This window comes from Lissotriton vulgaris, chromosome 11, assembly GCF_964263255.1.
Source record: "Lissotriton vulgaris chromosome 11, aLisVul1.2, whole genome shotgun sequence".
NCBI lineage: Eukaryota > Metazoa > Chordata > Amphibia > Caudata > Salamandridae > Lissotriton > Lissotriton vulgaris.
This window is the reverse complement of record NC_141699.1, coordinates 670486255-670774612: the sequence shown is the minus strand read 5'-3', so window position 1 is coordinate 670774612 and position 288358 is coordinate 670486255. Positions and strand designations below refer to the sequence as shown.

The 288358-nt window shown below is 44.9% G+C and overlaps 1 protein-coding gene across 1 annotated transcript; it reads right to left on the bottom strand.

Moving 5' to 3' along the window:
• Positions 1-141681: 141681 nt before the first annotated feature.
• Positions 141682-273819, bottom strand: RNF122 (ring finger protein 122). Its single transcript, XM_086943769.1, has 6 exons — positions 272981-273819; positions 210892-211047; positions 179156-179201; positions 165475-165516; positions 150010-150092; positions 141682-143259 (listed from the first exon to the last, which is right to left on the bottom strand). Exons 2-6 carry the CDS (start codon positions 211044-211046, stop codon positions 143145-143147), a joined length of 441 nt encoding a protein of 146 aa, XP_086799895.1. The 5' UTR covers position 211047; positions 272981-273819; the 3' UTR covers positions 141682-143144.
• Between the last annotated feature and the right edge of the window lie 14539 nt (positions 273820-288358).

Sequence of the window (288358 nt, the reverse complement as noted above, 5' to 3'; positions counted from 1 at the left end):
TTTCAAGTGGGCATTCTTCAGACGGTAGAAGTTATTCACATGCACATGTGTGACTGGGCTGGGGCCTGCCCCTCTGCACAGACCAGTCAATGGATGGAGACTGGTGGTCTGGGCTGGTCTCTGTCCCATGAGTGAAGCTCTAAATTCCAACCTATGGCCTCGAAGCCCCCTTGGCACTAACTGCAAGCTGACTCTGGTGCCCAGGTCTGCCCGTTCAACGTCATCCACGTCACACTGTGTCTCCCTGCACCAAATGTCTGAGCCGTCGTCTTCCTGTGCCCACGTCTGAACGAGGTAGGTGTCTGCCCACGCCACCATGTAGAGTTGGTGGAAGTGGAAGCCATCGTCACTCCGCACGCCCCTGGCAATGCCTACAACCCTTACCATATCCTGTGTTGAATGCCAATGGAGACAATTGCGACAATGCCAGAGTTTCCTGCCCACTTTGTTCTGTAGACATTTGTGCAACATTTCTTTGTATGAGGGTTTTTTTGGGCACTCCTGTAAAAACTGTGTCATTGTGTTAACCTGAATTCCTTAGTCTGCAGCTATGGGTGTCTGTTGACACCCATACTGCAGCTATGGGTGTCTGTTGACAATACATGGGATTCCCGAAAATTACAAGTTGGAACGTAGGGGAAGGGTGTGAGGACGAGTTTCCTTGCTGATTTTAATGTTGTATTATTGTTGTCTGCGCTGACCAATCAAGCTATCGTGCTGGCTTTAAGTAATACCCTTTTGGGCAAATGGTGTCTTTTACCCACTGAGAACAAGCATTGGCAAAGTTGATAAGTCTCGCCTTTCATTGGTGTCACTTGATCTGTTGACTCTGCCTATGCTTTTTGCCAATGATCTTCTTCCACATAGGCAAAACCAAAAAGATACATTTTTGCTGACGCTCAACATCAGCAAAAACAGCTTACGCATGCGTGCTCTATGACGCTCTGGCGGCCCTACCTTTGCAAAGCAGCTTCCGGTCCGGAGAATTAATGTCCTCCAAGTCATTGAATTCGAATCTTGGCAAGGCTGGCTCTGACTTTCACCCTTCTGAGGACGGTAAATTAGGTCACATCTATTGTTTACAGTATTTAAAAACGGAAGGAGTGTGGTATGAAGCGTTATATTAAGATTAATGCATTCTGCCATGCAATTCTATTCAATATTTTTATTAATAATGATAATGGCCAAAAAAAATTATATTTGAAGATTCAGTTTTTCAGCTGATGTGTACACAGCATCCTGCTCAGACGGTGCTGTTGTGTGCTACATGGTATTGACACTCTTCACACGGTCACATCGGGTGATGAGAAATTTTTGCGCGATGAACAGCCATGTGATTTGGAACACCTTACATGTAGCTTTCCAGGTCATGGGTGGTAGCTCTGCACTGTTGTAACTCAGTGCGGTGTTTTCAGCTTTGATGGGAGGCAGCATCGGGTACTTTTGGTGGTTCTGTTGGGGTTGTTAACTGTAGTTCCTGAGCTGCTTTGACAAAGTCAACTCTCAAAAGCCACGGCCAACCTTAATGGCTCATGCCCAAACCCTAAAGGATCACACTTTCAAAACATTACAAGTTTGCCAGGCCTTTGTAGGCCAGTGCACCTTCCTGTCTCTCTCCCACTCTGTCTCACACACTCTCTCTCACTCTCTCACTCACACTCTCTCACACACTCTCTCTCTCTCTCACACTCTCTCACACACTCTCTCTCTCTCTCACACTCTCACACACACACACTCTCTCACTCACACACTCTCTCACTCACACACTCTCTCACTCACACACACACTCACTCACACACACACCCACACACCCACACACACACACACACACACTCACACACACACACTCTCTCTCACACACACTCTCTCTCACACACACACTCTCTCTCTCACACACACACTCTCTCTCACACACACACTCTCTCTCACACACACACTCTCTCTCACACACACACTCTCTCTCACAAACACACACTCTCTCTCACAAACACACACTCTCTCTCACAAACACACACTCTCTCTCACAAACACACACTCTCTCTCTCTCTCTCCTCAACACAAACTCTCTCACACTCTCTCTCACACTCTCACACACACACTTTCTCTCTCACACACACACACACACTCTACTACTCAACATTACTCACTCATAATTAGTCACTCTATACTACTCACTCTTTACTACTGAAACTAAAAATACACTTTGTATATGTAAGGGTGTGGCTGTGCATGTAAATATGTGTGGCTCTAGGACTATTTACTACTCACTCTCTCACTATTTAATACTCACTCTTTCACTTTGTACTACTCGCTCTCTAATACTCTCTTTACTAATAACTCTCTCCTATTCACTATCAACTACTCACTCTATTACTTACTCTGTGTGTGGGTACTAATGCAATAGGTCTCGCATATGCAAGCTATTGGCAATATAAATGATAAAGCCATTTATTTATGATTTTAAAAAAAAAGAAATGTCATGAGCAATGCCAATAGCTCTACCTTTAATAATGCCGAGACCATTGCATTGTAAATGCTTGTTTTTTTGTTACATCTGAATGACTTTTGGCGCTTATGAAAAGTTCTGGTTATAAGTAATGTTAGTTGAAATACTGTTATTAATCCAAAGACCAGAGAAAATCAAAGCAATGAAAGTTCTCTATTGCCTTTTCTCTGTCCAAGTACCAACTCTGCCTTGATTGGATCACTTCTCCGGAGTGAGAACAGTCGTAATTCACTTTCAGATTATTGTCATTCTAAGTCAGAACGTTGGCTTTCTTTTTTTACGTAAGGTAACTATCTCTTTGTACAAGTAGCACACTTGACTATCTCCTTTTAGAGTGCTCCTGTTTTAATTAATAATGAATGCACTTGGAAACGAAGATATTTGCTAAGGATAACAGTCTGCTGTGGTGGACTAGATGGACTGAAACTTAAGTCTTGTTTTATAATGTCAGGTGTGATTTTGCTTCCCTGAACAGCGATTGAAACAAGTATGTATTTGTTAAACGATGTAAATTGTGTGGCAAATGGTGGTTTATATTGCAAGTGCGGCAAACTCATATTTAGGCATAAAAAGCTGCAGAATCAGATTTCTCTAATGCTCTGCCTTTAGGAACCAAGAAATCCGTGATATAGGATACCCAAGCCGTGTAAACCAATTAGAGGTGGGACCCGTCACCAGGCTAGGCACATGGCATAATTGTTGCTTAGCTGTAGCTGTGCTCCTGAGAGCGGGGTGACTCACAGACTTCAGACATATCAGAAATTTCAACCATGGATGAAAAAAATGCAAATCAGAAAAAGAACAGAAAAAACACGTACAGCATATCGCTCCGACAGGAACAGCGTGCAGTGTGGAGGGAGCAGACGGGGATTTAACTGCTTCGGATTATGAGAATAGTTATGTTATGTTATGTTATGTTATAAAATATTTTATTACGCGCTCTGCTACTACAAAGTATCCTGGCGCGATATGTAGGCACTAAACTGACCCAGTCCAAAAAGAAAGAAACATAGAACTAGATACTAAGATTAAAAAGATGGGTTTTTAGCCCTTTCTTAAATCCTGCCAATGTGGTTGCTGATCGCAGAGAGAACGGCAAGGCATTCCAGGCCCGTGCTGTTTGGACTGAAATTGACTGACCGCCCAGTCTTGCATATCTGATTTTAGGCATGGACATCAGACGAAGATTGGCCGATCGAAGAGCACGATGAGGCGTGTAAAAGAAAACCTCTTGTGCAAATATTGTGGGCCTTGCTGATGCAGGGCCCGAAAGGCCAGAACCAATGATTTAAACATAATGCGATGCGCCACAGGGAGCCAGTGAAGCTCGCGAAGATGGGCACGCGCACTGGTTCTTCGAGGAAGATGGAACAGAAGTCGTACGGCCGCATTCTGTATAACCTGCATTCGCTTGACAAGGTATTTGGGGAGACCACTATAGAGAGCATTGGCATAGTCAAGCCTAGACAGAATAAGAGCACGCAGAACAGTCTCCTTCGCCTCCCTATGGAGAAGTGGAAGGAATCGCTTGAGTGACTTTAAGGTGGCAAAACAGGTTGCAGTAAGTTTTTTTAGATGGGCTTCAAACTTAAGATCCTGCCCAAACCAGACCCCCAGGTTTTTAGCCGGGCCTCCATGGTAGCTAGGGCATGCAAAATCTGTCGGCCAAATAAGCTCTCTGAAATTGGCCGGAAAATTGCCATAGAATAGTAGCTCAGACTTGTCCTCGTTGCATTTAAGCTGGGCTGAGACAAGCCAACGGAAGACATTGGTCAGACAGGAACGGACCGTCTGAGCGTCTAAGCAGTCCTTAGGCCAGGTGAACAACAGCTGCGTGTCGTCAGCGTATGACATCATTCTGGCTCCCCACTGCTCAGCCAGATAAATCAGCGGAGTCATGTAAACGTTGAACAGCAGTGGGCTCAACGTCGAGCCCTGTGGTACCCCGGTGGTGAGCCTCTTGGGTGATGAAGAGAAAGGAGGCAACCATACCTGCTGCGACCGCTCAGACAGAAATGAGGACAGCCAGGCCAGAACCGCACCCGACAGCCCCACCTCTGCCAGCCTAGTCAGCAGCTGGGCATGGGGCACCGTGTCGAAGGCGGCAGATAAGTCCAGCAAAACCAAGACCGCTCTGCCGCCTCCGTCAAGACACTCCCTAATGGCCTCTGAGACTTCCACCAGAGCCGTTTCAGTGCTGAAAGCAGCCCTGAACCCTGATTGAGCCGGGTGCAGGGCATGAGAGGACTCGATGAAAGCATTCAATTGCCTAAAAACTACTTTTTCGGTCACTTTTGCTAGTGCCGGGAGCAGAGATATCGGACGATAGCTAGCGGTAGACAGGGGGTCCAGGCTAGGTTTCTTCAGCAGGGGAAGAAGCTTCGCCTGTTTCCAACAAAGAGGCACTGAGGCAGAGGCCAGAGACAAGTTAACAACCTGGGTAACCTCCTGATACACCAGACTGGCCGCTCCCCCCAGAACCCTAGCAGGGCACGGGTCAGAGGGTGAGCCAGACTTTAGCGACTCCAAAATGGACAGCACATCAGCTTGCTGAGCAGGCTCAAAAGTGGAAAATTGACTAACATGTTGCTCCGCATCCATAGCAGTATTAGGTGGAGAGGGCAGAGGAGGACTGTCAGAGTTTAAAAGCTCCTCTTGAATTTTTTTGATCTTATTATCAAAGAAACATGAAAGTTCCTCACACCACAAGTCGGAGGCCGGGAGAGCTGGGGAGACAGCGCATGGTGAGAGGAAGCTCTGAACAATGGCAAAGACTTCTCTGGCATTGTTATCCGCCTTCTCAATCCTTCCTGAAAAGTAGCTACTTTTAGCGGCCTTGATTTCAGCATAGTAAACTTTCTGCGCCTTCCGCAGCTTGCTCTTAAGTTCGGGACAGAACTCAAGGCGCCAGGCTCGCTCCAGCTTCTTGCACCCTAATTTAAGTTCTCTAAGCGCATGAGAGAACCAGGGTTTGGAGGGAGACGACCTCGACCGCCTGCTACCGCTCTTGTTAGTCTGTAGAGCGGCACTTTGTTCAACCCAAGCATTGAATGATTCCACCGCAGAATCCAAATTCAATGGCAGGGTCGGCCGGTGGGACGTGAGAGAGTCCGAAAAGGTAGACAGATTTATTCTCTGGGCATGAGAATGAGGGGCAGAAAAATTCTTCGGACCTTTTGACTTTATGGGCCAGGTGAACAGAATTAAGGCATGGTCTGACCAAGTGACCCACCTAGGGGGTAGCATAGAGATCTCAAAGTTGGAGCAGACTAGGTCCAACCAGTGGCCAGCCGCATGGGTGGGGAAGGTCACCCATTGTGTAAGATGCGCCAGCGAGAAGACTTCCGCCAAGCCGATCGATTCTGGTAGGTCCATCGCGTCCATATGAATATTAAAGTCCCCCAGAATAAGATATCGAGAGAATTTAAGGGCGCGGGGGACGATAACCTCCTCAATATTACCGGCAAAACAGCCCGCATAGCTAGGTGGGCGGTAAAGCAAAGTACCTCCCAAGGTGAAGTGGGGGGAGAGGATCACAGCGAAGTGTAACATTTCGGTTTCGCCAAGTAAATCGGGCGGTTCACTCACCAAAGTCCAGTGGTCTCGGTAGATTACAGCCAGACCGCCACCTCTACCCTTCGCAGGTGCAGATGTCTGTATTAGTGTGTTTGCTCACCAGATCTCGGCATACACGGTTTTGGCAGAAACTCTGATATTGAAACGAGCTTTGTCATCCTGCCCTTCGCAGGACGACTTGTACCTGCCAGGGTAAATGTCGAGATTGTGATATAGGATTTTAGAAAGGCATTTTGAAAGTTCTACTCATAAAGGAAATGAGGCCTGGCGAGATTAATTAACCTGCCCATGGTCACCTATTGTCAACAAGTGGGTATCACTATATTCAACTATTGTTTGCAATGCTTACACCACAATCAGTTGATAACGTGAGTTTCAGCAACATCACAGAGGTCATAGGTCTGTGCACTGACTGCCAGCAGCTGATTGAAAGTCCTAACAGGGAAAACACAGCCTTCCATTCTTCCAAAGTCGATAAGTAACATTGAGTTGGACAATGACAGCACAAGTCACTTGAAAGGGTTACTTTCCAGATCATGGTGTATGCTGCATAAGAGGTTAACTCGATACAAAATAATCAACAACAGTTAGCCAAAGGGACAGTGTCCAAAGCTGTAGTCCGGCTTCTCGGCCAAGCCCCATCCTCTTGTGGCCTACAGGAACGTTTCGAGAAGTCTTAGAACTTAGAAATGGCTCTTGGTTGGCTTTGTCAGGACACACTTTGGGTACTTGGTTGGTGGTGTGCACTGTGTACAAAAGCCTGATCCACAGTGGGGCTACTCAGCTGCAGATTAGGAAGCAGTGGAACGAGGAGACAAAATGGCCCAGAATCACACAATTTGGACAAGTGGAGAAGGTGCAATTCGGAAGGAGGTCTCCTGGTTCCTCACTCAATGGAGTATCCATTATAGGATTATTAAGCATTTCTGACGTTGACTTAATGAGATTAACGCATCTGAAATCAGTATTTTGTAGGTGAAAAGTTCAGTCTTTGGGACAGTGTCCATATTCGTGTGGAGTGAGGTGGCCACCGTAATCTGACTCCACCAAGTTACCCCATCACAATATTCTGCAAAACATGATGAAGTCTTGACCAATGGGTTTGTTAGACCCTGTGCTAGAATGAATCTCCTTCGATCCACAGACCTCTCTGATGAATTCCGCAGGGATAAACTGCAAATGCATGATTGAGATGGCAACAACTGGAGATGGCTTATTTTTCTCCAGGATACTGTCTGGACGATAGAGCAGACACCCTCGTCTTCTATGTTTTAGTGCACTTATGCATTCCCGAGCTCCTCCAGGGCAGAGCCGCTCATATATCGTCTCTTTAAATCCTGGCTTTCTGCCATGCTAGCTCTGCACTGCAGATGTGACTGGAGTCCTAAATTAAAAAGATAGAATTCAGAAGACAGAGAGAATAGTGTTCTACCCAGAGCTAAACTTAACCCAGGAGAGGTTAACAACAACACCAGTGTCTTGATTTTGAGTGTTGTCGAATTTGGCGAGTATTTAAATACACCCAGAAATTTCTGATGCTGCCCCATGAGGTATGGGTTCCATAACTACTTTCTGTGTCTGAGTTTTTAAAGTCCAACATGGGCAGCGCATGCGCTGCTCTGCGAGGCATGCTGTATTGAGGTAGGGGCTTGATGCTTCGCCCACTCTCCGCTCATATTTTTCATTGGCTTGTGTCATTGTCCAATGTAAACTGTGGCTTTTCATTGGTCAAAAGCTTAGTAGTCCCTCCTTAGTACTGCCTTATCTCATTTTGTAACCTCCCATGGCATCACCCCTTTTACGTGTGTTGTTACTCTGTAGGCTTTAACTTGAGCCTCCAAGCTAAATTTTCTCAAATAGCTTTGTCCTGCCTGCAACAACAGGACATGCTCTTTCCTAACACTTAAAAAAAAAAAAAATAACATGCATTTGCAGTTCATAGGTCTCGCATTTGCAAGAGTTAAAGCTATTGGCATTGTAATTGACAATGCTTATTATTAATCTGTTTTAAAAATAACACATACATTGTAATTTACAAGGCCAATAACTCAAACTCTTGTGAATGCGAGACCTATTGCATTGCAAATGCTTGTTATCAAATGGTACTATAAAGGCATATCGCCAGCATCAGGGGATATGTTTTTTTTCTCAGGATGGTGTAGAATATTTTAGTTAAGGCTACTGACCAGGCCTTGCAGTCAGAGTGGAACATATTAGCTGGAATGTAGTCAGGGCCGGTTATTTTATAGGCCTCCTGTTCCAGGTTTGCTCTTTTCTACTTCTGGGCACTGGATGGTTAAGTGCCACGTTAGTGTGGGGGTGACATACTCTGCTGGAAATAGTGTGTGATTGCTGCAGGAATATATGCCCTTGTAGTAACCTACACATGTCTGTGCTGGAATGTGGTAGTGCTAGGTCCTTTGGCCTTCCCTGAATATTGCAGCACATTTTACACCTAAAGATCTACTCTTTTGTCCCTCTGCTGCCGTGGTCAAATCCTGCCATGCTCCTTGATGGTGGGTCAGTTTCTTTCCTTTCAGCAGGGCTTTATATTTGTTCATGGCAGCAAAGAATGTTTGCTCTTTCCGTGAGGTGTGCTGGTCCTTGTGCATGCTTATTTTCTTCTGGTTGACGGCTCTAAACACCTTGTCGTACCAACCGGTATCAAATTTTCTCCTGTTACTCCCTTGATACCCGCGGAGTGGACCAGTGGCGCATAAGGTCACTTCATAGTTTGTTATAATTTGGTAATATGGCTTCATGGTCTCGGCACAGATGCTGGACAAGAATTGTTCAAGAAATGCCATCAAGGTGATCTTACCATTCAAGTAGTTCTCCCTGCTCCATTTTACCCCTATTGTTGGGTACCGGTGCTAGCAGTAAAACACTTTGGGCCAGATTTATTAAGGTTGTGCATCACCCTTGCACCACGCAAGGGGGTGCAAAGGCGGCGCAAAACATTTCTTTGTGATTTAACAAGCCTGGAGTAACTCAAGGTAGTGCAAATCTCTGACTTGCGTTACTCTGCCCCAGGGAGGTTTTTCCATGGGTGGAGCGGGGGCAAAAAAGACTGTTGCACCAGATGCCACCAGCACTAAAGCCAGCCCTGCTACTAGGCACCTTACTCCCTATATGACATATAATTTCATTTAAGGCTGCTAGGTGGTTTTCTAGTTTGTCACGTAGACTTGGGTTCAGATACACATTTAAGACGCCCAGTATGATGCTCATTTTCTTTTGCACTTGAGATCGTCTTACATGCAGATTGCATAATGGAGACATGGATTTTTGTTGCTGTCCAATCCAATTTTGTTGAAATCCAGGTCAAAAGACTGCCAACCTCTCTCCCTCTATTTGACTTGATGCCCTTGGTGGCAAACCCCATGTAATCATGGGACCACCAGCGTGGCAATGCTGGTATCCGCAGCCCATGTATCCGGGAAACAGCATCTCCTTCGAGCTTATAAATTCCACCCAGTCTGTACCATGAGTTTTGATTGCAGACTGGCTATGTTTGATGTTCACTTCGGTTAAAATCGTGAAATCATGGTCGAATGGGCTTTTGGGTTGGATGTACTGGGACTGTTAAGGACTGCTGGTAGCCAGTGCCAATTGACATCTTCTACGTCAGGTTCAGCAGTAGTGGCTGGTGTCATTGAAGAGTGGCGGAGCAGGGAGGAATGGGTCAGGGGGACGAGGGACAACAAATAAAATAGAAAAAATTAAAATAAATAACTTACCTGCAGCCAGCCGCATCATGCTCTTCTATTCCAGTCCACTGGAGGCACAGGCTTCCAGACTCCCCTGCGGCCAAGCGTGATACTTCTCTCATCCATAAGAGCAGCATCAGGATTGGCCTGAGTGCCCTGAATTTGCGCTCTCAGTGGGACTGGGAGCCTGCGTATGCTGTCTCCAAACCAGCAAACACAACAGGTGATGGACCGAATGTGGATCAATGTCACACACTCACCCCAGTCCAAAGATCTGGGCCCAAATCCATCGTTTTTTTGCACTCCACACCACCCTGGGTTAGACAATAGCGATATGCAAATCAGCTCTGACCCTGTGCCCCATGGGAACAGTCCAGTCCGAACTACAAAAGCCATGTCCTTCCCAGATCGGAATCAAGCATCCGAGGACCGGACCGGTTTCGAGGTAACACCTCTCATCAGCCCGGCTAGCTTGACTCCAGTGGTGTGGAGTGCCTGGGACCCACGTCTGGGCATCCCCAGCGCACTTAGGGCGGAATATGCAAACAAAACAGGTGATGGACCGAATGTGGATAAATGTCACACACTCACCCCAGTCCAAAGATCTGGGCCCAAATCCATCGTTTTTTTGCACTCCACACCACCCTGGGTTAGACAATGGCGATATGCAAATCAGCTCTGACCCTGTGCCCCATGGGAACAGTCCAGTCCGAACTACAAAAGCCATGTCCTTCCCAGAACGGAATCAAGCATCCGAGGACCGGACCGGTTTCGAGGTAACACCTCTCATCAGCCCGGCTAGCTTGACTCCAGTGGTGTGAAGTGCCTGGGACCCACGTCTGGTTTTGTTTGCAATTGCCGCCCTAAGTGCGCTGGGGATGCCCAGACGTGGGTCCCAGGCACTCCACACCACTGGAGTCAAGCTAGCCGGGCTGATGAGAGGTGTTACCTCGAAACCGGTCCGGTCCTCGGATGCTTGATTCCGTTCTGGGAAGGACATGGCTTTTGTAGTTCGGACTGGACTGTTCCCATGGGGCACAGGGTCAGAGCTGATTTGCATATCGCCATTGTCTAACCCAGGGTGGTGTGGAGTGCAAAAAAACGATGGATTTGGGCCCAGATCTTTGGACTGGGGTGAATGTGTGACATTTATCCACATTCGGTCCATCACCTGTTGTGTTTGCATATTCCGCCCTAAGTGCGCTGGGGATGCCCAGACGTGGGTCCCAGGCACTCCACACCACTGGAGTCAAGCTAGCCGGGCTGATGAGAGGTGTTACCTCGAAACCGGTCCGGTCCTCGGATGCTTGATTCCGATCTGGGAAGGACATGGCTTTTGTAATTCGGACTGGACTGTTCCCATGGGGCACAGGGTCAGAGCTGATTTGCATATCGCTATTGTCTAAGCCAGGGTGGTGTGGAGTGCAAAAAAACGATGGATTTGGGCCCAGATCTTTGGACTGGGGTGAATCTGTGACATTGATCCACATTCGGTCCATCACCTGTTTTGTTTGCAATTGCCGCCCTAAGTGCGCTGGGGATGCCCAGACGTGGGTCCCAGGCACTCCACACCACTGGAGTCAAGCTAGCCAGGCTGATGAGAGGTGTTACCTCGAAACCGGTCCGGTCCTCGGATGCTTGATTCCGTTCTGGGAAGGACATGGCTTTTGTAGTTCGGACTGGACTGTTCCCATGGGGCACAGGGTCAGAGTCAGAGCTGATTTGCATATCGCCATTGTCTAACCCAGGGTGGTGTGGAGTGCAAAAAAACGATGGATTTGGGCCCAGATCTTTGGACTGGGGTGAATGTGTGACATTGATCCACATTCGGTCCATCACCTGTTTTGTTTGCAATTGCCGCCCTAAGTGCGTTGGGGATGCCCAGACGTGGGTCCCAGGCACTCCACACCACTGGAGTCAAGCTAGCCGGGCTGATGAGAGGTGTTACCTCGAAACCGGTCCGGTCCTCAGATGCTTGATTCCGTTCTGGGAAGGACATGGCTTTTGTAGTTCGGACTGGACTGTTCCCATGGGGCACAGGGTCAGAGCTGATTTGCATATCGCCATTGTCTAACCCAGGGTGGTGTGGAGTGCAAAAAAACTATGGATTTGGGCCCAGATCTTTGGACTGGGGTGAATGTGTGACATTGATCCACATTCGGTCCATCACCTGTTTTGTTTGCAATTGCCGCCCTAAGTGCGCTGGGGATGCCCAGACGTGGGTCCCAGGCACTCCACACCACTGGAGTCAAGCTAGCCGGGCTAAAGAGAGGTGTTACCTCGAAACCGGTCCGGTCCTCTGATGCTTGATTCCGTTCTGGGAAGGACATGGCTTTTGTAGTTCGGACTGGACTGTTCCCATGGGGCACAGGGTCAGAGCTGATTTGCATATCGCCATTGTCTAACCCAGGGTGGTGTGGAGTGCAAAAAAACAATGGATTTGGGACCAGATCTTTGGACTGGGGTGAATGTGTGACATTGATCCACATTCGGTCCATCACCTGTTTTGTTTGCAATTGCCGCCCTAAGTGCGCTGGGGATGCCCAGACGTGGGTCCCAGGCACTCCACACCACTGGAGTCAAGCTAGCCGGGCTGATGAGAGGAGTTACCTCGAAACCGGTCCTGTCCTCGGATGCTTGATTCCGTTCTGGGAAGGACATGGCTTTTGTAGTTCGGACTGGACTGTTCCATGGGGCACAGGGTCAGAGCTGATTTGCATATCGCCATTGTCTAACCCAGGGTGGTGTGGAGTGCAAAAAAACGATGGATTTGGGCCCAGATCTTTGGACTGGGGTGAATGTGTGACATTGATCCACATTTGGTCCATCACCTGTTTTGTTTGCAATTGCCGCCCTAAGTGCGCTGGGGATGCCCAGATGTGGGTCCCAGGCACTCCACACCACTGGAGTCAAGCTAGCCGGGCTGATGAGAGGTGTTACCTCGAAACCGGTCCGGTCCTCGGATGCTTGATTCCGTTCTGGGAAGGACATGGCTTTTGTAGTTCGGACTGGACTGTTCCCATGGGGCACAGGGTCAGAGCTGATTTGCATATCGCCATTGTCTAACTCAGGGTGGTGTGGAGTGCAAAAAAACGATGGATTTGGGCCCAGATCTTTGGACTGGGGTGAATGTGTGACATTGATCCACATTCGGTCCATCACCTGTTTTGTTTGCAGTCTCCAAACCAGCAACACAGCTCGGGTTGGAAATAGTTTCAGTTCGCATGTCGGTTTGGCCACGGTTCATGCCTCATTTCCTGTTTAATAACTACTGCCCTGCTGGCTATATTTCCTCACATGGTGACTGTCATGTTTTTTTGCATCTTTTAACAAGCTTGGTGATATTTTAAGTTCTCCTTCTGGCCTTTTGGCCGTACCTTAGCGTTGTGTTGCTCACAACAAGTGATGAGATCTTGCTGTGCATTGGCAGCCTAGCCCTACTTTGCGAGAACATGTCTATTCCCACCACGTGGCGACCGTATATATTGTGGCTAAAAATGTTTTTGACTTTGTTTGATATGGGGATACCCAAAATCACACTTCCACAGTCGAGAGGAAGCTACCACTTTCCAACTCCGACACTGAATGAGTGTCAGTTTACAGCAATGTAATCACGATAGTTGTCATACTTCTCTCGCTCACTGAATCTGTGAGAGAGGGGTCTACCATTCCCCTTGTGTAAAATCAGGACAGTACTCAAAGCTATATCCAACAGTATCCTTGGGTGTTTATGTATAGATGAACACACAACACACCCTCAATTTGTGAAATGACCATGGCAGCAAGACGTGTGCAGGGTGTTTCTTCCTCTGCAAGGTCCCTATTCCTTCTTGAGTCCTGTTATGCTCAGAGCTATATGTTCCTTCCAGGACTCAGAGAGAACTTTTTTGTTTTCCATTAAAATGTGCCTGTTGCTCACATCATACTGCCCATAGGGGAAGGGCGGCAACAGTTTGGTTTTAGGGGTAAACCCACAAAATACTGCAGGTCAGCTAGCGCCAGCTCTCACTAGTTAGCTGGGTGGCAAGCACTGTACTAAAGACCATAAAGCTCAGCTTACCTAACCTAAATTGACCACAACCAAATCATTTGTTAAAAAAAAGTAAGTGTCAGGGTCCAATGTTTTTCACAGAAGTCTACTGCAGCTGACACCGCGCCCACAACTCCTGCCACTGCTACTGAATGCCAATGTTCGTTTTATCTACATGCTAGTTTTATCTTTTTTCCCAAAAAGTATATAAAATAGTTAAATGAACGACCACTGATGAACTCTACAGTCGGCTAAAAAACTGACACACAGTACCACCATGTGGTGGACTCTCAGACACAAACAAACAATGGAATTTGATGGAAGTACCACCGATTAGAAGAAAAAGTAACCTTTGGTAACAATGCTATTAGTGGATGCATTATCTTCCCTTAGATTACTCTCCTTACGAATACTCCTTTCAGGCTGGATTGGAAAGAGTTCTCCCCAGTGAGGAATCTCCACCCGCTTCGGGTGACACTGCGCGGCTTCAGCTGTGACTCCACTTTGGATTTGACATGAACAGAGTACATTAGGCACCCATCAGTACACTGGTGTGAGGTCCGGATATTCCTTCCATGCTCTACTGAGGAGCCACGAAATAGACAAATACAACGGGGAGGAGCGAGGGCAGTGGGGAATCTGCAGGAAGAGTATGTATCCATCTGAAATATCGTTATCGAAACTAAGTAACATTTTTTTTCTGATGGGTACATCTTCTTTAAGATTCCTCACCTGATGAATGGGTTTCAGAACAGTACCTCCCTGGCAGGTGAGACTGGGTGGTGCAAATTAAGCAAGGAAATCAGAATCAAGCAATGCAGGTGGGGAGAAGTATCAGTCACCGAATGCCTGAGATGTGAGGCAGCTGTGCTTTGAAAAGAATGCTAGGATGACCAACTTGCCACCTGGAAGATGTCTGCAACTGGAAAGCCACTGGAAAGTGTTGTGGAAGCAGCGATGACAGTGGCGGAATGAGGATGAATGCCCTCCAAAGTATCTTTTTTGGCAAGGGCTTAATAGTTCTTAATGCAAAGGATGGCACAATGCAAAAATTTGTGTTTGGTCACTGCCTTGTCCTTTTTAGCTCAAGTGAAGCTCACAAAGAGCTGGTCATCAACTTGCATGAAACTTGTCCAGTTGCATGCAGTCAATGTGACAGGTAGTATGACACCGCCTTCCTGGGGTCCACCCTATGCAGACGTTTCTCCTCCTTGGAAGTGGAGGAGGGTAAAAAGATAGAAGGGTGATACATTGGTCCATATGAAATTTAGAAACTACTTTGGGTAAGAAATATCAACAGGTTTGAAGGGCCATCTTATCCAGACAGAAAACCATGAAGAGTAGCTAAACCGATGGGTCAGAAGTTCTCCAATACTACAAATAGAAGTAATCATCACCAACAGAACTGTTTTTTTCAGAGTAAGAAGTCAAAAAGAACAATAGCACATCAGCTTAAATGGAGATGCCACCAAGAAAGTATAAATGAGGTAAAAACAATCTCACCGAGAAACAATACATACAGTGGACAGAAACAAGTAAAGCACGCCTTTTAGAAGTGATTTAAACGGAACAATTGAACAGAAAAACACAGCTTTTAACTAGTCTTCACTAGAACCTGCTGTGCCAAGGACAATGCAAGCCTCAAGACATTATACACATGAGATGTAAAAGGAGTAATGCTTTGCAACCCCCACCAGTGCACAAATCTGCTCCAGTGTCTAAATGAATTTGGTGGCAGGCTTCTTCAATGCAAAGATGACATCTCCAACCTTATTAGGGTGGCAAAAGGATTCCAGCTGGCACCGCTCAATCTTCACACGAGCAGGTGAAGTGGAGTGCAGGAGTTGAACATCCTACTGCAAAAGTGGATCTGCACTGAGTGGGAGGGGAAGAGGAGGCAGAATGCTGAGTGCCAATAGATCAGTGTAGCAGATCGTCCTCGTCTAGTCTGGCGCTATCAGGGTCTGCTGTCTGAGATCCTCCCGCACTTTCTTCAGTACTTTGGACACAAGTGGGATCAGTGGAGATGAGCACAGCTGGTCATGAGCTAAATTGAATCTAAAGGTATCCCCCAGGGAGCCATGCTGAGGGAAGTGTGGCTCAAAGGACACTTAACTATTCCAAGCCACAGCGAAGAGATGTTATGTTATGTTATGTTATGTTATGTTATGTTATGTTATGTTATGTTAAAATGGGGTTTTATATAGCGCTCAGCTACTCCGAGGAGTGTCCCGTCGCTTCAAAACCTGATGCGGAAACAGGAACAGGCGAACAGATGATAAGTACTATTGAACAAACAGCCAGGGTTTCAAATCCTTCCTGAAAGCTAACAGATTAACATTCCTTCTCAAAGGGAAACCCTTATCTGGTAAAGATCACCTCCATCACCTCGTGGTTGAACTTCCACTTGTTGATCCTTCTGCAAGAAATGGCTGGGGGCATCCACTCACACATTGTGGGAGCCTATGAGATAAGCGGCTAGTGGGAAAACTGTTTGTTACTGTACCCATGTTGAGCGGTCAATCGCCTCCCAAAACAGAATCCACAAACCACACTGCCTTATTGGTTGATATAACAGATAATAGTGGTGGTGTCAGACAGAATCTGGATGTTGTCCCCTGAGATGAAGGAGATAAAAATCTTCATAGCATGATAAACCAGTGGAGTTGGAAGGGGGGTGCGGGGGGTGCAGGCCGCCCAGGGTGTCATCACTGAGGAGGTTGACAAAATGGCAAAAATATGTGTTTTAAACACACATTTTTGCCATTTTGTCAAGCCGGCGGTAACAAGTGTCATCACTGAGGGGGGTGAGAAAATGACAAAAATGTGTGTTTTAAACACACATTTTTGCCATTTGTCAAGCCGGGATTGAGAAGAAATGTTCCGCACCGGGACAACCTGACTTTGCATTGCCACTGTGATGAACTGCTTGAAACTCGAGCACATGTACGTTTAGGTGTTGTCCATCCTGGAACAATGGTTCATGCTATCATGTTACCCAGATGTGCACCCCAGCTCATCAAAGAGGCATCTTTGACCACAAAGGCCTTAGCATGTGGAGGGCTGAATGGGCAACCCCTGAAAAGATTGCAGATGTCCATCCAGAAGAGCAGATCCTGTGCACTGACTCAAAGAGCCGCACCTGAGCAGATGGACTTCTTTGGTGTTGCAGTCTCTACTTCCTCAGCACCAAGGGAGGTCTCTCATCTGCCACCTGACAGGTACCAACAAGATGAATGAGGCCAGGAGGGCTAACAGATGCACAACTTGCAAGAACAGGATCCAAGCTTGGGTCAGACACATCAGCGTTATCACCCAAATATCCATGATCCTCTGAAGAGGAAAGGATTGATTGTGTCAAGCACTGTCCCAATAAATGTAAGCCTGTCTGTAGGATGGGGGTGATCCTTCTGGACATTGACAGTAAAGTCCAGTGTGTGGAGGTGAATCATTGTGCACTGGAGTTGTTCTTGGACCAGTGCCGGGGACTTCACCAGCCGTCATTTGAGTATGGAAATACATGAACCTACTAACCACTGCATCTGTCCCTACTGGCATGCACCTTTATAAAGAAATGTAGGACTGTTGTCAGTCTGAAGGGAGAACCTCATACTGATATAGCTGTGGCTCCATCTTGTACCTCAAGTATTACCTTTGGTCTTGGAGAATTGGAAGATGAAAGTAGGTGTCCTGAGGTCCAGAGATGCCAACAAATCTCCTGAATTCAAGGCCAAGAGGACCCAACTCAGGCAACAGTATCTTGAATGTGCCCTGTAGGATGAACAGGTACAGAAACTATAGATATAGGATAGGCCCTAGGCCTGCTTCTTCTTGAGAACCAAGGTGTCAAGGGAATTCAATTCTATGCCTCTTTCTCCCGGAGGCACCACCTCTAAAGCTCCATTGTCCACAAAGGCAAGAATTTCTGACATTGAAATGTTAGCAACACTTTCTGAAGGAATGGAGGTGGCCTGGATAGGATAGTAAGGGTGTAGTCCCACAAGATTAACTGGCTAACCCAGAGGCCCGTTATGATGTTCACCCAAAAAATCCAGTTTAACACACATAATAATGCTGATATCGTGTGACAGCCTTACCTATAGACTTAGCAACAGTGTAGGCAGAATCAGGGCCACCCTAAAGGTCACACTTTAAGATGTAGTTTGATCGATCCATATCATTAATCACAAGGTCAGAAAATGGCTTTTCATGTGGTTGTTTTATCACAGAGAAACAGAAGAAGTAGGGAGAAAGAGCTCACTATTTTGTGTCCAGGTGTAGCCCCCCATTTAATGCAACCACTAAAATACCTTACAACTAAGTTAAAATCTAGTTCTGGGTCCCCTTACCTACAAGAGATCCTCCAATTTAATGTCGTGGACACTCTGGATGCACGTTACTCTAAAAAGGAGGAAGGCCTTACTGACTGAAGTGGCATGCTTTGTCATTGGGCCCAGCTACACCTTGGTGACATATAGATGCACTCAGTATTTATTATTGGACGAGTGCGGTATACGCTTTTAATGCTATGCATTGTCCTTGGGACCAAAAAGTCAAGTTTAAAACTGTGTAGAGGGGTGACCTTTTGAAACCTGTATTTATCACTCCCTATGAATGATTAAAACTCTATGGGGCAGATTTACAAGCCCCTTGCGCCACATTTGCATAACTTTTCCCATGGTAAAAGTGACGCAGAAGTGTCGCAAGGAGCTTGTAAATCTGCCTCTATATGTTTTATGAACTGTGTAATACAGGATCCCAAACTGCTCCCTTTCATAGGCCCCCAACAAGCCAGGGGCTAGTCAGGAGCTAGGTCCTCTAGACTACCTACCATAGACTGGATCAGAAATCTCTCTACAGGCATGAAAAACAAGAGGGACAAGCTACACTTTACCACCTGTCCGCTGCATGGTAATTAGACTATCCACAACAGAGATTCATGCGCGGCCTCTCCTAGTGTCCCAGTGGTCGTGCGCTGACCTTCTGTACATGAGTGCACATTGCAGCTGCATTTGTGCGCCCATTATGCAATTACCTTTCCTTCAATACTGTGACGAGAGGAGTGGGCATTAATTTAAGGATCAAAGGTAACTTTTTGTTGTGAGGTCACTTTGATATATTCTTCGTTTGATCTTCCTTATGCCAAGCTATGTTGGATCTGTCTCTGGTCAATGACAGCTGGATTGAAGCTTATTTGTGAGACCCTCAGTAATTCGTTTCCTGAGAGGTGAGAAGTATTGATTTAAAATTAATGGTTGCTCTCTACGTTTGATTTTGTCCTGATGATGACCTGATAAGCAATAAGGTCGAAGCGCCGTCAACACCTTTCTTTGGCAAAATCAAGAGGAAGCATATGTTGTGTTTTGTTTTTGTCATTTGACAAACCTATTTCTATTGTTTTTCTATTTGCCTTTGTTCTTTTGTTTTCACCTGTTTGTGTTTTCTTATTTGTATATGTAACCTTGTGAGCATCAGTTTATTCTTGTTTAATATTTTTGATGTATTGTGTCTTCATTAATTAAAAACTTCTCTTTTGTTAAATGATTGTGGCTACTGTATTATTTCTTGTTTTGAAAAATTGTCATTCCATTTATTTGGTTGTTATGGGTTATAATTGTTTCTCCTTGTTTTTATTATTCCCTGAACCATTGCTGTTTTCATATTGTTTATTTGCCCCAGGTTTGGGGGACAGGGCTGCCCCTTTTTGTTGCAATCAATACATGCAATGTTGTCATAAAGCAGACTAGTTAAGTTGAACAATGGAATGGATTACATCTACTAGGACAATGATTTCCATATTAAAGAAGAACCCCTACTCAAGCAGCAACCATTACCTCTGTCACGGTGAAACACAAGCAAACATCAAGTTAACCTTTGCTTAACCCTCTGGTAGCGTGGCACAAAAGCAATCAGGCTTAACTTAAAAGCAATGTGTAAAGTATTTATGTAGCACTTCAAACAGTAATAAAGAGAAAACCAAACACAAGAAAACTCCCAAACCTATTTAGAAACATAGAGTAACAGTGAATATATTATTTGAGACCAAACTGCAAACATTCAATCAATAGATCTTGAGATACGAAATTTTAAAGATTTAGGTAGCAAAAAAATCATGTTGGTATGGAGGGTGCAGGTCCAGTCTTCCTTCTCTGCAAGTAGGCAGCAGAGTAACAGGGAAGCAGGGTAGAAGTCCTTCTGGCAGCAGTGCAGCACAGTAGTCCTTCACTAGTATTCACAGGTCCACGAGTGTACTGAAGGTTTGGATCTGATGGTCCAATATTTATATCCAGTGCTCACTTTGAAGTAGGAGAAGGTTCTGGAGGTTTCCACCCCCAGAAGTGTTTGGAATTTCAGTCTCCCTGCCCTGGCCCCAGCTTGTCTGAGGACACAAAAGAGTAGTGTCAAACGTTTTGTGAGTGTGCTCAGGCAGGGTACTTGTGATGTGTAAGTGTGGTAGGTGACAGCTCTGCCCCTCGTCAAGTCAGGGGCAGGCCAACACCTATTCCCCCTTTGTCTCACCGTCTGGGAGCAATACACAAATACCAACTGCCAGCTACACCTAGTCATGTGACCCAGGTAACAGGCTGCAGGCACCAAATGGTGGTGACAAGAAAATGCCATTTGTTAAGTATACACAATTATTATTCACAGCCTTATGAAACATTGGTGAGAACTGGGAAAAATGGTAGTCAGCTGTGCAGCGTGCTGTTGAGCATGCCGCTTTACAGAGGACTGCTCAAGCCTACCACAGTCGGTCAAATGACACCTTGCACGGCTAACTATGGCGGCCCACTTCCTCTGATGAAAATATGAGTCATCCCTCACCTTGGAAGTAATTTGTCAACACGGATTGTTGTGTCATATTTCCTTACTAATTACGGACATGTGTAACCGATACACACCACAGAGTTTCAGACCCCCTCCCATTCACAGGGTGCTCGGCTTCGCCCCATGTGAGTAATTACCCCCTCCGAATACTCCTTTTTGAGTCACTTTCATTATTGGTGTGCACTTCACCACTCTGACAGTGTATTGTTATTGATTCAGGTGTCCCTCATTGTTAGGTCCTGATGAGACCCCCTATTGATTGTTTTAAGTCTGTTGACAGGCACCTAAAACAAACCATTTTTCCCACCTCTCACCAACTTTTCAGAAGGCTGTGAATAATTATTGAATACTTATCAAATGGTTGTTTTTGTACATTATGAAACCTTATTGTTTGTCACACCTTGTCACTTTGATATGTAGATTCTAAGTTCACTTGGGACACCAAGCACTTTTTGATTTTGCATCATTATTGACATAAACAGTATTGCATTTTATTTTCTGGGTTCTGTGATTCTTCTTCTCTTTTGGTACATCTTTACGCATGATTATTGCCATTGTGCTTAACTGCTATCAAGTATTCCATTTATTGTCCACAGGAACCATTATTCCTTGATATATAATCTGGGAGCTCCCGAAGCCACGCTCAACACCTTGCAGAAAGTTCAAAACGCAGCCGCGCGCCTGCTGACCGGTACACCAGCAAGATCATCTGCTAAACCAGCCATCAAGTCTCTCCACTGGCTCCCAGTCAGAGAAAGAGTGGCCTTCAAGGCTCCCTGTCTGGCCCACAAAACCCTTAACAACAACGGCCCTCCCCTCCTCAAGGAATTCATCATCCCCTACAAAGCGGAAAGGGCCCTCCGGTCCAGCGGAGAAAATCTCATCACAGTCCCCAGAGTTAAAAAAGCCAGGGCCGGTGGCCGCCGCTTCTCGGTCCACACGGCCAAACACTGGAACAACCTCCCAAGAAGACTGAGATTAGAACCCAATCTCCTTCAGTTTAGGAAATCACTAAAGACCCTCCTTTTTCCTCATCCATAACTCCCTCGATTGCTGAAACCCTCGGAGATTCAGGTTTAGCGCTGGGATGCTCTAGGGTTACTACGCGCTCTACAAAACCTTTAAATAAATAAATAAATAAATATAATAGATACCGTGGTTCCTTGTGAGTAGAGTGGCCCTTGTTTTCCTGAACGCAGGCCCACTAGTAGCATAGTAGTGATTTTTCGGATAGTAAGGGTTAATATGAGTTAATTTGAACGGTGGACATGCAAGTCTGTTAGTTGGATTGAATAGGATAATGGAGGGATAGAAGAGGGAAGAGACTAGAATGTGCTATTTGGGAGATCTTAGCAGTAAGATGAGGTTTGGGATGAATAAAAGGAGAGATGGAGGAGGGAAGAGTCTCTAGAAAAGGATTAGGGAGATCATAGTAGTAAAGTGAGTTTTGGGGTGAGTGAAAGGAGAGATAGATGAGGGAAGAGTCTAGAAAGAGTTATTTTGGAGATCATAGTAGAATGAGGTTTGGGATGAGTAAGAGAGTGGAGAGAGAGGATATATTGAGAGAGGCATAGGGTGAGACAGAGTAGTGCATTGGAGAAAGTCAATGTTTTTTTTCCTTCTACAATAGGAATAAAGAAATACATATGTAGATGCATTACTACATATAAAGGGTATACATGTTGAAGGAAGATAATATGTTGGTATTTTACCTTGTATTGAATACATTCAGACTTTTGAGTTTTTCTGTACTTGAAGCTAATTTATTTGTGTATTTTTATAACATTTCTTTATTTCAATTTTTTATTGTTTCCTCAATATTTCAATAGTGAACACTTGTAGATAAAATAGTTATGATAATATTTACATATTGTGATAGATAAACAACACAGAGATCTGATCAAAGAACCTTTTTTTTAAAGTTTTTTTTTATTTCGAGACATGAATAGCAGCAACATACAGTATGATCACATTGCAAGAAACAAATGGTGCACAGTGGATAACAAATCAAATTACAGTGCATGGGGTAAATACCCACCATGGCATGCAATGCAGGATGGGCCCAATGAATTGCAATGTGGCTCTTAGTCAATACCAGTCCCAAGATCACAAATTTATATTGCATCCTGGACCCATCCCGTGGTCTCTTTGAGCATCTTCAACACTCCCGACCAGTGGAACTAGAGTTGAGGGCAGACCCATGTCATGTGGATAAATGTTGCTGGCTCGAATCTGCAATGGGGACACCCCAGGCAAGCACTCCGCATTGAACTGTGCCAATCTGTGGGGAGCCGGGTACGTGCAGTGTAGGTAATGAAATTGTAAAAGCTTAAAGCCGGCATTACTGGCCACCTCTCAAACCTGTGCAAACGTGTGCTTCAATTCGCCCTCAGTGGGAGGCATCGGGAGGTCAGCCGACTACCTATCCCAGATGCGGGAAACATCGACACATTGGTTGGCTTTGAGTGCGCTGTATAGGTGAGAAATCAATCCCCTAAGGAGTCTGGGTCAAGGATCACCAACAAAGTTGTGTGACTCCACCAGCTCCTCTGGGAAGGAGATCCAGAGTTCTCATGCGGGAAATGTTTGCATATTGCAAAACACTTTCTGCTGGGACTCTGGAGCATTCCTATGAGGTATAGGTCACTCGCCATGAGGCAACCCCCAATGAACCACTCCGTCAAGCCCATCACTGACTGAATATGGCGAAATCTGTGTAGCCATTGCAACGGCAACATTTGTGCATATGACACCTTCCACAGCACCAGGGTGACCACTCGCACCCAAGCCCACTCGACCAGGTAAACTACAAAGGGTAATCCGAGGGAGTCCTGGATCCCATCATGAGACATCCTAGGAGACTAATCTCCCACCCCCAATTGGCCAGCAGGTCCTTCTCCATATTGGGGCTCTCCCCACACTATTGCGCAGCATATTGAACGTGAGTGGTGAGATAATAAAGGTTCAGGTGCATGAGGCCCAGTCCCCCCAGATCCGCATCCAACTTAAGAATCTATAGCTTTACCCTGCTCTGCTTCTCAGCCAACACCAGAGAGATAAGGAAACTGTTAAGAGTCTTGAGGGCTGACCTGGAAAATACGCAGAAAGAATACTGAAGGACATACAGGCTACGTGGCTACAGGACCATCTGGGCCCAGGCCATAAGACCCAGGATAGATAGGGGAAGGTGATTCCAGATACTGATAGAGGACTGCAAACCCGTAATGACTGCTCCCATATTCAATGCGTACTGTGAGTCGGCTGAATGTGCAGCTTGAATTCCTAGGTACCGTAAATGATGCATTCCCATTGAAACTCCGTTTCCGGAGAGGTCAGTCTTTACCAGCCAGAGCAGCGAGTGGAAACATAACCAATTTTTGGTAATTGACCGTCAGTCCTGATGCCACCCCAAATCCCAATAGGACGTCCATAAGAACAGGCAATGTCTCCTCTGGGAAAGTTATAGAAAGCAAGGCATCATCCACATCTCTGTATACCGACGATAGGTGAGCCTGCATGAGAGAATTATTACCATGCTGTGAAGACACGTGACTACCGTCCACCTGCTGGAGCGTGAGAATAGTTGGTGGGGTGAGGGGGGTTCTCACTCGCAAGAAGCAATGCCAATAAATGGCCAGATTTGTCCTCCTTCCAGTGTAGTAGTTGGTGACATTTGTGCTGGAGCAGACAGTCCAGCCTATCCCATATATCTCCTACTCTACGTTGGGCACGCAGCACTGTCTCTCCCTGCTACTCCCCATCAGGCTCTGCTTCCTGCAAATTGGCCAGGTTATCCTCCGCCAGATATAAGTCCCTCTCCAATTGTTTCCAAGCCCACCCACCTTGGAGCAGCATTCCCCGCGTGTCACCACCTTTAGAGCATCACATTATGTCCCTCTGTTAGTAGCGGTTCTCCAGTTATCATCAAAGAAAGCACTTGTCACCTCTCTCAGTTCCCCCCTGAAAATGTCGTCCTTTGGGGTTTCTGGCTGCAAGCCCCACAGAGGAACTTGTAGGAGTTCCCATCAATGTCCCCACTCCAAAAGCACAGGCGCTTGGACAGAGAGGTACTGCACCAACCCATAGAGGTGTAAGCAGTCCAATCAACTATAAACTGTATGTGCAGGGGTGTAACCGGTGTATCCCCCTTCCTCCGGGTGCATCCTACGCCACACGTTCGTATAGCCGAGCCTGTCCATGACCCCCCGGAGTGTAGCTGTCATGTTCAGTTTAGAATTGACTCTCAGGGGATTCCTGTGAAAGGAGATGTCTAAAACTCAGTTGAAAGTCTATGAGTTTAGGTAAAAGTAGCCATTGTCGATATTTGGGGCACAAACATTCAACAGGCAGATTTGCTTACCATCTAACTCTGCATGCACCAGGACATACCTCCCTTCTACATCAGCCTTACTGCCAAGAATACTTAACGGTACCTACGGGACCACCCAGATAACCACACCGCAAGCACACAATCACTGACTCAGTGTCTCACTCACACACGCCCACAAGCACGGAAGGGAGGGAGAAGGGGAAGGGGGGATGGGGGTCCCCATGCAGCCATTCAGTGGCCCTCCTGCATCTGTATGGAAACCACTAATCACTCCCAACATTCATACTCCATATAAGCACTCAGTGAACTCAGCATCATATACATCAGCTGAACCTCGTGCCTACTATGATGCCATCGGAAGCAGTTTAAATGTCCACGACGAATCTGCCGCTGTTCAGGGCACCACAGCAGGACGGGTGTCCTTCACGACGCCTCCAGTGCTGGTGTTTGAATTTGATGCAGTCACCACCTCCACTGGAACCCTGGCTTTCTCCCGTTCATTTTGCAATCATTACGGGTCAATGTTAGGCAAACATCTGTCTTCACTGTCCGAGTTCAGTATTCCAGATCTAGAGAACCACCCTGCTGCACCACTACCCTCTGAGAGGAGCAGAAAGATTGACTATTGTACTTTCCTTTCCTGCTGGACCTGCATGAGCGATGCAAGCCTCTGTACTTGGCAGACGCTCCCACCGAAGCCAGGGGTCACCTCTCTCCTGCACCTACAGCCAATCCCACACAGCCTCGGGAGTGGAGAAAAAATGGGACCATCCATCATGTATGGCTTTCAGTTTGGCTGGATAGAGTAACATATATTGTAATTGCATTGCTCTCAATTTTTGTTTCACGCTCGTAAAAGACATCCTCTGCTGTTGAACCAGCTGTGTGTAGTCACAAAATATGCAGATTGTGTGGTTTTCAAAGGCTGGCTCTCCCATCCACCTGACCTCCCGAAGAATACAGTTGCAGTCTCTATATTTCAGGATTTTTTGCAATAATAGTATGGGGTGCAGCGCCAACCGAAGGGGCCAGGCCAACACCCTGTCCGTACGCTCAATAATAAACAAGGAGGAGAGGGAGGCCTCTTGGAATGTATCCCTAACCCATTTTTCAGGAAAGAATTCAGGTGGCCTACCCTCAATTCCCACAGGGAAACCGACAAACTGCAAATTACATCAGTGAGAGCGAGCTTCTGCATCTTCAGCCCTGTGCTCCAGGACCATGGTTTTCACAGAAAGGTCTGAAAGTGTGGTTTGCATTGTTGAAACCTCTGCCTGAAGCTCAGTGATGGTTTGCTCCGGGGCTAAGGACCTGTCCGCCACTGCCCGGAGCTCCACTCTCAGCAGGCCCATGTCTAGCGATACCGCTTCTATCTTTGCTAGTACTGCTGCACTCGAGGCCTTGATAGCCGCAAGGATCTGTGCTTCGGTTGGGTCCATTCGACCTGGATCGATATTTAGAGTGGGGTCTTGCAGAAATTCTGTCCACGGTGGTGTACCCTGTGCCATGTATTACTCTATTTTGGTTAGTTGCGCACCCCCTCTGGGACCTGTCTTTCCCTATGGTTCCACTCGTCGAAATACACAACACCTCCCAAGAACTGGCTGCCTCCCATCGTAGCCAATGTGCACACCACACCCACCACCAGTTGTACGTGTCGGCTGACTCCCAGGGCAGCGATGCATCCAGGGGCAACACAGGAGTCTGTGAACTCCCCTCCCATGAAGAGGAGACCGTGCGTAGGCACCACAAAGGTCACAGGGGGGGGGGAGGCCTGCACCAGTGAGACCGGGCTGCACACCTGGCTCCGGACACCGTGTACCGCCAGCCAACAGGGTCCCTCACAACAACCTGCAGTATCTATTGAGTGTGTCACAGAGGGGGACAAATGAACCCAGTTAGGCAGAATGGTGCATTGCAAAATTCGGGAGAAGGCAGGTAGTTGCCGCACTCCCCTGGGCAATCGCTCAGCAGGCACTCGAGTGCAAGGCACCCACCAGCGTGCCGTCTGTGGAAGCCGGTGGAGTCTCCCAGTCTCAGCTGCATTCTGGTCCAGCACATGCCGGCAAGTGAGACACAGGGCAAGTGCAAATTATGCTGGTGCACCGCTGTGCTGCCCGTTCTCTCCATGACTCTTGTGGTGCAGGCTCAGGCCCTGGGTGACCCTCTATGGCCCCAGGCATCACTAAGGCCAGGTCAGGCCCCATTGCTGCAGCATAAGTGGTCCAGGGCGGGGCTCCAGCGAAGGGGCGTCTAAGCAACAGGGGCTGCCGATTTGCCCTCCTAGTGGGCATCCCTGTATTGTACCTCAACATCCTCAACACAAGGGCGGGTACCACCCCAGCACCCCAAGAACATCGACAGTGACACTGCAGCCGCCAGATCATGCGTGGCCCGCAGTACAAGGCAAGCATCTAACGACATGCGTGTCAACACAAGAGGGTCCTCCACCTTGCCCTCCTAGTGGGCGACCCACAACTCATGTAAAGTCCACAATTCGAGGGCGGGGTCGCGGCCCACCCCAATACCCCACACCGCAGCGGCACTGATGACGACTCCACTGCCACCAGCCACCACACACAGCTCAACATCACCCTCATGTATGAGACACCAAACACCTGAAATAGGTTCACGATATGCATGATGAAGACCACAGACCAGATTAAGTTCGACTGTCTGAAGCTAAGCACCAAGTCTGAAGTCATAATCTTCATAAAAAGGTGTTCACTGTGGGACTTCATCTGGTGGCCAACTGAGTTAGGTGCCAAGCCCCAAGCCCTCCACCCACACCAAGAGCCTTGCAATCATCAGCGACTCCAAATTCGAATCTCCAAGCAAGTCAACGCTGTCTCTGTCTCATGCTTCCACAACCTGAAGATGCTGAAGAAGACCTTCTAATCATTTTGAATCAACAAACGGAAACTGTCACCAATGCTCTTGTCACAAGCAAGTTGGACTATGGGAACACTCTCTAGGCCGCGATCAGTAAGGCACTCATCAGGAGGCTTCAAACCATTCAGAACTCCACCATCCAGAACTCTGCATCCAGAAATATTCTCCACCTACCACGATGCACACACATCTCATCCCACCTCAAGGAGCTACACCATCTACTAATACCAAGAAAGCCCATATCAAACTCCTACTGACACCTTCAAGGCACTACACAACTTACCTCAACAAATGCATCCACTTTCACAAACCTTCAGGACACCTCCATTCAGCTGGACTCCTACTCTCACACATCCCTCGAATACAGAAAACCAGATCCAGTGATCAATATGTTACCTTCATTGCTTCTAAAGCATGAAACGAGTATTACAGATAAACTCTAGACTAATCAGCCCCATGCCTGCTAAGTGCAAAGATATCCTCATGGGGGAGAGCACGCTCACAAATCTACTTAACATATTATAATATAGCATAACATGGAGTCAACACCGAGGGATTAGCTTCTAAAATAACTCGTCCATGTTCATTATAATGCATTGGCATGACACATGCAAAGTTAAATTATGGATCTTTGAACACAGGAGTAATATCCATATGGGCAAAGCAATCGCAAATTAATTTACCTCTTCAAAGAGAAACGTTCCAGTGAATGTGACCCTAAGTGGACTGTGATAAAATAGGATCCCTAATGATGAACCATAGGCTCTATTACAAAATGAATTGCGCTGAGTGTATCCCCTCTCAAGGGCCACATTGTGTGGCCATAATGACATGATTGAATGGGACCAACTTTGAAGAGGGACTTATGTTTATAACTATGTTCTGTATCTAGGATCTCCCACAGTGACAGTGATCTGGAATGGATCAGTGCAGGTAAGCATTTTAAAATATGCAAAGTACAACAATTGAAAGTGAATTTGAGTCATGTCAACTTAAAAGCTTTGTCAGGTTAAATGCTTCTCAATTATAGTATTTAGAACCTATTCCTGTTAACGAAACATACATTATTTATTTATTAAAAATCATGTTAAAAGTTCGAGTTATGCATCACTAATTACTGTTGTTTGTCCCATACTAGTAATCGCGTCTTAACCCATTTATGCCTTACTTTACATTTACCGGTGACTTGATAATCGCCTACCTACATATTTACTACAGAGACTGTTGCAAAAGATCCTATGGCACTGTTTAAATATGGCTGGCATCGTCCAAATATACTGAATACGTTGCAAATGTTATTTGTCTGCGTTATGACATCATTACGTATGTGATGAGCACTATCCAATCACACACATTGGGGGGAGGGGGTTCACGCCGACCACGGCATGAGGAGGCTGCACATAAAATCTCTCATGTGGCTAAGCTGTTAACCATGTTGCAGACCAATGGCAGCACAATCTAAGGGTGTGTACTTCTACAAGTACATTTCGAATGAGGCCCCACTCATGGTCAAAGCTGGGGGAGTCGAAAAGAGATTGGAAATGTTTGTTTGGCTCTTTTAGACTAATATCTTGATCTGCACATTGTGGTAGTTGCAATACCAAAGGTATAAGCCAGATGGACTTAATTTAGGCTCGATTCAGTGAGCAAGACCCTACTTATAAAGATGATGGATGGAACAGTTGCGCTTGCACTGGTGATGGAAGAGTGTTTAAGGTGATGCACATGTTGTTGTCTGCAGTGAATACTTGTGTTACAACATAGGAAATACTTTTGATGCTGGGACATATATGGACTTGAAAAGTTCATCTGGATGTGTTAAGTTTCCTACAGGTCACAATGACGGATCCAGGCTATACAAAATAGGCAAGGTGTAGCTACCCCCCTTTTTCACAACTGACAAACTTCTGACAATACAGAGATTGCAGCTATGGGACATGCTAGTGAGTTAGGGGACCTACTTGCCCTGACAAATGCCCCAGACCTGTTTAAAGCCTATGAAAGTAGGCAGAAACATGTTGGCTCAACACTGGGGTCCTGCATTAAACAGTTTCTCAAACACACAGGCTTTAGTCATGTGATAGGGAGTTATAAATAAAGGCATAAATGGGTCACTTCTCTCCACATTTTTAAACTTGACGTTTTGGTCCCCAAGGGCACAGTATAGGAGTAAAAGTTACATTACTCTCTCCCCCAACAATATAATGCGCTCCAGGGGATTCCGCCATGTGTAGCTATATGTTACCACAATGAAGAGGGACCTGATGATGAAGATGCCACTCTGGTGGTGAATGTGAGCCTTTGACTTTCTTAGGGAAACCCTCACCCGGAGTGCCCTAAATCTTGATGGGATAATATATTTTAGGAAAGGGGTTCTAGTACTATATTTAGTGGCGGACAGTAATTTTAGCAGGGAGGGGGCGGAAGTGACACACACACGCACATGTACACATTAACTCACACCCATGCATTCACACATGCACACACACACACGTCCATTTACGACAATCGCTCCCAAATATTCATGTCCAAGTGCACTTATGCATACATTATTGTTTTTAAATTGCACTTAACTGCGCAGCTCTGCCTCCGAGGTCCCAAGAGGGTTTAGACTGCTGCCTTCCCTTATTGGCTGATCCAAGGGGTGGTAGCAGTCCCTTCTCATCACAGAGTAGGATGGGTTAGTGAGAGTTGCTGACCCCACCCCATTTTGTGACGAGGTGTCAATGATTGACACTTGGCCCAGGGTACTTCAGGGTTCAGAACTGAAATGCCTAGGTCCAAGGCAATCAGTGATGCTCCCCTCTTCACAAGGGAGAGGTGCCTCAAGGTGCTTTGCTAGGCTGAAGTGGTCACACTCACTGTAGCTGTGCCATCTTTAGCTCAGCAAAGTTCAGTGCAGGCAGCCAGGATGCTGAGCATTTAGCTCATGTCTAGCTCCTTGCTGCCTGACCTCAAAATATAGAGTGTCTGTCAGGGTGACCTGTGCTTAACCTGACAAACACTCTTCTTTTCAGGCAAAAGGTGAGGGGGCATTGCCCCTTCACTCATTAGGACAGGCCAAGAGTGACTATATTCTCTCTTTGTTATCAGGCACTTTAGAGGTTATGTTTTCATATGGTGCAGCAGGCCGGTAACTGTATTTTATCACTTTCCATAATGAATGGAGGTATTGGACTAAAAGGCAGGTGACATTAGCCCTTCGAAGGTTCAAACTACCGGTGGGAAAATCAATGAGACTGAAGGAATCAACTTTCCTTTTTTGGATTACTTGTCCTGGAGACCTATAGGAAAGGCTTTGGGATTCTGCTTTGATGACGACGTTTCAGCAACCAGAATTTCTGGTGATGGGTGGAAAGACAAAAAATGCAGTTTGGGTGAGAAGCACAGTAGGTCTATGGCAACTGGCAGTCTACATGTGGACTGCTGGGATCATAAAGTGTTTCTTCCGTGCATGCATGATCATATTTAGATGAGGCTCTTTAAATGGAAGCAATGTCTTCACCATTGCTGTAGAAGATTACAAGATTTCTGTCAGAATGTTAGACCATTGTACTGCAGAACATAAAGTCAATTCTAAAACTTCAGCCGACTTCTAAATAACTGTCATACAAGACAACAACTCCTCGAAAGCAGGGCAGAAGGGCTAAGAAATGTCCCCTTATAGTAACGTGTCTACGCCACTGGTATTTTGTAAAACCAAGTGGATGCTAGTATCTTTATTGTTGGGTGACAGAAGGTGATCAGCCACAAGGCCTCATCTTCTGTCAGGCCACAGGCCTTTTCTTCCATAACCAAAGCATCTGAATCTGAACCCAAAATCTCCTCCATGAGGGCAAAACTTTGGGCAACTGAATTTGCCATTAAAATTAGTCTTGAGTTTCCCTTTTGGCACATGGATGATTCGAAGTCAAAAAGTAGCTTTATTCGGATTCGGTTACAGAAGTCCATAAAAGCACATGTTAAAAGAAAACAATTAATACATCTCATATCATTTGTTAATAATAAGCAATTAGTACATATCATATCATATGTTATTATTATGAATAACTCCTTAAAAAAGCCCTTATATAAAAAGCATAAACAAATCGAAACCGAAATGCCATAGGATCCTATACAAGGTTAAAAAAAAAAAAAAAACAGATCATTGACAATCTGTACCCCAGCAAGCTTTTTAAATACAATGAGACGCTATACATGGTAAGCTCATCCTCCATCCTTTGTAATGTTAGTAGGGCTGGTCTGCACTGTCTCAGACCACAGTTTTTAAATAAGCTGAGAATATACCTTTCCTAATTGTAGTATAAAATTTACAAAAAAAGACACAATGTAACATCGACTGTTGGGACATGTCATCGCATGGGCACAGGGGCAAAGGTTTAGACCAGTTATTGACTTCGGGGAAGGTCAGAAGTCTAAAGAAACTGCCCCCCCTGAAACGGGTTAGCAACATGCGGGTAAAGCTGCTCGTGGTGAGTATTAAATACTGCTGTAGACCAGGGCCTCCTAGCATTAATTGATTTTGAATTACAGCTGGCTTCCTGCCCTCCAGCTTCCACCTTGACTCATCCAGATAGGTAAGGCAAATGTCCTTAAGTTTCCTTCTACTGACTGTTGCCATGCTTTCCGGATTATCAAAATATTCCTGGTGGCCTATGGCAATTAGGAAGCGTCTTATGTACCTAAACCACTCAATTTTCATACTCCCCTCCAGAGTCAAGCAGTCCCGAATGATCTCTCTATTCAGATCTGTCTCTTGAGAGACCCAAACCCTGTGCCACAACAGGACTGGGCTTATCTTGATGAGGTCTGACACGTACACTAAGCCCAACTCTTTGTGGCAGATATATGTGGAGGTAGCTCTTGGGACTGCAAGTAAAAATCGAATAAAGGCATTTTCGCAGGCCTGGATTTTACTAGTGTCCGTAATGCCCCATAGGCCAGCCCCATAGATTCTAGTGGACACACACTTGGCTTTGTATGTATCAATCAAGATTTTTACTGGTCTACCCCCTAGCTTGATGGCAAAATTACGTAGTGCTCCAATGGCACGAGAGAAAGCCAATTTCCTTGCATTGGCAGCTGTAACCCACGTCCCTTTTTTGTCAAAGGTTATGCCCAAATACGTAAAGTTTTTAATTGAATCAGTCTTTGCCCCATCCAGGAAAATAATACATGGTACCTTATTATTTTTGGAGCAGGACATGCTAACAGTTTTACTGGTGTTAATTTTTAGGCCCCTCCTACTCATAAAAACAGAAAAGGATTTAAGTGAACTCTGGAGGCCCCTTTGCGTGCGCGCCATTATAACAGCGTCGTCTGCGTAAAGCAAGATTGGCGCTGATCTACCTTCAACCTGTGGATAATCCTGTCAGTTTTCAATCAGGTGGGGTGCTACACTGTTGATGTATAGGTTGAATAAAAAAGGTGCCAGTATGCATCCCTGGCGGACTCCTTTTTTTATTGGGAATTTGGCAGTGCACTCTCCCTTTAGACCAAAGCGGACCTTGGCGCCTGCTCCCCGATACAATTCCTTGATGAAATTTATAATTCTGGGGTCAATTTCTAAACTAGAAAGGGTTTCCCATAAAACTTCATGGCTGACGCAGTCAAAAGCAGAGCTTAGGTCTATAAAAGTCAGGAATAGCTTATCCCCTTTTGCGACCACGTATTTACCAATAAAGGTGGCCAGATTAAGACTTTGCTCTACGGGGGCGTGGCTTAGCGCCCGGCGTGGACGGCAGCTCCGATGTGAGCGCTCGGTGCCGACCGGGGGATTCGCCCTTTTCTGCTTGCTGCTACCTCACTCCAGGAGAAGATTCCTCAACCGGAGCATGAGGGACGTGTTATGACATCGATTTGAGGCACCTTCAGGGCATTTTCCTCAATTTCCTGCAAAGTTTCAAGCGGCCGCGGCTTCCTGACGGCCGCGACCGCCATCTTGTTTATGTTTCGCGCGTCTGACGCGCTACCCGCCCGCGAACATGCCGACCTTCTACGATGCCCTAAACTCACGCAATCGCTCATGGTGAGCTAATTTCTATTTATTTATGCTGAGACTGTCCTTATTTTACCTGCTCTAGCATGTACGAACTCCAAATGCGAATTTTGCGACTTCGGCGGCCATTTTGAATTTATTGAGCTTTCTCCTCACACAGCTCACCTGCGGAGAGACTCTGTGCTTGCCCCCTACCAGGCCCAATTTGTCTCTTTTGCACTTTCTTATTTTTGGATTTACTACATTTTTGCAGCGCTCCACGCCACCCGCGCATTTACTTGACTGGGCATTCACCTTAGACTATCCTCACCTACCAGGATGCTGTGATTCTCCTACTGGATTCTCCACTCTCTATCATATGCCACCTTGTTACCTTTCACTTTTATGGTCATCCTGCGCCTTGCTTTCTTACACGAGGGCTTTTTGACCTAAGCGTATGGACATTCCTTTGTGACTTTATGTGACCTACTGACGCTACTAACTGGATTTGAGGCACGCAGTATTCCAGCTGCTAGTTTTTCCCCTGTTTTCTCTTTGGTGGCGGCTTTTATCATATGGAAAGAGGTGCAATTGGTCGTGTTTCTAAAACTCCACGGCGTATCTTCATCAAAAATTCGAAAGTCTTTTCTGCGTTGGCACGTCTGGAAGCTTCTCAGGCACTTGCTCTCCAAATGTCGCAGTCTAGCGCAGAACGTCCTGTTCAAACCTCAGGGAAAGTCACAAGAAAACGTCTTAAAAAGGATCCTCCATCACCGACGGGCTCTACTTCAGCTGTATCTATGGAGCTACTGTTGGAGGAGATACGTGCTCTCAGACCTTTCATAGAGGAAACCAACTCCAAGCTGCAGATCCTAACCAATAACTGGTCACAGATGGATACAAGAGTGACGACTGTGGAACGCACCATTTCGTCTCTCCAGGAGTCATCCTCCAAGGTGACGCATATGCAGTCACAGATTTCCTCTCTCCAGAAGCAGGTTGAGGAGCTTGAAAATCGCAATCGACGCAACAACCTCCAAATCTACGGCTTGGCGGAGAACTGTGAGGGGAATGACCCTGTTGCTTTCTTCAAATCCTTCCTACCTAAGCTTCTACATTTACCTGAAGGTACCGCGCTTAACATCCAGCGAGCGCACAGGCTTGGTCGCATCTCTTCATCTTCTTCTGCTCCGTCAAGACCAAGAGGTGTCATCATGTACTTCCTGGAATACACTGATCTTCTTAAGGTCCTCTCAGCAGCCCGTGCCTCCCCTCGCCTCACGTGGTCAGGATCTACCCTCTTCTTCGCGCAGGATTACGCCAAAGCTACAGCCAGTCGTCGCAAAGCTTTCTTGGATATACGACCGGAGCTTCGCTCTATTGGCGCCAGATATGGCCTTTTTCATCCTTGTCTTTTCAGAGTTACTTATAATAACAAAACGACGACCTACGAGGATCCTGTTTGTCTTCGGAGCTTTCTAAATTCATGTCAAACGCCTGATATGGACCTCTCCAGCTCCTCATCAGCTTTTCCTCCATGACTTTCATGAGTTGTTGTGGTTCATTAATTCGTCTGCACACTCAGTGCTGACTTTATCTTTGTTCATGCCTGTTATGTTGATATACCCCTTCCTTATGTGATCCTTCTTGCTTCTATTTGTTCCCTTATAGTTCCATAATTTGTTCATTTGTTTTCCATTTTTGTCTCGCATTTCGTTCCTATTATGGCATTTCCTGCTGTCTTCTTCTCCTCATGTTTTTTATTCTCTTTTCTCTCCCACAGGTTTTACAGCTTACTGTATGTCTCCCCTTCGGTTTGATGGTTCGTTTACATCGGTTGTTTTGCCTCCTCCAGTTGGCGCTCCCCCCTCAGTTTTTTCTTCTCGTCTCTCTTCCTTCTTGATCGTCCTTCCCCAGTTCCACCCTTCGTAAGTATGTTTTCCTTCCTCCCCTCGTTGTTTGATACTTCCTTTATATCTTCAATCCTGTTTTTTTCCTAGTTCTCCTTTGTCCAAAGGTGTCTCCTTTTCCTTGCTCTCATCAACTTCTCTGTTTTTACCTTCATCATATCTCTTTCTTTATCACTTGCATTCTTCTACTTTATTTCCTCATTCAACTGATTTTCACTACCACTTTTTTCTTCTGTATCTGTATTCTCTATTCATACTCCTTCCTTTCTTTTTTCTCTTTCTTTCTTTCCTCTGATCTTTTCCTTGTTGCTTTTCATTCATTCTTGACCTGGCTTTTTTCTCTCTTAATTCCTTTTTCTTCATCTTTTCTCACATTTCCATTACTCATTCTGCTGACTTATTTGCACTTCCTCCTTATTAGCTCTAGATCTCATATCATATTCCTTCTTATTGTCACTCTAACATTTTCTTATCTTCTTTGCTTATTCTTTCCTCTGGGCTCTTATTCTGTTTCTTTCTCTATTGATCTTCTTTCTTCATCTTTTCTATCATGTCGTTAAAATTGGTTACATGGAATGTTAGGGGCATCAACTCTCCCATCAAACGGCAGAGAATTTTATCGCACTTGGCTCGTTTAAATGTTGATGTTGCTTTTTTGCAAGAAACTCATCTGTCTGCTGAAGAATCTGTTAAATTGAAGAGAGGTTGGGTGGGTGATGTTTACTATTCTCAGGGGGATGGTAAACGCAATGGAGTTGCCATTTTATGTCACAAAAATCTATCTCATTCATTGCTTGCTCAGGAGTCAGATGATATTGGTCGCTGGACATATGTTAAACTGTCTATTAAGAATGTTCCAATTTCCCTCTTGAACATTTATGCCCCTACTGCTGGTGATCCTACTTTCTGGCATACTTTTTCTCATCATATCACCAGACTCATTGATGACAATTTTATTTTAGCGGGAGACTGCAATCAGCCTCTTGACCCCTTCCTGGATAGACATTCTAAGGCCCACTTTGTTCCCAATAGATCCCATAAACTCTTCTCCCAGGCTATCTCCCAACACAAGCTCACTGATGCCTGGCGACTATGTAATCCAGAGGCACAGGAATTTACTTTTTATTCTCCCTGTCATCATTCCCAATCCCGGATTGATTACATTGTTGTCACCCATAACATTGCCCAAACCCTTACTCACGCAGAGATTGGTCCGATTCTACTCTCGGATCACGCCCTCACTTCAATTCAGCTTGACATTCTTCCTAAATCAGCTGGACCCAAACGATGGCGCTTTAATAATGCTCTTCTTTTGGATCCCAAATTCACTGCTTCTTTCACTGCATTTTCAGATGAATTTTTTTTGCTTAATGACACCCCCTCCATTCCCAAGCACACCATTTGGGATGCTTTTAAGGCTGCGGCAAGAGATTTTATAATTGGCTTTGTGGCAAAGAAACGGAGAACTGCCCGTAGATTCACAGCTGATCTCCTCCTTGATATTAAGAAATTTGAGCATTCTTATTTCACTTCCCGTTCGCAAGACAGTTTAACAGCCCTGATCAATGCTAAAATGAAATTTAACAAGAAGTCTACGGAAGATGCGTCTTTATATTTACTGAAATCGAGTGCAAAGTTCTATGGAGGCAAAAATAAGGCTGGGAAAATTTTGGCTAATTATCTGAAAGTAAAGCATAACAAATTAAATATTGAATCAATCTATGATACATGCTCTGTTCTCAAACATAAAGATGCGGATATTCTTGCTGAATTTTCTGCCTTTTACAAAAACTTATACTCTTCCGAAACCCAACCCTCCTCTCAATCCCTAGACCGTTTTTTCTCCAACATACAGAAGCTGGCCCACTTTCCCCTAGATCTCTCTCATTTGGAGCTTAGTATTTCTCAACAGGAGTTACTCACAGCACTTCAGAATCTCCAAAAGGATAAGGCCACTTGACCGGATGGCTTTACTGTTGAATTTTTCCTACACTTTTCGAAAATCCTCATTCCAAAATTGCACTCCCTCATTGATACTTTCCTCACTTTGGGTGCCTCCTCCGGTTCTTTCTCTGACGCACACATCTGTCTGATACCCAAGGAGGGGAAAGATGTTCAATATTGTAAAAATTATAGGCCAATCTCTTTGGTTAACATTGATTATAAAATATTTGCAAAGTCTCTTGCAGCACGCCTTGACCTTCTTCTCCCGGACCTTCTGGGTGAGGAACAATCAGGTTTCGTCAAGGGTCGTTTCATCACTGACAACACCAGATTGTTATTTAATGTTTTATCTAAGTCCCGTCATTCACCCCATTATCTTGCAGCCATCGCCCTGGATGCTGAGAAGGCGTTTGATAGGGTTGAATGGACCTATCTTTTCCACACACTTCAATGGTTTGGTTTTGGTTCTAAATTTATTTCTCTGATTTCCTTACTTTATTCTAACCCACGCGCAGCAGTTTGTGCTAATGGTCAAGTTTCCCCCTTTTTTGATTTGAGAAGAGGTGTCCGCCAAGGCTGCCCCTTATCTCCATTTCTCTTTAATTTAGCTTTAGAACCCTTTTTGTCTAAACTTCGTCAGAACCCTAATATTCAGGGCTTTCAAATGTCAGATTCCCAAGTTAAGTTGGCCGCTTATGCGGACGACATCCTTCTTTTTATTTCTAATCCCACTGATTCGATTCCCGCCTTCCTTGCTGAAGTGCATGATTACTCCCAAATATCTGGTTATAAACTTAATAATGATAAATGTGAGATCCTACCCTTGACGAAATTCACGTTTAAACCCGATTTCGTTGCCTCACACTTTACATGGAAATCCTCCCATATTAAATACCTTGGCCTACATATTACTCCTTCTATCCCAGATACTGTTTCCCTTTGTCTGGCCAAATGCACTCAAAAATTGGTGGATTTAACCTCCAAGTGGCATCCCCTTTATTTATCCTGGTGGGGCCGTCTTGATACTATTAAAATGATGTTGTCTCCCATAGTCCTCTACACTATTTCTAATATTCCAGTGTCCATTCCCTCTAAATTTTTTTAAAAAATTAACTCTATTTTGATATCCTTTCTTTGGAATAAGAAAAAACCTAGAATGTCCCTTGCTCGACTGATTCGTCCTAAGGCGGAGGGCGGAGTTAACTTTCCAGATTTCCCTGCTTACCATAAGGCGTTTTTGTTACGACAGGCTTCCTTCTGGTTGCAAGATCCCAGTGATCCCTGCCCTCTTTGGGCTAAATTTGAACGCCTTCTTCTCTCTCCTTTTTCTTTCGCTGAATAGCTCTCTTTTTCCCGCAAACCCTCTTCCATATCTACTCCAATTCACAAATTCACTACTAAACTGCTCCTTTCTTCTTCTCACTCTCCCCCTACGGCTCTTGCTGATTTTCTTTCCTCTACAATTTGGCATAACACCGCCCTACTTATCCGCAATAAACCCTTCTTCTGGAAGGCATGGCATCACAGAGGGCTGATATGGATCTCTCAACTCTTTTCTCAATCCTCTTTCTTACCTTTCGCCACTCTCCGTTCCCTTTATGGTTTACCTGCCTCCTTTACCCGTAACTACCACCTACTTAGAGAGGCTGTTATGACAATTTACACTCGACTGTCTCAACAACACTCCCCCCCTATTCCTCCTAGCCCCATCACCTCGCTTCACTCCTTTTTACGCACTACTCCTAAGGCTTCCTCCATTTACAAATACCTTCACACTACTAATTCTATCAGGCCTAAATCCAAAGTAGAGGAATGTTGGGAACGTGATCTCTCCACCTCCTGGCCAATTTCGTTATGGGATAAGGTATGGAACAAGATCCGCAAATCATCGAGGGCAGCAACTTTGACACAGTCCTTGTTCTTTATTTATAACAGACTTCTCTACACACCCTTTGACCTTCATAAACGCTTTCCAAACACCTCTCATACATGTTGGTCTTGCTCATCCCCACAGGCAACTTTGTTTCACATGTTATTCTCATGTTCATCTGTTCATGACTTTTGGTTACAGGTTTGGGCTCAAATTAATGTGATTTATCACACACGTATTCCTTTTTCTCATGTTAACATTTTCTTAGGAAGCCTCTCCCCTTGTTGGGACAATGTTGAACTAAAACCTCAGATTATTGATTTACTGTTGGCCGCTGCATTCCAGCAGATAACGGTAAATTGGAAGAACTCCTCCAATATTTCCTTTAAGGCGTGGTGGTTTAACGTTTGCCACAACCGCAGACTTGACACTGCCTTTGTTTTCCCGGCTCACATGGCTGCAAAGCGTATGGATTTATGGCTTCCTATCACGCTTTACTTGGATACTTGTGCTGCTCGCTCGTCTCATCTACTGCCTTCGCAACAAGAAGTCCTTAAACCGCCTTAAATGCTCATTACATTCCATTTTTCTTTTCTTCATTGTATTGCTTTTAAACTTTTTCCAGGTATTTTCATGCTTTTATGGTTAATGTTTCCCATTCATTTTCTTTTTTCTTTCTTAATTTCATTGCCCAGATTTCCCTTTTGTTATTACTTGCAATTTTATGCTTGCTCTATTTCTTATAGTTTTTAACGTTTTATACTTTTACTATATTTTGTATTGACACCTTGTTTTTTCCTTTTTAATATCTAATAAAAATTTTCTTGAACTTAAAAAGACTTTGCTCTACTGTACCCACACCTTCTTTAAATCCATATTGGTATTTAGAGAGTGCACCCGTCTCTGTTGCCCACAACTGTAATCTATTCAAGATGACCCTGCCGGCCACTTTCATCAAGGAATCTAACAAGGATATGGGCCTGTAGAATTTTGGGTCTTGGCGATCACCCTTTTTAAAAATGGGGATCACTATGGCTTCTTGCCAAGTTGATGGGAACCCTATTTAAAACATTGGTCACTAGAGAAGCCCATCATTCAGCCTTTGATTTGTAGATGTCCACAGGTATCCCATCAGGCCCCGGGGCTTTCCCCCCGCACTATTTGCTATGGCCATTTCAATCTCAGATAATTCAAATTTAATGTTCAGGGGGAATAAAGCTGGTACGCTATATTCTGCCTCACCATTTGGAACAGCATGTAAGCTCTCTGAAAGGGTATCCTTCTTGTATAAATCAGTAAAATGATTTACCCAGCTAGCCTCCTCTATAACTAGATCTATACTATTATCTTTCCTATCCGAAAAGTAAGGGGCATTTACCGCCCTCCAGAAACTAGTATTATCTTTCTGATGGCAGGCCTTATGTAAAGCTTCCCAGGCCTCCTGCTTTATATCCTTTTTCCTCTTCTTAACCGCCGCGTAGTATGTGCGTCTAGCACATTTAATCTCTACAGTATTTTTCGATACACTTTTAAGCGCAGTTTTTAAAGCAGCATGGGCTTTGCTGCATTCCGAATTAAACCAGCCCTCTATCTTATCTTTTTGCCTCTTTCTTACTGGCCCCTCCAGGGAGTGGTTAATCTCCTTGGCAATGTTTGTAAAGGCCGTCATGACAGCATCCGGGTTACTAGTTTCCGTTAGACATATCATGAAGTCATCTAGTCTATTTGTTATCAATTTCTGGAGGAAGTGGGAGGGCTCAATTTTATCCCATTTTAGCGCGTAGCCATTTCTTTTTGCTAAATTTAATTTGTGGGGGTAAAGATTATTCACCAGGTAATCTTCCTTACGCTTCATGGATTTTAGTGAAAAACTAATGGGGTAATGGTCACTAAGTGCTATTGCGCCTGTGTTACAATCCAGAACATTTTGTGCAAGACTGCTTGAAACTATTACAAAATCAATCACCGAAAAGCAACCCCTACCATTATATGTGGGTTTGAAATTAGCCTGTGGTACACCTAGTTCGTTTCCAAATCCTAGGTCCATTTCAAACATCACGTTGTTCACTAGATTCCCTATTGGTGTGTGTGTGAAGTGCGTACAATGCTCCCCTTTGATGTTAACCAGGCCACATATATCAGATTGACCATGAGGACACAGCGAGCAATTAAAGTCTCCTACCCATACAATGCGGTTACCCGTACGACCATCCCTATTAGAGAACTGCATTGCGTGTAAGAGACTCTCGAAAACACTTACTGCTTCACCCCTTGGAATGTTATTATAAAAGTTTACAATATTTTTTTTTTTCTTTTTTTTGAAAACCTTTATTAGTCTTGCAATCAATTACAGGTACGGGCCTACAACCTGCTCGGCCGGCCGCAAAGCAAAGTAAAAGTATAGCAGTCAATACGGAGAGTCAGAGCAGTTCAACAGCCAGGGCGATACGTAGATCAGGAGACAACTCGTCGACAAACGATCAGGTCCGAAGTCAGGATTACAGAGGTTCATTTTTAAATTTATAAGAACTGAAAAAGTGCCATATAATCATATGTGGTCCTGCAACACAGCACGCAATCAGGATATCGACAATTAGTAGAAACCCAAACGAAGTAGTGGGATAAGGCACACAAATCAGGAGATACGTAGGCACAAATCCAATGGATAGCTAACCCTAACCCCACCTCTCAGAACAATACATATTACAGGAACCATAAATGAAGATGACACTATAAAAAGAGAAAAAAGACTAAAGGGCCATGGAAACAAAGAACAAGCGAACCCCTCCCCCCTACCCCCACCCTGCACACCCGCGGAAGGCCAAGGCCTACCCCCCCAGCCGCGTGCCTGTCGCCCTAATGGAACCCGAAATTTAGAGAGAAAAAGAAAAAAGACAAGAAACATATGTGTAGGAGGGCCCTCAAAGTCGCCGCCCGGCCCCGCCCATCACCCCTGCACTTGGGGAATAGTCAGAAGCAGAATAGAGTATATGGTGAACATCAAGTACCAATTACATCAGTAATACAATCCCAATGTAACACATCCAAAGCACCGTCAGTTAACGTGAGGGCCACCGAAACCTAAAATGCATCATCCCTGGCCTCGTCTAGCAACAGAACCACCAAATATCCCCTTGACAATCGATATACAGTACTTTTTGAAGGATCTAGAGGATCCGAGCCAATCAGGCCCGAACAACACCAAGAAAAAGTTCAGCAGTTCGAGTCCATCAGGACGCATGTAGCTAAAATCCAAGGGCGTCGGTACCAATCCCGCGAGTGTCATAAAGTTCAAGCACAGTAATACCATCCATGAAGGGGAAATCTCACAGTCCGGCAAGTGCCGCAATGTTGTCGGGACGGCCCGAGAATAAGAACAGCATCGCGTCTCTAGAATCAGGCCGAGCACACGTTCCAAGGAGTCACTCATGCACACAGCCGCACTGTCCAGGGAGGACGAAGGAAGCAGGGCCCTCGGCTGTTCCCAAGACACGGGCGAGGCCAAAGTCCTCCCCGAGGAAGTAGATACGGGCACGCCGGCACTCATTTGGAATCGGACCACGTCCCCACAGGGCGGTGAAACAGCAATGGCGGCCATTCTTCGATCCAGTTCACAAGCATTGCAAATCAGGGTCTCGCGTAGATCCGTTAGGGCGGCCATGACATCTTTGGGTGTGGGCTTCATAGTGCGCTGCCAGCACCCCAGCTCCGCGCCCATGGCAGCCGTCCGACCGGGACAGGATCCGTGAGGGAGGGTGTCAGCCGCCATCTTTGTCAGTTCGGCCCCGTCCCTCTACACCTCACTGTAGGGACCGGCCCCGGCACAGGGTGCCACCAAATTGACGCCCGGAGCACAAAGTGGTGAGGTGGGTTCCCCAGGGAGAGTCACCAAAAGGCTAAACAAAAGAACCTACCACTCCCTGGGGGCCGCCCGCCTGTCTCGGGGGCGATCCTTGGTTATGTCCGGGCGCGGAGTCCGAGGAGGGGGGCCAAGAGCCACACACCCCCCTCGACTCCAGTATGCCTCGCAGGCCCCCAAGGCTCCTCGAAAAAGGACCGGGCCGATATTGCAGTAAGCGGCACTTCAAGACAACGGCTCCCTCCGACCGACTCACCACCATCAGAGGCGGCCGCTGTTGTTGCATTCGCGGCCGGCTGCCAATTGTAATCGACACCCCGGCTTCTTCACCGCACAGGCCGCAGAGCAATGGATGGGAAATTCTCCGGATTCACAGCACGCAGGAGGCTCAGGAGCAGATGGTAAGTGAACGCTCTCCTTCTTTTATCCAAGTACACCTTCTTAGTTCAGAACAGACAGCAGGATGGGCATGCAGGGCGAGAGGGCTCACGGAGCCGAGCGGCTATGCGACCATTTCGGATGCTGACTTGGCTCCTCCCCCAAAGTTTACAATATTAAGGGTCTCATATCCCTCCACTGTGACCTCTATCATCTGGAAGTACTTTGAGGCGGAGATAAATTTCCCACTTTTAACATTGGAGGTATTTGAGATCAGACAGCATAGGCCTCCTTTATTTCTACCCCTTACAGACTGCTCCGCTGGGGTGCAAAAAGAACTATATCCATTTATGTGAATCTCATCCCTCTCCCAGGTCTCCTGTAGACAGATTACGATAAAATTATTTACAAAACTCATGAAAATAGGATCATTTAGCTTGTTTAGTAAACCCGCGATGTTCCATGACAGGAAAGTTAGGGGTTTCCCCCTATCTCCTGACCCTTGTACCGTTGCCATATGTGGTAGAATACTGGCCCCTCCCTGCTCCTGGGGTAGAGTGATAGTGGATGTTGGTGGATTTGAGGGATGCTCCTCTTCACCTGGTCCCCCCATACCCTTCTCTATTCTTACTGAGTGACAACTATGATGAAGACCTACTATAGTATAAGATGCATTTGATCCATTTGTTTCATGCTCCATGTTAATATGGTTACCCGTCTTCAGGAGTGTAGAGTGTTGCTCTGTGCCCCCCCCATAGTCATGTTATCAGTGCCAGTGGTTAGCTTGTTCAGTCAATCAACCATTTCTAGTGTGCTGAACCTGTTTTGAAGGGGTAGGTGAAACTCTGGTCTTGGGGGGCCCCTTTTGCTGCCACCATCTCTACCCATGGATGATTCATTCCCCTAACGACTCCTGCACCAGTTCCATAATCTGTTCCGTGTGGGCGTTGCCATTGGGTTCAAAGTCAACGTCAAAGAAGCACCTCAGGAAATGGGAACATCATTATAGGCAGTTTTGCCTTTAGTATAGGCACCTGAGATGCAGCCCATGAAGGCACGGATTCAAGAGGCATCAGAGTCAGAGCCACCAGAATCATAAACCCTGCGATAATGGACCCCACTTTTGGGTAATAACCAAGGTGGTCACAGAGCTGCCCACATAAGTTTCAGCATTGCTAGCTGGAAGACCTCAACCTGTGTGGGGAGTTTTGTAGAAGAATAAGAGGAGGAGTCTGATGTTTGGGAACACAGTCAGATTATTTTTCAAGGAAGAAGACTTCTCCTCCCTATAGCTCTTTTTGTGTTTTCTTTGTTGGAAGATCTCTTAAGAGAACACTTCCCAGAAAGGTGACCTACCTTTGGGAGGGAGAGGCTGCATTGGAGTCTCCCTAAGGGCCATAGCCAAATCTAATTTGCCCTCACGCTAGCTGATGGTCTTCGAGTGCATGGAGTCACGAGTGGAAGGCTGTAGCGTCATCGCACCCCCAGAAACACATACAGGCATCATGGGGTTTGAAAGGGTCATCTTCTTGGAGCACAATATGCAAGGTTCAAAACCTAAGGCCCTTAGCAAAGACATGTGAGCTAGTTGTTGTAGAAAGTTGAGAATACTTGTCGGCGGTGGAGAGCCATTGCCGGGTAAAAAGCTATCCAGGCCAGTCAGTTCCTAGCTAGTACAAAGCTGAGGTGAAGCTAGACAATTGTGCAATGACTCAGTAAATCCTAAACAGATTTGTTTTTGTGTGTCCTCCAAAGACCCTCCCCGCTGGGGCCTCTTTCAGAAACAAACCTTCAAGCAAGCCAAGGCCTTCATAAAGAATAGCACAACCCAGAAGCAACCCGCAATCACTGTGCATAACCCAAGAAGCTTTCTGGGTGAGGGCACCATGTGCCATAAGAACACGGTCCATTGATATATACGAGGTAGAACTCTCTAATCATAAAAACCTAACCAGGTTTTTGGAGGGAAGAAATACCTACTGGAAGATGTGATATATAGGAATGTACTGTACAGAGCCGGTGGGAGTAGAAACATTACACTATCTTTCATACTATAGTCTTCCTGTTCTCTGTTGTGACTTAAACAATAGATAGCATCAGTGATTAAACTACATAAGTGCATGGCCCCCATGTTTTTCATAGGAGCCTACTGCTAGCATTGCCAAATTCCAGGGTAGCGAAATAGCAAAGCTGACTACCCTCGACACAACCTTATTTATTTATTTACGGGTTTATATCGCGCTTGAATCGACTCCCGAAGGAGTATCTCTGCGCCCCCAAACACCAGAAGCATGGTCAAAGCAGTCAGTAGAGAAGTAAATTAGTTCTGAAACAAGAACGTTTTAAGCTTTTTCCTGAAACTGAAATGTTCTGGACATTGCCTAAGCGTCAGGGGGAGCTTGTTCCATAAAGTCGGACCGACTACGGACAGAGCCTTGCCACCCTGTCTGACCTTCCTTACAGCTGGGACTCTCAGGAAAAGCTGATTGCTGGACCTAAGAGACCGAACAGGATTGTACGGTATAAATGTATCTGTCCATTGTGACGGCCCTAATCCGTTTAAGCTCTTGTGAATTAGGCAGCAGATTTTAAACTTTACCCTATTGCGAACTGAGAGCCAATGTAATTTGTCCAGAAGGGGTTTTGACGGCGTCCTGGGAGGGGGAGTTTAACACCAGCCTGGCTGCCGTATTTTGGACCACCTGGAGTTTGGCCAATACTCCATCATTGGCCGACAACAGGAGCCCATTACAATAGTCAAAACTACTAAGTATCAGAGCCTGCACCAAGGTTTTTCTGGTGAAATCTGGCAGCAAGGGGAAGACTTTCCGCAAAAGGCCAATGACATGAAAGCAGGAGCCCACAACAAAATTGCCATGCTGCTTAATGGAGAGTTCTCGATCCAGGCGCACCCCCAGGTTTTTTACGACCTGCTTAGGTTCTGGCACCGGGCCAAGATCCTGCGGCCACCAATCCGGGGTCCACAGGATCCTCGCCTCCCCAAAGAGCATGACCTCCGTCTTGCCTACGTTACATTGGAAGCAATTAGATGACATCCATTTGGCAACCGCCTTCATGCTATCGGAAAAGGAAGTCTTCACCTCGTTGGTGAGAGATTTAAATGGAAACAAGAGCTGAGTATCATCCGCGTAAGATACCGGGATGAAGCCAAACTCTCTCAAGATTCTGGCCAGGGGGGCCACGTAGATGTTAAAAAGAGTTGGGCTCAAACAAGAGCCCTGTGGCACCCCCTTGGTGATCTCAGTCTCCACCGAACGAAATGTGCCCATGCTGACCGATTGGGTCCGATTATGTCTCTTTCTTCTCCTTCCCTACACTTGCTGTCTGTTTATTTCATTTTTGCAGGTTATTTTCATCTGTGCTTTCTCCCTATGCCAGTATTTTCATATATTCCTTCAGTCCCCCTTTTTTGATTTCCATCTGTTGCTTTGCATCAAAGTAAGGTGATGAAAAATAAGTCCCTAAACAAAGAGTGCCAGTCCCCACCATGCACACTGTATGAACCTTAATACTGCACAAACCACATGCAGAAGGGACGTTATGATGGACATAGACAGCACTGGACTGGGAACCCAAACCAGCCCTGGCAATTGTGTCGGACCAGCCACCCCTCCCCCAAACGGGGAGGGGGGGGGCAAGTTTGAATCACTGCTGCTTTTGTACTAGGGGCTGATATTGCAGCACAGCTGCAAAACTGGCCCCCAGTACCAAAACCGGCCCCCACAACTGAAAAAACACCCCCCACTGTTCCAGTCTCCAGCTGAAACACCCGCTACCCGCTACGGCCAGTCCAGCCCTTGACAGGGAGGGGGAACTACCAATCTACCCAGGGTCGTAGCTGCCAGTGGTACAGCTGGCATATTGCTCCAGGGTCCAGAGTTGTGAGAGGGTCCAACTGCAGCAGCCCCTTAAGGCCTGAGAGGGCACCTACATAATTGAGCTGGAATGAGCATTAAAGAAGTCTTCACATTTTGTTTTTATCCTATCACAGTTGCTGTGCATTCAAAGACAGAGGCCAAATATCAAAATAGTCTTCTGGCAAGTTGCTGCTTATTCTATTAACACTGAGACTTTTTTTAGCTTATTGCAAAGTTTGAGGATTTTGTAAAGTGAACTATATGACAATCTTGCTGGTGTGAAAGAAAAGGCTGTATGATGTTTTATTCTAACACAACAACATTTAAATACCTATACCTATTATGGGATTACACATTTCAAAATAAATAAACATTTAGGAAAGTACAAATTAAGCGTTTTTTAGAATTTTGAATTGTAATTGAAACAAAGTGTAATGGAAAAAAATATTTTAATAGTATTAATTTGAATTTGAATTTGAATTTAAAAACATTTATTAAGCGCACATATACCTGGCGGTTTCTTGGCGCTGGGGATAGTATCAAGACACTTTACTTTGTGATGCACAAATGGTGATGCACAAATGCCAAATATTTATGAAACCAAATTGCAATACATTATCGTTTGTGTGCTATATAGTCTTATCAGTAAAGCAGTATGTCTGTGAACATGTACTGCTTGTTGCAATGGAATATGTGCTATCTGTTAATGACAGTGGTTACCACACCATGCTTCAGTATTATATTTGTGAGTGTGCTCCTAACTGCAACACCAGCTACATAATACATCATTAAGACTCTCCAGCTAAATGCGCAGGGCACATTTGTGACACTTTGTTTTTTCAGTATCCCTCTGAGATCACAACTTACTAGGGCCACAGGAGCACTTACAGCACTGGGAGCTTGCTCTCTAGCACTGTCAGATTCCCTCAGCTGCAGGAGTCAGACTCCTGGTAGCAGAATCTGCTAAAGCACCTGTGGGGGGCACTGCAAAGGCTTTATTGCACACACACTGAATGGCTGAGAAGTGCGCATGCTCACTTTAGTAAATGCAGAGTGCGCCATTTGGCCCTGGCTACTTGACGTCAGCAGAGGTTAAAGAAGAAGTTATGCCTAAGCTGCTGGATCGCTTCTGAAGACAATACAGTCACAGTAATAACTGCATTCAGTCTGACGGGTGGAGGGTAAACTATGGTAGTTAGTAAAAGAACATAGGCTTATTAGGGCAGAGTTCTGCAACTGGGAACATGAATTGTTTGAGCATTGATTGTTTAATTTTATTCTAAAAAATGCACAGGTATCTTTAAAAGAACTTTTGGGTGTCGCTAAGGCACATTTCTTCCTTATTAAAATTAGAAGTAGATAAAGTTATCCTTCTGAGACCAGTTGAAAGCTGCCAGAATCTCAGATAAAAAAGATGCTGCTTCCCAGAGCGAGATGCAGGAGAGGGGGGACTAGAGAAATTGTTATACACAGTACTGTAATAGAAATGGGTAATTCAACAAATTACCAGAGAGCGCTGAGCCAAGGGCAGGTCTTGGCTGTAAGAACCCAGGCATGCACTGAACGATGGGAACATTTGGCATAGAAGCATTGGGTAGCAGCAGAAGTCACAAGAAAGCTCAGTGCATTTTGACCTTGAGGGCTCAAGAGGCACGTGAGCTGAATCATAGTCTAGCATTTGGCTCGAGCCTTCAGTAACTCACCCACCTCTGTACTTTATTCAGGGTATTCTGTGCCTGAAATAAGCTTAGATGTTGCTGCCAGTGTGATACCGGTTTTGTATGTGAGGATATCCTAGCTTGTATGGTGGAAGACCATCTTGTGCCTGTGCTGCAAGTAACGTGAACTTTCACTGCTCCCAAATGCTCCACATTGTGTGTGTTTACACACAGTCTTGGAATGCTGCTGCAGATGCTTTTTGTGTTATGTGCACGAGAGGTAAACTTGCATTGCTGACCAGGTAGTTATGTATTCTATGGGTGTAAAGGAAACATGTACTCCTGCCTGGCACTGCACCTGTTTGTGTGTGGAATTCTTGCAATGGGCTAGTCAAGTTTTCAGAAGTACACCCGAGTGCGGCTCCTTACTCGTATACAAAATCTGAAACCCTGGGTGCCGCTTGTAGTTGTGTGGAGTGTGGCATGGTGTAATACTGTGGAGTCGGTTGCCTACCTGTGCCCAGTATTGAACCAGCATTTGGGGTGCTAGAAGATGGAGTGGGACTGCGAGTCCCAGGAGTGTTTGCGGCGTCCTCAGCAGCCGCACCTGGAGACTCTTCCCGCCGACCCCGCCTCCCGGGTGCTCTTTACCACGACTCGCGGCCCCCGCTCCGCGGGAGCCGCTCGTAGTTGTGTGGAGTGTGGCGTGGTGTAATACTGTGGAGTCGGTTGCCTACCTGTGCCCAGCATTGAACCAGCATTTGGCGCTAGAAGACGGAGTGGGACTGCGAGTCCCAGGTGTGTTTGCGGCATCCTCAGCAGCCGCACCTGAAGACTCTTCCCGCCCGACCCCGCCTCCCGGGTGCTCTGCCTGCCCATCGCCTATAAGATCACGTCTCCTGACGCGCATCGCGGAACGGCGCCGGGTGAAGCCCGGGCCAAGGGCGGGCCCGTTGTAGCCCGTTCGAGCCCGAGAGAGACCGGACCGGGCCACCCCTCTGAGCCCATATCTTCAGTACAATCACACCGGATGACTTTTACTTCCATCCAGGTGGGGATCTAGACTAGCCGGCATCCAGGTATTATGGTATCAAGGGAGACAAGGAGTAAAGCCACGGTTACGTCCACCATGGCTACAGGTACTTTGGACATTTTCCTTATTAGAGCTAATACCGCTGTAAGCAATGAATTGTCGGCCTTAGAAAGACAGTTAGCTGATGGCATTGAAAGTACCAGCCGCTCTTCCCCAGGATTAGCTGCAAATACTACCTCAACGGAGATACTGGATGTTTCCCATCTCTCTCTCCTGGATAGTATTGATCAAACAATTGAGTCTGTTTTACAACAGTTAAGGTCATCCTCAACTTTACAACGTGATTCTCACCGGTCAGTTTCTGATGCCGTACCATTGACACCATCTGATCCAGCCCTGACAAGGAGTGAGGGGAGCGAACTAAATCTGTCCCATGCACGGGGTCTTCAAGAAGGTGCTGTTCCTAAAAGAAAAATAACTAGACAACCTAAGGGTACAAAATGGGCGAAACTGGACCAAGTTTCCAGTATCGCTGTGGATATCCCGGATATACCGGAATCCTCTTCTCCCGCAATTGATAATGAAATTGTCACTCCAATACAGCCTTCCGAATTACCAGTGCCAGGGCAGGCTGCTATGTTTGTTTTTGGAGAGGGGGCTTGTGGAGGGGGGGACCAGTCTATATCTTTTATTTCCAATCTTTTGCAGAAGCTTTTAGACCCCGTCTTGGTGAGGCTTGATCGTATTGTCACTAGACTGCAGTCAATTGAAACTGTGACGGGGGCATGAGGGAAGAGTTAAGAACTTTGGGTAGTAGTTCAGGTGTAACCACAAAGAATGGGGGTAGCTCTTCCTCCTCCAACCCAGTTACTACTGTAACCACAAACATCACTAAACCAACGATAATAAATGCACCCACAGCCAGCCCCTCAAGTACTGCCCCTGTACCCCCCCAAGGCAAGCTGTGCCTGTCCCTCAAGTGCGGAAATCAAAGTTGCCTGCACCAACGATCCCACAGACACAAGGAAAAACGCCACCCAGGACTGGCGATAGCTCCGCTCAGAATGTTCTTAGTCTAAATCGGCCACATATATTTAATCTTCCCCCCTGAGGCGGCAGAACATACTGTAATCTTGGCCGGAGTCCAGAGCTTTCAAATTCTGCATTGGAACCTTTTTATTCCCTGAAAAATAAAGTGATTAGTTGGTTAAACATCCATAGGCCCCTGCCACCACATATTAGTAGTGAAATATTAATGGTTAGGCGGGTTCCTTGGGTGGGATATACAACTAAGAAAATCAAGGGCGACTGTATTTTGGTTACCTTTAGGGACTCGCAGATTGTTTCCCATATTACTAATTGGCTGGGCAACCCCGGAAACACCATCATTCAACTGTTACCATTGTATTTTTTTTACCCCCCAAGAAATTACAATTCGCACCCTAGGGTGAATGATGGTTGGACAAGGGTGGGATTTGCGATTGATGGTACAAGGTATAGGCCCGTACGGCACAATATGCCAATGCAGAGTAACTATATCCATCCTAACAGGTATAGCTGTCTTGAGGAGGTAGACTGACTGCAGCGGGTTAAATGTAGTGGAGGTAGTGATGAGTTGGTGCCCATCACAGTTGAGGCGGGTAGACTGGCGGACATAGTTGATATCAGAAATCCTCTCTCTCACCATTCTTCCAGTCAAGTACTTCTATCATAGAACCCTCTTCACATTCCCTAAATATTACCCCCACCTCCCATGTACTAAAAATTCTCTCCTGGAATATAGCGGGTCTATGTAATAAACTGGCTTGCCCCGATTGGGGGTCATACATAGACTCAAATGACATATGCTTATTCCAGGAAACTTGGGCACGGGAGGATCAACATCGCTTAGGTTTTGCTTCATTTTCAATTGCTGCAAAATGGGCGGGGAAAGGTCGCCCTTCTGGGGGCCTAACGATTTGGGTAGCAACTCACTTGGGATGCAATGCCAAAACTATTGATACAGCCTCTGACGATGTCCAGTGTGTAATCTTAGAGTGGCCGAATGGTTTCAGATTGGCAGTGGTTAACATTTACTCAAGACCGGTGAGCGTCACATCTGTGTCTGAAACCATTGAAGAACTATCCTCTTTCTTAACTAAAATTCCAGAGGCTGCCACATTTGTGGTGGGGGGCGATTTCAACTCCCAATTTGAACCACTGGACGGGCTGCTAGATGGTGTTAACCAGGAGGAGGATGATGCTTGGAAAATTCCAGAAGTGACAGGTCCTCCAGCAAGAGCATGGACCCCTTTAGCTGTACAAATCACCTCATTGACGATGACCCATTCGATTAGGGCTTGTAATGGGCGCACAAAGTCTGATAAGCCACCTGCCTTTACCTTTAATCAGTCGGGGAGGAGGGCACGCCTTGACTATATCTTTGTGGAGTGCAGGGCTTGGAATAGAATACTAGACTTTAGGGTCACATACAGAGGGGAGAGTGATCATAACCGTTAATCCTAGATTTTTTAAATTCCGGGTGTCGCTAAGGACACCGAAATATCGCAACTTGCCATACCTAATATGTCTACCCTGTCAAGTAATAGACGCAGGGTAAGATGGGATAAGTTGACCAAAAACCCAAACGGGTTAGCTAAATTGTACACTCAGGTAATCCCAGTACTAGAGGATGTAGCCGCTCTTATTGAACAGCACTCAGCGAACTATTCTCACGAAAAGTTGCGGGAGCTTCACAATGTACTAATAACCACCCTTACTGAAATTTTAAATCCCCTAGGTTCAAGTTCTGGTGGGGCTCTAAGGAAACCATCCTGGTATAATAAGGCTTGTAGACAGGCGAAAAGTGAGCTGCTAGTAGCACTTAAGCAGAATAATAATAGGGACCTTGTTAAAGCCAGGAGGCAAGTTTATCGGAACCTCATATCCCATGCTAAGATCGAATGGGAGAACGAGAGATGGGCAAATCTAATGTCGGCACTTGCGGTCAAAGACGCACGCAAGTTCTGGCAAATTGTGAGCACTGGCTTACTTGAGCCAGAGAAGGCAGTAGCTCCTAATATTGCCGCTGAGGTATGGGAAGAACACTTTGCTGGACTGTATAAGGAGGATTTGCCTAGTACCATTCTCTCCTTGCCAGATGTAGTAATAACTTCAGATTCTGATCCACCGGAGCTCAGGTTCACCTTACCTGAGGTCCGAGCGGCCATAGCTAAGCTCCCAGCGAGTAAAGCCCCAGGGCTGGATAAGGTCCCGGGGGACCTTTATAAACAGGAACCGGAGATCTAGGCCCCGTATCTCCTAATAATTTTCAATGCTGTTCTTGGGGGGATGGCTCCTCCAAATACTTGGCAGGGAGCCGAGTTGGTCCCTATCTTCAAGAAGGGGTCACCTCTCCTCCCAGCCAACTATAGGCCAATCAGCTTGATAGGCGTATCCCAGAAACTTTTTACTAGGCTGATTCTAGATCGTATTTTAGATTGGGTTGAAGACTCAGAAATTTTAAGTGACTATCAAGCAGGTTTTAGAAGGAATGTATCCACCACCGACCAGATTTTCAGGTTAAATATGCTCTTTGGAAAACGGTCAAAGTCCAGGGCGGTTCACTTTACACTGTTTTCGTTGACCTCCGTGCGGCCTTTGACTTGGTCCCACGGGGGAAACTTTGGAGTGTATTGAGGGATTGAGGTATTCCATCTCCCCTTTTAGATATTCTAATACGTCTCCATTCACAGAATTTCGCAAGGGTCAGGTGTGGGAAACAAGGCAATTTGTCTTCTAGCTTCTCCGTTGGCAGGGGGGTAAGGCAGGGTTGCGTTTTGGCGCCAACCCTGTTTTGCCTCTATGTCAACGGAGTGATCACCCACCTGAATAAGGTCCCAAATAGAGACGCTCCAAGGCTCGCAGGCACAGGGATCTCTGCGATTATGTTCACAGACGATACCCTGTTGTTGGCTAAGACCCCAATGGGTATACAGCGAGTCTTGGATGCTTTTGTCTCATTTTGCTACGATCGGGGATTAGAAATAGACACTTCCAAAACGAAATTCATGATTTTTAATCCACCGAAAACATCCCGCCCTAATCCTGCTATAGATGGTGTTCGTTTAGAGAGTGCAAACTTTCGAATATTTGGGACTAACTCTTAATGAGAATATGACTTGGGCACAACATCAGGCCAAAACTCAATTAAAACTCTCTCAAAAAGCAGGGGGGATCCTTAAACTCCTAAAACAAACTATTTCAAAACCTATTTCTCCCCCACTCGAAATTTATAAAATGCAGGCACGGGGAGCAGTGATCTATGGAGGGGAATTGTGGGGTCACAGTTGCCACCCAGCAATCACCACTGTGGAAAATAAGTTTCTTAGGCAGTTGGTATCCCTGCCTCCAGTACACCCCTACTCCCCCTTAGGATGGACTTGGGACTTAGATCAATTAAGGAAGAACTAGGACTCAAGCCTCTTACTTTTTGGAGGCGTCTTTGGGTTACCACTGAACTCGCCAGTCATAGGCGTGAGCTTGTAGAACTGTTGAAAGCCCCTAATGTCTGGAATCTTTCCTGGCTGAAATATATCAGGCAGGAATTTGACAGGCTAGGTTGCTCCCCATTATGGTCTAATCCTGAAGAAGCGTGTAGGGGCATATCCCGAAGGGAGTTAGTTAATCTGTATTACGATCAAAATGTGTTGGCCTGTCTATCAAATGCCCAAATTGGAACAATAACGAGATCATTCCTGGTTCTAAAAGATTATTATAAATTGGAGACTGCTTTTGATATCATCAGCCCTAATGGTCACAGGAAGCTATACCTCCAGTGGAGATATGACTCTCTACCAATAAGAGCTCTGACCTCACGTTGGCACCCTAATGCCCCCAGAAATTGCCCTGCGTGTGGGGCTGAAATAGAGACAGAGTTACACACAATCTTTTTCTGTCCTTCCTATAAGGCTTCTAGGAAGAAGTGGATTATCCCCATCTGCAAAAACCTGGGCATTAGGCAGTGTTTTCACTCTTACCGAATATTAAAAACAGACTTATCGCCAATAATTTTTTTTGCGGTCACAAAATTCCTGGCCGCCATGTGGAATACTAGAAGAAAATATTTGGTCATTTGAGTTGAAATCTAATTATGCAACTGTTGAGGTGATACAGGGGGTGAGGTGACCCGAGGTGACTTCTGCTGATTGGCCTTTGATTTTAGATAAATGGTTTTATTGAAAATGAATTGTATGGTTCCTGTATCTTTGTACTTTTTAATCATTGTAATGTTTTATGATGAATTTTATTGTGTATACTTTTATGACATTTTTCTTGTCGAAATAAAGATGAAATGAAATGAATGAAACCCTGCTTGTTCGCTGTATCTAAGGGAGACTTTAAATGATTCTGCACAGTGCCAATGTCTTTTAGGAACCTTGCACTGGCTGACCCTGCAATAGCACACTTGTTCCATGTCTTTAAAGCAATTTTGCACTGACCCTGAGCGCCACACTTGTTTCATATCTTTAAAGGAAGCTCGCACTGGCCCTGCAGCGCCACATTTGTTTCATGTCTTTAAATGAAGTTTGCAATCACTGGTCCTGCAGTAGCATACTTGTTCAATGACTGTGAAGGAAACTTGCACTGGCTGGCACTGCTGTACCGCAATGGTTCCATGACTCTGAAGGAAGCTTGCACTGGTCCTGTAGTACCACACTTGGTCAATGTCTTTCAGGGAAGATTGAGATGCTATTGACCAGTACTGTTTGGTTTATGCATATACGCCTGTGTTCCCCTCCATGTACTCTATTTCTGTGTGATGTTGGCATGGCCAAAAGACTATTTTAGCTTTCTCACTAACCTCATATTTTCGCAAAAAATAAAACATAATATTGCTTAGAAAATATGAGTTTTGAGTAAGCTCACTTCAGTTATTCATCACACAGAGTATTATTCTCAGATTAGTTCAGCTCTTCAGAACAGCATACATAAAACTGGGTGGTGGAGCAGCCCTCTTCAGCCATTGGCTTTTTTGCCAATGTTTGGCTCTGCCTAGTACACAACTGCTGGTCTTTAGGATGTCAGGCAGTGTGAGGAACAGTATTTTGCGTACTTACTCTGTGTTGTTCTGCCTACAGAGTAATCGAACCTCTTGAGATGTATCCTCAGTAGCTCATGCAAGGGTAAACTAGTGCTAAATGAGTAACAGGAGTAATAGCACCTCTGCTGCCATTGCTACTGTGATGGAGCAAGGATTCGCACGTAACGCGACTTGCTCTCTTTCATGAACCTCGCCTAAATCATAACTGTACTAACTCCGATTGTTTGTCATTTATTTGTATTTCCCCAACACACGGGTGTCCCTAGGAGGCTTGCCTATGTGTTTTTCATCATAATCAAGCTTGCACATTAATAAAATGGCCGCTTTGCAGAAATCCAGTCTGCGCATGCGTCGGTCATACCCATGTGATGTGACGCACTCGCAATCTGGAGGGAAAAGTTCGCTCATGCGCAGTGGTGTTAAAATGGCCGCTTGTCACTAATCATGCTTCATGCTATCTTAAGCCGCTTTTGTATATGCATCTTTTCTGCACTAACTCTTAATGCTATAAGTATTATGAAATAAGGGATTAAGAGTAGTTGGTCATGGTGTACAGTGTATTCATTTTATTCTGTGTTATTAATTTGTTTTCGCTTACTTTTCATGTACCGCGTAAATGAGGGCCTGGAATTAGGGACCAGAACCATTTTGAAGCTGACGTATCCCTCATCACGTGACCTAAGATCTGGGACGTGCAGCAATGGAACCTGGCCAGTTGGCTATTGAAAAGGGGACTGACCTTTCCAGACGCACCTTCGCCCTTGAAGACTTGCTATTTTTACTCTGAATGTGCAACAATGTTGCAAACCTTTACTTTACTATTGTACTTTCCCACACGTATGCCTGGGAACCCAGATGTTAGGGGGAGGGTAATGTCACGTGAAATATGTAATAAGAATATAGGTGGTACCTATGATCTAACCACCTTCCTTGACCAATCAGAAGATGGGACTTTGTCATATTGCAACATTTATGGGTGGTCTTGGGGACTCAAAACTGTATATATAGCCTAGCTTAGCTTAGAGAAATTGTCCGACTTGTCCGAGTAGCAGACCTGTCACTGACCCTACGAACTCTATAGGTGCCTGATACAGAGTGCTGCGGAGCATTCTGCCTGAAACTTTCCACAAACTCCAAGGGGTGGAAATTAGTCCTAAGTGCTAAGCGAAGCACTTTGCTGGGAGATTCGAAAACCCAATCGGGGTTATTCGCGGATTCCGTGCAGAAGAGGGGGTAACGCTGGCGTTGCATCCGAAGCTGTGAGGGGTTGGTCGTGCCTTGGTGAACCCAGTCCTGACCCAGACCTGAGGGGTATCCTGTCCTGACTGTCCATGAGCTGTACCTGCTCACCTTCTGGTATTTCCTGAATCCTTGAGGGTCCTTGTCCCGTTCTTTCCCAACTGACCCGTGGCCAGGGTTAGTCCTCATTCTCACCTAGGTAAATATTGGCATAGGTGTCTGTCTATACTATACCCTTAACTTTTCCTCCTCTGATTAAAGCAATCTTGCCTGTGATATTCTCCATATCTCCTTTGAATGTAATTTCATGCAAATTGATTATTAGTAAATGTTCCACTTTTACCCTTCCTATAGGACCTTGTTAAACCCGACTGTTTATCTAGCTTGTTCCACTTATTCCCTTTCCCTTAGTATGGTTGCCGTGAAGTTAGTAAAGATAGCATAAGGTTTAGGAATTAGTATAAAGGTATTAGGCCACACATTAGGTTTTTCTCACGTCCTTGCCCTAGATTAAACTGTATTAGATAAATGTTCATTATGATTCATGCCCTATAGTATTCCCTTTTACTCTATGATACTCACTCTCATACATAGTTACATTCTGGTTCTGATTCTAATCATTGATGTATTGCTTGGCATTTGCCTCCTTGTAATGGCATTTTCGTTCTAAACTTATACTATATAAAACCCTTAAAACCATCAAGGTGTCTGTGGTCATTATACATTAAAGTAATATTAAAAGTATTACATATGTAAAGAATGTTCTCCCTTTTAGGAAACCCTTATCACCTGTCCACTGCTAGCTCCTGATCCGTCAGGAGTAATGTGCCTGTGGTAAGTCAGGTACATGAATAGTAAGTGGTGTAAGAGTCACCCACTCGATTACTCATAGGAGCGTGTGTGAAATCACCTGGTTCACCCCGTAAAACGTTATCATTGGAAATTAAACACGCCAGGGCCCAGTGCGTGGAAAAAGTTTGGTGAGCCGGGTGACCCGCGCGCTCTATCAGTAATTTCTGGTAAGCAGAGGAATGGTTAGGACTAGTAAGATAGGTAGATAAGATAGTTAGAAAATAAACCGTGAAAAATAAATGTGCTGCTAAAATTGTTTTTTTTTTTATATTGATTGTGTTACTTAAAATTTTATTGCAAAAGAAATCGATTTCAAAATTGTTTTAAATGATTTATATATGTATTGCTGCTAAATATTATATGTTTTATTAACCAATTGTGTGTGATTGTTGAGTGTTGTCTGAAATCCCCGGGGAATTGTATAACGGATGGTGAGTAGAATCCATCGCGTTCTGAGGTCATTTGTAGGGAGGAAAGGTTAGTGCATGGTTCAAGTGGAACTGGAAGCGCTAATTAGGTCTTTTTCGGAAAACTGTATGAATGACAGTGACGGGACTGCTGATAGAAACCTTGGTCTGATATCACCTAGTAAGGGTCACACTAAGGGAGTAATAGAGTCATCGGAGCTTGTATGATAGCAAAGGGAAGCGCTGACGAACCCCAGGCTTAGTATATATCCCGGAAAGAAGTGGATGAGACTGGGTAATAGCAGGTTTTCTAATGCTTGCGTGAGGGTAGGCAAGAGAAGTCTATCCGAAGTGTATGAAAAGTAGACAGAAGTGGTTTACTTGCAGTAAAAGAAGAACTTTCTATCTCTTTAGAACACTCCTACACAATGGCGAATGTTACACGTTGTTGACTAAAATTAATATTAGCACCTTAGAGAAAATACCAAGTTTCCGTTACCTTGTGAAGGAGGGAGTCAGTCGAAGGGCTGCTCTGACGTCACTCCGTGCCGCGCTGGGATTGGTTAAACCAGCGGGTGTGTAGTGAAGCCGAAATTGTAAGGGAGGGGTGAGTGCCTGAGCGTGAGAACGCGTCTCGCGAAAAGGCCGCACACCCATTGGTCAAGAACTTTTGCAACCTCTGCACTGATTGGTTGTTAAGAAATTGGAGTCGCGCTAGCATTGGAAGCACAAACGAAGTAAAAATTTTCCGCACCGAGCTTATAGATTGTTACGAGCGGTGTATGTGGTACCCTGATTTTCTGCCTGATCCACGAAATCTAGGGTGTCATAAAGAGTTGATGAGCAGAGGCAGACCTCACAACATGTACGGAGGAAAGAGAAAAATGTCATTTGTCAGCAAAATAAAGAATTTCTTCAAAACTGACAAACCCGTACGAACTAGGGAGGGCGTGATCATTCCTCCGCCAAATACTCCAGCCTCTTTCATGATGTTAGAAAAAGGGTATCATACCTGTGTATGGTTAGAGAACTGGGTAAAGTACACTGCGGAGGATGGAGTTTTAGCCTTTCCCATTGATGGTACTTTTAACGGGAGAATCCTATTTAATCTGAGGACCCGAATGAATGAATTACATCCCAGACCTAGATTAACTCAGTATGAAGCATTGGAGGAATGGGAAATTGAGGCTCTAGAGCGAGACAGACCCCGGATGGACAAGGGAGTGACCCGATGGTATCCAAAATTGGTAAAGGAAACCAAGGAGCAGAAATTAAAACAGTGGAGACAAAATATGATGGTAGAAGGGTTATTCCCCATGTTCGGAGCTAATGAAATGGTGGGAGGGAAGAAATGTACTGAGAAAACCCGACACCTGATGCCCCTGGGTGAATCGGAAGATGAATTTTTAGAGGACTTATTTATGAAAGGTCCCCCGCCTTATAATGAAGAAGCCAGATCTCAGAGCTTAACTACTCCATTGAGACCTTCAGGAAGAAGAAATACTAGTGAAGCCGATTCTACAGGGATAGAACAAAGAAGAGCGGGAGGAGAGGGATTTGGTAGACCAGACCCCGTGGTCCCGAATTACAACCCCTTTGGTGAGGAAAGACTAGTTTTGTCAACTCCATCCGCTCCGAATATTTATCCTTCCCTAGTACCCCAAATGATACAGGATCCCCCCATGAATCGAGTATTACACGAGCAGGAAAGGGATGCCCTGAGAGGACAGCGGAATGATCTAATACATGCCATAGCTCAGATTAATCCAAATCCTGAAGCCCTGACGATTCCAGTAACCATTGGTCCAGTTTTTCCTCTATATGGGGACAGAATGAATACTCCAAAAACTCCAGTCATAACCCCGATGATACCCCAGCCCAGAAGAGAACCACTCATTATTGATGACCAAGCAAGTGAATGTGAGTCCATGGCTTCCTTGATGGATCTGCCTAATAGGGAACAGGGACCTAGTATGTCTCGAATGGGAACTCAGACTGGGAACAAAGACGTACTAATAGAGTCTTCATCAGGAACTCAAAGTGCGACAGTGGTAACTCCCGAGGAAATAGAAAGATGGACCCGAGAATTAGAAAAGGGAATCCCTCATCCGAAACCACTAGATATTTATAAGCTAAGAATAGAGCTAGAGGAACTGAGCGCAGGGAATGTGGGTTTAGAACGATTGAATGTCCGGGAGGAAGATGAGTTGTTGTTCATGTGCAAACACCTTACTCGGAACGCAAAAATATACTATGACAAATTAATGGACACGGCAGTATGTATGGGAATAGATATCAGCAGATCCAAGGTGCTACAGAAATCCTACAGGGTAGAATTTTCAGACAAAGATCTAGAAAACCTGAATACCGCAGGGAAGAAGACGCAGATTAAGGAACTGATAAACTTAGCACAGAAATGGGGAGATCTAGACAAGTGGAAAGCCAGGTGGGCAAAGAAAAAGGAGGATAGCAAGGAGAGACCACGGACTGCTGAGTACGTCCTACAAGAAGTTGACAAACCAGAAAAATTATGTCCCATGAGAGAAGTCCCAGAGGGAAAATATGTCCATGTCCCTTGGTCCAGACAAGATATAGTATCATTTACCAATGACTTCCCTAAATTGAGGGAGAAGCCGGTTGAGTGGTACCGACAGGTCGAACGCTTCATAAAGGTTCAGAAATGTCTCCTGAAAGACCTGGATGGGTTTTTCGACATTGTAGTACCTGTCGACCTATGGACCGAATGTAAAATTGAAATAGATTGGCCCAATGAGGAGTACGAGAGAGACTCTGTAACTGGAGCTCCCTCACCTGATGTAATGAGAAAATATAACCAAGTCATACAATACCTAAAGAAAAAGGTACCTGCAAAAGAAACTGATTGGACCCGTATAGATAGAACTACCCAAGAGCGTGATGAATCAGTCCACTCCTTTTATGAAAGGTTACTACAGGTGTTCAAAACTTACAGTGGAATCGATAATGTGGACATGAAGGATATGACCCATTTCAGTTATCGATTCGTGTTGGGATTGAGACCTGAAATATCCCAGTGGATTAGAGATAACAAAATCAGTTGGCAAGGGAAACCCATTGATGATGTTCTCAAATATGCCAAATACTGCGAAGATGAGATCGAGAACAAAAAGAAAGCCCTAAAAGAGAAAGTAATGTGGGCTCAGGTGAAATTAGCTGAACAACAAGAAAAACAGTTAAGTAAAATGGCTAACAGTAATAATGCTCCAAATCCGAATGCTGGGGGTGGAGGCAGGCCCCGGATAAAAATGAGTAGGGAAGAGGCTATGGAAAAATTCCCCTGTCACGGATTTGGTCAGATGGGGCATTGGAGAGATAAATGTCCGCACATGCAGGCTGGTAATGCCCCCGTAAATGGTTTAAATCCACAGGTGCAGAAAGAGGGGATCCGAAAGACCCAACAGCAGGTAAATCAACCCCCGTTGCCACGCGCTCCTAGACAGAATTATAGGAATCAGGGTCAACAGAATGAAAGGGTCGAAGTGTGGGAAGGAGAGAATGAAAGAAATGCACCCATTCCACAGTACCTGTTAAATGATACTTTCCTCTGCGATGATCAATACTGACGGGGCCTGAGAGGGGAGGACAAGGAGTGCGTGCTTGGCGCTTCCTTACCGGTAGACCAGACTGGACCATACATTGAAGGAAAGGTTGAAGGGACAGATGTCACCTTTCTGTTGGACACTGGTGCTACCCGTTCCACTGTGAGAACAGCGGACGTTCCTAACCTACCCCTCTCGGGAGAAGCTATCCAAGTAGTGGGAGTTTCAAATCAGATAATCAGTACTCCGGTAACAGAACCTATGGAAATTTCCATAGGAAATTTCAAGGAAATGCACAGATTTGTGGTCTGTGATTCCAGTCCTGTAAACCTATTAGGACGAGATTTGTTGTGCAAAATGCGTTGCACCATCTTTTGCTCACCAAATGGTGTTGAAATTCAGACCCCAGATGAAGATGGCCTATATAAATTGATGTTACTAAGGCCCGACACAGAAATTAAGCCCATGTCCATTGAAAGTCTACCTGAAGAACTGCAATCGAGCGTAATACCTGAAGTTTGGGATTTTACTGGAAAAGATGTAGGCTTAATGGCAAATGTAGACCCAGTTAAAATAGTTATAAAAGCAAATGCGGTATACCCAAATACCAAACAGTATAAAATGAGTGCAGAAGTGAAAGAAGGCGTCGCAAAGGAATTAAACAGATTGCTCAAAGCAAACATCATTCAGGAAGTGATGAGCAGTCCCTGTAATTCACCCATACTTGGAATTAAGAAGCCTAGCGGAAAGTATAGGGTAGTGCAGGACCTGCGCAAGGTAAACCAAATTGTAGTACCTTGCTGTCCCATAGTACCAAACCCTGCAGTAATACTGTATCAAATTCCTTGGAATGCGGAATGGTTCACTGTCATTGACCTATGCCATGCATTCTTTTCCATCCCATTGCATCCAGAAAGCAAATTCCTTTTCAGTTTTGAATTCAACAGCCAGGTCTATGTCTGGAATCGTGTCCCCCAGGGGTACACCGAAAGCCCATCGATTTTCAACCAGATTCTAAAGAAATGCCTTGAATCTTTAATACTGCCTAAAGAGTCTGTCCTGGTGCAGTACATAGATGACCTTCTGGTAGCATCTAGAAGTCAAGACGACTGTGTCACTGATACCATTGCCTTGTTGAATCACCTAGGAAAGGGAGGACATAAGGTTTCACCAGACAAGTTACAGTTCTGCAAAACCTCAGTAAAATATCTGGGGCACCAGATAGAGAAAGGGATCCGAAAGGTCACTTCAGAAAGAATCAGGATCATTCGAGAAATGTCACTACCAGTAACCCAGAAAGAAGTAAGAATGTTCCTAGGAGTTGTTGGGTACTGCAGACAGTGGATAGTGGGTTTCGCGGCTATAGCTAAGCCCTTGATTAACATGACAAAGAAAGGAGCAGAAGACCCAGTTTGTTGGAATGATAAATGCATGACTGCTTGGGTAAAATTGCGAAATTGTCTGTGCACAGCTCCAGCCTTAGGAATGCCTGACTATTCAAAGAACTTTGAACTGTTCTGTGACACGAGAGACAATTGTGCGCTCTCGGTCTTAACCCAGGAACATGGTCTGGTTAGACGTCCCGTGGCCTACTTTTCAGCCACCCTAGATCCAGTGGCTGCTGGATTACCGGGATGTCTGAAAGCAGTAGCCGCTACCTGTACTAGTCTAGAGCAAAGTGAGAACATTGTGATGGGACATCCTGTCACTGTATTTGTTCCACATTCAGTTGTGATCTTACTTACCCGAACCAAGACACAGTATCTCACCCCTAGTCGGCTGACTAAGTATGAGAGGATTCTCATTGGTGCAGAAAATGTAATAATTTCCCGATGCAATATTCTAAACCCTGCAACTCTATTGCCCCTTCCCATTGATGTAGAGGCAGGAGATGAAATTGAACATAGCTGCATAGACTTAACTGAATTTAGCACAAAACCCCGTCCTGATATCAGAGAAGTGGCCTTGGTTGATGAAGACCTCAAAATGTTTGTGGATGGTTCATGCTTGAGACATGAGAATGGAGGTTTGAGTGCTGCCTATGCTGTAGTCACTTTGGAAAGAACCCTGGAAGCCTCCTATCTTTGCGAAGTTAAATCTGCTCAAGTAGCGGAGCTCATTGCTCTAACAAGAGCTTGTAAAATTGGGAAAAACAAAAGAGTAACTGTTTATACTGACAGTCAGTACTGTTATGGGGTTGTTCATGACTTCGGCCAGCTATGGTTGCAAAGAGAATTCATGACTTCCTCAGGTTCTCCCATCCGAAATGGGAAACCAGTACAAAACTTACTAGAAGCCATCCAATTGCCCAAAGAATTGGCTGTGGTCAAGTGTGCGGCTCACCGATCTGGAAATGACGAGGTGACAGCCGGAAACAGATATGCTGACCAAATTGCCCAGTACTGCGCCCGACATAAAATGTCCCTCCTAATTAAATTATGGGGAGGGGAAAGCAGCTGCCAACTGATGTTGTTTGAAAGATTGGGAACATGGGATGAATTGAGAGAACTACAACAGACAACAGACAAGAAAGAAAGGGACATGTGGAGGCAGGAGGAATGTCGACCCAGGAAAGGGGATGGTGTTGTGGTCCACGTGACTGGTATGCCTGTACTACCTGAATGACTGGTTACCGCAATGGCACGGATAATACATGAACCAACACATATTGGGAGGGATGCCATGTGCCGCATGTTTGAAAAGGTGTTCTACAGTCCAAAATTCAGGAGCACAGCAGACAAACTTTGTCAGAGGTGTTTAGTGTGTCAACAGTTCAATGCAGGAAAGAAGACAGTAGTGGAACAAAGTACCATTGGGAGAGCAGAAGGTCCCTTCATAAGGATGCAGGCAGACTTCATAAAACTGCCCCTGTGCAAGGGATATCAATATGTCCTAGTCATAGTTTGCTTATTTTCCCGGTGGGTGGAGGCTTATCCAACAAAGAAGAATGATGCCCTGACGGTAGCTAAATTGTTACTTAGGGAACTGATCCCCCGCTTTGGAATTCCTGAGACAATTGAAACAGACCAAGGTGGACATTTTTCAAACGAAGTCCTAAAAGAACTCTGCAAAGCATTCAAAATGGAGCAAAGGCTGCACTGTGCCTATCATCCAGAGGCTTCTGGAATAGTCGAGCAGATAAACGGCACTCTCAAGTCCAGGCTGGCGAAATTGTGTGACTCCACAAAAATGAACTGGATAGAAGCTTTGCCCATGGTGCTGATGAGCTTAAGGAGTATTCCAAACAGAAAAACAGGCCTGAGCCCCCATGAAGTTCTGATGGGAAGAGTGATGCGACAGGCATGGGTACCTGGACACAAACTGCTAAGTATTACTGATGATATGGTGCTAGAATACTGCAGGCAGTTGGGTGACCAAGTGCGTTCTATCTCTCACCAGATTGGAGAGACTGCTGTCGAATGGCCTACAACTCCAGCACACAAACTGAGACCAGGTGATTGGGTGGTGTTAAAGAAACATACCCGGAAGAGTTGCCTTGGACCGAAGTGGGGCAAGCCTCGACAAGTGATCCTTGTCACCACAACTGCTGTGAAGTGTGCTGGTGTACCAAAGTGGATCCATGCAAGCCACACGAAGCGGGTAACCGGAGAAAACGCGACTGAAGCTGAAGGTAGCCCAGCTGAGGAGACTCCAGAAGAGGGTCCGGATCTCGCTGATGGCGAACTACCGAGCACAAGTCAAGACGTTGAATGGTTTCCTGCCGACGACCAAGTTCTTGATCCAATAAGAACCAGAAAATACTCTTACCTAGGTAGTGAGTGGGACAGTGCAGGTGAGTCAGAACAAGAAGGAGAAGGTCAGATCATCAAAGCCATCATAAAATCTGATCAGGGAATAGGCCAAGTAGGGACAGAACAAGTCATTGACACTCCTTTCGAGACAGAGGAGACTGGAAAGGGACAGATAGTAGTCAAAGCAGAAGTTCATGCGGAAGAAAATCAAGAGATCGAAGAGCATGAACAGGATCAGTTAGTAATAGATGAACGTGTTCAGGAAGAAGAGCCCAGTGAATCACTCACAAACGAAGATCAAATACAGTCTAAACCTGAACTAGGTCAGCTTAAGGACCAGGCAGAAGAAATAGATGAAAGACCTGGAACTAGTCAGACAGGAAGGGAAAAAGACACTGCTGAAGCAATAGTGCGACAAAGAAGAAAAAGCAAAAGAGTTCACGAGGAAGAGCAAGTTTCCTCGACTACAAAAAGGATCGAAAAGAAGGATGAACCCCGATATGTAAAAAGACTAAGAATAAGAATAAAAACAGTCGAAGAAAAACTGAAAGACCGAAAAAGGGCTGAAAGTGAAAGAAAAGAAGCCCGAGGAAAGTCCATCCGAAAGGGCAGCAGAATAAAGAAACAGAACAGACTGTTTCGGAGCCCGGAGTGGACCTATCTGGTGATGGAAGAAATTGATGAGCCCGAAGCCAGTGGCAAAAGTGACGAAGAGTCAATTGCTAATCGGAGTTCTGACGAAGACCCTCCTTGAGGTGAAGCGAAGTAAAACCTCTGCTGAAAAGAAACAAAGAGGGGTTGAAAAGCCACCTGTAAGATAAAATGTCTGATTCAAATGTCACTGGAAGGTCCAGATTTAGCTGTTGCAGAACTTGCTGTAAAATATGCATCTGTAGTGTAGTAGTAATAGTAATGATATGGATAGGATTAACAGTGTTTATACCTTTTATGATAAGCAAAGACCCTAACATATATCCTACAGACTTGACGACACAAGACGCAGAAGTTGTACATACTGAAGAAACACCACGAAGAGTAGAAAGACGTGACGAAGCAATGAGTCTGAGACATACACGACCCGACTTAGAAGCATCAGATGAGGGTGAACTACATTATCACCAAATGAAGAACAGGACACACTTAAATGTTTTCGCAAACCTTTTAGTGCACTATGTAGAAGCTATGGAAATAGAAGATTGCTATGTCTGCATGATGCTACCTACTTCAGTAGCTGAAGGCGTGACATACCACCATTTACCCCTGACCTATGGAATCTCCTGTAGTATTCTAGCTAGCTTGTTCTATAGGAGCACTTTACAGTACTATTACTCAAACACTGACGTTATCTTTTCAGAACTTCCTATTAGAGGGAATCTGAACCTTGTACATACACTTGGTGGAGTGACTCGCTACATGGGGGAATACTTCCTGACGATAGGTGACATAGATCTGAATGAAGCTCGTAGAGATAACTTGACGTGTTCCTTACATGCACAAGAGAAAATGTTCTTGAAAATGGCAGAGAAGAGAAGGGAAAAGTTTCAGAAAAAGGCAAATGACGAAAAGAACAGAACCCCTAGATGGGCAGAAAACATGGATAACACCTCACAAAGCGAAGTTACTCCTGCTCTGTTGCTGGATTTTGAACGGAAAGGGAAACTCTGTCTTCATAGAGAAAAGACTAGTTATTATAACAATGTATTCATTGGTTCCAGCGAGTGTGAACATAATTACAAGGTAATTGGAGGTTGGGGTTTCAAAAATGGGTCAGAACCTGTGTTTCCAGGAATTTATTATATATGTGGAAACAAGGCGTATTTCAAATTGCCGGATCACTGGTATGGAAGTTGCTACTTTGGCATTGTCTTTCCGAAAATATACCATGTGAGCAATGCAGCTGGAAGCAATGAAATTACTAATGGCTTAGTGCGTAGCAAACGTGAAAGTGTAGGAGAAATTGTAGGTGATATTTTTAGTGCACTGATACCTGGAATGGGGGTAGTTCTGAATACTCATAGAATCTGCAAATTATCTACAGTAGTGGATCGGTTATCTACTGACACTGCTGCTGGATTTCTGATGATCAATACCGAAATGGTTGCGATCAGATCAATGGTTTTACAGAATCGCCTTGCTCTTGATACCTTATTGGCAAAAGAGGGCGGAGTCTGCAGGATGCTGAGGGCACAACATTGTTGCACTTACATTCTTGATAAAAGTGTCGAAATTAAGAAATATATAAGAAACATTACTAATTTGGAAAAAGAACTCAAACCATTAGAGGTTGACAGTGCCTGGAAGAGACTGACTGATGGTCTCTCCTCTGTAGGTAGTTGGTTCTCTAACTTAGGTAAAAGTCTTATATGGAAAATACTGATGCCAATAGCTGGAATAGGTTTGATTGTTCTGATCATATTCATCTGTTGCAAATGCCAGAAATGCAGAAAATATATAGTGAATAAAAGAGGAAAGCGAAAGGCTGAAGAATTAGAATTAGAAGAATTAAGAAACCAGATATATAAGAAAATAAAGAACAATCATACACACAGAGAGGCGGAGAGAAAGCTCAACAATAAGTTCATTGAGGTTGAGATGGATGAAATGGAAGAATGAAGTTGGCATCTGTTTTCATGTGTAGTGATGATAGTAAATATCATCAAAGAGGGGATTGATGGAGCAAGGATTCGCACGTAACGCGACTTGCTCTCTTTCATGAACCTCGCCTAAATCATAACTGTACTAACTCCGATTGTTTGTCATTTATTTGTATTTCCCCAACACACGGGTGTCCCTAGGAGGCTTGCCTATGTGTTTTTCATCATAATCAAGCTTGCACATTAATAAAATGGCCGCTTTGCAGAAATCCAGTCTGCGCATGCGTCGGTCATACCCATGTGATGTGAGGCACTCGCAATCTGGAGGGAAAAGTTCGCTCATGCGCAGTGGTGTTAAAATGGCCGCTTGTCACTAATCATGCTTCATGCTATCTTAAGCCGCTTTTGTATATGCATCTTTTCTGCACTAACTCTTAATGCTATAAGTATTATGAAATAAGGGATTAAGAGTAGTTGGTCATGGTGTACAGTGTATTCATTTTATTCTGTGTTATTAATTTGTTTTCGCTTACTTTTCATGTACCGCGTAAATGAGGGCCTGGAATTAGGGACCAGAACCATTTTGAAGCTGACGTATCCCTCATCACGTGACCTAAGATCTGGGATGTGCAGCAATGGAACCTGGCCAGTTGGCTATTGAAAAGGGGACTGACCTTTCCAGACGCACCTTCGCCCTTGAAGACTTGCTATTTTTACTCTGAATGTGCAACAATGTTGCAAACCTTTACTTTACTATTGTACTTTCCCACACGTATGCCTGGGAACCCAGATGTTAGGGGGAGGGTAATGTCACGTGAAATACGTAATAAGAATATAGGTGGTACCTATGATCTAACCACCTCCCTTGACCAATCAGAAGATGGGACTTTGTCATATTGCAACATTTATGGGTGGTCTTGGGGACTCAAAACTGTATATATAGCCTAGCTTAGCTTAGAGAAATTGTCCGACTTGTCCGAGTAGCAGACCTGTCACTGACCCTACGAACTCTATAGGTGCCTGATACAGAGTGCTGCGGAGCATTCTGCCTGAAACTTTCCACAAACTCCAAGGGGTGGAAATTAGTCCTAAGTGCTAAGCGAAGCACTTTGCTGGGAGATTCGAAAACCCAATCGGGGTTATTGGCGGATTCCGTGCAGAAGAGGGGGTAACGCTGGCGTTGCATCCGAAGCTGTGAGGGGTTGGTCGTGCCTTGGTGAACCCAGTCCTGACCCAGACCTGAGGGGTATCCTGTCCTGACTGTCCATGAGCTGTACCTGCTCACCTTCTGGTATTTCCTGAATCCTTGAGGGTCCTTGTCCCGTTCTTTCCCAACTGACCCGTGGCCAGGGTTAGTCCTCATTCTCACCTAGGTAAATATTGGCATAGGTGTCTGTCTATACTATACCCTTAACTTTTCCTCCTCTGATTAAAGCAATCTTGCCTGTGATATTCTCCATATCTCCTTTGAATGTAATTTCATGCAAATTGATTATTAGTAAATGTTCCACTTTTACCCTTCCTATAGGACCTTGTTAAACCCGACTGTTTATCTAGCTTGTTCCACTTATTCCCTTTCCCTTAGTATGGTTGCCGTGAAGTTAGTAAAGATAGCATAAGGTTTAGGAATTAGTATAAAGGTATTAGGCCACACATTAGGTTTTTCTCACGTCCTTGCCCTAGATTAAACTGTATTAGATAAATGTTCATTATGATTCATGCCCTATAGTATTCCCTTTTACTCTATGATACTCACTCTCATACATAGTTACATTCTGGTTCTGATTCTAATCATTGATGTATTGCTTGGCATTTGCCTCCTTGTAATGGCATTTTCATTCTAAACTTATACTATATAAAACCCTTAAAACCATCAAGGTGTCTGTGGTCATTATACATTAAAGTAATATTAAAAGTATTACATATGTAAAGAATTTTCTCCCTTTTAGGAAACCCTTATCACCTGTCCACTGCTAGCTCCTGATCCGTCAGGAGTAATGTGCCTGTGGTAAGTCAGGTACATGAATAGTAAGTGGTGTAAGAGTCACCCACTCGATTACTCATAGGAGCGTGTGTGAAATCACCTGGTTCACCCCGTAAAACGTTATCATTGGAAATTAAACACGCCAGGGCCCAGTGCGTGGAAAAAGTTTGGTGAGCCGGGTGACCCGCGCGCTCTATCAACTGGACCACAACTGTCTTATGCAGGGCACCAGGCGTCACTGCTACAAGCTTCAAAACCATGCCACCATCTTGAAATAGTATTCTGCATACATTATTTACTGTTCCAAGATGACAGACCAGTGTGAAGCCTTACTTTTATTTTTTTACTGAAGGACATGCCCTGCACTTTTAGTTGCCATTTTTCATTTTTCTTAATTTATCTTAGCTTATTCTTTTTACTGTAAAGAAAACAACCACAAATGCTTTTCAGGATGAAAGAGGGATATATTGTGATGCCGACCTTCTCCGCAAAGATCCACAATTATCAGAATCACTTTTCTACAGTGATGGTCCTCCAAGTGAGGCTAATAGGAGATTAGATAACCTCAGTAGACATTCAGACTTCAGTGTAGCTTTGAATTATACTAGTGGTCCGATGCACCAGATACTCAACCTGTGGCTCATATGCCACCACCTGTCCTACCCATTGAGCAGTGCACCTGTGTGTGAGCAGTGTTCTTCTGTGAATGCAGAATAGCCACCATGTTTAGTGAGAGCATTGTGAGGGGTCTGCCGGTGAGAATGCAAGATTAACACTGTTTTCTGATTGCAGGGGAGGTGTTGTAAAGGTTGAAAGGTGTGCCTGTGTGAGTGCAGAGTGAGGCATATGCCTGTGTGAGTGCAGCATGAGGGATGTGCCTATGTGAGGCTAGCAGTGTGAACTTGTGGGCCCTGTATGGTGTTGTTTTTGTGTGCACTGAGTTTACTAGGGCCAAACCAATTGGCTTTGTTAATGCTTTTTAGGGATATGGCTTTGTCTTGCAGAAATACAGCTCAGAGTGCAAATACAATTGTGTATGTATGAGAATGGTAATGAGTTTTGATGAAGACTCGGGTGAAAGGGATTGAGATGTGTCGGTGCAGCTGACATACTTAGATGTCACCCAACTGAGGAAGGCCCAGTTACTTTACTTACTGTAGAGCCCATCGCAACCTATGTATGCCACTGAAGCTACCACAGTAAGACATTTGGGAGAGGAGAGGCACGTCTTCGAGTAACAGAGCAGATGAAACGGTGAGGAACAAAATTACAGGTGCGTTTTAAAACTAGGCACAGGGCTTTAAGTGGGCCGGGTCTCACCGGGTCTAAGCACCGCAGTTCTTTAAAGAGGGCCTCGAAACGGGTCTCTATCGTGCTATGTTTTGTGCCTTGGCACAGGCGGTCCGTTTTTTTCCGGACTGCAGTGACCGCAGGCACATCGATGTGCGCTGCTCACTTCTCACTAGTGGAAAAGTTACAGCATGATCATGCCAGGTGAGCGTTGTAAGGTAAGAGAAATCCTTTAAAGAGAGTCATTTTCTCTCTGGATTTCCCTGCCATAGTTTCTGCTTATTTATCTAATGCAACTAACAACCATTGACAAAGCCAAAACTCCTGACTTGTCGTAGGTATGATGTTATATATTTAGATGCAATTACAGAAACAGCAAAATACAAGTCGGGGCGGCACACTATGCTAAGCACAGATCTTTTAGATTAAGTGTTTTTCAGCCATGCCCTTAATTCCATTGGCCACGCCCCTGTGAGAGACCCTCCAGTTTTTTCATCCCACTTAAAGCCCTGACTAGGCATCTCTACTTCGAGTTTCTCTCAATGCTATCCTCCCTATAAATAATATTTGAGATCAGGGGCAAGCATGCCTCTGCAATAACGTGATCAAAAATAGCAATGACAAAACTCTGCCCACTGCCCGGGTTCCCCCAGGACATTGGCTTTGGGACATGAGCATCGTCTCAGGTGGTGCATGGAATGGATCCCATTAAGAGGGCGAGCAGAAGGGCAATTAACCAGCTGTGCCTCACTCCTTTGGCTGTCATAGCGCGTGGCTCTCAAGAGACAGCCAATCCCTTCTCCCTGTTCAGCACAAACAACGTGCACGCGGCAGCCTCCGCCCAACTGGGACAACCGTCAAACTCCCCTGAGCATACTTCCGCTCTGCAAACAAAGAGGGAAGGTTTCTGGGCCGTACACCGCGTGCTGTTGTACTCGGAGAGCAGGTGCGGGCGACTGCCTCCTTTGGTGTGTCTGCCAATGTGAGCTGGTTATAAAATAATAGCTGTGAAGGGGCCATATCTAAAGGTGAAATTTAAGTCAATGTACACTTGTATTGTAATTGTATGTATGTATACCACGCCTACCACCCCTGCAATGGCGTTGTAGCGCTTTAGGGAAATGCACTTATTGAGAGTTGTCTCTACTGATATGCAAGATGTCATTCTTTTGGGATTGCGAGCCATTTGTGCAGCAGGGTAGTTGTTTCTTATGATATAGGCCACGTCCTTCTGTTCTGGCTACAGGACAATAGGTGCCAGAGGCCTCTCTCGTGTGAAGTAAGATACAATTGTCTATACATTTAGGGAAACTTGTCTCTTAGGTAAAGTTACCAAATGTCCTAATGTTACTAAGGACACGGCGCCCTAGGCCATTATTATTATTATTATTATTTTACAATGTATTGTTTTCAAATATAGTAGTCCATTTGGAAAAATGGCGGAACTGAAGTGAAGCAGGACGCCAACTTCCAGAGTGCAACAGGTTGTTAAGCAGACGCCTGGCTTGTGTCCTCGGTGACATGGAGTCATCTGGTCACCTTACTCTTCTTACAGCATGAGAGATCTGAGTCGGATCTGGAAATATGTTAAGAATCTAGGGAACATATTTCAATGTCATATTTAAATGATGTTAAATTGTCTCATGATTAAGTGCTGGCTGTTAGTTATTATTTGTCGTTTATTGTACAGGAGATGTCGCTGTGCTTTGGTTGTAAGCAAAGCTACTGTAAATTATGCTGTGCGGCATTGAATAATAAAACCACATACTAGTGAAACCAAAGACTTATCAGTTCTAATGAAATTAGAAAGTTCCTTAAGGAAAACAAAATATAAACATTCTGTAGTTATTATTTAGTTACACATACAATTGAAACCAAAGGCTTGTCAGTCCTAATGAAATTTCAAAGTTCTTTCAGGAGGAAAAATATACAAATCCTGCAGACGCTATCAACATGTTTATTCACCCTAGTGTTTTGTTTTAAATTGAACAGCATGCACACCATTTCGTTTATACTCTAAAAAAAAACCCTCTACCTCCTATAGTAAAATTAATTCTGTTAAAGATATACAATATGCAGTCAGCAGAAAGCAATCCTATTTATCCACTTGGGTGGGGGAAATGCCACCCCACCGGACATCTTGAGTAGCACAATTGGGCACTTAAAAGCCCTTACCCTCACCCCTGATGAAGCTAACCCGACCAATAACAGGACCTAATCACTGCACTTTAGAATCAAACAATATTTATCACAAGCAATTAACACACTCCTCAACAAAATTGCACCTCTCGGCCTCAACCGTAGCCTGTTTTAACCTCTTGCTAAGGGCATTGCTGCATAGTTCTAAAAAAAGATAAACATCGTCAAGCCTCCCTCTCACGCAACTACCTCCCAACTGCCCTCTACCTCTCCCTTCCTCACTTCCCTCACAACTGGAGCAGTTTATCAGCCACATGTAAGAAACAGTGCTTTATCTCGTATTGTTCATTGCTTCGGCAGTGGGAGTCTTCTTGCTGACCTGTGGGCCCCAACTGTTGTCTTCACCTCTGTGTAGGCCTGTCTGCAGGTGGGTGGTGCCCGTCATGCCCAGACTGTGGTCCGCTGCTGGAATACTCAAGTCGAGAGAGCAGGTACTCTCAGAGCCCTGTCATGGACAATGTCCCTAGGACAAACGCTCGGCACACCACTGCCAGCCAAAGGTCCAGATGGGCTGTTGTAGGACACCTAGCCTCAGACATTGATGGGGTCTACCTGGCAGTACTGCTCAAGCCCTACCAGCTCTGAGGCCTGGTAGTCCTCATATATTTTTCAATTTATTGTGTGGGTTACTGGTGGTGGGCTTTCACAGATATTGCTTGCTATCAGCAAGCAGAGTGAGGCCAGGAGCACCAACAGTTTCTGCCCTGGTCTTGGGTAGACTAGTATCATCACTGACTGTCTCCGCCTAGATAAAAGCTCACTGAACCCATGGATTGATTATGTTGTGTCAACTGCCAGGGACTTTTTTAACCTCAACCTCCGGGATGATCAGGAGAGCTTCTCTGATATTTCAAAGAAAGAGCTTAAGTGCTCCTATTTACATAAGAAAGCTCAAGTGCGTAGAGACTCTACAATGTTGTTAACTATCCCTCAGTATTATTACTCCAATAGGGACTCATCTGGCTTTTCCAAATATCTAAAGGTTGTCACCAGACCATCTCATCGTTTTGACCTTATTAGACTAAGACTCGGAATTGTCCACCATTTGGTGGCGTTCCCAGCTATGAAAAATTATCCCTCTACGCCTTGCCCATGTGACGGGGTCACCAAACAGAGTACTGTACACTTTTTATTGTTGTGTGACCTTTATAAACATCTTCGCGTTGCTTATTTAAAACCATTATTCTTAAAACGGTCAATTACATCGGTAAATTCGACAATGAGGTTGCTGCTTTCCCTAGATGATCCTGATATTTGTTTTCATACAGCCATGTTCATCCTGAAATCTGTGGCCGCAAGGAAAAGTATTATCTTTTAACAATTTTGTTTTATCATATTCCCCAGCTGCATTCATCTGTAATCTTTTAATTTGTAATGACTTATTCTGTGAATGTACATGTACTGTATGCTTTTATGATTGTGTTTTTTAATAATCGAATAAAGCTTTGAAACTGAACTGGGTAGACCATTGAGGTTACCGAGTATGCCTCCCCAACACATGCCATGCTTGGGCGAGTGATAACTTTGGTTTCACCTTGGGGCGCAGGGAAGCAGCAGGCCACCAGTGCAAGCTACTTCCCTCTTGGGCATTACCTGAACAGATCTTTCAGTCACCTTTAGGAGGGGTTATCTGGAGAATTTTGATGGTATGTTGGCTATTCTGATTGGACCTTGGTGAAGGCTAACCTGCTGCTTGTCATGGCTTAGATTTTTCAGATTGTTGCCACAGTCCTGGATTGGGCCTGTAGACGCACTGGCTCATCCACAGGCAGCAAGAGGATGCCATTAACTACTCCATTTGTTGAGCTAGCGAGGCTGGTGACCTGTCTGACTCTCCACTAGAGCCATCCCCCGTCTGCTGTCGTGATCCAAGACGGGCAAAAAACAAGGAAAAATAAAGTATTTCTACGCGTTACTCCTCTCCTGGGGAGGCATATCTTTTTGTTGCATTTCCAGTTTTCCCCCTTCTTGTAAATCTGGGAATGCGTAAAATACGTGGATGTTGCATGGATTCACCCACGCTCCACCCATGGAAAACCTCCCTGGTGCAGAGTAATGCAAGTTGATGCTGTTTTTTAAATAATTGAGGACAAGGAATTGTATTGATTTTTTCCCCATGAGTTGGAGGAGCGGTCCTCTGGTTTTTTATTACTAAAATCTGTTATTTTAATAAAATTACAGTTTTGTACGCACCATATCTGAATCCTAGTGGGTTTATCTTGCTTGACTTTTGTTAAGGTGTTGAGGGGGACTTTCCTTTAAGAATAGGAGCACCCCTTTGGTTGAATGTGTAAGGTGGTGTGAGATGTTTATCTGATGGATGCAAGGACAGTAGTATTTGTGTACATATACTCTAGGGGAGTCTTGTGTTTTTCACAGAGTAATGCAACGCAGCGATTTGCGCTGTTACATTACTCAAGATTTATGAAGCCACGCAGGGCCATGCAAGGTGGCCTTGTGGGGCTTCATAAATCTCATTTTACATTTGTGTCGCTCTTGCCCCACGAGGTATGGTGCAAGTGAGACACAGAGGGGCTCATAAATATGCCCATTTGTGTATCATCTATCCTGGTAGAGCTACTCCTCATTGTTGTTAGTCAAGTGCCAGATTTCTAGTCGCCAACAAGACTTTTATGATCCACAGTTGTGGTGTGTCCTCACTTGTCTGCCAGTGCATTAGGAAACCAACCCCAACAGGATGCAGTCATGCATTTTTTCATCCTCATTGTTCATTACCCTGCATCCAGCATTCATTTTTGGTACCACTTTTGCTCAAATCCGTCAGTACTAACAGTACACTCCACCACTGGTCAAAAGCAATAGTATGTGATTACATCAACCACCACAACTTTACCACACCATTTCTTTGTTGTGATTATTTCCATTTACTATTACTTGCAAGCCCTCCCCTACGATTGTATTTATCATTAATATGAAACTATCTCTTGGACCTCCTAACTGTTCGACCTAACCCAAACCGAAAATAAAATAAAATTAAGTATAATTACATGAAATTAAACTAATGCTTGCACTGAATGATGCTCATTAAAATAATGTCAATTAAATAGTAAATAACGCTATTCTTCCTATAATGCTAACCCTAAAACAATATTAAATGAAATATTAGTAAATCAAAGTAATACTAACTCGAACCTACTTTAAAATAAATGAAAGTATATTACAATGATTTAAAATAATAGTAACCTGAACCCTACATTATAATAGATTAATTTTAAATTATCTTGACCATTAATCATATTAACCAAAATTGCATGATATTGTTATAACATATATTAAAATGAATGCTTAACCCATCAGCTAAACAAATTTACATTAAACTAAGTCAATAAAAACAGTAAGTAACCGTGGGGCATATTTACAAGCCCCTAGCGCCATCAGAGCATACTTTTTTTGAAGCTCTGGTGGCGCTTGGTGCTGGCACTTATTTACCATTCTAGAGACAACCCTATGAGTGGCTTTACACAGCCTTGTAAATATGGCCCTAGTTCACACGGTACTCTGCATCAAAAGGGTGTGTTGTCGGTGTTGCTGTGTATGTTCCCATGCAATATCCATGGCTTTTTGATACTTCCCCAGATTTACAAGGATTCGTAAATCTGAGGCAGCACCAAAAAACGAACGCCTTTCCAGGGGAGGTGTTAAAGTGGCGCAACAAGGAATAATACTTTTATTTCTCCTTGTGGCATATTGACAAGCCCCTTGTGCCAGCGGAGCATCACTTTTTTGATGCTCTGATGGTGCAGTGTTCTGGCCCATATTTACAAGGACATGCAAAGTCACCCTATGTTTTTTTCATAGCCTTGTAATGTGGCCCCCTTTCATGCATTACTCTGCGTGAAAGAGGCATTCCATGGGTGTTGCTGTGCATGTTCCCACGCAACACCTGTGGATTCTGACACAGTCTCAGATTTACAAGGATTCGTAAACGTGGGAAACCTTGCTGCTTGCTGTCGCTGCCCGGAGGATCTGGAATCTTTGCCTGCCGTCGCTGGATTGTGCCCCGTGCTGAGGGGAGGAACCTGCATCTTGCCGGACCCGCTGCGCGGGTCCCGCTGCGCTAAGAGTCACTGTGGGGAGGCGAGCAGAAAAAGAACTGAGCCCTCGTGAACCGGCAGGGCTGCGAGCAGCCCAGCAGGGACTCCATTGCCCAGGAGTCCCTGCGTGTCACACCTTTGGCCGCTCTCCCTGCCGGCCACGCCCCCCGACACCGTAAAAGCAGCCCGTGTTAGAAACACTGCGGGAAACCTTGCTGCTTGCTGTTGCTGCCCGGAGGATCTGGAATCTTTGCCTGCCGTCGCTGGATTGTGCCCCGTGCTGAGGGGAGGAACCTGCATCTTGCCGGACCCGCTGCGCGGTTCCCGCTGCGCTAAGAGTCACTGTGGGGAGGCGAGCAGAAAAAGAACTGAGCCCTCGTGAACCGGCAGGGCTGCGAGCAGCCCAGCAGGGACTCCATTGCCCAGGAGTCCCTGCGTGTCACATCTGTGGCCGCTCTCCCTGCCGGCCATGCCCCCCGACACCGTAAAAGCAGCCCGTGTTAGAAACACTGCGGGAAACCTTGCTGCTTGCTGTTGCTGCCCGGAGGATCTGGAATCTTTGCCTGCCGTCGCTGGATTGTGCCCCGTGCTGAGGGGAGGAACCTGCATCTTGCCGGACCCGCTGCGCGGGTCCCGCTGCGCTAGGAGTCACTGTGGGGAGGCGAGCAGAAAAAGAACTGAGCCCTCGTAAACCGGCAGGGCTGCGAGCAGCCCAGCAGGGACTCCATTGCCCAGGAGTCCCTGCGTGTCACACCTGTGGCCGCTCTCCCTGCCGGCCACGCCCCCCGACACTGTAAAAGCAGCCCGTGTTAGAAACACTGCGGGAAACCTTGCTGCTTGCTGTTGCTGCCCGGAGGATCTGGAATCTTTGCCTGCCGTCGCTGGATTGTGCCCCGTGCTGAGGGGAGGAACCTGCATCTTGCCGGACCCGCTGCGCGGGTCCCGCTGCGCTAAGAGTCACTGTGGGGAGGCGAGCAGAAAAAGAACTGAGCCCTCGTGAACCGGCAGGGCTGCGAGCAGCCCAGCAGGGACTCCATTGCCCAGGAGTCCCTGCGTGTCACATCTGTGGCCGCTCTCCCTGCCGGCCACGCCCCCCGACACCGTAAAAGCAGCCCGTGTTAGAAACACTGCGGGAAACCTTGCTGCTTGCTGTCGCTGCCCGGAGGATCTGGAATCTTTGCCTGCCGTCGCTGGATTGTGCCCCGTGCTGAGGGGAGGAACCTGCATCTTGCCGGACCCGCTGCGCGGGTCCCGCTGCGCTAGGAGTCACTGTGGGGAGGCGAGCAGAAAAAGAACTGAGCCCTCGTGAACCGGCAGGGCTGCGAGCAGCCCAGCAGGGACTCCATTGCCCAGGAGTCCCTGCGTGTCACACCTGTGGCCGCTCTCCCTGCCGGCCACGCCCCCGACACCGTAAAAGCAGCCCGTGTTAGAAACACTGCGGGAAACCTTGCTGCTTGCTGTTGCTGCCCGGAGGATCTGGAATCTTTGCCTGCCGTCGCTGGATTGTGCCCCGTGCTGAGGGGAGGAACCTGCATCTTGCCGGACCCGCTGCGCGGGTCCCGCTGCGCTAGGAGTCACTGTGGGGAGGCGAGCAGAAAAAGAACTGAGCCCTCGTGAACCGGCAGGGCTGCGAGCAGCCCAGCAGGGACTCCATTGCCCAGGAGTCCCTGCGTGTCACACCTGTGGCCGCTCTCCCTGCCGGCCACGCCCCCCGACACCGTAAAAGCAGCCCGTGTTAGAAACACTGCGGGAAAGCTTGCTGCTTGCTGTTGCTGCCCGGAGGATCTGGAATCTTTGCCTGCCGTCGCTGGATTGTGCCCCGTGCTGAGGGGAGGAACCTGCATCTTGCCGGACCCGCTGCGCGGGTCCCGCTGCGCTAGGAGTCACTGTGGGGAGGCGAGCAGAAAAAGAACTGAGCCCTCATGAACCGGCAGGGCTGCGAGCAGCCCAGCAGGGACTCCATTGCCCAGGAGTTCCTGCGTGTCACACCTGTGGCCGCTCTCCCTGCCGGCCACGCCCCTCGACACCGTAAAAGCAGCCCGTGTTAGAAACACTGCGGGAAACCTTGCTGCTTGCTGTTGCTGCCCGGAGGATCTGGAATCTTTGCCTGCCGTTGCTGGATTGTGCCCCGTGCTGAGGGGAGGAACCTGCATCTTGCCGGACTCGCTGCGCGGGTCCCGCTGCGCTAGGAGTCACTGTGGGGAGGCGAGCAGAAAAAGAACTGAGCCCTCGTGAACCGGCAGGGCTGCGAGCAGCCCAGCAGGGACTCCATTGCCCAGGAGTCCCTGCGTGTCACACCTGTGGCCGCTCTCCCTGCCGGCCACGCCCCCAGCCCTGCCCCAGCCCTAGATAACTAGCTGGAGTCACCGCTGCGCGGGAGCGACCGGGGCGAAGACCGGGCTAAGAGCGGGCCGTTTGAGGCCGTTCGAGGTCTGCGAGGACTGGACTGGGCCACCCTCTTTCGTCCTTTTCCCAACATTTCATCGTCTGAGCCTAAATTGGCAAACCATTCTATCATCTCATCCCCACTGTTAAGCCAGGGGGTTGCCCTTGTTGTTGCTGTTAAGTTATGTGCACCAGGTTAACACGGAGTAAGGCCGCCAAGGGTGGCCCTCCAATCAATGGCCCCATGGATGATTTCATCACCCGTACCAATATAGCCATAGACCATGAAATTTCTAAACTTCAGACTCGTGTCTCCCTGGAACTGGCAGCCGCCAGAAGACTGTCCCAGGTAATCGAACTCTCAAAAAAATCCTCCCTGGGCCACATAGCCACCGCGGTTACCCCGGAGCGTCCAGCCATTCCCCATTGTGTAGTCACGCAGGTTGATGTTCACCACACCCCGACTCTTCCCCCTCTTTCCCCTACTTTAGAGCCACCGACTCAGAAAAGTGTAGTGAACCTACCTACCGTTTCTCTCAAGCAGGATGTTAGTTTTAATTCCCCCACCCCTGTAATGTTTTCACCTAGGTGTATCACTAGTAAAGATAAACAAGCTAAAAGAAAACGCAATTCTCGGTCTGCTTACTCTCGTAAGAAGGCTAAAATTGCGGTAGCACAACAGCTGAAATTGATTAGTGTACCGGTATCCAATGCTATAGGAGGGTGTGTTTCCAGGGAACAACCACAATGTGAGGGAGCCAAAGAGGGGACAGCCACTGCTTCTTCCACCACCATGGCAGAGGATGAGGGCTTACACGTAGAGGGTCTGGAAAGGAACGAAGGGGAATTCATAGGTTTAGTTTGGGAAACTCTTAAGAAACTTCTCTCCCCCCTTGATCTTAGACTCTCACGCATTGAGAATAACTTGCTTGAGATGGAAAAGAGCATTATTGCCCTGGCCACTCTCGGCCTGAGAAGTCTAGAAAATCAGGGCCTTCCTGTAGTTGACCCACCACCTCAAGTCCCAATATCACAAGCCCCGCAACCCCCCCCTCCAGTACCAGCTTTGTACGGCCGGTTCCCAAACCGCGGACCGTGGGTGTGGATTATATTACCACCGCCCCCAAACTTACGGCTCCCAAGCGCCCCATCCCTCAACCATCAGTCAATCCTAATGCAGGCGTCCCACTTAGACCCCCTCCCAGTGAAGTGGCGCACCAACCAACCCAGGGCCCTCCTGTTAAGAACAATTTTAGAGGGGGCTATATCGATCTCCCTCCAGAGGCCAATGATTATGTGGTTGTGTTGACGGGTGTCCCCCAGATTGGAAACGGTCAATACGAGAACCACTGGTCTCTGAAGAATAAGATAATGCTTTGGCTTAATGTGAATAGACCAATTCCCAATGGCCGGAGAAGCAGAGTCCTGATGGTACGTAGAATCCCCTGGGTGGGTCCCACAAGGAAAACCAGTTCCGGGGACTGTATAGTGGTGACCTTTGAGGACCCTCACACGGCACACCACATCTGTTCCTGGCCCATTGGTGAAGGTTCTCTTGTTATACCTAGGCCACTGTCCTTCTTTTATCCACCACGCCCTAGACATACACGGGAAGATGACTGGTCCCTAGTACACCATCACACATGGAGGAGTCACCCTAATAACCACCAAGATTTCCCCTTAAACTGGAATGGCCTCCCAACCTCGAATAGGTTTGGTGGTCTTGAGGAGGTAGATTGACTCCCAAGGCAATCTGCTCTCCAAGCACCTTCACCACAGGTCCTAGGGCTCACAGAATCTTTTCCTGTGTTGATTGAACCTTTTGCTGTTAGCTCCCTAGGCCCAGAAGGAATGCTATTTGCTTTACCTATAGAGGGGGGATTGAACACTTCATGCACCTTAGATTCCCAAGTCGTAGTGGAACGACTGGACTCACCTCGTATGATTCCCTTGCCACCCATTCAAAATGTCCCAACAGATAGGAAGCTGACCGATGTAGCAATGGCTCCTAACCATCACCAGACTGAGCCAACGCATAGGATAAATAGAACAGCTGCGGGGGTGCAGGACCTGTGCTTAATCTGGCTATACCTGTCAACCCTTCAAGGCAGATTACCCCAGCCGAACCTTTGTTAAAGATCAGAAGTTGGAATGTGGCAGGGCTTGCCCGCAACCTTGAAATCCCCGAATGGAACGCCTTTTTGGACCCTTATAACATCTGTCTCTTGCAGGAAACCTGGTGCCTAGAACCCAGGTACAGAGTAGGCTTCACAACCTACTTCGTCCCAGCTTCCCAACAACATGGATGCAAAGGTCGCCCGTCTGGTGGCCTTCTTATATGGGTCAATATCGCACTAGGTTTAAGTGTAAGCCAAAAGAACACTCATTCTCCTGACCTTCAGAGGATAACTATACTATGCCCAGGGGGAAGGAAGTTAGAAGTTTTTAACCTCTATCTAAGGGGGGCCAGGGGTGGGGCATCATCTCTATCCTCTACAGGATTAAACAGTGATCTAGCCGCCTGCAGCATCGATTCTTATGTTCTCCTTGCAGGCGACTTCAACTGCTGCTTTGAACCATTGACTAGGGAGGACATTCTGGATACTTGGGATGAGGACACAAGGAGAGGTATCCCCACTCTGACCCTAGATCCGATTCCCAAATGGACGCAGAGTGCGAAAGACATCAATGCACTCTGCATGGAACACGACCTGAGACCAACTAATGGACGATCCAAATCGGATTCTATGGGTGCGCATACCTACAACAGGATGGGACATACCTCCAGAATAGACTATATCATGCTGAATTATAATCTGTGGTCATTCCACTATGACATGGAGGTTATAGCGTCTTGTGATAGTGACCACAATCCTCTCTCTCTAACCCTCACTCCACCTTGGCAGGTTGGGAACCTAGCCAAGTTTGCCCACAAGTGGAAAACCTCCCATGAACTTGTACCCTCAAACTGTGGCAGGCACCTAAAGTGGGCTAAAGCAGCAGCGGATGAGGACAGGATGGCTCAAGCAGGGACTATCATGTTAGCGGTGGGGCCGCGCCTCGATGCCTTAGGTGTCACCAGCCAAATTGTTTTACCGATATTCACAGAAACTATTGTGGCATTAAGCGATCTGTTTATTATATCCCAAACCAGCGCGAGGATTGCTGTGAAAGGTGCTTCTAGGGCAAGATAAGTGGTATTCCTCCAAATGTCGGGTTGCTAAGGGGGAACTCATTTCCGCAGTGAAAAGCAAGGATCCAGGCAATATCAGACTCGCGAGGAAACTTTACAAAAAAGTTGTAGCTGAGGCTAAGGAGGCTCATGAATACAGTTTTTGGTGGGATCTAGTGGAGGCAAGTACTAGGAAAGATTCCAAGGGGTTTTGAGGTCTGCTGAGAGCCAGGGACAAGCCTCTTGATCTTCAGCTTACCTGTAATATCCCTGGTGATGTCTGGTTTGCCCACTTTTCCAAACTGTATTCTGTTCCACGGGGGGCACCCCAACTTAGCATGGGTCTTCTTGCCAGTTCCCCAGCCGATATTTCATTTAACGACTGCCCCTTCAGCACTGAGGAAGTTGAAAGGGCAATCAGCTGTATTGTATCCAATAAGGCTGCAGGTCCTGATGGAATTCCGGGTGACCTGTTGAAGAAATACCCATCATTGTGGAGTAGATTAATTGCCTCACTCTTGAATGAGGCTCTGCTGGGAGGTTCTCTCCCTGACTCATGGAGGGGCGCTGAGGTCGTCCCTATTTTTAAGAAAGGCTGCCGGGACGACCCAGCCAACTATCGCACTATTAGTCTGCTTGACTCAACACAAAAGGTTGCGGGCAAAGTGGTACTAGGTAGGATCTTGCAGTGGGCCGAAGAAAACCAGATTCTGTCAGATTTCCAGGCAGGTTTTAGAACAGGGATAGGCACCATCGAGCAGACATTTCGCCTTCTAATGATATATTGGAAAGTGGTTGTGCTGGGTGGGGGCAGCTTGTATTTAGTCTTTATAGACTTGCGAACTGCCTTCGACCTGGTCCCACGAGCCCAATTGTGGAATGTCCTCGATAGGTTGGGCATACCCCCTTACTTGTTGGCTTTGCTCATAAAGTTTCATGAAAGCAACTTTGCTCAGATCAGATGGGGTACCCAGGGGGAAAAAACATCTCGTATCCCCGTAGATAGGGGCGTCCGCCAGGGGTGTGTACTTGCCCCCACTCTGTTTTCTCTTTATGTTAACGGAGTGGTGGAGCATCTGCTTCAACACCCGTCAGATGCACCATCCCTGGCTGGCAGGAAAGTTCCGACGCTCCTATTTGCGGATGACACCCTCCTAATTTCAAAATCACCAGCAGGTATCCAAAAGTTGCTTTCTAGTTTCAAGGCCTTCTGTGACATCACGGGCCTGTCCATAAATATAAGCAAGACCAAATTCCTTGTTCTTAACCCCCCCAGGAAATCTGTTGTCCCTCCTGCTTTAGACTCTGTTCCACTCGAAAAAGTCAAAGAATTTGACTACCTAGGCATTCGACTCTGTGACACTATGAGTTGGAAGGCACACCACCAAAAGGTGTTTCTGACCCATAAGAGGGTTGCAGGGGCCCTGCTCAAAGAACAACGTGCCTCATCCTTAAAACCTATTGGGGCACTATTAGACATTTACAGGGCAAGGGTGGTGAGTGCAGCATTGTATGGCGCGGAACTGTGGGGCATACAGAGAGTTGACACCTTAACCCACCTCGAAAACAACTTCCATAAAGATCTTATGAAGTTACCCCACAGTACCCCTACAATCCCCCTCTTGCTAGATGCAGGCACACGCCCAATTTGTGAGCAAGCTAGGCTACGCCCCTTTTAATTATGGGCCAGGATATGGAACGTCCCTGAACTGAGTAGTTATGCAGATGCCCTAAGCGAACTCTTATCCCTATCAGGCTGGCATAAGGTAACCTGGCTCAGGTAGGTTAAGCGACTTCTTTATGAGTTGGGTTTAGGAGACGCTTGGGTCAACAGAACAGCACCTTCAAAACAAATGCTAAAGAAGGCTTATTGGTTATGGGTGGATAACAAGAGATTGTGCAACCCTAAACATTGTAAATCTGTTGCCCAGTTCCTGCTAGTTAAGGAGCTCCCCTTTAGAGAACCTTATCTGGACTTAATCCATAACTCGGGCGACAGAGCATTGTACTTTAAATTTAGGGTGGGTGTACTTCCCTTAGGATTGTTAACTTCCACCTGGAAACCACCATTTCAAACTATACCTTATTGCCCCTTCTGTGACTCAAGGGTTGAGTCCATAGCTCATCTGTTGTTTGAGTGCCATGCTTATGCTGTGCCTAGGTTGAGATGGTTGAAGCCCCTATGTAGGAGTCTGGGCACAAGATCACATTTGGAAGCCTTACGCATATTGCGTTCAGATGCCCGTCCCTTCTTTGCCTGCTGTATGGCTAAATTTCTGGGCTGGGCTTGGAGGATAAGAACTGCAAAGAAACAGTTGACACAGTAATGTGCTTCGGCCTGTACTGGCTCTTAAAATTTGGCTACTAATTTACTTTTTTTAAAATGCCACTGTTGATTCTGTAGGCTTTTATACTGTGTTTTGTTAAACTGTTTTTTCTACTGATGTAATGTATTGCTTTTATGATATGTTTTTATATCGAAATAAAGCTTTCAATCAATCAATCAATCAATTGAGGACAAGGAATGGTATTGATTTTGTCCCCATGAGTTGGAGGAGCTGTCCTCTGGTTTTTTAATACTAAAACCTGTTATTTTAATAAAATTACACTTTTGTACGCGCCATATCTGAATCCTAGTGGGTTTATCTTGCTTGACTTTTTTAAGGTGTTGAGGGGGACTTTCCTTTAAGAATAGGAGCGCCCCTTTGGTTGAATGTGTAAGCTGGTGTGAGATGTTTATCTGATGGATGCAAGGACAGTAGTATTTGTGTACATATACTCTAGGGGAGTCTTGTGTTTTTCACAGAGTAATGCAACGCAGCGATTTGCGCTGTTACATTGCTCAAGATTTATGAAGCCACGCAGGGCCATGCAAGGTGGCCTTGTGGGGCTTCATAAATCTCATTTTACATTTGTGTCGCTCTTGCCCCACGAGGCATGGTGCAAGTGAGGCACAGAGGGGCTCATAAATATGCCCATTTGTGTATCATCTATCCTGGTAGAGCTACTCCTCATTGTTGTTAGTCAAGTGCCAGATTTCTAGTCGCCAACAAGCCAACAAGACTTTTACGAGCCACAGTTGTGGTGTGTCCTCACTTGTCTGCCAATGCATTAGAAAACCAACCCCAACAGGATGCAGTCATGCATTTTTTCATCCTCATTGTCCATTACCCTGCATCCAGTATTCATTTTTGGTACCACTTTTGCTCAAATCTGTGAGTACTAACAGTACACTCCACCACTGGTCAAAAGCAATAGTATGTGATTACATCGACCACCAAAACTTTACCACACCATTTCTTTGTTGTGATTACTTCCATTTACTATTACTTGCAAGCCCTCCCCTACGATTGTATTCATCATTAATATGAAACTATCTATTGGACCTCCTAACTGTTCGACCTAACCCAAACCGAAAATAAAATAAAATTAAGTATAATTACATGAAATTAAACTAATGCTTGCACTGAATGATGCTCATTAAAATAATGTCAATTAAATAGTAAATAACGCTATTCTTCCTATAATGCTAACCCTAAAACAATATTAAATGAAATATTAGTAAATCAAAGTAATACTAACTCGAACCTACTTTAAAATAAATGAAAGTATATTACAATGATTTAAAATAATAGTAACCTGAACCCTACATTATAGTAGATTAATTTTAAATTAACTTGACCATTAATCATATTAACCAAAATTGCATGATATTGTTATAACATATATTAAAATGAATGCTTAACCCATCAGCTAAACAAATTTACATTAAACTAAGTCAATAAAAACAGTAAGTAACCGTGGGGCATATTTACAAGCCCCTAGCGCCATCAGAGCATACTTTTTTTGAAGCTCTGGTGGCGCTTGGTGCTGGCACTTATTTACCATTCTAGAGACAACCCTATGAGTGGCTTTACACAGCCTTGTAAATATGGCCCTAGTTCACACAGTACTCTGCATCAAAAGGGTGTGTTGTCGGTGTTGCTGTGGATGTTCCCACGCAATATCCATGGCTTTTTGATACTTCCCAAGATTTACAAGGATTCGTAAATCTGAGGCAGCACCAAAAAACTAACGCCTTTCCAGGGGAGGTGTTAAAGTGGCGCAACAAGGAATAATACTTTTATTTCTCCTTGGGGCATATTGACAAGCCCCTTGTGCCAGCGGAGCATCACTTTTTTGATGCTCTGATGGTGCAGTGTTCTGGCCCATATTTACAAGGACATGCAAAGTCACCCTATGTTTTTTTCATAGCCTTGTAATGTGGCCCCCTTTCATGCATTACTCTGCGTGAAAGAGGCATTCCATGGGTGTTGCTGTGCATGTTCCCACGCAACACCTGTGGATTCTGACACAGTCTCAGATTTACAAGGATTCGTAAACGTGGGAATTTTTCAGATTCTAACACTTCCCCAGGGAAGCATAAAAGTGACGCAACGAGGAGAAATACCTTTATTTCTCCTTCTTTTTTCCTCTTTCTATGTGTGCTGAACTTTGCAGCACACATAGAAGGAGGAAAACACCATCAGTTATTGTTTTTGTGCAGGAAGGTGTAACTTCCTGCACAAAAACAACAATCCCTGCATTGCAGGCACCCTTGCACATTGGTGCAAGGGTGTGTGCCTTGGCGCTAGGGTACTTATTGTGCACCAGTGCAGAGGAAAGCGCAGGGATGCATCATATTGTTGTAAATATGACACATCCCTGCACTTTCCTAATGACGCAGATCGGTGCAGCAAGATGGCTTGCAGCGCTGTGCTGCGTTATCTTGTAAATGTGCCTGCTAATTTTTCGCTCTTTCTATGTGTGCTGTGGTGTCCCTTCCCGCACAACAGCAATCATCCCTGCAACGCAGGCACCCCTTGCATAATGGTGCTAGGTTGCATACTTTGGCGCAAGGCTACTGTTTAAGCGCCAGTGCAAGGGAGAGCACAGGGGTGCACCATATTCTTGTAAATACGGCACATCTCTCTGTTTTTTAAATTACGCAGCTGGGTGCAGCAAAATTGCATGCAGTGCCGTGCTGCGCCATTTCATTGTAAATATGCTCCCTTGTTTTAACCCTAATAATAATTACACTGAAGTAAAAATGTGAACTACACCTGATTTAGCTGAAGTAATGGTATGCCAGTTTTTGAGCCTATGCTATAGTCTTACTGATAACAGTTGGGAAATGGGCAGATAAAAGAATGGTGTTGACAGGCCATTTTGCCCTGAAAGCTGCCTAGCAAGAAAATGTCACAGCAACAGAATGGCCTGTCTGATCCTGCAGAAGGCTCACTCAGTCCTGAACAGGAAGCATGCCTCTGACAAAGAAGGGCCAATATTGTCATCTATGAGAGAGAAGGAACTTTAGGCTTTCTCAAATAAGTCCTTGTGATGCCAAGTAAATCTTCTTCCTTCTTACCAAGATCAATGTTTGACTTATTTACAGCCAAGTAAAGCACTCCTTAAGGTGGACAAACTGACTTTGCCTATAGAGAAATTTGGAGCTATCTTGACAGACGAAAGCTTCTGACAGTGCTCCACCAAGCCAGGAAATCGTCTCCAACTGTCTATAGGCCAGACCAGCACTGCACACTTAATGCGAGGGCCTGACTGCAGAGACCCACCCAAAGGCCCCCAGGGATCATTTGGCAACCTGACTGGCTAGCAGCACCACGAATCACATCTTGGAATACTAGGTGGGCCTGGTAGAGGCATTTTATGCATCATTTTAGACTTCCTGATCAAAGAACAATCATGTAAGGATAAGATCACTAACATTTCTATATTGCAAATCGCCTTCCAGAATATTACAACATTTCCCAAAAAGAAGGCTCCTCTTAAGAAAATTTCTTAATTAGAGTAATATCTGAAGTAGCCCAGGCTGTGCATAACATTTTCTAATGGCAAACTTCTGTATTTGTTTTATTATTGTTAGACCTGTCAGCCTTAGGGTGGTCTTCTCCCAAACTTTTTGCCTTCCTCTTCCATTTTTACTGATCTCGTTTTTGGTAGACTTAGGACTCTGTGTACTTTACTGCTGCTAACTAGTACTAAACATGGTAACATTGGCTTGTACCCAATTGACATATTTAATTTACTTATAACCCTCTAGGAAAGTGGTACTAAATGTACCTAGGGCCTTTAAATTCAATGCTACTAGTGGGCCTGCAGAACTCATTGTGCCATCCAATTACCTCGCACTTTAAACATGTCTCAGGCCAGCCACGGCATGCTGTGTGTGCAGTTTTTAACTGCCATTTCGACCTGGCAATGCAAACCCTTTTGCCAGGCCCAAACCCTTTATTTTTAATAAATATGTCACCCTTAGTGTAGGCCCTAGACTACCCACAGGGCAGGGTGCAATATGTTTAAAAAGTAGGGCATGTACTATTAAGTTTTACATGTCCTGGTAGTGAAAAATGTGTACATTTGTTTTATCTTACTGCAAGCCCTACCTCTCTCGTATTACATGTTATAAGTGTAATTACCAAATAGGAATAGGTTAGCAGTACATGTTTGGTGTCTCTGGAATCCTTATTTAAAATTCTAATTTATGGTGAATTCAGATTCTAAATTAAAGTTTTGAAAATGCCATTTTTAGAAAGTTGGCATTTTCCTGCGTTAGCCATTTAGTGCCTGTTGCCTGTCTATGGTCACATGACTGGATGTAGTTGACAATTGGGCTTTGTGTATTTCTTCTTGACAGCCACACACAATAGGGAGCTTAGGTGTGCCTGGATTTAGAATCACTGGCAGGATAGGAGGGAGGAGCTGAGTACATCCCAACTTACACCAGTGTCTTGCCTGAATCCAAAGGACTGCATAACCTGTGTAGTTAGTTTGGAGCCAGGACAGGGAAAAGGATGCCTGGGGAAACCTCTAGGAGCTTCACCCCCACTTCAGAGGCACACTGGTTATATATATCGTAGACCATCAGACTCCACCACTTCAGTACACTTCTGGGCCTGTAGATACTCTGCCAGGAAGATGAACTGCTGTGCTACTGTAAGACTGTCACTCTGCTGGACTACTGCTTTGTTGTGCTGACCTGCTGCCTGCTGACCTCTTGCCTGGGTGAGAAGGATTGGGCCTACATCTCTTGAATCCAGAACGTCAGATTTACTCCAAGGGTTGGTTGGCTGGCCTCCTGACTTGATCCTCAGGGACACAAGGCTCTAACAACCTTGCTTCTGCAACTGGACTCTGCCATCTGTGAGCCCTCCCTGCCAAGTGGTGCCACCCCAGTTCTGGACCTTTGGAGGCGGGCTTAAGGTACTTTGCCAACCTCTGTGGGCAAAACAGAACCAATGCATCTCCTCTGCTGTGTGGCATAACCCCGAGCAGAATTGCTGCATCGCCGCCTCTGCGTCGACCGGATCCACTGCAAAGACCCGCATCATTTTACAGCCTGTTGTCGGTTCGGAACCGGCAATGCTCTATGCATCCTCTGTGCAGGCGCTCATATCCGTCTTCGACGGCAGCCTCGATGAAGAGGCCAGACTACAGAGCCTTGCAGCTTCTCTGAACCGACGCATCACCTCGACTGTGCGGCGCTTCCCCGACTCTGGACTTCGCATTGCAAGCACTCATCGATGGGATCTTCGATGGTGATGCAACAGGACCTCACACTGCAGCCTCAACGCATCTCGGAACTGGCACATCACTTTGGCTGCACAACGCATCTTCGACGCGGATCGTCACAGCACTTCCCAAACCAGGATTGAAGGTACTTAATCCAGTGGTCCTAACTGATTCCATGTAGCCGGCCTGCGCTCCATCGTAGTCGGCCCAAACTTGTGACTTTGTCTGGTCTGGTGCGACCAGATATCCACAGTTGGCGGCTGGCACTTTATTTACTACAGTCATTAAAATTGAATATCTCCGGGTCTCCTTATTGGATTATTGTCTGTTTCGTCATGTTTTATGTATTACATTTTTTTTAAAAAATGTTTAATTCTGTTGTGGCCTCTTTTTGTGGTGTGTTTTCACTGTGTTATAGTTTGAAAAGTTGCACAAATACGTCACACGTTGTTTCTGAGTTAAGCCTGACTGCTGTATGGCAAACTACCCCAGGGTTAAGCACAGAGTTTGCTTGTGACTTCACCCTGAGGAGAATTGTGGTTGTTGCTTGTGAAGGGTTTCATACCCCTCAACCTCCAACCCAATTTCTTACAATTATTTTTGAAATGTATTCTGTCCAGAATAACCTCCGTGCACAGTCTCAGGGAAGACAAGTGTCACTATGGGTTTGCGCAGTTGCAGACTTTTTCTCGAGATCTTCACTTAATTGTTGAGAATCCTGTGCTTACTAGTCATATATCATGGGGCTTTCTGTATGTGTGCTTTCACTTTAAATGATGACAATTGTGTTCAGCGGTGCAGCTAGACTTTGTGCCGGCAGTGGCAACTCCTCCGCTGCTTTCTCGCAGTCCGGGTAGCAAAAACATAATATGGTAATATCTTTTAATTATTACCATTTTATGGTTTTTTTGCAGGCGGGGAGGTGGGCAGTGCTGCTCGGCTTAGGGAGAACGGCAGGGGAGGAGTGGTCTGCCCACTCCTGAGTGTGAAATTTCTGTTTAGCCGGCCCTCCCGGGCTGCCCAAACCAGTCATGCACACTTTCCCCTTCTCCATGCAGGCTGCATTGCAGCCTGCATGGAGAACATGCACACTCCCCCAGGCACTGGCTGAGCGCGGTGCCACTGTGCTTCAAAAAAAGCCAAACATGACGGGTTTGAGGACCTAGTCAAAGGTATGGGTATGGTATCTGTTCAATTTGATCAAAGATTGCCTTCAGGAAAGAAACATTTCTTTCTTGAGTCCCCTCACTCAACAGGGTTTTCCCACGGTGACATGCTTCATCATAGGGGCCATCCCACAACAACAATACCAACACTGGGACCACGCCCAGGAACAACAGAACCAGTCTTTTTTGGGACGGGGCAAGGGGACCCAGAGAGGCAGAAACAAAAGAGGGCAGCAAGTCCAATTGGCCCAACCACTGGAGACGTCGAGGAGCCACACACGGAGCATGGGTCCACCAGACAACCCATCAACAAGCAATGTACCAGCCTAGTTGTGAATCTATCCAATGTGACACTGACACCAACCCAATTGGCAATCCTTGAAAAAGGATTGGGGTTTGTACCCACGCCAACCATTGATAAATTTAAACTCTGTTGTGAGTTGAAAGAATTCATACAAAAAATAAAACTGGAAATGTTCTTCAAGGACAAACCACAAACTAATGAGGTAAGAAGCGACACCAGTTTGAAGAAGAAATCGAATTTCACACCGCCCACAACAAGCCTACCAGTCGAACTTTTGGCCTTTGAAAAGGTGGTGATGAAGGAAGTCACCAATTTGAATCCACAAACCATCACAGTGTTTCATAACACTAGTAAAAAAGAACAAGAGGCCATACAACAACTATCAAATGACAAATCGATAACCATAAAACCTGCGGACAAAGGAGGAGCCATTGTACTTCAGAACACCATTGATTACAGGAATGCCTCAATTTACTAGCTGATGAAAGGAACTACACCAACATCAAAATAGATCCTACAGAACAAATACGTACTGACATTGCAATTCTCATTGAGGAATCAACGACAAACGATTGGCTAAGTAAGAAGGAAGCCAACTTTTTGGAGAATACAACCCCAGTCATCCCCTATTTCTACACGATCCCAAAGATCCACAAATCCCCAGACAAACCTCCTGGAAGACCCATAGTTTCAGGGTCATGGTCTATTTTAGAGCCACTATCTAAGTTTGCTGACGCCTTTCTACTTCCCATAATACAGAAAACAGACACCTATTTGCAGGACACAAAAGAGGTCCTCTGCTTACTAAAAGATGTCCCTTTTGACCCCTCATCCAACATACTTATTGGCCTGGATGTGGAGAGTCTTTATACTAGCCTTCCACATAAAGAGACACTCGAGATCCTAGAAGAGGTCCTTTTTGAGAGCCATTGGGAGTACCATACTCCGCGACATGTGGTCCTGGAATGTTGCAGACTGGCACTAACTGAAAATGTCTTCAGGTTTGAAGAAAATCTATACCGCCAACAGCATAGTACGCGCATGGGGAGCAGTGTTGCACCGAGCGTGGCCGGGCTTTACGTGCACCATATAGAAAAGAATAAGATATTACACAGCAATAACCCCCATGTACACCATGTACAATTGTGGAAAAGGTACATAGATGATGTACTACTGATCTGGAAGGGCACAGAGACAGAAGCAACTGATTTTATGGTTTGGTTGAACCTACAAGACCCATTTCTAAAATTCACATACACAATGAGCAGGTCACATCTGGTTTTCCTTGATCTCAACATACTAGCACAAGAAGGAACACTAGCTACCACGACTCATTTCAAGCCCACCGCCAAGAACTGTCTTCTCATCTATGACAGCTTCCACCCAAGGCACCTAAAAGAAAACCTCCCATTTGGGCATTTTTTACGCTTAAGGAGGAATTGCAGTGACAAACAGGATTACATCACACAGGCAAAAGATCTGAGTAAGAAACTAATTTGACGTAATTACCGCAAAAAATTGGTTTCCAAAGCAAAAAAGAGGGCCTCTAACAACAACAGAGAAGCCCTGCTAGAACCCAAAGTTAAAAACACCACTGAAACAAAAAGACCAATTTGCATCACCACATTTAACTCTGCGTCTGACAAGGTGACAAAAATAGTCAAAAAACATTGGCGGGGGGCGTGTCCAAGATGGCGGCGTGATCGGTCGCAGGTCTCGGAGGCTCCCTGCCCGATCCCGCCTAACAGCACCTTTTTGCACAGCCAGATCTCCCTGCGGCACGAAAATCCGCAGAGTACCACACTGGGACTCCCGGAGCCCCGATTGCCTGCTCTCTGTGCCGAGCGCGAGGCTCCAGGCGCCAAGGACACCTGACCGCGGCCGCGTAATGGCGGCCGCTCCGACCCTGTAAACGCCCGAGCGCTTGCCGACCCCGGCCTTCCAGGGGTCCTGCTGCTGCTTGGGGAGCCTGACTGGGGGAGTCCTCGCCGCGACCGCTGACACCTCGGCCCAGGTTGGTGTACACGCCCACTCCCGCGACCCGGCCGGCAGTGAGGTGCGAGCCGGCCGGGAGTCGCGAAAATTGACCCCCCGGCTTTGGGCCTTCCGGCGCGGCCTAGCGGGCACGCGCCTACGGAGCGAGAGCGGGACCCGACAGAGACTAACGGCGAGGCTGCCCTCCCGAGCTATCCTGAGCCGACGTGGGGGACCCCTGCCCACCCAGCTGCATCACCGGGGCAGACCGGACATATCGAGGCGACAATCCACTGTGCTGGGTGGCGCTGTGGGACCGGGCCCGCGAGGAGGGGCCATCCCTCGGCCGCCCTTCGAGACAGCTATATCCAGGTGTGGAGAGCGGAGGTGGACGCCGCGGCGGGAGATCTGGGGGCGCAACCGTGCCCCCGGTGCTGGGGTCGTCTGGTAGCCAGCATCACCAAGACAGATTGAAAGCAGCACGGCGTCGATCCGCGGTGCCGGGGGGTGCTGCAGGACCGGGACCGAGAGGAGAGGCCACCCTTAAGCCACCCTTCAGAATAGCCACATCCAGGTGAGGAGAACGGAGGTGGACACAGCTGCGGGTCGTCGGGGGGCATAATCGAGCCTCCGGTGTTGGGGTTATCTGGTAGCCTACAGGTTGGGCCGCACTTACAACGGAACGGACACACCCCCACCTGGGCCTGGGTTTGACCCTAGCCGGTCCACGCTGCCCGGGGGCGCTGCGGTTCGGCCCACCAGTGCATATATCTGCTGACCGCTCTGGACGCCTGCCCGCTGCCTGGCGGCCCCCTGGCGCGGACATCCTTGCGGCCACCCCACCAACCACTGTGTGTGAGACGCCACATCATCCTTCGCAGGCCAGGTTGCCGGGGGCGGAGGAAGTGAACCCCCCCCGGGATAGCAAGTCTCACCTTTACATTCAAGTCGCCGCACCTCGACACCCCGACTGACAGCGCTTGCAGGCCGCCGGGGCTTCGGCTGCGACATGGCGGGACAGCGAGGGAAGAAAGGGTCCCAGATACTCCCTGAACTCTTGGCCAAAACTCAGCCAAAACCCAGCAAAGACCCACCCTCCCCGGCGGCCGGGAAATCATCGCCTACACCGGCGGACGACCAGACGCCCATCACCAGGTCATTCCTGGAGACGCTATTTAACTCCCTTAGGGACGATTTCAGGTCCTTAAAGCAGGATGTGGCGGGCGAGGTCCGAGAGCTCCGACGGGATGTGGAGGGCCTCCGGGAGCGGGTGGTAGCCGTCGAAGAAGCGGACCAGACCAGAAGCATTGAAATAACGCAACTCCAGCAGGAAATAGTGCGGCTCACTGACCAACAGATGGACCTCCAGGCCCACACAGAGGACCTTGAGAACCGCTCTCGTCGCAACAACGTACGGGTCCGGGGAGTTCCTCAGAAAGCGGAGGGGTCTGATATCACCGGGTACCTACAAACCCTATTCAGGTCCGTTTTGGGGGAACCAGCAGACTTTGAGATCCGCATCGACAGGGCGCACAGAGTTGGGTTGCCTAGACGCCCCTCCGCCCCACCACCGGACATATTGGCCTTCCTCCCTGATTTCCCGCTGAAGGAGCGAATCCTTCGAGAAGCCCGACGGGCTCAGCCTCTTCAATTCCAAGGTAACTCTATAGCCTTATACCAGGACCTGTCGGCCTTCACCCTGCAAAAACGTAAAGAATTTCGAAAGGCAACGGACTTCCTGAGACAGCATGAAACTCCGTACTCTTGGGGCCACCCATTTAGACTAATATTTAAATGGAACGGAAAACTACACCAACTGCGCTCGCTTAAAGACACTTGCACCCTCCTAGGCCTTGACCAGGACGTTGACGAGCCTACTCCGAGCGCGTCTCAGGGGCCTTCCTGGGGGGGCTGGCAGACTGTGAATCGCAGGTGGTCACCCTCACACCGCTTGAAACCGGATGCCTCTATCATCACACAGAAGCGGGCGACGGCGGTGGCGGAGGTGGCCAAGGAGACCTCTTCCCCTGGTTGATTGATGCTCTAAGTCAGGTAGATCACCTACAGCCTGCATCATACCCGTGAGGTGGGCGGGAACCGGGCCGGGGGCCGAGATGACCGCCATTGGACATGACCCGGATAAGGACCTTTGCCACAGCCCTGTGTGGACTAACAGGACTGGGACTATACCTACTCACATTTGGGTGTTGGGGTTTGGGAAATGGGAGGGGGGTGGGGGGAAATGTTAACAGGGGTTTTACTCCATGGAGGTTGACCTTGAGCGGATGGGGTGTTTTGGGGGTAAAGTTGGGGTGGAAGTTGGGGTGGGAACCAGTGTGCCGAGGGGGAACTGATACTAGTGGAACTGCTATGCCTTATATCCGTAACTCATTGCTATGCATTGCCCCTCGGGCGTTTCTGACGATGTGCACGCTCACACCGGAAAACACGCACACACTCTCTATGCAACATACGGCAATCAGAGCTCAGCTCGCTCTGTCCAGTCTAATCCCCATCTGTCGGGATAGGAGACACCGCTGTATACGATGCTGTCCGGCTCCCAATTCATGTCAATGGCTAACCTCAAACTGAAGATATTGACACTCAACGTAAAGGGGTTGAACAACCCCATTAAAAGAAGGGCGATAATCTCCTATTTAGATAACTCCGGGGGCCGACCTCTGTTTGTTACAAGAGACCCACCTTTTGCCCAAAGATTGGCACAGGATGCGCTCACGCGCCTTTCCCCAACAATTCTTTTCTTCCCTTCCCACATAGAAAGCTGGGGTGGCCATCTTGGTGTCCAGACATTTTAGCGGGAGGGTAGGGGCTAGAGCGGGAGAGGTTAAGGGCCGTCTTCTCGCACACACTTTCCAGCTCGGAGACATGACCCATATAATTGGGTCCGTCTACTCTCCCAACACAGGACAGGAAGCCTTTCTGAAGGGCGCACTCTCTGAATCCCTTCAGCCATCCAACACACTTTTACTTATCGGGGGGGGGACCTTAATTTAGTCATGGACACTAACAAAGACAGATCAGGGCACCGCTATGGGGACACTGGCGCTATCACAGAGGCAGGCGCGGAGTGGTTGCCAGATAGAGGCCTGGTGGATCTCTGGAGATCCGTGCACCCGAACGCAACGCAATTCACCTTCTACTCCCACGTCCACCATACCTACGCCAGGCTAGACCATTTCATAGGATCGTCCGAGTTGGTCTCTAATCTGGCTGAGATTGACATTGTGCCTGCAGCGCTTTCAGATCATGACGCAGTAGAGCTAACGATCACTGCCCCTACGCTTCCCCGCCCCCGGGGCTCATGGCGCCTCTGTGAGACCCTGTTACAGCGACCAGAAGTCCACAAACGCCTACATAAATGCATTATTGACTACCTGACCATTAATGACACACCGGAGGTGTCGCTGTCGGCCTTATGGGGAGCCTTAAAATCAGTGGTCCGCGGGGAATTGATTGCAATTGCTGCCAAGGAGGCTAAAGATAGGAAAGAGAAAAGGGCCGATCTCACGGCTCAGGTTGCTGAACTAGAGAGAGTACACAGCCGCACCGGCGCTCCGCATGTCTGGAGACAATTAAAAGCTGCTAGAGATCAATTGGCTACCCTTGACACGGATAGCGCAGAATTCGCTGCGCTTCGCCTTCGACACACATACTATGTCGGAGGCAACAGAACTGGCCGCTTGCTGGCCAGCGCCCTAAAAGCTAAGTCCCAACGCACGAAAATCTCTGGCCTCACGGATGATTCTGGAAATACCCTCACTGAGGAAGCCCAGATCGCAGACGCGTTCCGAACATATTACGCCTCACTATACGGTGCAGAAGCGACATCTTCCCGGGGTATTGACGCCTACTTATCTTCGGCGGCTATAACAGAACTGTCCCAGACTAGCGCGGATGCGCTGGACGCCCCCATCCGCTTGGAGGAGGTGACAGCGGCTATCTCCCGACTTCGCCCACTTAAATCCCCCGGACCGGACGGCTTTTCGGCTGGGTTTTATAAATCATTTGGCTACCTAGTGGCCCCTGTTCTCACCCGGCTCTTTAACTCCTTCGAGGGGCCGGGCTCCATTCCCCCTGATATGCTGGCGGCTGAGGTGATTGTACTGCCTAAGCCGGGCAAGAAACCTACACATTGCTCGGCATTCCGACCAATCTCCTTGCTGAACCTGGATCTAAAGCTTTTCACCGGAGTTCTAGCAGCACGCCTGGGCCCGCTCCTACCAGGGATCCTGGAGCCTGATCAATCAGGCTTTGTGCCCAATCGCCAATGTAGCGACAATACCAAGAGAATGCTGCATCTAATAGATAAGGCAAACTTCCAAAACTCCGACGCTGTGCTTGTGGCCATTGACGCGGAGAAAGCGTTTGACCGCGTCGACTGGACATACCTACAGCAGGTGCTGCTGCGCTTCGGTCTTGGCGACCGCTTCCGCTCCTGGATCGCCAGCTGTTACCATCGACCCCAGGCTCGGGTCCGCCTAGGCGGTATGCGCTCCGACCCATTTGACATTCAACGAGGAACGAGACAGGGCTGCCCCCTGTCTCCTCTTTTGTTTGCCCTCTACATTGAACCCTTGGCACAGAAAGTCCGAGACAACCCCGACATCGGAGGTGTCACCTTCGGCGGAGAGCCACATACAATTAGCCTTTATGCAGACGACATCATAGTCGCTCTTGATCGACCAGACCACTCAGTGCCCGCCTTCTTGAAGGAGTTGGACACGTTCGGCACCGTCGCGGGCTTTAAAATCAACAGAGGGAAATCCCTGATATTACCATTGGGGGGAAACGCTCATCCTAACACATTGGCTCCCACATATGGGTGTGACCTTCAAATAGCCACAGAACTCCCATACTTGGGGATTACCCTCACCTCCTCGACGGAATCAACAGTGGCTCTCAATTATAAGTCCCTCACCACTCAGATTCGAGCGGACTTGGCGCGATGGTCCAAACAACCCTTGTCCCTTCTGGGAAGAGTCGCGGCTGTGAAAATGTCGACCCTACCTAAAATCCTGTATATTTTTCAGACCCTCCCGGTTGCACCCCCGAGGGGCACCATCTCTGAACTACAAATAGCACTTCATCACTTCATCTGGGAGGGAAAGCGAGCTCGCTTACACAAACAAATGGTACACAGGAGTATGGATGAGGGAGGCCTCGGGGTCCCCAACCTACTACAGTACTTCCAGGCCGCACAACTCAGATATCTAGTAGAATGGTATAGGCCCAAATCAGAGAAGAGATGGCTCTTTCAAGACAGAGCCATGGCTCAGAGGCCCCTCTGGGGAATTCCCTTCTTACCCAGAAAACACCGACCGACTTACCTCACCAACTCACCTATCACACGCACTGTCACTAAAGTCTGGGATGCGGTGGCAGTCAAGAGAGGCCTGACCACCTTCCCCTCCCCATTCACCCCTATTTTAGACAATCCGAACTTTCCACAACAACCCCCGCGCCTTCTCTCAATGGCATGGCACTGCATGCAAGTGCGCAGGGGACCTCTTTGACACACAAGGCTTCCTCACCCTTTCAGACATCAAGCTAGGTTATGACATCACGGACCCTCATCTTTTTCAGTACTTTCAACTCCGACATTGGTTAACCGACCCTGCCATTGTTACCCTGGTGGGCCGCCCACTGACCGCCTTTGAGAAGTGGCTACTGACGAAAGAGACTGATCGACACCTAATATCGGACATATATAAAATGCTTACGCCCCCCTTAGCGTTAGGCAAAACAGCAGGCCAGAAAAGATGGGAAGCTGAACTGGGCAGAACACTAACAACTAAGGAATGGAGTCAGGTGTACTATAGGGCATCACATACCACACGCAACACAATGGGTAGAGAAGCAGCCGTGAAATTAGCGATATATTGGCACCTCACACCAGTCCGGCTTCATAGAGGTGACCCAACCCGGAGTGACCTATGTTGGAGAGGGTGCGGGGAACTGGGCACCTCGACGCATATCCTTTGGGACATCGGTGAGGTCCGAGGCTATTGGGATACGGTTCTGAATGACATAGATGCAACTTTTAACACCGAAATTCCAAGATTTCCTGCATACGCCATGCTGGGATTACCTAACGCACTCACTTTTCCCCTGAAATCTGCCCGGGGTCGCCAAATGGGCATTGCCATGCAAGCGGCTACACAACACATTCTATCACTCTGGGGATCGACAAACAAACCCACACACACAGGATGGCTACACAAACTCTGGTTCACCCTGGGAATGGAACGCATTCAAGCTACCCTCACGCACACTACAGACACGTTCCAAAAGACCTGGCAGCCGTTTATATCCCTCCTATCCAAGGAGTTCAATGAAATAACTTGCCCGAAGTATCTCCGATTGCTGCGCCTTACAGACACAACCACTGGAACTCAGGAACCTCAAGATTGATCACAACAATTCTTCTTTGACCGGAGAACAATGGATCTCCCACATGCGGCACACTGGTGGGGGAGGGGGGTGGATGGGAGAGTTGGGGGGGTGGAGGGGTTTGGGGGAATCGTTTTTTCAAGTTTGTCTGCCGATATTGCCTATCATTTGCCTTTTGAGCATCACAACGCTATCATCAGGTAGCCACCTCATTTGCCATCTCGCACAGCATGATGTAGACATGCCTGTCTGTCTCTTTCGATTGGTTTACCTGTTACAATTACACTGTAATGTGATGCCTTACTATGCTTATCGGCTCAATAAAATACATTTAAAACTAAAAAACATTGGCGCACACTTAACAGTGGTGGCCTTAGTACAACAAAACCTATGTTCAGCCACAGGAGAGGGAAGAACCTCAAAAATCACCTAGTACACACAAGACCCTTGAACACCAATGAGGAAGAAGGAAGTGTACGATGACTGCACCCACTACCCACAGGGCATTACCCTTGTAGCAACTGCAGTGTCTGACACCTCACTTCAGCCACCAGGACAGTGAATCTGAATCACAACAACACCATATGGGAACTAAGAAGTTTCACAAACTGCAACACAACAGGGGTGGTGTACCTAATCACGTGCACTTGCAACCTCCACTACGTGGGGATGACCACCAGAAAAGTCAGCACCCGCATTGTGGAGCATCGCAGCAACATACGCTGCAAACGTACCACCACAAGGATGACACACACTTTCTAGAGAGACAGTACACCCCTAACGACATGAGGTGGGTGATACTTGAACATATAATAAGTTAAGCCCTATGTTCCCCCGAGATCTATTCACTCGAGCACCAAACATATGCTGATGGTACCTTGAGTTAGAAGAGCAAGACTAGGCGGAAAGGCGCTCTTCCATCTTGGCCCCTGTTACTGGAATGAGCTGCCCCTTCCTCTGAGACAGTGTACAGACCACTTACAATTCAGGAAGGTGCTTAAAATCACTCTTTTTAGTACCTGTTAGCTTGCTGGGCCCACACATCTACCTCATGTTCCGCTTAAGCTCAGAGATACCCCTTCGGGGGTCGATTCTAGCGCTATATAAGCATATAAATAAATAAATAAAAAAGAATCTGAAGAAAAAGTTACATGAAAAAGAACAACGCTGGGTTTTTAAATTACGCACAGACACCCAGGGGTTAAATGACGAGATCCCTTAGGGTCAGTTCTGCTGAAACCGGCTACACCAACTAAGGCGACTGCATCATATTAACCCAAGACCCAGTAAGCACTGAATTTCACCCAGTGGACCCATTTCTTTTGGATTTACTTATTTTTAATTGCATTTGAGAACCATAAGAAACAGTCAAAAACTATGGCCATAACATCAATACAGAACACACCGCCTACATCTTTGTTCATTTGTATAAAAGACGCTGCCTCAGACCAAGGCGATTAACCTTTGACCCAATGAGCACATTAATAAACATTAAAAAACCTTGTCCTTGCCTTTGCGCACTATTATGAACCAAATAAACATCAGCGCTGTGACCAATTGGATCTATCTAATACTACTGCACTGTTCCTGAAGACGCAACAACTCGCTAATACATTGATTAAAACAGTTTCCCATATGGGTATCCCACCATTCATGAGTTTACAAGCAAAACCCATATTTTACATAAATTTTCGCTTCTCTGCAAATAATATTTAATTTGGGACCGCTATAAGGAATCGAACACCTACTATCACAATAGCGTATCCCTCCAATATGGCTGTCGCTGTTGCCATAGGCGGTAGCCATTTTACATCTCTCCACCCGTAATCTAGTCTCCATGACGACCACGCGGTGGAAGCAGGAAGTATTTAGTACACTCCCCACCACAGACACGCTAAGATGCGGTCCGACAGGGAGAAGACTTGGTCTGTAAACACGAGGTTCTTCTAATTGAAGTAAGTGCGCTTCTACCAACAGGTACCGGATGGCTTGACAAAACGTCAGTTTTTCCGTTTTTTATTGATGGACGAAATCGACCAACGCTAACAATTGACTACCGGTCTTTTCTTCCCCAAACCCACAGATATTACTTTCAGGGAGACCTCACCCCTTTCGCGTCCATGAGGCACAGTTTTGCTCAGAATTAAGAATGTGTTACCAACCTGGGGCAACCATCATTCCCCTTATTTTATTTATGTATATGTTATGTGTACTATCACCTCATGTTTGTTGTGTTTTTTTAATATACATTTGACCACCAGGCAGCATGTTTGGCCAGCATTTTTGTTACCTATTTAGGTTACTACCACTCACTGAGCCTGAAAGACTGCACGCACCATTAAGGAGCATTCCACCAGCATGGAAGTACGTTGAACTGTATACCCAGTATCTCTATCAGAGAGTGGGGGCTGCCACCTAACCTATTCTCCTTTATTTTTGCAGCCATACTACATGACATAGCGATCGTATGTATAACACGCATGCTTTTATTAGTTGCAGCGTTTTTATCATTTGAATTTATTAATTCCTTATTTCCATATTTAGGATTATTAGGAGTGGCATACACAGGGCTGGTCCCTGTGTGATCCTGACAAAGAGCTAGGGGTAGGCTGGAAACATGTTGATCTTACACGGAATTGCTAACCCATTAATAGTTAGTCCTTTTATGTAACACCCCATTTTAGACATACCATCCTAGGAGCTATAATAAAGTATTTCAGCCCGCTAGCAAGATATTTTTAATCACTTAACCACTCCACCACACATTGCACTACACATAGTCTTCCATTATAAGTGCTGCTACCTAGTTTCCGCAAGTCGCAGCACGCCCCAGTTTGTAGAGAACTGGGATGGCCCCAATGATGAAGCATGTCACTGTGGGGAAACCCTGGTGAGTGAGGGGACTCAAGAAAGACATTTTTCTTTCCTGAAGGCAATCTTTGATCAAATTGATCAGATACCATACCCATACCTTTGACTAGGTCCTCAAACCCGACAAGTTTTTTTTTTAAGCATAGAACCGTGGAGGACGGACCTAGTTCTATACCTCTACCTCCCACCTATTTGTGAATCGCGGTGCCACTGTGCTCAGATGCTACATGCAGCGTTGTGATTGGCTTAGGGGTAGGAGCCTGGCTGCCTGCTTCCTGTCCTGACCTGGAGATAAGACGCAGCACCCGGCGGTGATGGTGGTAATGTAAGTGTTATTTATTCTTTTTTTGTAATGCAGCCCACCCCACCCCCGCACTTGCCCCTTAGCCCGCGAGCCCTGCCGGCCGCGGCGGTCCCTGCGTTTGGCGGCTGCATGAAAAGAGTTGGGGGGTGATGCTGGCTATTCCTGCGATGGCTGCAGGTAAGAGGGGGAGGCTGTTGCACCCAAAACTCATGCCCCCACCTCCTTCCCCCGAAACCCCCGATTGTGTTTCTCTAAAGTTGTTTCAGGAAACAAAAGAATACTAACAGCCATCCATTTTCAAAGTAGCGAGCAAAAATTATTTATAAATAAACTTGCGAAAAAGCATATCCATTTTCTGAATCAAGTAGCAATTGCAAGGACTCATAAATGTACCAAAAGCAGAAACTTTGTGAACTACAGCTAGGCCAATAAATAAAGATCCACATGAGACTTTGTTCCTGTAAAAAACTTTTGCATTCCATTAGCTGTCGCATCTTTCCAGAGTACAAGGAATGTGACTTGGCTTTCCACTAAACAGAGACCTTACTCCTTCCAAACAATGTATTTTTTGCAGTTAGCATGAAGTGAAGGAAGAGGGGGACTGAGGTGACATGTGTACAAACACGCCCTGTGGCCGTTTTAAGTTGTGAGATTAAGCCCCCTTGATTCCTGAGGGTTTCTGGGGTCCAACTAGCCCACTAAGTACCTCCAGTAAGCGCCACAGAGCTGCGTTGCACAGAGGTGTAAAAAGGGGCATGGCCTGGACCACCTGTGGCACTTACTGGAGGTACCTGGTGGGCTAGTTGGACCCAGGGACTCTCAGGATTCAAGGGAACTTAATCCCCCAACTTAAAACGTGTCACAGGGCGTCTTTGCACAGTGCTAAACGGAGGGGGCGGGGCCAGAGGTGACGTATTTAAACACGCCCTGTGGCGCGTTTTAAGTTGGGGAATAAAGTCCCCTTCAATCCTGAGGGCTCCTGGGTGCCAACTAGGCCACCAGGTACCTCCAGTAAGTGCCACAGGTGGTCCAGGCCAGGCCCCTTTTTACACCTCTGTGCAACACAGCTCTGTGGCGCTTACTGGAGGGACTTAGTGGGCTAGTTGGACCCCAGGGACCCTCAGGATTCAAACAGACTTAATCTCCCAACTTAAAACGGCCACAGGGCGTGTTTGTACACATGTCACCTCAGTCCCACTCTTCCTCCACCACTGTGCAAACGCACCCCGTGGCGTGTTTTAAGAGGTAGTTTTAACCCCCCTGCCCTATTATGTACTAGGGACTTACAGAGGAGGTCATGCTGATCACAGGGGTACCCCAACTCATAGTGTTCCCTAGTGTATGTAGGTATTTTCACTGTATTCTAAGTGTCTTTTAGCATAGCACTGGCTCTAGGCCTAGTTAGTCAGAGTCAGTTACCACCAGTACCCATCTGAAAAAGTTGTGGGCACAGGATGATTTTGCAACAAGGCCTCTTTCTGCTCCTCTGTTGCTTCCTCCTGCACTTTTCTTCGTCTTTGTGGACTTCTGTTGCCTCTTTCTGCATTTCTTTGGCTACTTTCTGTGTGTTTTTTCTTCTTTCTTCACATGTCCAACCTCTGTAGGCATAGTTAGAAACTAGCATTTGAAAAACCTTAGAAATTCACTGAAAAAACCATAGGTTTTAGGGACGTTATAGTTAGCTGGACATTTCACTCGTACAAAACCATAGAAATTCCTCCGTTATAGTTAGTTCAGCTAACTATAACTCGCGCCCCTGCAATGCACTGCTGAGGACATCACATATTACATCACTCATGACATGGTCAGTGACATCACTGATGACATCACTCATGACATCTCAAATGACATCACTGATGATATCATCTATGTGATAATTTGATGCATCTTCTCACACCCTAATATAACCTTTGATACACCCACTTAAATTACAGACTGCCATTCTCAAAACCATAGACACTCCAACAGCAATAACTACATACACACTCACTGATTTTTAGGTTTACACACACATCCAATTACTCACCTGTACAGTCACTCATGCTTAGTGTCACTCATTACAGGACTACCATATGCACTCATACACCTATATAGACACTCACACACCACCACTCATCCATAGAGGTACTCACACACCTAGTCTGTCATGCAAATAATTAATCACACTGCCATTTACTCACCTGTACAGTTATACACACACCAGCTCACTTACTCATACAAATAGAAGCACATTCTTACTCTCTTATACAATCACTGATACAAGCACACACTCATCCATACAGCCACTCTCACAATCACACACTCTCACTTATAGCCATATATATACTCCATCACACATATATAGTGCCTTTCACATATGCAGTTACTCACACCTGCACCACTGAGATATACATTCACTCACTAACACACCCATACACACACTCACCCACCCATACAGTCAATCACAGATGCACTCTTGAAACCATGAACCCAGTGAATCACCCACTCACACATCTATGTACAAAGTCACACACACCCCACCCACATAAACACTCAGGCACCCATACAGATACTCAGACAACCAATCAATAACCCATATAGACACTTATGTAGCTATTCGCAAACCCATGTAGCCGCTTACACACCAAACAGACAGACGGATACAGACATTCACACAGTTTAGTCACTAACCCATGCATTCAGTAAGATACGTTTAATCACTCACTTATAGAGTCAGTCATGCACCTACTAAATTATCCATTCAGACACTTATACACCCACTCATTCTTAAATGCACCTGTCCCTATATAAAGTAAACATATTTAAACGTTACAGAAACACACAGTCACTGCATGATGTCATCAGTGATGTCATCAGTGATGTCACTGACCATGTCATGAGTGATGTAATATGTGACGTCATCAGTAGTGCATTGCGGGGGCGCGAGTCATAGTTAGATAAACTAACTATAACGGGGGAATTTCTCTGGTTTTGTACAAGTGAAGTGTCCAACTAACTATAACTTTCCCTAAAACCTACGTTTTTTTCAGTAAATATATATATATATATATATATATATATATATATATATATATATATGTACATATACATATATATATATCAACAGGAAAGAGAAAGAGCCCACAGCTACGGCCTCGTAGTAAGCTGACTTCTTTATTGTGTCAACAATACTTGGCAGCGTACAACTCATATACATCCCTACGCGTTTCGGCGCCCAGCGCCTTGTTCACAGGTGAGTTGAATAAAGTAAAATAGTACGTAGTACGTAGTATAATATATATATATATATATATATATATATATATATATATATATATATATATATACATATACATATACATATATTACCTACTGGCGGTCACCAGTAGGTAGTTATAGTTAAAACCTAGTTTCCATAGGAAATTAGCAACATTCGATTTGGAACAACTTTGGCGCCGGTGTATGAATCTTTGCGAATTTCTCCAAGAAAACGGCCTGCTCTGCTCCGCTCCTTCCCTTAAAGTTTGGGGGTGATTGGTGCAGCGGGGGCCGAGAAAAAAGGGGTGTCCCACAACGTGTTTTCCCCATGCAATTTTCCATAGGACCTTTTAGCCAGGGCTACAGCCCGAACGGCTGAACGGAATTACACCAAATTTGGCAAAAAGGTAGAGTTCTGTTCGCAGATCACGCTTTTTGTGAATGGTGTAAATCTGTCAGTAGTTCCTGGGAAAATCATAAGTAAAATCATAGATATATATTGGAGGTGTTACGGTAAGCTTACTGTAAGCTTACGGTACTCTGTACCTTCCCGAGCACGAGCTGCATGCTGATTGGATGTCAACTGTCTGTCAACACTCCAAACCTGGAAGTGTTGGCAGCCATCTTGTGCCTCGGTAGAACTGAGGCACAAGAAAGCTGAAAACAAACACGTAAAACACGCAAAGGGTGCAGGGTAGACACACCCTGACCCCCTAGGCCTGCTCAGGGGGTCCCACAAGGACCCCCAAGACCCAACATTTAAAAAAAAAAAAAAGTTAAATCGCGGGGTACGCGTACGTATGCGTACCCCGTGAAAAAAAAAAACGGTGTGATTTTTTTAAAATTAGGGGGGACCAAATCCCGGGGGCATATTTTATAAAAAGTGTGTGGGGAGGCCCCAATCCCCCCCCCCACACTGCCCCGGGGACCACCACCCCCGGGGCAAAGTTAGTATGCTAGCGGTAGCATACGGCCCACCTGCAGCCCCGGGAACCCCCATTAATGATGGGGGCCTCTATGGCCCCCTGAGCCCCGGGGACTCCCCGGGGGCTCCCTTGCAGAGACGTGTAAAGAGGCCACGCCACTTTTTACACCTCTCTGCAATGGAGCCCCCTGGCGCATACTGGAGGTTGCTGGTGGGCTAGTTAGCCCCCAGGGACCCCCAGTATGCGATGGGAATTAGTTCCCCCTCTGAAAAAGCGCCAGGGGGCTGCATTGCAGAGAGGTGTAAAAAGGAGCGTGGCCTCTTTACACGTCTCTGCAAGGGAGCCCCCTGGCCCATACTGGAGGCTCCTGGTGGGCTAGTGGGCCCCTAGGGACCCCTAGTATGCAGGGGGAATTACTTCCCCCTCTGCAAACGCGGCAAACGCACCAGGGGGCGCGTTTGCAGAGTGGTGCCTTAATGGGTTTTGTTTGGGATCGGCAGGGTACGCTTATCCTACGCGTATCCTGGGATTAAAAAAAATATATATATTCAAGTCAAGTCAAAAAGGCTTTATTTCGATAAAAATTATCATAAAAGCTTCACAATAAAATACATGAATTCATTTGATTAAAAAGGAACAAAGAGGGGAAGGAAAATACATCAATTTAATTACAGTTAGTTTTAAAAAGTTTCAGTTTTCATATAAAAGAAGCATTTCATAGGTAATTAATTAAAAAGGAATTAAACAGTTGCTTTAAGCCTTTTGATTTTAATAGACCAAGCCCATGATAGGAATTTAGAAAGAGTGCAAACATACAAGGTGCGACAGTCTGACATTAGTATGCGTAATGCCTCCTCGTGGCGCCTGGTCCCCAACTGGCGGCATAAATGCTTGAGCCATTTTCTCCTTGGTAGAGCATACTCCCGGCATTCAAACAATAAGTGCGCCACTGACTCTAGTCTGGATGTGCACACTGGGCAAAACTCTGTAGTTTGAACTGGCGGTTTCCACCGGGATGTGAAAGCATGCAGAGGAAGAGTTCCTGTTCTAAATTTAAAGTAAAGGGCCCTATCAAATGGTTTCTCAATGATGTCTAAATAGAGTTTCCGAATTGGTAGGTCCTTAAATTTCAGGAAATCCTTCGTGAGTCTACCCAATGAGCAGTTGGTACTCCATGGGGTCAGTATCCAGTTCCAATAGAGGTTCTTGAGCGTTGCCTTTGGGGGAGAAGATCTATTTGTCCAGGCTTCGCTTAGACCCAAGTTGTACAAGAGAACTTTCATGTCTCTTAACCATTTGATTCTATGCCACCCTGGTGATGCCATAATTTCAAGAAGCCCTTGCGCGTATTTAGCGAGCTCCGGAACTCGCCACAGGCGCGCCCATAGCAGAAGGGGCCGAAATTTAGCTAGATCTTCAATGGGTCGGTATCCTAAATCAAGCATTAATGGAACCATGGGAGTGCCTTGAGAAAGTGACATAATGGCCCTGCAGAACTTCTTCTCGGACCTTGGCAGTTCGTTGGTAATACATGAGCCCCATAATTCTGCCCCATAGAGAGCAGAACTAACCCCCTTTGCTGTGTAGATCTCAATGACAGGGGCTATAGGTCTAATTACACAGGAGCGCTGTTCTTTCAGGAGAGCTCCTGTTACCCTCTTGTGGGTTAGCAGCATTTTGTCTAAATGTGGGGCCCATTGCATGTTATGCGACAGACGGATCCCTAGGTAGTCAAATACTTCTACCCTCCCCAAAGGTACAGCATTCAATTTCGGGGGGCATACAGTTTTTTTGGGGGGATTCATCACAAGGTATTTCGTCTTGTCGGTATTAATTACCAGGCCCCGTTCTGAACAAAAGGACTGAAAATTATTAAGGAGTTTTTGGAGGCCCATTGGGGTTTTGGATATCAAAAGCGTATCATCGGCAAAGAGAAGGGTGGGTATACGCTCCCCCGCCAGGGATGGTTCATCTGAAGGATCTTTCCGAAGGTGCTCAACCACTCCGTTGATATATAGAGAAAAAAGGGTGGGAGCTAAAACACATCCCTGGCGGACCCCTCTCTCGACCGGGATACTGCTGGTTTTTTCGCCTTCTGAGTCCCATCTTATCTGTGCAAAGCTGTTTTCATGGAGCCTTATGAGTAGCGAAAGAATGTAGTGTGTCATCCCCATATCAGCAAGGACTCTCCAGAGGGTCTCCCTGGGTACAAGGTCAAAGGCAGTCTTTAAATCGATGAAAGCGAGATAAAGACTGCCCTTGCCTATGACCACCACCTTCCAGTACACCAGCATCAATCTAAAGGCTTGTTCGATTGTGCCAGTGCCTGCTCTAAATCCTGCCTGATAATCAGAAAGGATATTGTTGTCGTTAATCCAGTCCAATATTCTAACCAGTAGAACCTTGCCGACTACTTTTTGGCTAATGTCCAACAAACTTATAGGTCTATAATTGGACGGGTCATCCCTAGCACCTTTTTTAAAAATAGGGACGACCTCCGCCCCTTTCCAAGATGCGGGAATCGAAGCACCCCTGCAGATGGCAATAAGCAGGCAGTGGATAAATTTCCCCCATTTCGGAATGTCTGACCGCAACAGATCCCCGGGAATGCCATCCGGACCAGCTGCTTTTTGGGGCATGATGGTACTTATGGCATACTCCACTTCTTTTATTGTAAAATCAGACTCTTCAGAAAGGGCCTCCCAATCCATTTGGATCGATGTTAGAGCCGTCTCCCATCCTTGATCAACATTGGATGCATCTATGATGTTAAGGCCTAATTGGCGAGTGTATAACTTTGAGAAATGATTAACCCACGCCTGACTGGAGATGTTACATGTGATAAGGTCACTGTCTGGTCTATTTCTGGCTCTAATTGTGTCCCAGAAGCACTTTGGGTCTTTTTTTAAGCTAGCCTCTTTTAAAGTACGCCAGTACTCTTCTTCCCACTCTTTTTTTGCACATGCCAATATTCGCTTGTGCTCTTTCCTGGCTATCTGAATCAGAGTTTGGGATTTGCCTTTAACAGCCTTTATCAAGAGAGACTTTGCCTGTCTACAAGTAGATGTATACCAATCGTGCTTCCCCCTGGAGTTCCGGGGTGCCATATTCCTCCCCGCACACCCCTTTTTCAAAAATACATCCCCTATAGTCCTAAGTATTGCCTCAAAGATGGATGTTGCCTTTTCAGCTATCGAAGCCAGATTGGTGGTATCCAGTTCCATTTGTGAGGCCATGAGTAGTTCATTGATAATATTAAGTTTAGCGCCATCAGTAGAGATTTTATTCCACTTCAGGCGTCTTCCACAGGAGGAAACAGAAATTTTATGAGTTTGTTTAAGGGGTGCTACAGATGGTTTATTGGGCCAGGGATCTGTTAGGGATAGAGAAAGCGAGTTATGATCGCTTTCCACAGTGGGTAAAACTACCATATCCTGCACTAGTCCCCATAGATTAAGATCCAACAGAATATAATCAATCCTTGAAGTATGATTAACTCTGTTAAATGTGGCAGCACCCAAGCGGTCTGAGGTTGTGGCTCTTAAGCCAAACTCCAGTGTCAGGGCATTTAATTGAGTTGCACTACGAGTCCATCTTTTTATCGGGGAATGGTTAAAGCTGGAATACCCCATCTAGCATCATCCTCACCTAGGTCTAAGATGTCACCCATAGGGAGTGGCTCGAGAGTACAGTTAAAATCTCCCGCTACCAAAATTTGAACTCCTTCAGCATTTTCTCTAAGTTCTGCTTCAAGGATGGTTACTACCGGGGACATAGACCCACATTTAGTACCTCTGACATAGATATTATACAAGGCAAGGGTTAACCCCCTGCAAGGACCTCTCAGAGAGATTCCTAGGATATCTAGGCTGTTAACCTGCTTCGGTGTTATACAGCAGTTAAGGGAAATGCTTACCCAGATAAGCAGGCCCCCCGAGGGGCGTCCCTTCCCATTTTTGGCTTTTTCTGCAGGCATAAAGTATGTAACATATCCCACCCGATGGAGAGGTTCAAGGCTCCAGGTCTCCTGGAACAGACAGATTTTATGCGCCTCTACTAGATCATTCCACTCGGGTGAGCCCAATTTCCTATAGATACCTGCAAGGTTCCAGCTAAGGATCTTTAGCGAGCCCTTAGTGTCATATCCATTATTGTTATTATTATTTAGGGGGCCCAAACACTCAACTAACGGCATGTTAGTAGTTGAAGGTGTTGACTGAGTTTTTCTGGACTCTACAACGGAGGCAGGGTAAGGGCGCAAAATTGGAGTTTCCTTCAACATGCGTCCCTCCTCCCCCCCGTCTCGGGTCCAAAGGCGGAATGATAGATTCTTCAAATGTGAGTCAGTCCACCTCATCCAGAGCACAAAACCTATTCCAGTGTGCAAACTGAAATATAAGAGGATCAATCTCAAGGGTGCCTTGCCAGGGTGATTGCCATTGATGGAAGCTCTGCTGGGGTACTTGTTGATAAGCCCTGCTTATGGGTATTCTGTTTCTCAGGATATGTCGTTGAGGTATGGGCGGGTAGAAGTATGAAAGATGGAAAGGGTGGATTTGTGTATTAGCTCCACTAGGGGGTGCATTACATATGTAGTTCACTACCGCTGGATCTCTAAAGTTGATGGTTATAATATCCCCTGCTATTGTTTTTATGTTTCTGCCTAACCACTCCCCTCTTCTGACCGCAAGTATTTCCCCAGAGATATTTGGGGGTAGGGGTCTGTTTAACTGAAGCCATTGAGCACATTTGTTTCTTAACTCGACTTGGGTTTCCCTTTTTCCCTCCTTCAAAGGTGGCACTCCTGTCAATACAACCACAAAGGGCGAGGCTTCCGGCGGCAAGTTGATTGTCTTAAAGCGTGCCGGTCTTGCCTTTGCCTCTTGTTTTTTTGTTTGGGGAGTGGCTGTACTTATACTTTTTCTGGTGCTTTGGCCATCCTTATCTACTGGGTTAGGGGGATTTCCATTTCGTGAAATCTGTTGGGCCTGCAGAATGGTACTAGCAGTATTAGAGATCGGGACTGCAGCAGCTTTCTTCCCTGTTTCGGCCGGATGTTGCATAGGTTTATTAGCTGGGGGCAGGTTAGAGTGAATGGGGTTAACTTTAGGTGGATTGCTGATGGTTCCCCCCTTTGGATCCCCCTTGAGATAATGTGCCCTCATTACCCCCATAGTTGTTGGGACCCATCCCTTTGGTGTTTATTAGGGATGTCAATCTGTCAATTTTTGACATAAGTGGCTTTATGTGGGCAATTATCGTATCCTCAAGGTCTGCCTTAAGGTCAGCTACCATATTTGCTACCCAACAAGGTATACCTGGTGAAGAGTTGGTGGTTGGGGCCACTAAGTTGTGATTTAGCTTATTAAGTTTGGCCTTTTTCTTCTTCTTATGTTCACTACTTACACTGCCTTTATCTGGCACTGAATTAGTTTGGTTCTCCATTCCACCATCCCTTACAGGACTTAAGTCTAGCTGAGTGTTTTCTGAATGCACTGTTGCCTCAGTGGGATGCTGAGCACACAGGAGCTCAGCAAAGGAGGCAGTAACTCCGAGACTTAAATCTAACTCATCAGTGGCGTCTAGAGTAGTAACCAAGGGATCATCTGCAGCATCCTGGGAGTCATGCACAAATGTTGTCGGAGGTAGGGACAGCCTCCTTTCTGTATTGGCTATGGCAGTGGATACCACCCCTATGGTTTGTTGCAGCATGATTTCAATTGCTGTAAGGGTGGGGACAGGTTGAGGGTTGGGCTCCTTTTGTTTGGTATTCGACCGTAGAGTAGGCATTCTAACCGTTTTTAGTCCCTTCCTCATGCTACGACGAATCAAGGAAATATGAACAGCACTAGAAAAGGAGTGTCAAAGCGTAGTAAAATCCAGAAGTTGCCCACTCACATGGAAGAAGGGAAGATCGGAGCAAACGAAAAAAGAATACCTGCTCAGTTGTAAGTGAGAAGTTAGAGGGGTGGCCCAGCCCAGCCTCTTCTGGCCTTTGAGGGCCGTAGAGGGCCCGCCCTTTGCCCGGGCTTAGCCCGGCGCTCCCGCGACGTGGATGTGGAGCCTTGATTTTTAACGCCGCCTGGCGCACTGGATGACCTCCTCCTTTCCGGTCCCGGTGCAAGGGCAGCTGGGGGTTGTAGTCGAGCGCCCTCTCGCTCTCCCTCACTCGTCAGCTGCTGTTGGTCTGCAGCGGCGGGGGGAGAGCGGGAAGCACACACAGGTCCGGGGATGAAAGTCGGGCTGGTTTGCACAGAAAGGAAATAAGCCAGTAAGGAAGAAATGGGCAGATTCTGTCCCTCGCTCCACCGATGTGGAGCCTTGATTTTAAACGCCGCCTGGCGCGCTGGATGACCTCCTCCCTTCCGGTCCTGGTGCAAGGGCAGCTGGGGGTTGTAGTCGAGCGCCCTCTCGCTCTCCCTCACTCGTCAGCTGCTGTTGGTCTGCAGCGGCGGGGGGAGAGCGGGAAGCACACACAGGTCCGGGGATGAAAGTCGGGCTGGTTTGCACAGAAAGGAAATATGCCGGTAAGGAAGAAATGGGCAGATTCTGTCCTTGTGGGACCCCCTGAGCAGGCCTAGGGGGGTCAGTAACCTCCAGTATGCGCCAGGGGGCTGCCTTGTAGAGACGTGTAAAGAGGCCACGCCTCTTTTCACAACACTCTGCAACGCAGCTCCGTGGCGCTTACTGGAGGTACCTGGTGGGCTACTTGGGCCCCAGGGACCCCCAGTATTCAAGGGGAATTACTTCCCCCTCTGCAAACGCGCCAGGGGGCGCGTTTGCAGAGTGGTGCAGGGAGGGGGCAGGGCTTGAGGTGAGGATTGCACCACTCTGCAAACGCGCCCCTGGCGCGTTTGCACAGGGGGAACTAATTCTCCTTGAATACTGGGGGTCCCCGGGGGCCAACTAGTCCACCCGGAACCTCCAGTATGCGCCAGGGGGATGTGTTGCAGAGAGGTGTAAAAAGGGGCGTGGCCTCTTTACACGTCTCTGCAAGGCAGCCCCCTGGCGCATACTGGAGGTTACTGACCCCCTAGGCCTGCTCAGGGGGTCCCACAACGACCCCCAAGGCCCTCCCCATTTCTTTTTTTTTAAAGAAAAATCCCAGGATATGCGTAGGGTACGCGTACCCTGCTGATCCCAAAAAAAACATTAAGGCACCACTCTGCAAACGCGCCCCCTGGCGCATTTGCAGAGGGGGAAATAATTCCCCTTGAATACTGGGGGTCCCTGGGGGCCAAGTAGCCCACCAGGAACCTCCAGTATGCGCCAGGGGGCTGCCTTGCAGAGAGGTGTAAAAAGGGGCATGGCCTCTTTACACGTCTCTGCAAGGTAGCCCCCTGGCGCATACTGGAGGTTCCTGGTGGGCTACTTGGCCCCCAGGGACCCCCAGTATTCAAGGGGAATTATTTCCCCCTCTGCAAATGCGCCAGGGGGTGTGTTTGCAGAGTGGTGCCTTAATGGTTTTTTGGGGGATCAGCAGGGTATGCATACCCTACGCGTATCCTGGGATTTAAAAAAAATAAAAAATTGGGGGGGACCTTGGGGGACCTTATGGGACCCCCTGAGCAGGCCTAGGGGGTCAGGAACCTCCAGTATGCGCCAGGGGGATATCTTGCAGAGAGGTGTAAAAAGGGGGCGTGGCCTCTTTACACCTCTCTGCAACGCAGCCCCCTGGCACACACTGGAGGTTCCTGGTGGGCTAGTTGGCCCCCAGGGACCCCTAGTATGCAAGGGGAATTAGTTCCCCCTCTGAAAAAGTGCCAGGGGGCTGCGTTGCAGAGAGGTGTAAAAAGTGGCGTGGCCTCTTTACACCTCTCTGCAACGCAGCCCCTGGCACACACTGGAGGTTCCTGGTGGGCTGGTTGGCTCCCAGGGACCTCCAGTATGCAAGGGGAATTAGTTCTCTCTCTGCAAACGCGTCAGGGGGCTGCGTTGCAGAGAGGTGTAATGAGGCCACACCTGTTTTTACACCTCTCTGCAACGCAGCACCCTGGCGCATACTGGAGGTTCCTGGTGTGCTAGTTGGCCCCCAGGGACCCCCAGTATGCAAGGGGACTTAATCCCCCAACTTAGAACGCGTTACGGGGCATGTTTGCACAGTGGTGAAGGTAGGGGGCGCAGCTTGAGGTGACATGTGTGCAAACACGCCCTTTGGCGCGTTTTAGGTTGGGGAATATATTCCTCTTCAATCCAGAGGTCCCCTAGGGGCCAACTAGTCCAACGGGTACCTCTAGTAAGTGCCACGGAGCTGCGTTGCAGTGTGTTGTAAAAAGGGGGCGTGCCCTCTGAACGCCTCTTTACAACGCAGCTCTCTGGCGCAAACTGGAGGTACCTGATGGGCTAGTTGGCTCACAGGTGACCTCAGGATTGAAGAGGATTATATTCCCCAATCTAAAACGCGCCACAGGGCGTGTTTGCACACATGTGTCCTCAGGCCCCGCCCACTTTGTTCACTATTGAGCAAAATGTTCCTCTAAAATCAGCCGAAGTACGAATTCCGATTTACTTACCCGTTATCCAAGAGACGTCAGTGCTGCATCTAAATGTAATCTGATGCATCTTTTTATTGTCTAGCTGACCCTAACAAAGCGCTTAGAGACCCCTGGGTTATAGTGCGCTATACAAGTCACAATAAATAAATAAATAAATCTTTGAGCCCAAGACGGACCCTGAAAAGTAAATGTAACCATACTTAAAGTAACTTGAATTCCCTTCCATAGGCTAACATTGACATGTTTTACTTCGAAATTCTTCTAAGTGTGGAGTTTTGGAACTTAAAAAAATTCCTCAAAAATCAGCTGAACTACGAATTCCGATTTACTCAGCTGTTTATCATATATCATTGCCTGCTATATAAAATATATAAAATTTAAAAAATATTTTTAAAAAAATATTACAATTTCAATATTTTTAAAAACATTTATTTTTCGATTTATATATAAAATATGTAATGTAATTTAAAAAATAAAATATCTAAAAATAAATAATTAAAAATAATGTAGTAAATCAGTATAAAAAAAATATAACAATTAATACATTTAAAAATTATCATTTACAAAACCTTTGAAATTCACTGAAAAAACCATAGGTTTCAGCCACGTTATAGTTAAAAATGAGCATTTAAAAAACCTTAGAAATTGACTGAAGAAAGCATAGGTTTCACCCGCGTTATAGTTAAAAATTAGCATTTAAAAAACCTTGAAATTCTCGTCATTTGAGATGTCATCAGTGATGTCATGAGTGATGTCACTGACCATGTCATGAGTGATGTAATATGTGACGTCATCAGCAGTGCATTGTGGGCGCGCGAGTTATAGTTAACTATAAAGGGGGAATTTCAATGGTTTTGTATGAGTGAAATGTCCAGCTAACTATAACATGTGTGAAACCTATGGTTTTTCAGTGAAATTCTAAGGTTTTTTAAATGCTAATTTTTAACTATAACGTGTGTGAAACCTATGGTTTTTTCAGTGAATATATATATATATATATATATATATTAGTAGCACCCATTACGAAACCCCGAACCCAGAAATGTTGCATGAATGGGTGGACAATAACAATGAGCTGTCGAAAAGGATGCTAGTCATTCGGATTAGGTATGCAGATACAGATAGTGTGAAGGCCCTTGAAGAAATGGAAAAAATACAGGAATCATTCACCAAAGAGGGCCATCAAGAGCAGATTGGGAAATGTCTGGGGGCTACGAAAGAACGATTGGTGAAACTTGAAGGAACAATCGAAAATAGAAAAGCTCAAAAGTTCCTAGGTGGCAAGATTGACTATGAAAGAGGCCAAATCTATACTTTTTCAATAAAATATGAAAATATACGGAGACAACATGTATCTGAAGCAAACATTGGAGGAAGGGAGACCCGGTTCGAAGCAAGTAAGTTCAGAAGTGGAGACAGATGCTGAGTACAGTGGAACAAGTGTACAACAGAAAGGCAATATTCCCTCAGTGATTGAGGAGCTGGATTTTTTAAGGCTAGACCGGCAGTTCAACCTACGCCCAAGACAACTGCAACAAAATTACAGACCTCAAAGAGGAAGAGGCGGAGGCGGAAAGGGAGGAGGGGACCCTGAAATAAGCAATCAAGTGAAAGAGTAAATGGTGAAAGGGAACAAGAAGTAGCCTTAGTGAGCTCTGAAAATTCGGTAATCAACCTCACGGATGTTACTTTGACTACAAGAAAAGTGGAAATCCTGACATTGGGACTCTCATTTTGTCCAAAACAAGAAATGAATTATGTACAGATTCGCATAGATCTCTTCAAATTAATTCAGTTAATAAAATTAAAGACATTTTTCCTGATCCATCCTAGGAAAAAAAAGAAAAAACCTGAGATTGGCAGAGGGCAAGAGACTGGGAATGATGCTCTGCATGTTAATGATATGAATTTATCAATGGAACTAAGGCAATTGGAAGCAGAAAATGAAGGGCAAGAGGAGTGCATAAGTGAAGAGTCCTAAATTATGGAGCAGGAATTAGATACATATGGTGAAGCCTCAACCATGTTTAGACCAAAGTCAAAGTTTTTACCTGTGAGGGCTAGAGGTTTGATTGATATTGTCAGTGACCTGGTTGTTAGTGAGTGATTTGAACACTCTGGTTTGTGAAAGTAGTAAACGATCAAGTGCTGGTCTACAAGAAAAAGAGTATCATGATCTAGTGAATAAATTGCAAACAAGAACAAATTGTATTGTAATGAAAACTGATAAGAGGGGCAATATTGTATTGTGGGCCACAAAAGGCATACTTGGAAGAGGCTTACTTGCAAATAAATGATGTAGAGTGTTATTGTAGGGTGCCAAGACAGAAGAGGAAGAGTTCATGGTTGAAGGGTGTATAAGGATTTGAGTCAACGGAGAGACAAGGGTCCCCTCAGTCAGGAGGAGTATCATTTTTTAAGGTAAGATCACCCAGTAACACCTGTGTTTTATATCATTCCGAAAACACATAAAGACATGGCCAACCCCTCGGTACGCCCGATAATTTCTTCAATTGCATTCAGAGACAACATATTCTCTTCTCAGCATGTGAAGCTAGAAACTCTCTGTTCACTGGCATCTTGTCATGGGCTCCTGGCAAGTATTATGCCCCTGAAGCTAATATGTCCCTACCACACCACTGCGTTAGCTTTACGAGTTAGAAGTTACAGTCTCCTAATATGTCAAATCATCCACCAGAACCCGTTAAAATGTTTAAGTTACATACATATTGTATTTTCATGTCTTGCCTCATTAATCTCTCACCAACCTAACTGTCTGTATACCAACACAAACTGCGCATCAGTGCTATGTTCCTTATTGCTTTCTAAAGTTGTTTTGGTCGAAATGATCCATACTCTTTGTAAATAAGTACTTTCCATAAATTGAAGTAAAAGCCTTTAGTTTCACATCCCAGCTCTGTTTAGAAACGTGCCTCTTGCAATTCAGCTCCAAAGCGTATTTGTAATCACTGACTAGGACATTTGGAAGCAGCCTTTTTTCTATAAGCTACAATCCTGCACCTCACAATGGTACATTTGTACAAATAATACTTTTTGCTACCCATATGGACTCACAAAGGGAAGGAATGTCCCAGGGCTGGGGCAAGATGGCGGACGCATCGGCGTCCAAGTGAGCAGCATCGCCAGAGGTCTCGCTGCCTTAAGCCTTCCAATCCTTTACAGCCCGAAATAACCTGATGGCTTGGCGGCGAACAGCGCAATAGGAGGAGACGCGTTATTCTGAATTCGTAAAACTTTAAAAAAAAATCTCACCTGTTTTCTTGTCCCGGGATGCGGCTGGATCTCTGGTGTTGATTCCGCCGATCATTGCAACCTACGTGGCGGCATCCATCTCTCCCGCACCTAAGGGCGAAAGCGGAACCACGGACTGGAGTGGGAGCCAGCTTCGCGGATAATCTCAACTTGCAGCAATTCGCTGCTTCTGGCAGACGCTCTTGAGCACAGAAACAACGTAAGGGAGACACCAACGGTGTAATGGCACCAAAGAATCCCGCGACAGCGGCTCCTAAACCACAAAATAAGCCGAAGACGAGGGCAACCACGGCAGCACAGGAAGGTGCTCAGACTGTTCAAAACGCCCAGACTGCGCAGAACGTGCAGAACAGCGGCAATGCTGGCAATACTGGTAACACCATACCGCAGGATCATCTTCAGAACCCTCCTCTCCAGAACCCACAGCACGTAATTTTTAACTCTGATTCTGTCTCTGTGTCTGGTCTCACAACAGCCCTAGTAGCTCAAGTAGCTCCATCCGAAATTACTACTAATGGCAATACCCGCTTGATAGTGGGGGATTCTGGGAGTTGTAGGCTGGGAGCTATTCCCAAAATTCCGGACATGTTTGCGCAGAAAAAAAATAATAAAACACTAGAACCGGGAAATACTCGATTGAATGGCAACACTGGGAAAACAGCCTTAATAGTAAGTGAGAGTTTAAAGATACCTAGCGACACTGGGCGGAATAAAGACACTGGCAATGGTAAAGATGGGTCAAAAGAGAGTCAAAACCCAATGCCTCTACGCCCGATTATTTCGGAAAACCTCCAGACATCTGTAGATCTAACCAATAACGCACAATCAGAACCAGCACAGGACGTACCAGATTCTTTACTAGTTGTGGAAGATGTTGAATCACTAGACTCTGCGGGTAATTTTTACTCTATGACTGACTTGTCGGTGGCTCTAGAATCTGAAATCCTTGAGACAGATGGCGGATGGAGAGATGATGTGAGTGGTAAGAGTTTGGGATCACAACACGAATCGCTTGGTTCAATGGGAAAGGAGGAGGGTGAAGATGAAGAACAAGTTGCGGATGAGGATGAAGATGCCCCTCAACACAGATTGGAGTGCGGTGCCAAAGACTTTACAGCACTCACAGCACATGAAGATACTCTCTCCAACGACCCAAGTATGGCTGTACCACAGAATCTGCAGACCCAGGATGCCACACAATCACAATCAACTGGTACTACGTTAGATACACTTTGTCAGCTCATGATCCAGCATCGGGAAGAGACAAGGGCAGAAAATCTTCACACGCAAGGTGCTATTAGACGGCTTCAAAATAACCTCAGAAAAGTCGCCAAATCTTGTAGTGAGACATCAGCAAGAGTGACTGAGGCTGAGGGGAGAATCTCAGTGATAGAAGATACTGTGACAAGTCAACAAACACAAATTTCATCATTGGTAGGGTTGAGAGACGAGATAAGTTAGAAACTGGTGGACTTGGAGAACAGATCACGTAGAATTAACCTACGAATCCTGGGTGTTCCTGAGGGAAATGAAGGTGGTAATATAAGACAATACGTAATTGATCTTTTTTCGGAAGCCTTCCCAGAGCTTGTGCAATGGAAATGGGATTTGGAAATTCAACGTGCACACCGATTTCCATTTAAAAAAAACACCAGACAGGATACTAATTCAAAACCCAGGGCAATCCTGATATGTCTAAACAATTTTCTGGCAAGAGAGGCTCTCTATGACCTGGCTAGGCCAGATAGGAAAAGAAAGGGGAGAGGCGTCGAATTCTTTGTTCGACCTGACTATTGTCATGCCACAGTAGAACAACGCTGGCAGTTACGACAGTTAATACCTGCCTTCCAGGCTAAAGGTGCTCAGGCCGTTCTCCTGAACCCTTCTAAACTTAAAATAATCTTCAAAGAAAAATTGTACTTTTTGACTTTGGAGGGGGCAGCTAAAGAGCGCGTGGCTTCATTTTGAACGCAATTGCTGTAAAAGAATATTGGTACTTTTTTCTCCTCCTTACGCTATATGAGAGATACAAAAGGGGTTATTGAGATATCTCAAGAACAAGATTGTTGAAATTAATTATGATTTTTTGTCTTATACATACAGTCTTATTGACATATGGGCATCTAATTAACTATTTAATTACTTGCTGACTAAAATAAGACTTTTTTTTGATCAGGTATAAAAAAAAATGGAGATATAGTGGGTGAATAGTAAGAGTTTAATAAAGGAAGGAGGGGGAAGTGAGACACCAGATGTTTCTCACATCATCCATACTAAGGACTACTAGTCCTTATGCCCGAGATGGGTTGGGGTCAAGGGGAAGGGGAAGAGGGAGGGGGGCTCACCAGGGTGGGTGGTGGGTGCAAGCAAAAACAGTAAACAATTGTTAAGCTATTTGATTGGTGCTCTTTGATTGGTGCTCCATCAATGCTTTTTATTTTTTTTGTTTAAAGGGGATGAGAACAGAAATCTGAATTTGTATATAAATAACCATGGTACTAAACAGCATGGATGTACGCAGGTGGACAGAAAAGGAAACTGAATAATTACTGATGATGGGTAAACTCCGAATTTGCTCTTGGAATGCTTGTGGAATAAATAACAGAAAAAAAGGGGGATTTGTAACCATATTATACAGAGTATGAATATAGATATAGTGTGTCTTCAAGAAACACATATTAGATGGAGTGATAGAAACATTTTTAAAGATTTGGGTCTGCAATTATTATCTTGTACTAAACAAGGTACCACCACAAAAGGTGTGGCAATTCTTATGAGACATGGACGAGGACGCTTAAAGGTCGATCAGTATGGAAGATGGGCAATAATCGAGCTCGAGATTAATGCTAAATTATGGACAATCTGCTCAGTCTACGCCCCAAACTCAGATGACCCCGAGATTATAGACTATCTAAGCCTAGAATTAGCGGACTGGCCGTCCTCGATCATTTTTTGTGGAGATCTGAACATGCATCTTGCAGGGGGGATTGACATATCTAGTGATAGTATATACCCAGGTTTAAAAAAAAAGACTTACAATGCTGTTAAAGGTTTAGTAACAGAATATGGTTTAAAAGATGTGGGATACATAAAAAACCCTTCCTCACCTGGGTTTACTTTTTTCTCTAATCCCCATCAGAAATTTGTACGTATAGATAATTTTTTTGTGAATAGCGGACTAATAAATAACATACTATTCGAAATATTTCCCCGAATAATTTCTGATCACAATCCGATAGTAATAGAAGTTTCGACAGTGACTGGCTCTTCCTCAACTTTAAGATGCTGGTCATTTGATCGGAAATTACTTGTAGATCCATCATATCTAGAAACAATGAGTAGATGGATTAAAGAATTTTTTCATTTTAATAGAAGTAGTACATCTATTCAGATAGTTTGGGATGCTTTTAAAGCGGGGGTCCGGGGGGAAACACTTTCCTATTCAATTAAGAAACAAAAAATTATCAAAGAGAAAATAGAACCGAATTTTAACCTAGTACGAGAATGGGAGGAAAACCTTGCTATAGCTATTTCTAAACATCAAGATACTGAACAAATTAAAACTACACTAGATATACATAAGGCCAGGGTCTATGAAACATTTGTAGTTAAATTAGCGGAACAACTTGCGACATTTCGATCTCAGATTTACGAAATGGGAGAAAATTCCGGAAAGATACTAGCAAAAACAACCAGAGAGAAAGAAATCCTAAATTCCATTAATGCGATACAAGATGAGCTAGGTCAGGTTCATGATGACCCAGATCAAATTCTCGAGGTATTCCGGCAATTTTACTCCCAATTGTATAAAATCGATAATGTGACATACTTTCATGATATGTTGTTAAATTTTATTGGAGAAAATAATATTACAAAATTGAACGATTTACAATCAAACTCCCTCGAAAAGGACATTACATGGGAGGAAATTGAATCAGCTTTGCTCTCTCTGGCTACGGGAAAAGCTATGGGCCCCGATGGCATCCCTCTTGAATTTTTTAGGATGTTTAGAAATGTTATAAAAGAAGACTTACTGCTTACATTCCAGGAAGCTCAGAGAGGGTCTCCACCAGCATCGTGGAGTCAATCCACATTGATGGCTTTTCTTAAAAAGGATAAGCCTCCTCTTAATCTGGCATCCTTTAGACCGATCTCTTTAATAAACGCTGATAGCAAGGTCTTTTTAAAAATACTTGCCACCCGTATGTCAACAGTGATATCCTCTATTGTTTCACAATGGCAACACGGGTTCATCCCTAATAGGGACACTGCGGACCATGTCCGAAGAATAATTGCTATGATGGACTGGGCTCAAACCACTAATACACCTATTGGAATCACCCTGTTGGATGCCGAGAAGGCATTCAACAGGGTGGCATGGCCTTACTTATGGGATGTATTGGCTCTGAAAGGCTTTGGACCAAAAAATGATTAAGGCTCTGAAAACTTTATATTTATCACCATCGTCATGTGTTAAAATTGGGTCCTGTAATTCTAGTCCATTCTCTATCTTTCGAGGTACTCGGCAAGGGTGCCCATCATCTCCACTCCTATTTTCTATATATATTGACATATACCTTAATAAACTTAATCAAGAGGAAGATATAAAACCGGTGGAGGTTGCAGGGACTCCTTATAGAGCATTGGCATATGCTGATGATGTGGTAGTGACTACCACAGATATCGTAATGGCAATCCCAAAGATTGAAGAGATAGCGGAAGAGTTCGGTTTTCTTTCGGGCTATAAATTAAATTCCTCAAAAACTCAAATTCTATTTGTTGGTCAAAATCCACCTACACACCTCAACATAGTATCCACTGCAACATACTTAGGAATTAAGATTACAAACCCAATTTCTGATATTCCCAAGCTTAATTTCATCCCCATTCTTAAAAAAGCAAATACTACCCTTAAACGGATTAACCACTTACATCAGTCATTACATGACAGAAATAATGTATCAAAAATGTTAATAGTTCCGCGATTTCTATACCTTTTCCAAACCATACCTCTTGAGTTTCCAATAGAATTCTTTAAACAATTGGAGAGAATGGCGGGAAGATTTTTATGGGGATACAAACGTCACCGTAGAGCTTTTAAAAAGCTGACTCTCCCTAAGGACAGAGTAGGATGGAGCACACCACATTTTTTATTTTACTACCTAGCATCAATATTGCAGTTCATCAATCCTTTTATTATCGGCATTAAAGCTCCAATTCACGAAGCACATTTCCCCTCCATCTATGAATTCTCTTTAGGGGCAGAAGCTCGTGGCTGCTTCTTAAAAAATATTGAACCAAGTTACTTCAAGAAAATTAAATTTAAGACTGTAACAGCAGCATACCGGGCATGGGAGATTATTAAGCGACACCTAGGGATTCCAAAAAGTTTGAGATACACCCCCTTGTCATCTAAGCATATATTGCCTATTATATTTAGAGATCATATTATGTTAAAATGGAGTAAAGAAGGAATCAATTGTATCAATGACTTATGGCACGATGATGAAATGATCTCTTTTCAGACTCTTCAGGCTAAGTTCAATATTTCAACTCTGGATTATTTCAAATATTTTCAATTACATAGCTATTTTAATACTTTATCTTTAGAACAACGTGTAGGGCTCCAGAAAATATTTTTGATTGAATCTCTATACACCAAAAGAAAGATAGGCTTCTTTTACAACTTATTGATTTCATCTTATTCAGATGACCTATCTTTAGTTCAAGAATGATGGGCAGAAAAACTCGGGGTGACAAATGTGCTGATAGAAGATTCCATTATGATGGCTAATTCTATTTTTCCTGACGGGTAGATCTCGCACTCAGCACTGCATGGTTCTCTATGATTTATATCATACCCCCGAAAAAATCTCTAAATGGGGAGCATCTTCAGGTACCGCATGTAAGAGATGTTCGCTAGAAGCAACGGATGCAACTCACATGTTCTTTTCTTGTCCGCTGCTCTCATCAGTACTCACCCAGATACAGATTTTTCTGTCTTTAATTCTTGGATGTAATATTACCCTTACAGCAGATATGGTTTTGTTAGGTACTTCCTCTGTCAACATTCATGAAGATAAAAAAAAACTGCTATTTATATGTATGTCTGTTTACCGTGCCTGTGCTACTCAGGAATGGATTAGCCCAGATCCGCTACAATTTCATACTTGGTGGGCCCGGCTTTTAGCGAAGTATAACCTAGAACAGGCAATCTATGCTGTGAAAGGACATGTTAAAAGACTAATGGGGGGGGGGGGGGATTTGGGCTCCAGTTCATCACTGGATACAGGCAGAACTGGGAACTTAGCAGTCTTTATTTAATATTAACTAAACAGATTTTCTTTGCTTCTTTTAGAAATGAGCATCTGTTGAACTGCAATGTACTCCTTTTTTAATGTTTTTTCTTTTACTATGTTTATGTATACCTTCTCAGTATGAACTATGTATCTGAGTTTGCTTGCAATAAAATTTAAAATTAAAAAAAGGACTCACAAAGGGAAGGGAGTATGCAGTGGGCATCCTCCTGTTCTTTGTGATTGGTATGCAGCGTATCAATGGGTTGAAAACCATTGATGAAGTAGAGAGGTGGTAGGCGATTTGCAAAGTGGAAGCTGTCACCGAGGACAGCTCCCAACTTGTAGATGGTGTCTGCCATCATTGGTAGGACCACAAAGCAGTACACCCTTTCCAATGCCATTAACAGAATGCCAAGTTTTGTTTTTGAAAGCGGCCCTGTTTCTGTAAGGAGTACAAAAGTAGGAATAGAGGTCTGCTGTCCATTGAGAGTCTCCATCCCTGAATTTGCAGCCCCTCCACGGGGGTGTCACAACAGGGCTGCTGTCAACGAGGGTTGGTCATTAAGGGAGGAGAAGCCCCAATACTCCCATGCCCTTTGCAAAGTCTGATGAGTGCCTGTAAGGCTGAGGGCAGGTAAGCCTGACAGACCCTCACGGGGTCAGTCAGTCAGGTAATTTACATTGAACAAAATGCACAGGTGCCTGCCAGCCTGAGCCAAGCTTTGCCAGGCTGAAGATTTCACAACCCTGCGGGCGTGACCTCAGCAGCCCAGCAAAGTCTTTAGATAGCCTCCCACTCATGACAAGGGGTAGCGTCACTGATAAACTCAGACCTGGGCGCTCCAGGTTTAAGCTTTGAAGTGTTCAGGGCTGACTGCCCACCATTATGTGGTGTGGGTCAGCAACTCTCTCTGGCCCCATCCCACCATGTGAGGAGGCAAGGAAGGTCTTGCTCTACTTGGCTGACCCATGACATGGTCAGCCAATGAGAGACGGTGGCAGGATATTTCCACGGTCTCTCCCTTTCTTGAAGCCTCCGGATACTACTGAGGCCTTACTGCTTCTCCCACACCTGATGTCGCCGCAGTCAGTAAGTGCTTGATGAATGTTGGATGCATGTGTGTATGTATAAATGCATGTGTATGTGCACATGCTGTGAGAGGGTGTGTGCATGTCTATGTGCTTGTGAATGATGGGTGTATTTGTGAGCACTTGTGAATGGATGGGTGTCATTGAGTGTGCATGTGGATGAGTGCGAGTATGTGTGTCTTCATGGAGGGAAGTATGTGTGTGTGCACGCATCACCACAAATGCATGTTACTGGCCACAACTGTCTCCTGTCTCATACATAATAATGCAATAAGGCAGGAGTTTTTGAACCTCATGCCCTTGGACATTTTGCAGGGAATTAATTATTACATAATTCGCAGTATGCAAAAATTACTGGCTAGATTGCGACCTGACCAACGTACATCAGACCCATTCAGCTGTGGCCAGAAAATCAAACTTCTTACTCCTCTGACTTCACTGTGCATTGACAAGGGCAGGACATCGTATACTCTCTGCATAAAGGACGTTCTGTAGAGAGAAATGTTTGCTGATCTCTAGGGATTCTATGTTAAAAGATAGATTTTCTCAGTTCTGGTTCCAGAAGGTTGTGTATTGGGAAAAGCCATACATATAAACATTTAACAACCCAAAAATAAACAAGCATTTACAATGCAATGGTCTCGGCATCATTAAAGGTAGAGCTATTGGCATTGCTCATGACATTTCTTTTTTTTTCTTTAAATCATAAATAAATGGCATTGTCATTTACATTGCCAATACACAGCACTCTGCACCTGCACTCACTACTCTGCACACACTCACTACTCCGCACATGCACTCACTACTCTGCACCTGCACTCACTACTCTGCACCTGCACTCACTACTCTGCACACACTCACACTTTGCACTCAACAGCACACACCACTTCACACACTCGCACTCTGCACTCAACAGCACACAGCACTCTGCACACACTCGCACTCTGCACTCAACAGCACACACCACTCTGCACCTGCACTCGCAGCTCTGCACTCAACAGCACACAACACTCTGCACCTGCACTCGCAGCTCTGCACCTGCACTCACTACTCTGCACACACTCACACTCTGCACTCAACAGCACACACCACTCTGCACACACTCACACACTGCACTCAACAGCACACACCACTCTGCACCTGCATTCGCAGCTCTGCACCTGCACTCACTACTCTGCACACACTCACACTTTGCACTCAACAGCACACACCACTCTGCACACACTCACACTCTGCACTCAACAGCACACACCACTCTGCACCTGCACTCGCAGCTCTGCACTCAACAGCACACAACACTCTGCACCTGCACTCGCAGCTCTGCACCTGCACTCACTACTCTGCACACACTCTGCACTCAACAGCACACACCACTCTGCACACACTCACACACTGCACTCAACAGCACACACTACTCTGCACACACTCACCCTGCACTCGCATCTCTGCACTCTGCACCTGCACTCACTACTCTGCACACACTCGCACTCTGCACTCAACAGCACACACCACTCTGCACACACTCGCACTCTGCACTCAACAGCACACACCACTCTGCACCTGCACTCGCAGCTCTGCACTCAACAGCACACAACACTCTGCACCTGCACTCGCAGCTCTGCACTCTGCACCTGCACTCACTACTCTGCACACACTCACACTCTGCACTCAACAGCACACACCACTCTGCACACACTCACACACTGCACTCAACAGCACACACCACTCTGCACACACTCACCCTGAACTCGCAGCTCTGCACTCTGCACCTGCACTCACTTCTCTACTCTGCACTCTCTACTCTGCACTCTCTACTCCGCACTCTCTACTCCGCACTCTCTACTCTGATCCGCACTCTCTACTCCGCACTCTCTACTCCGCACTCTCTACTCTGAATTAACGCCTCCCTGCAGGAAATGTACGTTTTCCCCATTTTGTTGCAAACAAAACCCTTCAAATGTCCTAGGAGGCAGCGCACTACAAAAATAATAATGGCATGATTACAAGTGCGCATGCTTCCAAGGCACCCTACCAGGAGTGTGTCACCCTGTCCGGCCCGGGGAGAGTCCTGCTATCTTATCGAGCCACTCACTCTGTCAGGTCTGTAAGAATGGTCCAGTTTTTCATATTTCCACTGTAGAAGACATAGTCCCAGTGAGCTCTGTGATAACTATAATTATATTAAAATGATAAACAGCACAGCGGTTTACCCGGCACAAAAAACGCATTTACAGGTCATTAAAAGAAATTCACTTCTGCTACAATTCATCCATATATTATCACAAAATTTAGATAGTCTAAAGGAATGTTCATCGTTTTGAGTAATGTCTAACATTTCACCTCTTGAAACTCATTTTAGTGTTGTGGGAATCAACTGTGCAGCATAATAGGTGATCTCAGGTGCAGCGTTAACTTTACACATACAGTCCTAGGATTAGTGTTAGAGTGCTGGGGTGGGAGACCTGCCAATCTAAGTAATTGTATTCACTTTTACCACGTCTTACCTTATTTTGTTATTATGTAAGCACATATTACCTCAACCTGGCACACATCTAGCCAGCTACAAAGCTCTGATAGTTAATGAATATTTATTGGCTGGATAACTGCCATGAGTCTGTTTAATCTGCAAAAAACACACATTATTTGCAATGCTATACAAAAGCTCAAAGTTCAAACGTAAATAATAATGCAGGAACAAATTAGCATGGAATTTGTCTAAACAAAAGTGCAGAGGCTCAAAGTTTTCTTAGGGGCGTGTTGTTGCCAAATGCCGGGGTTGCCGATTAAGTTGATTCCACTTCAAGCAAGCCTTTTTTACACCACCCTACACTCCCTGTCTCTTCATCTTAATCTTGCAGTATTTTCGCCAATGTTTCTCCCTTTGTCACCTTTATCTTTCTCTTCATCCTTGTCTTCCACCTTTTCTGCCTTTCCAGCTTAGACCAACCAAAGTCTGACGATAAAAAATGCCCTGGTCTACAAAAATGAGCGTCTCTAGCCACCGGCTAAAATTAAGCACTGGGCGTCATGGTGTACAGTTCACAGAATACAGCAGCCAGCAAAAGAGTTTAAAACGCTGCATGTAACTTTTGAGACCAAGGAGAGCTGCGGGCAGAAGGAAGGGGGGCAGAGGAGAGACGAAGGGGGGCGGGGGGTGCGACGAGAGACGGAGAGCTGCGGGCAGAGGGAAGGGGGGGGAGAGAGACAGAAACTTGGGATCAGACTGTATGCTAATGGTAAGAAACAGCGAGGAGCAGCAAGGAAACAGGGACGTCTGGGTCAAAAGTCCGGAACAGCAGCCAGGGAACAGGGACATCTGGGTCAAAAGTCGGCAAAATGGCAATATGCCAACTTGATATTAAGGTATTGGAGCGCTTTAAACGAGCACCAGTTACATTACACTAGGAAACATTCATGTTTGTGTTGTCTTCCTGTCCACTCCAGCAGCAAAGGTGTGGTCCATATTGTAATTTAAAATTCAATTAAAGGTAATATGTGATGCTTCTTGTAAGTGTAAAGTGACCTAGTAATGTTTTCATAAATGTGTAGTTTCAAATATCCCCTTCAAAAAAGCAAGTATGGAAACACACACAAACTACGTTTGCATAGGCCATGATCTGGTGAAAGCATCTCACCGCTATCAACTCAAAAGTTTTCCAGAACATGCCAGGGGTGACATTATCATCTAATCCTTTGCTTACGTTTTTTTTTCTAATAGAAACTGAACTATGAATCTTACATGCTAAGAAAAAACGGTTGGAACTGGGAAATGTGCCGAATTCCGCAGCTAATTATTATCTAGTTGTTAAGTGAGGTGGCATGACGCACATCCCCAGTACCTTTTAACATACCTATTCGATTTGTTGTTTACAGCAGTCAGACTCCCTTGTCCTGCCACACTGCCTTGAATGTCACTGGCCCCATGATCTCCTGAATACCGGGCTGCACATGTGGGCCGGGTGCTGTGGACTAAAACGGCAATTTAGGCAGGCAGCGAGTGTATTGGGAAGGAAAATAAAAGCTGCCTGCTAGTTTTCCATCTGTCTGCCTCTGGCCAATAAAGGCACCGCACGCGTGGTCAGCAGGGCGAAGGCCTTTCCGGAAAAAACAGCAGGCAGGGCGCGGATCCACGAGGGGGTGCTGGGCACGCACTGTCTGCTAGGTCGCATTAATTTGTTTGACAATAACAGAACACTGAGACACATATCACGTGGAAGGCTCCTGATCTTTTGGATATCTGAATTCAGCTATCGGGCACCGGAGCAGAGTGTGACAATTAGCAACAGCGCACTAAATGGCAAGCAGGCTGCCTCAGTACTTACTGTGTCTAAGTGTCAGAGTCCAGGCTGGCGAGGTAAAGTTGCGGCCCGCGACAACGCCGCGTGAGGGCATGAGGTGCTGTCCTCTATTCTGCGCAAGTTCAAAATGGGGGCTCGGGGGGCTTCTCTGCGTCCTGGGGCTGAGGTGTGTGGTCCACGGCGTCGTGACTGCTGGAGTGAGCTAAGTAGGCGAGAGAGATGGGAGCTCCGTGGGGAGAGAGTGGGGGGAGGTGAACAGCGGAAACGGGGGTGCGAGGAGAGACGAAGGGGGGGTAGTGTGCGATGAGAGACGAAGGAGGGAAGGGGGGGGTTGGGGGAGATAGACAGAAACTCGGGATCAGGCTGGATGCACATGATAAGAAACAGCGAGGAGCAGCAAGGAAACAGGGACGTCTGGATCAAAAGTCGGGAGCAGCAAGAGAACAGTGTCATGTGGGCCTCGGAGCTCGCGCAGCTTCGCACGGCAGCAGACCTGAACGGGGGGGGGGGTACGGGGGGGACGAGGAGGGGCTCAAGCGCTGTTTGCAAAGGCCGGGGTAGGCAGGAAAACGGCTCACCTTCACTGTGGTGCTGCCTTCAAGCTCGCAGGAGGCTCTCTGCACTTCAAGACTCGGCGGTGGACAGGCAACAATGGCGGCCAAAAACTTCTGAAAAATTTCGGATTGGGGGCGTGTTTTGCTGTTCTGAGTGACGGACGACGTCACTGTCTAAAGAACAGCAAAAATGACGCCCCCAAATCCGAAAAAGACGGGGCTTATTTAGAGGGACGGCTCTCTCCTCCAATGGCTGGCCTCCGTTTAGGAAGCCAGCCAATGGTGATGAGACAGAGCAGGGAGGCGGGTTCTGAAGCCTTACTACACAACATACGACTCCTCCCGGAAGCTGGCAAGCCAGCATTTCCGGTCCTCGACCGAAAAATAGGTAGCACTTCACTTGCAAAACGTATCCATCCCATCATGCACTGCTGTTTTCATTGTTTTTGATTAATTTCTAGTCGATTTGTGTTGATCTGGAGCCTTTTCAGTAGTATCTGATGTAATTACTTCAATTCCTGGGAAAATTGTGTACCTATCAGGTGTGTTGGGGGGGGGGGCGATCTTACCAGGGATTCTCGCATCATTTTTTCACAGACTTTGGCTCTCTGTATGACAAAAAAACGACACAGTAGACATATATAAGGGAAAATCCTTTTATTTATTTTTTAACATAGTCTCTTTTTAAATAAAAATTTAAAAATGGACACCGTCAAAAAAAGGTGTCAGCCCTAGAACATAACAATCACTTTGTGTACATAAAAAGATGCTATATACAACCAAAGAGCCAGGAATCTACGATATGAATGTCATATGAAAGATCAAGCTGTTTAGAGTGTTCAGCGAAGCGAGGAACATCGTCAGAGCACTGTCTATGAGGAAGCATGACATTGGCGTTGGCGATCTAATGGTACTAGGTTCTTTTTCATCCCTGCTTTCCCCCCTTTGTCACTATTTCCCAATGTTCCTGTCCCTCCTGTTTTTCTCTTTTTCCTACTTGTGTGTTAGTGCCCACAACCTTCAACCACCAGAACAAATAAGGCAATGGTGGGAATAATGGTGGACATAGTAGATTTCAAACAATTTATTGAGGGTTTTTTTACAGAAAAAACACGATTAGTTTGTCAACATCTTTCCCTACAAGAAGTCAATTACAGAGCCACATCAGATTACAGAAGAAGAATTGAGAGAGAACACAGGCGACCAGAGGCTCTCAATGATTGTTGCTGATTAATCACCAGATCGATCTTTTCCTGAACCCTAGAGGGTCCAATTTTATGAGCATTACATTATCACCCACAATTATGCCCAAAGGAGTTATAGGGATCCAGACCAACTTTACTAATGACCGGACACATCCATATAAAAGTCTCTTTCAAGACAGTGGGAAATCCAAGAATTCTAGTTTCTGTAAAAAGACTATCTGCAGTTACTGTGAATCTGTGTCCATGGAGACAGGTGAAGAGGCCCAATAGCAGTAGTCTGACTTTGTGCAGTTCTTTAGCCACCCAGAAGATGGAGCCACTTAGAAGGTGTCACAAAGACCTCTAGTCTTCTAATCTATGCTCATTACACTGTGTTCTCTCACTCTGTGTTTGTATTTGTGTATCCAACTATTCGCCAAGCTTTTTAAGTATGTGTATGCATCCGAGACCCTTATATGTGAATACATTTGTGTGTCATTTGGTATTTCCATATATGTGTGTTTATTTATACTGGCGGGTCCCTGTCAGTGTCCAGTTCATGGAGGCATCTGCTTGTATGTGCATATACTTTTATATATGTCTTTTTTTCATAACTTGTCAGTGTGTGCAGGTTTGGGTATATCTGTGTCTACCCATGTTCCCCTAGTTGGAGAGTATTTGGTCTGTGGGTCAGGATCTTTGTGTTGAGTGGCACTGTGTATTTAGAACGTATCTTTCTAACTGTGGCACTGTGTGTTTATTCTAATTTAAACAAAGCTTGGTGTACGTGCTTTGCATCTGTATATGTTGATTTTTACCAGTGTGTCCGTGCACTTGTGTATTTATATTTGTCAGTCTATCCATCACTGTTTATATCTGCATCACGGCGTGTATGTGTGTGTATCTGTCTGCACCCCATGTGAGTATTTGTTTGTATTTAGTTTTTGAGTAACAATGTGCATGTACTGGAAACACTTCCTGGGGGGATTTTTTTAGTTCAAAACATTAACATTGACCAGGTTAGGTACTTTCAAAATCCTATCACTAAGAGTGGACCTGTGAATAGACAGTGACTGCATTTCATGCTTTGTAGGCATGCTGTGTTATAATATACTGTTTTCACAACGCGCCCTCCCTCCCCACGTGCTTGGCTAATTAGTAAGTACTCTGTGCTAGAGTTTACTACAGAGGTATACATACTAAGTAAATATGAACCACATCAACTACGGGGGCAGATGGAAGTTATCATTGCACAGTTACAATTAATTGACAAATGTATGCATTGTCGACTTGTAACTAAGGTCTAAGGGGAATATTAGCCATAACCTCGTTACAATTTTAGCCGTTTTAGCGGCAGGAAACTGCCGCTAAAACGGCGATAATGGGCTTGCTAGTATGCGTTATAGAATTCCAATAGAAGCCCAGGTTACATGTGCAGGACATCTAACTTGGGCTTCTATTGGAATTCTATAACGCATATTAGCAAGCCCATTATCGTCGTTTTAGCAGCAGTTTCCTGCTGCTAAAACTGCGATAATTTTAACGGGTTTCTTGCTAATATGCCCCTAAATCTCCAATCCCGAACAAATAGTTCAGAAAGTTCTGCTGGGATTTGAGAAGGAAGTCTAGATTTCCGAATCACGTGCACTAACACTTATTTTGCCTGCTCTGGCAGAGCCTTGTGCAAAAACGTGGCATTGCATAAACTACGAAATGTTTTCTTTGTACTTGCAATACAGACAGTAATTCAGAAATTCAAGATGGCTGTTATATTTGTAAACTCGACCAGCTTTCAAAACCAAAACCTGATATGCGCAAAAGTGAAAAAAAAGAAGCACTCCTAACAATATTACAATATTTGTTGTTATCTTTTGAACAACACCCAAGGCAATCATGGGTTAGTCAATTAATACCAGGTTACAATATTATGTTTTGCATATAAATATTTAATTGCCGTGAGACAAGTCTCAAGGTCTCAAACATCATTTGCTAAAGTATATTTCAACATGGTATCAAAAGACGCCACACAAAATGCTTGAGTGACTTTGAAGAAACCACAAAATAAAGAATTTTATCTGAGCAAGAGATCCACTCCAGTTGACTTTTTTGCATATTTTTAATCAGAACTTCTTTTAAGAAAGCCCAGCTGTAGCCGGGAATAACTTGCCACAAAGAACACAGCTGCAGCTAGCACATGCATCTTTAAATCAATATCTGAGCTTGTGGTTTGAAATTAAATGATGGAGATACCACTCTACCTCACATTCTCAGTAGATGTATATTTTATGGTAAATATCTCAAAAACCGAGGTGCACCATTTTAGCATTAAGCAAAAATTCACTGAGTATGAACTAAGGGCCTGATATAAAAATATGATCAGTATTTTTGTGATTAGTGTGGAATTTTGTGAACCAACCTATCCTAATAGGCCAGTGTGCAAAATTCTAGTTCCCATTCTGAGTGGGTCCTAATCCGACCTATATCATGAATAAAAATCAGGTAGGTTGGAAATTGAGACTTGTTCCAATTGGATCCTGTCTCAAAGATGGTCAGCAGACAACCATGTATGTGATTGCTTTCAAATAAAGTACACTTTTTTAATAAATGCATCCTGTTTTCCGAAAGGACATGGGGTTGCGTTTTAATAAAAGTTAACTTCCTTTGTAAAAGCTTCTTTAGAGTTGTCAATTTTCACCTGCACCACTGCCTACTTCCCAACAAACCTTTTTTTTTTAATTCACAAAGTGGAAGGGGTTGGTACATTTTTTACCTTTTGCAACCAGATTTCAGTCACAAAATATTTATATACAACCTTAAAGAATTGCTATTTGATAGGGACAGTAATTTCTTTTGGAGTTACAAATCTGTTTTACTAGTCAGTAATAATTTACTGACTCTTAAAATGAGTTATTATATATATTTTAAAAACGTTTTACAGTTGCAAATAGTCAGTTTGCAGCCATAAAAGGTTTTGTACATCAGCCACAGTGCAAATCAAATATGACTTTGAGTTATCACTGGCCATCCTGGGTCCCATGAAGCATTACAATTTTTTGTTGCTATGATCTTCACAAAGTATGGTAAAATAATTTTAAGTGGGCCAAATAAATTCCCTCAAAGAGTGGTTCGTTTACTGGGGACCACAGTTTTAGTATTATTAAACAACACATTGTGAAAGGACCTGTAGCCAGAAGTATATGTTTTGAGAGTGTATAACAACAGTGAAAAAGTGGTATTACAGAAAGCTGGAGTGTGGTGAGAATTCTCCAAAGGAAATGTTTGTTAAGGAAATGGTTGTATGGTGGTGTTCTATTTTTAAAGAGAGAAAGAATTTCATGGATTTTTTAAGCCTAATATTATTTTGCCATAATAAATATTTGGACTAAATAGTTCAATAGTGTGGATTTTAAACGATTCAGCTGGTACATTGGTCAAAAGTGGAAAGCATTACACACCAGAGTTTGTATCCCCTTGGAAATGTCTGGGAACATTGGTAAAATGACATATTTTAAAGAACCTTAAGACAGTGGCTTTGGTGAATGCATTTCAATAAATATTTTTACAGGGGAAAGGAGCTCCCTTCAAGGATTTCTTTTCTAAAACGAATACTGCGGGGCAAGAGCGTTGATCGAAAAAGGACATACTTTAAATACAACTTTACAAAATATTTAATAATAATAATAAACATTTATATAAGGCTAAATGCTAGAATTTCTAAGCACTGTCAATAATAGATAAAATAGGGTTCTATCATAAATAGTGTTTGCGAAAATTTGTCACAAATAGTGCATATTATTAACACATTATATATCCACCAATGCTGCAAAAGAACCAATATACTCCTGGCCAGGTTTCAGACTTCTTGGTATCTGTAAGCTGGCAGATTCCCTAGGTGACATGTTTAGGGCCTCCATTTTTCACCTCTATATTAGCAAAAACACTTTGCAACACAGATACTAAGAAGCAGATTTATAAAGAAATCAAACCGAGTAACGCAAGGCAGCGATTTGTGCTACCGTACGTTACTCAGGATTTACAAAGCAGTGCAAGGTGGCTTTGCATGCATGGCTAAGTAAATCTCACTTAAGCCCTTGCGTTGCCTTGCATCACCATGCGTGGCGCAAGGGCTTTGTAAATCTGGCCCTATGTCTTTAGTAGGCTAGTACCATCACTTTTTATTTGTATCACTATTTTTTTCATGAACAATTCCACTACTTCCCACCACGGCACCATACTTTTATTGAGCAGTACTTAGGAGGGTTAATGACTTAATTTGAGGTGAATTATGTTTGAAAGGAACTGAGCATTTAATTTTTTTCATTTAAAAGTGCAGCCCCTTGAGGTTGCATTTGATTTCTAGCCCTGCCAGCTGCCAAGGAGTCTTAGTGGGCCAAATATCAACACTGACTGGGAGATCCCGAAGGCTTCAATCCAACTGTGGTCGCGGCCCTGTTTGCGTGTAACCTTAACGTCTGTGAATCAGTAAGCACTTATATATGTGGCTAAATGAGTGTGCCTTTAAGACTTTATGTCTGTGTTTTTTCGGTTCATGCATTGCTACTACCTGTGTTGCACCCGTCAGTGTACCTATTTTAGCATATGTGTGCTTACATGTGTGTTCCTATGCATTAAGGTGTGCAGAGTCACCGTTCCAGGCTGCGCCCTTTTGTGTTTGGGCCTGTAAATAAATGTTCATGTGCCTATTCATGTCTCTACTGGCGTGGTCCTAGCTGTATCTATCCTTGCATGTGCATGTCTTTGTGTGTCTGGTACATCACTGTCTGTGTTACTGATATGTGTGGGCAAATACCTGTGAGCCTATCCGAGGGCCGACGGATAATTATTTGTACGTTGCTTCATCCTGATATTTTTAAGCAAAGAAAAAAATAAAGTGAGTAAAGACATAAAACCATACGAAAAGAATCATATTACATAATAAGGTCATAGGACTCAGTAGAGAAACAGTTTACCTGTCCCATTAAATACTTATAAAGTTCACTGTTTGCACGTGACCGGCAGTGGTTTTTACCAAATGAGGCAGGAGTGATTACAGCTGTCATTATCTACATAGTTGGTTTGGGAACAGTATGATTAAAAAGGGTTTTGAATGGCCTGAAATCTCCCACGTCCAACTGGCCCAAAGAGAGGCGGCCTGAGGCACCTTTACCCCTTTAAGTAAGGAGTTTTAGTTCCAGTATATTTTCAGTAGAAAATGTGTCTGGAACATAAATGCTCACGACTGATTTAGCGGCTTTCACAGTGAGCATTCACACCCCTACGAGAGAGCAGGCGTGAAGCCTACAGCTTCACACAGGGCACTCGAATTCCTGCACTCGGATTTGACAGATACAGAAAGCCAGGACTGGACTGCAAACCAAAATTAGTCTTGGCAAAAATGTTCAAACCAGCCACAGAGTGCAGGAGGCAATCAGTAAAAAGGGGCCTTTGGGGCATGGTTGGGTCATGGTAGCCCATTCTGCACTGACAACAGTCTACCATGGGAATGCCAAAGTGGCAGAATAGCCAGTCCTACCCTGCAGAAGACACACTCTGTACTGGGCAGGAGGTATACCTCTGAGGGTGAAAGATGGCTATTGTAAGGCATGAGAAAGTGAAACTCTTTGTTTTGCGTTTTAAGGCTCTCAAACATGTCCTTCTGATGTCCCAGGTGGATCTTCTCCCCGCCTTTTCAAGATCAGTCTTTGAAGTAAAGCACTTCTTAATGTGGCCGGAGTGACTAGACCTACAGGGAAATTGGTAGATTTCTTGACAGAACATGAGGCCCGATTCACAGAACTAACTTAAGACAAAATCCTAAACTTACTACCATTTTGGTATTCACAGAAGGCACTTACTCATCAATGAGTAAGAGCCTTCTGTGAATACCAAAATGAGTACGTGCCTTCTGCAAATACCAAAATGAGTAAGTGCCTTTTGTGAATACCAAAATGGTAGTAAGTTTAGGATTTTGTCTAAAGTTAGTTCTGTGAATCGGGCCCAAAGACTCTGAAACAGGGACAGTTTTTGACTAGTATCAGGAAACCTGCTAAGGTTAATGGTAGGCCAGAACACCACTACAAAATTAAGGCTGGACATGACTAGAGTCCCATCCACAAGGCCGCCAGAGGCCATGTGGCAATCTGACCAACCAGCCGTACCAGGAACCCTGATTGTTCCTGACGGAGGCCCAATACCCTTCACTAAAGGTTCCTAATTAAAGAAAACCCACTTAAGAACCGGATCACTAACATTTCTATGTGGCAAATATCTTTCTAGCAAAAATTTACAACATTTCCAAATAACAGAGGGCAATAACTGAATTGACCCAGCCTGCGCATACAATGTTCCTTTGGCAAAATGAAGTTCTTCGACCTTTCTTCTTGTCAGATATCACATCCATGTGTAGTCTTAGAAAAGACAAACATTCACTAGGGGTGTGTGAAGTTGCAAAGTTTGTTTCCTTGTGGTCTTCCTGTAATTCTTTATAATATTGTGATTACTGCCTATAGCTCGTGAAGTTTTCTCCATGTTGGCTTTTACTTTAAATCTGAGCTTTTGTACCCTTTTACAGTTGTTTAGGGTAAAGAGATCACCAACATCGATATAGTATCAGACGCAAAAACAATTTCAAAGTTAATTCTTAAGAAAATAGCACATTCATTTTCAGCACCAACTAGCAATCACAAAGATACATAAACATGAGAAAAGCTTAAATTGCGTAAACCATGAGTAGGCCTACAATTGGGATCTAAGTGAGACTTGCTTGATAACAAAAATTCTGCACACCCCTATATTTACCATCTGTCCGTCAGAATACAAAAAAACATGGTTTAGCTTTTCACTAAACAGAGACCTCAATACCTTCCAAACAATTAAATCTTTTTGCAGTTCACATAAAAATACACATATTATGTTTGCACATTTTACAAGTGAGCTTCTTCAGAGGACAAAGAGCTACTTCAGAGGACAAAGAGCTACTTCACCAAGCATCAGAAGAATCCTTATAGTTTCAAGATTCCCTGCCTCCTGTCTCATATTGGTGTGTTAAGAAGGCAAGAATGCATATTTAGGAGGTTGTTACTGATCGGGGTTCGATTCACAAAGATCCTCCTATAAGTAAGTGCCATGATCATGCAGTACTCCTGACTTACTTCTGAATTCAATTCAAGGTTAAGCAAAGAGTACTAGTATATACCTGGAATTCACGAGTAAGCCAAGAATTCTCCAACATTAAGTTAAAATATTTTTCTGAATTAGACCCTTTATATTTAGGAAGTATTTCTCATAAAACAACAGTAAGTATTAACCAAATTCGGTTCTTAACAACCTTCTTGTCCCTTTTGAAAATGTATCAATACCAAATTATATTGCTATTTGCTCAAGCTGTGCCACAGACTTGCTGATTGTTTAAGTTTCTTGACATTGCTCATGAATACATTAGCGTGAAAATGATGTATACTCTCACTCCAAGCTAATGATGTTACCTTAAGTCTTGAACTCATCAACAGGACGAGCAGCCTTTGCTGCTAACTAATGAAATCTCTATTAACACTTGGACCAAAACGAAGTAATGAAATGCTAAATTCAACATAGCAATTTCATAACCCAGTCCTCAATTTAATTACAAAAGCAGAGATAGCACCTTTGTAGTTACGCTAATGTCATATTTTCCTTTGAAAAGGCATTGTTTGTTCTGCTAATACATTTGGTGCCATTTGACGAATCTGCACAAAACCTTTGAAAAAAAAAGTTCATTCATGTTGGGTTCTTCATTGGACAATTCGTGCACATACATCAAGCAGTGGTCAAAAAAGGGGAGGCTCTTGAAAGTGACATATCCCATTTCAATTCCCCCAGGATTCTTCACTCCTTCATACAGGTACCAACATGGAACCACGGATTCCGCATGGATAACGGCAGAAAAGGTTCCCTTATCCAATGAGATGCCTTCATTTTTTTGTTACTGTATTCCGCAAATCCCAACGGCCATGATATGCAAAAGTGTTACAAAAATGTTAACCCTTTAAAGCCACTCATCTGCTTTTTATATGCTTATATCTCAAAATTGACTGAATGGATTTACATCAAACCAAAAAAAGCTTGAGTTAAGTTCTAATGTCAAGTTTGGTGTAAATCTGTTCAGTGGTTTGGACTGTAGGTGCAAGCAAAATTTCCTACTAGAGCAAAAATGGGAAAAACATACGTTTTGCCCCTCACCCTGTCGTTATCATTTTTTCCTCTGAGTGAATCTGCACATACATTTGCTTACCAGACTATATCAGATTACTATGTCTGGCACATTTGGTCCAACACCAGCCATTAGGGCAAATGCTATATGCAAATCAAAAAATGCCTTTTCAATAGAAATTGTAGCTGAACCATAATTAACTACACCGTGGATATTGTCACTATGTTGAGTTTGTGTGTGTGTAATATATAGTGATGAATTAATAACCTATATCATCACTTCTCATTCGAACTCTGCCTCCTGTTAAGAGGCACCATACCACTTGCCATTCCAACTATACATCCACCTGAGAAGCACTTGTGCCAATAAAGCTATGTCCCTGTTTAGTGGCCTTAAATGACTTCCCATCCCTGCCATACAGACCAGTAGTCACCACATAATGTACATATTCAGTGGCACCTCTCAACCGAAAGACTCTACAGAGAGACAACACTTCCCTTTACTTGTTTTTCAGAGGAGATACCCGCTCCTCAACCTCTTCCTATCCCACTGGGACACTTTTGCAAAACTCTACTTTCCATCATGTATTACTGCCACCTGATCCGAATTCACTTACTTTGAGGGGAGGTTTTTGACTTATAGCCAAATAACTAAGTGCTGAAGATTTGAAGTGCAATAACCATTTCCCAGGTGACAGACACTGGAATTCTGCTTCACTCTCCTTTCTAGTATGAAATGAACACTCTATTTCCGCCTGGTTCTGGGTTCCCAAGAAGGGATCTTCATATCACTTCAGTTTGTGGCGGTACCTTGAAGGTTGAATTGAAAGAATTGGAAGCAGGCCTGTCTGAAAACCACAGACAGTCTACACTCGACGCTTCCAACCAATGGAGATCAGACATAGTTCTACAGAGTAATTCCTCTGGGTGATGAATGGAACATGAAAGGTGCAGGACTAGAGAGAATAAGTGTTCATCTCTGTCAATGTCCAGACTGCATTTGCTCAGTGTTAAAAGAACCACTCCCAGCAGTGTTCACACTAGCTCGTCCAGCAGTGTGCCGATCCCTGCGTGCTGCTCCATGGATCCAATGATGTGTTTGTTGCACATGGGGCAGACACACCGGACCTCCAGCCACTTCACCAGACACCTGAGATGGGAGGAAAAAAAGAACACCATTGTTAGAATATACTATTGAACTCAGCATCTACCTGGAGTGTCTACCATCCACCTGAAGGTTAAGCATGATAAGGACGCACCCAAAGAATCCAGAAATTACTTGATGGATTCAGCACCAATCTAGGGGTCCAACGCCCAAATGGAGGACTCAACATCCATCAGGAGGGTTCATCACCCACCTTAAGGTCCAGACCCAAACTCAAAGATGCAGAACATGCATGCAATCTACATCACCCACCTGGTGGCCCCAGCATCAAAATGGAGGTCCTACTACCTCACTGAAATGTCCAGAATGTTCCCAGATGGTCCAAACTGTGCTCTGAGGCACAGCATTCACATTAAACCAAGGCTGGTCTGGACCCCCCCGGAAAATGTTTTAATACAAACCCATAATGCCTAGACTGAGGGAGCATAGTGCACAATGTTTACCCTCTGAAGATAGATTTTGGTATGCCCTCAACCATGGATTTTCTGTATGCATTGTCTAAATGTCATAGTTTACTATATGGCCTGGAACAGAATGCACAACCAGTATTTCTCAACAGCAGTAATCACCAATAAGCCTAGAAGACCATTTTGTGTCTCCCTGAAAATCATTGCTTTCAGTGTTGGATGATCTAAAGATTTCTTAGCCCATCCAGCAGCTAATGAGGGGAGCACTTGCAGGATTTTTCTCTAAATTGTTTTGGTTGGCAAGAACCTATACATTTCACAGTTGATACTTGGAGTTTACCAAAACAGTTTGTAATTGTAGGTACAGGTCTGCAGTGCTTGAGCAAAACTCAGTACTTTCTTTAGCTTCGTTTGAGCTGTGGGTGATCAGTTGAGAAATAATCAAGGTGAGATGGTGAGAATGCTGGCACCAAAAGAAGTATACTAATATTACAAAAACCATGTATTAATTTTGCAAACATTAGGTCTAATGTACAAAGCAATGTTGTGGTTGCAAGTCCTGCAGTTCGCGAAATCAGAGGGTTTGCAACTGCAAAATAGTTTTTTCCTATCTACTAAGCCAATTTTGTGAGTTATAAAATCATTTCTGACTCCCAAAAAAGGCTTAATGACCCATATCAAATCTCACTTTGGAACAGGTGTGTGAGGGGGCGTTCCCTACTAATTGCAATTCAGTGTGGTATGTATGTCACACCAAGAGACCATTGGGTGTCAATACCCTGTATAAATGCATATAACATAACAAACACAACATGTATCAATGGTGCAATGGAACTGGAACTGGCTCCTCAAAAGAGGCGACAACTGATCCACAAAGGTGAAGCTGTTACTGTTGGGAATCATGTCAGGCAACATCAGGAGGAGCAGGCCGTGGTCGACGAAATAACTGCCTGCTTCACCTCGATGTGGTCCAGTGGATGCTCAAAGTTCCATGGGTGTCACCACGACCTAACATCTCAGTCAAGGTCAGCCATTTAAAGCCAGCCATTTAAAGGTCTATACATCTTGGTGCCCCTGTGTAACTTACTGTGTTTGTTTCTAAGCTTATTCCCACCACCACTAATTACCCCATTTAAACCTTGATTTTGAGACCATTTGGAGGTGTAACTGATTTCTGCTAAACTATACAAGTTACTCCTATGCCACTGACCACCAGATCCTGGTAACTTTTTTGACTAGACACTGGAATTTTGACTCTTGAGTTCCAAAAACCAAGTGGGTTTCGAATTGCAGGTCGCAGACCCATTACCCTGTGCTTCCTTGCTGAGAATCTAAGATAAAATGTAGGCATATTACAGCAGACTACATACATATGTTTTTTTGTCAGAATGTATTTTTATTGAGCATCAAACATAGCACAACAAACAGGGTAATGACCTCAAGGCCACACGAGGGCGTGCAGGCTCATGGATTACAAAATAGTCAGCTATGATGGGTTTAGCTGCATATGATCCCGAGTCTTGCTACATCCCCTTCTCAAAATGAGTGATGCTAATTTAAAGAAAAGATATCACAAGGAAGTACGGCAAGCCAAACATACGACCGCCAAACAGACCCTCCCCCAAAAGAAGCCAACAGTGGTAAAAAATCAATGAGGTGGAGCTGAAGGCTCTAAGGAATGCAAGTGCCAGTGTAACCATGATGATGGCCAAACTGGTTTCCATGGACCAGATCCTACCAGAGGATGTGCACAAGATTGCCAATGCTGAAAATGTCACAGATTCACACCCTATGGCTGTGTTTGACTTTGAGTGGGCAGAAGTCACAGAACAAAAGATAGTAGCTGTGTCCCCTGCCATCAAAGTAGAGAATCTGCTAGACTATGATCTTGAAAACCCATGCGTGGGCTGAGGTAGAGAGAAGAACTCATGCAGCAATGCTAGGTCTTCCTGAATGGGTTTGAAGGGGGTTGTTCAACTACCACAGCACAGAGGGACCCGGGGTTGTGGAGCATGACACACTGGCCTAGGCCTCTATAGCCAAGAGAAGGGGCTAAAGGGCTGGCAATCCACCTTCCCAAGGACTACTGGGCCAGAAGGAAGTCAACCCCCAGGGGGGAATGTTTGGCATCTGAAGAGGACACTGATGACCTAAGAGACTTGCCATCCAGAGAGGTCTCAGCCAAGGACAAAGGACATTCCTCACTCTAGAGGACTTGTGACAATTAGCTGTCAGGAGCAAGGGGATACCAGTGCTACCCATAATGTACACTGGAAGGAGGGCCTCTTCACCAGCACAACTTGGGACCCCAAATCAGGGACAACCAGAAGATTGGTGGTCCCACAATAGTACAAGGAGTTCCTTCTTAACCTTGTGCATGATATTCCCTTACCTGGGCACCTGGGGCAGGCCAAGACCTGGGAAAGGCTGGTCAATCACTGCTACTGGCCCCAGATGTCTGAGAAGGTTATGGAGTCAAAGAGTTATGTCGCTCCTGTGTCACCTGCCAGGCCAGTGGGAAGGCAGGGGAGGGGGCAAGCCAAAGGCTCCCCTGACACCACTTCCGGTGGTGGGGACTCCATGTGAGAGGGTGGGAATTGAAATTGTTGGTCCCCTAGACCCTCCAACAGCCTCAGGAAATAGATTTATCCTGGAGGTATCCAAATACTATTCCCCTTAGGACAGTCAATGCCCCTGCTCTGGCTAACACTTTCCTTGGAATGCCGGGTTGGGTTCTCTAAGGAGGTGATCTCAGATAGAGGCACACATTTTATGTCTGCCTATCTGAAGGCTATGTACGATAAATGTGGTATGACTTACAAGTTTATTACTCCCTACCATCCTCAAGGTAATGTTCTAGTTCAACAAGACCAGGGAGGAACAGAATTTGCAATTCATCGTGTTTGAAATCTGAAGTGCTTGGGGCGACTCATACGAACACACACCAAGTGCTGTGCCCGGAATGCCTGGGTACAACCTGGATCATTGTGTACTGATCAAGGTGCCTAATCCTATCTAGAGGCTCCCATGTGTTACTCCCCATTCATCCATTGTTCCCTTGTTGACCCTCATCTCGGAACACCAACTGACCTCTCCACACCTGGCCCCACCCAAAGATGCCTTGGCATCTGGTAGTAGCGAGAGAGATGGACTGGGTTGAAGAAACGCTTGCAAGGCAGTTCGGAAGTGGGTCAATAGACTGCGTGACTACTTTCTGTTTTGAGATCTATGGGTGAACTTGCAGAGTGGCTGCTAACCTCTCCCTTATTTATGTCTACCTCTTACATAAACTGGTAAATATTCCCACCTGCTTTCCGAGGAAGTAGACTGAGTGTGACTTCAGCTGCGTGCAGCCCAGTGTCGGCGAGGCGGGGTTGGTTATTTTCCACCTGGGGGTATAAGACAATCAGGGTGAACTAGAGGGTGGAGGAAGGTTTGGGCCACGGAGTCCGCAGAAGGCGAACCATTGACCTGCTGGGTACCAGTGGCACCGCATTAGGGTGCTAAGTACGTATATATGTGTAAAAGCGTTCCACAGGAGCTAAGCAAGTGCAAGTGGCCTTTAAAAAATCTAATTGGGGAGGTAGAGGCTTTATTTTCTGTGCTTCTAGAGCTTTGAATGAGCTGCCTTTCTGGCTTAGAAATGCCCCGGATTTTCTGTCTTTCCACAAGGGCTTGAAGACATTGCTCTCTTCCCAGTAACACAAAACCAGCTCCCCAGGTAACCAGCACCTAGCACCCTAGCACCAGGACACCCTAGGGTAACCGTGCGCTCTACAAGACTAAATAACATAACATAACATATGGACTGGTGGATTTCTGTCGCACAGCATAGTGGTAAAGAGTAACTGTGTGTGAGTGGGAGTAATCATGTGTGGACCGCCTGTGATTCACAACACTGACCGGCGGTGCTGCATTATATGTCAATTGTTGCCAAAAGCACAATGCCTTTTGACATTGGGTTTTTCCTGCATGGCTCCAGCTTGCGGTGCTGTTAAGAAGTGTTCCATTTTCGTGTATGTGTACAATTGTGATACTGCCCACAACATAAGGGTACTCTCTCTCAAATGGGGTCATTCCATTAGGAATTATCCACCGTGTGCATAATATTGATAACATAACAATACAAGCGGTCCTAATATTACCAGTAATATTTCTGAATGTGTTTTATGCCTAAAAGTATATGATGGTCATGTTATAGTGATTGAATATGTGTGTTGAATACAAACGTTTTTACATGGATCCTGTGTGAAGTCTCTTTTGTGACGTTCAATGTATTTATTGTGAGGGGCTGCTCTGCCTTTGCTTGGCACATTGCCTCTGTAGTAAGACTGAGTGCTCAGTGTCAAGCAATCCAAGGGTGAGCATGGGTTATACAGTGAGTGTAAGCACCTAATCTTGATGGGAGCAGTAGCTCTGCCTGGCTGGAGGCATCACTTCAGCCCACTAGACACTGCCAGTTCTAACAAGGAAGCATTTAGATAGTTTCCCCGTGGGGCTATAGAAGCAATTGACAGCCATAGCTGACAAATGGGTAGCAAATAGACTGGGTGAGACTGAGCAGGGTCCACAGAAACCTAGCATTTTGGGGGGAACCATCAACTGAAATGTTCTTCAGAGGTGACAAGAGTTGGGGAAAACCCAAGGGGAACAGACACTGCCACCAATGTCATTGACCTGACGTGAGTTACGGAGCCAATCTGTACCATTGTGCCAATGTACACATTACATCTTGCTATTCCCACACTGCAGTTAAAACAAACAGATCCAGGCTGGCCTGATCAGGCATCAGGCATTTTCCTGGTAGGCTGAAGAGTGGGAAGTGGTTTTGGTGAAGGTGTGACTGGTTTTGATCTGTTATCCGGGGTCGGATGATGCCCATTAAATTTAAACACACTTTACAACATTTAAAGCCAGTTACAAAAATAATATTTTTTTTTATAGTGCACACGTCAGTGAACAGTGACAGTCTGCATGCACTTTATAATATATTTGTTTTCGAAATTGGTTTTAGAGCCCCATAGGGAGAATGATAACTTACGGTGTCTACAGGGCTGTCCTGGAAGCAGGATGGGTGGTTGCTGCTGATGCGTGAATGCATGTCTGATTTTGCCTCACACGTAGCACCACCAGGAAGATTTACAAAATGCAAATGATGCCACTCACACAGTCCACAAATGACTGGGACACCAGGCAACACTTCAGAACTACCTCCTATAGTAGATCAGAAGTGCTCCAAGAGGACATCGTGCCAGGCCCTGTTCGACTTATACTGTATTGGGTGAAGGATGGTTGGCTGGCTGGCCACTTTTTACTCAATTTAGCATAGCAGATCGAACAGGTCTAATGGACTGATCTAAGATGCTATGGATGGCAGAACCAGGAAAGTGACATTCAACTCATTTTCAGTGTTATACTACCTTGGTAATCGTTTCCCAAGTTGGCTCTTGAGAGAAGTGGATCATTTTACATTCCAGAGTTGCTTTTGTGGTGTTTCGTGTGCAGGTATGCCAAGTGGATCTCCTGAGAACAGTCTTTGTGTTACATTTAAATGGCAATGGATTGAATGTGGAGGGGGGCTGTGTAGAAGAGTTGTCTGTTGTGCGCGGCCTTTACTGGGTGAAATCCAGTCTCAGAGACTAATGAATAATTAAAAAAAGGTTTTCTTGAACACGCATTTCCTCCTGGATATTAAAAAAATATTGGCCAACATGTGTTTCATGATTTTTTGCATTGAAATACCGCTTCTTAGGGGGCTGGTATTAGTCATGTTAGGAGCTTGAGATACAGTGCTCTACCTGAAATATCATATAAGATTATGCATCTTTAATACCCCAAAAAGGTCATGATGATTCAAGGTCTGGGAACATTTGTGTCTTCTAATTTACAAAGGTTGCAAAACGTGTGATGGTCAATGTTTTTCTATGCCTGGGAGGAACTGTATTCAATAACCTTTTCGTTTAATTATACAACAGCCTGTAATACCCTTGATCTCAGATTCTTTGTCCTTTTAAAATTGTTTGCATAGTGCCAGGGGGTGTATAACTATATGTATATATTGAGGTCATAGTCAGTCTTAATGGAGCATTTCCACTCAATTCCCTTTTAAAAAATGTTAGCTGTTCCATGTGCCTCAGTCAACTCCAATTCAACCCTCCAAGCGAACAGGATGCTTAGAGGTGATACTGCAAGATCCACTCAACTTCTGTACCATATGTGAAAAGCACTCACTCTGTGGCAAGCATCAGACTAACAACTGGCTTCTGAACACAGTCAAATGACAGAATTATTAGTTTTTGATGTGGTGCCATTTATGTTAGTAACTTACTTGCGGTGAAAGGCATGCTGGCATGGCAGGATTCCAAGCTCTTCTTTCACCTTGAAGTCATCTAGGCACACTGCACAGGTCTGCTACAGAGATGGGCAAGAAAGAGTAGAAACTAAGTAAACCAGGAACACCCCAACTGCTTTTGATCACCACAATGGCACACTGTCAGAGCTAAAATATCCTCACATTCAAACAGTGACTTATATATTTTAGATAGTGTTAAAACCCCACAATGACAACCAAGCACAATATGAGTGGGACCTTTGAACTCTATACAAATGTTGTGCACTGGACGAGAATAAGAGTCTGTCTTTCTTTGCAGAAGGTTATTAGGTTGGGTTGGCTTTCAAGCTTTGCAGGGAATACAGGCAGCTGGATCTAGGTGATGGAAGTATCAGTGTAATTCAGTGGTTCTATATATGCTATTTAGATAGCAGCTGGTCTGTATCTATTTTGATTTATTTGTGTTTGGGGAGTATTACTGTGCGTGAATGTTCCAGGATCTCAGTCTTCATTGTGAGAGGATCATTGACTTCAGCCACACAGGCCAGTGCCACAAAGGGCACACTAGAATTATGAGTGTGATTCAGCTGATAGCTGTTTCTGTGGGGAAAGAAGACGGTCACACAGGATTTATTTCCTGTCAATTTTTACCATAGAGGACCTCAATCTGAGAACTCATTTAATGGTATACCTTGCCTGAAAGGTCTAACTAGGACCCTTTTGTTAGCATGTAAGAGGCTCCAAGAACCTAGTATCATGTATGAATAAGTGCATATACCCCTTATGGGAGGCAATTGTTCAGGTGAGAGTTAAACCTTATCAATTTAGGACTATTGTGAATTACCATGATCCATGAAGGTGTAACTGTCATAATGAGAACCTTTTTACTTGCTGATGACTGGCAGCGGGCTGGATGGATGGTTGAGTGAGTGAATGAAACCCAAGTGTTCCCTGAGGTAAACAAAGAAAAAAAAGTGTCAGGCAAAACCGATTAGACGTTCTCAAATAAATCCTACACTGGGGAAAAGTAGGTCTCTGAGAAATATCAAAATGTAAGGAAATCTCCCATCCTGTATACCTCTGAAAAGACGGAGATAGGGGAAGTAGCAAAAATTCAGTATGCTTGAGCAAAACATGTAATGAATTATTGAAGTTATGAGTATCCCCTTTTGGTTGACGGTAAAGCTATGATGAAAATAAAGGAGTCCACACTGGGTTCATGAAAATGTGTAGTAGTATATTGGGAAATGTATTCTGATTGGAATTCTGTGAGACGTGCCCCCTGACAGAAGGAGTAGTAGACACTCTCTTAAGTGTGCATGACGGTTTAGCCGGCCGTCTTGGGACGGCCAAACAGTCATGCTCTCATTGTATGTTCTCCACCGAGCTGTAATGCACAGCCTGGGTGGAGAATATACACAGGCTATCAGGCCCTGTGTGAGCGCCAAACCACAGCACTCAGACCAATCACAGCGCTGCTTTCATGACGACAGCAGCGTCGTGTTTGGCTAGGGGAGCCTGAGAGCTTCCTGCCTCCTGCTTCCTGTGTCGAGGACTGAGAGGCGGCGACCAGCCTGAAGGTAAGTCGATTTTGTTTCCCCAACCCCCTCCCCCTGCCACCCCTGTTAAGCATCAGCTGCCACTGTGTGGAAGAATTGCATTTCCATAATGAAAAGCTTTGAGTTGACTTTGAGGGAACTCATCAGTTGTTTGCCAAATGTGATCAACTGGTGACACTCATACTGGACATATCTGTGAAGCATTTATGGCATGCAATGTTTCTGGTTTCCTAAAATAGCCCAAAAAAGAGAATGTTCCTCGTTTTGTTCAATAGCCCTCATAGAGGGGGGATAATCCAGGAGTAGTCATAGGAATGTCAATGCACATTGATCTATGATGCAGAAGGACTGTGGTGAAATGTGAATGAGGAGGTGGGGAACCATCGGCCTCTATTTTGGTATTGTAAAGGTAACTTCAGAACACCTTTCCTGAACAGCCACAATTGCATTCTGAGAAATATAGTCATCAGTATTTGTTAGAAACGGACAAAATCAAATTGACCGAAATTCTCAGAACCAGTGACTCCTAATATCCCAAGACAACCGGTAGCATCCACAGCCAAAATACCAACACCTCAAAATTGTCCTGGCTACCAAACCACCTCTGAAGTGCAAACTAGAAGTAAAAATGCAAGGACTGTTGCAGAATTATTCACAAGTCCGATACTAAGAGAACCTCCTGTGTCCAAACCTTCACTGGTGCCAATAAGACAGTACTTTGTTGATGCAGCTTTATATTATTTCCAAATTAATTTCAGCACTGTTCTTGGACAATGGGCTTCCTGATACTAGCCCCGAGAACTGCTGCGTCAATCCCACACAAGGGCCAACTGAACCTCAGCAGTAAGCTGAGGTGTTCACTGGAACTGGATAAAGCCTGGCTTTGTTTAATGATTAGGGGCCTGAAATGAAAACCCACGTTTACAGGCCTGTTTTGTATGCTTGAAGAGAAGTCTAATTTGGAACGATGATAATACTAGTCAACCGACGACAATAGAGCTGACACTTCACAATGGTTATGCCAGTAAAACTGCTGAGCCTCAAGATTTCAATCCATTAACTGATGAGGTGATAGTCTAACCAAAGAAAGAGACTCATCCAGCAGAGAGACTGAGAAGCCTAGAATGGGTACTAAAACCTCACATACAGTGCATTCTCTAGAGTTTGAGGTTTCCTCACTGCTGGATCAGGGATTGGCAAGGCTCTACACTAGAAAGTATTTGTATAGCAGAGGAACAAGACGCGTATAATTCTAAACAATTGGTGGTACCTTTAAAGCTAAATCCTAAACTGTGTAGATTTAGCAAATTGATGTTATGTGTACTAGGACCCTTGTGGTTCTGAGGCAGACCCTGAACAGGAACTGCATGATATGTGGGGAGGTGTTAGTGTGTGGCTATGGGAAGTATGATGTAATGCGCTGTGTAAAAGCGAATGCTGGAGAATAAAGTAATGCTTAACCGCTGCTCTCATGTGCATTAATCTATTTGCATGCTCCAGGGCTGGTGAAGATGCTACAGTAGAGAATCAGCCATCATCAGTGGAGCTGAATGAGTCATGCAAAGACATGTGGTTAGGGTCTGGGAATTTCAGTTTATCTGGATCCTGAAGTGGGCTTATCTCGCCATTGAAAATTAAAGGGAGTTCTCAGTCAAAGATAAGCAAGCAGTGGAGGCCAAAACCAAGTTTAACCCTTTGGATGTGTCGGACGCCCCCGGCCGTCCGACGCGTAAAATTGTGCTGCATCGCAGGTAATTCCGCCCGCATTCAAAGGGTTAAAGTTTTCTTTGCTCCAACAGAACTGACCAGTAGGTTAACCAAAGTTGCTAGAAATTGGCATGTAGGATGGTCTATGTAAATGTAAGTGGTATCCAATATTAATAAGCATGTAGTCCTGTGAAAATTCCATTATACTTCCATATAAAGAGGTTGGAGGATGCGAGTGAACCATACTCTATGGTGTGCTAAAAAGCCTGCTGAGGTGTCCACTTACTCCAAAGTATTAATCAGTAAACTTGATTAAACGCACACTGGCAAAGCCAGTTGGCCTGGCCTTGGCAGGCGAGTATGATGGATATGCATTTTATTTTTTAATGAGGGGCATATAAGACAAAAATAAAAAGCAAATAAATGAAACATGCCACTACATAAACATAATCACTATATGCTTTGAATAAAAATTAAAATGTACAAAAAATTAAAATTACACGTAATTTTAATAGAGCAGTACAAGAGTTTCAACGCAGCCAACAGGAATAGAAACCCTTTTTATCTCTCACGCACATCACAGAAATTTTAAATCAGGATTTCTTGGCACAAAAAGCCACCATTGTTTTTCAATTATTGTAACTTGGAAACATTAACCACACAAAGATAAATACAAAAATAGAAAAGGCAAAGGCTGGAGAGACCAACGCATGGTAAAAGAAAAGTATTGACCCACTGCCACTGAAGTGCAGTTAATTTCAGGTGGATTTGCCAGTCGCGATTCGCCGAGGGAGTGCTGTGGGGCAGTGGAGCGGGGTGGGGGAGGGAAGGGTGAGGTTGGGGGGTAGTGGAGTCCGACATACGATGGACAGGAGTAAGGTAAGCAATTAAATAAATAAAACTATTTACCATGCATGCGCTGCATCGCCAACTCGGCGATGCAGTGCGTGCAAAAGAAATAGTTTTATATATTTAAGTACTTACCTTACTCCTGCCCAGGGCCGGACTGGGAACCACAACGGGCCCTGGCAAAGTGCTCGGCCAGCCCCCCTTTCCCGAAAACCGGCCCCCACCCGTGCTGCGCACCGGGGGATTGCCCGGTGCCCGCTAAGGCCAGTCCGACCCTGCTCCTGCCCGTCGTCTGTTGGACTCCACTACTCCCTCCACCTGCCTCTCCCCCACCGCCCCACAGCACTCCCTCGCCGAGCCGCCACTGGGATTTACACATGTGACGAGGCAAAATGCCTTTACTAAGAATGCAAGAGAGACAATTGCTGGAGTGAGCTGACCCACTGGCACATGCTGTGTATAAATCCTATGGTCACCGGGACTCAAAAGCCTCTAGATGTGTATGTTTTATTTGTGTTTTTCTGATTACGTGAGGTCAGCCTAACAAATGCTGTCTCTATGTCAGACCTAGAAAAGAAATAAAGGCGGAGTTGCAAAGTTGTGTGCAAAATTGTGTGAGAATTATGTTTTTAGAACTACGAGTCTTTATGCACATTTCATTTTTTACCTTGTAATGTTGACATATTGAAATCTGTTCACTGCCGTTTTGATACTGCAGGACTGCACCTATTTTAAGTGCCTTTCAGTTACAAAAAAAGATTTATGTAAAACTGCAGGTTGTATAGTGAAATTGAGCAGGCACCTCCACAAATAAAAGTTGTTAAATATACAATAGCTTGGCGGGTTAGAGTTGACCTCTCTATGTCTGCTAGCGTTAGTGAATGATCTTGATGTTTAATATTACAGAACTGTACATTTGTCCCCTAGGTAGACTTCTGATTTTTATGAGCTGCCCTAGACTGGTGCCTGGTATTTCTGTTACAAGTGAAAACGTTGACTGTTAAACCCAAAATCGTAAAATGGTGAAATTATTTTCTCTCGTGCACAGATGGAAATTTATGTCCATGATGTAAAGCTATGAAATATGACGGAATGGCGTATCTTTCTTGACTTTAGTTAACTTAAAAAAGATTGCACTTTGAATCATTCTCACCCCTGTAAAATATAAAAGAATGTGTCCAAAAACAGCTAACAAAATTGTGACTTTTAGGCAATAAACTCACCAGGTTCAGATCGTTTACTTCTTTATAATTAAGCGATGGAGTGTGAGAAATGTTTAAATCATCTCACTAAGAAATGTAGATGTGTATTGCAGGACTCCACGCCCCCAAAGAGATCTGTGGTATGAATTTTCAGGGGTTTTTGTGGGATATCTTTATGATGTAAAAGAGTAAAGAAATCAATGATTGCAGGGGGCGAGCGAGTTAGAATGTTACCACCATGGGCCGAAGAGGCATTGGGGGGCCTCACTGGACTGTCAATTGTGCCACAGGCTAACTAGTGGGGTGTCGGCTTTTTCACATGGCTATAAACCCAATTAGGCTGATTGCTACAAAACCTCTCTTGTATCCTCCTCTCACCCCTTTCTTTCTGTTGCATCCTAACCCTTTTTAGGTCTCTGTAATATCCGGTCTGACGAAGGCAGACCGGATGTCCGAGAATTCATGTCAGTAAGAGGGCTGCTTTATCCCTCCCTCTTTTTGGCTCTCCCTCCATTGGCTGGCTTCCTAAATGGAGGCCAGCCATTGGAGGAGAGAGCTGTCCCTCCGAATAGGCTCCGTCTTTTTCGGATTTGGGGGCGTCATTTTTGCTGTTCTTTAGCTCGTGACGTAGTCCGTCACTCAGGACAGCAAAACCACGCCCCCAAATCCGAAAAATAGCGGAAGCTCGAGTCCGCCATTTTCTCGCCGTCTATCCTGCACCAACCCGTCCCCTGTGAGGCCGCCTCCAGCCTCCCTCTCAGCCCCTGCAGACTCCCACTTCCCTACTCCGTTTTGCTCCCACCCGTCCTCCCAGTCCGTCCCCCCCTCCCTCCGCCCGCAGCTCTCCTCTGTCCGGGTCCCCCCTCCCCCCCCGCCCGCAGCTCTCCTCTGTCCGGGTTCCCCCCTGTCCCTCCGCACGCAGCTCACATTGACTCGGAAATTAGGAGTACAGTCTGTAGAAACGAAGAGCACGGAAATGTAGATTGTTTCGATGGTGTAGAAGCTGGCCAAGATACTAAACTCATTTGATTGTTCATTTTACATGCAAAAACCGGGGCCAACTATCAATTTGTTGCACATTTATAGTAACTTTCGTTGTCACGTAGAATTAAAATATAGCCCATCATTATTCTGAGTTGTTGTAAGTCTTTCCGTAATACCATGTTGTCACTTACAAGAATGTGTCAGTATTTGTATTGAATTCAAAGTGTTACATTGTATATTATTTGGCCCTTCCTAGGGGGTGAGACACACTAATGAAACCCCAAGAGTGTCTCTCATCGGAGAAGCGTTCTATGACAGCAGTCTCTCTTCTATTTCTTAACGAGGCTTAAGTGGAAGCTAGTAGAGGAAGTGGGCGTGTCCACCCGTGCCCCGCCCTCTGGTTGGCTTGGCTCTTGCCCCACAGTCTGTCGCAGTCGGAGAGAAGCTGGGTTTGGGGGCTGTATCTCCCAGGAGAGCAGGTGAGCAAGGAGGGGCCTGGGGAAGGGCGAGGGCCACGGGCAGCTGTCCGAGAGTGAGGGTCCCCTCCGTGGGGGGACAGGGTACAGCATTACAGGGCTTGTGGTGCTCCGAGAACCAAGTGTTAACTTTAGAGGAATACGAACGATGCGTGACAGGTCTTGGGTTAGCTGCTGTTTTGTACCAAGTTGCACGTTAGTGTTTTGAGGAGTCCCCCAGCACTCTTCTTCATTATTCAGCCTCTTACTTTTCGGAGCCCGCACTCTCTGGCCTGTCAGTGCCCCTTCTACCCTCTGTTATGCCTTCCCCAATTACTTGTCATTCAACTGTCGTCTGTGCTTTTCCTGTCTTGCATCTTCCGTGCCCACCTTCCAGAGTCCACTCCCCCCCCCACCCCAGCTCGTGTCCCCCCCCCCCCCCCCCCCGCCCCCCCCCCCCAAGAGCTTGGCACAGGACCTACAGCCTTTGAAACGGGCCCCTATTAGGCTCAGTACAGTCAAAGCCATAGGCAATTTCTTAACAACAACTGTGACAACCCATAAGGTAATGATTGTCAGTGATGCAGTCCTTTGTTAAACTTCAGATGTTTACTTCTTGCAATCACCAGGGTGTTTGCTTTTTCAGATGTTTTTATGTAGTTTTTTTTCTCCATGCAACGTATGACTCTCGCATAGTGCATATTGGTATGTAGGTCGACTCGAATTATCTGGGTGAGTTCAGGCTCTCGGTTGCGTTATCAGCGGGACACAAGGTGTTCAGATGAAATGCTAGTCAATCCTCGGTCTCTGCAGACCGTACAGCAATAGTCACACTTGTTACATTTATTATTACCATTTGGTGTGAATGTGTATGGAGTAACTGTACACAGCTGTTGAAATATTGACAGCCTGAAAGGACACACATGTGTTTATAGGTGAGGAGGGATGGCATGGTGAAGGATAGGTCAAGTACGTACATGCGGAAGGGAAAGGAGTGAAAAGACTGGGATTACGAGGATGTAAATGCTGTGAGCTCTGTTCGGCTCCCCCTCCGCCCGCAGCTCTCCTCTGTCCGGGCTCCCCCCCTTCCCCCTCCCTCCGCCCGCAGCTCTCCTCTGTCGCGCTCCAGAGAGGGGTCGTTGGGTGACGATGTGCCGCTCGTTCACGGCGCTCAACTGCCCTCCCCCAGTGCTTTTGGTGCCATTCCAGGTACGTAATTTATAGAGATATTGTTAATGAAAACCATTCAAATACAGTAACAAGAAGCGCTCGTAGGTGTAATCCTGTGGCAAATACAACACAAAGGGGTTTTACACTGTGTACTCTTTGGCAACTGCAATCGGAAGGGTGTTACAGTGGGAACTCTCTGAAACAAACACCACAGGGCAGGGTGTTTCATTGTTTAAAACCGAGAGACCATCTTATACAAAACTTTTGTTCAGGACTTTCTAAACATGTCTGTTTTTCATTGCATAGATGTATATTTCTATGTTTCATTTTTAATGGGGCATGAATTTAATTACTTTTTTTATATTGAAATTAGTAATATTGGCTGGGCTTTGATTTCTTTACTTGTTATTGTGTATTTTGAGAACTACTGTGTTTCTAACTCACACCATCTAGCTGATTAACCTTTGGCGTGATCTGGCTCACTACCCATTTGGATTCAACAGTAAGGTGGTGCCAACAGGGGCAGACTGGCCATAGGGGTCATCGGGCGTTTTCCCCAGGAGGCTGGAGGGGTGGGGCTAGTTTTTGCAACGGTGGGGGCCGGTTTTGTTACTCTGACTGGTTCTACAGGGGTGCTGCAATATCAGCCCCAAGTAACAAAAGCAGCAGTGCTTCACACTTGCCCCCATCCAGGTGCTGGGACGACAAAATTGCCAGGGCTGCTTTGGATTCCCAGTCCGGCCCAGCACCCCAGGACACCATAACTAAAAGACTCCAACTGTAACAACTGGAGCCCAGAAACCCCCAACTTTCAGGGGTTTAGCAAGCCAGCTCTCACATTCCCATATGAACTGCAGTGGAGGTGCATTGTGATTCCCATTGCCCCAGAAGAAACCAGCCTTATTTCTGTTGATTCCCCCCCCCAAACTCCTTGTTGTTGCACAAGCTCTAACTATAGTGCCAGTTGCTTCTGAAAAGAAACAGCAATAGTTTGTACTGCTATATGTGCTACCAGATCTGGTACAATAAATTACAATAGGTTTTGGAAACCCTACTGCAAAGACAGCCACAGTATTCAGGCAGCTTATGTAACGTTGTGGCAGCTTATGTCATGTTGTGGCAGCTTATGTAATGTGTTATGTGGCAGTTAAAAACAGCTGAGTGGCTGTGAATTGCTTCCTGCCTCTTCCCCAAGCACAGATCATGTGAAATATTGTTTTGACTGCTGTCAGGCTTAATTCAGAGCTCCACGTCCCTTTTCCAGTGGGGATGATAGTATTGGGTGGGGTCTATATTATGCTATGATATTTTATCCCCTGCACAAGTATGATACTCTTGAATACATGAGCCAGGTGCATGTTCTTAGGCACATGGAGCATAGTGATCATGGCTGGTGGCAAACCTGCAGCTTCTGTCATAACACTCTCTACTACTCTCTAATGTTCACCTATTGCCATTGTAAATGACAATACCATTTATTTATATATATTTTTTTAAATGGAAAAAAAATGTCATGAGCAATGCCAATAGCTCTACCTTTAATAATGCCGAGACCGTTGCATTGTAAATGCTTGTTCTCTTTCCTTTACCTTTTTCTGCGCAAGCTTGTCCCCAGCGCGTAATTGGTTAAGCCAGCTGGAATGTTGACAGCTGAGGGTTCCGAGGGTTGACAGTTGGCAGTTGACAGGTTAGGAGTTGAGATTTGGCTGCAAGATTTACGCTTGCTTCTGTGTGTTGTCTATAACAATAAATATACTTCTAAAGTGCTATATCTTAACAATTTGGCGACGAGGACGAAGGCAACACACAGCGAACCCACAAGAAGAAACTCCGGATGAAATATAAAAGAAAAAGGAACGGAGAAAATAAGCAAAATATAAAAGCAGCGTGTGTAATAGAAAAATAAATTGCAGCAAGATAATGAGAAGAATTGAGGAAATGAACATATGAAAGTATACAGAAAATACTGGTGAGGAGTAGAAGTTTTGGCTGGAAGTGTATGAGAATACACGAAGAATTTAAGAAGTGAGAAAACTGCGCAGTCACCGCATGTGTTGGCGGCCACGAACAGAACTGTTGGTGATTTTGAGGAATTAAAATAAAAGAGTAAGTTCCTTGAGTTTGACTGTCAGTGGAATCAGCGCAGATTTTAAGGTGAGCCTCGTATGCTGAGAGGAGGATGAGTGACCAGTGAGGGGAACCTGTGATTTAAAATATAGCGCCTTTTGGAAATAAGACGCATTGATCGCATCTACGCGGGAAAGCATGTGAGGCAGCACATATTTAATGAGGAAATCACGTGGTAGACGTTTCTGTCAGCCAAGAAACGTGCGGATGATTTGAGTGAAAAGGATTAACTATTGAAGCACTGGTAGCGATTATTTAAGAGTGAAGAAGATAAATAAATAGAGCACCGGCGAGCTATATTTAAAGGAGAATAAAAGTAATGAGTTACATTGGAATAAAAGAATCGCATGTTTAAACAATATTGAACAGGAAGCAACACGGAAAAAAAAACCAAGAATATAAGTTACAAAGAAAATATTGCGAAGTTATTGTAAAGGGAAAATTCTTATATTTATTCAACTTGGCTACAGGCAACATTTACAATTTACCACCGCAAAATAATTTCTAACAGGAAAGGGGAACCAGAAATAAAGTGGGAGGTATGGAGGGAATTCTTTAATAACTATATAACGACATTTGATAAGCCAGAAGAACTTTTACCAGCGGAGGAAAAGAAAAAAATTCTGCTGCACTGTTTAGGGGCTGGTGGACTGAAAATGTACAACAGAATTACTAAGAAAGCACGAGGAGTAGATGAAGGAGATGTATTTAAAAACGCTACGGAGGACTTAGACAATTATTATAAGCCAACTGTATGTGTAGCAATTAACAGGTATAAATTTTATAGGAGGAAACAAGGAAAGGAAGAAAGTATAGAGGACTATGTTTCTGCTTTAAAAAATTTAGCACTTTTGGAAACATACATGATGACTTAATAAGAGACCAAATAGTAATGTGTGCGGCTAATCCCAACATACAGGACGCATTATGGGCCAAGGGAGAGAAACCTCTCCAAGAATTAATCGAAATAGCTAAAAATAAGAACTGACTGAGCGTTGTGCAAAAGCAGTGTTAAAAGAGGATGAAAACAAAATAGAGGAAACTGGAACGGTGGCTAAAATAAGCTGCGGAAAAAAGAAGCACATAATAAGGAAAATAGAAATGAGGACGAAAAGGAAACAAAAAGTGAAACTAGAAATTACAAGGATCTAAAATGTTTCCGTTGTGGAAGCAACAAACACTTGGCAGATAGTTGGGAATGTCCCGCAAGGAACAGTAAATGTACCCAATGTGGAATGATTGGTCACTTTCAAAAAGTGTGCTACAGGAGAGAAAAGTGAGATATGTAGAGGAGGATGAGGAAGAAGAATCAGAATCATCGGATTAGTCTGAATACAACCTATGCGTGCTCATTGTAACAGATGGTGAAACAAATGAGAAGGAAGAAGAGAATGGTAAAGAAAAACCTGAATGTGTCATCACCATTGGAGGAGTCGAGATTGATATAGTTGTTGATTCGGGAGCATTTTGTACAATTGTTAACAAGACTGTGTGGAAAAATAAACTTGCAGAAAAACTAGGAAATGAGTTAAAGGAAGCTGACATAACACTGAAAACATACACAGGTGAAATTGTTGATTTGGTTGGATGCAGAGAGCTGGATTTTAAATTCAGAGACAGGAGTACCAGGAGTAAGTTATACGTTTCAGATAAAGGCCCATCTGCACTGGGATGGAAAGATCAGAGGAAATAAGGGATAACTCTGAATCTCAACAGTTCAGAACCTGGGAGTTGGACTGCACCAAACGATGGTACACAATATAGCCATTTTGAGACGAGGAGAGGAAGAACTATACTATCTATATATGTATGTATCGCATATTTGTTTAGCGCAAACTATCACCCAAAGGGTATCCTGGCGCTTTGACTCTTAGAGGACCATACGCGATGTTACACTGCTGCAATACTTACACTATCCTAGGAAAGAGAAACGTTTTTAATCCTTTTTTAAAGGAAGGAAGGACTCCCAGGCTTCTCAAAGACAGAGGTAGGGAGTTCCACAATTTAGCTGCGGTAAATCTAAAAGAGCGTCCGCCCATCCGGGTCCTCAAGATCTTAGGGACTACCACCAGGCAGGCTGACGAGGAGCGAAGAGATCTGGCAGGCGTATACCAAGAAAACAGCTCCTGCAGAGCAGACGGACCCTGCCTGTGAAGGGCCCTAAACACTAAACATAGTGCTTTGAAATCAATGCATTGGGAGATTGGCAACCAATGAAGGTCCATAAGCGCCAAGGAAGATGAATCAGAGATCCGACGAGAAAGAGCCAGCTTGGCAGCCATGTTCTCTACTCGATGCAGTTTACCCCCCAGGGTAGCTGGCGTACCCAGAAGTAGTGCGTTGCAGTAGTCAAGTCTGCTTAAGATGATGCCACGCACTACCTCTGGTCGGGCATGGACTGGGAGCAGGGGAAGGATCATCCGTAGTGTGCGGAGCAACATCATGCAGGTAGCCACTGTTTTATTCACAAACGTGTCTAGCTGTAAGTTAGATTCAAACATCACACCCAGGTTCCGAACAGAGTCTGCCGCCAAAACAGTGCCCTGGGAAGAAGTAGGCCAAAAGTCCAAAGGCAACGGCCGAGGGGTACGATCCAGAGAACAGTGCAGTACCTCCGTTTTAGAGCTGTTAAATTGCAGGGAGTTTTGACTCAACCAATCCGCGGTGGCTGTCATACAGCGATGGAAAGTCTCCTGAGACACCGCATCCCTACCTTCAAAAGAGAAGATAAGTTGCGTGTCATCGGCGTAGTTGATGACCGCAATACCAAAGGACTTAAACAGTCTGACCAGGGGACGGAGGTAAAGATTCAATAAGATAGGGCTAATGGCCGACCCTTGGGGTACGCCCTGCCCCACTTTTTTGATGTCAGATCTGTAGGGCGGCAAGGCTACCACCTGGTGTCTTTTACCAAGATAGGAGACCAGCCAGTCTAGAGCCAGGCCAGACACCCCAATTTCCTCCAGTCTCCTGACCAGAATGGCATGGGTGACCGTGTTGAACGCGGCCGACATATCGAGCAGCACTAAAAAGGCTGCCCGACCGAGGTCAACTCGCGAACGAAGATCGTTCAAAGCGGTCACCAATGCGGACTCAGTACCGGGAGCTGGCCTGAAACCAAACTGGGCCACTTCCAGACAGGTGTTGGTCTCCATGAAACTGGACAGATGTTTGGTGGCCAGCTTCTCCAGGATCCTAATGGGAAAAGAAAGCAACGAGATGGGCCTGTAGTTCGCTGAACGGGTGGGATCCAGCGTTTCCTTCTTCAACAGCGGAGAGAACACAGCCAGTTTCCAACAATCCGGAACTCGGGCGGTACTGAGGGACTGGCAGCAGATGGCATGGAGGGGGGGAAAAAGCTCCTCTTGGAACACTTTCCAAAATTTATGTGGTAGCGGATCCAGGGGAGAGCCTGAAGATACACTGTTGGCCAGCAAACAGAAGTCCTCAAAGGAAGGAAGGGGAAAACTGGACAATATTAGATGGCAAGGGGCTGCAGAGAGAATGGAAGGGACTAACGAAGCAGCAATAGAAAACTTTAAACAAAAACAGTACTTACAAGGAAAAAGGTAATACAAAACAGAGAAATCGAGATAAAAAAAGGAGAAAGTGGAAGAGCGGAAAGGATTGGATTTGCCAAAAGGAACATAGTAGGTCTACACAAACTATGGTGGAAGAAGAAGACTTTTATAATTCTGCCTGCATCAGTGCTGGGGAAGTGTGGCATGCGTCTGCACTATCTGTGTGCAACCCCAAGGCAAGGGGAAATTATACTGGTGACACTGTACAGAATGGGAAAGAATGTACGCGTCAAGATGAACTAGGGTACAACAACAAAATGGATTACTTTGACTGGTTGTATGGTGAGGAGTCAGAGAATGAGGGTGAGGGAACCAACACACATAGTGAAACCAAGTTTATTGCACCATTGGAAGTCATGGAGGTTTCCTGCAATTCTGTTGTGCAAGGTGATGAAAGAAAATAGTACGCCTTTGCTATGTCCATTTGTCAAGGTGACAATATCAAGAAAAGTAATGGCAGTGAACTTTGCCCCTTGCAAGAAGAAAGCTACTGCAGTGAGTCACTAGGGATGGAAGAGGAGTCAGAACTTGAGGAGGATTGCAATGTAACAGCAACCACAGCTCAGGACAACCTGTGTGGGCAAGACCTAGGGAACATCGAATCAATAGGTAAATGTGAGGACTTCAGCATGGATGCCTCAGTAGGATTCCAGGACCCGAGTGAGTGCTCTGCCTCTGGAAATGAACAAGAGGGAAATGAGTTGGAAGGTGCGGAAAGCGACTGCATGCATGAAGATACTGGAGAATCTTTACAAACCAAAGATGGAACTTTCATCGCACCGGCTGGTGAAATTGTGAATGATCCAGAAGATGATAAAGCCAGCACTAGCAGTTTTGGCAGAGTTCCGAGTAAACCCTGTAAATTGGGTGACTATGTTAGCGTGTAGCACCGCGCTGTGAATTACTGGGGCTTCCAGCACGCTTCTAAATTCCATCCTCTTTAGGGATGGAGATGTGTTGCATCTTAACCCTTTTTCTCTTTCCTTTACCTTTTTCCGCGCGAGCTTGTCCCCAGCGCGTAATTGGTTAAGCCAGCTGGAATGTTGACAGCTGAGCGTTCCGAGGGTTGACAGTTGACAGTTGACAGGTTAGGAGTTGAGATTTGGCTGCGCAACGTGCGCTTGCTTCTGTGTGTTGTCTATAACAATAAATATACTTCTAAAGCTTCTACGTGTTCCCGAGTGCTATATCTTAACACTTTCCTGTTTCTTTTATTCTTTGCCTAATTTCCCAGCAAGTCAATGTAGAGGGGATTAGCTAAACATATATCTCAAAGTTCCTGTAATCACTGCAATACAAACTACTTTTGGCTAACCTCATAACAGAAATGCTAATGCACTTGTTTATAAAAATTAATAAAAATACTTTGAAATTAAAAGAAATCAATGATCAATTGAGGGAGGTATAAAGATTGTGTTCAATCAAAGAGAAGATCTAGCTGTGAATTCACACAGTGGCCATGATGATGGTGTCTTATGAAGCCAAACTAGAAGCTGAGTGTGAAATTTACTGCGGGTCGCAGAAAGCGTCTGTCAGACAGTGACAAAATCATACTCAAAGTAACGCTTCCCTAATGTTTAAGATATCATTCTGCAGTTTTGCTTGAAAACACTAAAACGAAAAAGGGTGTTTAACTAGTCATGATTGTGCATCCATATAGCTTCATCCTTGATTCTGGCGTAAAGGTCCTCACAAAAAATTGGAGGAATTAACTTGCAAAAATCCATGCCTTCTGATCTGGTTACCATTTTCATTGCTACCCCATTAAATATAGCATATGACCTAGAAGTAGAGGCATTAAGAAAAAGAATGTTTAGGGCTTACTTACTCCATGTAAATTCAACTTCCTGGGATCGCCTTTCAACACCACCTAAGAGTGGAGAAAAACAAGCAAACTTGAGGACTGGTTTACAAATGAGCAGCACAAAGCAAAATAAAATAAATCAATAATCAAGGGGACATGTTTCATCCAGGTACCATTATTATGGTCCAGGGTAAACATTTGGTAACTATGCCGGACAACAACATATCTATGGTCCATCAAGTCTTACTGTGACCCAAAGTATTGTGTTCTCTCTTTCTAGCCCCAATTGAATTATTGGGTTTATTCTAAGCAATCAGGAAGCTATTCCTGTTGGTGCCATAGTTAACTCCAGGCTAAGCAATTGCAATGCCTTGTACTTAGGCATGGCCAGCAAACGTAGCCCATTACAGAAGGTTCCAAAGGCTTCGTTTGACTGGGTCTTTGGCTTACGAAAGCATTATCAAGTCACAGCTATGAGAAAGGTACTATACTGTCTGCCAGTTAATGATGAGATCCTGTTTAAATGTTTGAGCATCCTTCATTAAAGTAAATATGATTTTTGCATGCAGCTTTGTGAAAAGATCTCCTGTTACTTAACACCTAGAAGACTTTGCTCTTTCAATCTTGATTTCGTCCAACAAGACAAGCTTAAATTATCCTCAACAGGCAGCAGCCCCCTTGTATTATAGGGGTGAAGTCTTTGAACAGATTGCCAGTCAATCTCTGAAATACATCTAACTTTATGAAATTCAAATTGACTGTTAAAAAGGGTTTATTCTAGCATCTCCCTTCTGCCAGGCAAGCACTGTTTTGCATAACAAAGCCAAGATACACTTGTGTCCTAGATCAGTGGTTCTTAACCTGTGGGCCGGGGACACCTGGGGGCTTGCGAATCTTACTCAGCAGGTCTGCAACTGTTTAGAAAATGAAATAATATTAACCGATTAATAAAATGTATATAGCTAAAGAACAAAATGTAAAACTGAAAATTGTAAAATGTCCTGTAAATGTGAAGGAATTAAAAATGTACTAAAAATTAAGTTATTATCCTCAGATTGATTTGTGGGAGCAGAGCAAGTGCATCAAACAGAACATAATATTGATGATTGAATATAGAAAAGTTCACACTTCCTATTACAATGTTTATTTTTTTCTATATTTGTTTGTGAATTAAATACAATATTTTTTCACCTGTGCATTTGTCTGAAAAATTCTTGTTTCTGCATTTTTTATGTATTGTTTTGAGGATGAAATCATTGACAATGCTTGGGACAGGGGTCCCCCGTCTTCCAGTAATGGCTCAGTGTGATCCCCAGATTCCAATAATGATTCAGTGGGGGTTCCTGGATATCAGTAATGATTAAGTGGGGGTCCGGAGAAGTCAAAAGGTTAAGAGCCACTGTTCTATACCACTGAAAAAACGTTGTTATTCCCTGAGCTGTTCCGCCATGAAAGATTACAGATGCTCATCATTATTATTTATGTATGTTAAATATAATTATTCCAAGCTATTCTGCGAATGGAAATTGCAATTATAGAAATGTGCTGATATGTTTTTTGGGGGGTGCCTTATTAATTTTGTCAGTATTTCTATGAGAATGAAATTGGTTATTGGACATTTTGGGGTAAATTATGATAATGATTATTTATATTCAGCTAATTAAAATTTACTCAGCAATTAAGTCAATAAACATGAGTGGCACAGTATGATTTGCAATTTAAATTAGGATAGCAGCAAACTTTTGTGCAACTGGCACTCATTTCATGTTTCAGTTAGACTGTGATGAATGCAGCTCGAACTAGACTGAAACTGACAGCAGCAAGCTGATGACAGTAACAACTGTATAACATAATATATGTATTTGTAAAGCGCACTTTCACCCATGGGCATCTTGGTGTTGAATGGCAGATGTTTATTGTTACTGAACTCAATGGTAATCAATTCATCAACCTCAGAAGGATGAAAGGCTGAGTGTACTCGCCAGGATTTGAACCTGTGAAGATGAGGTCAAACACAAGCCCCTACAGTGGGCACATTAGTCCACTACGCCACCAGACCCGGCATGAGAGAACCCTGAAAGGTGGACTGTTGACAGAAAGGGATGTGTGAGACAGCTAGTCGAGGTAGCTACTGACAAGCACAGGTTTACAAGATAACGGTTGAAGGTAGATTGCTATCAGAAGCAGCTGTATGAAAGAACAGTTGAAGGTAAGTGGCTGACAGGAACAATTGTGAGAAAAGCTGAAAAGAAGAAGCTGTGAGTACATGCAGTTTCTGAGGGCTCTGTCAGGAGTCTGTGCAGTGCAGCTCATAATCCCAGCTTTGGCAGTTGGCGAAAGCACAATAGTCTGTCTCACACTGACTAGCTGTCAGTTTACAAGAAGTCTAAGGACAAATCTTGTAGTAAGGTGCCTCTCACAGGTATCAAGACTAGAAAGTCTGGTTTGTCCTTGTTAGTTGTGATCGACCAATGTAAGTTGCAACACTGTGGCCACAAATACATGTATTATGCATGTGTGCTTCAGTAAGAATGTCCCTTCTTGCAACATGCTCCAAATTAGGTCAGAATGCATCTCTGAATTTTATTTACACCCCTCCATGTCTAGCCACCGCCCCCAATTTCGGCTAAGTCAGAGCGCAGTGGTGGCAGGGACCCAGTTGGAAAAGTTGCACTTGACACAACATGCCAAATTCTTGAGCTATGTGTTCATTTAAATAGCCATAACAAAAGCTATAATTGGTACTTTGCCAATCACGGTTTAGTGAAAATAAGCAAAAGGTGTTTCCAGTGGTAGATGAGCTACCGTATTTAGCATAGCAATACCAGTTCCTCTTCCTAGATATTGGGTTCTGGACGTCTGTCTGATGGGCAGCCTTATTCTAGTCATTTTTCTAACAATGTCGCACTCGGCCTGCAGGTGCCAAAATCAATATTTTTTAATGACAATGAATACTTTGTTATCCAGAAAATGTTACCAAACCGCTTAACAATACCAAAGAGTAAAAATTCAAATGGAGTAAAGTAAAACAGAAATCAGTGATGAAAATAGTTCCTATAAATGAAATAAAGAGACTTATTACTACAACAATTATATAGAAGATATTCAGAATTCCTAAAATGGGATTTGTACATTCAAAAACGCTTTTTTGCAGTCACAAACTCCGATTTCTTTTTACATCTGGCCCATAATTCTTAGAGATAGCAGGGAGCATTGGAGGGGACCTCATATGTGGTGTCGGTCCAAAGGTGTCTTAGGTTGCAGTGCACTGGCCTATACTCCAGGTCAAATTAAGGGGTATTCTAACATTCTTACTCACAGGTACCCAGTTACTGACTCGCCTTCAGGGAGAAGGGATCACTGAATGGCAGACTATTGGGTAAAGACATATAGTCAGTAGAGGTGATCTATACCGTTGTGTGGGGTTTATATGGAAGACCATGCAAGAGCTTCAGCAGCCTCTCAACCTCGATAAGTTGAGAAATATCTCCAGAGCAGGGAGAGATCTGCAAGCAATATTTAGACTTATACGAGGCAAGGAGGTAACTGTAGAAGGTGCATTCTATAAGTGTCTGAATTGTCCTCTCATGGACAATCAGACATTGAATGGTATATAGAGTGCGGCCCAGTTGTCATTTTTTGATCCACCTGGTGACTCGCCTCCTCATCTTGAAGGTGTAAACTTTCTACTCCATCCCCACTAAATCTACCACCTGTTACTTGTGAGACAAAATACATCTGTAGATCATGTGGGGCTCCTCAACAAAGGAAACTCAATTTCCCTTCCCTGCCACATGTTTCGGGCAGTCTATAAAAAGGACTTCCTTGAGACACAAGCACCTGCCAATTCCATTAGCACCAGGATGCCAAGTCTGCCTTTGTGTTCCCTTGCAGCCCACCATTGTTCACAGACATGCCACCTGGCCAGAGAACAATGGAATGCAGATGTTTCTCTGCTCTGTAGATGTAATGAAGCAAACACAGCAGCGATGTAGGCTTTAAGAGGAACATTCAAAGACTACGCACATATGCCAGAAAAACATTCTTGGTTTCCTGGCTAGCATTTTGGAATGTTATATTTTTATGGAACCACCAACACTTTCTAGGGCATTTTGGTCTTAAATCAAACCAGTTTAAACGCAGGCAGATCCGACAGGGATACATTAATCTAGCAAGATCTAGAGGGGTCAGAGACTTTTTCAGCCAACAATAAAATTAAAGAACTGGAAAAGGCTGGGATCAGAGATGGATCCGCACAACCTCTGATCTTTAGGCCTCTAATCTTTCAAAAATGGGAACACATTTAAACCAGGCTGCATGTTACATCTGAATGCCATATTGTCATTGTCATTTATATAGTACAATACTACTGCTACGGTGGCCATGCTTGTGCATACATCTATAGATCAGCAGGGCGTTGGTTACTGAAGCATATGTGTAGAGTGAAGGGTGTTAGGTAGGTGATAACTAGAGGGGGCTCCAGACCTTTATCAGAGTATCTAACAGCATAGCTTGGAAGATGCTAGTGAATGAAATATTGTAGAGATAGCACTAGAAAGATAGCTTAGCATAGTGGTGTGGAGGCCATTGCCGTGACAATGCAGGAATTTGCAGTTGGACTAAGTGTATGAGTAGGTGATTTATGTGAAGGCTAGAGACGTGCTCGAATTGTGACGTAGGAAGCAACATACAATAGCTAAATGCAGTGCTGGCTAGTTACAGCTGGTTTTACATGCATGCAGCAATTCAGAGGAGATTCTGTGAGTATGTGTATATGCTGATCATGAGGATTAGGTGTGTATTTTCATTATGGTGGAGTCAGTGAGGAGCATTACTTGAAGGGAGGGAACATTCTACATGAAATCTGCCCCATTGAGTTGGGCTGGGCACAACAGCTACACTCCACAATTATTTTTAATCGCTGAGTACTCAGCATAAGTAAGTAACTGAGCTTATAAAGCGCCTGGTTACTCTAGCCAGTGTGTCCCCGCGCTGTACCGCTGAGGAACCCATCCTGGCCTGTTTCTGTGAGGCACCCCACTCCTGGGCACCCCAAGGTAAAGCCAGGCATCCTTAGCGATTAGGGCCAGTGTGGAGATTAAGCAAGCTATTGCCCAGAGTTGCAGAGTGGGACCCATGATTGAGTAGGCACCGTGGCGAGATTTATCAGGTCCGCGGACATAGAGCCCAAGAGCCTGCCACGACGGGAATTGAACCCTGGTCCCGGGCATAGATGTCACATTTGATATCCGGAGTCTAGCTATCAAGCTTATCTAGATATCACTGCAATATCTAGAAAGGTAGGTATTCTTGACTTTAGCACATAGTTTGTGTAACATCCTAACTCCAGCTCTGCCCTCTCTGATGGTGTTCCCGGAAAGGAGCAAAGGATTTTTAGATCACTTCTGCCATTTCCGGCGAAGGTGCTTGAACGTTGGGTCAGCAACTGCCTCTCAACCCACCTCGAGCAGAACCACGTTCTGGACGAATTCTAATTTGGTTTTCGCCCAGCCCATGGCACTGAAACTGCAGTGCTCACTGCCATGGAAGAGCTTCGAATGCGTGCAGACAGGGGCCAAGCTGTGGCCCTGATTTTATTAGACCTGTCTGCCGCATTCGATACTGTCAATCATGGGATCCTGCTTGAGAGGCTGAGAGAGGCAGGGGTCGATGGTACGGCCCTGCTCTGGTTTCACTCCTATCTCAGTAACAGAAAACAGGCTGTATCCCTTCCCCCTTTCCAATCGGTCTTCTCCCCTGTTCCTCACGGTGTTCCCCAGGGCTCCTCCATCAGTCCGATTCTTTTTAATGTTTACTTGAAACCACTGGTCGTTTTAATTAAATCGCACAATATGACCACAGTAAACTATGCGGACGATACCCAGCTCCTTTTCTCTTGGGATGGTGAAGATTCCATCTCTTTCGAAGCCTTCCATAACTGCCTAAGAGACACCGCAGGCTGGTTGCACCGGAACTCCCTCCAGTTTAACTCCTCGAAAACCGAGGTTCTGTTCTGTCCCGCGAGCCGCATTTCCCGCCCTCTGCCTGCTGAGCTCTGGCCCCCGGAAAATTCCAACAACCCGCTACCTGTTACCAGTGTTCGCAATCTGGGCGTCATGCTAAATCACCAACTGAGCATGGAAACGCAGGTTTCAAGAACAGTCGCCACCTGCTCAGCCCTTATGCGCTCACTGCGCAAAATTCTGCCTCTATTACCATCTTCAGCTCGAGCTTTGATAGTCAGGTGCACTATCCTTAGTCGCCTTGACTATTGTAATGCTCTCCTGTTTGAATCCCCTGCGACACTGCTAGACAGACTCCAACGAGTTCAGTCGGCAGCAGCCAAACTGGCTCTTGGTTGGACCAGGAGATCCTCGGCCACCGCTGCCTTGGCCGAACTGCACTGGCTTTCTTTGAAGCAACGCATCGCCTTCAAAGCCCTTTGCTTGGTCTTCAAGGCACTACACGGTGCAGGACCTAGACCTCTTCAACGTCTGTTCTCGTGGTACACTCCCACCAGAACACTTAGGTCCGCAACCGCCTGCCTTGTGAAAGTACCTAGATGCAAGAAAGCCAGGATTGGGGGAAGATCCTTCAGAGTGGCTGCGGCCAAGCTCTGGAACAGTCTGCCTGCCGATATTCGCCAAATCCCACACCTCCTACCCTTCAGGAAGCGAATCAAAACATGGCTCTTCCCCCACCCCTCCTCTATGCCCGCTCGCCCATAATTCTCCTCCCCCGCCCAATAACCCAGGAGTAGCTACCAGCGCCAGGATACCTGCCAGGTGACAGTCGCGCTCTACAAATGTTTTAAATAAATTAAATAAATAATAAGATCCCCAGGCATAAATAGGGTTGGCCTTGTGCAGTGGCCAGTTGCATATCATCACAATCCTGATATTATTACTTTTCAATGCCTCCTGAAAATAGGGCAACAGAGGCCCAAGTCTTGTTGCTAATCTTGGCTTGTCTTCATCCTAGCAAGGACCATTAAATGTTAAATGGTCATCAGCCCAATTGTGCTTACTGTTTGTTTTGTAGGAATGTGTAGTTGATCCTTGAAGTACCATTTTTTGTAACGCATGTGATCTGCAGAGATTTGGATTTCAGCTGGTACTAGTATTCCTTGGCATATTGGTGACTCCTACCCATCTCTCTGGCATCAATGACTCTTCTTACAGAAACAAAACTCTGGAATCTGCACACACAAAGGTGGACATCCTGAGCAGAGATAAAAGGCAATACAACTCATCAGGTTGAGTGCTGATTGCAGTGTGAAACTTGAAGGTCTCCGGTATGAATCATTGCAGGGTAACTTGGTTGTTCCTCCTCCTGAAGTGAATAAAACGAGTATCCTTCAACTTCTATGATTAAATCTAATACTGTTGTTCAAACAATCAATTATGCTTCAAGCATGTCATGCAGAAAGTTGCAAAGCAAATATTGTTGTGTCCCCAAATGCCTGCCAGACATGTGCATGAACACACACAGCAGCCCTCTTGTAATGGTCTTTCTTATGCTTTATGAACATTTTTTACCAGGTGGCCACCAAGCATGTGTGTGTGTGGAGTGTGTGACTTTACATCGCATACCAATACCACGAGTGCCATTACAACGCAGGTATTACTACGCGATGTCAATGACAACAACATGCAATTACATTGCAAAATTTTACCACGACTATGCCTTTATCACGCATGCCATTACAACGCAAAGGCATGCATTTTAAAGCTATACTCATGGTAAAAGTTTGAAAGGTAAGTGACTCTACCCTAGCCTACCCTAAACACTAAGATAGTACCCCTGCACAACCCTCCCCCAGTCCTCTCCCTACAATAACACTATACTACCTTGCACGACCCCCGACACTACCCTAAACCCTTAAACACTACACCATGCATGACCCTCCTCCTACCCCCTTTTCAGTCCCTACACGAAACGCTACCCTGCACGACCCCCCGACACTGCCCTAAACCCTAAAACACTACACTACACAAACACTACAAACTACCCTAATCCCTAAAACACTAACCCGTGCACAACTCTGCCCCTACTCCAATCCAGTCCCTACACTCAAACACTACCATGCACGACCCTCCGACACTACCCTAAACCCTAAAACACTACTCTACACAAACACTACAACACTACCCTAAACCCTAAAACACTACCCCCAGCACGACACTGCCCCTAACCTTAGTCCAGTCCCTACACTGAAACACTACCCTGCACGACCCCCCCAACACTACCCTAAACACTAAAACACTGTACTACACTACACAAACATTACAACACTATTTTGACACTACCCTAATCACAACAAAAGTAACCCCACCCCAAGCGCAATCCCACTTACCTCCCTGTCCTCGTGGTTTCTCTCTCCTGCTTCCAGCGTCGTCTATGGGGCAGTGCACGCTGTGGTGAGGAAACAGCCTCAGTTTCCTCACAACGATGGGGATAACCATTAGCGCTTGCGATGTAATGGTATGCGTAGTAATGGCTATGCATTATTACATCGCATGTGTTGTAACACATGCGATGTAATAGCATTGCATGGTAAAAACCACGTAGAAATGGCTGTTTTCTGTGTGGGTGTGTACTGTGGCCATACCGTGAAGGTTTTTCATAAAACATAAGAAAATCTATTACAAAATGCCTGTGATGCACGCATACTAACAATTGGCAGCCATCTTGGAATACTTATTTTCATATTTAGATGGCCGGACAACACTTTTCTAGTGTTTGTCGCCTAATTCACCAAGTATTGGCAAAGCCAAATCCAGAAGCAGGGGTGGATGGCAGCTGGTGGCAGCAGACGACGTTTACCACATTTGTAATAGGTGGAAGACAGAGGCAGCGGGCGAATCAAGGGGAACACTGGAGATATTACCATGAAGGACTACTTAAAGTCCTGGGCAAAGCAATGCAACCTTTCATTAAAAGAGATGGTAATAAGTAAAGCCCACCCAACTGATAGTAGCTTTTAAAATAATGAAAACAGCCATTGGTTGATGGAGGTTCACTGGATGCCCACATCCTTTGAGCTGTATGTCTTTGTTCTATCTAGTAGTGTCTTATCAACATGAGTTGTCCGACAGATACCTACAGCTGTCTATAGGTGAAACCTTAAATGTTATACCACCCCTGTTGCAGTAATAGTCTTCTGTAAACCCACTGTTTGCCCCTCCACACAAGACATAAATAAAAGCCTAAGTACCATAAAATGTATGAGCCCCGCATGTCTTTGATGTGTGTACAGGACTGATGAATTTTAGAATGGACAAATGTTCTGCTAATATTTGATACACTGAACATTATCCTGATCTACAATCATCTAGGATTTAATTTATTCCAGCAAAGTCACATAAAGACAAAGGCAGTGTCAGAGGGCAGTAAATAATGAAACACATATAATGGTTATAACATGAAAGAACAGGTGCACCATAGCATATGGTTCAATAAAGACAAGTATTAAGTCCAAATTCCAATAAGTCACAAGAGTAGAGGTTCCTCAGTTAGATCTCTTTATTTCATCAGATAAACAAAGCACAGTACAGCCGCTGCGTTTCGTCCCAGTATGGGACTTCTTCGGGGCTGTTAAATACCTACATATAAGCAAACATGTATTAGACACATATGTAAAATACATATAAAAAAGACATTATATAAAAACATACAAGAAAAAACACCATATTTTAAAACCACAATTGATGGCATGACATTTGATTCAATTTTACCTCATATTAGTCAAGTCTGTTGATACACTAACATACATAGACAGACAGCTTGGTTGGTAGACAGTTCAACTCTGTCCTGTTTCCGTCTACCATTTGTTTTTTTAATTTTCAGAACCATATTTCGGTTATTTACATATTCCGAGCATCAAAATTGCAGTTGCATTCTGAAGAGAGTATGACACTCATATCGATTTCTATGTTGTGATACAGATATTCACTATGTTTTGTCTCCCCTCTGCGCAGTAATATTCTCATACCACTGTTTATCCTTGGGGGTACTTTCAAGTTTCTCTTTAGCAGTAGGTACACATTGTTTTAGATAGTTGTACTTGATTCCGCTCTTGCTCGAATTGTCATGCTGATCAATAGAGTATATAATAAAATTACATATATTGATGGAAACTGCTTAAAAGGGATTGTTACCTTATTCGTTACCCCGTGGTGAGACTCTCAAGATGGATGGTGGATCTAGGCTCCTATTTTTCTCCCTTCCCCCGTATCCCTCATGTATATTTCTTCCATCCTGAAATACAAAAATCTTTTTTCTTCCCGTCCAACCTAGTCCTTTTTTCTTTTCCATAATATATCCTTTTTTTAACAGCTATATGCCTCTTCAAGCCTCCCCAGAGGCGAGACAAAACATAGTGAATAACTGTATCACAACATAGAAATTGATATGAATGTCATACTCTCTTCAGAATGCAACTGGAATTTTGATGCTCGGAATATGTAAATAACCAGAATATGGTTCTGAAAATAAAAAAACAAATGGTAGATGGAAATAGGACAGAGTTGAACTGTCTACCAACCAAGCTGTCTGTCTATGTATGTTAGTGTATCAACAGACTTGACTAATATGAGGTAAAATTGAATCAAATGTCACACGATCAATTGTGGTTTTAAAATATGGTGTTTGTTCTTGTATGTTTTTATATGATGTCTCTTTTATATGTATTTTACATATGTGTCTTATACATGTTTTTTTTTTTTTAAAACCTTTATTCAAAAAAGAAGGAGATACATGCGCAGGCCCACAACCATCATGGCCGGCCGCAAAGACAGTCAATGAAAACAGGAGAAACTGAAGCCAAGCAGTAAACAGGATATATCAAAGTACACCAGATGTGGTTGTGGGGCTTGCAAACAGGATATGAGGTTTTCATTTTTAAATTTTAGAAAAAGAGTAGGGGCTGCAACAACAAGGACATCACACCTTACAGGATAGAAACACAAAGGAGACGATTGGGACTTACCCCAATTTCAGTCGGAGATAGGCTATGACTAAAGCAACTATGCAATCTGGGCAGCCACGGCGATAATACTGGACAATAAACCACATTACAATAATCCACATTTCTAAAAATCACCCCAGAGAGCCTACCCCCCAAGAACAGAAATACAGAGGCTTGGCAAAAAGCCGGAAAAAGAAAGAAAGGTGCAAGACCAAGAGACAGCCAACCCTACTAAAGAAGAAAGAACCCTCCCAAAGCCGGAAAAGAGCGATAGGGACCATAGAACAAAACAAACTAAAATAATAAACCCCCCCCCGCACCCGCCACCCTGCACCCCTGTAATGGCTACGGCCTAACCCACTAACAGCGTGCCTGTTGCCCCGGAACTGCCCCACAGAAGGGAAAATATAAGAAGAAGTGGAGGAGGAGAAAAACAAACGAGCCCCCGGACACCCGGTACCCCCCGCCGGCGGTGACCCCCCCATAGCACAATCATCTTCAAGCAAAGCAAAACGGTCAGCATTATCACGGGGAGGACAGTCACCAGGAAACCCCCCACCCATCCTACCCCCGCCCCGGTGAGGTATTCGGTGCAGTCCCGGCAAAAGTAAACGGAGCAACCCCAGGGAAATAGAAGTCAACCCTGCAAGCCTCATGAGGAGATCTATCGCCAAAGTCATAACAGTTGCAAACAAAGGAAGCGTCTCAGATGGTCCAAAGCAGTGGCGAGGAGCAAGAAAACCTCAAAGTCAAAGTCAGCCCTGCCCAGTGCGGATCCGTTCCGGAGCACATCCCGACCAAGCCACATCCGACCAGAGGCAGTCAAAGCGTCCATGGCAGACCAAGGCATTAAAGGTGGAGCAAAGTCCGGTCACAAAATGGCGGCATCCGTTATACAGACGGGCCGGAACAAAGGAAAATGGCGATCCCCTTCGACGGGACCCTGAGACTCGGCAATGAAGAACAGGACATCCAGCGACTAACACCATCGCATAGGAGACGTAGAGGGAAGACCATGTACTGTAGCAGATGAAGGAGAAGTGAGGTCAACTCTCAAAGGAGCAAAGTCGGGCTGCCGCTCGGGCCCCTTAAGATGGCGGGGCAAATCGCTCGACTGGACCGCAGGCTTCTGTGCAGTTGCTGCAGCGTCCGTGGCCGGTCGCGAGCAGACATCATCCAGTTTCGCCGCCAGGGAGACACATGCACCGGTGAATTGCGAGCGGAGCGCCCCAATCGCCGCCATTACGGATCTCAATGAATGTGGGCCATCCATCCCCTCCATCCCGGGGTCCAGAGGACGGAGGGGGACACAATCTCCATCCCACATCGCCGGGCTCCGGGCACACATTTGGCGATCGCAACAACAAGGGCGCCCGAACTGGCACACTCAGCACAGACACCGGCCGTGGGTGCAGCCCGGCAGCCCCCGGACCGGGAAACGAGGGTCAGGCACACAGCCCACAGCCACGGTGCAGGAGGATCGCAGCACGTCACAGTGTCTCTTCTCCGGCACCATCCATCAATGAGGACAAGATTCAAAAGCTGAAAGAATTATTCAAACCTGGAAGACCGGCCACAATCGCGGTCCCAGAGCCGATGTTGATCAGGTCCCTCTCGGGTGTTTCAAAAATCGAGGTCCCGGCGGCAGCCCGGGAGTAGGCCAAAAATGGGACACGACATAACTTCGTCGCTGAATAAGGTAGGAAATCCGGGAAAGCACCATTGGCATCAGGCAACCTTCATACATCCAGGCACAGGGCATGGGTAGAGGATAAACAACAGGATAGACGGGCCGCCGGCGGAGGTCGGCGGAGCCGGGAGCTTATGCGGCCATCTTGATTCGCGGCGTAGCTCCTCCATCTTATACATGTTTGTTTATATGTTTGTACCGAACAGCCCTGAAGACAAAACGCGAAGCCTGTACTGTGCTTTGTTTATCTGATGAAATAAAGAGATCTAACTGAGGAACCTCTACTCTCGTGACTTATTGGAATTTGGACTTTATACTTATCTTTATTGAATCACATGCTATGGTGCATCTGTGCTTTCATGTTTGAATTGTTGAGTTCCTGAGGGAACAGGCATTGTAACAGTGGGTGCTGTTCGGTGTACACACGGACCCTGTAAAAATAGAAGGGGCAATATCTAATATTTTGAGCTATTTCATGTTAGGTGCTGACTCTGAGAAGGTCCCACTGTTAGGTCTAGTTTTGTTTACATATAATAGTTATTTTTACATTGAAAACATTTTTGGAGAAAGTTTTGGGGACGTAAAATACTTGTTCAGCCTTATACAAAGTGCACCTAGAAGAAGCTTAGTATAGCAGATATGCCGCTGCTGTTCAAAGGATGTCCCAGGCAAACAGAGGTTAGGCCCCTGATAGGAACAGTGTCATCCATTAATAGGAGCATTGATGCGTTTTAATATGATACAAAATATTATTAAGTCAATGAACAAGGAGCAACTTGCTTTGACTAACATGTTTTCTACCCAAGGATAATTTGGAAAAATATCAGAAAGTAAAGGATGGTTTTATCAAATGAACCTATATTTATAAATGTAAAGCAACAAGAACATTTAACACCGGTGTCAATAAGATCTACAGCACAGTCAAAAGCAGAAACAATGCAAATGAAGAGAAGATGCTCTCTAGGTTGTTCAGAGCAAATCAGAAAGCAAATTCTGTAATATCTCCACATGTATGTAAAAATAGTGATTTGATTAAAGGAAATTACCTCTTTGTAGCCAAACTTCTCACTCTGTGCCTGATGCCGAAGCTTGCTGGGAGCAGAACCGAAGGGAGAGAAAAACAAACTTGTTGTTAGAAAATGAAGTGAACTCAGTATATTTGTTAGGAGTTAGGGGGCTAGCCAAGAGGAGGAGCAGTGGTTAGGCTGTGCTAGTGAAGTTGCAGGTGCTCGGCGCTGGCACTCAGTTTTGAGGACCAGGATTTATTTTTCATCATCATAAGGCTGATGCAGAAAAAGCAAAAGGAAAGCATAAAAGGGACCAACAAGATAGAAAAACTGTGACAAAGGGAGAAAGCAGGGGTGAAAAAGCAGCCGCAAGAGTGAAATACGGAGACCAGAAGTGTACAGGGGCGGACTAAAGATGTATAAAGTGGAATCAAAACCAGGCAGCATTGGTATTTGTCAACCATGCTTTTCGGGAGTATCCTGACTGGCTCCTAAGAAATGCGTTGAGCCCCTGTTCTTCTTCGTATTCTTATTATTATGTTTGTCTTTACTTTTCTCAAGCAGTTTGACATCAGTAGGCTGTCCTGTTTACAGGGTTTATTTTTTGGATTTCGGTGGTATTTTTCAGTGTTTTACAAACCTTTTGAAATCAGCACTTATTACTGTTTATTCACCTGCCTAACCCCCAAAATAGACAAAAGTATTTTTCCACTTTTCACAATACATGTTGTTATAAAGCACACATTTAATTTTGAGGAGAGGTAATGCAGGAAATATAGGTTCTACTCATTGGCGGTGTGTCTATTGAACTTATTTTATACTATCTTCAGCACAGAAAGTCTGTGTATTGCACTCTCACTCACATTTGTACCATCTCTCACATGTCATTTTACAGGACTATTTAATGGATTAAGAAAGTATTAGGGCTATATTCAAATATTTTAAAAAAATTCCTGGGTACTGTTAGGAGTGATTCACCTACTCTTTACTGAATATTATGCCATTGTAGGGTGGTGAACCCTGCCAACAGCATCGTTCCTTTAAAATCTTTAACGTTTTGAGTTACACCAGTTTAATTTGTAGCCCTGAATTCTAGCACCTGACACTGTATGCTTTAAGAATGCTTGTAACAGCTATTCAGCACTTTTTCCCTGACTACATTAAGGTGGTGCTGCTTTTGTATGGGCAATCATACCTGCCAAGTGTCCCTATGTCAAATGTCTCACTTTAATTCAGTCCTGCCCTTTTAGCAAACTTCACATTGTACTTTGGAGCTCAATCCTTTGCTGTTATCTTTTTACCACCAGTAACGTGAAATCTGGTCAAAAGCCAGGATAAGATGAAGGTATTACAGATAACAATGGACCACCTTGCACCTATAAATTTTCTTCATATGTGCAATGGCTTGCATCATGTTTTCACCGCTATCCGATAGTTAGAATGACGGCTGATGTATCAAAGTGTTTTAGCCATTCTGTGTCTGTGGGTAAATGTGCCGGTACATTTTGGCAAAGATTTGTAAGAGCCAACCATTTCATCAATCAGTGAAAGAATTAAACACTGCCAAAAGATGGAATAATGTTTTAATATGTACAGATCCTCTACAGTGTATACACTAATTAGATCAGACCAAAACATTCTTCTAGACCCTGCATCTTTAATCCAAGCACACAAAGCTGGAAGAAAAGCAGGATAATCTTCGACCAGTCTTTCTTTGGGTTGACCTCTTCAGAAAGATACCAAAACACAAAAGGAGCCAAGAGGGAACAAAAGGGTACACAAGGGATCGCCCTCCACTCTGATCAGTCAAATCACAAAAAAGATCCCTGTACCAAGGACAGATAGTGTAGTCTATTTACTCAACATGAGAGTACACTTGTTCTGGACCTATTACTACAATGTGCCAGAAACAACCCCCTTTCTCTTCACAGTGAGGTGTGTTTTCTCTAATGTCTTGCTGTCCATACACAAAGCAATGTTTGTATCTTAGAAACTTAAAATTACAGGGTGGCAATCAACTCAAGGTGTCCAATGATACCAACCCTCAATCAGACAGTCCATCAATCCACACTCAAACAAGTGAAGAAATGAAAAAATGAGTGGTGGAGAGGAAGGCACCCCACGGGCGAACAACCCTCGGGGAACTTGGCAGATGTTTTTACCAATTCTATGCCCCTTTCTCATCATCGGTTGCCATTCCAATCCAAAAAGAAATGAGTGTACAAAACACAAAAAATGTACAACACAAAAGCAAAAACTGCGTATAAAGAGGTGCTAGACAGAAAGCTTATGACAATAGCCAACTGGTGTGACCAACATAAACGAGTGACATAAAATCATCAGACACACTCACTATATATCTTTATTATTCGTGTTAGTGTGTACTGGTGAATTAAAACGGCTGGTAGCTTAATAATGCATACCACTACCTGATACCGACATGTTTCACTGCCCCAATGCTTTTGGCAGATTCATCAGGGTATTAACACTCTGTCACTGCACCGATTGTGGACACCTCTTTTTGGACACTGTTGAGTTCAAAAAACACACACCCGTATAAAACCATTAAAAACCTTGTTCTGGAACCAATCTGGACATCTTATTTCTCTAGAAAAATAATAATAGGGTCGAAATAAAAGACATTTACCCTGATTCAGCCCTGTCTTCTCGTACCAGCTGATCAGGCTACCATCCACTTCGTTTTGTGTCGATTGATACATCAATCTGCAAATAGTAAAGCCATCAGACCATCAACCTGTGCTGAAAGCCTACATCAGTTAACTGTGAGGGTACTGACTGCAGAGCATACTCATAAGCCGATTCATTCCCACTAAGCTCTCCTGTGGAAAAATCTCTGTCCCTCATCTCGACAGCGCTTAGAGGCAATGCCGAACAATGTCCCCGTGGAAAGCCTGGTTTGCTCTCCTATAACGGCGGAGCTGCGCGGGAATCACAGCGCCAGCGTCCAACAACTTAAAAAGTACTTAAAGAGTTACCTGTACTCCCAGTCTCTCCATGTCTCTCTTCCTCCTCGCTAGGTACGTTTACTCAAGCCTTACACCCCTCTCCTTACCGTACGACTTCGTCACCAGGACCTCAAATCATCCCAGGAACGCCGCGTACTCGCTGCTTGGGTTATTTAACTAAATGTTGATTGCAGCGAGACCTGGGGATGTCCGGTCACGTGGCTTACCAGGCATGCTCAGAAGCGCTTCCTAGTTTGCACTACTGTGGGCGCCATCTTTAAATGGAATATTGTTGATGTATACTTCAAATGTCGTTAATGGTGTTTACACATAGTTTAACCCCAAGCCACTGGCGCTATGATCTAATTTAATTACTGCACGCTCACATGTAATTAACAACTCGATCAAAGGTTATTATCATTATAGGGAAAGGAGATTTCAAAGTGTAAGGATCTTAAAATTGCAGGGATCTTAAAAATGCATTCATACATAATATGTATATTGCTCCACATGGCGGGGCACGGGTCAGTTACAGTCCAACGAAAATACTGGTGCTGTGATCTCATTTCAATTATTGCGCGCACCCCTATAATTAACAAATAGAGATTTGCAATGATGTCAAAGGTTGGTGTCATTATCGTTATGGGGAAAGGAGATTATCAAAACTGTGGAACCTTTGGAGCTGCTTTCATATTGTGTATATTGCTCAACATTGCAAGACAAATGTCAATTCAAGCCAGGCAATTTACATTGTGAACTCATTATGGACAGCAAATGGCACCTGTTTACATGAGACGTGTATAGCTACTCTAGGGGCCAATACCCAACCTATGATAACAACAAGGATTTATTTCAGTCTGTTCCATTCAATAATTTCATTCAGACCCTGTGTGTCACTATGTTCTCTATAAATCCATCTTGCTTCCTTGTTTAGCAACACTGTCTCCATATTTTGTGGGTTGCCCTTCACTGTTTCAAGCACGGTCCAAGTGAAACCATGTTTTTCTTTGTTACAATGCTGGACTAGTTTTGTAGTTAGTTTACCTGACCTGATGGTACTCAGGTGTTCCTGGATACGCACTTTAATTTTTCGTGTGGTCAAACCAATGTATTGGGGACCACAACAACACAGCAATCTGTAAACCACATTAGTGGTGTTACAATTGCTAAAGTGGTTCAGGAACCATTCCTTCCCTGAACTCAAAATCACGCTAGTGTTTTTAGTTGTTAGCGGACAAACCGAGCACATTCCACACAGGTAGTGCCCATTGGGTACAGTCGTGGGATCACTCCTCTGAGGTAAGGGAGCACGGGTATGGACAAGCCTATCCTTCAAGTTGCCTGACCTTTTAAAGGTAAATCTTGGTGGTGGCATACAGAAATCCTTGTTGGACAGTGGGGACTACCCGTGTGGAATGTGCTAGGTTTGTTAAAGTGCGTATCCAGGAACACCTGAGTACCATCAGGTCAGGTAAACTAACTACAAAACTAGTCCAGCATTGTAACAAAGAAAAACATGGTTTCACTTAGACCGTGCTTGAAACAGTGAAGGGCAACCCACAAAATATGGAGACAGTGTTGCTAAACAAGGAAGCAAGATGGATTTATAGAGAACATAGTGACACACAGGGTCTGAATGAAATTATTGAATGGAACAGACTGAAATAAATCCTTGTTGTTATCATAGGTTGGGTATTGGCCCCTAGAGTAGCTATACACGTCTCATGTAAACAGGTGCCATTTGCTGTCCATAATGAGTTCACAATGTAAATTGCCTGGCTTGAATTGACATTTGTCTTGCAATGTTGAGCAATATACACAATATGAAAGCAGCTCCAAAGGTTCCAGTTTTGATAATCTCCTTTCCCCATAACGATAATGACACCAACCTTTGACATCATTGCAAATCTCTATTTGTTAATTATAGGGGTGCGCGCAATAATTGAAATGAGATCACAGCACCAGTATTTTCGTGGGACTGTAACTGACCCGTGCCCCGCCATGTGGAGCAATATACATATTATGTATGAATGCATTTTTAAGATCCCTGCAATTTTAAGATCCTTACACTTTGAAATCTCCTTTCCCTATAATGATAATAACCTTTGATCGAGTTGTTAATTACATGTGAGCGTGCAGTAATTAAATTAGATCATAGCGCCGGTGGCTTGGGGTTAAACTATGTGTAAACACCATTAACGACATTTGAAATATACATCAACAATATTCCATTTAAAGATGGCGCCCACAGTAGTGCAAACTAGGAAGCGCTTCTGAGCATGCCTTGTAAGCCACGTGACCGGACATCCCCCAGTCTCGCTGCAATCAACATTTAGTTAAATAACCCAAGCAGCGAGTACGCGGCGTTCCTGGGATGATTTGAGGTCCTGGTGACGAAGTCGTACGGTAAGGAGAGGGGTGTAAGGCTTGAGTAAACGTACCTAGCGAGGAGGAAGAGAGACATGGAGAGACTGGGAGTACGGGTAACTCTTTAAGTACTTTTTAAGTTGTTGGACGCTGGCGCTGTGATTCCAGCGCAGCTCCGCCGTTATAGGAGAGCAAACCAGGCTTTCCACGGGGACATTGTTCGGCATTGCCTCTAAGCGCTGTCGAGATGAGGGACAGAGATTTTTCCACAGGAGAGCTTAGTGGGAATGAATCGGCTTATGAGTATGCTCTGCAGTCAGTACCCTCACAGTTAACTGATGTAGGCTTTCAGCACAGGTTGATGGTCTGATGGCTTTACTATTTGCAGATTGATGTACCAATCGACACAAAACGAAGTGGATGGTAGCCTGATCAGCTAGTACGAGAAGACAGGGCTGAATCAGGGTAAATGTCTTTTATTTCGACCCTATTATTATTTTTCTAGAGAAATAAGATGTCCAGATTGGTTCCAGAACAAGGTTTTTAATGGTTTTATACGGGTGTGTGTTTTTTCAACTCAACAGTGTCCAAAAAGAGGTGTCCACAATCGGTGCAGTGACAGAGTGTTAATACCCTGATGAATCTGCCAAAAGCATTGGGGCAGTGAAACATGTCGGTATCAGGTAGTGGTATGCATTATTAAGCTACTAGCCGTTTTAATTCACCAGTACACACTAACACGAATAATAAAGATATATAGTGAGTGTGTCTGATGATTTTATGTCACTCGTTTATGTTGGTCACACCAGTTGGCTATTGTCATAAGCTTTCTGTCTAGCACCTCTTTATACGCAGTTTTTGCTTTTGTGTTGTACATTTTTTGTGTTTTTTACACTCATTTCTTTTTGGATTGGAATGGCAACCGATGATGAGAAAGGGGCATAGAATTGGTAAAAACATCTGCCAAGTTCCCCGAGGGTTGTTCGCCCGTGAGGTGCCTTCCTCTCCACCACACATTTTTTCATTTCTTCACTTGTTTGAGTGTGGATTGATGGACTGTCTGATTGAGGGCAGGTATCATTGAACACCTTGAGTTGATTGCCACCCTGTAAGTTTAAGTTTCTAAGATACAAACATTGCTTTGTGTATGGACAGCAAGACATTAGAGAAAACACACCTCACTGTGAAGAGAAAGGGGGTTGTTTCTGGCACATTGTAGTAATTGGTCCAGAACAAGTGTACTCTCATGTTGAGTAAATAGACTACACTATCTGTCCTTGGTACAGGGAACTCTTCAGAAAGAGACAAAAATGACTCATTCTCTCTTGATTTCCTTTCTTTGAATGGCATTTTAGTTTGAAGTTGTTTATCGGTGCATATTTGTGGATGAAGCCTGTTTCCTTTCAGAGGAGTTTTATCTGTTATAATAACTTTAAACCTATAAGATAATAGCATCCACATTAATCTGAGTTAAGGGATGTTAGAGAGTGGTTAAAGTCCAGAAAAGAGATTTAGGGCCTGGTTTAGAATTTGGCAGGTGGGATACTCGTGACAAACATGGTGGATATCTTGTACGCCATACAGGTGCCATGGTGTATAATGTACTTATATTATTGCAGACGGGATAACCATCACATTTGTGATGGAGAATCCTATCCGCCACACTCTAAATCAGGCCATTACTCAGCTTGGTGTGGTGATGTGGAATGAACCTTTGGAGACACCAGGTCTGGAATAAGGCATTAAGCTCTATAAATCACAATTTCAGAGAAGGCAGAAATAATCTTTAGGAGGGAATGCATTTTGAATCACAGAGTCTGCACTATAAAGCATATGAAAGGTTCACACTTGTAGATAACAAATAAGAGTCCACAGAGAGGAGATAAAACACTGTATTTGAAATATTACAACTATATCCTGTAAATATGGCAGTAGTAATCGTTATTTTTTACAGGAAGGTAGAATATTTCTAAAAGGAGCAACACTAAGACACTTAGAAAAAATGTATTTAACTTTAGAAAGATTACTGGAATATAGCATGCTACAAATAATGCTAATACATCGCATACTATTTCAACACGGTCATTACAACGGCTGCGTTGTTAGTACACAATACCTTTACATCACAAATCATTACAACAACTTAGTCCCTATCTAATGGTGTTCACATTATTTTATGGCAACAGCTGCACTGTCAAGCCAGACTGTAAAAACATGTAGTCATTGCTGCGGGAGTTGAACACACATCTACTTGCGTGAGTAAAATGAAAAGGGGTTGTGAAATTGCAGTGGAGGGGGATTTGTGGTAAAAGCCAACTTTAGGAATATGGGAGAAACAAGGTCCAGATCACTAGTAAGTATGCCATCAGAAATACTGTAATCATTCTAAATTGAGGTGCACATGGGGCAATGTGTCACAGATGAGGAAGAAAGGGGCAAGATATGTAAAGTAGATATTGCGTAAAAAGACACGCATTGGAGGGCTTTACTGAAAGCATCAATCAATGGCTGCTGCATGTTGAGAATAATGGAGCATCCATCCCTGTCATGTTCTTAAATTAAATTTGTAGGATGTATGATGAAAATGCTGGTGTACTTCAAGTCTCCCTACACTCTGATGGGCAAGGATGTATATGTGACACAATTCAACAAGAGTGACATGGTGCTGAGGGAAACTGTTGAGACCAAGCTGAGTGGAGGAAAAGGCTAAGGAGCTGTTGGGTGAGGATAGCATGAAAATCTGTTCCAAGGATTGGGGGATCAAACTGGAAAAATTTGTCAGATGTGGTGGAAGCATTTGAGCGCTTTATGAATGAGAATGGGCCAAATGCTCAAGACCAAATTTTATTGGTGGCGCCAGCTGGGAATGGAATTGATATGCATGCAGAATGTCGTAATGTTTTGGAAAAAGTTGAACGAACAGTAATAATTTTTTATAAGATATTTTCTTAAGCATATGCAGTTCCTATTGCAAATAAATTTGACAGAATTTCTTTTGCATCTTCTGAAAAAGCATCTAGGCTGGAGAAAGAAAGGTTAAAAAACGAAGTTGTAACTGAAGGGAGCAAATTATTATGGTGGGTTGCCACAGTGGTCCTTACAAGTGCCTAGGAGTGACACTTGCACAGTTCACAAAAACAAGAAACTTGCTAGGGATCAGCGATAAAATGTTGATATAAGTATATGTCGGGAATAACAAAGTAGTTGATTATGTTTCAAGATTGCTTCTAGAAATACAGAGTGATCATGGTCAATTATCAGAGTTGTAGGTCGCTGCCATAAGCTGGATGTTTGAAGAATGTTTGGAGAGGAATGAAGAGAAAAATAAATTGGATCTTTTGAGAGGTGTGAGAAAGGGCTATGACCAGAACATTTGGACTTAATGAGTGGGCATGAGCTTAGTTTAGTAAAAGGTAGATTCATGCACTTTTTGAAGATAGTACACCCAACACGTTTATTGTTGCCCATTGTGTATTTACACCATGAAGTTATTACGAAAAGAAGGGTACATATAATATTCGGATAGTCTCGATTTCATAATCTGGTGTGGGAAGAAGTAAAAGAGTGTTTCCTTTGTGCCAGCAGTGACAAGGTGAAATTGATGAAGAGTCCGCCCCATATTATCACTGAATATCACAAACTCACTGTGAAGCACTGCTCCATGGATATCAGAGGAACGTTTTGTGTACTTGAACCACGGTTGTCTACCTTTGATGTTGGTATGTTACCATTCTAGGTGTGTGTTACGGAATAATGAAAAGGTTGTACTATACCTCTTGCTGTTATGGTTGTTGTGCCATTTGTTGCATTGCTGGTTCCAAAAACAAATGTCCTTTTGATGACCACTGACTGACTAAGAATCTACACTTTTTATCTGCTAACTGAAGTTTGTTCTTCCTTACACCCTAAAAACCCCAAGCTAAGGGAGAACTGATTATTGTTGACAACTGGTCATAGGTGCAAGGGCCCAGTCTGTTTTACTTGTGTCCCCTGTGGGATGAGGCCCAGTTCTACCTTAGTACATTTTGTTCAATTCCAATAATTGAGGTTTTTACGGCCTTCTCCCCATTGTGTGTTGTATGTAGCCTACTGTGTTACATGTGTGGTTGGTCTGGATGCTGAGAGAAGACAGAGTGTAGGTTGAATGGTCTTAATAGAAGACATTCTGTGGACTTAGAGGAAAATGATCGTTTCACTACAGACTGTTGTCATCTTCCTGTGAATGTAACAACCTGTGTATCCTTTGTCTAGGGTCCCTGCTCTAAAAATCCTGACAAATTTCTGTTTACTCCGACTACACTTGATCCTCTCTTCCTCATTCCTGTGTTTTGATGGAAGGGACTTAAAAACCACAGGACGTTGGCTAGGAATGCTGCATTGGCCAGTGACAAGATGTAACCAGCCCTTCCAGAGAAGAGGAGATGGAAACCTTTGAAAGACGCACTCCATTCTGACTGAAGAAGTATTAAGTAAAGTTGAACTGTTGTTTAGCCATTGTTTCCTACCACTGGTCAACACTTTGGATCAATACTGAGCCCTTCAAACTAATATTTTGTACTTCATCTGGACTTTAGCAGCATAGAGAAGTTTACCAATAGCAGGTTTTTGTTGATAACTGCTCCTCCTCTTGGTCAGGACCAGATTTTCAAAACCTACTGCGATTGTGGCATGTCCTGGAAGAAGCAATTGCTGGCTTGCCATTGTGGGAAAAGATGAGGTCCTTGACCACGATAACAAGAGAGCAGGGCTCATAAAACCACTGTGTGGGATGCCTCGAGGAACTGAGCAACACAGAAAGCCATGAGACACCTGAAGTACAACAGATCAAAGTCACCACATGAAGCAACTGTGAGACCAGAAGTCGTGGATCTGTAGAGATAACCATAGTGGGCTGATTATCTGACCGCCATAGGGTGAGGGTTTTGGCCTTTTCATCTCAAGTCTTAGGATAGCTTCTCACTGGTTGCAGCTGGACATTCCGATTAAATAATAATTTGAATCGTCCACCAAGCTCCATTCCAGTGATATATGCATTCAAAGTTGAGATTGGTGACCTATTCCCGAGTTTCTATAGATCAAGCCTGTAGGTCTGGAGGCTTCCCTGGCTCGGGGAATGCTACATGCCGTCAATAAAACCCAGGTCCCTGCATCACTACTGGATATGATCTCCCTTGGGATGCATGTCAGTACAACGCGATCCAAAAAAATGTTGATTGCAGATTTTACAACGCAAGTCGTTACAACGACTTGCGTTGGAGGGTGCGGATTGAGGAATATTATAATTTTATATTCCAACACCAGTCCACGTAACAGTAGGGAAGGTGTTGGAATATAAAATTACAATATTCCTGAACCAATAGCGCCATCCACCGCAAGTCGTAGTAACGACTTGCGTTGTAATGGCAGCGTGGTAAAGGTAGTGCGGTGTAAACACAGCGTTGTAAACAACGTTTACCCTCCCTTGTTGTGTGTAACTGTGCATAGGGAACTGGAGCTCCATGTGACCTTTGACAGGAATGCACCAGACTCTGGAGGTCAAATATCATGCCTGTATTTCTAAGTTTCCGATTTCTTTGAACCGGGATTTGAATGTCCAAACGATGTCCCAACACTGTAGGGATACGCTGGCAAAATATTGTCCATGAGACCAGCAGTGCTCTAAAAATGTGCTCTGAAATTTACTATGCAAACTGTACCATCACCACTTGGACTGTTTGACCTCCTGACCAGTGAATTATTTTTTACTACAAATGGCCATTTAGAAATATGGTCCTTCAAAGATACACGATCATGAGAGCACCAGAAAAGGTATCTGTCACTGACTAGTTACCAGATACTGGCCCTTTAAGCTCTTCTGTAAGGTACAAATATTAACAGTTAGATGATGGAGGCATACTGGCATCAACAGAGCCTTCAAGAAAAACAAAATGAAGTCAGTCATTCTCTGGCTCAGTGACAAAATTCTCAATAAAATCCATTGAGGGCTGCGGAAATACCTAATAACCATACCTTTAAAGAAATAAAAAACTCTTAGTATGAAAACACATAAAGTTAGCCTTCTCACCCAATGTGAGTGAGAAACTAAGGGTTAGATTTACTAACAAGTGGAGCATTGAAGGGTTGCAAGGATGTGGCATCACATGGAGAGAGCAGAACTGCATTATATCTTGAAAGAAATGGCGCGGTTCTGCTTTCTTCCTACACTAGCATGCTTTGTGCTGCCTAGTGCAAACCCAGGCAGCCTTGGCCATATTGCAAGGATGCCTGCGATGTGGTCAAGGTAGTTTTTTTGCAGGGAAGGATACCTTTCTACATAAAACCTATTATTTGAGGCGATTTCCTCTTTGTATGTGTCCTGTAGAATGCAGCACCCATGCAAAGTGGAAATATTGAGGCCAAATAAAGATATTTCTCCATGTTACGCCAGCCTTAGTGAGGCTAGAAGTTTGAATTAGATCAACGTCTAGGAGTCTTTGTAGATGTGGGTTTGATTCAAAATGCATGGGAATGGCAATGGAAGGTCTCCCAGACACCAAGACAAACCAGTGCAATTCACTGCTTTCATTGCTTTTATCTTATTACAAAGCAACTCATATAGCCATTGATTTGAGTAGCTTTATAAACACCAAAAATAATTTTGCATTGGATCTGTGTTATAAAAGTAATGCAAACCAATGCAAAGCCTTTGTAAGTCTGGCCCTCAGGGCCTTATGTACAAAGTGTTTTAGCATCAACAAACCCTCCACATTTGTAGATCAGAGGGTTTGCAAATACAAAAAGGTTTTCCTATGTACTAAACACATGTAGTGATTTGCAAAAGTGTTTCCGAATCACTAAATGTGATTAGAAATTGATACTGATTTGATACATGGTTGGGGCTTGTCGTAGGTGTTACTTTCACATACTGAATCAGTACGCTATGTATCAATGTATTGGGACTGAAATTCAGTCACAAAACATTAAAAAGTTACCAACAAATGAAAGGAGGTGGTAACTAATTTCCAAAAGGGTAAGGGTCCTCTTGGGATCCTCTCTCCTCTATGAATGTTGAAAAAAATGTTTGTTGGGGAGTGGGCAGGGCCCAAGGGACCACTGCCAATACTCAAACAAACAGAAAGAAGTACATTTTCTTTTAAATGTAGCAGTGTGTTATTTGAGGAAAATGAGCTGCTTAAAAAAGAGTTTGTTTGCTACAAAGCAATCCTTATTTTGTGAAACGACCTATTCATAGACGGGCCGTTTTGAAAAATAATTTAGTGGGTGCAAATAGTTGCTGTACAAATTGTGACTGCTTTTTGCTGCCACATTAATAGTGCATGTAACCCTATATAGCTTGGCAACATACAGATCTAACAGGTAGATTCGCACCGTTTGCGAGCGCAAACGGTGCGAATTTGAAAAAATCGGCCGTTTGCGCCCGCAAAAATGGCATTTGGAATTCATCAATGGGTCATGAACTCACAATTTGAAAAATCACAAATAATTGCGATTTCTCAAATTGCGATCGCATTTAAGGAATCTCAATTAGAGATTCCTTAAATGCTATTCATGAACCTTTGAAAAATTGTGAATTCGCTATTTTTTACCGCTATTTACCGCGAAGTCTGACATCGTGGTAAATAGCGAAAACTTTGAAAAATGCACATTAGTGTATTTTTCTAAGTGGTACGTTACACACACACATGTACTTTGGACATGTGTGTGCGCAACATCAGTCTACATTGACATTTCAGGGGTGCTACAGGGTGTCCTTTGGACACCCCTGGCACCCTTGAAATCGCATCCTTATTTGCGATTAGCAAATTGCTAATCGCAAATAAGGATTGACTCCCCATTCATTCCTATGGGCCTTTACACACAGATTCATCAATGTCCCGATTTGCGAGTCCTTAATAGCGATTATTAAGGAATCGCTATTAAGGACTTGCAAACCGGGATTCATGTACAAATCACAAAATAAATTGCGATTCCTACAGCCTCCTTATTTGCGATTAGCAAATTGCTAATCGCAAATAAGGAATAACTCCCCATTCATTCCTATGGGCGTAAGGCCTATAGGGATGAATGGGGAGTCAATCCTTATTTGCGATTAGCAATTTGCTAATCGCAAATAAGGATGCGGTTTCAAGGGTGCCAGGGGTGTCCAAAGGACACCCTGTAGCACCCCCGAAATGTCAATGTAGACTGATGTTGCCCACACACATGTCCAAAGGACATGTGTGTGTGTAACATACCACTTAGAAAAATGCAGTAATGCAAACGGCCAATTTTTGCGATTCGCACCGATTGCGCTCGCAAAAATGCTTGATGAATCTACCTGTTAGGCCCATAGGAATGAATGGGGAGTTATTCCTTATTTGCGATTAGCAATTTGCTAATCGCAAATAAGGAGGCTGTAGGGTTCGCAATTTATTTTGCGATTTCTACATGAATCCCGATTTGTAAGTCCTTAATAGCGATTCCTTAATAATCGCTATTAAGGACTCGCAAATCGGGACATTGATGAATCTGTATGTAACTTCTGTCAAAAAATAGGGGGCTTATTTATGAGATCCCGGTGTCACATTTGCAACATATGAAGTGTTACATGGTGACGTAGGGCTCTCATAAAGATTTATGAAGCCACTCAAAGCCACCTTGTGTGAATTTGAGTGGCTTCATAAATGAAAAGCAAAGCGTCGCTACTCAAATCGCTGCATTGCCTTACTCTGCGCCCGGGAAATATTCCATGGATGTTTCAGTGGGTTTTCCCACACAACACGAATGCATGACGTTACAATGCATACATTTACAATGCATGCCTTTACAATGCAGTTTTTACATTGCAACATCCTTTACAACGCATACATTTACATTGCATACCACTACAATGATTTTTTTAAAGCTACACTTACAACACATTCCATTACATCGCATTATATCTTTCAACGCATACCATTGCATTGCATTTAAGGTAAGTGTTGGATAGTGTAGGGGTAAAAATGACTATTCTAATTCCATGGCGTGCAACTGTAGGGTAAGTGTTGGATAGTGTAGGAGTAAAAATCACTATTCTAACTCCAGGGGGTGCAACAGTAGGGTAAATGTTGGATAGTGTAGGGGTACTATGCGTTGTAATGGTATGCGTTGTAAAGACATGCAATGTAATGCCTGTGTTGTAGTGACATGCGATGTAGTGCCATGCGTTGTAGTGACATGCAATGTAATGGATGCGTTGTATTGACATGCGTTGTAAAAGATGTTGCGATGTAATGCCTGCGTTGTAAATGTAGTGCAATATAATGGTTGCATTGTAAAGGTTGTTTCTCCACAACACCCATGGAATTTTGCACTGCCCCAGATTTTCAAAAACATATAAACCTAGGGAGGCACCAAATCTGTATGCCTCTCAAGGTAAGGCATAACAACGAGAAATAATTTAATGTCTCCTCTTTTTTCCCACTTTCCATGTGTGCTGCATTCTGCAGCACACAAAGAAAGAGGGAAAGGCCTATTAGGATTGCTATAGTGTTGGAAGGTGCCCCTTTCCTGCACAAATAGAATCATGCCTGCAACAAAGGCACACTTGCACCATGGTGCAAGGGTGCATACTTGGTGCTAGGCTGCTGAAAAGGCACCAGAGCAGGCAGCAAGGACATGAATGCACCATACTGCTTAAAATGGTGCATTCCAGCCCTTTCACTTTGGCATAGGGCAGCACAGCAATGTGCCTTGCTGTGCTGCCCTACGCCAAATTGCCATAAATGAGGCCCTAGGACTTTTGTTGTCGCAACTGGTTGGTATTTTTTAGGGAAATATTGTGTAATTTATCTGTTATTACCAAGTAAATTGTTTAAATATGTAAGATTCATAACATTTAAAAGCATTTGTTTTTCTGCTGTGATTGTGTGTAGATTTTGAATTGGCAATTCTCTTACCCAGAATTTAGATGAAATGTTGGTTTATACTCTAGAAACGTGTGACTAGTAATATGTCTTTATGAACGGCCTCTGTTGCACTGTATTCACAATATCAAGTGAAAAAAATGTCCTGGCAAAATATTGACTCCATAATTTCGACTACCACATCATTGTGTCTGAAAGTAAGTATATATAGGTAGGAATAGATTTACTATTCTTAACTCCCTATCATTGTAACTTAAATGTCTATCTATCTATTTATCTATCTATCTATCTATCTATCTATCTATCTATCTATCTATCTATCTATCTATCTATCTATCTATCTATCTATCTGTCTGTCTGTCTGTCTGTCTGTCTGTCTGTCTGTCTGTCTGTCTGTCTGTCTGTCTGTCTGTCTGTCTGTCTATCTATCTAGTACTTCCCTATAGACAATTACTTTTATGATATTATGATATGGTTGTGATACAGTACTTAAACTCAGTGTGTGGTTACACACTTCCTGGTGACACTGTCTCTCCAATGAATGTCCGGTAATTACGTGAAGCACACGGATGAATCTTAGGGCTTGGCTCATGCTATTGAAAACCACTAACAACCTAAATAAGAATGCAAACTTGCAAATACAAAATACACAGTCTACTCACCAAGCTTGACTTTTCAGGCTCAGTTGGTGAGCGAACTGGTCTTCTTTCACTTGGTACTGTGCATCATTTCACAGATAGATCAGAAAATGTAAACACTCTGGTAACCAAGTAGGTTCAAGTCCATCAGGGGCGGCCTTAGGCATGTGCAAGCTGTGCACCTGCACAGGGCCACCAAACCCCAGGGGCCACCACGCCAATATATATCCTTAATATAATAATTCTCTGAGGATGGATACATATTTGCGTGGCGGCCCCTGGCATGGATTTGGCGGCCTCTGGCTCTGTTCCACTTCCAAACACCCTAAACTCCCACCCCTCTTCACTGGCCTCTGCTCTCCGCCCTGCCCGGACCTCCTCTTCCAGGGCCCCCTACCTACGCTCCCTGCCCAGGGCCGCCATGAGTCTAGAGCCGCCCCTGGCTTATTGCTGCTAAAACTCATTTGCAAGAATGTCCTAATAGCATATTTCTGTCCCTGACCTTATCAAGACATTCATTGCATTCTGGTAATTTTAATCAATTTTCAGCAAGACCTTGCCTGGGGAATCCAGCACCTCAACTTTGAAATGCACCAAGTACCTTGAAAATGTTCTCCTGACCTCATCAAATAAACCATAGAACAATTACCTGATATAAATGCAAAACAAAATAAAAAATACTGAGTCTCTCTCGCATGTGATCATACACAGAGCAAATTCGTTAGCCGGCAAAGCTAGCTGATTAGCATTGAAACTACGGCCCGCAGGTTACAAACAGGTTCTTGCAGCAGACACCCAACCTCATGGTCTATCTCTGGGGGACTGTGGGCTGTAACCAACTGCCATCTTTTTTTAATTTCTATACTTATATATACACACACAAACAACCACACACAGAGTAGCTGCTAATCTGACATAGAGGGGGCAGCGTGCGGGGGGAAATAAATTAAATGTTTACTTACCTTTCACTGCACCGGGACGGATCTTCCACTCCAGTGTCGCGCTGCTCTTCTGCTCCCGGCCCTGCAATCCCCATGAGCATTGGCTCCTAGACTCACCATGCAATCCCAGCGCTGCTCTCATGCTAATATTCTCAGCATGAGAGAGAAGTACTGAGATTGGGCGGAGCGAGCCGGTTTTATGCTTCAGCAGGGACTGGGAGCCTGTGTCTCTGAGCACTGCTGATATCTTCAAGGTACAGCCTGGAAATATCAAAGTGAGCTTGTCGGTTTGGCCATTCTATGGTGGCTGGCTAAACCGACATGCGCACATTAAGTGCCTACCACTCTTCCTGCCCCTGCTGGGTGATGCTGCAACATGGCCCCACCCCCACCCTAGACTCCGCGACTGGAAGTGAAAAATGAAATGACAAAATAGTTTAATTGTCATTTTATTTTTATATTGTCCTTTCAGGAGTGGGGCGGTGCTCCTCCACCGTACCAGAGGAACCATCCCTGTACACACACCTTGATGCTTAGGAAGATTTGAAGGGCTTTGGGCATGTTGTTTTCATTTCAAAATACTGGTTGCCCTTCCTACCACTGGCACTCCTAAAATCGCAAGCTTCTATCTTTTCACCCTGCTTGACACACCAGCTTCTCTGTTTTGTTAGTACTCAGTTGTGATGATCAGTATATTTCTCACTCACTAACCCAGACTCCCAAATCTAAATGTACTAAAATATGCCCTTGGGGATGGGAGGTACTAAACATTACAGAAAAAGATATTCAATATCTTCAAAACTCTTAAAAATGTTGATAGGATTCACAAGTCACAAAGCGTCACATAGAGTCACTGGAACACAAATCTTTTCCCAGTTCTGGATTTGCCTTAACCTAGTAGTACATTTTGTGAGTTGTAGTCTTCTTCCATTTTAATTGAGCCAGTTGGATCCACACACCTGAAAACAATATGTAAAAGCAACGGAATGGACAGGAAAAGTAGTGTCCTGCTGACATGAAGCCATTTGATGAGCCAGGTGGTTCTAAGGTCCATTACAAAATTATGTAGAAACTTAGGTTTCATTTTGGGGACAGGTCTAAAACTGTGACAGAGTTTCGTGCCTAAGATTTTGGGCAAAATATTGCTTACCAAGATGCTGCCAGTTGACATCTGTATGCTATGAAAAAACAAGTCCTTGGTGTGGATCATAAGAGCAATTTTACGCTCCCACCTTGCACGCTGTGGTGCTGGAACTAGTGGTGCTGGAGGTGCTGCAGCACCCCAGATAACCTTGAACGAGTTAGATGGAGAATAGGATATACAGAGTCCATGGAGTCATTTTCATCCAGAAATACTTAGTCTATTTTAAGCACAGACTTTCAAATAGGCAAGTTCTTCTGTCAAACTGCTGCTAATTATTTTTATTTGACGACCTATGTTTTATTTTCCATTCTCTGATTACACAGCATGCCAATATACTCTAGTCCCTTCCTTGCGGGGGTAATTCCCCCACGGTGCGGGGGGGAGGGGGGAGTGCTGCGCCCCAGTGCTCGTGACGAGACCAGCTCGTCATGAGTCACGGTGGAGCTGTGCTCATGACAAGCTGGTCTTGTCACAACCCCGCCCACGGATTAATTCGCCCGCACAGGCGGGGAATTAATCGCGCTTGGGCGGAGTGCAGCCATTATGACGAGAACAGCTCATCATGAGCACAGCTCCACCGTGACTTATGATGAGCTGGTCTCGTCATGAGCACCGAAGAGGTTAACTGATGGACAAGAGTGTGTGAAAAAGGAAGCCCATAGCATTTCGAATATACTTAACATGTAAATATTTTATTTCGAATATCCCTGCAGCATATGAAGGTCGCAATGGTCCCCTTAGCATTGTAATGAAAATAAGGGAACAAATATTCTAGGCTGGTCAAAACACATAAGGCCCGATTGAAACTTTTGGCAGGGTGGGTTGGGCAGTCCACCACAGCTGCACCCGCACACCACTAAGAGTCGATCTAGCCTGCCAAACTACAAGTTTTTGTAGTCTGGCGGGCGGCCGGCTTGGCAGTTCCCTCTGTGGTGCCCTTTCACAGACGCTAGTGCTTTTGAAAATGGCACAGCAGTGGGAAAGCCTCACAAGGCTCCTGCATGGCATGGGCTGTAACTTCCACGCCATGCAGGAACTGGTATATATGCACACAGAGGGGCACATGTGCCCCCCTTTGTGCATACACAGGGCACAGAGGCACATGACCCTGAAGGACCCCCTTTGTTTTCTCCCTGATAGAGTTTTCATGGTGGTGGAACCGCCATGTAAACCCTGGTGGAGAGAAAAATCGTAATATGCTTGGCGGGACCACAGCTGTCCTGCCACACATATTGCATCCTCTGATCGCTGCGCCCAAACGGTCCGACTACCCACGTCATAATGGAGCGGTCTGACTACCGGTGCGGCGGAGGCTAGACCGCCACTGCCGCACCACCACGAGTCTGGCAGTTCTCGGACTGCCAGACTCATAATTAGCCCCATTATGTTTACTTTCTTTAATCCATGCAATTATAAAACCACACTGATTTATTATTACTCAGTTTTAATGCTCCTATTTTCACTCAGAGTTGAGACAAATCAAACTCGAACTTAAAAAAAAAAAAGAGTTGAGACAAATCAAAAAACATTATTCATTGTAGTTATTGATGTTACAGTCCAATCCAAATTACTGCACGTTTTACAGTATGTATGCATGGAGTATAAAGGTAAAAATCTTTGGATGACACATTTTCCCTAGACAGGTTACAGGGTAAAACTGCACCACAATACAAAAAGACATCCCCATTACCTCCTGCAAACACTGATAGTAAATGTGGAGTTAGAAATGTGTAAAATCATATACTGTATTATTGTATGTCATGCCTCATGTTTAGCCCAAAAAGTTTAAGTTGGCCCAGCGGAAATCTTACTTCTGTTAGTGGCGTTATCTTCTGATTTACCATTGTGCAGCTAAAGAGCACCATTGAGATTCTTTTTACTTTATGATCTTTTTAATGTTATGTAATGTTTTTATTTATCCAATGTTATATTTTTGTGACCGAAGGTTTTTCTTGTGTCTCTCTGTTTGAGACACTGTGTGGTCTACTCGGCAGGCGCATTAATCTACTCAACTATTTTTAAAATACCTGTATATTCTTTATTGTAAGTAGGGTGTCAGAGGTCTGGTGCTAACCAATCTCGATTACACACTGTTATATGCTACAAAAAAAAACCACATTTCATACCATAATTTTGAGATAGTAGAAAATTTACCCCATAAATATTGGGTGACCACATTTCCTAATTGCATTATATTAAATAATAGATGGGACCACATCAGTTTAAATTAACCATACAGAAAATTACATTAACCAATGAATATACATTCGCAACAGCTCCTTTAGAAGGTGGGAAGGCTAAATGAGGTGGGAAGTGGCAGACTGGGTCTAGCTTATCTTACCACACAGGAATATACACCATGCTATACTCACCCTTATATTTGAAGGTACTAACCCAGGTTGGTGAGTAGTGCAAAAGCTAGGAAATTGTGTAGTTTAAAATAGGCTAGGCCTGTCAACTGCTTTTTCCACGTTTTGCAGTGTTACTGCTGACAGATAACACTCCTCTCAGTAGTACCCTGTTGGTGGCACTGGACTTTCCTTTCAAAACAAAGGACCAATGTACAAAACAGTTTATTTTATTCAAGCCTCTTCGGACTGTAATACCGAAAACTGGCTTCGGCAATGTACTAAACTTATTTTTCAAGTCAGTTTTTTGGAATCCCTCTTTGGAAGGGGTGTGCTGTAGTCGTCCCTTCCAAATAGTGATTTCTATACATCTGTGTTAATGAATTAGAACTGAAATAGTGATAGTAAACTATTAAAAAGTTACTGACCCCCAAGTTGTAATTTTAGTTGTAAATGTAATGTAATGTAATATAATGTAAGGTGGATTTGTAGAGCGCTGCGTGTCACCCATGAGGCTATCCATGCGCTGAGAGGTCCCCCCGGGATTGCTTCCCCTTTGTAAATGTTAAAAAAGGTTGGAAGTCGGCAGGGGTCCAAAGGACCGCTACAAACTCTAAAGCAAACAAAACATGTTTTCTTTTCTTTTTTAACACCTTCAGCGCGGCGCAGATTCCTGCGCTGTGCTGAACGTTCTAATGAGTCAACGGGCTCATGACGGAACGGTTCCGTCATGAGCACAGGCCAACCGACGCTCATGACGGAACTGTTCCGTCAATAGCATCGAAGGGGTTAATGCAGCCCAATTTCCTGGTTGCAGTTTGCACACAGGACTTTTTGGCCAAATACTTCTACAACTGGCCCTATGTGCATTCTGTGATTTGTATTTTCATTTGCTTTTTGTGAAACCATGTGGACTAACAATTTACAGTCATGTTTTGCAAAAGTGAAGAAGTGGAAACAGGCTGCCATGCTGACTTGACCTGGGGTTGCGGCGCCTGAGGCTAAGGTAGTAAGGGCTCCCTTTACTTAGGTTCTGGTGAGTAAATAACAGTTTTATTCTTAGGCGTTTATTTGCTTGCTCTTTTTCGTCATCAATTCTGATTGTAATGTTATGTTATGTTATGTTATGTTATGTTATGTGGTTTTTATTAGGCGCGCAAATGCTCCAGCTAAGGAGCGTCTTGGCGCCAGACAAGGCAGCTACACAACACAACTAAATAAAACAGCACAGAACACACAAACTAAGGAAATAAAAATGTTTTTAAGGCGCGACGAAAAGAGAGCACATCGCTCATGGCGCGAATTGCCGGGGGCAAGGAGTTCCACAGAGCAGCGGCCCGCACTCGGAATGAGCGACCACCGGCCCTGCTTCGCTTAAAGCGCGGGACCACAGCCAAATCGAGATCTGACGATCTTAAGGGTCGTGCCGGAATGTAATTGGCCATGAGTGTCGTGAGGATCATTGCAGGGGACCCCTTCAAGATCTTATGGGCGACGCAGAGGACCTTAAACTGAATCCGCTGCGCCACAGGGAGCCAGTGCAATGCTCGAATGGTGCTGGAGGTGGGACAGAATCTAGGAAGACCCACCACCGCTCTCGCAGCAGCATTCTGGATCCGCTGCAGGCGCCCTATCTCAGCTACATTCAGTCCGGCCAACAAAGAGCTAGCATAATCCAATCTAGATATGACGGTAGCTTGGATCATGAGTTGCCGGGTGGGGGCATCAAAGAACTTTAGCACCGGACGGAGCCCACGCAAGATGCCGAAGCAGCAAGCAGCCGTGCGTTTAGTGTGGCATGCAAACGTAAGGGAAGGGTCCAACCAGACCCCGAGGTTTTTAAGCTCGGCGACTGGGATGGGAGCGGAACCCAACTCCTCCGGCCACCATCTCTCTCCCCACAGTTATCTTGCACTTTGTGATTATCAATAGCTGCTCTTTGAAAACCTACTGGTATCTGACTTTAGCATTCATTGTCCCGATCATATATGACTGTAAATTGCGTAGCAGTGCTGTACCTTTATGTATGATCTGACCAGCAGGTTCTCAGTCATTGATGTGAAGATTTCTTTGCAATGCTTTCAGAATTTTTTACTTCTTTACGGCGGCTGGAGGTGCGATTTAACTCCACGAGGGATAAGGTTTGGTTCCTCACTTCAACTGCAACACACGTGGCACGTATGAGCAGTTTGCTTGTACCACGGCAATTTCTCTGGGAGAGCACTGTCAATCTTCAGGTTACTTATGCCCTAACTTGTCACCAGCTATAGAGTCCTCCCCAGCCTGTATACCCGCAAAGGACTACGCCACGGAGCTTAGTAATACACGTCTTTATTCTTCTGCATGTAACCGTGAACTCAACATTCTAAACCAGACTTTAGTGCATCCTGCTCTAACACTTAGATCACAGTTCTACGGAGTCCATCTGGAGCCGGAAGGGTACCATTATTTCTAATTCGCAAGCCACTACAGTTGCTCTGAGTCATTTCAGTGCACATAAAGGCATTTTTAAGGAGTATGTGCGATGGAAAGTAGAATTAATGTCCAGCTCTTTTACTCTGAAAATTGTTCCAGTACAATGTTTGCACATGGCTTGATTAAGAGGTTGGTGGGGAGGGAGGAACAGAGCTCCAGGAACTGCAGGCATCATGCTATTGTTTTGTTTCACAAATAGATATTTATGCCTCTGTCACTTGGCATTGCTGCTGGTAGCATGTGACAGGAACATCCTGTTTGTGGTTTGCTTGTCTCAGAGCACTCGTCTGTCTTCCCCGCCCAGAAAGATATGGTGATTGAGACAGGCCAGCAGAGACAGGGACGGAAGGGACATATTTAAAACAAGTGACTCCATAGTCAGGCCTGACACAGTGGCCCAGGTGGGGCAGCATGTGGAGTAGCTGTGTGGCTAAGGGTGGACAAAGTTTGAGCTCCTGGGGAATTTTGGTGCGTTTTTGATACGAGTCAGTTTTAATTTTTTTATTTTCCTGGTTTATAACTGTAAGGCTCTTCTAATATATCAGTGTACTGCTGAGGTGGGCTAGTTTCCTCTGAACAGCACTTGTGACAAGCATATACACACACATCTCTGCAACAGGTGCATTAACCTTTTGAATTGTATGACTGGAATTAGAACTTGTGGCCTACAGGCTTCAGGTAAGGCTCTGCAGTTGGTTTGGCAGCCCTCTGTCTATCAGGACTCGGATCAGTGGCCAGCAAATTCAATTTTGAACTGTGCAATGTGCACATTAATTCCATGTAATTAGTCATTCTCGTTTCACCTTGTTACGTACAGATGGTGTTTACCCTTCATTTTTTAATTGTCATTATTTTCTCTTTCCTCTCTTTCTGTGCCCTTCTTTTCAAGTTCTGGGTCCTTTTGGTTTCTGTCTTCCCTTTCATCTTCTTACTCTTGCATCTTGCTCATCTCTCTGTGTTCTTTTCCTTTAACTACAATATTTTCTGGTTCACGTGTCTATCTCTGCACTGACTAGCTCTGCACTTCTTTGTAGATAAAGGTCTATAGCTAAGTCAACTGAATTATACAAATAAATAAATATGAAGGAAAAACGCCCACTAGTTAATTTCAATCAAGTATAGCATAAACATGACATATGTATCAACACATCATTTCAGCTTGAGTATTATTTTATTTTATCGTTTCGTCATGTCTAGAATAAAGTATATATTTTTTGTATTTTTCTTGGTATATAAACAATCATATCAAAAAAGAAGAAAGAAATCATTTCATTGTTGCGAAAAATGATTAAAAAGACATGCACTACTTTTTTCTTAAGCGCTCCACAACAGTGCATGTCTGCCTCGTGTACTTCTTTCCCCGTCATGCTCCATGTTGCTCTCTCTCACACAGCGCGCTTCCCCCTCCCACCTCCGTTTTGTGCTCGCCCTCTTGTGCTTCTCCCAACAGCTCCATGTTTTGCTATCTAGCCCCAATGCTTCTCCCCCAACGCTCTGCTCTTTTGTCTAGCATGTGTTGCTTGCCTCCTTCTTCCGTGTTGTACTCCCACCCCCCCACCAATGGCTTCTGTGTTGTTCCCTCCACCCACGCCTTCGGTGCTATTTCTCCTTTGCCCTCTGTGTCCCTTCTGCCCTTGTGTTGCTTGTCCTCTGTACTTTACTAACTGCACCCTCTTTGTCAGGGGCGGCTCTAAGGCGGTTCGATCGATGCCACCACGCTGGGTGCTATCGTCGGGTGGGGGCACCGTATATTATGGTTTTTAAAACACCTGCTGTTTTCCTTGCCTCTAGCAATTTTCTGGCAACAATAAAAGTGTCAAGATAACTCCAGTGATTATCAGAGTTTTGTTCAGTGGAAGTTTTGACTCGTAAGGTAGTGCAAAGGGTTAATCTGCTGCTGCTAAGAACGTATATCATGCAGATCACAAAGTACATGTAATGTAAATAGGTCAGTGGGTTACTGCTTTAGTCAGAGAAATCCTATTGCTAATTGCAGTTTAAAAATTAAAATCCTAATCTAGAACAGTTAGCAATTAACAGTCATCAAAGAGCTGCAAGGTATAGGTTAGAGTATTATGATTTTTCCCCAGTCTTTCATTATCGTAATGTTACAAAATGGGTTTATTTGGGTAGAAATCAATTCTTATTAATAAAGAGATCCCTCTACCATGGTGTAACGTTTTAAATTCTGAGTTTGTGCTTTTCCAGATCAAGCCCTCTTAAACTATATTGCCTACAAGTGTGGATGGCACCTTGTAGTCCTCTGGCTTATGTAACGTTTCCTATACACTGATTTACACATGTATGATTGACTGTCTCTGTGTAATATGTGTGTGATGTAAAGCGCTCCGACACCTTAGACTGGTATAAGTGGCACTAAAAAAATCTTTAAATGCATCTGAGAGAGAGGGGTTATGGAGACTTGAGAGGCACTGTTAAAGGGTGGTTGTGAGGAAATCCGTGGCAGAGGTGGTCATTGGAGGGGTGTGGGGAGGGGGGGCGCCACCAGTGCTAAATCAGTTTGTTGCTTCTCCCACCAGCATCTCAAAAAAAGAAAAAAAAAGCTTTTGCACTACTTTTATTTTTTGTTTATCGATCTAATTCTGATCAGTAAATAAAAAGATTAAAAAAGAGCCATTGTCATTTTGTAAGCACGCGCGTGCATGTTGCCTTTTTAGGGCTCGGGCCTACGTCACACTGCGTAGCAGTGTGGGCGGAGCCCAAGAATCCTGTAGTTAGCATCTCCGAAAAACTACCTAAAAGATTCCTGGCTGCTCGTGATTTTTCATCCTTCTTTTTGCCAGCTGCATGGCAATTGGGCCTCGCATGAGTGTTTTTTTTAGAAGAGAGCACGCAATAGGCCATAGGCGGTAGAGTAGCTCCGCCTATTGCATATTCCGTGCGGACACGCACAGCAGAAGGGCATATTTCTTCAATTATCGCGGCTGTCAGGGCCCGCGGTAATTGCAGACAGGTGCTGGGCGCGCGTGCACCAGTCTCGAGTGTTTAGGGCTCGGGGCTACAGGCGCGCACCACTGCTCGTTTTCGTAGTGCTTTGAAACTGTGCATGTTACAAGCTAACGCCCATGAATGCCAATCGAATAAACGTGAAAAAAACAATAAGCCATGAAAGTCAAAGTGAAACTGGCGCTATTGTTATGATAATGCGGCCTGTCTGGAAGTTGAACAGACTGTCTGGTTTTCTTTAGCCCAGGGAGGAGATTCAGGGGAACTGGTAGCAGTTTCGTGTAGAACTTTCGCAGGCCTTCATCACGCGCCAATAAGCAACGGTGCTAATCAAGCTCAACACCCTATGATTAACTTTCGGTTTCCTACAGTTTATCCCGGTCATCATGCTTAAAATTATCCCAGACGATGTCCAAACATAAGGTTAACAAGATGCTGGCAAGCTGATTAGCACCACTGCTCATTGGCGCACACGTATACATCTAAAGTCACTGGTCTGGCTAGTTAATGCAGTGATTCGCACTGCCTACAAACTAAGTTGAATCTGTAAACTTTATATTAAAAATCGTGCTGTCGTAACCTAGTGAATGGTGCTCACTGTGTACTCTTCAGCAGTATGAAATGCTGAGTCGCGCATGCCAGGATCACAGTCCCTCGCGTGCAGGGTTCCAAGAGATCTCTGTAGAAGGCGCCCAACCCACCGAGCTATCTCGTTAGAAGTTTCCCAATAAAACTGTTGTGGCTAGAGTTACCTATCGGAGGGGTTTACTGCAGGGGGCGGAGTCTCGGGCCCGGCAGCTGCCAGACGCAGGAGGAGAAAATGAGCGGCCAAGAGACTGAATGGTCTTTTGCAGCCTCGTCCTTCACAGGCCCCGAGAGAAAGTGTGTTACCTCACACGCCTGCCAAGTCACAGCCCATGGGCTTTGTCGATCCCGTGTTTAGATTGGATTCGAGTTTTTATATAGCGCACACTAAAGTGCAATCAGGTGACAAGGCGCTTCACAGCTGATATTGTTACTGTTAGGTAGGGATTGGTACAGAAATGGCTGAGAAAAAAAGCAAAACATAAAACGACAGAGCGGAGAAGGAACAACGTTAAATAGCAAAAAAATAAATGACGGGGAATAAATCTCGGGAAAATGTCACATCGTGTCCTGGAGGCATGCGCAGTACTGTTATAAATCTCTTTTTTGGTGCAGTAATATTTCCGTTTGGGACTGCGCCGCGCTCTCCCTTCTTTCCCAGATCTGACTCGGCCTTTCTTTATGAGTTCAGACTAGTGCCGGAGGTTAATGCACCCGCTGCAGCGAACTGCAGGTGCCCCGCCAAGGACTCCGCTCCAGGCCCTCAGACTTCTGAGGTGTGTGACATAAATGCAAAGCCGGTTTAGCACATGCGGGGGTGTGCAATGTGAGCTGCCAGCCCCGGATATCATGTATGTTCTCGCTGTAGTCATCAGATGCGGTCTGACTGGAGGGTAGCCTGAAACATACGAGGTGTATTTCTCTTCAGCAACCACACACCATCTCTGCAGAAAGTGTGACACAACATTTGAGCACACTTGACTGGGTGTGAGCGTGGCTGAAGGCCACCAAACACGCGACCATGTTTAATTATGTTCAGGGCTTTAAGTGGGATGAAAAAACGGGGGGGTCTCTCAAAGGGGCGTGGCCAATGTACTTAAGGGCGTGGCTTAACAAACACTTAAGCTAAAAATGTGTGCTCATCATAGTGTGCCACCTATGTGTGTGCGGCTCTGTGTGTGTGTATGGGGCTCTGTGTGTGTGTGTGTGTGCGGGGCTCTGTGTGTGTGTGGGGCTCTGTCTGTGTGTATGGGGCTCTGTGTGTGTGTGTGTGTGTGTGGGGCTCTGTGTGTGTGGGGCTCTGTGTGTGTGTGGGGGGGCTCTGTGTGTGTGTGGGGGGGCTCTGTGTGTGTGTGTGTGTGGGGCTCTGTGTGTGTGTGGGGGGGCTCTGTGTGTGTGCGGGGGGCTTTGTGTATGTGTGGGGGGCTCTGTGTGTGTGTGTGGATCTGTGTGTGTGTGTGGGGGGGGCTCTGCGTGTGTGTGTGGGGCTCTGTGTGTGTGGGGGGCTCTGTGTGTGTGGGGGGGGCTCTGTGTGTGTGTGTGGCTTTGTGTGTGTGTGTGGATGGCTCTGTGTGGGTGGCTTTGTGTGGGTGTAAATGCAATAAGTCATGCATTTGCGAGCGATTAATCTATTGGCATTGTACATGACAATGCCATTTAATTAACGATTAAGCTATTGGCAATGTAAATGACAATGCCATTTATTTAAGATTTAAAAAAAAAAATGCCATGAGCAATGCCAATAGCTCTACCTTTAATAATGCCGAGACCATTGCATTGTAAATGCTTGTTTTTATCTTTAGCTATGTTGCACAGCACTGGTGATTCTGTACATCACCGCAAAAAAAAACCATTGGCAAAGGCAATAGACCCCGAAGGCGAGACCTACTGGCCTTGCCAATACTTGTGTTAATCTAGCTCTCCTCTGCGTCCCAGCCGAGGCCCCAGTTTGCACACAGCAGTCAGCGGATGATGACATCCATGTATCCAGTGTGTTTAATTTAAAATGCCTATTGTTCAATGTACGTCACGGTTGCAGTTTTATTTTTTAAACAGCTGCAAAACCTGTAAAAAAACACACTAGCTCTAAATATAGTAGCCCCAAACATACGTGATGCTGTTAAAAATAGTGCACACATCTTACGAATACGGGGGAGTGAGAGGGGCATTTTGCAGCAATCAAACAATGCGTCCGTCCTGTCTGAGATCCTCGAGGGAGGATGTTTCCTGCCAAGCCGCTTCCTGGTTTGATGTCCTTGTGTCGCCCGGCCGCTGCACTGGTGACAAACGCACTTCAGAGGTCTGTGGTTTTCCACATCTGTAAGCGGTGGGGCTCGAGGTCGGCTGGAGTGTAGAGAAGCGAAAGGGCAGGGACAACTTAAGGAAATTTAAAGGAGGGCCCGGCCAAACGCATTTTGGGGTCTCTATTCGAAAATGCTTTGATCCAATTATCCAATTAGACCCCTTTCATGCCTTCTTTGCCAGGTCACTGACAGTTCACAGGCAAACCCTTTCAAATTCGAAAAGTGTTTGCATCGCGTATTCAGGGATAGTGACTCGTGTTTTTGATATTGTAACACAGCAGCAGGTCAGTAATGTTACTGCAAATAATCCCTGTGACACCCTTCACTTTCTCATACGTGAGGTTGTTATGATTTACAAAACACTATTTTTTATGGATGTAGCATGAAACATAAACACAACATTTCTCTCCAACATGTCTGTACATCACCCACAGTAAAAATAAATTAAAGGAAAACAGTATTTAAAACGATCTGTTTAAACAATATTCAAGGTCACCAGGGCAAGCCTCTCTGCAGAACAGTGCAGGCTGTTATGGGGGGGGGGGCTGAAAAGCTGGGACCCTGGGCCAAAGTCCACTTAGCCCATGCCTTAAAACATCTCTGACCTTAGGTGGACAGCAAGCCCCCTGGATAAGGACGCTCGAGGAGTAACACTGGCGGGCTCTTTTAAGGGGGAGAGGGAAGCCGCTTGTTTACACTTTACTATCTTGTCTTATCAATTTTATTATCGTTTTAAAATTGTTAGTATTTCGTTTTAAATCTTTGTGTGGGGCCCACAACTGGAACCACAGTGGTGTTAAAGCACCAGATTTAGGGGTTTTATTGGAGTATGCCATGAGTGGGTTCCACACCCCGAAAGCATGGGTACTGCAGGGCAGTACTGAGGCTCAGTGGCAGAGCTGTGTGTGGGTCACCGTACTGTACTGGCATGGGTGCGGTGATTGAGGTGCTTTGGAAGAGAAGCATGCCCCATATGAAAACAGCAGTCACAGCTGAGGTGCTTTGGCAGAGCTGTGTGGGTGTCAGTACTAAAATATCACGGGGTTGCTTCAGGTCTATGGTATGCCATGCTAATGTTACATATATGTAACTTACACAGGATGTTCCCACGGGATATCCTTACATTGACAGAGTTTTTTTTCAATTCAAAAATCTTTATTCGAATTTTTGCAAATTCATAAAAGCAATACAAACAATCCCAAATCAAATTACCATGGTTACAAATAGTTTAAAAAACAGCACGTTATTAAATACAAATCAATTATCAGTAAGGTTCAGAGTTTTATGTTCGTCTCAGAAGCACAATGTGTTGCAAGCCAGAATTAGGGAGCGTGGCAAGGTTGTCCTTATCTCCTCGTGCAGATATGGTAGGCGTCGTTTTCTTTGCAGTTTTATATAGCGCAAACTCGACTTGAAGGTATCAGAGTGCTTTACATGAGCATCAGTTGCATTACAGATGGACACATTCATTTTTTGGGCACGGCGAGATTAAGTGATTTGCCCAGAACCACAGAATGCTTGAGCATCCCTGGCTAGACTCTAGCCTAGTTCCCCAGCTTCAAAATTAGCCGCTCTAGCTGTTAAGCCACATATGCAGAGTAGGAGCACAGTGGAGTGGCATAACTGTTTGTAGGTCTCAGGTCTAAAATATGGACAGCTGCCTAGATGTCTACAGTGCAGTAAGTGCAGTGGCACCAGGGTCCACAGGTCAAAGGGGCCAAGTGGATTCCAATTATGAATATCTTTTACTACCCAGCAAGGCTTAAGGGAGCCAGTTTCCTTGCTTTAAATAGGGCCAAGTGCATCCTTGCCACGGAACCGCTGTGGGGTAGGATTGGGGAGCATTGTCTGAGCTGCATGAAACTATCATTAGCACATGAATGGTGCCATATACTGGCAGAGGAGGATTGTGACTCTCTGTGAAGCCTGGTGCACGCTGTGAACAAGTGCTGAACAGGCACATCAGAAAGGCACTGAACCTGTCCACAGGTGACTTGAGGAAGGGGTCGCCCTCCGAGGAAATCCTGCAAAAAGCAGCTTCAGAAGTGTCTGCAAGGAGAAACACGAAGGCACACCTAAGCCAGATGGGCGCTGGCATTAAAGCATTTAACAGCCCTGGCAACTCTCATGATGCTACTGTGTGTCACACAATATTAGCTCCCTTTACACAGTCACTAGTGAAGAGCCAACGACATCACATGGTGGAGCACAAAAAAAGATGGAAACCCTGCACAGAGGAGGTTTCCAGATCGTGGTTGGTGGCTCTGCAGAGCCAGTGCCAATTACAGGGTATAAAACCTTTCCAGAACATAGGCTGAAGCCTGAAATTCTTTAGGTGTTTTTTTAGGTCAAGCCTGGGCAGCGCATGCACAACTCTGCGAGGTATGCTGTGTTCAGATAATGACTTGAAGCTCCGCCCACTCTTCGCCCATATTTTTCATTCGCTTGTGTCATTGTCCACTGTAAACTGTGGCTTTTTTCATTGGTTAATAGGATTAGTAATCCCTCCTTAGTACCGCCTTGTTTAATTTCGTTATCTCCAATGAGGAATCCCCCTCTTATGTATGTCGTTACTCGGTAGGCTTTAATTACAGCCTCCGAGCACTATTTTCTCAAATAGCTTTGTCCTGTCTGCTGTTGCAGTTAGGACATGCTCTCTCCTAACACTTTAAAAAAAATCTTTACAGCACGGCTGCGCCCCACGCATTTGCAATGCAATGGGTCTCGCATTTGCGGGAGTTTAAGCTATTAGCATTGTAAATTACAATGCCTTGTTATTTATCTGTTTTAAAAACAACACATACATAAAAGGCATTGTCATTTACTATGCTACTCGCTCAAAAGCTCGTAATTGCAAGATCTATTGCATTGCAAATGCCTGTTTTTAAGTTTCAGGAGGGTAACAGTCCCGCTCACCAATGCTTAGCACTGCTACTCTCCAGCCTCTTCCTCACTTATGGCAAAAAGTTTTTAGAAGTATCAGGTCTGCTTTAATGCAGCAGGCCCATCTTCATAAGTCAGGTTTAGTTAGTGGTAAGATCACCCTTGTAGACTGCACACATGATAATGTTCTGTAGTCTATGCCATAAGCTGCCTATATCAGGGCTCTCTTTCAGATCTGACCAATCACTTCCAGTTCTCAGTGTGCAGGACATACCTGATGAAGTAGCAGCAGAAGATGAGGCTCAGCACAAAGACGAAAATCCCTGTTCCGAAGATGGCCATGTAGACATTCAAAGGCAGGTCCTGGAAGGTGATGGGGGGCATGATGCAGGTCCTGTTGGGTGACGGGGTCCCAGACTGCATGAGCATCCTACAAGAAGGAAGGAGGACATTGGGCTTACTTTCAGTACAGAAACTTACTTGAAGCAAAAAGGTGAAGTGGGAGTATAATTGCAAATGAGGGAGAGACTAACTATCGGAAGGGAAGGAGGAGGAACGAAAGAAGGACTGACCAAGGAGGTAAAAATTGGGGCTGGTGGGGGTGTTGAAAGGCAAGAAAGAGGCAGCGGCAAAGTTGGAGGATGAAGTAGAGTGGGAGTAATAATGGGTAGTAGCAATAAATGGCATGACAAAACATGAGTGAACCATTGAAATTCCAATTAAGCGACAACAAGGTAGTGGGGAAGTGGTGACGAAGGATGTTGGCAGTAAGAGCAGGTAGGTAAAAAAGAAGTAGAGTGAATCAGATTGAGGAGCAACTGGCAGAGTGAGACACTGAGAAAATAAAACAGTGCATGAAGTATGAAAAGTGAGATGAAGGCGGGGAGTGATGTATAGGGAAGAGATCAGGCAGTTAACAAAGAAATTGAAGAGATGAAAGAGCACATTGTGAAAGTGAGTAGTCTGGAAGATGAGAACTGTGGTGCAGAAAGCGTGAGACTAATGAAACATGGGAGAAGGGAGGAACGAAAGATATATGGAGGAACAGAGGGAAATTGAAAACATGACATAATAAGGGAACACTGGGAGAAATCACAAATATGTTAGAAGGGAAAAGGAGTGAGAAGGAAAAGAGGCAAACAAGAAATAGGCAGGGACAGACAGAGGTAAGGAGACAGGTAAATGGATGGAAGGAAAACAAAACAGGGAAGGAAAAAAAGGAGGGAGCGATAGGGGAAGGCCAAGTGAGGAAGAGAGGTATTGGCATAGTAAAGGATGTGAAAATAGTAAGGAAGATGCACATCATTATATAGGTTTTATATAGCGCTAGCTAGACACGTAGGTATCAGAGCGCTTTCCATAATAGTGAACACAACAATAATCAAGTCGTTGAGCATATGATGCTAGACATATTTGATTCAAATGCACACAAAATATATACATGGAAAAAAGTTAGGCAATGAGGGTGGTTATCATATATGGTCAATTAGCATAGTATCAGTTAAGGGAGAGAAAGACACAATAGACAGTAGAGAAAAACAAAACAAAATAACAGACTGTCGCAGACTGTTTCTAGTCTTTAGAAAGAGAGAATATTTAAACATAGGTCAGTTTGCTCCTGGTAAATTCTGATGTCACATCAAAGCGAACAAATAGCCTCCATTGCTGAATGCTCTATGGCCAACGACCGCAAACTTCATCAGATTTCCACAGGTCTCCTATCGCAGCCTGGATCGGACTGGGACAGAAAATAGGCCCTGGCAGCCTTATAAAAGTGGCTCACATTGGTAAATTAGTAGCCCAAAAAAGTGGCCCATGTTTGCAAATTGAGGCAGTTTTGAACTCATAAAGCAAAACTGTATAAATCTTTTGCAAAGTATGGAAGGCTGCATGGATTTCAGCTTGCCGCAGGCAATGTTTCTTTTAATATCATGGTATCAACTGTAAAAACTGTCCCAGAAAACTATAACACAGGTCCGCAAAATGCCCAAAAGAACGACCCAGCTCCTAACCTGGGACAGAATCTTATTGGGCATTGCCCTATAGGCCAGTCCAACCCTTATTCCAGCCAGGGGAGGCTAAACCACAGCATTTATAGGGAGACCTGAACCAGGATGTCATCTCCACCTTGAGAGCCAGAGAATGAGCCTATCAATCAAATTAGTTTTAACGTGAGCTGCACTAGAGAGAAAAAAGATGGGAGGAGAGTAAGCAGTTAAGTACCAGCCACCTAAAAGCATGGGAGAACTTTATGGACAGCTTCAACCCAACCAAGTCTGAAAATAAGCCAAGAGAAGGACCTGTAAGTCCGAAAAATCTGGGGTCGCATCACGCAATCAGGCACGAAGCAATTTACTCCACCTTTCACAACATCAGGTTGCCGAATTAAGAGAGTTAAAAACCAACATCAACAGGGCAATGCGCAGTCTACGTACTCACGACCCAGCTGAGAACATCCAGTCAGAATTAACGAGCCTTATAGCACGCAAGAAGAAATTAATCTGGCTCGCTAAAAAAGAAAGGGGCGAATCAACATGGGCTAAACTGACATATGACGCAATAAATAACAACAGTGCCAGATTTTGGCAGACCATCAGAACCCTTGAGAATCCATCCGCACCAGGAATTAGCTCATATATAACAGAGGATATCTGGGCAAAGTTCCTACGGAATCATTTCAACCCAGAAGCTCCCGAATTCCCGGTAACCTTTCCGGAGCTCAAAAGTGACCAACAACAATCAAGGATCGAAGGACTGGCCTTTCCCATTGATTTCACAATCAAGCAGCTCGCGGGTAGAATCAAGAAAGGATGCACAGACGGATCTCCTGGCCCCAATGGTCTTCCAACTATTTTATTTAGGCAGGATTCAATCTATTGGGGTAAAGTACTCCTCCCCCTTTATAATAACATCCTAGAAAGTGAGCGAATTCCTGACTCCTGGAAAGGATCAATTGTTTCCCCTATCCACAAAAAGGGTGTCATGTCAGATCCAAAAAATTACAGGCTCATCGCCTTAATAGACATCAAAGCCAAATTCTATGCAGGGCTCTTACTAAATGAACTCACAGTTTGGCCTCTGGAAAAAACGTAATTCCCATAAATCAAACTGGTTTTCAGGAAGGTCTGGGGACTTCAACAAATATTCTCGCCCTTTCCCTCCTGTCTGACGCTTCCAAAAAAATGAACAAGCAGCTATTCGTCTGCTTTATTGATTACAAGGCAGCTTTCAATAGCATCGAAAGGGGGCTACTTTGGGCCAAACTGGCGAGGTGGGGAATCCCTACAAATCTTCTAAACCAGCTAATACTGCTTCACTCTGAAACTTGGGTCCAGATTAAAATTGGAGCAGGAGTTACCCTGTCTAGAAAAATTCCTACTACCAAAGGGCTGAAGCAGGGTTGTGTACTGGCCCCAACTTTGTTCAACCTCTTTGTCTCGGATCTTTCCACCGACTTGGACAACTGTAATAATCATGCACCGAACCTAGGGGGCTTAACACTATCGAACCTCTTGTATGCCGATGACCTCCTACTAATTCGCCGTACTCCAATCGGTCTCCAGCATCTGATAAACATCACAAGTACCTTCGCAGACAAAAATGGGCTGACCATAAATCTGGAAAAATCCAAAGTAATGGTACTAACCAAGGTCCAAATAAACCCCACCTACGATGGTCAATGAACAATCGGCTGCTGATCCCGGTAGAGGAGTGCAAGTATTTGGGAATCATATTAGAAAGAAACGGCTCATTTTCTAAACAGAAAGCCTCCATCAAAGGCAGAGGAACTGTATTGGCAGTTGCTTTAAAAAACATCAAGCAAAAAATAACTGGCCCTAGCCTTCTCCCTTTGCTAGAAGTGCTTAGAGCGCGGCTCCTTCCCTCCATCACATACAGAAGCGAAGCAATGAGAGGTAGAGATGAAGTCACCCTGGACATTGTGGTTGCTAAGGCCCTAAGAATAATATTCAATCTTCCGCAATTTACCTCACCAGCGCAAATATGATTAGAATTCGGACTGCTAAAGCAGGAAATCTCGCGGAAAGGGGCCTACGCCAATTGCTGGTTCAAAATAAAGGGGGCTGCGCCAGGCACATTGAGCTCACACCTGTGGTTGGAAATCTCAAAGAGAAATGAAAGCCCAGCGAAGTCCTACCTCCAATCAGCAATCAAGCTGTTAGCTTTACAGGACCTATGGGACTTATGCCCATCCCAGAAAAGTTTTAAGGTGCTGGTAAATAAATCAGTATAGATCGCATCTCTAGCAGAAGACAAAGCTGCCCTTAGCAGGAGATCCCATGGCTGGTTCGTGATTCAGAGCTATGTGTCAACAAAGCCCCAACCATACCTAGGAACAGGTTTTGCAAGAACAATAAAAGAACGGTTCCTTCATCTGAGGTTGGGAATCCTACCAGCAAAGCCCCACCTTCCTCCATGGAAACGCACAACCTCTACCAACGGCTGCAGACTGTGTGGAAATTTAAACGAAGACATAATACATCTACTATGCATCTGCAACGGCTTGAGAGAGGAAAGGAGACAGTTTCTCAAACAACTCCTGATTGCAAGTCAGGTTCGATTTTGTAGGGAAGCGGTAAAGGCCTGTTTTGAGGGCAGCAACATCCGTCTTTCCTGCAGCCTTGTTCGGTTTATTTATTTATTTTATTTATGGGCTTGTAGCGCGCCGGCATCACACCCGAAGGTGTATCTCCGCGCGGAGCTGTGAGGTAAACAGGTCGAGCAAAGCACCTCCTAGAATAGTACTGTCTTTAGGTGTTTCCTGAAAGCTGAGTGACTCGAGCATTCTCTAAGGGAGAGGGGGAGGTTGTTCCAAAGACGTGGGCCCATGATGGAGAGGGCACGGCCTCCCTGTCTGGTCTTGTAATGTCTGGGAACCTGAAGTAACAGTTGGTTACTGGACCTAAGATTGCGGGAAGGACGATGGTACACAAATTTATCTGCCAAGTAGTGGGGTCCCAGATTGTGTATGAGGGAAGCGAACCCTAAGCTAAGTCGGGAAGACCCCCAAGTCATCAGCCTTTATCCTATGCTATCGCACCTATGAGTCAAGGTCAACAACCGTCTCTACAAGCGCTTTGATTAAGTCCTATGAATAACTCCCTGCTTGCTAAGCTCCCAGCAGTCAGTATGTCCTGGCTGTGAGCTCATTGACTCGTTCTCTCCACAAATATCATTTCTTGATGTGGATCCACCAATGAGAACAAGCCCTATGCTGACTTATCTTTTTTACTAGGAAGAATTATTTTACCTATACATTTTTACTCCTTTGCAATTTTAATGAACTACAACATATTTGTAATCTTTTAACATCTTTTAAAGGAGAAGCTGTATCTTGTGAATTAATGTTTTACTTGTTTGCGGAGGTTTTAATTAATCATGCAATAAAGTTATACCTATACCTATCTATCAAATGAGTTTTAACGTGAGCTGCACTAGAGTTGAAATGTGAAATATGAGCAGCACCAGAGTTGAACCAGGACTTTGTCTCTACCCTATGAGCCAGAGAATGAGTGTTAGAAATGGGGTTTCTGGTTGGGAAGGGTCTACCTTAGATGTGACTTATAAGTAGTAAAAGGGGAGTTTGGACGTGGCAACCACTTGCCTTGCCACTGCGGCAGTGAACTGTATGCGCAGGCTCTGCAGTGGCAGAGGCCTGAGACAAGTTTGAGAGGTTACTTCGGTGGGTGGCACAAGCAGCACTGCAAGCCCCCCAGTAGCATTTAATTTACAGGCCCTGGCTATATGGGATACCACTGTACAAGGGTCTTACAGGAAAATTAAATATGCCAAACAGGTGTAGACCAATCTTACCAAGTTTACAAGAGAGAGCACATACACTTTAGCACTGATCAGCAGTTGTGAAGTGCCCACAGTCATGAACCACCAACAACATGTCAGATAAAATACAGGAGGAAGGCAAAAGGTTCTGGCATTACCCTGCAAAAAAGGCCAAGTCCAACATATCCCTCTTCCAGCCTAAAGGCAGAGTAAGCTAATCAATACCTTGAAGGGCTTCCCTGCTTGGGGCGATAGAACATGGACCCTGGCTTGCAACTGCAGGGGCACATTCCAGTTCCATGCCAATCTGATCCCATATGAATCCCTCTGTCTAAGCTCTCAGGACCAACTAAGCTAGCCCATGGGGACTCCTTAGCTCTCCGTGGCCAGAACCTGGCCATCCTGGGGTTTCTGGTCCTCGTCATCTCACAGAGTGGGGGGTGGTATCCCTAGGTACATAGTATCCTTGCTCCACTCTACCTCTCATCAGTGCAGGAGTTCTACTCTGCCACTGGTCCCCCAACCAAGGGTCTACACCGTCAGGATGACCAGAGGTCACAGGTGAGGTTCTCATCCCCCTAACCCCTCCTTCTGGGGTTCTGCACCCTCCTCATAGGAGAGGTGCCCCCAGAACCTAGAACCATCAGGGCACTGGTATCAGCCCTCCCACACAATTCTCCTACCACTTCAGGATTTCTACCCTGCAACTGGTCTCCCAACACAGGGACCAAACCGCTTGTGTTGAACAGGGGCCAGAGGCGAGTACTCTCCCCCATCCCCTTCCAGAGTTCTGCACCCTCCCACCTGCAGTGGTACCCCCAGAAGACAAAATGGTAGGGACACATTTAGCAGCTGACTTTCCCTCCAGGTCAGACATTACCTCTTGAACCTGGCCTCCCAACCCATGGGCTACACCCTGCAGTTGTGCCTGTGCCTGGCAAGCCAGGACTTTCTGGGGAGCACACCTGCCCCCCAAGGGTAACACTTACCGCATGGTTTGTGTGACAGTCTGGCTGGCGCTGATCTCCTGACCCCGGCCCATCTGACACTACGCGAAGACCCCCCCCCCCCCCCCCCCCAAACCAGAAGCAGCGTCAACAAGGTCAATCCTGTGGAGCTCTACCCTCAGAGCTGGTCCCTTACCCACTGGTTCTCCCACCGGGGACTGACTCCCCCTCTCAGCCCTCCATCTTGGTGTCTGCACCCTCCACTCAGGAGTGATCCTGCAAGACACCAGAACTTGTGGAACGCTGCTTATAGACACCCCTCCAAGTTCTCTTGACACTAGGAGATCGCCCTCAGCAGCTGGCCTTTCAATGCAGATTAGGATCCCCTCCTGGTGTTCACTTATGGAACCAACCAGGCTCTGGGACTGGGCCTTGGGCACCTTGGGACACCACCCATTCCCACTCCTTCTCTTCTGAGACAGGTCATGGGTCCATACATCCCACCCGTTACACTGGGACCTATCTGAGCTACCACAAACGTTTCGCACCACCCACGATTGGGAAATACCTGATCCACTCCCTTTAGGATCACTCCCAAATATCTTTCCAGACCCTCTGGTACTCACCCAGAGGTCTGACTCCTGTGCAAGTTCCCCGGGATCAGAGAACTCATAATCCATAGGAGTTTGCGTAGCCCTGGAAAACAACAATGGTACATGTGCTCTCTTCCAATCAGATTGAACAGCCGTTCAAAATTGTTTGCTGTGCGACTGTTCACCCAACTCTTCAGTGCATCACAACATTCTTCCACAAACTCCCCCCAAGACTGGTGAGACAGTTCCTCCTGCCCCTGAACTTCAAGCTATACCCTTCAGGTGTGACACCCTCCTCCTGGGAACTAGGTACAATGCGCTGGGATCAGGGAGTGGGTGTTTCTATACTGGACACAACATTGCTGCCACCTTTGAACTCCACCTTCACTGGTGAGTCTAGAACAGTGAAACTACGCTCAAGGGACAACCTATCCTCAAGAGCTAGTTTCTCTCTGGGAAAGGCCCTCTCTGCCTCTGCCATCTTCTCCTGAGTTAAGGCTCGCCCCACATCAGCCTTTCTCTCTTCCACAACCAGCTGCGCTAGCTTCATGGCATGCTCCAATTTGAGCCTTTCCAGCACCAGCTGGTGCTCCCTCCCCACCCACCCCCCTCCCTGTCCGCCAGTAACTCTGATGACAGGGAAAGGGAGAAGGCACTACTCCTGGCACTAGACCCAGCAAGAGACTCCTTCTCCCTTCCCCACTATCTACTGGCATCCCTGCGGAGTCATTTTCTCCCTGCTCTTCAGACTCTCCCAGGCCACTGCCCTCTAGGGGTATGAACTGGGAACCCTCCCACTCAGAGTCCTCCCTTATCTCAGGGTCCTCCTCTTGGTCTCCCTCAGAACCACCACCCTCCTGCATCTCTGTTAATGCCAGCAGCGGCCAGCACAGGTAAGCGTAGTGGGGCAGTGACGCGGGGCGCGGGGGAAGATGACAGACAATGAAATAGGTATTATTTATTTATTTAATCATACCTATTCCTTCATCTGTCGACTCCCCCCTTCCCTCCCTGCTCCGCCTCCGCCCCATCGTGCTTACCTGAGTCGGCCACCGCTGATTGATGCCTCTTCATGGAACTGTTCAGTATAGCACAGGGCCCTACGATAGTCCTTTTGCCACCTGTTCTCTTACCACCTGTGCATGCCCTTCTGGAGGCATAGCTGGGTGTCTTCTGCTGTCACTATTATTTTCCTCGCTCTGCAGAACCCCGTTAGCTACTCCAGACCGTATTATCACAGATCATGTAAGTTAAAGGCAGATTCCATGTTGGCAAGGCACTAAATAGACACTTGCAACACAAGATTCCTAGGCGTAAGAGCCGAAGCAGGAGTACACAATATAAAATGACTAATGGGAGAAAATCAGGAGAAAACAAAACACATGATTGTCTAAATGCAGAGTTTGTAGTGCAACAATGCATCACTGTGGTGTTGCGCAAATGCAAGTCCTATCCTCACCACTGCCATCAATGTTAGAAATGGGGTTTTTGGTTGGCTAGGGTCGCCCTCAGTGGTGACTTATATCTAGTAAAAGGGGAGTTTGGATGTGGCAACCACTTGCCATGCCACGTCACTGTGGCAGTGAACTGCACGTGCAGGCCCTTTATTGTCAGATGCCTGAGACAGGTTTGAAAGGCTACTTCGGTGGGAGGCGCAAGCAGTGCTGCAAGCACACCAGTAGCATTTAATTTACAGGCCTTGTGTATATGGGATGCCACTGTACAAGGGACTTACAGGTAAATTAAATATGCCAAACAGGTGTAGACCAATCTTACCAAGTTTACAAGAGACAGCACATGCACTTTAGCATTGATCAGCAGTGGTAAAGTGCCCGGAGTCATAAAACCACCAACAACAGATCAGAAAAAATACAGGAGTAAGGCGAAAAGTTCTGGCATAACCCTGCAAAAAGGGCCAAGTCCAACCGTCAGCATATCTACCAAACAATTTTTAGTGTGAGCTGCACTAGAATTGTAATGTAAAAATATGACACCACACTTTTCAAATTAAAAAGTCCTTGAATATTTCATATTTGTAGCTATTTTCATAGAATACATGAGATCACTAAACAGCTTAAGTGATATTTATTAAAGAGATTAATATTAAGGACATGTAATAAAGAATGTCCTTCTGCTATTGCCAGGGGTGAGTCAAGAGACAAACACATTTTCCATGTGCACTCTTCACATTGTCAGTAATATAAATGAAGCACCCGATAGTCCTTTAAACCAGGGGTGTGCCAAACAAGCGTAATTTCCTTTTGCATCATTTCGGGCAAATTACGACAAATGACGCGAAATTACACAGACATCAAATTGAAATGTGTCCTTGCATTCATTATGGACACAAGGACGCTTTCTACGCATAAAAATGGTCCTAAATTGCAATGGCGCGATCAGTAGGCTTTCGCATTTTCTTCATTTACATTGAGCCCATGCTCCAGTGATAGAATTATTCTACGAACAGGCGGCAAACATAGCTTAATTATGCAAATGTGGGCATTTTGCGTAACAAGCTACCACGAAATGCGCTAAAGTATGCAAGAGTGTTCTGGCATAAGGACAATTTCACACAGGCCTACTGTAAACCACATTTGAATGTTTTTTCTAAAGCACAAACTCCGAACTGAATTCCTTCTAGGTGTTCCCAGACTTTTCAGTGCAAGTGCTTGTTGAAAATGGGAATGGACTGTTCTTTAGGCCAGGACTGATGAAGGGCGGCTCCACTTGATATTGCATTGACATTTAAGGATATTTGGGCCTCTTATCTCCATCATAATTAGGTACTTGTCAATTTGAATTTTATCAAGTCCAAGGGTATGTAAAATTAGTATCTAGCAAACTAGCAAAGTTTGCAGCTATAAAAAAAATACATAAGTTGTTAAATGTAACGCAAACTCGGAGCTGTTCATATTGTTCAATGAACAAACAAAACTATTTTGGAAGAAACAAGGCTACATATCAGTACTATAAAATATTTAACAAGACAATGAAGTGGCATGGATTGCGGTTCTATTATTACAGTGTTTCATGGGGACAGTCTGTAAAGTTCAGCTTTACGTCTCTAGATACTTCCACTTTCTTTTTTATAGGTTTGTTAAAACTGCAATTTCAGTAGAAGGAAAACATAAATTTGATTTATGCCAATATGACTTCAGAGTACAGACTGCTTCTTGCTCTTTAAAAATTAGGGAGAGAGCAGTGGCGGCTGGTGACATGCATTGTAAGGGGGAGGCCGCCGCCCCAAAACTCGTGCCGCCTGGGCCTGATCACCCTCCTTTGCAACACCACTGACCCACTGTCAGGTACTGTGAGACAGTGAGAATGCCTTTAGGGTCAACGCCAAAGCTCTCAATCATGGCTAGTTATAAACTGTGTTAACAGCGGACCACGACTGAGAGCTCTGGGGTTGAGGATGAAGGCACTGAGAGTTTCTCACAGTGCCCGTCAGTGGGTCATAAAATTGAAAATTAAATATGTACTTACCCACTGACTCTTCTCCTCTGGTCCTCCTAGGTATTCTTCAATCGGGGAGTAAGTGGTTTGAGATCCAACACCCCTACCCACTCCAGATGCTTCTCTCCTATTGCTGATCATGTTAAGCAGCATGAGGGAGGCACGGGGATTGGTTTGAGCGGACTGTCTCAACACTCTCTAAAGCAATGGGGGCTTGTGCCTGCTCTCCACCCAGTTGTCTAAGACAGTTTGGATTGGAGAGGTTTAAAGTGTGCTTGTCAGGCTGGCCATCGCATGACAGAGGCCAAAGTGACATGCACACTTTAAACTGGAGTGTGTGTCAAGCAACACTCGGTTGTGGAGCAGTGAAAAATAAAATGGTAATAAATTAATTTTATTTTTCACACTTTGCAGAATGTTTTTGCAGTGGGGTAGTGCTCCTCTGCCCTAATAGAGGAGCCATGGCTGGAAGAGAGAATACAGAACCAGGTTCAGCTATGGCCTGTCCCTCAAATGTTTATGAGGCTGAGCAGTGGCAGACATTTAGCTTTGGCCACATTAAGACTGAGCTTTTTCATCAACTTAATAAACCTGTAATATAATCCCACACAGGCAACAGCCCTCAGAATCCCAGTAAGAAAAACACATGCATTGGGTAGACCTGTGGGGGTTAGAGCTTTCCATAACTACTGTGCCCACCAACGCAGCTGAAACTAGCATTAAAAGGCCCTGTTCCAGCAAATGGAAGAATATCACAGGCAAAAAAATACAACCTAAATAAACACTGTGCTTTCAGAGTCAATAGACTTCCATACTACTTTACTTTGATCTAAAAACTCAAAACACACAAATATTCACCAGAAGCTGCCTGGGATCCAGTTCTGGTAAGAGACATTAACAATAACAACAATTAAACCACAAACCCAGTAGTCAGAGAATCTACCAACACACCCAAAAACTGGAATTCCTTGGTGGATTTTAACCGGTTTGGTGCGAATGATAGAATGGTTCCGTCATGCGCCACAGTACTATTTCTGCCGAGGATGGAACCAATCTGCCTTCTGAACACGAGCTTGAAATTCCTCTGCTGTAAACAGCAGAGGAATTTCCTTTTTTAGGTTTGGCCTAGCCAATGCGTACGAAGTACGCATGTGCTAGGAAAAAGCTAATGAGTATAGTATGGGGGCTGGGAATCCGCCCCCGTCTTTCATTGGCTAGCTCCATAAATGGAGGCTAGCCATTGGAAGACACGTTTGTCCAGCAATGCAGGACCAGATTCGGGCGCAATCCCGAGAATTTTTGGCTTTTGGCGACGTCAGCCGAAAGCCTTTTCTCGGGAACGCCCCCGAATCTGGTCCGGCATTGCCGGCAACCGCCCGAAGGAGCCTCACTTACATGGCGTGGAGCGCTTTTGCTGACCTCTAAAGCCGGTGCCCACCCGGCATTGTCCCTTTGTTTCCCCGCCGCGGCCCCCGAAGCCGAGTTCCCCAGCCGAAGGAAGCAGCTGTCCGCCTCCAGCCAGGGCTGCGCTGGGATTGGCCCAGCCGGCCGAGCCTCCGCCGCGTCATCACTAGAGCTGCTTCGTCTGCTCTGACGCGGACACGGGCAGTCAGGTAAGTTTTCTTATTTTTAAAAAATTTACTTTTTAACCCCCGCGCGAGTCCCCTAGCCCCCCCCCCCCGCCCGCACCCCCAAGTCCCGGCTTTCAAACACGGCCTCCTTCGCCTTCCCCACATGGGACACGCAACCTCCGATCTTCACCCCCGCCACTGCGCCTCAGATGTGGTGCGTGACATCACATTCCTCCAAGCGCATTCCTGGCCCGTGCCTCTGGGGCACTGTTTGGGAGTTGAGCTCTGGCCAAGTTAGATTTCTGTAATTGGCAGGGCTCGCCGGAGAATGGGAACAGAGAAGTCTTTAAATCAACACCACATTTCGGAATATTCCTCCCTCTGTCCTCCTCCTCCGGCGCTGGCTTCAGCTCCGCCCCGGGCCGCAGGGATGGGGGCTGTGGGACCCCGCACTCCCCCGTCTGAGTGCAGCTCTCCGAGTCTCTCTGTCTCTCTCATACACACGCCGTGCTCTCTCTTCTCTGTCTGCCTCGGTGTTTCTCTGTGGCTCACTCGTCCCCTCGCACTCTCTTAGTCTTAACCCTTCTCTCACCCTGTCTCTCTGTGGCCACCCCTCTCCGCTCCTCTCCTTAGCCAAGGCCCTCCCGCTCCTCTTTTTTAATGCTTTTCTTATCTGTCTCTTTCTCCCCTCGGTGCCCCTCTCTCTCTTTCCCCGCCCTCCGCCACTCCCTCTCTGCCCGCCCCTCTCACCCTTGCGCTGTCGTTTTCCTTCTCTTCTTGTTGCTCGCTCTCCCTTCTTGCTCGCTGCCGCCTGTCTGTCCCTTCCTCACTGTCAGTCCTGGCGCTCTGCACTCTCTCCCCTCCTTCGCCCCGACCGACCTCCTTCTCACTGTCCCTCACTCTCTTCCTTGCTCTCGGTGCCTGTCCCTCACTCTCTTCCTAGTTCTCGGTGCCTGCCCCTCACTCTCTTTCTTGCTCTCAGTGCGTATAATTCCTCACTCAGTCTCAGCCTTTCCTTGCTCTCGGTGCCTGTCCCTCACTCTCTTCCTTGCTCTCAGTGCCTGTCCCTCACTTTCTTCCTCGCTCTCAGTGCCTGTCCCTCACTCTCAGCCTCTCCTTGCTCACAGTGCCTGTCCCTCACTCTCTTCCTCGCTCTCAGTACCTGTCCCTCACTCTCTTCCTAGCTCTCAGTACCTGTCTCTCACTCTTTATTGCTCTCAGTGCCTGTCCAGCACTCTCTTTATTGCTCTCGGTCAGTGCCTTTCCCTCACCCTCTTTCTTGCTCTCAGTGCCTTTCCCTCACTCTCAGGGCCTGTCCCTCACTCTCTCCCTTGCTCTCAGTGCCTGTCCCTCCTATCTCTCTTTCTTGTTCTCAGTGCCTGTCCCTCATTCTCTTCCTTGATCTAAGAGCCTGTCCCTCCCTCTCTTCCTCGCTCTCAGTGCCTGTCCCTCACTCCCAGTGCCTGTCCCTCACTCCCAGGGGGTGTGAGGGAGAGCGCTTCCCTCCTGCCCCGTCGCTGCCGCTGCCTTCTCCCTCAGTGGCCCCGGGGCCCCCTCGGCTGAAGGCGGCTCTTTCAGGCCCGGGCGCCGCGGGACTTCAGCCAAAACCCGCCACGGATTTGCTGAATGAGGCGGTTCAACTAATTGGCTTCACGCGGGTGATGCCAGGCCTCAGGAATGTGCTGTCCAACGGCTGCACTGTGCCCTGCGTGCCCGAGCACCGCAGGGGGCACGGACTGGCACGGCATGGGGGCACAGACAAGCACGGCATGGGGGCACAGACAGGCACGGCATGGGGGCATGACCGGATACTGCACGGGGCACAAACTGTCAGCATGGGGGCACGGACTGGCACAACACGGGGGCACAGACTATCACTGCAGGGGGCACGGACCGGTACAGCATGGGGGCACAGACCGGTACAGCATGGGGGCACGGACCGGTACAGCATGGGGGCACGCAGGGGGCACGGACAGGCACAGTAAGGGGCATGACCAGATACTGCACGGGGCACAGACCGGTACAGCATGGGAGCACAGACAGGCACAGCATGGGGGCATGGCCGGATACTGCACGGGGCACGGACTGACACAGCATTCGGCCACGCACTGGCACAACACGGGACACGCACAGCACGGGGGCACAGACTGGCACAGCATGGGGCATGGCCAGGTACGGCACGGAGGCACGGACTGGCAGAGCATGGGGCATAGAAAGACAGTGCACAGGGGCGTAGGCAGGCGCTGGATGGACTCATTATCAGGCAGTGCCCAGTGGCATGTAAAGCCAGGGTACAGGGGGATAGACAGGCACTGCATTGATACATGTCAGGCACTGCATTGGCATGGAAAGGCAGTGCACAGGGCCGTGAGGAGGCACTGCAATGATACATTGTCTGGCAGAGCACAATAGCATGCGAAGGTAGTGCACAGGGGTGTGGGCGGGCAATGCATTGATACATTGTAAAGCTGTACACAATGGCATGTAAGGTCAGGGGCTAGACAGGCCCTGCATGTGCACAGCAACGTGGGCAGGCACTGCATTGAATCATCGTCAGTGCACAGGGCGTGAGCAGGTGCTGCATCGATACATTGCACACTAGAGTATTAAAGGGCTGCTGAGACCCAGAGATGCTGTTGTGACCAGGTTATCAACAGCCATCTGACACACACACACGTGCATTTGTCTGCTCTCTGTGGACCGAACAGTACTATAGAAATAAAGTCACCATCTGTTGCGAGGTCCAGTGTTGTCGGGCCCGGTAATTAATGTGCAAGAAAGAGTATGCAGCGTTCAGCCTGTGGTACATGTGCCGACTGTACATGGTCAGGTGATTTCACGTACGGCAAGCAGTGGTAGTGTGGCCAGCGGTTGATGTGCATTAAAACAAGCATTGGCAAAGTCAGAAGTTTTCGCATGTGCAAGAGCCATTAGGTTTGCCAATATGTTTCAGCCATGTTGTACACCAGAGTACCTTCTGTAAGGTGGAGTGTTGTAAGGTGGAGTGTTGTAAGGTGGAGTGTTGTAAGGTGGAGTGGTGTAAGGTGGAGTGGTGTAAGGTGGAGTGGTGTAAGGTGGAGTGGTGTGAAGTGTTGTAAGGTGGAGTGGTGTAAAGTGGAGTGGTGTAAAGTGGAGTGGAGTGTTGTAAGGTGAAGTGTTGTAAGGTGAAGTAGTGTTATGGAGCGGTGCACAGTAGAGTTGAGTGACGTGGAGAGGAGTACAGTGTCAGAGTTGAGTAGAGTGTCCTAGAGTGGAGTGGCTTAGTGTCATGGAGTAGTGTGGAAGGATGAGCAGATGGATGAGTGGGCGAATGGATGAGTGGGCAGATGGATGAGTGGGCGGATGGATGAGTGGGCGGATGGATGAGTGGGCGGATGGATGAGTGGGCGGATGGATGAGTGGGCGGATGGATGAGTGAGCGGATGGATGAGTAGGTGGAAGGATGAGCGGATGGATGAGTGGGTGGATGGATGGATGAGTAGGTGGAAGGATGAGTGGATGGATGAATAGGTGGAAGGATGAGCAGGCGGATGGGTGGGTGGAAGGATGAGCAGATGGATGAGTGAGAGGATGGATGAGCGGGTGGAAGGATGAGCAGATTGATGAGTGGGCGGATGGATGTGTGAGCGGATGGATGAATAGGTGGATGGATGAGTGGATGGATGAGTAGGTGGGCAGCTGGAGGGAGGGACGAGGGAGCGGATGTATGATGAGGTCGGCGGGTGCCTGCTTTGATAGATGAGTGGGTACCGGAATGGACAAGTGGGCAGCTGGGTGGGTGAATGAAGAGATTGGCAAGCGCATGCGTAGATAGATGAGCGGGTGGATCAGTGGCTGGGTGTTCAGATGGGTTAGATGAGTGGTTGAATTTGCTATTGTAAATGACAATGCCATTTATGTTAAAAAAACAGAAATAAAAATAATGTCAAGAGCAATGCCAATAGCTCTAACTTTAACAAAGGCAAAACCATTGCATTGTTAATGCTTGTTTCTTTTTGAGCCACTGGAGCCAGGGAAGAGGCTCCCCAAACTCCAGAGGAGTTTTTTTTCCAATGTAATGATGATCGTGCGCATCATCCACTGACGTCATTCCATTGAAAATGAAAGTGAAATGAGGCAATCGGCTCATTTCACTTTCACAACCTACGTGCTCACAGGGCTATCTCTGCCCCACGAGCACATAGGCAGACGGGAGAGGTATCATTGGAAAGGAGATGATCTCTCCTTTACAATAGAACCCATCCCTAGTGGATTCCTGCTTGGGGATCGCTGAAGGATGGTGATCCTCAAGCAGGGATCCACCCACTAGACACCAGGGAGGGGGAGGGGCCCTTTAGGCAAGGTCTTTTGCTCCCCCAATAATTATGGCCTTATTCAGTCTTTTGGCCACCTAAGAGGCAGATGGGGGAAGTATCCCCCTGATCTGCCCTCGCTGGGGGGGCAGAAAGCACACTACACACCAGGGATTATTATTTTTGAATACTTAGGGATGTTGGTTGTCCTAAATGGGCATTATAATGCCCCCACCCCTTTCCAAAATTTCCACAGTCTTTCTGCCCTTCCAGGACGCAGATTAGGGCAATAGCCCCCGATCTGCCCTCCCCCCCAGGGGGGTAGAAAGCCCAATAGACACAAGGGATTATTATTCTTTTTTTTTTTAATAAAAGAGGGATGGGGGCTGCTCCCAATGGGCATACAAATGACCCCCCCCCCTCCAAAAAACAAACAGGACAGTCTTTCTGTCCCCGGTGGGCAGATGGGGATTATTACCCCCAATCTGTCCTCCAGGGGGGCAGAAAGCCAGCCGCAGCCGGTAGTGGGGGTTCCGGCCGGGCGGTGATGTGGGGAGGGGGAGGTGTAGGGCGGGGGTAGTAATGTATGGATTACGGACTTTAACAGGTAAGTAAACATAAAAATAAATAAAACAAATTTCGTTGCGCGCACTGCATCACCAAATGCGATGCAGTGTGTGCAACGAAATTCGTTTTATTTATTTTTATGTTTACTTACCTGTTAAAGTCCGTAATCCATACATTACTACCCCCCACCCTGCCCCTCCCCTTCCCCACGTCACCGCCCGGCCGGTACTCCCACTACCGGCCACGGCTGCAGAAAGCCCACTAGGCACCAGGGATTATTGTTTTTTTAATAAAAATGCCCCAACCCCCAGACCCTAATAATAATACTTCTTCTGCCCACCTGGGGAGGGGGGCAGATGAGGGTTATTACCCCCGATATTCCCCCAGAAAGCCCACCAGGAGCGAGGGATTATTTTGTTTTGAATTCATATGGCTGGGTGCTGCTCAAAATGGGCATGCTAATGACCCAACCCCTAATCACAAAATGGACAGTTTTACTGCCCCAGAGGGGCAGATGGGGGTTTTTAAAAATTATACCTCCCTTGTGTGGATGTCCAAAACAGAGTCAGCCTAAAAACGTATTTAAAAAACTGCCCTTAAGGCAACGCTTTGGTTCCCCCTCATTTTTTCATTTTATAAGTTTTTAGGCTGACTACTTTGGGCACCCACCAATGCTGTGTGGTAGGATATTTTTGCTGGCATGCTGATCCCACACAGAAATGTGAGGGAAATGTGATTTTGTAGCTAAATTTGAGGTTGGGAATCTGGGTAAGAAAACGTTTGGGATCCCCCCAAGCCACCCCTCCCTGGACTCCCCTAGGTATGTATTTTTCAGAAGTGGCTGTGTTAGGTAGGTTTACCTAGATGACGCTAAGCCCAGGAACAAAAACCCAGGTGCCCACCTTTGGATCTCAAAACAACCTCTTTTTGCAATGGAGGCACTTGTGTTTTAGTCCTGGGCTCAGCAGCCATTTAGGGAAACCTACTAAACCCAGAGAGACACCCGGGGAGTCTAGGGAGGTGTGGCTTGAGTGGATCCCTCAAAGTTCATACCCAGACTCCCCTGCAAACATCAAATTCAGCTAAAAACAATACATTTTCCACACATTTCTGTGTGGGGAAGTTGTGTGATCACTGGGCTGACACAAAAATTCCAAACACCCAGCATTCCCCCAAATCTCCCGATAAAAATGGTACCTCACTTGTGTGGGTGGGCCACATGCCTACGACAGGAAAGGGCCCAAAACGTATTGTGAAGAAATCAAAATGATCTATCACAAAACGACCTGATTTTGCAAGGGGAGTACCTGCATTTTTGGTCCCAGGCTCAGCGGCCATCTAGGGAACCCTACCAAACCCACACATTTCTGAAAACTAGACAGCTGTGGTAGTCCAGGAAGGTGTGGCTTGCATCGATCCCCTAAAGTTTTCTTACCCAGAATCCCCTGCAAACCTCAAATTAGGCTAAAAAAAACATTTTTTCCTCACATTTCTGTGTGGGAAAGTTGTGGGATCACCGGGCCAACACAAATTTCCTACCACCCAGCGTTTCCCTAGGTCTCCTGAAAAAAATGGTACCTCACTTGTGTGGGTGGGCGAAGGGCCTACTACAGGGAAGAGTCCAAAGTGTCTTGTGGAGACATGAAAATTATCTATCATAAAACGACCTGGTTTTGCAAGGGGGCACCAGCGTTTTCGGTCCCGGGCTTGGCGTCCATCTAGGGAAACCTACCTAACTCAGATATTTCTAAAAAGTAAACACCCAGGGGAGTCCAAGGATGTGTGGCTTGCCTAGATGCCCCAACATTTTCATACCTAAAACCCCCTGAAAACTTCAAATTTAGGTTAGAAAATCACATTTTTTGAACATTTCTGTGTGGGATCACTGCCCAGGCACAAATTACCTACCACCCAGCATTCCTCGTAGTCTCCCGACTAAAAGATATTGCACTTGTGTGGGTGGGCCAAGGGCCTGCGACTGGGAAGGGCCAAAAGTAGTGAAGTAGTGTGGCTCACTGGTTAGAGGCGGCAGACCCGAGAGCAGAGGACCAGGGTTCGATTCCCGGCGCGGCAGGTTTCTGGACCAGGGTCAGCGGACTCGATAATTCTCTCGCCTCGGTGCCCACTCTGATCAGCGATCACACTCGGCAACTCTGGGCATTAGCTTGCCTCATCTTCACTAACGGCCCCACCAGACCGCCGGGGATGCCTGGTCTCACCCTGGAGATACCCATTAAGGGACCATCTCTCAGGGAAGCCAGGAAGGGTTTCGCAGCGGTCGAAGCGCCTTGGGACCCTACGGGTAAGTAGTGCGCTATATAAATGCCAATACATTTACATTTACATTTACAAAAATGTAGAGAGTGAGGGGTTAGCACAACGAGCTCTAAGTGCTATATATTTTTGTAATATACGTTTTTAGGCTGACTCTGCATTGGACACTCAAATAAGTGAGGTATCATTTTTATCGAGAGACCAAGGGGGATGCTGGGAGGTAGGAAATTTGGGCTGGTGTGGTGATCCCACACTGAAATGTGAGAAAAAATGTGAGACCATGTCATGAGTGAAGTAATATGTGAGGTCATAAGCAATGCATTGTGGAGGCGTACGTTATAGTTAGCTCCATTAACTATAACTGTTGAATTTCACTGGTTTTGTACAAGGGATATTTGAGCCTAACTACAACATCCCAGTAACCTTTTGTTTTTTTCAATGAATTTCTAAGGTTTTCTAAATTCTATTTCCTAACTATAATGTCCCTGTAACTTTAGTTTTATTTCAGTGAGCTTCTAAGTTTTTTTTAAATTTTGTTTCCTAACTATAACGTCCATGTAACCTTTGTTTTTTTAAGTGAATTAATAGGGTTTTTAGAATCTTATTTCCAAAATGTAAACACTAAAATTTGACAGTGAGTGTGTGAGTGAGTGCATTAGTGTCTCAGTAAGTCTGTGAGTGGGTGTTAAAATGTCTGAGTGGGTCTGTCAGTGGGTGTGTGAATGTCTGAGTAGGTCTGTCAGTGGGTGTGTGAGTGTATAAGTGGGTCTATGAGTGGATGTGTGAGTGTGTCTGTGAGTGAGAATATGAGTCTCTAAGTTGGTCTGTGAGTAAGTGCATGAGCCTCAGTGGGTCTGTGAGTGAGTGCATGAGCCTCTGAGTGGGTCTGTCACTAGATGCCTGAATTGGTATGTGAGTGGGTGCATGAGTGCCTGAGCGGGTCTGTGAGTCAGTGTGTGAGTCTCTAACTGGGTCTGTGAGTGGGTACATGAGTGGGTGTGTGATTGTCTGAGTGGGTCTGTGTGGTGATGAGTGAGTGTCTGAGTGGGTCAGTCAGTGGGTGCATGACTGAGTGGATCTGTGAGTGGGTGCATGAGCCTCTGAGTGGGTCTGTGAATGGGAACATGAGTGTCTGGGTAGGCCTGTGAGTGGGAGGATGAGTGTCAAAGTGGGCCTGGGAGAGCACTGGAGGGTATCTGAGAGGGTCTGCGAGTGGGTACTTGAGTGAGTGGATCTGTGAGTGGGTGCATGAGTGTCTCAGTGGATCTGTGAGAGGTGTGTGAATTCATGAGTGGGTCTGTGAGTGGATGCATGAGTGTGTGCGAGTCAGTGAGGTCTGTGAGTGTGTGTGTGAGTCTCTCAGTCAGTTTGTGAATTGGTGAATGAGTGGCTGAATGGATCTGGGAATGGGTGCATGTTGGTCATAGCGTGTCATAGTGGGGTAAGTGAGTCTCTGAGTGTGTCTGTGAATAGATGCATGAGTGTGTGAGTGGGTGTGTGAGTGCATGAGTGGGTCTGTCAGTGGGTGCGCAGTTAAAAAAGTAGAGGGCACACAGGAGCAGGTCTTCATGCCAGCTTCCCCTGTAACGGTCCTCCTGTCCAGCTTGCCTACATTCTGCGAGCCTCTTCTGGCATCAGTTTTGTGCCTCCTCTGCTCATTTTCTGATCAATTGTCTGCCTCTTCTCTCCTCGCTCCTGTTCCCTATGTTTCCTCTTTCTGCTCAGTCCTGGTCTTTATTCTGCCTCTTTCTGCTCGTTTCTGTCCTCTATTTTGCCTCTTGCTGCTCATCCTGCCTGTTATTTTCCCTCTTTTTGCTCCCTCTTGACCTTTATTTTGCTCCTTTATGCGCTTTTCTGACCTTTAGCCTGCCTCTTGCTGCTGGTTTCTGACCTCTATTCTGCCTCTTTTTGCACCATTCTGACCTTTATTCTACCTCTTTCTGCTCCCTTCTGACCTTTAGCCTGCTTATTTCTGCTTGTTTCTGACCTCTATTCTGCATCTTTCTCTTCGTTTCTGATCTTTCTGCTTGTATCTCATTTTTATTTTGACTCCTGGTGCTGGTTTCTGACCTCTATTTTGCCTCTTTCTACTCATTTCTCACCTATATTTTGCCTCTTTTTTCATCTCTCATCTTTATGTTGCCTCTTGCTGCTCGTTTCTGACCTTTATGCTGCTTCTTTCTGCTAATTTCTCACCTTCATTTTGCCTCTTTCTGCTTGTTTCTCACTTTTATTTTGCCTCTTTCTGCTGCTTGTTGCTGACCTTTATTCTGCCTCTTTCTGCTCATTTCTGACCTTTTTTCTGCCTCCTTCTGCTAATTTCTTACCTTTATTCTGCCTCTTTTTGCTCATTTCTTACCTTTATTTTGCCTCTTTCTGCTCTTTTCTCCCAGGATTGCGGGGGAGCCTCAGGCCCCGTGGTTCCAGGCGCCTCCACGCATTTGGTGGGAGACGGCATTGCTGCTGCCTGGAGGCAGCTGCTAGAAAGGCAGCGCCCTCCATGTAGGAGCAATTGTTTCATCTCCCCAGAGCCGTCACTTACATTGAAAGGGAGCCATGCACCTCCCTCCCTCAGCCTTTAATGGCTCCAGGCACCCCATCCCTGGGACTGGCTCACTTGCTGTGTCCCTACCGGGACACAGTTATTTCCCTGCTCGCACTAATGTGGGCAGAGAAAAATGTGTTTGCTCCCATCCGGTGGGGGAGTTTTGAAATTTTCTGCCAAACGGGAGCTAGCACAAAATCTGCTAACAGTGGTTGTGAGCTTTAAAAATGCTCCAGCGAGCTCGGAGCTGACTTCTATTCTGGTTCCCTGCCCACAATGATGCGGGCAGGTAAATAGAACAACAGATTGCTCTAGCCTGGAGGGAACAGCATAAATAGGTTCTCTCTACGGGCACAAGCAATGCCAACTCTTGTAGCATGTGGGATGTCGGGTAGGGCCACAGGGTCCCTGGGGATCCCACCGCGGTCTCCATCGTTATAGTTGGTAGGTGCCTAGGGTGGGCAACTTGGCACTCAGCTTTAAATAACAGAGGCTACAGTGTCCCCCGAGCCAAAATAGGCTCGGAAGGGGAGCTGCGTGGCCCCACTCCCCTTGTACAATAAAAAATCAGAGCCCGGGCGATGGGGTCCTTGGGACTCGAGAAGACTGGAGAGGAGGGCTGCATGGGTCTGTGTGGCCCCCTCCCCAATTTTATTGGGTTTGCATCCGGGGTGTGGGGTCCCTGGAGCCTTTTTATTGGAATTGGCACCAGGGGATGGGTCCCCAGGGTCAATTAATGGTCAGACAGGGGTACTGCAGGCCCTCTCCTCTTAATACATATGCTTTGGTCCCAGGGGATGGGGTTCCCCCGGACCCAAAGGCCAACCCTACGCTGCACACACCAACAGCCACACCAACAGCACAGTCTAGAGTTGGCAGCCTGCTAGGGATTTACCCACAAGGCCTGGCCGCAGGCCAAGCCATGGCCAGTCCCCCACTGCGCGCAGCATGGGGTTAGCTACCTGAGGGAGTTAGAAGAAGGCTTGGCTGCCGGCAGGGCCTGGCTCCAAAGGTCATGTGTGGTGTGTGGTTGGTTGCTTGCGGGAGGTTTGGCTGCCTTTGGGTAGGTTGGCCATAGGGCCTGGCGGCAGGCCAGGTCCTGTAGCCAACCTCCTGCTGTGCACAGACAAAGACTGTGCACAGTGTGGAGCTGTCTGCCTGTTGGGGGTTTGCTGTAGGGCCTGGTCGCTGGGGAGTTTACTTTACTTTTAGTAATAAAATATGACTTTAAATCAAAACCCCCCAGAAATTCACTGAAAAAAGCAAAGGTTAAAGTAACGTTCTATATTTAGGTGTGTTAAAATGATCTGTTTGTTAACAAAAAAAAAGAACTTTAGAAATTCACTGAAAAAAACAAAGGTTAATGTATTGTTATAGTTAGGTGAATACGTCAGTGACAACATTAACATTTTGAACTCACAAAATCACAGAAATTCACTAATTATAGTTAGCAGAGCTAACTATTACTTGCGCTCCTCGTGACATGTTCTATGACATCATTTATGACATCACTGAATGCATCTCAAATGACATAATTGATCACATCACTGATGACATCGGCCCAGCTGCTATTGTACATATTACTCTATAAACTAGTATGGCATTAAAGGCTTGAAAGTAAGTACAAATAGCTCAAAACAATATGAAGCATCATTAATGCCTACAAAACAACAAGGACAATCCCTATAGCAGGTTGAGTTCAAGGCTGTTCACCTGTACCCTAGTAGAGGAACGCTGACAACAGGTCATTGTTTTATGAAACCCCTCACCCACCTACCTAGTAGGTGGCATGCTTCATCATCGGGGTACAGCTGGATTACCGAATGCAATCCAGCTGTGCTTCGACGCCTGTTTACAGCGGAGCAGGTTGATTGTGCAAAGTGAAGTGCTATGTGAAGTGAAATTAATTGATAAAAATGCCTATAGGGATATTGAGGCTTATCTATACCTCACATATATCCTGCCTATGTTTTTACTCTTGTCCTAGGACCCTTTCATTAAAACTTTTACAAGGGCATTTCGTATAGGCATTTTTATCATTTAATTTCACTTCATATAGCACTTCACTTTGCCTGCTCCACTGTAAACAGGCGTTGAAGCACAGCTGGATTGCATTTGGCAATCCAGCTGGAACCCGATGATGAAGCATGCCACCTACTAGGAGGGTGGGTGAGAGGTTTCATAAAACAACAACCTGTTGTCAGTGTTCCTCTGCTAGGGTACAGGTGAACAACCTTGAACTCAACCTGCTATAGGACTTGTCCACGTTGTTTTGTATGCATTACTGGGGAAAGGGACAAGTACCTAGGTCATTTCCTCACTCTCTAGTTGTTGTTTTGCATCATTAATGCCACCACAGGTACAACTCAAGTAGGTTTAGCAAGTATTTGTTATGTGCACCATTGACCCTATAACATACACTTCTTGGGTAGCCCAGTTCACATCAACAATCAACCATAGATATATGGGAAACACTTGTTGCACACAGTGTTCAATATGTATACAACTGTTCAGACAAAGCCAAGTCTCTTATCTGTTCCAAAATGAATGCCCTACTGTGGACAGCTTTTATCTGTATCAAAACCCTCACAGTAACGGAACCTACACTGAGAAATGAAGTTGATATGAGTAGGAAAGTGGGTACTGGAAATAGATTTTACTCTATGTAGAGAGTTTATTCTGTACCACAAGGTTTGCAGACAGTGAAACACTCATGAGAGATACACCACACAGTATTAAAAAGTACCTACAAAGAACAGTGTACATTCTTGAAACACTTGTCAAAAAAGACATGATTTGCTTAAAATAACAAAGGTCTGAAGGTGCTGAAGATTATATTACCTGCAGCCTTCATACTGTGGTGAAAACATTACTGGTAACCCATCTTCTGAAGTAAAAGAAGCACATGTAGGTAGGTTATTAAGTACCTGTGCACACAGCCTTCTATGCTCAGTAGAAATTGTCATGGTGAGACAATTCTGTCTAATAACTCAAAGGAGCACCTTCCTGCACAAAAACAATCCATAGAGGCATTTTCCTCTTTCTATGCGTGCTTTCTGCAGCACACAAAGAAAGTGGAAAAAATGAGGAAGGGGAGGTGAATCTTTTAGGAGCATTGCCAGGTTTATGAGGTCTTGTAAATCTGGGAAAGTGTCAAAAATCAAAGGGATACGTGGAAACACCCATGCAACGCCTTTCCAGGGCAGAGTAACGCAAGGCACCAATTTGCGCTACTCCATATTTTTTAGCCACACAAAGTGGCTTTGTGTGGCTTTAAAAAAATGACTTACGGTTTGCATTGCTCTGGCACTACGTTGCGGTGTGCAAGAGCGAGCAACCTGGCTCATAAATAAGGCCCAGAGGGCGGGAAACCCTGAAACCTATATGTGGCTCAATGGTTAGAGCAGCAGACCTTGATGCAGAGCGCTGGCCAGGGACCAGGGTTCGATTCCCGCCTCGGCGGGATTGGGCTTAAATTCCTCTGACCGGATATTCTCGCCTCAGTGCCGAATCTAAGCATGGGCCCCACGCTGCAACTCTGGGTAATAGCTTGCTTAGTCTCCACAACGGCCCCCGATACAAAAGGGATGCCTGGTTTCACCATGGGATGCCCAGGAGTGGACACCTCAAAAGGAAAAGCCAGGAGGGGTTCCCTTGTGGTAGGAGTACAAGCGCCGGGATGCTTACGGGTTACTGTTCGCGCGATACAAATACAACACATTTACATAAGAAAGCACAGGGCCTGCAGCATGTGAACATTTTTTTTCCACAAGCTACAGAACACTTGCATAATTGATCTGCAAAAAAATATTACCTCATGAACCAATACAAAGTTAAAAGTCTAACGAGAAAAATAAACACGTCTGTGTAGAAATAAACCCCATCTGTGCTCCAGAGGGGCTCTTGTCCGCCAGCATCCGGGTACATGGGCCGGCGGAAGCGATTCTAATAATAAAGCAGACACTGGCGGATGCAAGATGAAGCTACCAGCAGGAACTGGCAGGCACTGGGAATGGACTATAAATCCTGCAACTGAAGGGGCACATAAAGCATTTCACCTATAGGAGTGGTCAGGTATGCAGATTTTTTCACATAGAGAGCTTAAGAGGGAAAGAGAGACTTTAATCCCCATGCAGAGATAAAGATGTGAAACCTTTAGCACACATGGACACACAAATGTATGCATCCAGTGAATACTCACATGCATCTGTCCGTGCGCTCATACGCACAAAAGCAGACACACACAAACACACACATACAGTGACATGGGCCACATAGGTGTGGGCAGACACATATACATACTCAGGCAAAATCCAACACTAAAAAACGTTGTGCTATTGAAAGCAAACTTGGGATGGTGGCTTATAACACGCTGAAGTAGAATTCTGTAAACGGGAAACAAGATGAATAAACAAACAAACATACCTTATTATTGCAGAAAGCTGGGAGCTGGACAACCAAACAAAATGCTTCCGTAGCAGTATGGATGTTCTTTCACCAAAATGCCAAGGGAAGAGGAAGTGACATTGCATGCTCTTTGTCCCACGTGTAATCACAGGGAGTGATATCATATGAGCTTTCTCGCTTGGCTGTCCCTTTACCGCCTCTATCACCTGTCTCCCACCTCTCCTCCACCTCTGTCTCTCCTCTCTTTCTCTATCTCACTTCTCTACTTCTCCCCTAACTTGCAGCCTCTCAGCAGTTGCTTTCTATTTCTTGCCTGTCTCTTTAGTACACTTTGTCCTGTCTTACCTTATTTGTCTCTTTATATTAGCCAACTAGCAGCCCGTCCCGACCTTGTCCGGGAGCAATCAGGCTTCCCCGACCCCCGCTGGCCCCGACATTGTCCAGAAGCCCGGGCCCCCGCCCGGCCTGTCCCCCGCCTGCCCCGACCCCTGCCTGCCCTGTCATTGTCCGTGGGTCCCCTTACCTCAGCGGTCGCTACCCCCCGCGCTCCTCAGGTTACCGCTCCGCCGCTCCTCGTTCCTCACCGCCGCTGGTCACCGCTCCTCCCGCCTGTCCGCTGCTCGTCACCTCACCGCTCCTCCCGCCTGTCCGCTGCTTGTCACCTCACTGCCGCTGGTCACCGCTCCTCCGGCCTGTCGTGCGCTCCTCACGTCACCACTCCTCCACCGCGCCATGTCCGCCGCTCCTCGTCGCGCTCTTGAACGCCGCTCCTCCCCGCACTCCTGACGTGAGCACACACGACGCGGCCGGCGCTACTTCGGAGGGACTACTTTTTTTTATGTACATTTTTTAAATAACGTTTTTTTAAAATTTATATAGCCTATAACCATCTGCACACCCTGACGATTACAACGGTGTATCGGGTGTGTGGATTGGCGCTGTGGTTCCCGAGTTTACCCGCCTCAAAGCCTCAAGGTTCTTCCTTTATTATAGTAGTATAGATCTTTCATCTGTCTCTTCCATCTTTTTCAGTTATCCCTCACAGCAGTCTGTCTTTTATCACCTCTCTCACACATCTGTCTCCCCTCTCTTGCTATCTCTCCGAATCGTTTCTGTCTGATATGTCCACCGCCATTTTTCTGCTGTCTGTTTTGTCCATCCTTATATATCTCTACTTTCTCTTTTTTTTTAACACAAACTTTATTGCATTTTATCAAAGTACGATAAATCCCTCATAGTTAATCTGAGGGCAAGACATTACACAGCATATGAAAAAGAATTGCAAAAAGGTTCAGTCTTATGGTAGACCTAGGAAGCATTACATACAAAGGAGTACAAGAGAAGCAAACAGTTTGAACAGTAACCCCCCTCCCTTCCCCTAACTAACTGACTGCGTCACCTAATGAGGAGGTCATATGAATGTGAAACCATATATAAATTGTAAACAACTTTACAAGGACTATGTATAGGGAAGCGGACATGTTGATATTTCCACTGTAGGGCAGCGGAACCGAGCCCTCTTGTCCCATGTGTCATGGTCACAAATTTGATATATGCGGTGTCTTTAGCAGAGAAAACAGGGCAAATGAAAGGACAAAAAGAGCAGGACATCACACTCCAAAGAGTCTAACAGAAGGAAGTATGTTTAACCTTCTCCATCTGGTGCCATATCTTGTGATTTAAATCCCTCCACTAGGGCGTCCCATTCAAGTAAAATGGGTTTTCTGCGGAGACCCCTATACTCCTCCCATCGCAGAGCCTCATGTTTGGCCAGCAGCAATGCCAAGTTGGCAAAACGCATGATTACCTTGGAACCCCTGAGCCAGGAGTGTAGACCCAGAAGACATTGAGCTGGTGTATTCCATTGATCTAAGCCGGTTAGTCACGACTGTGCTTGAAAGACCTGCCCAATAGGGGGAAGGGTGGACTAGTCTACAACATATGTAGGAGGACAGCATCTAAATCTTTGCAAGTGGGGCATATGGAAGAGTCAATAGAGAACATTTTGTTAATTCTGCGTGGTATTATATACGTTCTATATAATATGGAGAATTGAATTCATTTGAATCTCAAATTACGTGGAACTTTCTTGGGCTATTCCAGTAAATGGGCCCAGTCTCCACCTGATATTCCTAGAATTAAGTCTTTTTCCCATTTGATTTTTAAGGCTACATCTTTACTTTCTCATATCTATCTCACCTCTTTTTCGGTCTCATTCCCATCTGTAGCTATCATCTGTCTATCTCTCACCTGTCTCAATCTCCATTGAATGTGTTTATGTCTGTCACCCTGACAATGATCACCTTTCTGTATCTCTGCTCTTTTATTACCTGTCCCTCACACATACAAAAATACACACACCTCTCTTTATCTCATTGTTGTGGACCTGCCACTTTTCAGTGTCCCTCTCTTGTCTTCTTTCTACTTCCCCTGGTAATCTTCCCTTATTCATTCTCTCTCTCTCTCTCTCTCTCTCTCTCTCCCTCTCTCTCTCTCTCTTCATCTCTCATCTTTCTCCTAACCTGATTTTCACTCTCTCCTCACATGCTCACAGACATCCAAAGACATGGAGGAGCCTTTTTGCCTGGGCCATTCTCACTAACAAAATAAATAAATTGTTTTGCAAATTTGTCCCTGTCCGCTGTGATCCTGCTGCAACTAGGTTGTCATACCATCTGGTGCTGCAAATTTAGCTGAGTACCTCAAATTAAAATTCAAAGTGCACGAAGGGGGCCACTACTAGGTGTCAGGATGTGAAAATATCTTTCCATAAGTGCCTGAATACCACTCCTGAAAGAACTTTTTCTTTTAAAACTGTTAAACGTCTGTGGTAATTGGAGGCTACTAAAAGTAATCAATGTTCGTGTGAGACCTTGTTTTAAATGTGTTCCTTGGACCGCCTGGAGAATATTAGAGGCTAGGGGTCGCAAAGACAATGCTAGAGATATCAAGGGACAAACGAGTAGTCACCACTGCGAACCTTTAATGACGGTCGGGCTTAGCGGGCTATAACTACAGATCCTTCATGAAGCATTCTGTTGCTTCTGGCTCACTGGACCTCTGGTGTATACTTTCCTACTATGGCTTTGGCATAGCCCACCTACCATTTTTCAGGAGCCCCATGTCCTTGCGAGCAAGGAAGACTTTGGCACACAATTTCAGCTCCTTCTACAAAGTATTAGAACATTGGAATGTTGTTCGCTCCTTTAAATACAATGGAGTGCTACGGGGTTCTACTGGCTGGTAGGAGCCCAGAGAGCAGCATTCCAATGTGTTTTTTCCCAGCTCTTGCTGTGAGCAAAGGCCTCTCCGAGCCCTAGAGGATTTCAACCCCCTCGGGCTCCGTGAGGCTTTTGTTTCTACAAATTAGAACATTCTGCCCTCTGGGGGAGGAATGTTCTAATAGCCCTAGAGCCCTCGTAGCGGGCACTACTTGCTATTAAAGGCTCACTCCCTTGTTAAAGGCCCGAGCCGAAGCACTGGACCAGGCCTTTAATGGCCGGTAAAACCTACTATGTCAGGCGATAAGGCTATATTAGATGGAGTTGATTTGGTCTACTAGATTCTCCCATGCTCTCGGTGAGATGGAGCTCCTGTTTCTACTAGGCATCTTTTTATGGGTGCCCATGGTGCTAATAACCTTCTCGCCTGCCATGGCAGTAACAACTTTAAATTACCCTGACTTCATTATGGGCTCCAACCAATTTCTTAGACCCATATTAGCGTAGCAGGGAAATAACGGCCATTACAGCCCCGTTGCCAACTTGAGTAAAGAAGATTGCCAGAGAATGGTTTTATGACAGCATTTCCGCAGTCAGGTAGGTGAAGCTAATGAATGGTAATAATAATAATAATAATAATAATAATAACAATAATAATAACAATAATAATAATGATAGTAAACCCTTTTGTAGAACAGTCCACAGAGTTATGCTGTACCTTTAAATCAGAGAGTTATGAAAAAAGAATCAGAAGATGAATATTGTATTGGAAGTGCTAAAGTTTTAATTGCTTAATAGATTTTTTTTAAACAGAACAGTGAATATTAATCATCTCAATAGTATAGTGATCTCATTTGAGGTTGTACAGCATCATATATCAATACACAACATCTAATACTACTGTTACAGAAGGACACACTTTGTTATATCACCTTTCTGTCATGAGGAAGGATGGGTACACCATGAGTCCACTCACATCCAGGTTCGACCAATGTATATAACATGGCAACTCTGTGGCAGGGGCATAGATTGGTCAGTAAGACCAGGGTGGGAGGAGCTTTAGATTTTCTGAAAATAACGCTAGCATCAAGATAATCGTTACATGGGGGCACTGCATGAGGGGGGCTTAAGGGCCAGTGAAATGGGAAAGAAGTGCGGATTGTGTTGGGTACTTAAAACACATTATTTTATAAAATACCCATGTTTTACGACCTACAAAACAGATACAAGAGTGTGCGCATGTTTTTGTCTGAGTTAGTATTTACAAATCCCACATGAAATCCGACAAACACCTTATCATACCTGACAGAAAGCTCCTGTACCCAACTATTTATTAAATAGTAAATTTATTACGGGGGTGTAACACACCAAACACCCCCCTGAAGCTACGCCCCTGCTAAGTGTTATGATCACCAATATCCAATGCACAGGGCGTATTCCATGTGCGGCAGCGTGGCAGAGTTATTCTGACAGAATATAAGCAAAGAGACATTGTGCACGGAGAGCTTTATTTGCTTGGTTAAGCACTACCAAGTGCCACACATGTGTGAGATAAAGTTGAGTTCTCACATTGATGCGGATATATCACAAATATGCATAAGACCAGGCATCTCCAACGAGAAGCTCGCGAGCTACTGGTAGCTCTTCAACTACTTATTAGTAGCTCGTCCTACTTGAAGTAGCTGAATTAATTTATGTCTCACACAATTGAAAAGTGTGTATTTGGGATGAAATTGTGTGTATTTTCATAACGTAAAACTGATATTTGGAGAAAAAGTGTTGGATTTCTCAAATATATTTAATAAGCTGATATTTGAGTAATAAATCATTAGGCATTAGGGAGACTTATTACTCATGTTAAAACCTTGGTGCCAGGCCATTGCAGCTATTGCTGTCATGTATTACCCATGTAGAGGCAGTCCAAATTGAAAAAGCCTTGTTCACATTACTGATGGCTACAGTGTCTGATGCACTGAAGTGATACTGGGGGTAATCTTTCATGGAGTGTCCACTTATGTAATCTTTCTGACATGATCACTAATACCATACTAAAAATATGAGTAGATTGATATGATTTTCATTGAACATAAGTAGCTCTTGTTACAGAAAAGGTTGGAGCCACCTGCGTTAGACTAACCCTAGATGCAGGACATTTGGCTGGGCTGGCGTCTTATTCTGTTTGTGTGTGAGTCAGAGGATAGTATACATAGGTGGGGAATGGCATCCGTCACGTTGTGCCCTACAGGTGTTAACCAGTGTGTACCTCTGTGCACAAAGGAATTTCATTAAGTTAATAAAGTCTGTCATTGATTTTTTCTGGCTAGCGCTGCCAGTATATCTTTCCAGATTGTTAACCTTATATGTACCTTTGCCTGCGTTTGTTACTCATAAATGGCTGTGTTTGCCGATTCGTCCCATTTCAACAAATCCCTGACCCAAACGCTAGTTGGTGGTGTTATTGTCCATTTACTTGTTATTTCTCTCTTTATGAAGCCTAAAGACACACCCGTCCCAAAATTTGCTCCATAAGTCTTATCTTATTTCACCTTGCCTTTAATCCCCCAAATCAGCTTTCTCGGTTGTGAAGGTTGAGTTTACCCACCAGCTCCATGATGAGGCCTGTGACAGTCTTCTGGAATTCAGATAATTCAGGACACGCCTAGAACATGTGCATGAGGTCTGTGCCACCGAATGGTGCTGGAACAATTTTCAAAGTGGGGGGTCCTGTCATCAATGTTACATCACTGAAGCAATAGGGATTGTGGACCATTCACGCGCCACACAAAGAACGAGTGTAGCAAATGTATAAAGTAGATGGAGAGTGGTAAGGGTGTAGTAGGTAGTTGGTAGTGCATTTCGGAGCACACTATTGCAAATATATTACTAAAGCATGGGGTGTTAGCACACTGTCATTTACAGTAATCCACATTTTCCATTAAAATTAGCACTACATTTGTACTGACTTAAAGTTTTACTGATAAGTGTACAGTCACAAAATATTAATGTGGGGAAATCTGGTTTCCGCAAATATTTCGTTTGTGCATCACTAACTGTATTCTTTTGTTTTTAACCTATTCAAAACTTTCTTTCCATCAGACTTCAGAAGTACCAAATTGACAACAAATTCGCTTTATTTGGGCTTTCCTAACTGCTGGTAATTTCAGACATATTTGTACCATTCATTTACAGGTATTTGAATGTTAATTTTGTTGTGGTAAGGAAAACAATGCATCTTACATCCTATCCGTTCACACTCATAGTACCACGCAACAGTGATCTATAATTCACTTTACAACATCATCTAACTTTGCAGTCTGAGAAAGAAAAGTAAACATCAACCTCCATTATAAAAGAAAAAGCAGTAACTTGTCAGAAGACATAGCCAGATGTTTAACCTCTCTCTTTGAAAGTACATCAAATGTAAAAAGATAAAAACACATTTTAAAAGGCATCTTTATTGCTCATTTGTCTTCTGAACTCCAGCATGGTTATTTTGGGGGTGCTGCAGAAGCCACTGTAGTCCTAATTCCACTCCCTATGGAGCCACCCCTTCAGCATCGATAACAAATCTTCGCTTTATGGCATTGACCTTGTACTCTTGTCTGATATGCCCAGTGCAATATGTTAAAATGGATCAGCTTTAACTTTGCATTCCATGATATTGTCTTGGGGAATACAAGTGGCGAAGCATATTACATGTCCATCAGCTGCCTAAGAGTGCCTGTCCCACCTGTTCCTGGGGCTCCCAAGTGAATCTTTGTCCATGCTAGTATGCTGAGGTATACCATGGGTTTTGCCATTAGGGTATACCTGTGTGAAAGTAGTATGTAAAGCGGTGGCTGGGCAGGTAGTTCAGCGTCTCAGGACACATGACCCAAAAACTACCCAACAGTGAGTAGGACCGCTACGGTCTATGAAAAGTTTCTTGTGTACTCTATAAAAAGGTTGCCTACTTTTACGATATCATACCAGCGTCTTTATGCGGTATTGGTAGAGTATGAACAATCTTTTAACTTGGGGTGCAGCCAGAGGAGGAGATCTGACCAGTAGACCTTAGGAGTCTTAGTACACACAAAGCATAGTGCTCAGCAATAGCTCACTGTATCAAGTAATGTAGTTTCGAGTTGTGTGTAGTGTGTTGCGCAGGTACAGTGTCATCCTGACCAAGCACGAGGTGTGAAGGGGGCCAGCAGAATGATTGGGGTCTTCAGCAGCGGTATTAGTGAACCATTTAGCCACCCACTGTAGCTGGGCAGACAGGTAATAATGTTTGTAATCTGGGCTCCCAGTCCCGATTATGAGGTTGGTAGTTCCAGTCTTTTTTTTGCCGCTGTGTGTCTATCCGAGGCCTATGCCAGTTCATTTAAAAGTTTGTTTATCATTTTAAATATTTTAAATGGATTTTTATATTAAAAAAATACAGGAACCACTGCAATGCGATCAAGGTGGAGGGTACAAGCCTGCTCATCACTAAAAGGGGTGGTTTCTTCCAGAATTAAATGGACTCTCTGGTCGTTGAGATTGCTTCATAAACATTCCCCGCTGTGACGTCTGCATCGCTGTGATATACTTGGTTCCTAGTCTAGGTATCAATGGGGTTTTCCATGTTGATGGCAGGCACTGCTGCTGGCATTTTGGCCATCATCAGAGGATTACCCAGGTCATAGAACAAACACCGTATATTTGGGGACATGTACCTGTAGGGCATAAATTCTAACTGATCAGGGGGCAGAAAACCAGGTAGTACTCATGCAATCCTGGACGCCAGTGTGTTGCCCAGTATCTTACAGTCAAGATTCAGCATCAATAGTGGGCAGTAAGAGGCTGTGTCAAACTGATTCCTTGTATGGTTTTTAGAGCAACACAATTATTGTTTTTCTTGTGGTGGGAGCAGCATTCCAGCCTCTTTCAAGGTCACATACATCTCTAGTAGCTGTGGGACCAGTATGTCCGGGTAAGTTGCAAACAATTTGTCCGGCAGACTGTCACTACTTGTAGTTTTGACATAAGCATGTTCATTCAATTGTAGATCTGATTTTGGCTTTCGAGTGGGAAGGGTTTCAAGTTGAGCTGTTTGCTTGTATTTCAGTGTCTTCAAGTGTCTGTACACATGCCTTTTGATGTTCAGTTGGGCATGTAACATTAGATTTGTATAGGGGTTTGTAGAAAACAGACAGTGTATTGGTTATTTCTACTTATGTATGTGCAATAGTTTCATCTGGTTCACAAAACGCTGCTCTGGGAGATTGAGTTTTCTCACACCTGACAAACCAGGTTTGGAGATGCCCAGCTTTTCCACCCTCACTATGTTTCTACGCTAAATGCCCTCTGTGTTTGAGAAATTTGTGTCTATTTAGTGATTTGATGATGTTTGACTTTGTCTACTTAACTCCCTTCCTAGCATCCCAGCCGCTCTCTCGAACTCCTTCATTGTGGTGTCTACTATGATGTCTCCTGTGTTATGCACCAGCTTGACCTAAACATCATTCTGATGAAGGATCACATGATGCAGACATTGAATGCTTCTCATTCTACCAGTACACTGTTGATAATGTGTTACCAGTACAATACTGACAAATCGAGTATCTCAGGGTTTGCCTGTAGACTAATGTCGGATGGCTGCCTGCTGCAACCGCTAAGAAGATATACATATATGGTGTCTTTATAGAGACATTAGAAGAGGGTTGTGATCTGATAACCTTCATCTTGACATTCTTTGGCCAGTAGTAGTGTTGCGTACACCAATTCAGGCCTCCCTGAGCCACAATGAGTTTAGTTGAGTCCAGTCATGCCCCATGTAAGTAACGTCACAGCAGTGATTTTCTTCAATGCCTCTCAGCGCTTCACAGTCTATGTCCCCTTGGCACAGGGCAGAAGACAGAGACTAAGTATTATCTAGTTCAGTAGTAGTGAGTGGCACCAGTGTTTGCTACGGGTTCGCCTCAGTATCCCAGGCTAGGACGGCCCCTCTCTGGACACCGGTTGCTTGACGTATTTTTCACACTTCTTCAGCAGGTTGTGGAATGGGGACCACTGTAGGCACACACCATCTGCCTCCAGCTTCAGGTTCCACTGTATCTATGTTAGTCCAGCTTTGCCCTCCAGGTACCGGCGGCAATTCATCACTACTCTGCCTCCCCCTCTTCACACTTCCATGTAGTATAATGTGAAATGGACCTTTCAGGCCATGGTCCCAAGTTCACATGCCTCTTGCACTCAAGTTCAGGGAGCCTTTGAGTGAAGCATGAAGCATTGGGCCCCACCAGGGCCTAGTATATTCTGGTCGGGCATCCATGATGCCGTGAGCCGGTCCGGTGTTAGGCACGGACGAGCTGGGCAAAGGCCCGAGACACCAATATTCCAAGGGGCGCAATAGGGAGCTACCTAACATAATGTCATGCAAACAACAGCTTTGGTCCTGTTATAGACTTTGTAATCAGCTCTTAATGTCACTCAGTGTAATTGTTAGCACCACATCAACCCCCTGCCCTCCCATCTTCCTCACAAGTCCTGCCGTCACACCACAATGATCCCCCCAACCACCCACACAACAAACACCAAATTTTCTTTCTGGACAGGGTGCTGTCCTGATCAATCCTATTTGGGTCGGCCCTGTCCGTGTCAACACTGCGCCAGCCTGCGACATCTCCACAGGTCATGCCTCTTTGCTTCCTTGATTGGACTGCTTCTCTTGTACAACCGAGGCACATTTGGCTTATCCAATCGATTGTGTTAACTTAATTCATCTACTGTTCCTAAGACAGCCCCTCTCATAACCTTTGCAGGCTCAATAGTATGCCAAAAGCGATTACTATCTTGGCTTAGGACCTGGTGTGACCTACTGTATTTTTGTTTGTCTTTCGTTACAGCTGATGATAATGACAACAGATGGAAGTCCTTCAGGGAGTGCTAAAGTCGTAAAGTTAGTGCTACCGGGGCTAAACATGACGATGGGTTACTTGGCAATGGTTGTTGTGAGTGTAACTAGTTGTAGAAGTTGGGGAAGGTGTAGGAAAGGAACCACAAAATGCATGGATCAGAGGTCTGCTCTGAAGAGAGCTATTTTGATTAATTCTGGTGAAGGTTTGGTTGAAAGGAGCATAAGAGGATATGAGTGTGTTTTTGACCCATAGCGATTGGTTTGCTGCTGTAGTTTCTAGTCATTTGAAAATTCACAAGAATATAACACACCCTTGTGTTTTCCCTTGCGCTTGTCCTAAAAAATCTGCCCAGTGCCAACGTACATTCCCGTGCACCATGGTGCAAGGTTGTCTGTGTGGCAGGGATAATTGCTTATGTGCAGAAAGGCACACCTATTGAAAACTCCTAATGCATCTTTATTGTATATCTACTGTATTGGTGTAAATGTCTTTGTGTTTTTCCAGGTCAGGTTTTAGACATCCCCAGGGTTGTATGACGGTACCACGCGTACTTTTACAACGCGTACCGTTACAACGCTACTTTTACCACGCAAGTCGTTACAACGACTTGCGTGGAGGGGCGCTGGATAGTAAATCTTTTAATTTACTATTCCAACTCCAGTCCCCGTGGACTCTAGGGAAGGAGTTGGATAGTAAATTAAACTATTTACTATCCTGGAGCGCCCTCCAGCGCAAGTCATTGTAACGACTTGCGTGGTAAAAGTAGCGTGGTAACAGCACTGCGTTGTAAAAAATGCGTGTTAACCGTTGTATACCCTCCCCAGGTATAATTTATTTGGGAGGATTTGGTTGTATGATTGGGGTCCTTCTTGCTAAGGCTACACATATTCTCCTCCATCACAAGTAGATTAGGTTTCATTTTTCAGTCCTAAAGAATTGCCCCGATCGATAGCAACACATGTCAACCTCCACACACCTTTTTTTTTGGGCCGATGGGACGATTATTTACACATTTATCCACTCATTGCTTTTTAATCATAGCAGGATAATCTACCTATTGAATTTAATTGGGTATTTCACAATTCAACTTCCCCAATCTACCTCTAGAGCACCTCCACCCTACACCTCACATCGGCATCTTGTGCTCAAAAAGACCTCAGGTAAAGAGCCCCCCTCGATGGACCCATTGGGCATCTCCAATGAGAAGATGACCAATGATGAAGCATGACACCCACTCGGGTGTATGAGAGCTCCTGCTTCTGAGCAATCAGATCCCCTGATCTGTTGCCTCAGTTTCCCTGACCTAAATGTTCTTTCCCCCCCTCCTCCCTTTGCCCCTTCTGCATTGCATATCTTTTAAAATACATACATTATATTGCATAGAGTGCTGCAACATTTTTAACCTAGATGTGGTAAGCAGGACAGTACTTTTTAATAAAAACAGTATGTAAATAGTTTTTATGATTTTTTTTGTTCGAAGTCTTTTCACATTTTTTGCCTGTTATATATATAATAATGTTTTTATAGTGCTTATTATGTATGTACCTTAATGTGATATATTCCTCGAATAAACTGACTGATAAAGTCTCAACCTATGCTTTATTATGTTTTCAAATTCCATTCTGCTTGAAGAAAAAAAAATCAGAAATATGCCACCTTGGTTGAGAAATGTAATGCAATTTTCCTGTCTGGTACTACATGTTTGACACACGGTTTGTGTTCCAGGGGAAAGGATTGCCATCTGGACCCTTCTAAATAAGATTCCCGACACCAGCTCTAGATAAAAGGTCTCTTTAATGGAGGCTGATTATAGTGCACTGTAGAACCTGTAATTTTCATTCTGTTTTCTTCGCTCTATTGCAGACAGTTGTTCATTGACCCGCAACACAGAGAAGTATTTAAGCGGTGGTTCGGTGAGGGAACTTTTACCAGGACATGTGGATAAAAAGAAAGTATGGTACAATATTTTGAAGAAGTAACATAACATCTGTGAAAAAGAGCTGACTCTGAAGCATTTTTAAATATTGTGGGTCAGATTTACAAAGGTTTCACATAATGAAGCGTAGCAAGTAAAGTTGCTGTGTTGTGTTGTATGGACGTGAGATAGCAAAACTGCACCATAGCTACTAAGAAGTAGCACAGTTCTGCTCCTTCCCTGCGCTGGGGCACTTTTGGCAGCCATGCACCAGAGAGGAACCCTTGCGCCATAGTGCAATGATGTCTGTGTTGTGGTCAGCATAGTTTTTGTGCAGGAAGGGGTCCCTTACAATACAAAAACTTAGCTTAAATGCATTTTCCTCTTCGTATGTGTGCTGTACAAATGCAGCACACATGCAAAGAGGAAAAAAAAAAAAAATTTGAAATATTCTGCTCATTACCCTGTCTCAAGGAGGGGAAGGATTTTGGCACAAACCCTTGTCTACATTTTTCTGTACATATAGATTTGCGGAAAAACCCACAGGTGGTTGCTTGGGAAAGCCCATGCACCACCCATAGAATCAATAGCATAACATAAGTCCCTGCAGCTCCTACGGTGTGGGGGGCTCCCAAGCTCCACGGGGTCCCCTCAGCAAAAGTGCACAGTGGTGGGCCAGGGAGGGGGGCCCACTCCGTGCACTTTGCATGGGGGACCCCTCAAGTTTCTTTATGCCACTGCATGGAATGCCCCCATGATGCAAAGTAACACAGAGAAGTGGATTGTGCTGTATTACTTTTGGTTAAAATCAACACAAAACATGATTTGTGTTGGATGGTAACTCCGACCAGTAGACTTTGCGTCAGGTCTGCATTAAAAAATTAAGGCAAAACAGATGCACAGTTTTTGAAAATCTGTGTCTGCTTGTTTAAAGTCACTGCTCAGAACAACCAGATGACGGTCCGAGGTAGCGACCGATAGAGCGTTGCCTCACGGCCTGAGTTGTTACCAGGAGTGGTGAGAAGTTTACCCATATTGATACGGGTATCAACAACATCCCTGTAGTCTCTTCTAAAAAAGTATTACACAGGTGATTGTAGGTTGTATCACTTCCTTTAGCCAGTTTTAAATTCACTGGTTCTGGTCCCTTACCCTTGTTTATTTACACTTGATCTTTTGCAGTAGTAGTATTATCTAGGTCCTGAGGAAGGCCACGATCTCATAATGAACATGATTGGCTGAAACATGTAGATCCTCTATTCTGACCAGTGCGCTCGCAAATTTTATTAGACCGTGCTTGCACTGATTTTAACTCTTGACACCAAGAGATACTTAATAAAACGTTTTTCTCCTGGTAGCCAATTTTAAATCACATTGTACACTGCATTATATACATTCACTTATACTTTGTCATGCTCCATTGATCCTAGGAGATCTAGCTATTTGATCGTAATAAAACATCAGCGAGCTCCTCCGTCACAGTGAAGGAGCTCCTTGGCTGCACTAGGTTTGCAGCCAAGAGGAGATCCCAGATGATGAAGCATGCCACTCCTGTGGGTGACGGGATTCCGCCCTCTTAAATAGGACTTCCCTGTTATTTGGTTTTTGACCTGTTTGTGCTTTTCACTAGACCCGGGGACTTCTGTGTTTTTTATGTCTCAAATGGGGATCTAGTTCGCGCAGGTCTATAAAATACTTCCCTTAGACCCTTTACTCACTCTGTTTTGCATGTTTAAAGTTAGTGCCAACTATTGAATTCAGGGCATAACCATAGAATAAGGGCCTCAATTTAAGGTGACAGCATTTTGAAAGAAATGTATATTTGAAATAATACACACAAATCATATGATATAGCTATACTGTTACATTTAGGTTACAGTGTGCACAGACTATGAAGCTTAAAACGATATAGCTAGAAAAACTGATAAAAAATATCGTTAATGCTGCATTAAGAAAGCACGTGATAGCTTTCTAGAAAAAACTCAAGTCACCATGATTAATCTATTTGTATCATGTTGTGTGTGGTGAGTTGGTGGTATTTCTGTGTGATATAGTATTAAAGCTGGTAGTAGGGGTGTGTTGGGTGCTACAGCACCCCTAATAAACTCGAGTAACTTAGCAATTCAATGAGAAAATCATATTTTACTTTTAGAACATTAGAAAACTTGTCTAAGAAAGTTGAATCTCACCAAGTTTAAGAAATATCTTTATTTTACAAACCGCGGAGTTCCTTTTGTAACTTGACCACTGTTGAGGCAAAAAATGATCATACAATAGCAAAGTCTTCTTCACATAGGGAGTCAATGAAAAAATGTTCTTGGGTCCTTTATAAAGCTTATGAATACTTCAGAGAAAAATGCCGTCCATTGCCATGTAGCGATCAAGTGTGACGGGAAATGGGAGATTTCTAATTAGCTACAAAATTTAGATTTTATTCTGTGTGATGTTCCTGCTGATTTACCATTATGATTTACTACTGGCCTTTTTTTTAAATGCCTTACTTGTTAGTTGCTATTGACAGAGTTTCAAAAAGCATATAGGAGTTCATTTTGTGATACAGTATGGAAGCCTAGTGTACTATATGTTCATGCTATGCTGTAATATATTTGACTGTGCTCTATTGTTGCTCTGTACATTACATCTTTCAAATATATGTTATACTATGCTGTGCAATGTTATACTAAGGTAAGCAAAGCTATACTCTGTCATTTATAAATGCTGTGCCACACCCGGTGTGCTGTGTAATGCTGTTCCGGGTTATGTATGTATGTATAAATTATTTTATAGCGCGCTCCGTTACTGGAGAGTATCCTGGCGCGGGTAGAGGAGAGGTAGACAGTCAGACATACAAGAAAACTTAACTTACACTCTTAAACAGATGAGTTTTCAAATGTTTTTTAAAAGCAGCCACTGAGGACATAGATCGTAGCTGGAGAGGGAGAGCATTCCAGGCCCGGGCCCCGATCACTGAGATCGATTGGCCACCAAGTCTTGCTCGTTTGAAGCGGGGAAGATAAAGTTTGTGCAAGGTAGAGGATCTGAGGGGGCGTGCAGGAACATAGCTGGTAAATCTCTTCCTCAGATACAGGGGGCCTTGATCATGAGAAGCACGAAACGCAAGCACCAGTGATTTGAATAGAATGCGTTGGGCAACCGGAAGCCAGTGGAGCGTGCGCATCTCAGAACGAACGCTCTTCCATCTCGGGATGTTAAACAAGAGTCGGACTGCCGCATTCTGGATGATTTGGAGGCGTTTTACCAATTATACAATATTATGCTGAGCTTTCTTATTTTTTATTACACGTTATGATATCAATCAACCGATATTTACTTTATTTAATTTTATCAAATAAAATCATACAAGTGACATGTAATAAAAGGTCCAACATGATGATACATAAATAAAGTACGATAAAATGTCATAATATAACTAGTATAAATGACATCAAAAGCCAGTAAACCCCAAAATCATTCTCCATCGTGCAGCACTATAAACCCCCTTAAGAAACTATGACACATTAAAATACATTTTATGTGTAGCTAAAAGTTGTAGATATGAAACGGCTGGTCTGGCCTGCTAAAGGTCCAAAGGTAAAAAAGAAGTTTTAAGAACTTATGCCATAGAGATTTGTAAAGAGGGCTTATCAATACAATGTGCAAAGTATTGCATTTAGAGAACAAGTCACCATACATCTGGGTGGTTCAGAATACTTAAATCAGGTGTCCTTGGTATAGATCAACTGATGGAACAAACTCAACCTAAAATAGGTCAGCAAACGATGCTGGCGAATAAGCATTTTAAGGAGAGGGTATGGCTCAATCCCGAGAACTGTTTTCATCATTCCATATTTTCAATATGATGGCTTAACCAGAGCTGCGACTTCCCTCCCAGCAGCAACTCTATGGTGAAATGCCTCCATTAACCAAGCAACGTCTTGTTTGACAATTCCCTGAGGGTTTGAAAATAGCTCTGGTCTCCCAAGGGCTTTAAAATTCTCTTTAACATAGACCAGCCGGGGAACATTGAAGATATTCTCCAACTGCCTACAATCGTAAATGACTGATCTGTTAAAAGTTAATTCTCCTTTAGCCAAACTGCACACCACAACAACAACAAAAAGTATTCTTCACGACAGTGAGAGCACTAGCTGACACACAAATAGGAGAGGTAAACAAATCCTCCCGACCCATACTAAGGCATATGTTCTGAATGTACCTTAGCCAGGTAATACTCATGTATCAGTCTAATTTCAAATAATCAGTAATGACAGCCCTGTTAAGTGAGGTCTGGCTCTTTGTCTAAATTCTAAGCCAGAAGAGGAGTGGTTGCAATTTAATAAGGTCACTGAGGTACCCAATCCCAGCCTCCAAGTGGCAAATGGAAGAGCAGGTACTCTTTGGGACAGCTAATAGCCTCTTGATAAAAGTATTCTCTATTGACTCCAAGCTCTCCCTGTTAATTATTACCCTACACCTTGGCCCATAGGAAGCAACAGCTTAGCACTTAGCTTTGTATACCGCTGTGAGTTCCCAAAGGTTTCTGCCCTAATCAACAGCAAAATGCAGGACAGCGTAAATTGATTTGCTGAAAGCTACAGATCTACTGGATTTCAAGAGTCTCCACGTAAGATGTGAATCAAACAGATTTTCTAAATAGCAGAAGGTAGGGACAATGCTTATTTTTTTGGCATTGACTACAAAAGTAGCGCTGCACGTCTTCTGTGTGCCAAAACCATAATATGTGTTTTGTGATTGTTGACCCTTAAATCTAAACTGGTCATGAAATTGCAGAAGCTATCCCGAAGGCGCTGCAGTCCAATGGCAGTCCTGGCTAATAGAACAGTATCATCAGAATAGATTAGAGTAGGGATACTGCAGTCACCTATACAGGGAAAATCTGTCCTGCTTCAACCAACTGGTCCGCCAAACCAACTGCAACTGTTAGTTCCTCCTGTGTTTCACTCCTGGTTCCATCTGTTTTCTTCATTTTGAATGAATCACCAGGCCATATCTGTAATTCCAATTGCCCATCTGGATGAACTTCTTTGTGTATATATGTTTGATTAGAATCCTTATCACCTACTATTGTCAACTATTATGTACGTGGATCTGTCTGATACATGTACCTTTATCATAAATGTCTTATCCATGATAATACACATTCAGAAAGTTGAGGAACCTTGATACATTTTTGAGAACACGCAGGGAAAGGGATTAATGCAGGATTTATTCGGAGGACCCATGGATGAACCTTCTTAATAATGTGTATGTCACCATTATTGTTGAACAATTAAGTGAGAACTAACAGGCACCGCCAATTTCATAATCACACAGTGTTAACTGGTGATGCATAAAATTGAGATTTGGCCCAAAGGAATATTGTAGTAAGGAAAATGTAGCAATTTGTGGACATGGGAATTTTGCAAGTGTAAACTGTGTGATATTTCATTCAACTAAATTAATAAACGTTCACAATGATGTGTTTTACAATGTGATAATCACAATTTATGCTAATATATGAATATGTTTCTTTTTTTGTTTCAGAGTACTGAATAGGCTCCTGATGAAGGGCCTACGGTCTGAAATGCATTGAGGTTTCATATTTTTTTTTATATTCTTTTGTTGGAAATTTGTGGGATGAAACTACAGGTACCACAATACAAATGTTTCTTAATAACAAAATAGAAAGAGTAAAATAAGAAAATCAACCATTTAATGGCTGTTTGAAATTCTTTTGAAAATAAGAAAAACAAAATGTTTTTGAAGAAGCGAACCAATAAAAGTTTGATTACAATTAAAGAACCCTCAAACACAGCAATTTGATAACTATCCAAACAAGCATTGGCATAGCCAATAGGTCTCGCCTTTGGGTCCGTACAAGTGTTTAGCCATGCAACAGTAAATGTTGTTGCACCAGGGATATTGTGCTGCATAATTAAATACTTATAAGGTCCCAAAGGCGAGACCTATTGTCTATGCCTATGCCTATTTCTTACTGCTTCTGTTTTGAACAAAAACATAAACAATTGTGGCTAGTACAACAAGTCTACAATATGTGATGTACAACCCACAGGGGAGGCCAATGTGGGCTGATGACAAGGCTGATATTGTAAACAAGCATTGGTAATGCATTAGTTTTGCTTATGAAGTGAATAAAGAGCTGTTTTAATCAATCATCGTCCGGTAAAAATAAAGAGCTTTCTGACAGAAAACACTGGAGTGGAGAGGATGTGGCGCAGTGGCCAGAACTCCTGACTCGAAAGCTGGGGATCCTGGTTCAAGTCTCGGCAGCACCTTGAAACATCCTGTGATTCTATGTAAATCACTAAATCTCTCTGGGCTATACATTGTGATATAAATACGCCCCAACAGTAAAAGGCAATACTTTATGAAAATATAGTTCCATCAAAGCCAATGTTAACAGTATTTTCACGGTGGTAAACTGATAATTGGTAAATGCAGGAAAATATGCTACGGCCAATAGAAATAGAGGAAAGGTAAGTGGCATGCACAGGAACCAATAAGAAGCCAGGAAAGGGAGGCGGTGGGATGTAAGTCCCTTTTAAGTTTATATTGAAAACAATAGATTTCTCAAGCACAGTGCAAAGGCTGTGCAGGCAAAACCTAAAAAGGAGAGATCACTTTGCCCAAGCCTAGTGCCGTATGTCATTTCTGCCATGAAGGGAAGGAAGATATATGTTGCGAAGGAGCTGTTATTGTTACCAGTGCCTGACAAGCAGCGTAACCCACTTATTCCAAATCTGAAGAGGGAGCCGTCGGAGGGCTGTTGCCAGGCACCACCGCGCTGTCAAGCCAGCTTGGTGCCTCGGGCACGTAGTGTGATGAAGGAGGCAGGGGGCTAGGGGTGATGAAGGTAGGGAGAGAGTCTCCGCGCAGCACCTTTAATAGCAAAAGAAAAAAATGGCAAGACATGAAAGCGATTTGTATTTAATATTCAAGACTGTCAACAAAATATGTAAGTTAAGGAAATAGCCTAAAATAAGAAAAATGTCAAACAGACAATGCTTACTTTGAACCAAGCCATTATTATCCGTGACGGAGAGGCGGAGAGAGGCAGGCGCGCTTGGGAGAGCAGCTCTTTTTCGAAGCACACACTTGTGCTTGTGGGGGGCCGCTGCGCACTCCCGCAAGTTATATGCCACCACAAGCACGAGTATGTGCTTGGAAAAAGAGCTGTACGAGGGCTAAAGGCCTCCTATGCGGCTCATGCACGCTGCGTAGGCGAGACCTAAAAAGGCTACTATCGCTGAATCACATAAATTCCTGCTGCCCTGCTGTTACTGTATGGACTGTTTGAAATGAAAGCTACTATAAGACTAGTTGAACATTTTTCTTCTTTTGTTTCACAGTATTGAATAACTTCCTAATGAAGGACCTACAGTCCGAAATACATTGCACTGGAGATTGTCATCTTTTCAAATATTCTTTTGTTGAACATTTGTGGGATGAAACTACAGGAGCCATAATACATTTTTTCTTTATAACAAAAAAGAAAGAGCAAATAAACCAGAAAATCAACCATTTTATTGCTGTTTGTACATTCAATTGAAAATAATAAAAAATATATTTGAAGATGTGAACCAATAAAAGTTTAATTATAATTGAAGAAGTCTCTTTTGAGACATAAAGGAGTGTGAAGAGAGACCCTGTATCAACTGTGATATATTGCTACATATAACACTTTTGATGATGCATTGGGTCAGTGGACGATACCCAAACAGAACCCAAGCTGATTAAATTGTCATTTTCCATCAGATTAACTAGGAGTGCATGGATAAATCTACAATATTGCTGCATTTGACACATAAAACATCACCTCGGTCAGTTGGCAGCTAGAACTGAATCCTCGCCATTCCGCTATAATTCAAATAGACCTATAACTCACATGAGTTATTGAAACAAAACTTTTTGTCCGTTTCATGAAGAACAGGTTCAGACAATAATTACAAAATGTCCAGAGGTCACAAATAACTTAAAATGCATTTGTCCAATCCACAACTAAATTACGCATTTGAGCCTATAACATAGCCATTGTTAGATATACAGAGGCATTTGAGGGCGGCACAGTCCCCCCACAGGTTGACTTTTATCCCAGAGACAGCTGCACACAGAAACTTGTGGGAGCCTGAGCACATGTGCAACCTACAGATGGCCGAACACGAGTTAGCCTTTGGAACAGTCTTGACACCGCATGGCACCACATTTGGCCCATATGAAATGTGTCTTTGTTGCAATGTGCAAATTGTGCAGCAGGGGGTGAATTGGATTCGAAATCCATGATCACGTGTAAATCCTGCACCCACTAAATGGCAAAATTCCAGTAGCGTTGCAGAGTTCCTTTTGAACTTTGAATATTATCAGGAGTGGACCATGATTGACAGTGGGTTTTATAAATCACTGACTCAGCGTTTGTGCTACCAGCATCTATAGCTTGTGTAATTCTGGAGATTATCATGAGCACTGCTCTGGCTGTGTAAAAGCAGTATAAAGATTTTTAAATGAGCCAATATAGTATCAGAAGGAAAGCTCTGAGTGTGGGTATTATCAAGATCAGAGCTATGTGTCTTGATACTAGCAACCACAGAGTTCCTGTTGACTCCAGTGGCGGTTACTTTGTGAGGGCGAGGCAATTCAATTATTTCATTGCCTTTTTCTTTTTCACGTTTACCTGTGCAGCAGCCTACAGCCGGGATTAGTGGTGGTGAGTCCTCCGAGGACTGGAGAAGCAAGACGGACCCTCCAAAGTGCACAGATCACTTTGCAGCTCTCCACTCAGCTATTTTAGACAGCTGGGTGGAGATCAAGGACAGGCCTAAAGGACCTGAAGGAGCGCCCAGCCAGGACACTCTGTCCAATCCTTGCACTGCTCTCATACTTGTGAGGTTGGTTAGTGGAACTTCCTGCAGTCTAGAACCCGCAGAACCAACTGAGCCAATGGAGGAGGGACCCAAGAGGACGTCAGAAGTGCAGCAGGCAGGGTGAGTGACTTTATTTTTTATTATTTGTCACTCACTCGCCTTACCTGCATGCACGCACCCACCAACCCACCACTTAGTTGCCCGCCCGCACCGGTGCACATATGTGCCAACCGCCCCTGGTTGACTCTCAGTGTTGTCTCTATAGAGATCTCAGTACAGCAATCCGAGTGTTACTATAAAGAGCAGAAACAACTATGAGGGACTCTAAGTATTGTCAGAACTAAAGAAATTGTAGGGTATAAGAGAAAAAAAAACAATTGAACATCATAGGATCAAAGTGCAGACTCTGCAGAGTTGCCATTTTAACCGAGCCAACAAAAAAGAAAGCCTGTATTTAAAAGAAACTCTATTATGAAAGCTTCACAGAAAATTAATCACTATTGCTCGGGGCCACTGGAATTATGCTGCAGGGCAGCACCAAATTATTTGGCTGGGTTGACTAAATTATGTGGCAAGAAAGGACAAATTATGCGGCATAATGTGGCACAGTATTTTATCGTACTGCGCCATTATTGTGTATTTTTTATACATGGTAATACTGTCTAGGCACAAGTTTAACAACCAAATACAGAAATAAGGAACTGAACGATGATCAGTTAACCTTTGTGAAGGGGCTTTTACTGACAGCAAACATATCGCCACGTTTTCAATAACATTTGATTCGTTGCAGCTAGAAACATTTTTTGTTTAAATTTGCGCCTTATGCATCAGATGATGAATTATGTGTCAAATGCAGCAATTCCATAATTAGGCAAAAAAGACACAGCTGCAGTATCGCATGATTCTAGTTGCCCTGCTTTTACCGTATGGGTTGCTTGAAAGTAAAGAGACAGGAACCGATGCTAAACTCAACAAGCATATGCAATACAATAGGTCTCGCATTTGCAAGAGTTTGAGCGATTGTCATTGTAAATGAAAAGGCCTTTTATTTACCTGTTGGTTTTTATAACATAAATAAAAGGCATTGTCATTTACAATGCCAATAGCCTAAACTTTGGCTAATGCGAGACCTATTGCATTGCAAATGATTGTTTAATCTCTGTATCACTTGCAGTACGTAAGAGCAGCTCGGTGATATTTTGATGCCTGCTGAGTAGTTGCACTCAAGACCAGAGGATCTAGGTGGGCCAGACTCACCTGGCATCACTGAAGGTGCCAGAGGGCTGGGATGACTGGTTGCGCTGAGGCTGATTTCTCTCTCTCGGGTCTTTGGACCCATCATGGGTGGAATACAGTTTGCTTCAGCCTAATGCTAGTAAACACCACCACACTGAGAATGGGAACAATTTATCCGTTTTTGAAGTAAATTGAACAGAACATTTTAAATAGTGATATTGACTTGCAGAACTATCTTTGAGATATCCACGATTATGTGTTAACCAGGTATGATATTTTAACTACTTTCCTTTCCTTTAGAAGATTATATTTTTTAGATCATGAACGCAACTCTCTGCCAGTGATTTTCTGCTACTCAGGGCCACTTTTTGAAAGCTTGTGGTCTACCTACGCAAAGTTCACCCACATCACCTGCTTCATTGGCTTTCTATCAGGTCTTTGCATACTGTGTCAGAGCACAAACTAACTGCATCTGGACAACACTTCTTCAGTTCTTTATGGTGGTTATTTGCTGCCTCTGGAGCCTACTCCAGGAATGTGTCTTATCTGGACCACTTTCTGAAAGTAGCAGAACAGTCACCATGCAAGCCCAGCAAATCTATGTCCAACATGATCAACCAGAACAGCTTCTCAGGAGATCAACCCCTAGTGCCCATCACTCATGGCCTCCGCACCTGCAGCTCGCACAGACTCCTTACCGGTTCCTCTCACTGGCTCCCTGCTTCTCCCACAAGTATCAGATGGGGTGAAATACTATACTAGGTAAGGAATCAATACTTAAATATCCTCATGACATTGTAGGACTCTGTTCTACACAGCGCGTTCCCCGAACTATAGAGTTACTTCGTAGCGGTTGCTGCATCATTAAAAGAACACCTCCAGATGCTGATGGCAGAGGCACAGGTATGAGACTGTAAGGAAGGATGTGAAGAGCCCCTCTCTGGAATCTGTAGATCTGCACTATCTTCATGACTGCCAAAATGAGGGCATTTCAAGTCTAAAACTGCAGTGCATGCTGGGGTTTATTCTCACATAATATGTTATAAGAGGTTCCCATAATTAAATAAATGAAAGTATCAGGTGCATGCATCAAAGTTAGCATTTGCGATTTCTTAATTGCACAAATTAAGGAATCGCAATTAAGAAATCGCAAATTGCTATGCATCAAAAAATCGCATTTTTATTTGCGATTTCTAAAAATTCCTTAATTGCGATTCACAATTTGCGAATCGCAATTAAGGAATCCATTCCCATTGATTCCTATGGGCCAAGAGGCCCATAGGAATGAATGGGAAGGCATTCACAAATTGTGATTCGCATTTTGCGAATCGCAATTTGTGAATGCATTTTCAAGGGTGCAGAGCACCCCTGAGATGTAACTTTAAGTGCAAGTTTCACACACACATGTCCCAAGGACATGGGTGTGTGACATGAAACTTTCAAAAATGCATTTTTGTGCATTTTTGTAAGTTTTCGCAAATTAGCATGAAGGTCAACTTCATGCTAATTTACCCCTTCCTATTTGCGAATTCGCAAATTAAAAATGTTCATGCATTGCATTTAAGAAATCTCAAATAGCGATTTCTTAAATGCAATCGCAATTTTAGAAATCGCAACATGGTTGCGATTCCTAAAATTGCGAAAAGCATGATGCATCCCAAATTTGAGAATTGCATTCGCAAACGGCCGAAAATTGCGATTCGCACCGTTTGCAAATGCAATTCTCAATGATGCATGTGGGCAATAGTGCTGTGGCTCAATTCTGCTATTCTGTTTTAAATAGACCAACTCTACTCTGCAGCCTGTGGTGTTACACCACATCAGAGACAGTAACCAAGAGCTTACTCAAATTGTCCATTGTGTGCTATGCATAACTGAGGAAAACCTGGGCATCAGAATGTGTTCCAGTTGTAAATGAAAACTGGGATAATACAGCAGGCATGGTTCTCTCTTTAGGACAAGCATGTAAGCTCATTCCTTTCTTTACATTCCATTCCTCCAGTGCTAGGCTAGGGTTGAGAGGTGGAAGGTAATAGAAAGTATAACGTTAAACTGGCTGACTGGCTGGAATTTCTCCAAGTCAATAACCGTGGCACAGAGAAGCAGAGGAGACATTTTTCAGTGTACAAGTAGGGCAAGATTTTTTTCAAGGCCTCATTCACAGCCTAAATGTTTGCAAAAACGGTTTCATTAGCTACATGTCCGGACAGAACACATGTTGGAATCCTGTTGAGTGGTTGGTATTTATCGCATAGAATAATTAACGCTCCCTTTAGTAATTATCTCACTCCAGGGTAATTTCCCCACTCCGAAATAATTGCCCTCACTACGAAAATCTGGAAAAAACAAAACATGTCCAATTCAGTATGGTAAATCCAGCTTCTGGCTACTGTGCCTCATTAATTGTTGTATTTATCACACATGGTAAATACCGCATCCTTGCTAATAGCGATAACCTAGTGCAGTAAATACCGACCTGTTCTACTGAAATTTCAATCCTGGCTACTGCACTGTACAACATGAAGAATAATGGAGCTTAACTTTTTATTTATGTCATTTCTGAGCATTGATATTAAGTGCGAAGAAATAGACTGCGTTATTTCATGCTGATTTATACCACACAATAAACTTAACAAGTTGACATTTTCTCCCATCAGCAAGGGTGTTTGAGGCAAGCACGTCCCGCGCAGTTAGGGAACATGAAAAGTTTCGTACGTTTTTCAGTACCCACAAACCTCTATGCAATCTAAAATACTCGAAACTGTTGACAACTTATTTACTTCCTGAGTAAAATGGGATTAAAAAACATTTTAAAAAATGAGAACAGTGATGGACTTAGAGATTTCATCACGGGCAACAACATATGTTGCTCATGGGGAATTAAAAACAACTAAATGGGAAATTGCATTAACGTTAATACCCTTTCACATGAACGGCTGTGCACCATAGACGGTACTACATGCAGAACAGCAACTGCATACTATAATTGGAAATTTACAAAACGTTGCCAGGAGTACTCTTGGAAACGATGATGGATTTTACAGGAGTATTCTTGGAAACCTTTTTAAATCCAAATACTTAGTACATCTGTACACATACAGTGCAAAACTGTGGGTGCAGATTCACAAATTGTTTGTGAAACAGGACCTGTACCGCGCACGGACAGAGCAGGAGCTATCCAGACAACCTGGCATTTAAAAGGAGATGCCGTCCAGTCGGGTAACACAGAAAGCAAACATGCGATAGTCACTTCAACGTTAAGGCTAGTACAACAATGCATTACACTGGGTTTCGTTGGTGTTCGACCATGTGAAACAAGCCTGCCAGTCGGGTGACTTTGTTAAGACACCTTGTTTTTATACAGGAAGCCTGTGAGTTTCACTCACCTGTGGTAAATCCACAGTGTCCGAAGGGCTGCCAGTACCCGCTTGGGACACCAACATGTCCAGTCCCATAAAGTGCGGTTTCACCATGGCCCCGGCGTCTATAGGCTGCGAGCCTTTCTGACACTAACCAGCAACAGGCAGACACCATCGGCCTAGCAATGCCCCTAAACGTTGTCAAATCGAAAGCGGAACGCCCTAAGTTGAAGGCGAAGCCGCATCCTTACTGCGGCTACACAGAACTACAACCCGCACCGAGCAGGGTTATAAAAATGAAAAGCACCCAGGAGCGCTTAGCCCAGCTGGACAGAGCCGCTTGGAGGGGAAGGGCAGCGCGGTCACAGCGCCAACAAGCACGTCCATGGCCCATGAGCTGGGAGACAGCGGGAGGGGGCGGGAACAAAAGTAACACGGGAACAGGAAAGTATACAGAGCAGCGCTAGCGTGCTGCTTCCGGAGCAATCGAGGTTTCTTTTCCGATGCAAGGCAAAATGACTGCGCACTATTTTGAAAAAAAGACAATTGTGCGTGTAAGCTTTACAATACTGTAGTTAGGCGGTGCTGCTTCCGGAGTAACCGTAAGTTACCTAGCGGGTAAATAGCCAATTATAAGCCAGCTAACAAATAAAAAGCCAAAGTTAACCAATGGCAAGCAGCAAAAAATAACAAAGCAATAGGTGGATATTGAGCACCCATATAGACTACTAGATGTCTTGGAGAGACAGCGCATGTGCGCTGCCTAGCAGAGACCTAAAAATGATAACCCCGATGAAGAGTTTAAGCTACTATACACTTTTCCATGGCCATATAATAGGCCCAGTTCATCACTTGACTTGGAATGAGCTCCCACTTCTGAAACGCATTGTCCCAAGACTTATTCAGAGCATCATTTTTAGAGTTCACAATATTTCAGATTGCTGTGTTTTGCCTGGAAGTATTATTCGTGGCACTTTTAAACATAACACATTACTCATGCGAGGATAATGGTTTTACATTTGTTTGTGGACCTGCTGAAGAATAATACTTTGGGGCTCCTTATAAAAAGTGTGACGAAATGGATAAATGCGCAAAATTCTTAACACATATATGTAAAATGAAAAGTCTTGTGGTTATTTTTCGTGATTGATTGTTCTGTAACACTCGGGTTTTTGGAAACATAAATTAATTTAGTGAGGGGCTGAAGGCCACTGGCCGGTACCCCCCTGAAATTTGTACAATCACCGGTAGCATTTCTCTAACAATTCAATTTTTTTTTTTAACTGAATGCAATTGATTGAGAAAAAAGTGTCTTCACATTTGGGTGGCTGCTGTTATTGCAGTCTTCTTGAATGGATATATCTTTAATATAAAATCCATATGCTCCTGTGAATGTCGCTCTGCGTATAGATGGATACTGGAGGATCTACATTTCTTTCTCTTAACCTTGCATGCTCATGAGGAGCTCAGCTCGTCATGAAGCTCAGTGGAGCTGTGCTCACGACGAGCTGAGGTCTTCATAACTGCCGCAGCCCTCCCACGCGCGGCTAATTCCCCGCTTGTGCGGGCGTTCTATTTGAGTGGGCGGAGTCATGCCGAGTCCAGCTCGTCATGAGCACAGCTCCACTGTGCAGCCTGACGAGCTGGACTCGTCATGAGTACCGCGGCGACGCGCGCGGCCCCTCACCCCCACCACACAGCCGGGGAATTAGCTCCGCGTGGAAGGGGTTAAGGCATACTCATTGGCCTTAATGTACATTCTCTTTAGCTGTGTTTCTAAACGTGCATCACTTGTTCAATTCACATTTCTCAGAATTTGCTTTTTGTACGCATAGAGTTATTAAAGAGTTATTAAAGAGAACATAGCTGTCTATTTTTGTTGCTTTCTAGAACTATGCGTGTCACATTCTAGTCACGTCACAACAGGTGAAAAATTGGTATGAATGGCAGATAGCTGTCTGAATGGTGAAGCCAGTCCCTTACACAGAGTGGGTTTTCCCACTCTGGTCATCTAAAATCTGAAGACTATTTTCGCACAATGTTTTAAGACACAGGGGGCTTAATTACAATCCTATTGCACTGCCCATATATTGCTTTTTTTGACACACTGGCGGCGCAGTGTGCCTACCCATATTCACAAGTGCATATAAAGATGCCCTGCATGGGTTTTCATGGACTCGTAAATATGGCCCCCATTCAGGCATTACTCTGCGTGAAAGGGGCGTTCCATGGGGGTTGCTGCGAATGTACCCAAACAACATGTATGCAACCTGACAAATTCCCAGATTTACAAGGTTTTGTAAACCTGGTGTGAGGAAAAGGTACATAAGAATGGCGAGGACTCACCCCTTTCTGCTGTGTTCTGGCCGAACACCGATACCGGACTGGAGGAGTTAATCGAAACCCCTCCTTCCTCTCTACAGGAAATCACGGAGAAGGAAAGGAAGGTCAGCCAATAGGAAGGAAAGCTCCCACCGGATGAGTCGGGACAACTGCCTTTATGGGAGTGGATGCGGGAGGACGAGGAGCGCGGTAGGAGGAACCCGGAAGATGCCAAGGAGCTGGAACCGATGGAGCAGAGGGAGGCGAGGGAACCCCAGGAGACGTCAAGGACAAAGAAGAGGCTGTCGGAGAGGACGCGGACTGCTGGATCGAGGACTGGTGGACGCCCCCGGAGGATGCTGAAAGGCCGCCGCAACTCTGGGGAGTTGCAGCAGACGCAGTGAGTGGATCTGCAGGGACAGGAGAGGAGGGAGGGAACAACGATAACAAAACTTAAGGTGGGAACATTTTTTTTTCTTATTTTGTACACCGCACATTCGTAGGAACCCTTTGGCACTACCTTCCCAGTACCCTAACCCCACCAGCACTACCGTCCCCTAAAAGTCGGTCTATGTAGGCTTAAGAGGTGCACGAGAGGGAATATTACGGCTGCAGTGAAAAGGGGGAGGTTTCCCCGAACTCAGCCTCCTTGGCACCTCTGAAAGAAAACCAAACCGGATATATCCTCCTAGGAAAAGGAGGAATCGAACGCCAGAGTGTGTTTTCTTTATTTTTGGAAGCTAGCTGATACTCTTGGTCAACAACGGGGACATACCACCTTACCATCTGTAGTGCTCCAAAAATATGTGGATGGAGAAGACCCGGACTTTTTCTTTTCAAATTTTAAGCGAATGGCTAGAGCAGTAGGATGGGCCGGGGAAAAATGGGGCCACTACCTGGGACCCCTCCTTTCGGGAGAAATGCAAGCCGCATATCAAGCGGCCTATCCCCTTGGTCTCACCCCCTATGAAGATATAAAGAAGACTATCTTAGAACCACTAGGGATCGATGAGGATACCTATCTTATGCGCCTCCGGCAACTGAAGGAAGGCTCCCAAGAAACACCCAGAGCCCTATCCTTTAGAGTAAATGACATGGCAGACCGCAAGCTAAAACCGCTAAGCTCAACCAAGGAAGAAATCATGGAGAGAATATACTTAGAACAGTATTTAGCTTCCCTACACCACCCCCCCCCATACAGAAATGGGTGCGCCAACATACTAAGCTTAACATGGACAGGGCGGTGGAGATTGCCAGCGCTTTCAGCAGGGCCTTTGAACTACAAAAAGGAGAAATACATAGGAAGTCCTCTGGAAGTAACAATTCCAAAGGTAGTAGACCCTTTTCCCTAGAAAACCTGAGACAGTCACCTTAGTACCAGGATCCCTACCAGTCCCCATACGACCCGCCCCAGCAGGGCCCCAATGCTTTAATTGTGGAGGGTTTGAGCATATAGCTAGAATTTGCCCCAAAAAAGAAGAGCCAATGGAGGTTGGATTCACCAGGCCCTTCTATTGCACCAAGGAGGGACAACAGCTTCCCTTCCCTAAAACACTAAAGGTAAACGAGGAGGATCGGCCAGCCCTAATTGATACGGGATGTTTACACAGTGTTATAAGGTCCCAAATCATACCGGGAGTTAATCCTCAAACCAAGGGTACTGTAAACATTCAATGTGTTCATGGCAACAGCAGGCAATATCCTACCACAGAGGTACATGTACAACATGAGCCAACTACCCAACTTGTTCCTTTACGGGTAGGTCTCGTCCCTAAATTACCTGAACCTTTTATACTAGGAAGGGACTATCCGTACATAAAATAGCTTTTGCAAAATGAGACAGAGGAGTGGAGGAGGACAGCTCCATTTGCCAAAGAACAAGACTTAGACTCCTTCCCAAGGAAGCCAAGAAAGAGTATTAAACAAAAGAAACAGGAGAAAAAAATCTGGACCCAAGTAGTCCTGACCCAACCAAAGGAAGACCATATGTGGCAATATGACCCCGGAATTCACGTTGCGCAAAGGGAAGACCCCACCTTAAACGAGGCTTGGAATCAAGCCAAGGAGGAAGAAGGGGTTTACTGTATAGAAAGGGGGAAAAGGACCACAATGTTCAGTTACTCATACCCCAAAGATATAGAGAGAAGGTGCTTTTCTTAACCCACAGTCACTTGCTAGGGGGGCATTTCGGTAGCGAGAAAACAGAGAAAGAAATTCTCGAGAAATTCTATTGGCCTGGAATTTATCACCAGATCCGCCAGTATTGTAGGGAATGGTCTCACTGTCAGAAAAATTGACTAAGTCTTCCCCCGAAAGCTCCTCTTCGGCCCTTACCCATATTTGAGGAGCCCTTTTCCCGGGTGGGTATGGATATTATTGGGCCCCTTCTTCCCTCTAGAAGTGGATGTAGGTATGTGTTGGATTTAGTCAATTATGCCACTCGATTTCCCGAGGCAGTTGCCCTGCGACACCCTAACGCAACCCAGATAGCCAAAGCTATGGTAACGATCTTCCCTAGTAGGTAGTTATAGTTAGGACCTAGTTTCCGCAGAAAATATATATTTTTTGTTTTGCTAATAACTTTGGTGCCATTTGACGAATCTTCAAGAAATTTTCAAAACTAGTTTGACACGCTTCAGCTGCTGTCTAGAGAATTTCGGGGTGATTTGTCAAGCAAGGGTCAAGAAAAGGGGGGTCCCAAAACACGTTTTTCCTGTGCAATTTTGTAGACACAACCACAGCCCCTAACCGCTGAACGGAATTACAACAAATATAGCAGAAAGCTAGATCTTGGTCCAGAAAGAGTGCTTTTTGTAATTTGGTGCAAATCTGTTTAGTAGTTTTAGAGTTATTAAAGAAAAAAGATGTATGCATATCTAGAGACACGGCTCCAAGTGCCAAACGCAATGCTGTGATTGGTTGGCCGCAACCAGAGAGAAAAGTTGCGGTTCCCATTTTGTGCATTGGACCACGGTTCCCAATAGCCACATCACTCGTGTACCTGCAAGTCTCACCCCAGGCATCACCCTCTAGTCTACCCAGATCCTATTCCCACCTGTGCCTAAGGTTGTCCAGTGGGGGCTGGCCGTGCTCACGCAGTGTGGTGTACACCTGCGAAACTGCATGAGAGTGTAGGAGTGAGGCCAACACCTTGTATTCAAGTGGTGATTCCTCTTCTACCTCCACCATTGCTTCACTGTATTTTTTCAGGATGTATTGTAGTTGAAGGTATCTAAGGTATTGATTGCCCGCTAGTTTGTATTCAGCTTGAGTTTCAGGAAAGGGCAACAGTTTGCCCTTTCTCCAAACATCCCAAACATTCGTAATTCCCAGGATATCACACTTTCTGTGCCCTGCAATCTCTCTGAGCTCTTTCAGAGCTTCAATTTCCCATAACGGGGTCATCAGGGTGTGCTTCCCCTGTCAGCCCACAGTCCATACTGCCTTCCTCCACACCATAGGTGTCCATCACCATAAGGCAAAGATGCCCCTCAGGGTCCACCAGCCTATCAGCCATCAGGGATTGCTCTCATTGGTCTGCATAAAGCCAGTCATTCACCACCACCAAGTGGGCTGCCCAATAATAAAATTCCAGGTTCGGCAGGGTAATACCCCAATCCCAGGGCTTTTGTGTCAATGTCGTCAGGGCAATTCTGAGGGCTGCACCACCCTGGAGCAACTTCCAATTGTCTAAATAATCTGTCTTGAACCAAATACGTTCTGGACGGCGTAAGGAATTTGGGCAGATATATCATTTTGTAGAGTGTGGGAGGCTACGCCAATGACTCTAGGACCTTAATTCGGTTTTTGCGGAGGAACCATTTTTTGTCTTTTGAGACAAATATCCTGAGATATCAGGACCTGGCCGGTTCCCACCTGATAGAGAATGGGAGTGGGGGCAGGCTCCAAGTAGACAGCGGGTACACCACTTATTTATCCCAGTTGATGCACATTCCCAAGTAGTCCCCAAATATGCGCAGGATATCCAGTATCCAGGGGAGGTATCTTTCTGGGTCTGCCAGATATAGGAGGATGTAATCTGTGTACAGAGAAATTGTGTCTTCCCAGTCCGGGTCCATCTCAGGATCTGGAGCTGGGTGTCCCTCAGCATCCAATGTGCCAGCGCCTCAAGGGCCACCGCAAACAGCAGTAGGGACAGCAAGCTGCCCTGCCGGGTACCCCACTCTCTCAGAATGACCTCTGACTGCATTCCATTAACCTTCACCTGGACCTCCAGATCTCGATAAAGCAGCTGAACCCATCCAAGGAAGGACGAAACAAAGCCCATCTTTTCCAAGATTGCAAACCAATAGGGCCATGCTAGGGAATAGAAAGCCTTCTTTGAGTCCAGCTACAGGATCATCGCTGATTCCACGATCCTGTGGGGACACGTGAGGCACCCAAACAGGCCTCTCAAATTGTTTCTAGTCACCCTATGGGTATAAACACCAACTGGTCTGCCTCCACCAGGGTCTATATTACCTGTAGCTCGCGAGGGCCCATGCCAGTACCTTAACTTCCATATTTAGCTTCGAAATGGGACAATAAGATGTGCTGTCCTCATGCCGTTTACCCGCATTGGGGATGAGCACTATGAGAGCCTGCGGGAATCCCGTGGCTACACTCCCTCCAGCTTCTCAGTCCCGAACATCTTCCCCATTCGGGGTGCAAGGTGGGTTTGATGGCATTTGAAAAATTCCAGCGGAAATCTGTTCGGGCCCGGTACTTTCCTGCTCTTCAGGTGTGTCAGGGCCTCTGCTATCTCTGCATTTGTAATTTTGGCCTCTTTGAGTTCCTGGTCCTAATCCTGCAGTTTGGGAGTCCGGAGCTCCCTACTGAATTTGGCTAGACCCTCTTCCTTCTTGAGGAGGCCAGTTCTAGAAACTACTCTCAAGTACGTCAAGAACTGCTGGGCTATGTCTGCAGGCGTCTCTATTGGGACTCCTTCTTGTCCTCCAAATGATATATCCATGACTGCCCCTTCTCATGCCTTGGGAGCTCCCTACTAAATACAAAATCCATTCTTTGGAGGGCTGAGAAATGGAAAAAAAAATTGAACTGGGCTTTTGTACCTTCTGCAGGAGGCCCTGCTCTCGGCATCACTGCCTGCGTTTCTGACAGTGTTATCCCTCAATCTTTATTCAATCACTCCCTTCACTATCTCAATCGTAAAGTGTAATAGGTCATAGAGACCAAAGGTAGACAGTAGAATTACAAATGGAAGGGGTTTGATCACAGAAGACAGTGCCTTTTCTCTGTGTAGAAAGAACAATTGATGAACAGAATGCTGAACAATGTCAAACATTCACCCTAGTACAGGGATCTGGGCCCAAATCCATTGTTTTTTGGGCTGGACTGTTTCCATGAGGAGCAGGATCAATACTGATATGAATATGGCTGGGTCTAGACCGTTGTGGCATAGTGAGCAAAAGAACAATGGATTAAACCCAGATCTCTTGACTAGGGGTGAGTGGTTTAAAAGTTTCAGCACTCTGTCTATCATCTTGCTGTGTTTGCTATGTTTGCCTTAAGTGGACAAGAGTATGCCTAGACGTGGGTTCCTTGCTCGCTGTGGCACTGGATTCAAGCTAGACTTACTGATGAGGGTTGATACTCTGAAACCGGTCCCTGGATTCTTGTTTCCAGTGCAGGGAGGACCTTGCCTGGCAGTTCGGGCTGAACTGTTTCAATGAGGAGCAGGGTCAAGACTGATTGCATAGGACTGGATCCAAACCAGGGTGGCATAGTGAGCAAAGGAACAATGGATTAAACCCAGATCTCTTGACTGGGAGTAAGTGGTTGAAAAGTTCAGCACTCCGTCCATCATCTTGTTGTGTTTGCCCTCTTCTCTGTGTCCCTCCTTAAATTCTATACAACCCCAACACTAACTCACTCACCCTTTCTCTAGTCCTCTCTGCCACTCTCAATCTTGCACCTCTCTTTTTTCCATGTACATTATGCATTCCTCTGTCTGCTACTCTCTGTTCTTCTCCTCACCTTGCTCCACAACTTCTACCACCTTTAGTCTTCCTTCACGCTCATCAAGCCACCCTATGCCTGCTATTCATCTCTCAGCTCACCACTTCAGTCTTTTACTTTTCCCCCCACCCTTATACTTGCTCCTATATATCCACCACCTGCAAACCTCATTGCCACCAGGGTCAGATTGGCAATGCTGGCACTCAGGTCTTTTCCGGTGTGTTACCTGCTGGGGGTGCTGTCAGAAATTGATGGGCTGCCATGACCCAGCCCCAATAGAACCCAATGGCCCCATTATACAAAGGGCCTCGTGCAATCTTAGGCTGGTGGACTTTTTTGCCAGGGCCGATATGTGTTTCCAGTCCAGCTCTAACTGTCCTTCATATCTCCACCGAATATCTATTATCTACACCCAGGAGGCTGAGAAAGAAGGCTAAGTTGGAGACTTGATTAAATAGGTTTCTATGGTTTTTGGAGAGCCTGTGTGGTCATGTCTGTCTGATGTCGATAGCTATTTATCAGTGCAGCAAGTAGCCACATTGGATGCTTGGCCAAAGTCAACTTTTTCCTTGAATGTGTTCTGTCCCCCGTCTGTGTTATTGAGGGACTTTCTGTCCCTTGGGTTGGCTCCATTTCCTTCCTTAAGCCCCTTAGGCGGCTGCACATTCAGAAGCCGTCAAGCATCCATTGCGAAAACAAAGCTTTCTAAATATAAACGACAACAACCTACAGGAAATGAGATAAGGTCTGCATATGCAGCAGCCTTTTCTTGTGCAGTATGTTGAAGATCCCAGTCACTCCCATACAACAAAGGGATTAAGGAAAACACATCCCTGCAAAGGAAGAAGGGAAGCCTAGCACAGAAACAGACAGCAACAAAGGAAGAGCATTACCTCAGCTGACACCGTAATGAAGCAGACACGTCCCGGACCAATAGCAGGACGGGAGCGATGTGCGCGCGAGCGCGCGCGTGCTTGTGACTGTGCGTGCTTTCTCTGGAGCGTATCATCTCTTTGTGTACAAAATGTGTCAATTTCTAGTTAGGAATGCACGAGAGCTGTGTGTACGCACCTTTTTTTAAGTGCATGTTTGTTTTTGCCTTTCTTTGTGTGTTCTAATCTCGGAGCTTGTTCGAAGGTGTGTGTGCATTTGTGTCTAGTTTTCTAAACGGCGTGTGATTTACAATGTGCTACTTGCTTCTTGTTCTGTTAGATAGAAGTCTTAGTTTTTGTTTATCTTTTGTTGTGCGTTTCTATTCTCGTGCTTCGTTAGCTTTGTCAATTGCTTCTGTAACTGTCGCTATTTATGACCATCTTTATGTTCCGTCCAACGAGCTTCTGTCTGGAGAAACGCGCGCGAGTTCAGGCTGATTTACGTACGTGTTACATACTGCGTCTGTATTTCGGTGTGTGTGTGTTTTTCATGGTGTTGTTCTTTCCTTTGAGACTAGAAGGGGAGCGGTGTGTGTGTGTGTCTGTTTGTCTCTGGTTTGGCTGTATACGTTTCCGCGCGTTTCTGCTTGTACCTACCTACCTACCTTTTTCACAGTATGTATGCTTCTTTGTGTGCGGCGTGTTGAGTTTACGGTTTCAATGGAACAAGGGACTCCGAGAAAATCATATCTCAGCAACATTAGGAAGCTGCGAACAGTCGCCCCTACCTCCATGAGGCTCTGCAGTACACCTCTGTGCATGCATCGTATATAGTACACTGTATACATATGCCTACATGATAAGCCTATATGTATATACACAAAACATCCTTATGAAGTGCCACTAAATTATACCCTAGAGATACCCCCATGGTTTACCAGCACGATTTAAACACTCTGTAACTCTACATTTAATCCGGAAATACCTCCTTAAATAAACCATCACGGTGTACCTCCAGGATGTACCCTCACGAGATACCACGAGAATTGACTCCCACGAAATATCTCAACCAACAGAGGCCTATTATATTCGTCCACAATACAGCAGCTGCGCTATCTCCAACAATATATCGCCAGTGTACATTCCCCTGATATGCTTCCATGATATACCGTGCAATATACCTCCTCGTCAGACCATACGTTGTCCTTGAACACTGAAAGTTTTAGGGGAATGCAAACCTTGACCTACCGTCAACACACTGGAAGGGTTGCAACAGCGTGCTCCCCACTGGAAGATGAAGCCACGAGGTGCTGGACTCCAATTTTCACCTATGACTTCACACCACAAAAAGTCTGGCGCCAACGACGGCAGAAAGGCTGGATTTCAATCGCCACCTGGCATCTTCTAGGACTCGGAGACACGCAGAGGGGTGGTAGTAAGTCTGGACTTCAAACTCCACCTGGCACCCTAAAGGAGTCCAAAATCACAGGACCTGGCACCAGCGAAGGCAAACGGATTGGATTTCAAACTCCAGATGGCGCCCTGCAGTGATAACAAAGAGACAGGCTACCATTGCAGAGAGTGGGAGTTACCGGGAGTCGATCTAAAAAGAGCGCAGTGGTTGAATGAAGAGTGAAGCGCTGGGCTCAGAAGTGATGGTCAGGAGTGACGGTGAGCGCCTGGCTCCAGAGGGAATGATGCTCGGACGCTGGGCTCTCTGGTGGGATGCTGAGTGCTGGGGTCAGGAGGGATGCTCAGCCCTGGGCTGGGACTTGTACTCGGGTACCAGGCTCAGGAGTGACGCTGGGCTCAAGAACTTTCCTGGGGTGCTGTACTCCGTGGTATTGCGGTGCTCCTGGTCCCAGAGGTGGTGGTCTTCGAAAGTGAAGGATGCTGCGGTGCTGGGTTCTGAATCGAGCTGCTCGGCTGAACTCAGAATGGGGAAGAGATGTGGGAGCCTCATTGGTGGTAGTTGCTGGTCTCGAGGTGCTGGCTCCGTCATCCGTCCTCGATGCCCAGCAGTTTCCTCTCGCGGCAGATGCCAGCCGTAGGATCCCCTCCGCTTCTTCAGCTTGTCACATTGCTCTATTGTTGAAACTGACAGGACGATCCTTCCGAGGAAGTCCCCGCCTCGCTGCCTGCATCATAAACCCGCCAGAGCCAATCAGAACGTTCCTCCTCCACAAGTTTTGGTACTTGGCAATACTGCTTCTTAAAGCGCCAGAGACTAATTTGCAGGTGTGGACATTACAAAAATGCCCGAATGGTTTTCTGCATTCACAAAATTACATGCCGCATACCCATTTTGTACAGGTTTTCTTTCTCTTATACAGTGCTTAGCTAAATACAAAATGCTAAACTCGGATTCGGGTAGGCACTGGCATGCCAACAAAGAAAAGCGAGCTGGGATTTCGCACTTGGCTCCTTTTCAACCCTTGGGCACTCTTTCGATGGTGCATCTTGTGTGAAGGCAGGAGTTCCGTCTCTATCTTTAGACATTTACATGGCTAGAAACTGACATTCGCTGTTCTCTCAACAGATCACATCTCGAAGGAAGACTCGTTTTAAGTCCCCTTACCCAAGTCAGGTCCAGGCTACTCTCTGAGGAAGGGCAGAGAAAGACCAATATCTTTATTGTTTCAGAAATTTGTCTTACAACTACATTTAAAATACAAAAAGGCATTGCAATTCAACTAAAATCGCACAAAATAATGTGTTTAAGTGCCAAGAAAAACACGTAAAATCATGCAATATGTATCAACCCTCTTTGATAAAAGTGAAAGGCACTTGCTGGTACTAATCCCAAAGTGCAGGGATAATAACATCATGGCTTTTAATCACTGGAACTTTTTGTGCAATTAACAAGGCCACAGATTCCTGTGATGCTCAAAGCATTTTTCCATTGGAGTATATCAACTCGGTAAGATAATGACAATCAGGGTTGTCATTAAATAAAATAGCATAAAACAATTAATCCAATTCGCTAAACCTAACAATAAAATATCATGCAGTGTTTAATCCTTGCAAAGCAAAACACGTGTACAAAGGAAGTGCGTAAGTGCAATTGCTCATAAAGTTCGAGATGCATAGTTACATCGAATACAGGGAATATGAATAAGTTATAGCAGCTATTATTCATATATATATATATATATATATATATATATATATATATATATATATATATATGTGTTAATTAATTTTTCCTAGCTTCCTGTATATTACTAATTAACGGCCGTAATGCCCAGAAATTAGAAACTACAGATTACTATTTGTGTTGCCCTCTTCTATTTTATAACAAAAGGGCCAAGCCACTTCTACTTGAGGTTATCACATAAAACCTGAATAAAGGCATGATAACATTTCTGTGCGCTTTTACAAACTTGATGCAAAATAACAGGTGCATGATATCATATTTTCTCCCAAATTTACAGTCACAAAATTCACACCCCGTAATAAGCATAGCACATCGTAAAAGATATTCTCTGATAGGAAAATCTCACATTCTGGCATTAATTTATAGAGTACGTCCCTGTTCAGGTTGGGGCTGGTCCCAAAAATATTTGAACCCCAGTTCCATCTTATGATCAAAATAGACTTCCATTATACTACCTGGTCTTATTATTATTTTTTTTTAAGTCTCTTTATTGAGTTCTAAGTAGAGAACACAGAATTTAAGAAGCAAACATTGCCACTTGACAGTCCAGACAAGGCTTATTATACAAACATATGATAATGAAATAGCATTAGTACGTTTCATTGACTGATAGCATTCCCATTGGTACACATAATGTGAGATTAACATTCCAGACATAATCTGGCGTAATAGGAGCCAGACCAGACCCTATGTGTAAGCACTGTCAACGATCCAGGAGTAGTCCTGCGTCAGTGTCATTGGGTGCAGTTTGCGCTAGTAGGTACGTCTGGGAGGGGAGACCAGATGTCAAATGGGCGGGAGGAGGGTGGTAGGAGCTCGGCATAGGTGTGCAATTGGTCTTGGCAAAATATAAGGTCTTTCAACCATTCATTGAATTTGGGTGCCCTCCCTCTGCCCCATCTGCAGGTGAATCACTGTTTTGCTAGAAAGAATGCCAAGGAGATGTATCTCCGAGCTGGAGCAGACAATGCCCCGGTATAGCCGAGGAGCGTAACAAGGGGGGTCATCAGGGACGTGTAGCCCGGTCATCTGGCCGAGCGCCTCCAATACCATCGTCCAGTAGCACCAGATGTGGATGCAGTCTCAAGCTAGGTGTCTAATATCCGCTTCCTCCCTCCCACATCGGTCTGTATCTCGTAGGTGAAGGTGCATCAGACGTGTAGGTGTATAATAAAGGCGGTGGAGGTATTTGTAATGAATGATACGCAGTCTCCTGCTGGCTGTTATTTTCCCGGTCTGCTGACAGAAGGACCACTGTTCATCATGTTACCTTAGGGTATTAATGGTCAAAGATTTGTGTGTCTAAAGCTTAGGAATCTATGTAATATTTTATATGATTGTTCTTCTCCCATTTAATTAGTTATTTTGGCCTCTTTGTCTTTTTCCCTTGTCTCTCCGTTTTATTTGTGTTGACTGTTAGTGTGTTTTTTAGTTAGTTATGTATATTTTTGTGTTTGTAATGTAAATTCATATTTATGTTTAATCAACTTTCCAAGTTATTGCGTCCTTCCAGTGTTTCTCTTCTTTTTCATATTAAATGTTACCCTTTGTCTATCCTCCCCATTTGTGTATCTTGATGTTTGTCTTCATCACTTTCAGCCCTGACGAAGTTCTCTTCGAGAACAAAACGCATTGGCTGAACCTTTTGTCTAAGAATCAACTTACAAATTTGATTAATAAAGAACTTTGAAAATTCTATGGTCAATTCCTGGACTTTTTTTCATCCTGCAAACACCATTCAATTTCTATATAGAATATTATATTAATTCCCAGCAACAGCACATCACCAAACACTTCCGGTCCCCATTCCCCACAAATGGTACGCAACAAAGCCATCACTATGGTACCCAACAGTGCAGTTGAGCTTGTACGTGAGGGGTGCCAGCGTAAATAATACAAGCCATGTCAGTGCACAGTCAGCGTCTGTTCAACTGATACCTTTTCTACAGTACCCGGGCTACTGCCCAACACTGAAGAAAGCAGCCGTCGATGTCAAAAGGACCAACATGTCCTAGAACAGCCCCTTGGATGTTAACCTAGCAAATCCCCCAACCTGCTTCCACCTGGTCCTGAACTGACACATCCGCATCCCCCTTCCGGATGACGATCTATGTGCTTCATGTGGGCCGGCTTTACTGTTAAGTGTACCAGATCATGCACTGTTATATCCAACCAGATTATCTTCTTTCTCTGACCGCAAGTGAAAGAACTATGTAATCACCAAACCCAATGTAAACCTAAATGCAAGCAGAACTTGTCAGTAGACATTCAACTTCTGTCCTTGAAGCACAGCAAACGTGGCAATCGAAATTACATAGCTGACATGCCTCTATTGACTTGAACTCGAAGTGTGACAAATGAGGCAATCCAGGCCCCCCAAGGCTAAAAGGATGGCTTGGGCAGAAGGCAATAGTCAACAATGATCTTGACTTATCAGTGCCTGCTGTGGTGGCCCTGTCTAAAATCCAAGTCCAAGTCCAAAAATTCTTTATTTCGGCCGTTTAGGCCATAAAGGATACATATAATCATTCATTACAAGAAATACATATTAGTAGAACATTTAGATAAAAACATACTTATGAAGAATAAATAAATAAGAACAGCAACCAATTCCCAGATGTTAGGCAAGAGATACATTGGTAACACTGTATGTGTAACAGAACCATCCTTAAATGATCAGTCTTTTAATAATTTCCTCCTGGTATGCCACATGGCCATTAGAAATTTTGCAGTTACAAATACTATGTGAGGGGAAGTGTTGGTTTACAATATTCTGTATGAAATTACATAACTCCTTATGCCCAAGTTCCTACACAGAGGCGCTAGCCAATGTTTCCTGGGTCTGTTGTAGGCTGGGCAGAAGAACAGGACATGAATTTCCTCCTCGTCACAGAGATCACAACCAGGACATGTTTTATCTTCCCCCTTGGCCCATTTACACGTAAAGGATTTAAGTGGCAAGGTGCCAAGCCTCCATTGAATAAATAACTTTCTAGCCAATAATGGAAAAATGATGTCCATAACATTTTCAAAACAATAGGAATTTTTGGACTCCAGAAAACATTGGGTTGAAATCCCATTGTGGGGTGCAAGCACAATGGAAGCAAGACTACTTTCTTTATACATTTTTATGAGTCTTTTCCAAGAAACTTTTTGGCAACCTATCTCAGGGGCCTCCCAGAGCTCGTGGAGACTCAGACGCTAAGGTTCCTTTTTTACAAAAGCTAACCATGGAATTTTGCCACATTGATTTAAATTCAGTACGAGGATTAGATCTTGCCTGTAATGTTTAAGCTCATTGGTGGCCCAGAGCCTGTGCCAAAATCTTAGTGGCTTTGATTCAAGATCTTCCCCTATAGGGGAGAGTCCCATATCTAATCTTAGAGGAGTCAGGGGTGTGCCACGGGGGAGACCCAGAAGTCGTCTCATGAAGTTGTTTTCTACGCTCGTCAGTGCTTTCCTAGCCTTATGCCCCCACAGCTCGCTGCCATATACTGCAGCCGCCTTAGCTTGCGTTTTGTACATTTCAATTGCCGGGGCGATTGGTTTGAAGGTGGAGGTGTTCGTAACCTTCAAAATCGCCCCAGACAATTGAGACAGCCTAATCCGAAAACTTGCTATCTGTGGTTCCCATGCTAGGTTCTCATGCAAGGTTACCCCTAAGTACTGAAACGTTTTTACCCTCTCCAGGCTTACAGAACTTAATGAAGGATTTGGTCTTGTCTTGCGGGAGGGGTTGAAAATCATGAATTTGGTCTTCCCTGTCTTAATCTCTAGACCATACTGTCTACAAAAAAGACCAAATCCATCCAGGGTCCGCTGTATCCCTATCGGAGATTTGGAAAGCAGGAGGGTGTCGTCGGCAAACATGATGGCCGGCACCCTCCTGCCTGCCAAAAAAGGGGCATCATTGTCATTAACATTACTAAGATGGGATAAGACGTTATTAACATATAGGCAAAACAGGGTTGGCGCCAAAACGCAACCCTGCCTTACCCCCCTAAGGACAGGAAATTTGTTTGACAAAAGTCCACCCCTCCCACACCGGACCTGGGCAAAATTACCTTCATGAAGTCTGATTATGGCCTGTGAGAGATGCACAGGGACTCCCATCTCATTTAAAACCTCCCAGAGTTTTTTTTCGGGGGACTAGGTCGAATGCTGACCTCAGGTCTAAGAACAGCATGTACAGCCTCCCCCCCTCAATCCTCACAGTTTTCCAATAGAGGAGAACAAGGCGGAAGATCTGGTCCATGGTGGACGTTTTTTTTCCTGAAGCTGGCCTGAAGAGGACTTAGAATATCTCTATCCTCCATCCAGTCCAAGAGATGGTCCAATATGAGGCGGGAAAAGAGCTTTTGAGGCACGTCTATAAGGCTGATCGGCCTGTAATTGACTGGGAGAAGAGGACAGCCCTTTTTAAAAATGGGTACTATCTCCGCCCCCAGCCAAGTACAGGGGATCACCATGCCACCTAAAATCCAGACAGTGCGACCTCGTGGCAGACTGTGAGAGGCACCGGTGGTGACAATTAAGTGACGGTGCTGCGCATCAGAAAAACACCCCGTCAGAATTGGCACAGATGAATTTGCTGCTGAAAATAGCAGTGGTGGGCCATTGCCGAACCTCAGGAAGTCCAGACTTGACTTTCTCACCTTGTGGGTGAAGTACTAGAAAAATATACCATAGAGCTATACTTACCAATAGCCCATATATCTCATTTACCATCCATAAATCAGTCGGCAATGGAAAAGGTTCAATCGTTTATTTTGCAAAGCCCCTGTACAGGGGAGCCTCCCTCTGGTCACAGCTCGCAAAGGTGTGCAGAGGAGACTGCTGGATCACGTTCAAAACAGTGCATATATACTTTCGACATACCTAATAGAAACCCCCGTACATGGAAAAGTACCAGTTCAAGAGAGACCAACAGGAACACACATATAAGGCACAATAGATTGGCTCGAAACTCTGCTAAAGCTATTCCGGGGGTAAGTCAGTAAAGGCGCCTCCCTTTCGTTCTGGTGCATGGGAGTACAGGCATGGCGCCTGCAGGAATGTGCTCATCCTGGAAGAAAGAGCAGATGTGACCTTGGGATTCCTAAGTTAGAATCAATGCTCTGTTCATAGCCTAGGCCGACCTTTCAGACTCTCCTCTTAGCAGCATGTCACATGTTTTCCTTACTAACGAAAAAGGCCTCAGGAAACGAAACCAAGATGTTGTTTGCTCAATTCGGGCCTGATTCTTGAGATGTACCTGGGTCGAGTGTATTTACAAGGGGCTTTTATAGAAGTTGCAGATATATATTGGATATGTTATGACAACATTATATAGTATCGATTTTATATTCCTTCATGGGTTTAAATAAGGTACAAATTTGACAAGTGCATGCCCTGTGACTAACTAGACGGGGAGAAAATGTAAGGGCCCCTGCTATGTACATAAACAATTGTATGTCACATATACTGATCTGAAGATAACTTAATGAAAAAAAAGTCCTACATGTACCCCACCATGAGGAACATACAAGTCTTCTACCATTCTACCCATGTGGTTATTCATCCTGTCACCTAGGAGCTGTGGCCAGCCAGGACTATTGACTTTGTCGCTGTTTGCTAGTTGCATAAGGTAATTAAGCAACAACTGTGGCTATCGTGTAAGAATATCAGAATGCCACTATTCTGAACAGGCCTGATCGTGCCAAGGGAGTAGTACCTACATGGGATTTTCAAATACACTACACTTATCTGTGCATCTACCCTTCCCTCAGTGGATGGGGCCTCATTCATTCATACATGCAATTGAAATTTTGACAAACAGCACAGTCCAAACAGTTCATATTCCACACTGATCCTGCCCCATCCAAGAGTCATGAATGCATTGTGCACAATATTGTGTAAGTTAGGCCCCCTTTAATGTGAATAACATTGATATAAGTGGTATCTTGCAGCCTCTGACAATATGTGCCCCCAGTAGGGCCAAAATGTAGGTGGTATGAGAAAACGTTCCCAAACCATGGCGATGCATCCCCTGCGCGTGCCCCATGTTCGCTGTGCCGTGCTCTCTCCACTCCCCACACTGCATGAGTGAAACCTGATACCGTTTGCAAAACTCACACCCGCGTCGATATAAGGGGAATCCTAGTTAGCCCAGTGGTCCGAGGAACCTCCTACCCTCCACTTGGAGGTCAGACCATGCCATGCCATCTGGGGCACTGTGACCGTAACTTGACCCAGAGGTACAGTGTGCTTCGCCGAGGCAACTGAATAGCAGTCTGTCTAAGGGTTCGCTGTTCACGGTGATCACCTAGCTATCTATCCTTGCAAACTTGAACCTTCACGTGGACCTGGCGCACTTAACCGCACCACTGTACAACGTCCTTCTGCCCCGTGCCTCCAATACAAAGAGACTCTTTATACCAGAAATAACAGAAAACACGTAACATTCTGTCTTGACCCGCAATGCTGCATTTGCCTTTGGTTACTGGGGAGAAGCACAGACGCTAGGCTGATAATAACCAATTCAAATTATTGTCTGCTATTCCTGCTGCAAAATAGTAAAACGCTTTATCTCACACGTGTGATTTTATAAACTGCTGTTACCAGGTGTCAGTCACAGTTGCTGACCTGCGAGGAGCCGAACTTTTGACCTGCCCAAACACCTCACATTCCCCCTAAGAGTGTTCAGCTCACTGGGCCATTGTTGGTTCCATAAAACATAATAACTGCCACGGCCTTTCTAACGCCGCGCACCTCATCATTTTTCGCCCATTAAGCGCACTCGGTACCTCACCCGTTGGGGGCTGGGGCAAACCGGCGGTATCCCTTTTGCCCCAGCATCCCCTTACAGCCCCCCAAACAGCGAATCACAGCCACGGTATGGCTTAATTTGTGCAAGCAAAATTCGGTGTGTAGCATGGTGTGCCCCCGGGCTAGTATTTTGCTGTTTCTGTCATTGCATCCCAGTAACGGATGCAGCAAGAATCATACCTGACATGTCAGGGTTGTGGCTTTGTCAAGGTGTTAGTTGCATAAGCTAAATAAGCGCAACTGTGGCTTGTAATTAAATTGAAAACCTTCCCTTGCACCGCGTTGGCACATGAGGCATGACAGTCACACCATATGCAGTTTAAAGCCACATTCCAGTTCAATTATAAAGGTGGCTCACCTGATGCGGTTACACTGCATATTAACAGGCTGGCCTGCAATCTGACTGCCAGCTGAAGTATAGCTGAATTGTTCCCCCAGGTCGTTCAGCTGTACAGAATTAAATGTGACCCCTTCCTGGCAAGTCCCCAACCAATTGCCTTAACAGGATAGGATGCTTCGTGTCGATTTGAGTTTGTCATTTATGTAGACAGGGCTCTATGTTCCCTGGTGACCTCAAGTACACTGCTCCATAAGTAAACCATCAGCAGGGTGGAAAAGGCAGAAATCACGGAATTGTACCTCAACCCGGGCGTATGCCGGAATATCAATCAACCGTCGCAAGACCCCTCTAACTATTACCAGAAATGAGAACCAAACAACCCCCGGACCACCTGGCCTCTGATATAGTAAAGACCCACGCGGTCTCTGCTCTTCTGGATAGCAAAAGAAACAGTTGTTTACTACCCAAAAGAAAATCAAAATGTTTGATAACGTAATCCCTTGTGGTTAAATTGGGCGTTAAATTGAGTTAATTAAACTTCTCTGCAAACGAACCTGTCCCCGCTAAACCCATGGCCGGCCCCGTACTGTCACTGTGCTAGTATTCCCAAACACCCCAGCATAGGTTGACGGCACCCGGCCTCCAGAAGTGAAACCTTGCCCTGAACTTACTGACTACAGATAGTAAAGGCTGCACAGACACCACCAGGATCGAACCCAGTGTGGGTGACCCAACCTATCTTCAACGGTACTGAGTGCAGCGCACCAGTGGGCAAAGTCTCCATCGATGGCCATTTGGCATTGCCATACCATTTAAGCGGCTTAAAGCTGCGTTGTGAATAAGGCAAAGCCCCTATCGCCACCACAACGTCACAAAAAGTGACATAATTGTAGCGATAGGGGCCTGTACATATGCCCCCTTGTTTTCTAAACTAAACTGCAAACATCAGTTTCACCAACAGCACATTTAAGGGTTCCATGTGCCAGTAATTTTCCACCTACAAACAGTAAGAATTGGAAATCCCATTCGATCCTCCTGGTCCCACAGTTCAAACACCGGAACATCTTTGATTGTCTCCTTTCTCCAGATAGGACATGAATAGGTGTCCTCCTTTATGGTTGGTTAGCACCTATTGTTATTGCCAGAAAGTCTCCTCCCGAGTCTCACTATCTCTAATACACAATTTGCCTTTCACTAACTATTACAGCCTGCAAAAGAAAGAGCATTGCAATCCAAACAACTTTCACACTGGAGGATAATCCCTGAAAACCAAATGCTTAGGGCCTTTGGTTAGGCTAACTTGATAAAGCAGTCAAAGTGCATTTTAAATACATGACTATGTTTGCACACACAATTAAAAAAGAATGCAACACGTTGATTACGCAAAATTTTACTCCTTGCCTTTCCTACTAACTCCAACTCAGACAGTCTTTTTATAGCCTACGAAAAGTGTTAGAGGGGAATAAAACAATTTCAAGTCATACTTCCAAATTGGTCATGCTTTTAAAGGACCACAGAACCCGACTAAGTTTTGTGGATTTATTATAGGGCCAAAAAGAATTTAATTTAAACACACCTCAATATCAGAGTATAAAGATAAATAAAGATCAATACGGAACCGAATCTACAAATATAATTCATTCGGTACAAAAAGCATAGTATGATGAACTCCAAAATCAGAATACAACAAAGAATAGAAGCTGAATCCAATTCTGTTTTCATTTGAGTGAAAAAAACAGAAGTATCTTTCCCTACTTTACTCTAGATTAGAGTCCTACCTATTTTACCATTATCCTATCCTAAAGGTGTCAGTAAGTGTTGACTTCCTACGAAGTACTCCCTTCAAAATGGGTCTGATAGCTTAAAGCTATGGAGCTCGCTCTAAGATGCTCCTTCTCCTCCCAAAAGTAGAAGTCCCCCAATCTGTCCCTGCACATCATACACAAAGACAATGTTCAACCCACAATACGTCACATGATAAACCTTTCCATTTACACCATCTTTCAGTGAGTTTTCACAGAAGCTTTAATTAAGTCAACTTTTCTTCCAGTGGCCTTGGTTCTCAGATAGGCCAAGCACGGAAGGTGCCCTCCCTTCTCGCCTTTCAAACTTCTTCAAAGACATTCCGGGTATCTCCTTAAATCTAAGAAGAACGAGGTCGAATTCCTGCACCTGCAGTAGGATGAGAACACACTGTCTTCGAGCACAAAAAGGATTAATTTAATTACAATTCTTGAGCAACCAAGGATAAACGAAACTCAAAACAGCATGCAGTTTGGGCCTACAATGCATGCAACTTAAAATAGTCACAAATTTCATTGTATGAGTACTATTTCATCCTGTAAATTATACACACAGGAATTTTAAGTTTCCTTTAATACATACAAAGTCCTACCTAAATGTGTACACTACTTTTCAATGCTAATATAATTTCAATAAATGCATCTTAATAATCATGAACCACTGCAAACGATAAAAATACATGTGAGTGCATTTAAACCATGAGTTTAGTACACCCATACAATTTAGAGTGCTGTAAGTGCTCCATCAGTTCCCCCCTCTTATGACTCGTGTCATAACACCACTATCTTTCCCTCTCACAGTTCTTCTCCTTGTAGAAAAGACCGACCTAAACAGAAGTTGTAGCTTGCTGTCCCGGTCTAAATATTTCTAACCCTTGTAGGTGCTGATAATGACTGTCCTGCATCGTTCCAATTGCTTCTCTCGTATTTTCAAAGAATTTTCATTATGACGTGCTCTTTGCCATTTGTAAGCCTTGATGACTCCTAATAGTAGTATTATACAAATGACAGCTATTATGATAGGTTTCAAGATGTATCCCATTATTCCTTGTCCCAGGCTTCCAAATCAGCTCCCAACCTTTCCAAATACCTTACCAATTTTCTCCCAAAGTCCCTCTGCAGCCAGATCACGTCAATCTTGATATCTCTGAAATGTTACTAATGTACTTCCTTATATCCCGGCTATTGTCAGGAATATAAGTACAGCACTATTGAACTTTCAATAATTTACAGACTCCTCCGGCTTTTGCCAATAACGCGTCTAATGCAAGACGATTTTGAAGAACCATAGCCCTTATCTAAACCATCTCTCCATCAAAAAGTAATAGAATTTGAGCAGTATTCACAGAGAGCTAATCTACCAACATTGCCAAGTTTCTAATTTTCACATCATTCAAAATCACACCCAATCTATACCTCAAAGCACCAAACAGATCCCCAACAATTTCTCCCGCACTTGCACCACGTTGTCCATTGTGAGATCTTTTTCCTTCCAAAGGCCATAAATCATCTACATGGAAGATTTTTGGGAATACCACAGCCAAATAGCACGTACCATACCAATTCTTGGGCAATTCAACATAGGCACTTTTTCCACACAAAAAATACACATTTGGCACTATGGTTGATTTATCCAAGAGCGCCTTCCTTATTGATTCATCAATCAAGAAAATGTGTTCACAATCACTCTCACCCACAAATATCTTGTCATAATATTTTGAAGGGTGTCTAATGCACAGTTTCCCTTTTTGCTGGAAATCTAAAGCTATTGGACCAGAACTCCCCTTTGCTTTATGATCTAATACTTCCTGGGTCCATGTAATATCTTTATGCTTTGGATCTGGTCTAAATAAAGTTTGCCTATGCCGATCTTCTATCTGATCTACAAACTTCTTCTCAAAGCCAGATAACATACAGGTTAGATTGTGACTATGGGCATAAGATGTATCTAAAGTAATAGTAGGCATGCAATACGTAGACATCCTCTCTACCTCCTTATAGTAATCATACTTATACATGTATTTGAGAACTGGAACTTCTGAGAGTACCACATAATAATTAGAGAAGTAGTACTCAAAATGTGCTTCACTATAAAACATGCTCAACAACACACTACATGTGATGCCATACGTCAAAGGTAAATGATGGTATTGAATACCTTCTTCTACTGATGCTGGTAATTGCATACACACATAGCAGTCTTTCGCTTCCATTGTATCAACATATTCATACAACAAACAAGCATATGCATTCAACGTGAAATCACCTTTTGACAAATCTATATGTAACATTCGACTAGTTCCCCTGATCATATCTATATCTTTTGTGGATGCACTCTCTTCTACATCTAAGGCAGGTGGGGTAGATGTCCCCTGTTCCCCATTCTTTTCAGCATCTTACCCAACCAAAGATGTAACAATTACCACAGTTATGACAATAAGCACCACAACAATAAGAGTACAGATTATGCACTTCTGCTTGCGACCTGAACTTCCAGGCTCCATCTTGAACCACTGTTGGATTTCTTGAGGCGCAAATGAAATCAATACAGTCTCTTTTCTTCTTTCTTTGCCTTATCCTATTAGTTACAATGCCCTTTATGTTCTGTTTTCCAGTTGGATTATTGCAATTGTCAGTCCAATAACACTAACCCATTGAAGAGATGTAGTCAGTCCTAGCCCTTAATGCTTCTTCTGTTGAAAGTCCCCAATTTACATCTTCTTCCACTTGGGCCTAGGTTATCTTCTTTCTAAAGGCTAATAAGTTCTTATTTACAGTTCAAGCTTCATCGTTTACGATATTTGATCCAAGCATAGTAAGAACAAGCTGAAGAATTTCCACGCATATCTCTCCCATTTCCTGTGAGGTGGACTGTCGTCCAAAGGTAGGATAAGCAACTTGGCTAAGGATCAAAAATCGCAAACCACTCAGCCTTGGTGGATCAGGGACTGTCAGAGTCAGGATTCTAAAAGCATCAACTCTGGGGACCAGTAACTGGATATCAATCATCAAGGTGCTCTCTCCTTGACTGACGGTACCGGTTCCCAGCCTCCCGGAGCTCTCTGGTCTCTGCATCTACCACCAGGCATGTCCACTCGGGAGATGCGTATTTTTGAGACGGTACTCTCTCTTCTAGTTCGTCTTAGACCATCTGGTCTCCCTTCGGTTTCACTTTGATTGGATTCAGATGTTTCAGGAATAAGAGTGAGGTTCTTCTCAGATGCAAGCCTTATGTTCAACCTCTCTTTTCTTGCTGGCCACATTTCTGCTTCAGCACCTCCGCTTCTCTTTTCCTCTTGATCTGATCCTTCTTTACTAGGTTGTTCACTCTGATCTGGTTCAAAGTTCACTTCTTCAATCTCATCTATCTCAGAATCTGAACTCAACTCTGGAGCAGTTTGATCTCTTCTTTCCTGCTTTGTTGATTGACCAGCTTCACCAAGAGTTATTACGACTTGATCTGTTCTTTCATTTACTGTTGCATTTTCAGTTGCACTTCTCGGAACAAAGGGAGACGTTTCCTCCACAGGCTCTGGAACTCAGTGGACATGTGAAGCGTGTATCCAGTTTGGAAATCCTCCGCACTTTAAAGGTGTATTTGTGACCAAAATCACCTGGTATGGTCCTCGCCAGCGAGCATCAAGGCAGGTCTTTCTCACGTGCTTTCAGACAAGCACCCAATCTCCAGGTTTAAGGTCATGTAGCAGGTCTCTCGAGGCAGGTGCAGTCACAGCCTCGACCTGATGGGACACAGAATTAACTACGTCAGCCAGTCCCCTGCAATAATTCAAAACCAAATCATCTCTAATGTTTATCAATGCTGTAGCTGGCACCATAGGCAATCGCATAGCTCTTCCCATCATTCACGGAGCTGCCAGGGGCTTTAGGACTCACTTAGTAACTCAGTGCTCTGTGTTGTAGCCTGCCCGCCCCGGTCCGACTCGGTATCCAATACCGTTGAGCGGAGGGCGGGACAGGTACGAGCCTGAGAGACACACTTCCTGTTTGTAGAGTCGAGCGGTTAGCGCTCTAGCCTTTCTGCAATAGGGGCTATTTAGGCGGCGAGGAGGCGATGCAGATCGCGGTAAGGTTGACAGTGGCAGTGTCTTCAGACCCCGCTTTTGGTGCCAGGTAAAATACTCGCATATCAGAACACTCTGCTGGCTTTGTGGATGTGAATTGCAAAACCGATGTAACTTTTAAACTGATTTTAAATTGATTGCGAATTTTAAAATCTTTTGTTGTATTATAAATTGATTTCGAATTTTAATACATTTACCCTCTGTGCTTCACGCTCATTCACGGAGCTGCCAGGGGCTTTACGACTCACTTAGTAACTCAGTGCTCTGTGTTGTAGCCTGCCCGCCCCGGTCCGACTCGGTATCCGATACCGTTGAGCGGAGGGTGGGACAGGTACGAGCCTGAGAGACACACTTCCTGTTTGTAGAGTCGAGCGGTTAGCGGTCTAGCCTTTCTGCAATAGGGGCTATTTAGCCACTCGTCGGTACTAGCACGCAGCG

Excerpts from the sequence above, each read along its gene's own strand:
- RNF122 (XM_086943769.1), bottom strand. The coding sequence starts at position 211,046 with ATGCTCATGCAGTCTGGGACCCCGTCACCCAACAGGACCTGCATCATG. Across the intron at positions 179,202-210,891 it reads TTCTGCTGCTACTTCATCAG|CAAGCTTCGGCATCAGGCAC; the intron begins GTATGTCCTGCA and ends TTCTGCTCCCAG. Across the intron at positions 165,517-179,155 it reads AGAAGTTTGGCTACAAAGAG|GTGGTGTTGAAAGGCGATCC; the intron begins GTAATTTCCTTT and ends CTCCACTCTTAG.